We start from the raw sequence: 262858 nt of genomic DNA, 5'->3' as shown, positions 1-262858 counted from the left end.
AAGGGAGGTGTAGGAGTTGTAGGCTATGCTTAAGCTGGCTTCCATGTTTATGTTTGTGGGAACCAGAGTTACACTGAAATTAAATCCCTTGCTAATTGTTCTCAAACATTGCCAAGTGTCTAGATGACACACTGCACACCTGTTCACAAGTTTAGTATGATCCCTCTTAGTCCAGAAATTAATCTTTTGGGACTCTGTACTTTCCCATCCTCTGTACTTTACCCATCCACTGTACTTTCCTCTCAAAAGTGTAGTAGTTTGATATGTCTTAAATGAGGTACTAACTTTTACTCACTAAAAGGAGATGCAGGGCTGGATGCCCCATGCTGGCTTCACCCTGTGCTCCCAGCACAACCTGGCCAGTCTGTCAGCACCCAGAGGTGCTGTGCTGAGGCAGATCTTCAGAGGCATTCATCCTTTTGCTGGTGCTGCCCTGGCAGCAGACACAGAGGATGGCTGGCCAGGCTTTGTCTTGCAGTGCATGGCATGCAGTTTTTCTTAACACACATGTGTACCCCACCACTTTAAAACCAGAGAAATTTCTAGTAAGAGACACTCTCCCAACTGCTCCTGGTGTTCTCCAGGGTGCCCCAGCCACAGGGTGGGAGAAGCAGTGGTGGCAGAATCAGCCACACAAGGCCAGTTAACCATCTGCTTTGAGATTCTCTTGTTGCTGTAGCTTTATGCCTTCCATATATAAAAGGCACTTGAATCGTAAGCCTTTTTCACAAGCTCTATCAGGTCTCATACACTAAAACAAAACCCCAGTGTGTCTATATGAAGTACTCAAAACTGAGGCCTTACCAGAGTGACTACAGCACAAAAATAAGCGTCACAAGTCAGAGTTGGGGTGGCAGCAAGGAATGCATAGTCACAAACATGAGGCCAAGTGTGGATGTGAATGTTGACACTCAATTGTACTGAATGGTCTCAGTCTTATTTCAGTTAACCTTGTTTTGTAGTCCATTTACCCAATCAAATTTGTGTCAGACCTTCTCTAATAGAATTTGTGATACACATTCATTTTTTCTTACTGTTCATTCTGTTACAAAATGTCTATGCTAATGTCACTGCATAGCCAGCAGTCCTGTTGTCCTTTTCCCATGGTCTGGGAGGGAATGGGAAATAAAGATGAAAACAAAACAGATGTTTGCACTTTCTGCATTACAATTGATGATTTTATATATATATCCACTTTTTAATAGAATGAATGGCAGAGTATTCAATGGCACCAGAAGCAAATTTGTCAGCTTCCAAGTTCAGTATGACAAAATGTTGCTTAGCACATAGGGAAACTGGACTAATACTTCTTGTTTTATTGACTATTAAAATGAGGCCACCTACAGGTCCCACAATAAACCTGCAAAAATGTCTAATCCTGTATGTACGAAGACCTGCATTCCAGTCTGGCTTGCTCCCACTTCGTTGTAAAGGGAAGTCATGCACCACAGGGCCTGACTAGGATTTTCAGATCAAAGCCATGACAGAAGCCAACGACTGTCTTCCTTTTACTTAAGTCTTAAGTTCTTACTTAAGTCACTTAAAAAACCACAAAGATAAGGTAATACCTGCAAACATGCCTCAGTGAAATCACTGTAACAGCCAAACCCCAAGCAATGTAGGCAGGTGACACTCTGAAATCCCTATCCACAGGCTACCAGTGTAGTATGAAGTGCACTAAACAAAAAGGTTTTCATTATGTCCACATATTTTTGGGATCAGGACCCACTTGAGCAGCCCAAATTAAGCAGGAAAAATAAAGAAGCCTTCCAAAGACCTCCTAGGACTTGTAGCCAGTCTACTCGGACATTTTGCTTAGCCGATATAGCCAGCAGAAAAGAGAAACAGTTCCAGAAAAGAAAAGACAACAGGCTTCCATTTTCAAAGTCCTTTTTATTCTTGTTAGACAGCTTGCAAACAGGTAAGACATTTCACTCTTCAGATGTCTTAGCCAGTGCACTCTCAGTTTTTGCTCTTTGTAGTTTTCCAGACAATGGAACAATATTATTTTCTTTTCACTGTGGAATAAAAACTGTCTAAACTGTTGCTTCATCTTGGCTTAGACCTTTTACTTCTCACTTCTTCTGTGCCCAAGTGAAAGGAGTATCTGTTCCCCAAAATACAAACAATTGCCTGTTGGCAGTATAAGAGCCATGACAAGTTGTATGTGCCCACCTGCTGGGAAAAGAAGCAGTTCTTTGGAAAGGCAAATAAAATACATCTTTGTTGGCCTCTTAAAGAGGACAAGTTGATTTTGTGTGTGGGCTGGTTAATGTTCATGTTTTCCCCGTCTGCCCTAAAGCCCTTGTTCTTACATTTCTAGTATTGTCTTGTCCAGTATACAGCTTTATTTTTGTATGTTTCATAGAAACACAAACATCTGGAGAACATCCTCAGGTATAACTGCTGGGCAGTGCAGAAAATATCTGGTGTGATCTGAAACAGCTTTTTCTTCCCATGAAAATACACCACCGGGACTGGGACATTTCAAAGGTCAATAATGGTGTAGAGATCCTTTCACCTCCAGAACTCCACTTCACATTTGCCCTAGGTCTGTAACAGCCAGCATCTCTGGTGATTTCTTAGCTGTTCACGGTTTTTTTGTTTGTTTTTTTTTGTTTGTTTGGTTTTTTGGTTTTTGTTTTTGTTTTTGTTTTTTTTTGTTTGTTTGGTTTTTTTTTTGGTTTTTTTTTGTGAAATTAGTTGGCGCTGGGATCAGTGGTGAAGAGATTGAATTATTTGCTGTAAGAACAGTTGGTTTCCATATAGATTTCAGTCAGGAGATGGAAGGGTACATGGAGGGTGGGAAAAGGGAAAGAGGAACTTGCATTGTGCCCCATGCTGTTTGCACCTCTGATTCACCTTAAATTGCATGGATGTGCATCATGGCACTGTTAAGATCACATTTAATTCAGGACAAAATAACACAGACTTGTGAAATCCTGTAAAAATAGGTCCTAATTCTTAACCTCATTCTGGTATGTGTCTAACATCACTTTAGTGAAACAAAGCTCCTATAAATCTGAAGTGATGGGAAGAACTACTGGGAAAAGTGTCTCAACATACCTGAGATTAAATATTTTCAAGAATCCTTAAAATCTTTGACAGGTATACGAGGCCTTCGGAAAAATCCTACTCCCTGAAATAACTAGTTCAGAGAATATAAGTCCTAAAAGCCATGGACCATATTCTCAAAAGAGAGATCTGTACCACGAAAGCCCACACTGCTGACTCCTCAGTGAGCTAGTGCCCCAGCTGCCTCTCTGCCTGCACCCCCACTGCTCTGTTTTCATGCCTTCCTTTACATGCTGCAGAAGGTAGTTGCAATCACATTGTTTTCATACACTTTTGCTGCTTGAGCCATGTTGTACTGTATTTGGAGAAAGGTGATCATTTAATCTTGTTCCTAGTTTGAACAATTTCTTGGGGAAGGAATCCAAACAGCTTGTTTTTCCCCCAAAGCTGAGAAAGGTCCAAACAGTATCTGGAGTTTGTTGTCTTTATGTTGTCAACTTCAGCTCTGTGGGCTACCACCAGTCCCAGCAGTCACCAGTGACCATGAATTCAGCATTCTCTGTTGATAAATTACAATTTTATCTTTGTTTGGCTAGGGCTTTTAGTAGCCTGCCAACTCAAAACCGTTGCCTAATATATCATTAGAGGGCAAATATGTTCCTGTGTATGTCTGTGGTGTATAAGCAGCTCCTACCACAGCCTGGACATTCCAGTATCCTGCTGAGGATGGAAAGCAGTGCCTCAAATAATTTAGGCTGCAGATTTTTCTTTTGAAATAAAATATTTTTTTGTTTTTCAAGGTCAGACACTTGGGGCTGTTCAGGTCACAAGACGCCAGAGACTGTTTACTTTGGAAAACAAGGACATCCATGGTGGGAGGTGCTTTTAGCAACAACCAAATCTGGTGTTTTAAACCAAACAGAAGCCTGGGCAAAGGGCAGCTTCACTCATCCTTACTGACACCATGACATCAAGGGAGAGTGTCCAAGAGCTGAGGATTGGACGCTGAGCACATGCAACAGGAATGATATTTAGTATTCTCACTTGTGAACTCAAGTACCTCAAAGCATGTGGAAGATCCTCAGATGAGAGGAATAAATATTTTGTGTTGACTGGAGTCAGTCTTTACAGTGGAAAGTGATTTATTGAAAGGCTAAGACAATGCCCAGTAGTGAGTTTTATCTAAAAGCATTTTGGTCATAGTGGAGCAGCATTTTTCCTACACCCAGATGCAAAGTGACATGGTAGGTTTTCCACTTTCCTTTGGGTATTTTATTTCATCTTTCAGTTGCTTAAACTATTCAGGCTATGGAGATTTCTAAAAGTCAGATTTTCTTCTCAGTCACCAGTAGAAAAAGAGAATAAATTATTCTTTGATAAACTGATATTGGGTGGCAAGAAAAAAAAATTGTGATAGGTTGCTACTATTAGTACAAATTGAGGCACTTTTAGATACAGTTTTGCCAATGCCATTCCCTTGTGAATCGCATTGCAGAGCTGAGGCTGACTGAGCAGGATGCACAGCTTTGCCTCTCCTTGCTAACTGGCCAAGCCTGCTCTGTCTAAGGGTACAGGAATTGTCATATCTCTGGACAGCTTGGCTGCAAAGGCTCGGTCTCCTATACCTTATCAAATCCGCTCTGGAGAAAGCATCTGTCTCCAGCCACTTCCATCCCTCGCTGGGTGGCCATGCACGAGTTCATATATACTGTTTAAAAATGTATGCGTCTTTCTGAATGTGGATTTTTTTCCATCCTAGCTTTTACACCACAAACCACAATTGCCATAGATAACTACTTTACGTCTGTGAAGACATTTGTTTCCTGTTGATATTTAATTAGTAGATACAGTCCATCGGTCAAGTTAGAGGGCAAAAAATAAAAGTAAATTTTAGAGGATTCAGCCTATTCTTAACCAGCATGGTATTTAGAAATGTTTAACTGCAATAAAAATCCACATCTGTGTGGACTCACCTAGAGTTTCACAACAGCAGTGAGAATAGGGCACAGGGCTTCCTATTTCAAATGTCTTCAAAACATCCCTTCAAAGAATCTCTATTAGGTGTTAGGAGTAGAACCTGGGGCATCCAGTTTCACAGTTTTGACCATTTAAGTGAGATGAATAGAATAGGGTTGGTTTCAGAAATGCACTGTGAATGGATTACTGTTTTAGCCCTGAAAATACACATTTCTTCCAGCAGTATAAAAGTGAGGGGAATGTTTATGCCACCAGTGTAGGAAACACACATCTCTTTTCTCCAATGACTAAAGTAGACTAATGAGAGCTATCAAACTTGCTAATGACTGAAGGAAAGTCTTTCAGTGCCTCACACTGGTAAAATCTAAGTGTTTTCTGTAGCTTTACGTCAGATTGACACCAGTGTGGAAGAGAGACAAATAGCAGGCAGCATCAGTATATCACAATAGTCCATGTGCTCTTTGTGGCAGTGTGTTAAATATGGAGAGGCAAGTGCTGCAACCCCAGGAGGCAACTACATGAACCACCAAAGGCATACCCAGTTACCTTGAGCCTAATCTAGCAGACATATTCAAATGAACTGCATTTAAAACCACTGGTGTTTCATACAGAAGAAGGAGTTTGAATTCTGTAAGGAAGGAAAAATGGGCAAAATGGCAGAGCTGAGCCACTGGTCCAGGGAACCAGTGCAATGAGGACAGGTTGAGAAATTGCTCATACAGACAGATCCCAAGGAGTTCTGCTTTCCAAATGCCTCCTGGGCAATGCACAGTTTCAATGTGTTTGTCATTATATAGAGACAAATCTGAACTCCATTCCACTCGATCAAGCAGCTTGTCCTTATCAAAGTCTGTGGGCTGGGCAGTCAGCTGTTGGAGACCTATCAAAGAGTAAGCCTGGGATTGTTCACGGGTTGGTACTTAGAGATGCCTTCAAATCACCTTGGGCAATCACTATTTTTAAAAAGACAGACGTTACCTAAGAATATTTATATTTTGAGAGAAACCAGATAACTCGGGGCAAAATGCTCACCTTCAGCTCACAAAGAGTTTTAATGCCTGAGATTGTATTACAGTTTCAAAAATTCACAGCAAAGGCTCCAGGTTTGTTTGAAGACATGCATGAAGAATTATATGGTGAAACGTTTCATTCTGGCTGTGAAAAAAGTTAATTCAAAACAACTAAAACATCAGCCATAAAGATGTAGAACATTTTTCAGGAAGCCCTGTCTACCTTGAACTAATGTTTTCTTAAAAAACAGCCTGCCTGTAATAATCACTGTTATTGAAAAGACATCTCAAGGTTGCTGTATGGAAATATGTTAAATATGTTCTGAAATCCAATCTAATATAATTTCAACATTAGAGCTTATTCATAATCCTGTATTAAAAGCCTATGCAATTTTTATGAAATATGTCTGTCTGTGTAATCATGAATGCTGAATATTGTCATGGCTTTCCAGGAATTTTCAGCTTCAATGCAGAGGAAAGAAAACTCTTCCAACTGGACTTCTACACCACTGAGAAGAAATAACAATAACAGCTCTAAATGTAAAATAAACATTTCTGGAAAAATACTATCTTTTCAAAGAGGCTGTAGTCTGAATTTCAAGCTACCAGTAATATGACACAGAGGCTTCAAATGTGCCTGTGGTTACAGCTCCTTGTTTTGTGTGGCACTGGGGACAAACAGTCCCAGTAGAAAGGAATCTTTTTAGTCACACCTAGATTTAGAAAGTGATTCTTCAGATGGAGTTGTCTTAAACTTTGTGAATATTCCTGCTTTGAATCGCTAATTTACAACTGGATGCAGCTGTTACTGCGATCAAGTGTTGCCAATTCTTTCTAATTACACAGCACCTCAAATGCATGGGTGGAAAATTAAGAGAAATTTTCAGCATCACCGTATGTCTAATGTGAGTACATTAGCTGCTTCTCAGGAATTTCTCTGTGTTTATAATTTTATAAAGAATCAAAGCTTATAAAGTAGCACTTGGATATACAGAAGGAGTGAGGAGTGGGAAAATTCTTCTTCTCTCTCTAATGTTCCTATTCACTGATGGCTCTTTGATATTTTTCCTTTTTATGAGCAACCTTTTTTATTAGTGGAATATTTCTGGTTCCGTGGCATAACTTTAAAATGATAGGAAAAATTATACAACTGGGATCTCAATTATTCAGCACAGCCATTTTAATCCTTCGTGTTATTTGATCCAGTACAAGGTAATATACATCTTATTTCCAATTAGAATACAATTCTCACTATATTCATCATCTATTGATGTCTGCTTTTCCATTTGCCAGAGACATGAAACTCTGTGATTCAAAGGGTGCCATTCAGCCTACCCTACCTGTGGACAATTATGTAGTGTCAGCAAGGCTGCCTGTAGGTTTGATGCCTGTAGCCTAAGGCAGCTGGGAGCTGCTGTGCGCTTTCTTTCCTGCAGAATTTCTCGCCAGCTGACAGCATTTTGCAGAAATGGTTCCTCCATGCTTCCGCAGCCCCATGCCATTTGTATGAGCAATATTGCAGAGCACATTTGTTTGAGACTCCTCAGCTGCATGTGGCAAAAAGATCACTTCTCGTGCCTGAGAGCCATATTCTGCAAACCCCTTCATAGTGCTTTGTGCTCCGTGAGACCCTATGCTTTGCCCTCCCTGCTGTCCTGGGACAAATTCTGCTATCAACTTCAGCAAACTCTTCACAAGTGTGTCCCTTAGGTGTCTAAGGGATCTAACGGGTGTGTATCCAGCTTTAATTGGCCAGGAAGCATGGAAAAGGCTTTGTCCAAAGAGGCCTTGGTGATAATGGCCTTGATGCACTTAAGAGATTTCATGCAGACTGTCAGTCTCTTAGATTTTAAGGTTCCTTTGAAAGTAGGTTTATCATTAGTCTTTTGGTAGCATTAAGTATGCTATAGAAAAAGATGAGAGACAACAAAGACTGAAGCTCAGCTGCAGAATACTCAAAACTCAAAAAAAACTTTAAAAAATGGCCTGTGTTGGAAGAGGAGAGGGGCTATGGCCAGCACACCTTTGAACTCAAAGGTGAGGGCTGCAAGGCAGGTGACTTTAAATGGTGACGAGACTCCTGTGACACTTCCCTGGAATTAGAGGTCAGTCCACTCTCATTTCTATGTTTTTTAATATGCTGAACTCCCAACATGATTCATGTAGATCTGAGCTGAGGGCAAAGCTATAGTATTGAAACAGACTAGTGGTTCCTAGGTCAGGGTTAACTTGAGTTACAAAATCTTCCCAAAAAGCTACTACTCCAAAGCCACTTAGACGTGTTGGAATGGTGGCAAACAGTGACCTCAGGAGGGACCATGTCTAAACTAAGAAGTCACACAAATGCCCACTTCTCTGTATACAGCAGGCTTCATTCTCACACTTTCAAATGAACAGGCTGCTTCCCATTTATGCAGCTGTCAGAGGGAGATTTTAACTATTTCCGTCTCAAACCTTGCTTCTCTGTCTGTGTCCAAAGTATCCTGGCAGATGACCAGAATACTGTAAGATTATGTTGAGAAGATGGATAGAGAACTCTGTTTCTTGTGACAGAAGAGCTAGAGGGATCCAATGAAATTTCCAAGCAGGAGGTTTTAGAGGAAGCAAGAGACAGAACTTTCCTGTACAATACTGAGTTACTCTGCTGAGTTCAGTACCGCAGAATGCTATGGGATGCTGGTAAGCTCTGTGCAAGCCTTGCTTTGAACTGGCTTTTTTCAATTCATATTTTTATTACAGGTGATAGATGTCTGAACTAATCCAAATGCATGGTGTTTTGCAAAGTTATGGAAGAGCATGACCTCACAGGTTTGAATTTTTGTAATGATTTTCCATAGCCCTCTTTAAAAACTGCCCCCTTGCTAATCTCAATACTTAGCAAGCTCTAAGATTCATGCCAACCTTGGAAAAATTTCAATATCCTTAATGACACCTCCTTGTAGGGGCTTTTGCAAGCAGATCAAAAGGCAGATCTATATATTTTTGCATAATTACTTTACTAGTGTTATGGTGAAAATACTCCTTTTTTACTCTAGTGATAGTGAAAAGGGTCTTAATAGCTGTAACATTACATAGCATTGATGTCCGCATTTACACAGAGAACAGCTGAGATTTAACTTATGGTTGTACTGACCAGGAACAAGCAATTTCCCTATGTGATGCAGCCAGACCATGTGCAGCCTCTAAAGCTGCAGAAAGCAGCCAGATCATTTGAAAGGTGAATTAATGTGTCCCTTAAAAGTGCACATTCTCCAAAAGCTTCTGCCCAGCAGAAGGCAAGAGAAGCAAGCTGCCATGTGCTGCTGTTTCTGCAGGATGAGTAATCCCTGCTGCTCAAGGCATCCATTGGAAAGGCTGCCCTGGAACAGATGTTCCAGGAAGGGGTGCTGAGGATCAATATTTTTACAAACGTGTTCAGCATTTCACTTCTTGCAGAGAGCTTGGAGGCTGTCCTACAGATAAGCATTTCTTTGTAAGGACCAAAGGAAGGAGATTTCCTTGGTCTAGACAGAGAACAAGGATGACCATCAGTGGGGAGAGGACAGTGATCTCTTACAGCGTTTGGTATACTTAAGTTGTGGGTATGAACCTCATGCTAGGATTTCACACTTCCATAAGATACAATGCATTGAGATGCAGGACTTCTTCAAAACATGTTTTAAATAATTTTGTTCAAAACATTAGCAAATACAGATGCTCTTGGGCATTGAACTGAATCTGTAAGAATGGGGGAAGAACATAGGAGAAAAAAAAAAACATCAAGGAACACACAGACTTGTTTAATTTATGTAGGAGGAAACTAAGGCACAAAAGCAGTTATGAGTGGGCTGAGGGCAGTCAGAGAGAGGGGAACTTTTAACTCACCATCCTTGGTTTAGTCCCCAGACAAACATGGCCACACAGGAGACCCTCCATTCCTTGCTCTGGATGCTATCCTTGCTCCCCTGCTACTCGAAGCTGAGCAAGCAGATGCTACCTGGGCTTAGAGGAAGAAAGAGGAAGAAGATTGCAGGTGGAGGGTGCGTGTCACAGCTGAAAGTGATGGTAGGTGGTGGGGTGGCTTTGGGTTTTGAGGGTAAATACATCTATGTCAGGTATCAGAAGTTACCAGAGGGTAACTGTTATGAACAAGTTCAGTAAAGTTAAAGTTGTTGGAATACTTACAATTGTTATTAGATACCCTCGTTGTACCCCCCCCCCCCCCCCTTGTGTTAATACCCCATATTAAACCCGGTTGTACCCTTGTTGTATTACCCCCACCGTTACTTTCCCCACTGTTAAATCCTTTTACCTGTACCCTAATTGAGTCCCTCGGGTATTGCCTCCGCTGCTCCCAAAATGGCAGCCAGAAACAGCTCCGGTAATATGCAAATTAAGCAAGGCAGAAGGAAATCCAACAAAAGGTCCTGGAAACAATGAGCCAACCTGGAAATTTGGAAAATCAAGTGACTAAACTTGTTGGGGAAGAGTCCCCCTATGCTATCAACCAGGTTTTGGAAATCACCACCACCTAAGGCAACCGGACTGAAATGAGGACCCTAGTCGATGAGCCGGGAGACGTCTTCCTAGGCACGCCTGTGAGGACGGGAGTCCCAGTTCTGCTGCAAAGCAAAACTGATCACCTCCTCCTCTGCGTCGCTGACACCGAAGGGAGCAGCAGCGGTGTGCACGACCCCCCGGGCCCCCAGCCAGAGCTGATCACTTAATAAAGGCCTTTTTAAGGGAGCTGGTCTCCTGGCCCATTTCTATCAGTAACTATTCCAGAGGGGACCTCCAAAGTGCTGCCATCATGGCCTGTGACTTAGTAGCAGTAAGCCACACCCAGTAGCCCCACGGAGGCATCCAAAGTGCTGTAATAGAGCAATATCTTGACTACTCCACGGAGGCCAAGACTTTCTACCTCCCTGTTTTTTGGCCTTTTTCCTGCCAGGCATATGTCCCTCTGCCTGTCCACTGCATTTGCACTCAGACATTGGCTGGGGGTATTAGCTGGTCCAGGGTCACCACACTGCAGAGAAACATGCTCTGTCAGGTCCGGAGCGATGTGCTCGCTTTCATCACATGTGTCAGCGTGTCACTTTAAAGTAGTTCAAGTATGAGATGTGGGAGAACAGATGAGGAGAAGGGAGGCAGGAAACATGTCATAAATCCACAATGAGAGGGACTCTGAAGTAAAAGAATTAAAGACTCTGGAAAACACATAAAAATCTGCTGTAGAAAGGGCACTGTCAATGCATCCTGTCAGTGCAGTTTGGGTTTTATTTCCTAGTGTGCAATATGATATAAAAAGCGTTCACCTTTACTAGATGATCCATGGAAGCCCATATTTCACATGAGATTTATTTTTCATGTGAATAGGCTTGGTGTTTCCAGACACTGGTGGATATCAGTCACCGTCCTATAAAACGAGGCCACCAGCACCTGTGGTCTCCCAGGGACTGTCTCTTCCAAGTGCTGCTCCTCACACAAGGGCCACTTCATTGTTTCTGCTTTGTGTTTAAGTAGAGCTGAACTGAGGAATGTAGAGTTGAATAAAAATAATGGAAAAAGATCAGGCTGAAATTATTGCCCTCCCCACCAAAAAATCCCACTTGTGCAATCATCAGATATGTGAGATTTGTGCTTTCTCATATTGCTATTGTAAAAATAGGAAAAAACTTGAACCCACTCAAGTATTACAGAGGGTCTCAAATACTACAAAGAGTTTCTATAGACATATGTCCCAGTGCAGGAATTTGAAATTCCCTCAGCACCCAGAATATTAAGCAATGTGGGGCCTGTACTTGTAGATCACGATTTGTGAGAAAGGAACATCCTGGCTTTCCTAAAATAACTGATGGAAAGAAAAATTGCCAGTGCAGCAACCACCAGCCTTTATGGCAGCCAACTATTCTCATTCAGCCATCCCCACGACCTTCACGGGACATAACATGTTCAACACGGGCAAAAGGCCTCCATGCTCTGTCTGAAAGACTCAGTGATGCTAATGAACAATGAGGAGGAGGCTTTACACTATGTAACCCACTTTAGGCATGATGAAAAATCATTTCTTTTCAAAAGTGCATGAACTGGGGCATCCCAGACTGAGAGGAGGACCTCCTTCCCCATTTCCTTCCTTTGCCACTCTCTGTACCTCCTTTTCTTATTCCTTGGCCACATTGCACAGTAGCAAGGACACATTCCAGTAATTTTGCTGGCACCTGATTGTGAAGGGTCTATTGCATGGGAATCCTCTATCTTCATGGTATTCCTACAGACTGAAGTGCTGTGTCATGGGGATGTAGATAAGGAAGAGACCATTACACTTGGACTTCCCTGTGGGGACCCACGAGCCAGACAAGTACATTGCTCCCTTCCCTCAGCCACCCATCTTACTTTAATTTTTTCCTTCCAGCACAGCTTAAGAGCTATTGCTGCTGAGACTGCATTTTCATTTCTTCTGTTTCATTGCTACTCTGTGCTTAACGTATTAGTGGTGTGAAGTAGAGAGGAAGGAAACAGAAGGGAAGCACAAGGAGCAAAGTAAACATCTTCAGGGAGGTAAAGACTGCACAGAGAAACACTCACCCTTTTCAGCCAGGGATTTAACACGCTTCAGCTTTGCATGACAGTCCTGTGTGCAGGGTTGCCCTTCCAGGCTGTGCCAGCAGCCACGGGGGTTGCAGAGCCCCAGGAGTCAGGGTCCCACACACTTGTCCTTTATCATGCCAGGGCATGTGGGACCTGCTTTCAGCTGTGAGGCATTTGAAAAATACAGGCACTTTCCTCTCCAGATGAGAAGGCTGCTAGTACTGGGACTTCAGCTGTCTTCTCCCCAGCGGTGGGATTTTTGGAGAAGCAGTTTTCTACATGTCATGGCTCAGATCCCACCAGTAGATAAGACTACTTTGGCTTACAACAGAGGTGATGTCCATCCCACAAAATCCTGAGGTGCTGTGAGAGCAGGCAGGGCATAACAGACCTCGTTGTTATTTGCCAGACTCCCAAAGTCACATTGTCTGTGTGTGCAGAAGGACCCACGGAGTCTCTAGCCTCTGTTGTGATGAAGGGCAAGGTCAAGCTGAGGTTTCCTTTGGGAGAGCCAGCAACCCCATGAGCCCCCAGCCTGGCTGAGGGACACATGGCACAACCCCACAAAGCCCTCACACTGCTTGTCTGGGGAGTCTGTGGTCCTCTGCAGAGCAGATGCATGGCAACTGATGGAGAACAATGATATCATTTATTTGCCTATTAACCAGGGAAGTGGGTAACTTCAGCGACCATCAGCAGAATAGCCAGGTACAGCATGGATCAGTGTTATTGAGCTGCATGGCTTTACCCAGGTTCATTCTGCATTTCCTTCTCATTATTGTGCAGCCACTGTGGGTGGGGGCTCAAAGTGACTTGCTCCTTTGATAAAACTAGAACCATCTTCAAGTGCTGCTCTGAACCCTCCTGCCTGCTGCCAGTGCCTGGCTAGTGCTGTGATGTTGAGAAAGCCCTATTTGTACTTCTTCACAGCTGGAGGCCCCACTAGCAGCATCAGCACTTCTAAAATTTATCATAGCCTTGAGCTGGAGGCATAGGCCATCACTGGCTTATTTTATGGTTCCTTTAACCTCTGTATTTTGCAATGGCTACAGAAGTGTGTCTGCTTCAGTGTTTTCTGAACTAGCTGTGCTTCATCCATAGGAGAGAAGTGGGAAATCTCGCAAGCAGATGGCCTCTTCCCAGAATCTTAACAGTTGCTCAGCCCAGATTCACCCTGATTTTTTTCCTTCAGCTTTGATGATCTGACTGTCAAGTATCAGTGTGTTGCTGCTGCACCTGTGCTTTGGAGAGGAGCACCTGCTGAGTCTGGTGTAGGGAGGCCATGGGGACTGCAATGGGCACAGGTAGCACCACCAGTGACTTGACATGGGCTGACCCCTGTCTGGTGCAACCTGGTCCAGCTGGCTGTGGTCTGGGAGGGCAGAAATCGGCCCTGTACCCTGGGGTGCAAGCTGTCTGTGGGGCTGTTGCTGGGGAGGCACAAGGCAAAGAGCTGCAGTGGAAAGCACAGCCTCTGTGGATGCACATGGCTGAAAGATAAAGATGCCTGGTGAAAGAGCCGTGGGAATCACATATGGAAAGGGGGGATGGTCTGGTGCAGGAGCAACAGTATTGAGCCTTTGGGGACACAGGGATAGCGGCCAAGCCAGGGCGCCGAGATCAGTAGGCAGCCATGGCGAGTTCTTCGTGTTGCCACTGGCCAAGTGACACCAGCCACATAAGAAAAAAAAATTTTTTTGGAAGCAAGTACAGAAATAAGTGTCTCCACCGCTGGCCCAATGGAGCTACCCCAGGGCACCATACAGCTCTTTGGTTAAAATGGTGCACTAAACAGAATATGCCATTGTCCTTACATATAGATGGCCAGTCTGTGGCTCTGGTGCAAGAAGGGCTGTGGGAAGAACAGGAGGGGTTAAGCCATGCAGCTCCACACACACCACATCCTCAGACACAGGCAGGAGGAGTGGGGGGGACCTGTTCCCTTGTGAGGCTGGAGCAGCTGTAACTGAGGGTCCCGCAAGAGTCCCGTGGGACCTGGGGCTGTTTGCTGACTGCCGCCCCCAGCCCCTTGGCACGCAGCCCAGCCCCAAGACATATAAACCAAAGAAGCATAAACAGATGATCACATGAAAAATATATCATGATTAGCCAGATAGATCCCAAATGTTTGTTCTATAAACTGCAGCAGGCAGCACAAGTGTTCACTGCAGCTGTACTTTCTCATCTTATTTGTGTAAGTGTGCCATTAAGCTTAGACATGGGCAAAATAATCTTTCATTGATTCTCATTTAAGAAGCTGCTTTAAAGATATATCAATGTTTGATTCAATCCTTTTGCAACTGGTATTATATCGTAAACTGCTTCTTGCTTAATAGAAAATCTTTGTGCATTTTTTCTCCTGGGTTACTTCCTTTTCTCTCTGAAGCCAGTAAAGTGGTTTGTTTTGTGAATGAAAGCGGGATGCCTTTAGCAGGATGGCATTAACACTGACCTCTGCTCATGCACTGAATTCCTGCCCAGTGGGAGGCAAGTTGGAGGAAAGGGTTAGTTCATTGATGGTCAGAACCTGCTGAGAGCAGGACTGTTAACCTGCCTGGAAAGGGAACTGCTTAGAGGGCTTTTCCCTTTCTTGGATTAGCCCAGTGAAGCCATCCTTCTCTCCCTTTAGTTTTAACCATCTGCTGGAAAGATGGTTCTGATTCATCTCAGCTTGGTAGAGATTATTTTTGTATATAAAAAATGGCAGTAAATTGGGGTGTGGGGTGTGGAGGAGGTACACACTTTAATTTTCCTGTTGCTACTTCCTGTATCAGAGAAGGCTATCTGAATTTCACAGCATGAAATATTTAGCAAGGACGATGCAAAGAAATCAAAACCAAACTCCTTCAGGCATATCCCAAGAAATGTAGCATGTTTTATGCCCCTTGGATCTTAAAATGTATCCTGTAAAAGGGGTAAGCAGGAAAAGAAAAAAAATTGTGAAGCTGATTGCCAACAGCATCTTCTGACAACTAGTGCATGAGAGTTGTTCTGAGGGAGACTGGTCTATAATTTATAATGAAAAAAAGTATTGTGTAAATATAGTAATTTTTCATTTTATAGTTTTATCTGCTGACTATGGTGGTAATACCTGTGCTCTGCTTTATTTAGAGCTGGAGAGGACACAGAATGCAAGTCAAAACCCAGAAGTTCACACAGCATAACTGTAAGTTTTTCTTTCCTTTTTGTCTTCTTTGTCTTTCAGAACCAAGGGAACATTTGGAGAATCAGCTGCATCTGTGCTCCTTTTTACACAATCAGCAGATTAATTAACTCATCCTTCTTCTCTTCCCTGTCACTTTGACTACCAAGTTGCTTCAGGTGTAGGTGGAGGAGCAACTGTCCTGAAAGAAGAGTCCATAGACCGAGCTGAAGTGTGGCTATAGGAATTAGAATCAGAACATCTTATTTTAGCTTTCCCACCCATGTCAATCAAGAACAAATCCATTGAAGCATCAAGAAGAAATCCATTAAAGTCAGTGGAATTGCACCGGCAAAAGGTTGCTTTCAATTGAGATTAGAGTCTAACTTTGGTGTCCATTTTATTTGTAAATTGAGCAGATAGAAGCCACTGGGTGATCATTAAATCAGAACTCAGAAATTTTCATTTCCACTTTTTTTTTTGAGTAAAACCATACTTTGTTATCCTTGCAGAGTCTACAAGGACTAGTTGAACTACTCTCACCAGCTAAGACAACCCTTCTTCTCAATAAGATAAGCATATCAAATAAAGCTTATCGATGTAGTTGTTTCCTTTTCTTTAAATTCACCTCCTGACCTTTTAAAATTACTTTACTCAACAAAGGACAATAGGGCCAATCCAACTCCCATTAAAGTCAGCAGGAGTCTTTTCATTAACTTCAGCTGAAGTTGGGCCGGGCCCAATAAGACTAACTTTAAGAGTAAAAAATAGCAACTCATATAGAGCTTTATCTTGCCCCCTGTGGCTTGATAACTGACCTCCCATCATGTTCACTGGGACAGAATCAGGCTTATAAAGCCAAGTAAAACTATTACAGGCCTAATCCTATAACCCAAAGATTATAAAGTATTTGAATTTCCTCTTTTTAATCACACTGGAATATTTGAGAACTATTCATGACTTTATGAATAGGAAGGAGCTTCCAGCTGAACAGATTGAATTTGTCTTTGGGTTGCTTTATGCCCTAGAGTTTTCTGTTTTTAAAATAGGAAGATGACAGTGGTAAGGGGCTGAAAAGATAACCTCATGTAACTCCTTCACTCTTTGGCTTTTTTTTGCTCCATCTTCCTACAAAACTACCATTCTACTTCCTGGCCAGGTCATCCCAGCTCAAATCCTCTGCACCATTTGCTTTCCCAGAAGAAAGTGCCACTGGTCTTCTCTACCTGCTTGTCCCAGAGGGAGCAGAGCAGCATCCAGAGGCGTTAAGCTGGGGCAGGGTTGCAATGTGGATGCCTCTTGGTCTAATGGGAGCAGGCAGACTGGATTTTGTTCTTTGTTACACCTTTGCCCCAAGACATTCAACATTTGTTTTCTAATTAATGCTTAAATATACAGCAACACAAGGAAAGTTCCAACAACTCTCAAACTGTCAGCCTGTGATGTGTATTTTGCTCTGGACATGACACAAAGCTGATTTTTTTTTTTTCTCTTTATTGGTTTTTCATTTTGCTATTTTTCCCTTTCTTTCTAATTACATTTCAATGATTCTACTTGGAAAACTCTGTATCAAACATACTGATTTGTTTCACCACCAAGACAAGCAAGGTCATTTGGCAGCTCTTTGAACTGTTGTAAAAAGCCCACCTACTTGGTAGGTTCTTGTATGTTTTATTCTGGAGACCCTAGATTACAAATTTTGTTTTCATTAAAAATGAATCTACTCACTTCCATCTGTGGGGAGCGTGTTCTGAAGTTAGAAACATACCCTGCCATCAGAGTAATTTGCAGCAGCCACCCAGGGAAAGGTGGGCTTGGCGACGCAACCGCGCTGCAGGGCAGGACGCAGAACCACAGCAAATGCTGTTCTACCCTCAACCCTGTGTCACAAACCTTTTTCTCCTTTTTCAGCAGAATCTAAGTTTATGCAGTTCTTTAAATATAGACACACAGTGTCAGTATTTATGAGAAGGAGCTCTCAGATATCCTCAGCTTCTCTGTGCACAAAGAGGAAGAGCCTCCCGACTTCTGACACCATCAGCCCTGGTATTCTCTGCGCTCACCCAAATGCATTGCAGGCATCAACATCAGTCACTTCAAAGAGCTCTTTCATGTACCACAAACTTTTTTATCCAGAAGGCCCAAGCAAAAGGCAGATCTGGCTGTGTCTGGCTTTATTCGGCTCGCCACTTGTGTGGCCCCTTGGAAAGGTCTCGGAAGAGTGAACAAACTTTCCATGCATTTTCAGCAGCAAGTACAAGATACAAAGCTTTTTCTGTCACTTGTTGTTAGCAGTGCAAGGTAATTAATGGCTTTGTGTTGCTTTCGGATGTGTTGATGCTGCTGAGGGAAGGATCCCTCCCCCACTTACACTGCAAAGTCCTGTTCCCTGGTTAGACACTGCCTAGAGATGGGTAGATTCCATTCCTCTCTGCTGAGGCTCCTGCTCATATCTCAGGAGGGAGCCTACTGACCATACCAGATGAGGCTGCCCTCATGGCACCCTCATGGCACTCAGCAAACAGCTGGGACTATGCCCAATTTCACCATAGTAGGGTTGCTCTGGAAAGCCACCTGCAGAGAGGTCAGCTCTTCTGGGATCAATGTTTTTATGAGGACAGCACAGTCCCATTTCAGGAGCCTCTGTGTAGGGAAGCCTGGTGAGATATGCATACCTGTCCCACCAACTCACCCTTGCCAGTCCTGTGGGTGCTCATGAAGTGAGGACTTCTGCTCTCCAACCCTTCTGATACCCTATGCAGCAGCTGAAGGAGCTAACTCAGCAGTGCCCCTTTTGGGGAAAACTGTGATTCTGTGCATCTCAGATGGAGCAGACTCACAGGAACCTGTCTGTACCGCACAGAAAACCCTTTTGTCAGATCCTTGCTGATGACAAATTGTGTTTGACAATGTTCAACATCATAGGTCTTTTCTGCACAATTCTTACTAATTTTATGCAACAAGCACCTAACTTCAGGGCCTTAATCACTCCCTGTTAGCTCTTCTGTCATCTAGTTCACTCTTTGCAGAAGCACTTGCACTCTGCTAAGAACAGAGAAAACCCACCAGAAATAGACATCAAATTTGGAGAGTTAGGTGCCAAAAGTCAGTTGAGATAAACCATTTCAAAAATTTCTTATTAGGCTTTTTCCCAGCCATTTAGTCTCCTGTGAACAGGAGATCTGATTGAAGATAATAGCTCATTTTCTTAGAAATCTTCTGATGAATTCATGAGAGCTGATGACATTGCTTACCAATTAAGTGGCACCTAAAGCAACAGTTGTTCTTAGTGATTTATGTAGATGCAAATATTCTGGTAAATTTTCTGGAATCTCTGTGGGGAGACAAGCCAGATTCTGCACTCTCTTGTTAACTAGAAGCCAGGAGAGAGGGGAGTACACATACCAGATTTGCTGCATATACCTTTGTTGGCCAAACAAGTCATACAGCCAACAGCCTATTCCATGCTTTATCCTGCTTTTGTAGCTAAATGGCAATGGCAATGCATATAGCAGGAGGCTGTATTTTGCTCTCTTGATTCTTATTACAAGGTTGGAAGTGGTTTGTTCCTATGCTCAGAGAACAGAGGCTGATTCTCTTCATGTTTGTAATTACTTGGGTACAACTGGCAAGAAAGTTTGTTTTTCTCAACTAGAAAGCAATTGTCTGTAGCCAGTCACATATAAAAGACTTCTGGTACAGTTGTATCCATTTCTCTGTTCTTTGAATATTAAGCAAAAAGTAGAAGCTGATTCCCTAGAGGATATAATACTCTCTGCTGCTGCAGACTGTTGTGTACTTACCAAATATATTGATTTTCTTTGGACCCAAAGATACTGCCTTTTTTTACTTTTTTTTTTTTTAATGGATTGAATGTGACTGCATATTTCTAAAATACACAAAGGTGGAACAACCACAAATGTATAATTAATGAATTGTTCTAGCCATATTTATCACAGAAGTTACCAGGGCCTTGGGTGGAAAACAAAAACATATCCCTCCTGGTCTGGGCATGCCAACATATAGTATATTTTCATTAAGTTACATTATATTAATGTTTTCAGGAATCACTTGCGTTCTTCCATTCTGCCTGCCAGAAGTGTTGCCCAAATCCATTCCCTATTTAATCGTGAAGGAATGCTGTTCAAAAGATTTGGGGTCAGAAGTGCTCAATAAATCAATCCAGATACACTCCTAATGAGTGGTGAATTAAACAGCATTTGCTTTAGGATCAGAGGTCCTCCTGGGAGATTATTTTTTATTGCTAGCAGGATTGTTCACTTGCAGGTATCAGGAAGCTGTGAGTTAAGGTCTGTTAAGAAGGTCTACAAAAGAATCTGTGTCTTTACTGAAGACTTTACTGTCCAGACAACAATGATAAATAGGTGAGACTCATCCTCCACTGGAATATCCTGTTTCCTAAATTAAGGAGGAAGAAAAATTTTGTAGCTTCAAGTGGGATAAAATTATTCTACATTTATATCTCCAGGTTCCTGTCTTGCAGGCCACAACACAAGAATTTAGAACAAGGAGTGTGAAGAAAACAGCTGAGGTGGAAAAGGGATGTTTAGAGTCCACACTAGCCAGAAGGAAAGGCAACTCACTGTAACTACTCCGGGGAGTCTCTGCAAGGCTGGGCAGGATATTTTTCCTGTGATAGGGAGTGAAGGCTAGAGAGGCCAGAGCTTTTTGCCACCCTAAGGGACAATATGCAAAATTGAAGGCAAAATATCTGAAATGGGAAGGATGTTGCTTGATGTAATGTTTAGTTTATTTCTAGCCTTCTATGCTTTTGAAAACTGGTGTTTTTTCAGAGCATTAGAAATTAATTATTCCAGATTTCTGTCACTCTCACTTCCCATCATCACCCTTCTCTGAGTAGGCCAACAGGTTCATTTGTGCATGGAGGTAGCAAGTGGATATAAAATGTCCCCATGCAGCCCAAGTGGCATCATTAGGAGCAAGTGAGAGTCCCTGAAAAAGCAGGAGAGACTCAGGTAACGACAATACCTAGGGAGCTACACTTCATGCTAGGAGAAATTAAGAAACACATGCATATAAGAGGACATGACCATCCATCATCATTCAACATTATCAGGAAAAGTGTAGCCAATTCCCTGTCATGTTCAGAGAAACACAGATCCTTTCTCTTTGCACATTTTTATGTTTTTATCACACATTGCTCACTTTTAATCACATAATTTAATTTAATTCCAGTTTAAACATACAGTCTGGCATTACATTTTTTGTCACAGTACCACATTTGGACACAAATCCCCCACAACATGGTAGTGTAATACACAATCATGGAGGGGAGACATATGGATGAGGTGACTTCCGGGTGAAGGATGTGGATACAGAAATTTGAAATATCCTCATAAGAAACAAGGGCTTTGAAACCACAGTTTCCACAGAATATTTAGCAATTCATGTTCTGGGACTCCGATTAAAAAGAGATTTTAAAAGAAAGCGTAGGTCAAAACTTGGCATGCTGTTTCTGTGGAAATGCTGACATTTCCAGACAGTTTCTTGTTCCATTCTGGATTGGAACAAAGCCTAAAAAAGTTTTACCTTTCCTGTGGAAATTAAATTCTGAAAATATTTTGTTCTAGGAAGCTCAAAACATTGTTTTTCTCCTTTTCTAAAATCAAAGGCAGCAGACATGCTCGTGGGGAGGAGAGGTCTTCTCAGGTAGCTGCTGTGTCTGAAGTGCAGTGGTATCAGACGTGACTCCACAGCATTTCTTGGATGTTTCTACGACATGTGGAGCGTAGAAACTCCTTGGTCCCATTCTTTCTTGGGCCTCCAGACTGGCCATCAGCCCTGCTGTGCTGCAGGGCCTGGGATCTGCAACCCCTGAACTGGAGCTGGGCATCACCTGCTGCTAGAGAACACAGCCTGTGAGACTGACAAGAAAACTCCAGCCTGGGTATGGCAAAAGTTTCCAGAATAAAAAATATTTTCATGAAACATTTTGGCTTTGACATATGGCCATGAATCAATCACCAGTTCCTGACTAGTTAGGAACCATGTAGGTTTGGTGGGTAGTGAAACACATTATGGGTCTTGGACAATCTTAGTGGCTCTTATGCAGTCACCAGTGGGAGAACTGGGTTATATCAAAGAGATTAATCTGTGCAGGAAGTAAGACTTAGCTTCAAAAATTCTGAGATGACCTATGGATATATACCAGCCCAAGGAATGTCACTGATGGAAGTATGAGTGTGCAACTCATGTGCAACAGGAGAAGGACTGAAGAGCTGAAACAGTCCAGAGCAACCACAATAGGGTTTGGGTTATTTATGTTGGTTAGTCATCTACATCTTTTCACTGGTTTAGATCTCACCCCCTTTTGAAAATGGGTTTTGGACTCATAAGTTATCTGGGCACTTTTAATCGTTTTATCTCAAATTAATAACTCTTCCAAGAGTAACTCCAGTATTTGCACATTCCCTATTTTATAATAGATATTATTTATCCCCACATATGTCGGTTCAGAAGGACAGACCATTCAGGAAAAGATGTGGCTTATTATATAGCAGTGATGGATGGTTTCTTTATAGAAACCACTTGCATGTGAGAGAACAACTGTTGTGTATTAAATACATTCCCTGTATTATGCATAGAGTTCATACCTGTCATTGAAGTAAAAATCCAAAAGGGAGGGAAAGAGCAAGAAAGCTTGTAAAAGTATATTAAATATCCACATAAATATCAAACAGTACACCATGATTTTTGTTAAGACAATGAGCGTCTATGGGAGCCATGATGATGCAGTGCTTGAGAAACTTGGCAAATGCATTGGAGTGCCTGGGATGTTTTGTTCCTGTACTGAAGAAGGATGAAAACAGCATATGGAGGGGTTAGTTACTCATAAAACATTAATAGCTGGAGATTTGCCAGATCATTATTATTTTTTTCTGGGAATGGTATTAGGTATGATTCAAGGAGATAAGATTTTCTTTCTGTATGTCCATACCAGTTCAGTATTGGAAGGTGAAACACATACCTAGGGGATTACAGGCCCAGAAAATACCTTTTCCAGGAAAACAATCTGAGTGAATCACTTCAGACAAAAATGTGTTGAAATGTTAAACAAGTGCTGTCTCGATTTAGTGTTCTTGTTAATTATTAAAAAAAAAAACAAAACAAAACCTCTATGAACATGCAGACAAGTTAAGACTGATATTGTTTTATAGAACTAAGGGAAAAAATGAAACTGGGAACATAACTTCAAACTATTCTGAAAACATATAAGGAATAAATTGGTCCTCTGTTATTCCAAAGAATCAGAATTTTCTTAGCTTTGTGGTTTCTGCTACAGGCCAAGTAACAAGGACACAGCTTAGATGATCTCCAGGTGCCAGAGTTGTTTTCAAACCTGGAGCCAGACAAAATTTCTCTGGACATGTCTTGAACCTCAAAGACAGCACTGCTTGGCCACACCTTCAAAATGAGGCTCATCCCAATGTGGAGATTGCCGAAAGACATTCCAAGACATGGAAGCACGTAGTTTCTAATGCAATTGAAACATTAAACCATCACACAGGCTCTCTGCACGGTTCCTCATTTAGTTTAAAATTGTTATTAGGGTCCTTCACATGCTGAACTTCTTCCCTGAATTCACTGTACCCACAAAGTAGAAGGCAGTGGGAGGATTCTCTTGCCTTCCTTTCTTGAATGGGTTCCCTGCACACATATATGTGTGTGTATATATATATCTACATGCATACCCTTAAAATGGGAACTGGGAGATTTAAAAGGGCAAAACCTCAACACTTGTTTTTGCTGACAGGACAGGGAGGAGAATAGCTAAGCTGTGAGAGCTTGAGACAGACCCTGCCATCAGCAGAGGAGCACAAGAAGCTGACTGCACCGAGATTTCTTTGCCAGTTATAATTAAGTAAGAGAAATTTATTTATTACAAAAAATTTGCATTTAAAAGTTGAGAAAAAATGAGTTCTTGTGTACCACAAGAACCAGGGGCCAGCAGACATAGAAAGAAGAGCAAGATTTGGGCTAAGATTTGAGTAAGAGAGCATGAGGAAAGGAGGAGAGTTTCTGGGAAGGAATATCTGACCAACCAGATATGTCTCTAAGAGACACTGTCATGTTTTTTGTCCTTATTTTAAAAAGCTGGAATACTTTGGGGATGTTCTGGGCAGTGAGGTGGTGGTAGAGAAGAAGTGGTGAAAACAAAGAAAACTGACAGCAGCAAGTATCTGGCAAGATAGTGTTGGGCTGAATCTAATAAAAAGAGCAGCATAGATGTCTTACGTCTTTCTGCCAAGCCATAAAAGTGATTACTTTTCTTAGAATATGCTGTAATCTTCCCTGAATCCACATGCATTTCAGATGCAGGACAGCAACTTTCTTCCTAGTTTTCTCTGAGTCTGGGAAGATTCACCAGATTTTCCAAGCTGATACTTTATTGTTTTTCCCTTCTTTGTTTCAGTTCTTCTAGTAAAGCTCATTTCTTTAAGCCCTGGTAAAGTCTGGTAAGTAGAGAGGTTAGTCCTTCTTGCTGCTTGACATGGGGAATTTAGTTCTTGGATCTCTGGACAGCAAGTTTAAACTGGTGACACTGAATTTTCCCAGCAGAAAATCAAACCCAGCCCAAACTGATCAGACTGACAGTAAATAATTACTAAAGAGTTTAATGAATAGTCAAGCATATATGGACATCTTTAGCACATAATCCTTTAATCCAGGGAAATAAGCCAACAATATCACAAGTACAGTACATAAATGAGTATGTTTTGTTCTACGTATATGTGTAAGGTATGTACAGGCATGTATTTAGAAAGAGAAGGAGGGAGAGGGCAAGAGTAAACACATCTGTGGAAAGCCAAATAAGGCAAGATAGGAAGTACAAAAGCCCAGTTACTCGGGCTCATAACGGCTGATGGCACAGCAATTGCATCCCAGCCCAAGGCTCCCAGGGGCTTGAAGGCAACTTCAGCAGAGGGACCAGCCTTCAGACTTCCATTAAAGTCACTCACCTCAAAAGCACTGACATATAATGAAGTCATCGCTACAGCAAAAACCACCCTTCCCTTGGCTGAGATGAAGGGCACTGATATAATGGGGCACCTTCTCAAAGAGCTGCAGATAGTGGCTGTCTGTTCCCAGCCCTTTTCCCTGCCTCACTTCCCTCAGGGAAACTTGGACAGCACAGACTTCAGCCACTTGGTTGGTCCCACATGGCCCTGATTTCCAGTTCTGCACAAGCAACAGCCACCAGGCCTGGAAGGCAACTACAAAGTCTGTCAAATGCTGCCAGTTACAAGGCAGTGTTCTGCCGAGAGCATGGCCTGGTACTGATCACTACAGGCTCTAAGCCTAGCCTGTTTTTCTTTTGCTTCAATTACGGGGCCTTGAAAGCATCTTGTGTTTTCAGTTGTGATTGTCATCACACTTCAATGCAGCATGTGCCATGGCACGTGTGTGAGCACAGCTGGGTTTCTATACAAAACCAAAGATATTTTGCTCTACAGGCCTGTGCATACAGTCCCCACAATCTGCTAACAGCCAAATGTGTTGGGCTACCATTTCCAGTGGAGGATCAAAGAGTATATTTAAGTGTTTCTATTTCAACATCCAAGTAATTACAGAAAGTCACAGGCAATAGGGGGTGACACGGGAGGGGAGGAAATGAGGTGTTAGAAGAGCATCTTCGCTGGGTGCACATGTGCAAATTTGGCTGCATGTGCTCTCTTGCCGGGTATGGGACTCACTCTTTGGGTTCTGCAGCCAGAGAGAGGGGTGCTCCTACTGACCAGACTAACCCTCTATTCCCACTATGTGCCCTGGGGCCTAGCCACACACAGGAGAGCCAGTGTGCCTGGCTGGAGAGCAGCAGGGCTCTCAGGTGCCAGGGACTGAAATGCTTAATTGCTTAAACATTGCTAAGATCACCAAAAGACTTTTGTTCACTGTAGCAAACTCTGAAGAAACAGCTCCTCATCTACTGAAACTCACCTCTCCCTGAATATGCCTACTGATTTGGATTGCAAAAGGACCTTGAGATAAGATAAGGTGGTAGTATTGTCCAGCTATCCAGGTCAAAGGAGAATGTATCCAGAAGTGTAAGAGATTGAATTGCTAACATTTGACCACCTGCAATGACCGCCCAGGTGCCACGAGAGATTGGTGTTCATGGCTCAGAGTGGTGTCCCAGGTACAGAAGGACAGGCACACCTGAGGCTACAAACTGGGTTTTAAGATGGGAAGAGGCTGATAAGAGGCAGATCCTGCTCAGTGGGATAGTCCTTACCATTCCAGCATCCTCCCTTACATAAGGACTCAGCTGTGGAAGCCCGCCGGGGAGCGCCAAGGACGTTCACACATAGCCTGAGTTCATCTGGCATGATGGACCATAATGGGCTGTGATTGATTCAACTAGTGTGAGAGACAGCTGCAACATCTTAGAAGGTGTCAAAGACTCATTAAATGTTCCTGATCCAGGGGAGGTACCAGGGGCGTTTCCACCTAGTCCCTGAATAATATAAGCTCCACTAAATCTCCATTAAAGGAGATTTTTGTAAATTCTTTTCCCCTGCCACTTAATGTGTACAGTCTGCAGCCACTGAGAAGACCAGAAGACCAATGGGATGCCATCAGAATCTATGGAGTGGTGATACCTTTTTTCTACCTAATCTGCTTCTCTGTCACCCTCTTTCTCTCTGTCTTTCCCTTGCCTCTCTCTACCACTCATTTACTTTTAAATAAAATCCATGCTATTGACTTCAGCATGTGGTTTACATTTTAATTTAGGCAGAGTCACCTCACAATTTTAAAAATCCTATTGCAATACCGGGAAAGGGCAATTCGTCTCCAAAGGACATCATCTCCAATGTCCATCTGCAGCACTCGCATGCAGGCAGGGTGGGCAATCCCTGAACCTGCCAGGCCTCTTTGTGCCCCCACACAAGCATAGGCAGGTTTGTCTGTGTTATGACTTGGCTTCCCAGTCCTGCCCTGGCTGGGGACTGGTTTGGGCCTAGACCATGAAAGAGAAGTATATGTCTCATCATATGGTGGGAATAACCTCTCCTTCTTGCTACGTGGTTTCTCTCCATTCAATCCAAAAAGGTTTGGCAGAAGCCAGAAAGGCTCAAGGCAGAGTAGCAACCTGCCATTTAGGGAAGAGAGGCTGGAAGCTTTTTTCTGCTCATCGTTCAATCTTTCCTTTTTATGGCTTTGTTGCAGGAGAAGGAAAATCTGCTTCCCTTCAAGTAAACAACAACAGATAAAACACCTGAAAACAATGACTGGAGCAGATCAAAAAAGCATTACATAGAACAGCCTAGAAATAGCTCCATGTGTGTCCCTGCCCCAACAAATATGTTACATGGGGAGGTAATGATGCTAAATGTTACCTATTTTTTGTGTTATCCTTTCACTTCTATAGAACAAAGCATATGTAATGACTGACACCTTGACTGATGTGTTTATCACAAACACATCATTAACAAAGCATATGTAATGACATATGTAAGCATATTTAAGCACATTATTAACAAAGCATATGTAATGACATATGTAAGCATATTATTAACAAAGCATATGTAATGACTGACACCTTGACTGATTTTTTATAATACATTAAAGACTGTATTAAAATGACTGCATACCACAGCAAATTCTATAGTGTGTAATTACTGGTATAACTTATCTAAAAGCCTAAAGATTAATCAAACTCCCTAAATTCTCGTGTATCAGAGTGGCACATTTCAGTGGTCCAGTGCTGACTGGTCCAGACCCCAGCTCCAGCATCAGAATAGTTATGCTGCAGCACTTGAACAAGGAAAGCAGAGTGCTATTCTGCAGGAGCTGAGTGTCAAGCCTTCAGGTCACTGCTGAAAACTAGAATCAGTAGGCAGATCAGAAACTTAAGAGGCCCAGTTCCCTTCAGGTACTGATAGACATTAGGTGTGAAAGCACCTGTGTTAGTTTTCACTTGGTTTTGTCTGCTTTAATGGAAGGGAATCGCTGCAGGTGTGTCCTGCAGAAGGGAATTTTGGCTCCTGAGTTATTGAGGTGTTTTGGTGCAGGTGCTGACCTGACACAAAACTGCTGCAGGCTGAACACCACCACCAAAGCTGGAACAGGCAGTGTAGTGTGAAGATACCCACAGTGCAGGGTAGCCATGGCTGGGGTTGTCCTCACCGTTATTCACTATCAGCCCTTGATGGATGTGGCTGCTCCTGAGCAGGGCTGTTCACCTCTGGTGTTCTTGAAAAGATTTAATGTGCTATCCTGGTTTAGCTGAGCACATAGCAGCTGCCTTAACTTAGATTTCACTTTGTTCATTCTATGCCTGTGGTGTTCTTTTAACAAGTCTTCTGTGATGCATGTGCAAAATAGAAATTTGCCAGGTCAGAAAGGATTTACTTTTGTCTTTCTTTTGTTTCTTTTGCTTTTAAAAACAAAATGTATCTCTTCTCATCTAGGGTAAACCTCATCTTATGTAATAGCCCTGTTTCCTGGTAGCGATGCAGAACAATGAAGAGCAGTATGGAATAATTCTTTCCATTCAGGAGTTATAAGCTGATTTCATTGTTGGTAGAAGATACAGGACTGTAACAATTATCATAACTTTAACCACTTTTCCACACTCTGTGGATTTTCCTCTGATCTAGGATATGCCTAGCTGAGAAGTTACAGCTAGCTACTGTACCTGTCAGTTTGAATTCCAGCAAACAAGTTGTACCAGATTTATGGTATCCTAGTAAATGACTCTTTTTGCTCACTAAATAGGGTATTAACATCAGTCAAAAGCTCAAACTGACTCCTTTTTGTCCAGGTAGCAGAACTCGACCAGAAGCCAGAAAGAGGTCAGTCACTGAAATGTTAGAGCTTTCTCTCCTTAGCACAGCACTAGGTGTAAGTAGGTGGGTGATATCTTCTCATGTTCATTCTGACTTACTAATAATTTGAATTAAATCATCAGAAATATGTGAAATTGACACCGAAGAGCTGGTGGCTGTCTGAGGTGTCATTGAGCAGCTAGCTGTTTTGAAAGCAGTGTGTTTGTAACAGTGGTACATCCTCTTTCCTCTGGGCTGTAGAAAAGAACCTGAGGACCTGTGCTACCCACATAGGCAGAAGTGACTCTGCCCCACAGTACTGCAAACCTAGCATGAACTGCTGAAAAAGTGGGAGAATAGCTTGTAGTCAGGATGGCATGAACCAAATTAATCCAGATAGTTGCCTGTTTAACTGCTCTGAAGCCAGTGTCCGTTAAAACACAACCAAAACATCGTCAGCAATCTGGACTTGAGGATGTGGACTCCTTCGTAAGTAGAATCACAGAATCATTTTGATTGGAAAAAATCACTAAGATCATTGAGCCTAGCACTGCTATATCCTCACTAAACCATGTCCTTAAATGACACATCTACCGATATTTTAACACCTCCAGAGATGGTGACTCAAGGACTTCCCTGGACAATAGGGAAGCAGCTTTGTTCCTCTGCCTAGAGATGCTTGGCTGTGTAGGCAGCCTCTCTTCCCTGCTGCACATAGACATTCAGGATCAAAAAGCATGGCATTTCATAGAAATGGTACCAGGTAGTGCCCTGCCCTGCTTCATCTGTTGGTGAAGGTGATGCTGCCCTGGATTGGACCAAGGACTCCTGCTTCAGTTTCCCCACCCACTTGTGATGGGGAAACTGCCCAACAATCACACCTAGTTTCCTGATTTGTTTTGTTGTGACTGGTAAAGCAACAGAAAAATTATCTGTGATTAAATAAATTTTATCTTAGGGTCATGCCTTAGCAGATGTTGAATGATTAGAAAAAACCTAATTTTCTTTGTCTCATGTTCTGTCTGCTGATATGCCAAAGAGACTAGCAGGAGACATTTTATTTTCACTTTTTCTCTTGGAGGTGTTGAAGAAAGGCCTAGTACCACACCAAGAAGAAGACTGGGAACAGATGTGCAAGGTGTGTTTGTGAACTTGTGGGGTGCGTATGCGGGATGTGAGTAAGCATAATGTGGGTGTGAGTGAGAGGCATGCACACCATCAGCAGGAGTAATGCATTTGTCTGCAAAAGGATGTGAGTGCAGTGCAAAGAGGAGGGTTGCAGTGGGGCAGGTGGCCACAGCCCAGGTCAGGACTGTGACTGGGGGTGTGGGGAGGCCATGCTGCCCCTTGGTGCAGGAGAAGCATTTTCCAGAGGCAGCGCTGCCATTCTTGCCCTCTCTTCCACACCCCACGGCTCCTCACAGCTCATTTTCATCTCACATTGTGCAGCTGGACTCACAAGAGCCAGCTTTTTAAAGATGCACATTTACGAATCAGCTGTAAATTAGGCACCCAGTTAGGATATGATCATAAGTACTAAATAAATGACTTCTCAGTCAGTTATCTTAAAGCAAATTAGTTAACCTAGGATATTTTAAACGAAGTATTTATTGGTTAATGACCAGGTTTGGGTTGCTCCAGGCACCATCAATTGCTGGAGTAGGAAAAAAACCCCACAACAAACCTTTAAAGATATGAGTCATGAGAAGAGCTGGGATATATCAGTAACACATAGTTGACAATATTTCCTGCATCAGTTCACAAGCCGCCAGGATGTCCCTGGTGAACTATACACAGTCCATCGTGCTCTCAGGGGGCATATGTGTGCTGTCAGTCATTGGCAGCATAGCAGGGAAACCAACAATGAAATAAAAGCCTCAGCACACCCAATGGAGGTTGTGGGATGCTGGAAAACTCCACAAACAGCTGAAATGCTGCCACTGAGCAGATGATCCAGAAATTAAATAAGAAACTGAGATGCAGAAGGCTGGCTGGTTTTTGTGTGAAATTCTGTGCTAGCCCCTGTAAAGATTCCTCTCTGTGTCCTACAGAAAGGGGACTTTTGGTAAGAGAAGAAACTGTGGGGTTATGTTGGCATTTGAGATGTTAAACAGACACTTGTGAGAGAAAAATTCAAACTCCACTTAAATGCATTGAACTAGAACATATTTCTGGAGAAAGAAAGAATAAGCAGGAAAGTTGAACTTTTTAATACAGTAACATTGTAATGAAGTCCACTTAAAAAAAACCCCACTATTTGCAAAGGTAAGTTTTTTTTTTCCTACAGTGACAGGCAGTGGACATATAATATTGCAGAGGTTACCTACTGACTGATATAACATAGATGTTATGTGCCATTGGAAAAAATATGTTTTTACTCTTTTTTTGAAGCTTGCTTTCACATAACAAAAACTGCAATGAGGAAAGTTTGAACTGGTTTATGGCAAACCACATACCAGTCCAACAACATTAGCCCTGGTGCTTTGCAAGACTTTGTGTCCCACAGTTTCTAGAATTAACCATGCTTGCACTCATTGACACAGCCACCGTGCAGGATGCCCTTGCATGTCCTGGCAGTGAACAGCTGTGCTGCACCACAGCAGCTAACCCCTCTGAGGAGACTTACTAGAGAGCAGATCCTTTTTTGGGATAATTCTTCTGTTGAAATAATCAGGATTGCATTTCCTGTGTAACACGAAGAACTACTGGTAGAAAGTTACTCTATTTTTCTTCTAGAAGACATGAGAAATGAGTTAACAAGATTTTTAAATATTCATAACAGTTATCCTGTGTGGTTCCTTCAAGTTCCTTCAGTACAGCACATTAATATCAACACAGACCATGGGATTTGTCTTCTTATTTGGGTTATATTGTCTCATTCCTCTCCAATACTTGTGCTTCTCTTCAGTAATGTACCTACTTTCTGCTGATGGGGAGCTTAAAACACCTCTCCTAAGCCCTCAAAACCCATAGACTGAACATGGCCACATCAGTACCAACAGTGCTCCACATGAAAACCCACAATTGTTTGACCCTACTGCTAACAAACTCTTATTCACAGAAATGTTCATGAGAAAGTGAGCAGGAAGGTTCATCCCCACCTTTAAAATGAAGACTGACAGCAGATAGGAAAATGGCTTTTGTTTTCAATTTCACTCCATATGATTCTGGCATGGTTGCAGGATCAAGCTATTTGTATCCAAAAGGGGACATTCTTTCTGTAGATATGAAACATCCAAGTATTTGCAAAACCTAAGAGAAGTGAATAATTCTGGGTTTACTACCTTTTCAGCTGTCCCGGGAATGTAGACCAGCCTGCACTAATGAGTTCCATTTCAGGAGTCCTTTTTGTTTTGAAAAGCAGATGCAGAAATTCAGCCTATATTCTTTTCAGATAAGAGAAGGAAGCATGTTCTTATGCATAGAAATATAACATACAGTCAGTAATTTGCATATGGATACTTTACATGCACATTTAATGCCTGTGTCATCACTGGTGTATTTGATGTTGGATATTCAGTACTTAGTTACCACCCAAAGTGCATTTATCTTTGCACTGTATCATTATTTTCAACCTCATCCTAATTTGAATCCTATGAATATGATTGTTAAAATCTTTATTATATTAAACTCCAGAGGAAAACACAGTTGTCTCAGGTTTGAGACACTTGCTTCTGCAGAGATAATGAGAACAGTCCTGTATAAATTCAACAGCATTAAGATAAAGATATGTCAGTAAATTGATTCCAACGTCTAAGACTGGACCTCGGACAAGAAAATGTATACAATTTTATGAAGTTGGCTATTTAATGTAAAGGAAAAGCTATTCACAATTTAGCATGAATGGGAAGAGCCCTTTACCTCAGAGTCACATTCTGCTTAGATTATGCTTCCAGCCTCCAGATTCTCTCACCACGTCAACTCCTCCCCCTCCCTTGCCCACTTTCCCCTCTTTCTCCACTGTTTCTCTAGCTGGGGCCAGAAGGAGCTTCCAAACTCCCCCATCTCTCCTGAAAGTTCATCTTGAGGCTTTCTGTGATGGAAGAAGGAGAAGGAGAAACATGGGTGGTGAAGGGTAGTGGGAACCTGTCAACCATGACCGTGACACTGAGGGCCTTAGGCATCCCAGGGAAGGTGCAGAATGAGGAGAAATGCACTTTTACAAGATACTGTGAAGCTGCCCCCAAGTCCTTGGGGACACACAGAGAGGCTGTGTGGGCCTGCTCAGGGTGAGAAGGCTGGGATATTCCTTGGTTATCCCATGCACTGGTACAATCTCTTTCTGTACAGAGAGTCAAGAAAGGAGTGAGGAAAACACAAGTTGATGACTGTCAACATGATGGAAGGAAGGATGATGGAAGGATGATACTTTGGCACTACCCAGGATGAGCATCCAGACTTGGAGTTCTTATCAGACAGTGAGTTTCCTGGCAGGAATGTTGGGGGTTAGGAGCCAGCTACTACAACACTACACTGGACTGATGAAGCAAGCAGGGAGTGGCACAGAAGGGAAAACACAGCAGTGCCAGAGGTTGGTGCCAGCTCCAGAAGGGCCTTTCTGCTATTACCCTCAGTCAGTCAGGAGTAACTACACCACATGAAAATGTGGAATGCTGTCTGCTCCTCTGTCACATGTCTAGGATCCAGCCAAACTTCTGGGTGGCTGCAAGCAGCAACCCTGCAGAAGATGCAGACATCCCTGTCTCTGCAGTTTCTGAGTCTAGACCCAGACCTCAGCCTCATTCCCCCGGCTGTCAACCTCCGAGGAGTTGCATACATCTTTCCCTGGAGAAGGTCCATCGGCCAGTCCCAGTGCTTTGCTGAAGCAGATAATGGTGTCTGGAAAGACCTTCATTATCTCTTGTGCTGTCTGGAGGCTGGGCCTCTCTTCCTGCCTGGCCTCTGAACTGTACTTGGCACTGTCTGCTCACAGCCACATCTGCCATCCTCTGCTTCACGAATCCCTCTCTCAAAATTATGGTTTGCTTTCTTTGTTTTTTTCTCTTCTTCTAAAAAGTGAGGTGACATAAATTCACTCTCATAATATGTGTCAGGTGAAGACTATCTGTGTTACAATGTGCTCCCTTCACATGAGAGGTGGGAATAGTTTTTGTGTCAGGTTAAATGAAACCCATGGGAGAGGGAAACCTGCATCCACCTTCCATCCCTCTCGTCACAGAAGGGTGGGCAGGCTCCAGAGCCAAGGGCTGGCTGAGGTGGACCCTGTGAACTTGAGCTCTGAGGACAATGAGAGGACATGTTTACCGGTGAGCAGACACGCATATGCTGTGTCTAAAAATGCCTTCAACTGGGAGGGTCTGTGCAACCCTGAGAAGAGTCTGGCAGCTAGAGCCCTGTCTGCCTCTGGCCCTGATCCTGGTGAAGGTGATCTCTGCTGACACAGCATGGCTTTACACCAAACATGTCTTGGGCAGTCAGACTCCTCTTCCCAGATCTGCTGGACCACAGCTCCCTTAACCTGTGGACCTTCTGGAGTGGGCCCAAAGGGGGACCTTGAAGATGATCAGAGAGCTGGACCATCTCTTCTATGAAGACAGGCTGAGAGAGCTGGGGTTGTTCAGCCTGGAGAGGAGAAGGCTCTGGAGAGACCTTCCAAAACATAAAGAGGGCTACAAGAGAGTTGGAGAGGGATTTTCCACAAGGGCCTGTAGTGACAGGATGAGAGGTAATGGCTTCCAACTGTAAGTGGGCAGGTTTAGATTAGATAAAAGGAATAAATTCTCTACTTGTGAAGGTGGTGAGGTATTGGAACAGGTTGCTCAGAGAAGCCTGTGTATGCCCCATCCCTGGCAGTGTTTGAGGCCAGGTTTGTTGTGGCTTTGAGCAGCCTAGTGAAAGGTATACCTCTGCATGGAAAGGGGATTAGAATTAGACAATCTCTAAAGTCCCTGCTAACTCCAACCATTCCATGATTCTATGACCAGCTGCAGCCAGGACACCTAAAGTGGGAACCTCCAGCAAACAGTCTGAGGCCACAGGGGAATTGCTTTGCACGATTTTAAAAAGCAGATGCCCAGCCACCTCCCAGTCACACAAGCTCACTAGACAAACAGTGCCAAGAAACAAACCCCACTTTTTTCTGCCTCTCCTCCAGGACCTCAAGAATCTTCATGCCATGATGAAATCCTGACCAAACTTGAAGCCAGTAGGTGAGCCATGAAATTCAGTGGGACCAGAATGCCACTAAAGAATATGCAGATTTGAGTCATGCATGCTGCTAAAATATTATTGAATCTGCATAACCTCATGCACAGGCTGGGGGTGACCAGATCTGAGAAAGCAGATCTGCGGAGAAAGACCTGGACGCTGTGGCGGACAAGTTGTCCATGAGCCAGCAGAATGCCCTTCTCATCAAGAAGGATAATGGTATCCTGGAGTGCATTAGGAAGGGCATTCCCAGCAGGTCCAGGGAAGTGATCCTACCCCTCTACTCAGCCCTGGTGAGGCCACATCTGGAGTGCTGTGTCCAGTTCTGGGCTCCTCAGTACAAGAGACATGGAGCTGTGGAGCAGGTCCAGCAGAGGGAAACAAAGATGATTAAGGAACTGCAGCATCTCTCATATGAGGACAGGCTGAAGGAACTGGGCCTGTTAATCCTTGAGAAGAGACAACTGAGAAGGGACCTCACCAATGTCTATCAGTATCTGAAGGGAGGGTGTCAGTGGAATGGAGCCGGGCTCTTCTCAGTGGTTCCAAGCAATAGGGCAAGAGGCAACGGACAGAAACTGATTCACAGGAAGTTCCACCTGAACATGAGGAAGGACTTCTTTACCTGGCTGGCGACCAAGCACTGGAACAGGTTGTCCAGGGAAGCTGTGGAGTCTCCCTCACTGGAGATATTCAGGAACTGTCTGGATGCAGGCCTGTGCAATGTGCTCTAGGATGACTCTGCTTGAGCAGGGAGGTTGGACCAGGTCCCTTCCAAATTTACCCATTGTGTGATTCTGTGACAAGGTGATTCTGTGATTGTCTGCTCAGAGAGTATTGTCATTTGCACAGTTTGCTAATGCCCACAGCCACTATCAGCACCCCTTCCCTTCCATTATTTATTGCTATGATATTTTATTCCTTTAAGGCTGCTCCATACTGAAATCTCCCTAATCTGTTTCAGGCGGGCAATGGGTACCAACACCCTCTCGCATTGCTTGGTTCTGCTAGCTCCTGAGGATTACAAATGAGGGCCATCTGTAGTTCCTACTATTTGTGGAGATGAAAAGGAGCTTAACTTAATGTATTTTGGCAGAGTTATAGGGAAACATCAATCACTAGGTGACATGTTAGTTCATATGCACCAATAGGCTCATGTTTGTAGCTCGACACATTAAGTGGATCTGTTTCTTTAAAGATGAGTCCATCACTTGCAGACAGACATTTGGAGCTCTAGCATACAGGACACTTTTAAGAGATACTTGATAAAGAGCTTGAAAATGTGAGTAGTGACACTAAGCTAAACTCTGTCTCATTTTCTTCAGATTCCCTATTAGTATGAGCCTCATAAAGTTGAAATTGGGGTCACTTGGACAGTTATTTTAGCTAAAACAGATGGAGTTGTGGTGGCTGCTCCTAAAGAAGCAACTTTTACCATAAGTTACCATACACTATCTCTGGGATAAATATATTTTCCTATACTACATCATTTGGGCCTGTGTGGTAATTACTGGACCAATGCTGATTTTTTAAATGGCAGCCATGCTAGTAATTTCCTTTTAAAGAAAACTATTCTGAGATAGCTCCCAGCAGTGAAAAAAAACCAGTGTTTTCCTTGCAAATGCCAAAATCAAACAGTTTCTTAATTTATTACAGGAGAAAAATTGAGAATCCTCTGAATTTCTATTTTCTACATGTAACAAAATATTCTGCATGAAGAGGGATTATTAGACCCTCTGAACTTCCCTTGCAAGTAGAGCACAGCTGTGCGAACGATTCACAATGTATTATTTATTGGATGAAGTTCCGTACTTTTTTGACTTGTGAACTCTTAAGGAGCAGGTCAGGACTTTCTTGTTATTGATTCTTGTGCAAAAATTTTCATTAATTTCTTCAGGAGTTCCATCTTCAAATAGTTAATGAAAAATGTATTCCCATGACTTGATTTCCAAATTAATTTTGTATCAGATCACCAGCATAACACAGGTGAGGCAATTACTGTCCTTTGAACTGACAACACATAACATCACAGATTAATTCCCATTTTCTGCTATTGGATATGCAATTTCTAAAGGAGCAAAGTACTCAACATATGTAGGAACTGATTAGTTGAGGAGCAGAGTTGCTACTTGTTATCACTACTTTTATTCACGTTTATGAGCCTGCAGAGCAACCAGGCCTGGGGCCCCCATCCAGCAGATGCAGAAAGGAGGCGGAGGAAGCCCATTTCCCAAAGAGCTTACGGCTGCAACCAGGACCACAGGTGAGGAGGTGAGGAAGGAATGATAGCAGGAAACATCATGTTAAGCTGTTATGATTTTGAAAGGTGGTAACATAAGAGGGGGTAAGTTACAAAGGGAGAAAAACAGAAAGAAGAAAGGGTGCATCAGAGGCAGCGGCATCGGGTAAGAGGACCAGATGTGCTGTGAAGCTTAGGTAAAGAGGTCACGATGAAAAGGAATGGATGATTTCTCTTCCCATGTAAGCATCAGCCTTTACTTGCCAAAATCAAGCATGCAATTGGAGCTGCCTCTTTAAAAGTCATTTTCATCTGGAGATCTGGTAAGGGAAAACCCATCAGCTCCCAGTGCTGCCAGGAACAGCCCAGGCAGGTGCTGTGGGAAGTGCCCCACAGCTTTGCTAATGCATCTCAGGCATGATTCAGAAAGCCTCGGCATTCATTACTCTTGCAGTTCCTTGAGCAAAGCATGCAATTTGTACTGAATAGTGCCAAGTCTTGCAATGAGAAAAAGATGTAGATTAGCCTAGAGAATTCGAGCTCACTTTGGTTTAAAGCAGAAAAGAAAGGAACCACATTTGTGATTGAAACTCAGTCAGCTCTTGATCACCTGGGAACAGCGCATCCAGATTGGAGATTAGCTGTGCCCTGATGAAATATTCCCAGCCATCTCCCCACTCTCTTCCCCTTGATGTTCATTCCTCATCATAACTTCATTTTTCAAAGGTAAATATACTAAATATGTTCTTACAGCCCAATTTACATATGTTCTATATTAGTCTATTGAGAGTAACTTCAAGAGTTGACTGGACATGGAAAAAATGCAGACGGCTTCAGTGGATGGTACCAGTGACTTTTTTCCTCAGTGCATATGAAGGTGAAGGCTAGAAATAAACCACAACTGAATTTGATTAGCTGGCTGAAAAGCAGCACAAGCACTTATTAGCCTTCCACATGCCCAAATGTCAGCTAAGAAATCACTTCTCACTGAGGCAGGCTCACAGCACTGTGACTTCTGGGCCCACCATGGGAGGGTGATGGGATGCACTTACAGTTAATTTCTTTGTGGTTTTCTTCCATAAGTCCTTTTGCAATGGGCATGTAGCATAAAGCAGGCAACTGCTAACCTGCATCTGGTAAACCCCAGGGAGGTGATGCTGATGGCCTTTGAAGCTACCACAGGCAAATAACCATGGCGAGGAACCTCACCAGCTGGGTGAGTGACAATGGTAGCAGTAATCACGTTGCTCTCACCAGGATGCTGAGTCAGGACAAGGGGCACAGCAGGAATCAAAAAGACTTAAGCAGGTCGCTATCCTAACATCTGCACTCGTGGAGGCCTGGTAAGGTCTGAGGGTGAGTGGTGTGGGGTGGTCTGCTGAGAGCTAGCCTAGCAGTCAGCATACAAAAGCTAGCCAAAACAAGCAAGCTGTGAATAGGAACTGGAAAAGGAGGTACATCTTTAATTGAAGGCCTGTTTTCAAGGCAAACTCAAACTCCTTTAAATCAGCTGAATCACAGTATTTTTATGTGGAAATTAATAAGACACCAAATACGTAGCAAGAATACAATTTCGGGGAAGTGATGTCAGGTCAATCAGAAATCTATCAAAAATATCAAACCTAATAATAGGAAGAAACTGCTGTAGGTCCTAGTAACATAGGTAAATGATAAAATTGTAGCAGTACAATGTGTGTTTTAATGGTCCATCAAAACAGCAGCATTTGTGGCTTTTTAAAAATAGTGTTTTATTGGTTTTGGAGAAGATCTGGAAACACTCTCTGAGTTGGGCTGAGATTTAAAAATGGAGTTACTGCTACATGCTTGGGCTGTCATGGGACTGAAATGTCAAGGATCAAGTGTGTCTGCTCCTTCTGCTCTTCTGTTGGGTTCTCCACACTGCATTGGACATCCCTGGAGACAGTACATCCAGTGCAATGAAAAGCTGCTGGTTATAAAAGGACATCATCTGACTGCTGCATAAACCCATGTAAAATATACTTTCCAATTAGTTTATAAATATATTTTTTAAAAAGTATCCAGTTTTGCCCTTTCACCAATCTTGCAAGGCTATCCTTCATTAGCATTGCAGGAATTAATAATAAGATTAGTATGATTTGGCTTTCTGAGGAATGCTGTGAAACTCACTTTCTGCTGGCCACTTCCTCTGGCTCATTCTTGTGTGCTCAGCTCTCCAGCCAGGACTGGGAAGGGTACCATGCTTTAACCCGTGGGCTGGCAGCTGAGGAACTCACTCCCCTGCTTTCCCTCTTCTCTGACTGTGAGAGCAACTTTTCAGTGTTGGGCTGACACCCTCACCATTTTGCCAGATCCTATACTAGCCCCAGGAGCTGCTTAATAAAGTAGGAGTGTCTGCTGCCTTTTATGGACTATTAATTCTCATCAGTTCTGCAAAAAACAAACCCAGAAAATGGAATAAGATTTACAGAAGCTGGGATGTCTGCTATATTTTGTTCCAGAAAAAGTCTAAGCAACAAAACTGAATGACCATGCTTATGCTCCTGTCTCAAATATTAATTTCAATTCCTTCTGCTGTGTTTTGAAGTGACATGATTTACCTGACATATGCAACAAGCTAAGGTCAGTTACCTGCAGTTCAGCAGATTTGTCTGAGTCACTTTCCTCCTGAAATCAAAACTCTAAAAGACTTTCAGGTTAGTGGAATAAATTTGGTGCCTGATCCACCAACAATTTTTTTTTAGACAAGCAGTCATGAATGAGATAAGACTTTGTATTGAGACACTAGGAATGAGAAAGGGAGGAGAATGGCAAAAAGAGAGGAGACCTTTCAGAAAACAACAGGATATATTTAAGTCAAAGGGAAATTTTAGCACAACGAGAAATGGATGGGTCATGGAATCTGGAAATAGGAAGAAAGAAAATCAGAACAGCAGAGAGATGAGGTTCTGAATACTTTTAGTGTAGGAGTAACAGAAGTAATCAACCTCTGTCTCTCTTAGTTTTTGGGGTTTTTTTGGGGTTTTGTTTGTTTTTGGTTTTGTTTGTTTGTTTTTTGTTTTTTGTTTGTTTGTTTGTTTTTGGTTTTGTTTGGTTTTTTTTGGGGGTTTTTGGATTTTTTTTTATGGTGGAGTTGTTTTTTTTAAAGAGGGAGAAGAGTTTAAGAGAGAGTTTATGAAACTCCCTTCCCAGAAGTCTGATGCTCTAAGAATGCTGCTTAGTGGCAAGAAGAAAACAAGAGGACAGTCAGAAATAGGAAGTGGGTGTTGTCCTCTTAAATATGAAGAAACAGCTTTGAAGGCTATCTAGTGTTTCAAGCACAATTGATGTTAATGACTGATTCTGGTATATTTTAAAATGTATATTCTTTCCCTGTGAGAGATTCTTTAGCCTCTAGAACCTCCTTTCCTTTTGAGCAGTAAATTATATGTTCCCAGAATAGTCTGTGTTAACAATCTGTGTTTGAAAATGAGGAGGATCCAGCAGTCACCTTCACTCTGGACAGAAACCTACTGACACAGGCATGTCTTATTTCTAATAAGTTCAATTATTTCTAATAAGATCAATTCAGTATCACTTACAGAGATGGGAATCCAAGAAATGCATAGTGCATACAATCCAACTTCATATCAAAATGTAAAGTTTCGTGGGATGTACTTATTGCTGTAACTTTGAGTGGATCTTGTATATTTCAAAGAGGCGGAGCCTCCTTATTTTCTTTGACGTTATTTCATTCTTGCTGTCAATGACAGTGAAAACTTCTTTTTTCTCTCTCTCTTCTTTCTTTTCACATACAATTATGTGTAGGGTATTTTGCTACTTCATGAGACCAGGTGCAATGGCCAGGTGCAAGGCCATCCTGCATGATCCTACCTTTGTTCCCTTCCCCAAGGCAGCTCTCCTCTTGTCTGTCCCTGTCCCTAGAGCACAGTGGGAATGAAGAAAGGGGTGATTTATGGAAAGATTATGGTGAAACCCACCCACAAAAAAGGCCAAACCCAGGTATGAGAGCAGCAGGGCATGGTAAGTGCCCTGTGCCAGGCTCCCAGGCTGCCCTGCAGTCCTGAGGCACTGCAGATGGGGCTGGGCTACAGCCTCCACCCTCACCCTGGTGATCTGCCTGCCCCTCATGGCTTGTCCCAAGTGCAGTGGGAGGTTACTGGGTATGGCCAGCAAATATCCTCCAAGAGCAAGAGCTGTGGCACTGCATGGCAAGTAATTGACTTGGACACAAATGCAGTTGCACTCAGCAGTGTGTGCAGAGAGGTTCGTGCCGTCGTGAAGCCAGGTCATGCACTACATCATTCGTGTGCACAGGAAGACACGCAGACTGATAGACTAATCTCCCACATCCCCCTTCCCAATTTACTCATGCTTGAAGTGAAGGATGACTTCGGGGGCAGCCTGAAACACCCCTTAAATGCATACACCAAAGACTTTAACACAAACCATGTCACATTGCAACTGAGGTTCCACAGCGAGGTCCATGAGGAAGCGCTGTAGGGTTGTATGAGTCCCAGTTGTTGTTTCCCTGTGGAGGAACTGGACCTGATTTTGATCCACACAAATCTTAGACTTCATCAGAAATACTTGCTATTATTTGGTTTCCAGTTTTCAAAATATACTATCTGATTACACAAAGTTGTTATCTGTAATGTTCTGTTTCTTCATTCTCATCCTTGTATTCTTACTATGCATCCCCTTTCTTGACAGCAAAAGTTGTGCTTAAGAATCCAGGGAATAAGTGTCTGTAGATGAGAGGCTATTGAAATTACTTGAAATGTATTTCTCATCATTTGTTTCTTAAGGGAAAAAAGGACACAGCTTCCCCAAACACTGGGAAAAATCATACTTGTCAGTTTAACTTCACTAAAGGGAAAAGACTCTGAAACTCTTTTAAGGAATCAAATAGGGAACACTTGGAAAAGCAGAGCTTGATTAAAGACAGCTAACATCAATTCAGGGAAAGGAGATCATGCCTAACTAATTTGTTGGAATTCTTTGAGGAAATTACTGCCCTGGTAAGGAAGGGGAAAGGATATTATAGACTCCGTTTTTCAGAAAGTATTTGACAACATTCTCCACTGTTGGTTAAAATGTCTAAGGTCTGAAGTCATGGAATAGAAGGACAATGAGCATATTGGACTGAAAACTGGCAAAAGAGAAGGAAAGAAAGGGTAACTATGAATGGGAGCCTTTCATTTTAAGGAGGGGGATGTAAGTAGGATCAGAGAAGAAACCACATTTGGAGTTTGAAAACAAGACTTCCTAAGGTTAATGAAGACACTCCTGCGCTTGGGAAATACAATTTATAATGAGGAACCATGCAGACAGATTGAGAAAGAAATGGTTTGTTTTACCACAGTATCTTGGAGAGCAGGTAGAAAGAGGAAGACTTTCCTGACTGCTCTGCTAAAACAAATCTCACAAATCTTGAGTAGTAATATTTGTTAAATTCCACAGACACAGAAAAAGACACAGAATTTCATACCGCAGATACTAAAGATGACCCAACTTTCCCTTCTTCATATTAATGATTGCTCTCAGGCACTTAAGTTTTGTGTTACGGAGAGTGATCTTACCATATGCAACTGCATGCAAGTATTATTTTTTAGGGTCTTCTTGTAAGGCAAAGACTCCAGGTTCATCTTATCTCATTAAATAGCATAAGAAAAATTATTCTGCTTTTGAGTCTTTCATCTGGGAAAAAAACAACTGCTGCTAACTACTGCTAAGGGCTTCTAAGTTATTATGGGCAGGAGCACTTCTGTATCCTGATTACACTGTGCTTGTACAGGAAGCAATAGCTGAAGTGTTGTGATTACAAAACAGCTTCTGATGGCTTTAATGTACATGGGAGAATGTACCTTCTTCTATCTGTGAAAGCTTTAAGTTAGGAAGTTTTTGTCATACACAGAGAATTTATTTCATTAATAGAATCTTACAAGCCTCCATTTTTCTACAGAAATTGATTTAGTGTGTGTCCTTGGAAGCAGCATTGTTTTCCTCTGTTTCTTCTCTTTCCACTTCGAAGTACAAAAGGCACTAGTGGATTTTGCTTTGTTTGGTTTGGTTTTTTACATACTTATCTGACCAGAAGGAAGCAGGATATGCAGCAGTGGTACTACACCAGGAAAATACATAAATTCATCAGCATGTCTTACTGTTTGTCTACTTGGGCAGATCTTCTTCCTCTTGTCTGCATCTGTCTGGGGATATTTATATATGTGTAGGATGGAATTCGTCACCAAAAGAAGTATTTCCCTGCTCTTCCTCTCCCTCCCTGGCTCCAATTCTCACTTGTTTGAAGCACTGAACACTTCTGACTCCTGCCACTCTAGTGGTTGCATGATAATTTTTAGTACCTTTGTATTTTTCGTGTTTACTCATTTTCAGAAATAGTCTTTCATTCTTCCCTCTGATTTGAAGCATAGTTAACTTCCACAAGCTCCAAGATGACCCTTCTGTCCTGCACATGAAAACAGTTTTCATTGTCACTCAGATGAGAAATAGCAGAAGTCAGAGGCATGATCCTTTTTGACACCAAAATACAACTTTTTTTTTTTTTTTTTTTTTTTTTTTCAATAAAGTGGCTCTCTCAGTGTTGGTTCCCTTATAGGCCAAAGAAAGTACCACATGTAGGAATAAATTGCTACAACTAATTCAGTAGTATCAGAAAGTAGAAATAGAATACACATATTTTATTTTAACTCTGACCTTTTGCTGATAGTACAAAAGCTGACCTAGAGAAATTCTCAACATTAAGCCTGTAATCATTGAAACACCATCTTGCCTCAGTCTTTCCTCTTACATTAATTTTCTTCTGATGCTTTTTTGGCAGCCTTTGTAGTACTTTCCCCTAATAGGATACTGCAACTCCAAGCATCTTCTGGGGAGGGAGAAACTTTTACAACAACAATTCTAATCTCCTCTAAGCAGATCTCCCTAAGCTATTTCTTTCTAATTTCTGCTTTGTCAAAAGGTCTCTTCTCCATGCCCTTGGGCTGATTATTAATAGACACGATAACAAATGTATAATCCTACTCTAATTATTTTTTATTTTCAGGCAAGGGAGGGGGGGAGAATTGTGCATTTTTGAACATTAACTCTTGTCCCTCCTCTTATCTTGTTAATTGGACTGTGGCAATGTCTGACTGGATATCCTGCCCAGAGGTGATTTAAAAATGGCAAATGTCAAGAATATTTTTTTACTTAATGTTGGAATGTCAGCCTTTTCATATAAATTATGGTGGTTGCTCTTGTCTCAGTGACATAGGTATTCCTTTAGCATATGTTCTTGGATAAACATGTACACAGCTATAAGAACTAGGACTATGTGGTTTTACTACAACAAAGAAAATAATCTTCTACCAGCCTTATTGCTCTGGCCCTGTAAAAGCCCATTGGTAGCTGGCCAGTTTTAAAGATGTCACCATCATGCTTACTTCTTGCAATTAGCTCTGAAGAGCTCTGCCTGGCATCTTTTCAAAACAAATCTTGGAAAGTGCATAGAGAAATGCTTTCTTTCTGGAGCCCTCTAAGTCCTCCTAACTACACAGCTGCCAACTGCACCTACAGGGTTCTTGCACTTTTTTTCCCCTTTTTTCTCCCTCATTTTCAGTATCATTTTCTAGGCTAGAAGTGCTCACCTCTGTCCATCCCAGCCTCAGCTGTGAGATGCGGGACAGGGAAGAGGTAATTTTGGGACAGGGGCTGGCAGGGGCGAGCAGTTGTTCCCTCAGCTCAGGGTGCTCTGCAAGAATTAGTGCCCATGGTGTTGACAACCTGTAAAAGTCAAAGTTCTTGAGCTGAGCAAACTAATAAGCAGTGAACATGGAAAGACAAAACAAGAAAGAAGGAGTAGTGATTAAAGAGGTAGCAAGGCCACTTTTGTAATGAGGGTATCATCAGTCAGGAAAGATTTTTTTCATTGTGGGAGAGGCCATTTCTTGGCTTTCTGGAGGTCAGATAGCAAAAGGATGATCTATTCTTTCAGGGCAGTGGCCTTGGAAGAGATTCCTGTATGATGAAGACCCAAGGGCAGTGGATAAGAGCAAGTACTTTCATGGGCCTTTAGGCGTGGCTGTTTCTTGAACTCAGAAACACTTCAGCTCTGCTGACACAGGCAGAGGGCAGGAATCAGGGCTCTCCAGGTCTGACAGAAGACAGACAACTGACATTGAAACAGTAATTGTGGTGGGAGTCTAAGACACAGATTTGATTTCTCCTGTCAGAAGTCATTGCTAAATAATTTGGCAGCTTTTAGTTTAATTGCACCAAGAAGTACTTTTTACAGTACTCTGGTATCTTTCGTGACACTAGAGGTAGTTTTGTTTGTCGTTGTCAGGGTACTTCTTCTTCAGCAAAAGAAGTCCATATCTCTTGTTTCAGGTTTGTATGGTTTCTCGGTTTTGTTTCAAACTCAACAAGGTGAAAAACGTTGCAGTGACTTTTTGCTTGGAGTGGAGAAGGTGACTGCATTGTGCTTGGTCAAGGAGGACAGTTCTTGTCACTGCCAGAGTACCTCATGTTATCCCAGCTCTTGTGGATGTGGTCCATTTATTATTTTGCCTGTATGCAATAAACTTCTGTTAATCCTGTCCAAATAAATTCAGAGAGCTTTGAGTGTAATGTAATATTAGATAGATACAGAGCATTCCCTTTTTCATCAGGGAATCTGAGAGCTCTTTGTTATGATTTCAGAGAATTAAAGCTTCACAGTATTTCTAAATTATACCTGGAGGAATTATTTAGCTTAAACTGAGTGAGCAGAAAGATGGATGTCGCTTCCTCATGCTAGGGCTGGGATAATGGACCCAGTGACTTGGCAGCTGGGGCTCCAATAAGAGTCTCCTTGTTCTCGTGTCCACTGGCTCTCTGGTGGTGACTGGCCCTGGGCACCCTCTGATGTGCCCTGAGAGATGCAGAGTGTACTTGAGAGTACCAGTCAAAACCTGGAAAAGGGATCTGGAAAGAAATAGGTGACACTAACAAAATGGTAGGAGCTGCTGTATTTTGTGAGTTGTTTTAAATAAAGAATCCATTTTAATCCTACTGGCTTCTTGCCTGCTTGCTTCATTCAAAATAAAACACACACTCCAGAAAATTATTTTACACAGCCCAGCCAAGTTTCTGGTGAAGGCTCCAGACATCCATAATTCATGAGCAAGGAAGGGTGTGGATATTTTGTGGGAACCAGATCCTCTGTGAACAAGATAATTTTCATTTGCTGATTATGTTGTGTAAACAATATGCTTTTAGGATTCAGAGGTACAGAACTGTGCATCTAGCAACGTCAAATTTTTTATTCATATGCTGGAAGCAAATTAATTAACCTGAAGCCTCTGAGTTAACAACAAATATTAAAAGAAGGAGTATGTTGTCCTTCAAAGGTTACTTCACCAAGTTTTAATTTCTGCTACGTATCTTTTAGCTGTTGAACAATCCAAATGCTGTTCAGCTTGCAAAATACTTGCACTTTTCATTACTGTGGATGCTATGGCAAGGTTTGAGTGTTTTAAACCATTCAGAATGTTTATAGCTGAGAAATGGCAGTAAATAAATTGAAATGTCTGACCAATTTATGCTTGACAGAATGGTATTGTGAAAAGGATGCAATGGATAGCCACTGGTTTTCCTCATGCTCATAGGTTTTTATTCCATATGCTAAAACCTTATCCCAAAGATACATAAGTGATACATAAAATCCCTATAATCCGTAGAATATGATAGAACTTTTTACTGCATGTAACTGGTTCTCAAGAGCATAACTAATTGCCAAGCATGGTTGTCAAGTGTGCTGCATTTATACTTTCAAAGCTTTACATGTTGGATCCACAAAAACACTTGAATACGATTTTTTTGCCCTAACTCTGCTAGGCAGTTAAATATCAAAACATGCTTTCCAAAGCTTATTTCCCAGCTCTCACCTAAACATAAAGATGTCAGGATCTGTGATCACTGAAATTGCCCTTCATGTCTCTCTTGCCATTCTCAGAGGATGACTCCAATACGCATAATCAAAGGTCCTTCTCCACAAAGCTGCTTCCCATCAAGTCAGACCCCAGCCTGTGTTGATACAGGGGTTTATTCTTTCCCAGGTGTAGGATCTGCATTTGACTTTGATGAATTTCAGATGGCTCTTATCTGCCCATCTCTTCAGCCTGTCAAGATCCTTCTGCAGGGCTCACAGCACTCTGGGGTATTGGCCAGTCCTCCCAGCTCTGTGTTGTCCATGAACTTGCTGCTGAGGAGGCCTCTGCTCCTTCATCCAAGTCATTGATGAATAAGTTAAACAGCACTGGGCCCGGTGTTGAACCTTGGGGAACACCATTTGTGACTGGCCTCCAACCAGACCCTGTGCCATTGATTGCAACCATCTGGGATCTGCTGTTCAGCCAGTTCTCAATCCGCCTCACTGTCCACTCATCCAGTCCACATTTCCTGAGTTTGCCTATAAGGATATTTTGAGAGAAGCTGTCAAAAGCCTTGGTGAAGTCAAGGTAGACAACACTCACTGCTCTTCCCTCATCCATTCAGGAACTGTTTCATTGTAGGAGGTCACCAGGCTGGTCAAACATGGTTTACCTTGAGTGAATCCATGCTTACTGCTCCTGATCACTTTCTTGTCATTCCTGGGGGTAGAGATAGTTTCCAGAATTCCAGAGGCATTCTATAAGCTTTCCATAACCTTTCCAGGGATTCAGGTGAGGCTGATTGGCTGGCAGTTCCCTGAGTCTTCCTTCTTGCCCCTTTTGAAGACCAGGGTGACATTTGCTTTCTTCCAATCCTCAGGCACCTCTCCTGATCTCCATGACATTCCAAAGATGTTGTGAGCGGCCTCACTGTGGTGTTCACCAGCTCTTTCAGCACTCGTGGATATATCCTGTGGATATTGAGCTTGCCTGGGTGTTCCCTAAGGGGCAAGTCATCACCTTGTGGTGGTTTAAGAAGACTGTGAACCTCTGTCCTTAGACCTCAACACCTTTTTTTTTCTAGAAACTGTATCCAGACAGAGGCCACTCCACCTTATGGAAATATATGAAATGGGCCTTTATAGAGACTGACCATGACAGAAGGCAAATGTTATTTGGGTGCCACCTGATTTATTGTGAATAACCACAGTGCATAGTTTGCTGTGGTGAAAGACACCATGACAGGCTGCCAGTTTTGTTGGACCTCTATGCTTTTGGCTTCCCTTGTATCCTTGGGGATACTGGGGAGATTACAGCAGCACTCCTTGAGTGCTATCCTAAGAAACCGAAGGACAGCAGGAAGAGTGAGGCTGTGGGAGATGACATCTGAGCTCCAGAGGAGGACAGCATCAAACTGGGATCTCACTGTGCAGTGGCTTCCTTGGCCAATGAAGGGCATGTGTCAAGGTGCATTTATGCTCACAAGGACCTTGCATCCTACAGCAAGAGATTTATAGTTTTCCCATGGTGTGGAAGCTTCTCTTCCTCTTTCATGGTAGGACAAGCAGTAAAAGCTACCTGAGCAAGGAGAACTAGAGTATTCAGAAAAATACATTTACAATGGGACCTTTCCAAGGTCATCATTTTTAGAGCTGGATGTACAGAAAAAGCACTAAACAAGGACAAATAAAGCCATGTATGAAAGGTGTATTTTTTATACAGCTGGCATTAGGAGCTCTGTGGCTGGGACTTAAGGATATTAGAACCACATGACAAGACTAAACTACTTCTGTAAGAGTCAACAGCCATTTATTCAAACAGAATAAGAAAATTAGCTGCAGTTCCCTCCAGTCTGAAGGCATTGTATTCACCAGCAAACTCCTGAGTGAGGGAGATAAATTGAAACAGAAAAGAGACCAAGGGAAAAAAATCCTATACCTTAAACAGACATGCATATTGAGCAGAAGTAGAAGTAGAGATTTAAATCATGCTTGATGTCTGTGGTGCTTTATTACACACTGGCTAATGGGAAAATGAAAGAAATAAGGTGCCCAATTCATTGGCCCAGCTGCAAGTAAAGGACTTCTCCACACCTGAGGGAACAGGAAATTCATTTTTAAGACGGCATTGGGGTTCATTCCACTGGTTTTAACCCTAGACCTTTGAGTATTTAAACTGCTCCTAGACTGGACATTAGAGCCTTTAAGGAAAAGACAAATCTCAAATTTTCAAGCAGCAGACAAGAAGTGTCTGAATTTTCACAAGATAGGGATACGTGCTATACCTGGAAATATGTGTATGCTGGCACCAAGGTGAAATACATCTGCACAAATTGGAAGATTGTATGGAGTGATCTATTTTGCATTCATAAGCATGAAATTTCCAGCTCATATGAGTATGCTTGATAAATGTGTTGCAGAGGTTTGGGACAAAGAGCTGTGCCCAGCACCAGTGTACAGGGTCAGAAGTAGGAAGTTGGCTCTCAACCTTTGTGGCTTGGCCTGACCTTGAGCTGACTTGACCCTCATGAAACTCGGGATGTTGTTGTCAATTATCAATTGATAAATTGATAATCTGTGCCCTACATGGGGGCAGGTGTTGAGGCTGGGAGTAGAGGCTTGGCCAGAATTACATGTAGAAGGGAGTCAGGATGCCTGGATGTGACCGCTTGCTTCAAATATTTGCTTCAGTCTCAGTTTCTCCAGCTCTCACTTTTATAGCACAAATCCCCAAAGTCCCTGCTCCATATTTATTCCTTCCTTGGCAAAACCATGATCAAATTAGTGGAAGTTTTGACTAAGGAGAAGTCAAATTTATACCCTGGTCCTTGGCCACCTGAGGATATATATGTGCTGGTGTGAGGAAGGGGAGGGGGGTAAGGGGACAAAAGGATCATTCATGGTTACTCCCAGCCTTGGACCCACACTCCTACAAGAAGACTGGCCCTGCCAGCAGCCTCTATGTCATTGTGAGCACAGACACACAGACTACCCTGAAGCCAGCAGCCTCAGTGGTTTGGCTGAGATGATTGACACAGATGTGGTGTCAAGGTCTATCTGTCTGAAATCAATCCTCTCCATCACCATACAAAGGGGGTGGCTCTGGAGGCAGCCACCTTCCCAAAGCTACTTCCTGATGTTTCCCTGCCTTGTAACACCAGGTACATGTCACAGCCTCCAAAGAATGAGACTGTCACAGAGTATCACCCTATGGCTACTAGGGACCAATGGTCTAGCCTCACAGGCCAGCCCCACAGTGCCTGCCAGCCATCTCTCACACCCAAAGCTGGCTCTGTCAGTACCAACCATCTGGGTGTAATAAAGGCTTACAACCTCCACAGCAGGCCCTGTGGCACAGTGGTCATATCCCCTGTCAAGTGAAATTGAAAGAGAAACAAGGAAAGTCTCTTCTGTCTGAGTTTAAGCCACATTTCCCCAGAAGGAGCATGGCCATTGAGACAAAGAGGGGTCATTTATAAGCTGAAATTCTACATGCAACTGAAATCTTGTGTTTTTTAAGCCTAGGAGCCAAGGGTTTCTAAGAAGTACATTAAAAGTGATTAAGCAAAGCGTGTTCATATGCGATACAGCCATCTACACATGCGCCATTTCTAAAGCGGCTTGCACATCTGCTGGAAAATATTTGTGAATGAATCTGCAGATTGCAATGAGCTAAATAAACTCCCACCTTTTGTTAGCGTGAGGCTGGGCTGCTCGGGGCTGGCTGTAAGAAGTGCTTTGTGCATTGAGCTGTGCTTGGGCCAGCCGATGAATCCCAGCATTCCCAGTATCGTGGCAAGCAGTGCATCACTTGCATCAACCTGTACAGCACTCTGATGGGTCCCAATACACAACCCTCACACAAATATTTCAACATGTTTGGAGACAAAATCTAGTCAATATATGAAGTCATTTCACCATAGCGTGTAGCCAATAGGAAAAAAATTCCTACTAACTTATTTTTGGAGGTCAAAAATAGCATATGTGTGTGTGTGTGTATGTGTGTGTGTGTATGCATGTGTATGTAAGATCAGTAAAAACAGAAATGAGAAAGAAAGAAGCAAGGGTATATGCTTTTTGCACTTCTGAGCCACCTGGAGCTGGTCCCCAGCTGGGTGGGGGGGCTCAGTTTCCTTTTCCTTGGACAAGCACTCTTTGTTTAGTGGGATTGGATCAGGGACAGAGGGCTTGTTCCTGTCAGTCCTCCAGTTGCACCCTCTTCTCTCCACGGGCACAAAGCACAAGCTCATGTACCACTTCACAGGGGTGGCCCAGCATGGAAATGTACACACCAAGTCCTTAAAAATAAGCCAAAGCAAGAAAATGACTATCAGGGTGGTGGAAGTAGTGGCAGAGTGTCAGTGGGGTGTCTGCATGTGCAGGTGTGCAATCACTTGTGATCCATAGAGAAGAAGCACAGCTTTGCCCCTGCTCACTTGTGGGGTGCCCTGGCACCCCGACCTGCATGCTGCATGCAGAAGCAGCTGGGGCAGGCCCAGGGCTCCACCAGCAGCCAATATCTTCCAGTGGGAATAGCACAGGATCCTCCAAGCAATAAATTTCCTGGAAGAAGATTACACTTTTTGGCAGCCAACTTTTTGATGTTGCATTTTGGCAGCCTACTTTTTGATGTTGCGTCTACCCTTATTGTGTGCAGTGTGTGATGTGGATTTTCATACAACATTGGTGCACTCAGTTCTGGAGTTGTGCAGCACCAGATGCTGTCCATGGGCCCTCACATCTGGTGGAGGTATAGTGGCAAGGTCTGCAGGGGCTGCTTTCCCACAGATGCACACAAGCTCTCTCAAGGTGTGAAACTGCTCCTAAGGTCAAGATTGTTTTACGAGCCACCTCTTGATCCCATCTGTAACCCTCCAGCCCTCACTGCAGCGTTCAGATTCGTTCATGACTAAAATAATACTGGTGTAATATTGCTGGTTTTATTCCTGCCTTTAATGTGATGACTGTCTGCATGTATAATGGCACCCAAAGTGTTTCTCTGATCTCAGGGCTCTGCAACTATTTAAGCCAACAAGGAGACTAAAATATTTTTCTTATCAAAAGCTTGACTTTCCCATGAATTGTGCTGTGTCAAAGGGAGACATGAAAAAACTTCCTTTTTCTGGTTTCTGTCTGCTCTTCACCCCACTTCTTCTGTTAGCCCCGTTCCCCCCTTCTTTCCCCCTTCTCATCTTCCTGTCCTCACTTCAGCCTCTCAGCTCTATCCTGCCTCATGCTTCCTTCTCAGTGAAGTAGGGAGGCATGGGGAAGAAGATGTCCTGGCTCCTGTCCTGACACATTCCTCAGTCAGCCAGTGTACAAAAGTTGTGTGGATCCTTCCACCCACAAACCACAGGTTTTCTCCAAACCTGTAGACAGTAGGACTGCCAAACTTTGGCTACAGGTTAGGGAGGGAATGGAGGGGTCATCTGATGCTGTCCTCCCCTGTCACTACTCAGAACAGTGGTGTCAACTCTGCAGCAAATATCTACTCCTAGGAAGGTAAGAGAAAGCTAAAAGCTCAACTGTGGCTTTTTATTCATCTTTCAAAGTCCACATTGTGAATGCCAATGGAATGCCATTGTGCTCAATGGGAAAATGAGAAAAAAGGACTATGCCCCTGTCCAGACCTCTTAGATGAGCTTATATTTCTAGGCTCCAGCTTGTGTGAGCAGTGTGTAGGTTTTCAGTGTATAGCCACAATGTATCTCAGAAGAGGCATATTTATGCTGCTGTACAAAGTGCATTCAGTCATTCCATCATTTAACAGGCAGAACTAATGGATTGCTGTTGTCTTTCATTAACACAGGGTAAAGGTTGTGTTGAGGTCTGTAATCTTTGCCTGCAAATTTCTTATACCGAGCATGATTTGGGAAAAGGAACCATTGCATGAAGGGTGGAAAAATTTGCTTCTCCCCTAAAAGGCTACCAGGTCTGTGAATTTTAATTTTGCAAATTAAATGTAGGAGGAAGTCACAGAGCTTTTTCTACACTAAAGTCAGGAGCATATGGGGACAATCCCCTGCACAACATGGGGTGATTTTCCATCACTGCTGATGTGACGATTTTTAACTTCAGGTCCTGCAAGAAGAGCTTTCTCACCTGCTGGAATTTTTGAAGAATTTTACCAGCTACATCTTCTCAGAAACACACATCCCACCAAAATGACAAAAATAGATGTTAAAATCCCCAACTGTTACTATAATTTCTCTGTTATACAAAAGGCCTAGCAAATGTGATATTTGTATGCACTTTAAAGATTGAGATGTGAATAAACATTTGGAAGGTTTCTACAAGAGGAAAAAGGTGAACTCTGATTTTTCAAAGTGACTTGGCAGCTGAGTTCCTCTGATTTCCAGTGAGACATTTGAACATTCTTGAGACTGAGCCTTGAAGTTCAGCTGTTCTTATGCAAACCTCATCTACCTCATGCCTCCGCGATGGCACATTGAGCCAGACCCTCTCCACAGTAACTAAAGCAGCTCTGGTGAATTTCATCTACTGGCTGCGCTGGGCAAATTGCAATCACCTGTAGAGCAGCTGTAAGATACAGCTCAGGAAAGAAGACTCTGGAGAGTTTCTCCTTTCTCAGCTCCTTTACAATTCTGGGGAACCTCCAGAACAGGACAAAGATACTCTTTCAATGAGAGAATGGTATGCTGACCCGGACCCCCTCAGCACAGACAAACTGAGGGGCTGGATTTTGTCTCCCTCCCCTAGCTCTTGGCCATGTGCTAATGTGCTAGCTTCCTTCCACATTTCTCCCTAGTGGATATTTCATGTAAGATTTACTATCTCCTTTTAGTTATGTACTGAGGCTCCATTTTCCTGAGGAATTTCCGAGGAAAATTGAAGTAATATTGGTGAATTCCCTTAATGCATTATTCTCTTGCACACGGAAATTCTTGGAGTCTCAGTCAGGTCAAGCTTTCCGAGGTTTGCTTACTTCTGGTGACCTATTTCAGGTTTTGTCAGAGAGACTGAAGTTTCCTTCCCTCCCTTACAATGGCAACATAGGTAGCTAATCTTTGGGGAAATACCTTTGATACTTTTTCAGTTCCTTGTGCTGTGGTTTAGTCTCTCTGGCAGTCAACACCACAACCTGAGTCTTACTGTTAAATCCATCTAGATTGCAAGCATAGTGCTGTTACTCCTTTGCTGTGCTAGCATCTTTCAAAACGTCCCCAAAACTTTCTTTCTGTTATAGACTGTCAGCAGTAGGGGGAATCTCTAACTGCTGCTGCTCATACAAAGAGTTTGGAAGTTTCCATAAAATACTGCTGTTGATTCTTTATGGGGCTGAAGCTTGGCCTTGAGTGCCTGTGTATACATGTCTCATGTTTACTGCAGGGAAAACCATCTGACAGTAAAAGTACGAATGGTGTGAAAACAGCTTTTCAGTATCACAGAAGTGAAGCTTCAGCATCAAGATTTTTCTTCAGGATGGTAAAATACTTCACAGGGTAGAAGCAAAATGCATGTCGGTGCATTGCTGTGTCCTTTTTGGGAAGCACATTGAAGACAGCATCCATTTGCAAACAGAATTCTTATAGGAAGGCAGAAAAAATAGAGCCAGAGGCTCATTTGGTGAAAACTGTCCCTGCTCCAACAAAAGCAGTGTTGGTTTACACCATCTGAGAAAGACAAGGTAGATGCTGGAGAAACCGCATACATGCCTTCTAAAGGGGGGTACCCTTGCCTTTTTGGGGCTTGGTTCATATCAGGAATCTCCCTAAATTCCACTTACATGGAGTAAATAATTCAGAACTCATTATTTCTTTAATCAGACACTAAAGTCCCTGTTTATTTAAAGCTCTGCAGCGATAATCGGAAGTAATCATCATGTGTAATACAAATAAAGACGTTCCTCCCTTAATAGTAAGAACAGATCTAAACCAGTTGTTCAACTGAACTCAGCTGGACTAAGATGAGTATTCTGTACTTGTAGTGATTATTATTCTGTCACTAAAGGGATAATGGGAGGAGATACTCTGTTTTATAAGGCAATAATTGTATTTGCGGGAAATGAAACATTTTGAGTCTGAGTCATTAATTGTATTTACGATGGAATGAACCATGAGGAAGAAGACTGAGTCATTCATCTCAGCAAAAGGGGTGGATTATTCCTGCAGATGAGGCATTCTTTCTATTCTAAGGGAAGGGAAACTAAAACATGTATTATCAATAAAAACTATAGTCACTCCTTCCAATCATGTTCTACCCTCAGAGGCATCTCTCTTGGCTTAACCTGTACATGTTTCCACTCCTTAACAAAAATAAGGAACCTCTCCAGCATCTTTCCCAGTTGCATCTGCTGCACATTCCTGCTTTAACCAACTGTTGCACAGAATTGAACAGAATCTTTCCTTCCTTTTTCCTTTGTACTCATAGCTGTCAAAAGCCAAGCTGAGCTGGTAGCTTCAGTGCTGTGTGACTATAGCACCCAAGATACCCAGGAGAGCACTAATTTGTTCACAAATCTGGTTGACACTTGAGGGAGGCAGGGAGAAGGTTAGATCAGATGGAGCCAACATTTGTATAAGTAAACATGGGAAAATTCAGACTAATTTGTTGTTCCAGTGATATACAGAGAGACATATTCAAATGCCCATAGGGAAGGCTGTCCTGTAATGATGCTGCAGTATCATCTTGGAAACAGTAGCATTTCAGCTGTTACTCCAGAAAAATGGGATATGTATTTCTTAAGGAGATAAAATACCTCAGAAGTAAACAGAGAGAGAGAGAGAGAGAGAGAGGGAGAGATTACAGAAAAATTCAAAATAAAAAGCTGATACAAACCTCTATGAGGAAAGGCAAATCCTCCATTGTCCTCCATTGGAAAATTTATTTTAGTAGAATCAAATAATCATACTATCATCTGCAACATCTGAAAATGGTTGAAAGTACAGGAGACATGCCACCACTGTGGTTCAGATAATCCATGGACAGCAAGGATGGTGCAGAAACCATTTTCTGTCTCTGCTGCATCTGTAGAAGATGACCTGCATCACAATGTTGTACATACATGGTCACATCTCCCTTCTTCTGTTTAGATTGTAGTTGATACCATGCACTTACATTTCACACACTAAGTAACGTATTTGTCAAAGAACTCTGAAGGAAAGATACTGTAAATCATCATCTTAATTAGCTTAAGTTCTGCAATGGAAAGGGGGAAAACCTATGCACTTATATTAGTACCTCTTTTAACAGCTTCATGGAGATTCCCTTTGGCACTGATGCCTTAAGTTTTAGCTTTCATACTTCTCAGATTCTGTACTGCCTTAGTGTGTGACTCTGAACTTCATACACAGTGTTAGCAAGGTCTATTCACAGTTTAGTTAGACAAAACAATCCTTTTCCAGCCTGAGAACCAAGGACACCGTTGCAGCTTCAGGCCCAAAAAGTATAAACAACAATGAATTGAGGAGAGCAGTCTGGGAGGATGGGACTTCAAAACTTGAAGGTGTAATTGGACAATTGACCCCAATATGTAAATGGACCAAAACTTATAAAATTGAAAAGACTCGTGATCGGTCGTCCATCACGCATCCATGCAGGGTCCATCTTGGGTAGAGCCACGGCCAGGCTCTTGTACTGCCCAGGCTGTATCCTTTACAGGCCTTTTAATAAATACCTACTTTATTCCTTTAACACTGTCTAGCCTCTGTTCCAGGTAGCCTCTCTAGGCATCAGCACCACAACTGGAAGGAGGAGACATCATTGATGCACTTTGTTCATCCTGCCTGATAACTACCAAGTGGTAGGGAGATGCTGGAAAGCAGCACCGTGGAAAGGGTCCTGTGGGTCCTGGTCGATGGCGAGTTGAACATGAGTCAGCAGTGCCTTGGCAGCCAGGAGGGCAACCCGTGTCCTGGAGTGCATCAGACACAGCATTGCCAGCCAGGGTGGGGGGGGGATTGTCCTGCTATGTTCTGCATTGGTGTGGCCTCATGTTGAATGCTGTGTGCAGTTTTGGGAGCCACAAAACAAAAAAGGCATTCAGATATTGGAGAGTGTCCAAAGGAGGCCCATGAAGATGGTGAAGGGTCTAATGCCTGGAGGAGAAGCTATATGAAGAGCCACTGAGATCACTTGGTGTGTTCATTCTGGAGAAGAGGATACTGAGGGGAGACCTCATTGTGGTCTTGAATTTCCTCATGAGGAAAAGCAGAGGAGCAGGTATCATCTCTTCACTCTTGTGACCAGGAACAGAATTCAAGGAAACAGTATGAAGCTGAATCAGGGGAGGTTTAGGCTGGATATGAGGAAAAGGTTCTTCACCTAGAGGGTGGCTGGGGACTGGAACAAGCTCCCCAGGGAAGTGGTCACAGCCCCAAGCCTGACAGAGTTCAAGAAGTGTTTGGACAATGCTTTTGGGGACATGGTGTGATTCTTGGGGTTTCCTGCACAGGGCCAGGAGTTGGACTCGATGCCACTGATGGGTCCCTTCCAACTTGATTATTCTATGATTCTATGTCTCTATGTGATCAGACATCACATGGAGCACTAGGAACAGTTCTGTAATGCAAAGCCATGTGTGCCGAGGGCCTGACATCCCCATCTTTTATTTTGGACTAACTCTAGTCTACTCCTCTGGACTGAATGCCCATCAGCAGTTGGAGCACATTTGATGGTCCTCTGGAGATCATTTCCTGGCTTAGTTTCATCCAAAAGGAATTCAGTGTGCACACTCTGAGAGGGCAATACAAAGTGTGTAAAACTGTGGCAATTAAGAGATTCACTTCAGAAGTAGTATCTAGATCCAGCTTGAAACACTGATGTAGCTGCAAACCAGGAAACCAGCCTCCCTATATAAATTTAATTTCCAAGAACCTCTCCTGTAGTTTTTTCTGAAAAGCAAAACTTGATAATAACCTCTGAAAGGCTAATGTGCCTGCAACATTTTGGTTTAGAGTCATGAAGTAAACAGGAGTTTCTCAAGAACTTCACATCACCTTTTCCCCTTTGCTTCATACAGATTAACATGCCATCAGCCTGAACATCCTGATCCCAGCAATGCAAAAGGGAATAATAGCAATGTGTACCTGTACAAAGATGAATAATACATCTTGCACATGTAGTGGTTTACCTAAAACTCAGATATTCACAGGCAACTTGCACTATTGCCCATGTGTGAGGTTTAGTTATCTGGTGAGTTCAAAGGACCTGAAAACAAAAATAAGGGTTTCTCAATTAAACATTTGTGTGCAGAAATATCAGTGATGCTAGCTAGTGCTACAAGCAGTGGAAGGAGAGTTTATTTACAGGTCCTATATAAATTTTGGGATGATTGGCTCATTTTATGTCAAGTACTCGCATCCATTCTCCATACATTTCCATCTCCAATTTAACACTGTTGCAGAACTATCTATGGCATACAGGGGAAGAGCATAATGCACAGGTGGCTGTGCAGCTGGTAAGCTATATAGGCTGTTCATGCCATTATATATTGCCTACATTATATATACAAGTATGGAGTATGCCATCACCCCACTACCCAACAGAATCCTGGCCCACAATTATTGCCTGCTTCTTACTGCATCTTGCTGCATATTTAAAGGAAGCTCTTTCTTCATGAGCCTACACTTTGCTCATGCTAAAGAAAAGTTGTTCCTTAAGTCGATCAGGAGCAGTAAGCACGGATTCACTCAAGGTAAACCATGTTTGACCAGCCTGGTGACCTCCTACAGTGAAACAACTCCTGAATGGATGAGGGGAGAGCAGTGAGTGTTGTCTACCTCGTCTTCAAGGCTTTTGACATCTTGTCTCAAAATATCCTTATAGGCAAACTCAGGAAATGTGGACTGGATGAGTGGACAGTCACAAATGGTGTTCCCCAAGGTTCAACACCGGGCCCAGTGCTGTTTAACTTATTCATCAATGACTTAGATGAAGGAGCAGAGGCCTCCTCAGCAGCAAGTTCATGGACAACACAGAGCTGGGAGGACTGGCCAATACCCCAGAGTGCTGTGAGCCCTGCAGAAGGATCTTGACAGCTGCCGACACATTGTGTGTAGGGATGAAGTGCAGGCAATGCTCCTCTCTGCTGAGGTGACTCCTGGCAGGCACCTCTCTGACTTTTTAACCTCTATTCCTTTAAATGGCAGTCCTGAGGGTAGTACAAGAGGTGTTTCAGGTGTGCAGCCTTCCAGAGCACAAGGGCTCCCTGTTCCTTCCACAGGAGCAGGATTTGTGAAGAATGGTATGTAGGGGGCCTCAGCAAATTTTCTTTCCTTTAGGGTCTTCCTCTGCTTGCAGGTTTTTTTCAGGGTTAGGGTACTCCCCGTCTCTCTTGATCACCCCTTGAAGAAATGCTGAGCACCTGCTATGTCCATTAACTTCAGAGGGAGTTGCAGGTACTCAACACTTCTCAGTTGTGACTCATGGATATCCATGGGCACTGTGGGCACTTAGCACCTCACAGCTGGTTTGCTGGGGATCAGGCCCTCAGAGAGGCTCCAGCAAAGTCCATGAGAAACTGTAGGACACATGTGCTTCTGTTAGAGAAACTAAAATTGGGCTTTTCCAAAAAATACATAACCAACCAAGACTCAAGGGACATTGAAGTACTAAGGAGTTTGTAGTACTTTCTTGAAATTCACACTATTCTGTTGACATAAAAAAGGTCTCCTGTGTACAAATTTTAAGAGACTTGACTGTGCTCTTCAGAAGAAGAAAATACACAATACCATAAGAAAACATATAAATCAGTCAGAGAACTTAGAGATTAAGGACTGGGTTCATAAAGCTTTATGTCCCATATATGGAAAGTGCCAAAAGTTGCTCTTAATGACTTTGGAAAAGGTATGTGCTTTTTCTGTAGTACTAGTTCTTTTTCCTCTTGTTAGCGAAAGGTTTCATTCTGCACTTGAAAAACTCACATGCCAGGAACGCAAGAAAAAAAGATGGGTGGAATTTAACCAAAAAATAATAAAAATTATTCGTGGTTCAAGTGCTCAACCTAAGCTATATTTATTCAGTTGACATTTTTTCCAAAAAGACCAATGTGTAAATTAATGCACACATAGGCAGGTCTGAATTATACCCTGGTCATTTATAATATGTAAGGTTTTATGTGACTTTTTACTCGCTTGTTCAATAAAACAATAAGTAGTTATGCAGCAGCCAGAGTAGCCAGTGATTCACTTACCTCCACAGGATGCCAAGAACCTTCTTAAGGGAAAACACTCACCAATCTGTAATGAAAGCCTTTTGTATTTTCTGTGGTGCTTCAAGGCTTAACAGAATTCCCAAAGACAAAAGATGAATGAGATATAGTAGCAAGCACCACAGAGGCCAGGTTTAGCCCAGAGGTGACCACATGCAACCCAATTTCTCTGAAGCTTCACAGCAAACATGCTTTGCCCACACTGTGGTAAACAGAATCCAATGCCTTTTGGCTGCCAGATTTGTTCAAATCTGCTCCTTTGGCTGATTTTGTTAATGTCACAGAAACCATAAAGGAAAACCTTGCAAATTAACTCTGATGTGTTCAGTAAAGTGTGTTCTATGTGCTTGCCTTCCTCTGTGAGAGACGCAAAGTTTCTCACTGTGTGTGTTTTAATTGGTGGTAAAAAGGAAAATCCTAAAACCAGGAGAGTGGGAAATTATTTTCTTCTTGCCACAATCAAAAAACAAGAGGACCTCAATGAACTGTCTGGACAAAACAAGACTTTAACCAAACAGATCTCTCCACCCAATTGCACGGTGTGCAGACACAAGGATGTTATGGTGACTTAATGAATACGTAGGTTCAAACCAAGGTTCGAACAAATCCATGGAAGTCTGTTGATGGCTACTCCATGATGACTGTCCAGATGGATATTCAAGGTCAGGTTGAATGGGGTCCTGTGCAACCTGGTCCGGTTGAATGTGCCACTGCTCATAGCAGGGCAGTTGGACTAGATGACCTGTAAAGGTCCTTTCCAATCCAAAATATTCTTTGTTTCTATGAAACCTGCAGAGAAAGATGTTCCTCAAACACTGCCTGGAATTGCAGAGATTTCATTTCTTATGATGCCATGAAGAATCCTTTGCTGGCCTTTTTCAGGTGAGCTAATCAGCAGTGCAATGCACTGCAGCAGTTCTCTTAGTCTTAAGCAACAAATTCCGGGCAGATGTGGAGGAATTGTCATGGCTTAAAATTCTGACTTTAGTTTATAGCAGCAGTGTCAAAACTGATACCAGTCAGACACTAAAATCTTCATAATTCAATAAAGAATTAATTTTGAATAATGGAAAATGCTAGATTTTCTTCCACATAGATACCCAAACAATATCCAGTAGACAGTGTGAATTTTTGGACATTGCTGCAGAGTTTTCCCTGATTAATCACAGGTCTTGGCTGTGACACTGAGAGAAGGATGTACTGAAGAAAGTTGCTGTCATTAGCATTATACCAAAAAAAACCCCAAAAAAACCTGAACTTTGTGTATTTAGGGAGACTGAAGAGAAGATGAAAACAGATAAGTGTAAAGATACTACCAGGAACTACCTGTTCACCCTAAAGACCAAGAAAAACAGCCTGTTGGTCTCTACCCACTTACTCTTTTGCATGTCTGTGAGGGTCTGCACTCATTTGTACTGATGTCTAATCCTGCATGCAGGACAGGATGGCTTTCCAGTCTCCTGTTTGCTTCCATTCTTTTAGAAGTGCACATTCCTAGGGGAATGAACCCAGACTAAGGAATTTTTTAATATTTTTGGACTCCACATATTTCCAAATGGACCTGGAAAATAAACCAACCTTTGGGTGATAAATCAAAGATTAATTTATGTAAGAAAACCAAAAAAATCTCCTCTGATCATACATGCAAACAGTAACTTATCACACATTAAATTCTAGATGTCAGAAAGTAGCCGTCGCAACCCAAGCGAGTGATAAATCTGTATCTTTTGCATGAGGTGAAGCATTATCATGCCCTGGAGATTGACTGACTCTGCATTCATGAAAGGCAAATAAGGAGGCAGTGACCCTGGAAAAATCTCGTACTGGTCATTAACAAACAGCCGGTAACATACCTGGAAGACTTGTTTAATGCTTACTGATAAATGCTAATATATATTGCTAGCAAATTCTCTGAAAGGGATCCAGACCTTGAATGGACTATTTCCTGTAGAGACAGCCTGACTGGGATTTTCATTCATAGGCCTTTGAGGTTATTCCAATACGTCTGACAGTGCTATACACACCAGAGCTTCATTCTTCCCTCTCCTACACCATGTATATCAGAAATAACTTCCAGACACAAAGAGTTCTCACTAAGGAAGTGTTGAGATGTTGGTATGAAAAAGTGTATTTTGTCAAAATATTTTTTTTCTCAGGGTTTTCACTTGTTTCATATTATTTTTAATAGAAAGTGCATTTGTTTAAAAATGTTTCTGCTTTTCATGCTTATGGTAAAATATTTTGAAATTAGAATTTTGTCTATAAGCCAAAAAAAATTAAAGAAAAAAGTGTTTAAGAAACGGAGCAATGTTCTGGGTTCTTTCTTAAACTTTTGGCAAGGAATCTTGAAATCAATTAAATATTTTCTTGTTGTTTAAATCGACTTTTCAAATTGTCTCATAAAGTATTTAGGCTTGCTGAAATAAAAACCAGTCTTAATGGTACCACATAAATAACACTGCAGTTACCTGCATATTTTTGGATTTGCATATGACTCATCTCCTACTTCTCAACATCGTAGCAATTCCCCATTGTCCCCACTAGTGATTTTGCAGTTTCTCTCCATGGAGAATGGGAGAGGCAAGTGGACTCTTGGCATTAGAGGGTTTGGCAGCCTTCAAGGCAAGCAGTGTTTGGCTTTTTTTTTTTTTTTTTTTTTTTTTCTATGATGGAGGATAGACCCAAAGTGACAATTTAACCATTTAAACTATATTTCATGCAGTCTCTGTACTCATCTTATTAGATAGCATGTGCTGGACTGCCCATCAGGCTTTGGCCTAGGGTCACCTATTCCAGCCTCTGCTCAAACCTGGGTCAACAGAGAGTTGAGACCTGGATGTTCAGGGTTTTGTCCTGTTAGGTTTTGAAAACTTCCAGCTACAGAGACTTTGAGGCTTCTCTGGGCAGTCTCTTTCAGTGCTTGACTCTACTGACAAATGGATGTATGTAACTTACTCATCTATCCAGGAAAGGGCTTATCATAAACTGATCCATTCATAAGAGACATATTTGATTTATCAATGCTATACCATATCCCTTAGCCTCTCAGTTTCTGGGAAACCACTGATGTTTAAGGGAGATACAGAACATTTGCATTACATTCTGCAGAGGAAATGGAATTTGATAAAGATGGACTTCACAGGTATCTGGGCTGTGAAGCAGGGGACATGACTGAAGCTGGGATATAAAAGTGGCTGTAGCATTGCTTACTTTTTTGGGGGGGAGTGCTTGACAGCTGCAACCCTTCTAATAAATCTCCAGCTTAGGAAATACAGTGATTCTTCCACTTCAAGCAATAGTGATTCAGATCCTGTTACTAGTCTAGTCTTTCTTTGGAGTCAATATTTTCATGAGAAGCTGTAAATTGTTTTCTGATAATGTAAGATTAAAATCTTCAAGCTACCTTGCTTGTGTTGGACTTCTTGGCTGCTGGTGATGTTTCTGATCATGGATAGCTGCTTCATCAGCCAGGGATATTTCTGTTTTAATTGAAGCAGCTCTCTGGTGGTTCCTTTCAGAGTACTGGAATATGCTCCTGGTGATGGCTACTTTGGTCTCCTCACTGAGGACTCTTAAATATGAGTCATCTTTACTGTCTATGTTCTTTAGAGTATAGCCAGATGGGGAGAACATTACACAATATAAGGTAGAGTATATTTGTATTTCATGGGGACACTGCAAATTCAGTCTAAGATATGAAGTAATGTCTGAATGTTACTTCATTTTGGCTGGATTAGGGATGTCTTGCCCTCAGCTTTGGAAAGACAAAAATACTGATGCTGGATATACTGTCTTAGCTAGAAGGGGCTTATCTGGAGAGTGTGAATCAGCTTAATAATACTGGCATCATTTTAAATATCTCCATGCACTTGGAAAGCCTTGAGTTGGCTATAGAGTCAAAACATGATTTCCGGCTATATGATTTGCATAAGTAAGTCCCCCATTTATCTCATGATAGTGACCCCAGGCTTACAACTTGCTAACAGTATTCATGGCCTTCTGGCCTGTAACAATACTCACTCTAATTGTGTCTTTTTAAAATATGTATTGGGTGCCTTTTAAGACACAGTGAAACTTATGTGAGCCTTCACACTGTGTGAATTTACAGACTAAAAGTGGCCTGGTTATATTCAGGCATATGAATCGATTTGTCTCATTGGTAGGTTTTTCAGCCACAAGCCCTTTGGCAGATCTGTAATATTCCAAGAGACCAAAACTGTGTGATTTCCTCTTTCTGAAATCTAGCTTGGTTTTTTCCTGCTCACATCAAGAAAGGCTTAACATGTGAGAGTTTTTTTCTTTTCCAGTGATGAAATTGTTACAATCACTATTGCTGTTCAATAATTTATTTTTATTGCTTTTATTTATACTTCGGCTTTAGCTTCTTTTGTGGGGAAGGAGGGCAAGGATTGGAGTGTCCCTTAATTGCAACAAAATTGGTGTGGGAACCATTACTGAGTGCCTTTCTGGGTTTTGGAGAGGCTAAGTTTGCAGTGCTTTTTAATACTGTTACTTTAATTCCGTATTTGTTTAACATTCACTCCTAAGTATTATGTCTGGCTTTGTCTTGCATCTATGGCAGGGCTGAGAGGGGGAGCCCTATATTTCTCAGGGTGATTTCTCAGGGTATACTTGTTCTTGCCTGACTGAACACATCTTTAAAGACCTTTTCATACAGTTGCACTTGTGAGATTTACTATAATGGTATTTATTGCACTTTCTCTCTTGGAATGGAACTTTTTCCTATAGTGTTTTTGGTTTGGTGGTTTTGTTTTTTTTTTTCCAAATCATTCAGTGACACCTGCATCATCTCCTGAATAAAAAGCATATTGCCACTGTTACCTCTTCACCAGCCTGAGCAAAGTCTACCTGCTATTCCCAGATAGATCATGACCTCTGACCTTTTTATCAACTGTGTTTCTGGATTTTAGGCAGCCCTGGTTTATCACTAGCTCTTCTGAATCAAGGAGTCCAGAACAAAACAGACTCCATAAGTTATGGACTTGGAGTCAGTGGGATTGCTGGTATGACTAAGTGCTCACCAACATGAGCCAGGATCTCATGCCTGAGTTCTGAGTTGTGAAAAGGGGAATGCTTTATGTCACTGATTTACTCAGGTTCCCTTGGAACATGTCCAAACATAGCAATTTGCTTTTTTGCACAAAGCATCCTGTCATGCACTCATGATTAATTTATATACCGTCACTGCCTGGTCTCTTTGTTACTGCTCTCTAGCTGGGGTTCCCTCATCGGGTACAGTGTTTCTGCGGGTATTATTTCCCCCTAGCCTCCTGTCAACCAGTGTAATAACTACAAATAAGTAATATTGCCCATATTGGCAATCCTGAAAGAAAACTTGGGTTTTGTTTTTCCTTGGAACCCTTCTCTGCATACAGAGGTCAACTTTATATGTTCAAACACATTTAATGGGGAAGGCAGTGGAGCACAGCACGGAGTGGTGGCAGCAGGGGAATTGCTCCCAGGTACTTAGGAAGTTGAATATTGATTCCTCTGCTGAAAACTACCCTCTTTATCACCCAGTGCTTCACTAGGGCTCTGCCATGATAATGCACAGGCTTACAACCTGCAAAAACACTGCTGACATCAGGCCAAACCAGCCTACTGGGAAGGAGCAGTCAGAGTTTTGTTGGTGACTTCAGCATGAATGGGAGCAGGTCTTTCTCTACACAAGTGATTTTCTTCTCCAAGTGACATATTTCCCATATGCTATTTTGCTTTAAACATAATAAAATGCTCCCAGTTGCTACAAGTAGCACCACTCCGAATAGAAAGTGTTGTTAGTCTTGTTTATTTTGGCCACAATGGTTGTGCTCTGTTGTACTACTTCTCTCCACAACTTGTGTATGTATTATTCCTTGACTCATTATGTGTAAGCACCAGGGGAGATGCAGAGGCCAAATGTGATCCACAGATGTCCAGGATCTCCCCAGTGCCTCCCCTCTGCTCCACTGTCGACCAATGGAGCTGGCTGAGGAAAGCCATCCTGGTCCCTTGGGCTGCTGCCATCCTCCCCACCGGCGGCGGGTGGCTGTGAGCTATGCTGTTGTATGCAGATCAGAAGTGGCCATCAGATGCCTGGCAGGTCACCATCACTATGCTCAGTTGAGCAATATTTGGGAGCTCTTGTATGTTGTTTATTGCAATTACCACTGGGCATGCCCAGTGGAGTTTGGTTTGTTTGAGCAACTACAATCAAAGCTGCAGGGTTCAGTTTTCAGAGGTTAGCGCTTGAGCAACCTCTCTACGTTGACTTGAAGGTTCAGGATCTATTAAAAGGAACCACTCAGCTCTTTTGTCTCCTCTAAACTGTATCACATTTGACAGGAGTGGAAGTACAATGGTTTCTTTGTATGTAATATATTGCCTAAAAAAGGTATGCGATTGGAATGAGAGAGGTGCTGGCTGTCATTACTGCCTGACTGGAGTGGGATGTATTTTCTTTAATGTAGAACCATTGTGCAATCTGAAGAAATGGTACAAATCAATTGCACATAAAAATAATTTTTGTACTCACAATTCTTTGCTTACATGACAGATAGCATCCTGGTAAAAAGTGCTCTACAACTCCAGTGTACATGTCATTATCTAATGTGACTGTCTTTCTGATTTTTTTTTTTTTTTCCTTCATACGTCTTCTTATATTCTGGAAAGTGAAAATCAAAATCAAAATCTGACTTTTTACAAATAGCCTTTGAGAGGTCCTAGTCCTTGGGGCCGAGAAGACCATCCCCATTTGCTTCCAAATTATTTTTTTAAATTCATCTTTATCACCAAGAAACAGTTGATTTCAAAACTTTAAAACATTGTTTCTCATGAAATGCACATTCCACAACATCTCCCAAAAATCTTGACTGAGAAGGTCTGATACAGTTGAGGAAGTTTTTCCTTTTTTTTCGTTTCATGTTGCATTTCCATACACAATCACAGGACACAGGATACTGAGACTGGGAAAATAGATTTAGTGTCATACTCAATATTTAGGTGATTTTACTTATAAAGGAAAGATGGAGTATGGGACAGAACTATATTACTTAACTTTGTTGAAATTGGACATTTACTCATATTAAAAAACAACCATTTGAAACACTACCCTTTTCAGTATATAAATTCCTGTGAATGATAAATGAAAAAAAATCTTGTATATGATTGATGTCATCATTTCTTGAAAACAATTCTTCTACAGAAGCTGTAAGCTGTAGGTCACCAGTTTTATCAAGGTAGACTTCAAAAATTTTGCAGTAGTTGAGTCATGACTGTCCTACTCAAAACTGAAACCATCTTTTCCTTTCATGCTGAGCACAAGAATATTATTTTGCGACATGAATCCCACTAAAATAATTTTTATCAACTATACCAATTCAGAAAGGAGACAGTATGCATTATGGCTAAATGTAGAATATATATATATATATTTATATATATATATATATATATATATATATATATATATAAAATATATATATAAAACAACATAATCTATGAATTAAGCTTTAGCTTCTTATCTTTATTTCATCCAGCTTCTTTTGGCTAGAATTTAGTATCTCAAGACCACAAGCTTTGAACTCTATCTGTAATATCCCTATTTGTCTTCTGGAAAATTTCTAGCCATTTTGCAAGAAGGGAAGCAAAAATATCAATTCATTTTATGGAAATAAGGGGTGTGTCTCATTGAACACATTTCTTTTACCATTTATTTTGGGAACTTGAGCATTTCACATAATGACATAAGCTTTATGATCATATCTTGGGTGTATATTGATTATGATTTGTTATTTCTGAGTTGATGAGGCCATAAATTTTCTTTTCTCAATGCGCATGTTTGGGTTCCTCTTTCACCTTTGATATCTTCCTGGAAACTTCATTCACCTTTAAAGTTCAATTATTTCACTCCCAACTTTCTCAAGGATTTGTTTCTAGAATAACTTGTGTCTGATCTGATACATGGACTGAAATAAAATTTTCCAGGCAATAGAATTTCTGTGACCATAACATATGATCCATGCATTTTCTACTCAATAACTAAGACTTTCTAAATTCTATCAGTGTCAGTTTCTTCAGATTTTCCCATCTGGGTTGCCATATCAACCCTCATTGAGCTCTAGTTTCATTACATTGCATTGCATACTTTATGGTCGGCAAGGTCACAGCTCGCCCATGACAGCATGTATTCATGGGTTGTGGTTCTTTTTAATGTTTTCAGGTTGCCAAACAAAAAAAAACGTAGTGTGATCCATAATCACAGTCAATATTCAGTTCTGCAGATGACTCTGACTGCAGATATAATTATCTCTGCCAGTCTATAGGCTATCTTCCAGCAAAACCTTCATAAGCATATGTACCGCAAACCTAAATATACCTGCCCTTCACTGGGTAAGTTAGGTTTTTATTTACCCCAACAACAGGTCACTTTCCTAGAAACTTCCTGGAAATACCCTTTACTATTCAGCTTTCTTTTTGTTTGTTGATTTTAAGTAAGAAACTGGAATTAACCAACACATACACATGCACCCCCTTTTTTCTTTCATATATATGTACATATACATATATACGGCTATACATAACAAGGCATGACTTTTTATACTGAGTATTACGACAGGAATGGTTTTCTGATAGTTCACTGTTCTTTCTCCTCAGTGGATACATTAACATACCCTTCCAATGGCTCTGCCTGTCTGGTTGCTACCTAGTTTTTGTTAGTCAGTTGCATTCAGCATCTCTTCATACAACGAGTATTGACTCCTTTATTCCCTAGGGAAAAAATGCCTCCAAAAGCAGAAACTCCCTTACTGTGAAAGCAAGCTTCATGTGCTAGTGTGAGGCTAAGGTCCTGCTGCCTCTCCAACAGCCTGGCTGGCTGCTCCTCAATACTTTACTTTCAAGACACCAGCCACCTTTCTTGCCTGGTGCTCAAGGACTTCTCGTCCCTTCTTTCTGTGTTTGTGAGTATGGGAGTGGAGACATGCTTTGAGCTCCTATAGGGAGGATGAGCAGAGATGGACGAGTACAGTTCCAGCCTGATCTTGCCAGCTCCATGTCTACAGACCTCTATTCCCTTCCAAGCACATTGTGCAGCTGACATTAGGCAGACCAGAGAGCCATGGCTCCTCCAGGGTATGGTCTTGGCACTGCTGGCCAAAGGGGGCTGCTGTTTCAGGGAGCTCAGGCTGCTCCATGTCTTGTGGATAAGTTCCTGCATGTGGCAGAGGAGCAACCAGACTTTGCTGAGCACCTGGGTTGCGTGCAGGTCCCAGATGCCAATACTTTGGGATGACTTCTTGAATTAGTCTGTGGTTCTGTTCCTCTCCCTGTCCTGTGGGTTTTCCACGAGCTCCTTGTGCAAAAGGAGGGGAGAGGCCAAAGAACCTGGAGTTTCTGACCCCAGTGCAATTAGCCCTGGGGGCCAGTTGCTGGGGCCGCCAACTGGCATCTTATTTGTCTCGTCCTTGTCAGGATCCTTGGCTGAGGCAGGAAAGCAGGGGTTATATAAGCAAAGTATAAAAGCAATTGTTTTCTGGGCAATGAACAGATCAGGTGAAGGCTGTTTCCTTTCTCCCATCTGCTGCATTGCAGACCCTTTTAGACAGAACAAGTGGCTGCACAAAAGCCAGGGGCCAGTTACATGTTTTAGTATTGTGTGGGTCTGATTCTTTAATCCTGTGCCATTCTTACCAAGTGATCGCTGACTGACTGAAAGGAAAAATCCTAAACTATAGCTTTTAAAAGCACAGAAATGGAATCACTTGAACCATGTCTGATTAAAAAGAAGGAGACCAGACATTCAACAACAAGTGGATCAAATTTAGCTGGTTGTAGGATTGACATGTCTCCGGTGTCGTCTGCAACAAGAACCAAATGCTAATTGCCTGACACTATTAAACACCTCATCAACTGTGACTTAGGACTCTCCCTGTGCATGACTTCAGAAAAACAAACCTGCCTTTATACTTATCCCAGTTTTGTGATTTTCAGTGGACCTATTTTTCTGATGCTAATGGGGGCAATGTACTTTGTTGCTACCGTTTTGCAAACTGCTTTTGATGAAGCACACAGAGGAAGCTTTCACATAGTTTGGATTCACTAATTGGAAAAAGACTTGAGACAAATCTGAATGGCACCATGTTTCCCCATGTCATCACAGAGCCGTTGATATGCTTTAAAAGACCACAAGGAATGGTGGCGACATACTTAGTTTCAGAACTTTCAGAAGAAGGGAGAAAACAGGAAGATTCTAATAAAAATGCTAAGTATAATATAATATCTTGCCAACAAGAACTTGTCCTGTGAAGCCATTATTCAGAACAAGATGAAAACATGAAGAATATGTCCACAATTTTTTCAACCTCTTTTTTTTTTTTTTTTTTTTTTTTGCGAAGTGGGAATATTATCCCAAGGTTTTTAAATGGTTGGGAATCAAGACAAATTTACAGATTCTGATACACTGCTTGATTCTTCTGTTTGGGGATAAGATAAGGACTTGAGTCCTTATCAAGTCCCTTCACATTTTTGTGCCTATTTTCTCCCATAGCCTTTGACTTGTTGGTAGAACACAAGTTTTTGCCAGCAGTGGCTCTGTGCTCCCACTACATTTACAATTCTGAATGATCTTGGCATTTCATGATACCAAGTAATTTCATCCACTGTAGCTTAGCAGGGTGTCTGTTCACAAGCATTTGTGTAGTTCACGCAGGTAGAACTTTGACACATTAAAAAAAAGTTAAGGATGAGATTATTTCTTAGTGCAAAAATGAAGTATTCAGTTCCACTCCAACCCCTTAGTACAAAAGGTTGCACTTAAAGCAAAGGGGAGATCATGGCTTTGGCAAAGATTCATCTGGGTCATGAAACACAGCAACACCCCTGTGAAAGCACCAGTACCAAGGACTCATTAGAGACAGAGAAGGTGATGGAGGGCTGTAAAGAGAAGGCAGACACAGCTGCAAGGATTTCAGCAGCCTCTAAATACCTTAAATCTATTGAGAAAGCTGCTACTACTTGTTTGGAACACACCTGGTGCCATAGAAATTATGCCAGATTAGCTCTACCATCCCCGAAATAGTCCAGCAGTGAAAGGGTACAGAAAAAGTAGGTCAAAAAAGCTTTTGTCGGCTGTGCATTGTGCTGCTTAGATGATGGGTCTTACTATCCAAGCACCCGCAATATTCAAAAAATAATCTAAGGAAGCAATAAATTTTCAATATCCCCCAAAAGCCCAAGATTTAACAAATGTATGGTCTAGTTCTCCTCTTTTAATGCTTCCTGTGTGGCTGCAGTGAGGCTCTTGGAGTTACTTCCAAGCACAGCCTGCATCAGGTAGACATCAAATACAAAACAACATAAAAGACAAAGCCATTACATAGTTGAAAACACCCTTGAACTTACTCTGCAGGCACAGAAAGCCACCTGCTTTCTCACTTGCATTGTTGTGCACATGTTACAGGAAGACTTTCAACTCATGTGGAGTCTGATCCTGAAATCTATACAGGAAGCTCAGCTGCTCAGCCCTGTCAGGTGCTGCATGCAGAGCTGTCATCTGGGAGCCTCTTATACAAAATGTTGGTATGTGCTCTGGGGGACAGTGTGCCTAGGGACAGCTTTTTGTTTCAGTTACCCCTGTCACACTGAGATGGGTTTTTAGTACAGCCTTTGTCTGAGAAGTGACAAAAATAATACTCCTCAGGAAAAATAACACTTCTTTCCCCAGGAAGTCTGCTCCCTATTAGGCACTACTTTAGGAGTTGGGCTAAATCTCATTGCAATATTGCCTTCTCAGAAAGTTGTGGGAAATCATTTGGGTTCTTTACATATTCAGCTGTTTGAAGCCATAGGAGCTGCTCTGCAACACAGGCATGAGTCCAGGTACAAAGAAAGCCCAAAGTCTGAGCCCTGTAACCCAGAAGAAAACCCCAGGCATTGGGAGAGCAAACATAAGGTCTAAGGCCTTTCCAAAGCTGATAGTTGGAAAATCATAGAATGGCTTGGCTTGAAAGGAACCTTAAAGATCATCGAGTTCCAACCACCCTGCCATGAGCAGCAATGCCACCCACTAGACCAGGTTGCTCAAAGCCCCATCCAACCTGGCCCTGAACACTTCCAGGGATGGAGTATCCACAAGTTCTCTGGGCAACCTGTTCCTGTTCCTGTGCCTCACCACGTGCACAGTGAAGTATTATTCCTAAGCACATGCACCCGGGCCTAGCTGTAGCCATTGCATTTACAAGCGGACATTCAGCTTTTGTTTGAGCAAGGCTGCCTGCATGGTGCCTAAATCCATCCACAAATCCCTGCAGGGTTCACCTGGTGTAGCAGCTCAGGTGACCAGGGGGTAACACTGCAGGGTCAGATCTGTCATATGCAAGCACTGCCCCCCATGCTGTGGGGCAGAGGAGAGGGGGCTGGAGCTCAACCCATGTGCAGCTCCCTGTACAGTGCTGGCCTTGCAGCATGGCTCTGAAGCCACAGGGACAATTCCTTACATTTGTGTAACATGAAACACTGGAATTTTCATAGGTGTAACTGAGGCACAGCTTGGCCCTCATAATCTTTATTACTGATGATGACGATGATGATGATGTGTGAGAAGGAAATAGCACAAACTTGACCTTCACAGCCCAGGGGGAATTTGCAGAGCTGGCAGACATAAAACCCCTCAGCTTTTTACTTGTGAACTGAGCAAATTTGTTCTGGGAATCATTAATACATAATGCCATTTTGAAGCCAGTGTTTGGAGTAGAACTGCACATTTGATCATCCAAATCCTTCTGTCATCCCCACGAAATTCTGCAACAGGGCTGGGACTAAAGTCAACTGTACTCCAGAAATTACAGGCAGCCAGCTTGAAGTATCTGCTATTAGGTGTTCTCAATTCATAATGTGATTCCACTCTCCTAGAATTCATTAGGTAACCTAGATCCTGAGATCCCATCCTGGGCTCATTCATTCTGAATGTTTCCTGGAAGTGTTGCAAGCTTTTGACTCCGTCTAATGGGACCTGAAAGAGGCTAGCGTTGGCCCACAACTTCCCCTTACATGTCTTCAAAACATTATGAGTCTGTTCCCTTTCCTTGAAGGGATGTAATGACAGCCCTAATGATTCTAAAGGAAAAGTGAAAATACCAGACCTGAAGTTAAAACTGAATGAATTCATGATCACTTGCACAAGCCTGCAGTTAACTTATGCTCCAAGTAAGTGCTGGACATGAATTGGCAAAAGACTGTAATCTCAGCCAGGTGTAACAATTTAGAGACCAGTCATAAGGCTTTTACTGATGTGTCTAATCTTACCACATCTTTACTGTTGAAGCTTTTTCCATCCCCTTCTGTCATACGTTCTTCCCAGATGAAGACCTTATAGCAGATAGGAGAGGACAGCAACTCATCCAAATACATAATTCAGATTGGAATTTCACACAGAATTTGCATTTTTTGCACATGAACTCTACAAGCACTGAAGGGCTTTGATGTGCTTGGAGCGCAAGCTCTCAGTTCTTGTGCTTACTCTCCTTCATTACAGCTCTGCAGACACATCCGCTCGGCTCACAGAAAGGAAATCACATGACACTTTAATTTACCGAGGTTATTGTACTCACTCCATACTCAGTCTAAAATTAAATGGAGGGAAAAAGCCTGGGCTGATACTTTGCTACAGATGAATGGTTAAAATCACAAAATGTTGGGAAATGCCAAAGTGAGGTTCTAACAGCAAAGTGTAATTTAGCTGCACATCCTCTGTATTTTGGAGTCTGGATTGAACCCAAATGTAAATTAATAATACTTCTGGCATTTAAATAATGGAAGTGGGAATGGAAACCTGTCCCTGTGTGGCTGACCTAATATTCTCCTTGATAGTGCAAAGCCATCGTGGGTGCATGAGTTCTGCCAGTGCTGTCCACACTTCCCCTCCCTTGCAGCTGGGAAGTGAAGACTGTCAGAGCCCCACTGCCTGCTCACCGTGTCGAGCATGGCACTGCGTTTTACTCTGTTGTTTTCACATGGGACCTTGCCTTGGTTACTATGAGTTTGCCCTTTAATTACACCCTATTTTTGAAGACTGTGTCTCTCTTCAAGCCCATGAACAGTCCTGCAGGATTGTTGCTGAATCATTACCTTCTTGCAAGTGAGAGATCACATTTACCAGCACCACGCACCTGGATGCTGTCACTTTTTCTAATTGTATGCTTTGATATAGAAAAATGTTTTATAAAGAAACAAATTGAAGTCAGCTCACAGAAAGAAGTTAAAAATTAGTATTTCAGCTGGTTTTGCTATAGCAGTGCTCAGAAAATCACTTATTGTGGGAAAGTGGGGCTTCTTTTTCTCCACTGTTCCCATAAGTGAAAAAAAACCTAAACAGATAATTCCTCTATTTTAAAATTGATTGCAGTGACTGAGAATGGATAGTTTCAGCCCAAAATTGATTTTTCAGAAGTGTGTAAGACTGTGAAACAATGGAGCTATGATGGAAAATGTTTATGAATTTCAACTGAAGAGATCACTGCTATAACACTTTGTAAGGCATTATACTTTGAAAGATCAAAGAGCAAAACAGAGCTGAAAATATATTACTGTCTTGTAAAATGGCCTTGTAAGTCTTAAACATGAACACTTAATGTTGGTCTCTGGGAAAAGAAAGAAAGAAAAAAAAGGCAACACAAAAATATAATTAAGATAATAAATGAAAGGCCTTTCTTTTAATTGTTTCTATAACTACCTTAAATATCTGCTGGAAATGATTATATCAGCAGAGGCTGGACTATATTAAAATAATGAAGAGTGAAGTTTTCACTGTGTTCCCATTTAATCATCACCTCACAACTTCACATTTTAATGTCTGACCTTAGGATATCCTCTTCCACTATCACATTAAGAATGTTGAAAGGAAACAGGAAGGGCCACAAGGGCTGTCGTTTCCTCAGAAGAACAGTGGCTATCAGCCTAATGGATTCTGAGTTTCTCAGACAAAGAGCAGTAGCAACTCAGCCCACAGAGTTATCAAATGTTCACAGAATACAAGCCTTTCCTCTAACTTACAGAGTTGCTTTCAATGAGGGTTCTACCTTTTCTCGCATTAGGAAAGGAATTTTCTCAAAGGAAAAAAAATCAGCTGCAGGGTGGGACACAGTATAAAAATAATCTGATTAAATGCAAAAGACATCACAACACAAAACAATAAGAAAGTAGGAAAGAAGACCTGACAGGACATCCGGAATTGTGTTTAGTTCCTTGTGTCTCCTCTGTAATTCAAATCCTAGAATTAAGTAAACTCCTGAAGTCATTGGGAAAGTATATGGCAGGTTTCTGGATGCCATTTTTGTAGGGAGAAGCTCAACATTACTAACTCAAGTACAGGGGAAAAGTCAGACACTGGCTGCTCTTTAAAGGAATTTGTATCATTTCAAGAGGGGCAGGAGAAAAAGAATTATAACGAAGGAAAACAGAAGATGAGTTATTAATCATAGCATCCTTTCAGCAAGCAGACTGACATTAAAACTGCATGTTCATGTAGGGAGTGGACAGGGAGAGGAGGAGGGCTGTCCATCTTTATATATATCATATAGGGCCAAATGGGTGCAAATTCTTTGATATTGTCTTAAAGCAGTTCCAAATGTGAGAACTGTGTTTCTTTCATGTGATCCTAAATGGATCCCACTTTCTAATATTACCTACAGGAAATCAGTTTAACGTGGTTTTCTCAATGAGAAATAGACAAGGATCCATCTAGGGAAAAGAATATTCAAGGAGTAATTTTGCTTTCAACAGCCTCTAAGTTTGGCTGCTTGTAGGAAGTGCAGGGCAAATGAACCTGGAGGGATGTAAGTTTTGCAAACAAGAGGAGCTACAGTGTGAACTACGTATTGCACTTCTCATGTCCTGTCATTTTTAAATGGATTTTTCTTTGGTAGTATCAGGATGATTGTACTGCATTCATGGAACTCCCTCTGGTGTATAACTTAACACATGAAATTTCTTGCCTCTTTTCCAAAGAGCCTATGTAGCCCAGTGCATGGAGAGGCTGCTTTCATGACAGTGATGAAGATGTTTCTACTACAAATAGAAAGAATGGCCCCTTGTCAGATCATGTCCACGGTAGGGTTGGAAACTAGGGAAACACACATCTGTATGATGTGTGTCCATTAGTCCAAAGCAGCAAAGGTCACTTCAGGGTTGGCTCTGTGGCCTCACCAGCAAAGATGTCAAGCACCCCTGGTTCCTCTTCTTTAAACAGGACCCTTCTCTGAAAGAGCTACCAAAATTTAGCCTTGAAACCAGGATATTAAGGAACTAACTGGCTTTGTATTCCTCATCTTTTATTCACAAAATTTTTCTCTCTGTCCATCTTACACTCAGTTCCCTAAAAAAAAAAAAGGGAAAACACCATAAAAACCTCAATCTTGTTCATCCCCAACCATGAATGATGAAAATCATATGGAAAGAAAATGTGTGTTGAGGATTGGAAAACACATGGCCTTGCAATAAAAAGCTTTGTTGTGGTAGGGTAAAGATATGGATGGATGGATGGATGGATGGATGGATGGATGGATGGATGGATGGGCAGCTTGCTTTTGTTGTTTCCTGATAGGCAGGTGACTCAATATCCAGCTGTTCATTTTATTTTCTTTATTCTTTTCCCTTCCCTTCCTTCTTCTCATCCTTCTTTTCCCTCTTGGTTTTTTTTCCTATTTTTATTTTTTTTCTTTTCTGGGAGTGTGTGATATGGTTTTTCTTAGGTGCACATTAGAAGATTAATTGAGCAATGGATTCCTTTATTTTCCAGATAACAGTTTTCAGTGCTCCAGTCCACACAATTTTCATGCTCAGTATGGCAAAGCTCCCCTAAAAAATGTCTGGAAACAAGTACCAGGCAGAAGGCCTCCTTTTAGTGCTCTCTCCTTTGATACTACCTTTCACCAAGCCATTTTCTTTGCATACCATACAGAAGGAGGGAAGCAGGGAAAGTACAGGGTCATTTTAAAGCACCCACTAATTAAAACTGAGAGTCCATTTTCTTCTGCTTACTCTGGCAGTTGACTGTAAATAAACTAACAGCAGAGCAACTACAGGATTGAAATTTCCCTTCAGTTCACATGCTGGCATGAAATATCAGAAAACTGATATTATTTATATACTGTATTGTGTAAAAGAGTGACCTTGTTTTCCCTCCTTCCATATTACATACTGCAGATGTCCATAACATGTAAAAGAGTGACCTTGTTTTCCTTCCTTCCATATTACATACTGCAGATGTCCATAACAAAGGATGTGTTACAGGGACTGAAGGGTGTGTGAAGAAATTAGGTTTATTTTTATTCTGCTAATAAGCTTTTGGTATTAAGGCAGCTTTTATCTCAGCAGTTTTATCTGACTAAAAGCTAGCCTCTTCAGCTCTCTGTTTCATCAAGGGTACCTCTAAGGAGTGATTTATCTCCTCTACCTTAGTAATACTGCTTTCTGATGGGCCTTCCTTTAGCAGTGCCCTGTCTCTTGCCTTTGATGATAGATGGTCTGAACTTGGGTACCTAGTTTTTTTGATGGCTAAAGTGAAATGAGTCTTAATCCTCTGAGTCTTTCTCAGTTTCAATGCCTAAACTATAAAACCCCCTTCTTCCAGTATCAATAGTCCATTATGTGACAACATATACTGTGCACCCTCAAAGTCATTGGACTGAACTGTGACAGCTCAAAATTGATCTTCTCAGAGGACTTAAACTACAACCTGAGAACCACAGCCTCAAAAGGGTTCTGGGTACCTGACTCCCACAGAGGATGACATCCGAGTCCTACCACTCAGGGCATATTAGAAGTTCTGTTTCCTAAGAGGCAACTGTTCTCAATTTTAAAAAATCAAACCAACTAGTTTTTATAGTGTCTGAAACATACTATTTCACTCTAAATTTTCTTAAAAGCCCTATCCAATTTGCTTGAAGTAGTTCAATCCAACACTGGAAATATGCATTCCAAAAAGGTGATGTTTTAACATAGTTCTAAATATCTGAAAATGAGCTTTGAGGATGAAAGCATACATGTAACTTCATCTGGGAGAACCAGCATGGAGTCTCATAGAAAAAACAAACTGTATGATATTTTATACTAGACTTTTAATGGCTCTGTATGCATTAGCAGTTGCCTGATATAAATGCAATGCAAATACCATACACTTCACATTTAGCTGTTAGAGATAACCATGAAGGAGAGCTCATTCATAATTTCACTTTATTTTAGTACTTCCGAAGTTTGAAATCATTCTCAATTCATTAAAAGGAAAACATTCTCTTTCAGATTTATGATCCCTGTGCCCTTTCTCTCATTCACAGAAGTATTCACATTAAAATCATGTGCACCCTGTCGTTACATGACTGACATTCTTTTAACAGGGTGGTAATGTCCTGGCAAGGCCAGCTGCTGAACATAATGGCAAAATTTTCAGACAGGGCATGAGGATAACTCTGTTAAAGAGAGGTGATGCTGCCAAGAAAAGATGAGTGCCCAGAGTGTCACCAGAGAATCTTTTAAATCCCATTCTGAACTCACCTGTGTCCCTTGGTCATGACCTTGGCCCTGTCATTTCATTCCTAAAATGTTGTTGGCTATTTTGACCAGTTTCTTTTGGTAACAAGGGGTCTACCACTATAATGACATTAATGGTATTTTCACCACTAATTTTGATTTTCCATGCTTTTTTTTCACAGACATCAAGTGTTTAGTTCCACTGAATAAGCCCTGGTCCCTGCCTTGTGCTCCAACAGGCTGCTGATACATAAAGATATTGCATGTAGTAATGTACACACATTACATACAGTAACTGCAGTGCTAGCGGGGCTCCAACAGCTCTTATCACTGACAAGACTGGAGCTGTTTGCAAGGGTAGGAAATCATTGCAAATGTTTCCTACTCTAACCAAAAAACTCTGTTTTGGCTCCTATAAAATAATGCTCACCCTTTCACAGAGGCATTTAGGGGATTAGTTGGTGTCTGTGTTCATCACTGCAAATGTAACACACTATGTGAGTGTTATTGGGGGCTGACATCTGTGAACTACAGCACGTATTTTGAATTCTATTTTTAAACCAAGGAAAATCAAGTAAGCAAGAACTGACCATGTGTTAAAAACACTTGAAGACCTCTTTCTTGTAACTGTTTATCTAAATTTTTAAAACCCTGTTTACATTGTAGTAACAGCTGTGTTTAAAGGGGACATGACAGAGCAGACTAATTTGTAAAGCTAAACTTGATTTTGAAGTAAAAAAAAGCTAATGTTTGAAAAAACACTTCAAAAGAAGACAAAAATTATTAAAATAGACATAACCATTTGTTTAAACCATGACTCTCTCAAGAAAAAACAAGCTAATGTAAACTGGCCTATGCATAGTCCAAGCAGCTGTTCTGTGTAGCTGTTACACAAAAACCCTGCTGTTGGAGGGAGGGGATAAAATCAAGACAAAACAGGTCATTCTCAAATGAAGGATCCAAACTAAAGGCTGGATTACAAGCCAAATGCGCATACACTGGTGAGACTTGCTCCAACCTGTCAGAAGAAAGCAAGCCAACTTCTTCTTGACCTACTTCCTTCAACTGTGTTTTAGTCATGTATATAATGTTTAATGTGTTTGGGTTTGTCCACACCTTCAGCAAACCCAGAGGCAGCACTGTCTGAGTTTAAATCAAATTGCTCGATTTCCCACTGTAGGCAAAGGATTTCTTAGGAGTTTTATATAATTTCTTTATGGGATGCTAAAATGCTACTGAGGTAAATGAGATCTATATATGTCATGGGAACTACTAGGGAGAGATTTTTTGTCTAGTCTGAGCTGTGGGAAACATTTTAATCACCTATACTCTAATCATGCTATTTCTAAGAAAAAAGCACTTTGTAAAGAGGAAGATGTCACATGCCCAAGCACTAGTCATACACCATTAAATCCTTCTTTTAAATCTCATTTGATTTTCATAAAGTGTTTTCTGTATACTTGATTCACCCGAGGTTTTGTAAGCTATATTATCTTCGTGGAACACAGCTGAACTGAGTGAGTCAGTGTGGCAATGTGGAACTGAGATGACTCAAATGGGTCCTAAGTCAACCTTAGAGTCCTCTGAAAATCAGAAGTAAAAGCTGGAAACAGCAAACAAACTTCACAACAAATCAGTGAAGGGGTAGAGAGCAGAAAAATAGAGGGCTTATGGTAACCTGCTCCACTGAGAAGAACAGGTTAATTTGCTTCTGGATCCAAACACAGGCAGTAACTGCAATAACCCAGCCTGGACAGGATGGACACAAACATTCAAGTGCTCAGTCTCACTCTGCTCACCAAGGTTTGGTCTTCTTCATGGGTCCCTTTTAAGGGGAACTGATGCCTCCCAAATGAGTCTCCCCTGTGATAGGTCTAGGACAGCATTTACTCTGGACAGCAGTTGGCAGACTCTGTGCAGACTTCTGACCTTCACATTTATCAAAGCTATGAGATAGGGAAGTGCAAACAAAGTTCACGTAACTGTTCAAGGTGCTTGTGGCAGGACAAGTGATAATATCCTTCAGAGCCTCAGTGGCTGATGGTTGATGATCAGTTCTTGCCACTGCAGAAGCCTCAGCAGACTCTAGTCTGTGCTGAGCAGTGACCTTAGATGTCTAAGATGCAATTGCATTGCCAGTTTGGCCTCCATCCCTGGCAGCCTTCCTTAGCAGGAGCTAGATTATTGACCTGCTAGAGACGTTTTAAAATTATTTTGAGAATTCAAACCCCAGCACAATGGGAATGAGAAGGAAGTTCAGTTTTCATTAGCTTCAGTTTCCAAATACGCTCATTTCTTGAGTTTTAATCTTAGTAACAAAGGAATCAGCACTGAGATGTCAGTGCTTGCCTTAAAATTCTTTCACTGGAGCTCTCTGCTCATGTTTTCAGAATGTTTAATGGTTCCTAGACCTTTTCTATCATGGCACTCCAGCTACACTGTGGGGCATTACTTCTCATCGTGAACAGAATTTGCTGAATAAATACATGGTTCCTCTGGTAATGCAGGTGATGAATACTCTGGCAGGAACAAAGGCATGCAAAGGCATGCATCTAGTAGTGTCCTCTATCAACTTGGATGCAAAACCAAGCCTGGCTGGCTGCTCCACTTTCCCATCTTTGGTGGCACATGATGATTAAAAGGCACATTTTAGTTTGGCAAATTATGGCATTGCAATGTATTGGAAAACGGCAGCTGAAAGAGATTTACATTGTCTAAGCAGTGCAGAGGAGCACAGTGGAAACACAAAGCTTATATCTGCAGGCAGGTACTATTTTCTTATGACATCTTTCCACAACATTTAGCAGAATGAGCTCCACTCCTCTGGGTATCTGGGAAATCCCACAGTGTAAATAATGCTAACAGGCTATGGGCACACAGAAATGAGAAACATTTTCCCCATCCACAGAGTCTGATGTAACTCAGCGTAATCTGCTTCTCAGGGAGACTGTGGCTATTTTAAAGGCAAAATGGTGTTTTTCTTGGTCTTGTGTTCCAACTAAAGACAGTGTAATGGAAAGGTGATAGATTATATACTCAGTTACTGGACACCCCCTGCAAAGCTCACAGCAAGTTCAATCTTTGTATAGAATACCAAGGGAAATGTTTTCTAACAGTTGCATTTATTTACTGTTGTATTTGTTTACTGCTGGATCAAGAAAAGAATTGTATTATTAACTAGTCCTCTGGATTCCCATTTTCTTTCCCACAGAATGCAAATGGTACATTTCATTTAAAGTTTTAAAGTTGACTTTAAATTTAAAATAATTTATAAAGATGAACCTGCAGTTGAGGATACCCATATCAGTTTGTCATGTCAGTGCAATACTTGGGTGGGCAAGTGCTAAAAGAATACTATATATATATATATAACCAAACAAATAACTGACTATAACTCATTAATTTCAGTATACTAAGGACAGTTTCATCTATAGAGACAAATTCTCCTTCCAGTTGCACTGATAAATTGATATTTATGTCACTGGCTAACCGAGTTTATATATATATAAATATGTATATAAAATGTTGCATATTTTTCTTTGGGTTAAGTGAACATATATGAATACCTGACTTGCATTATTTCATTATTTCATTTTTTACGTGATTTTTTAAGACTAAAAAGAGTCTTCTCAGCATGAGAAGTGATCTCATTTGACTTTAGAACTGACCCCAAATAGGAAATGGAGTGCTTGTGGCCTGATACTTAATGCAGTGTGTCTCATTTTCCAGGTGCATACATCTGGTCTTTAATGGCCATTTTATCAGGACTGCATCATTTCATCTCAGTCCTCTCACCACAAATATTTGATTGTAATAAGATCTGACTGTGGGATGTGTCATCTGCAGCACTGAATATATAGAACTGCTTGGGTTTACTATTTCTATCTGTTTCCATGGGCTGTTATGGGTGACATTTTTTTCATGGCAAAACATTACTGACAAGATATTGTGCAATGAGATTTGCATGACCAAATATCCTGTGAGTAGTGCAGTGGTTAGGGTAGGAAACAGAGAGTCAGGATAGCCTGGCTCTGTTCTCACTTTACATACTGACTCACTTCATGACCCTGGGGCAAATCGCTTAGGCTGGAATTTACAAGGGGGCTGAGATGCACTGCTCCCAGGGAAAACCAAGAAGAGCTGGGTGCCTGACTCCTTTGTCATTTAGAAAACCTCATGTCTCAGCTCTTTGGCATCTCCGTTTGCCCACATTAATACAGGGACAAGGTTTATAAAGATATTTGGGTCCTCTGGAAGAAATTCTTTATTAAGGAAATAATAATCATGGCATAAATATGCAGACTTTACCAACTCATCCTATTTGGTAGGTAAAAGCAGATAAACAAGTAATTTCTTTTGGTCATTGAGATGAATAGTTTGTTTCTCTTCTCTTAAGACAATGAATTTAGAAGACTTACAGATTATCAAACTCATGTTTCCAAAAGTATTTTGTCCACAAACCAGCAGCTACAGGGCCTTCATAATAGCAGAGTAGCAGCTCTTGGTCCTCTGGCAGCTTGTCCATGCAGGCTCAAGGAGGCATGACTTTTTCTCTACGCTGTCACTTAGACTCAGTCTAGGATGCAAAACTGTTCTTTCCCACCTTATCAAAACACGACCAAAAACTTACCCAGGCCTTCACATCCTCCATTGTCCTCCCTAGAAGCCATGGGAACACCTAGGGGTACTCTTGCTGTTCACTCTGTCAGACTGCATCTTAGTCTGCATCTTTCCATCACCTCCCACTTTGCACTCTCTTCTCTTATTGCCCTGCCCTGCTTTTATGTTCTATGAGGAGATTCAGGTGCTGGCACTGGCGGGGCTTTTACAGCAGCCACTAAGGCAATAAGGTATTCCTGATCTGCTTCTGGATGCACAACAATCAGAGTGTGAATGCACTCATGTCAGAATATTACATATTACATAAATATTACAAAAATTGTATCAACCTACACTGCTGGAAGGTGTCTGTAGACCTCGCTCCAAAGCAGCTTGCACATCACCAGGAAACCATGATGGGTTTGAGTGGGCACGCTTCTATATAATTTTTTTCCCTCTTAGGAGAAAACCAAAATGTAGTAATATGGGACATTTTTACACACAGAGTGAATTTATAGGGGTCATTTTTCACACACAGGGTGAATTTCAATCAATGTTTTTATTTGGAAAGATCAAAAAAGAAAAGGGATCTCTTCAAAGCAATGCATATCATTGTAGTTTAAAATTTCCCTTCAAAGAGAAGTCCAGGGTTTGAGATAGCCTCATTTTTTTTTTTTTAATATTGGGGATATTACTCAATTTCTGCTGGAAAATGTGAAAATGTTCTCAAGAATGGCCATTTTCTAATTGGAATTGTGATTGTAATGAAACCTTACATAGTTGGTCAGTTTCAATTGAAAATGTGTGGTGGACTCGATTTGGCACTGAGGTTGTCTAAATTCAGGATATAATTTCTGAAAAAGAACAAAACTTATCAAGGCACAAGTCTTCTGTGAAAGCAATGAGTTACTTCAGTTTACACCAACAAAGGGGTAAACAGACAAGCTGTGAGCTTGCCTACCTACAGCATCTGGTGCATCTGCTCTAGTCTCAAGCTGTGATTCTGGAAAGAGACAGGTCAACTTTAAGTCTTCTGTCACAGCTGCCAGCCCTGTGGTGATGCATGGGTACCATGGTGGGTGTAAGAGGGCACTGGACACCATGTTTATGGCCACAGCCACTTAGTCCCCTATCCTGGAGTCTTGCCTGGCTTGGGAGCAAGGCAAAAAGGTGTTGAGTCCTGCTCAGCAGTGGCTGGGAGATTGAGTGATTGTGCGTGCATGGCATTGTTCAGCCTTGGGAGAGATGCAAAGAGAAAGGAAAACACTAAGGTGAACAGCAAAGAAAAAAATGGAAACAAGGAAGTTTGGCTCAGCACTGAAAGCCTTCACATGAAGCCAGCCAGGAGTGCAGAAGGGGAGAGATAATGAGGTGCAGGAGGTGGAATTTGGCACTGAAATAACTTTTAGCTCACACAGAGTGAATTCCCTTTTATCACTAGTAGCCTGGGTCATGAAGACTCAGAGGAAACTATCCCATTCCAAATGTTTGATACTGAATGTATTTGGCTGCCTGATACTTCCACATGTGAGTGAATCCAGTTTTTATATTTGTCTAATAACATGATTTGGCCCTGCTCTCCGCTCTCACGCCGAAACCTGGAGTACAACCCAAGCACACCTTTCTGTCACCCAGCTGCTGACCTACGCACTGCTGAACAGTCTTCTGGCACACACCAGACCAGTTGAGAGGCTGCTGTCATTTGTGCCAACCCTTTGTATATCCAAGGGGCTACTAATGCACCAGGATCATGGAGGCACCAAATTGCTTTCAGACTCACCCTTATCACGACATTTGCACTGAGATGGATCAAGAAACATCACTCTGCCTCCCGACACCACTCAGGGAACTCCTCTATTTAGTCTCCTGCTGCCAGCTAGGTTTGTTTTACTGCAAGCTTAGAGAAACAGAGCCATACAAATTCACCTTACATCAAAGATGATCTGGCCTCATCTCAAAGGTCATTTTTTATAATCTTTGCTTTCTCTGGTTACCCTGCCCATCAGCTTTACTAGGCTCATGAACTCATGACCAAAGAGAAGCTGAAGCTCACTCTCACCCCCCTCGTTCGCATGCTGCCTGTATCACACTCCGTCCAACAGCTCACTCCTTTGGCTTTGAAGAAGACTCAGATCAAGTAGTGTGAGGGAGGCAACTGGGACGATAAATTATTAGCACTGCAGCTGTGAGGCAAAGAAGCTGAGAAAACAGTTGTGAGTACAAAGAAAGAAGGGGGTGACTGTGTGTATTCTGCAGATAAGATTAATCCAGAATGTTACAAATTCTACAAATCTCTTGATACAGTGAACTCATCTCCTCTGGCACAGATTTGATGGAAAGGGAAGCATTCTTTCTACTAGAACATACATACATATATATATATATATGTATGTATGTATATATTATTTTATTTTATTTTATTTTATTTTATTTTATTTTATTTTATTTTATTTTATTTTATTTTATATACATATACATCTGTTTGATGCTTCTATATTTGCTTGTTTGCAAATCACAGTGGGCTTCTCCCAAAATCATATTTGGTATCTACAAGTAAAAATGTTAAAAAAATAAAGAGTTATCATTATTTATGTCTTTGGAGAACAGCATTAAGACAGCATTTTTCTGACAAGGATAACAAGCAGCAAATTAAGACATGGGGAAACCTTATTAAATTCAAGTCTTAGCAAAACCTCCAGTGTGGGAGGGATGGGCATGGGGAATTTGTGTTGCTGATGACAACTGTCACAAATGCTTTTCCCCCAAAATTTGATTTTGTATTTTATAGGCTTATGAGTTTGTGTATTTGTTTAAACTTGTCGTGTTTGTTATAGCAAAGAGATGGGTTCGGCTGCTTTTTAATACTGGTAATGTAGTTACAAGACAAGTAGCTCAGCAGAGCTGGTTCTCTCCATAGACCCTTTCGTGTGTGTTTGTGTGCATTTATTCTGTTTCTTTCTATACAGACACAATCCTTCTGTTGCCCAGAGCAGCTATGGATGTCTCTGGAAGTGTTCAAAGCTGGACTGAATGGAGCTCTGAGCAACCTGGTCTGGCAGAGGGTGTCCCTGCCCATGGCAGTGGGATTGGAACTAGATGATCTTTAAGGCCCCTACCAACCCAAAGCACCCCGTGACTCGGAGTTTGTGTGTCACAACCATGCCCTGTCTGTGTCCACACTAACACGTGGAATGCAATGTGGGCACGAACATGCGTACATTCCCACTCTCCCGAGCAGACGTCTCCTATCAAGGCACTCCCGCCTCACTGTCATCTGTCTTAAACAAAACCTGGAACGAAGTGGGCAGGACCCGCAGGCTCCAGCCTGTGGCGGCGGGTGAATTCGGAACGCGGCTCGTACAGGCCCGCGTGTGTCGGGCAGCATTGGCCGCCAGGGGGCCTCGGGCCGTGCGGGGAAGCGGCCGGCCCTGCCGGGCGGGCGCCGTGCCGGGCAGGGCCCTCAGCGCCGCGGTCCCGAGCCGCCCGTCCGCAGCCCCCGCGGGGCCGCCAGCGCCGCACCCGCACCTTGTTATCCAAGTGACCCCGGCCGCCGCTCCGGGAACTCGGCACCCAGCCCGGGGTTGCGGCGCGGGGTCCTGTGGAGGCTCCCGAGACATAATCAAGAGCCCGAGGAAGGGCGCGCTGACCCCCCGCCCGCGCCACGGCCCCCGGGTTTGAGCCGAACTCCCCGGCACCCCGTCCCCAGCCCCGACAGCGAGTCCCGGTTACCAGTCGGTCAGATTGAAAGACAGTGCTTCTCCCAGCTAAAATAAAACACTAGCTACCCCCTCCCCAAGAAAAGTATTGTTATTGGGTCCTATTCCACATCAGTATGAAGACAGTGACAACACTGTACAAAAAAGTTCCTATATATCTGCCCGTCAAGTAGTCTAAACAACTACACAAGAAGTTTTCCAGCCTTGCCCAGTCAATGACCACAGACCTATCTGGAAATGAATCATTAGCAGGGGCAGCACTGCAATCCTGCCTCCCTGCTCTTGTCTTCCTCGGAGCTCCGTTGGGGGACATGTACATGTTAGTGGCCTTGTGACACACACTGCTGGGAGGTTAAGTGTGTGTTTAACATGTGGTTATCACACCCGGAGAACCCATGACATAAGGCAGAGGATTGGGTTTTATGGCTTCAAAGTGTCACAGCTATGTCACAGTCGCAGAAAATTTCTGCAGCTCTTAAGAAATCACACTCAGTTGATTAATCAGTATGAAGTTTATAGGTAAAGGGCATAATATTAATATGTAACTTGCTTAGTAAAATTCTTCCATGTACGTATTTTTCATGGTAGCCTTAGAACTTTATTAGATTTCAAGTGAAGAATTACAACAGCAAAGACCTACACCTGTGTCTCAGTTCCCTTATTGATACACACACGATAAGTCTACAAGACTTATCTCCCAAACAGATTTATATGGAGACAAAATGTATGAATTTGGAAAATGCATTTTTATTTTCAAAAAGTGGCAAAGAAGTATGATGTAATGTATTTTAAAAAATCTTCTATAAAACAATGTACTTGATGTATGTCACCTAATTAAAGCTGACAAGTTTTACATGTGTCATATTTAATCAGTGGGTATCAGTTATCCTGAAATGTAAAACCAGCATAAACAGAATAAACATAAAGTTGCATAAACAGTGACTTTTTCCTAAGTGGTATCATACAGATACTGGTAGTAATAATACAATTAGATTAATTGGCTTTACAAGGTATTTACTGGTGATAAAAACAAAGAAACAGTAAAGTTTTGGAGTGGAGCTATAAAGTGGCCACTGGATCTGCTCACAGCAACCTTTACATTTTGGAAGCTATCCTGCATATACATTATAACCCTAATGATTATTTGTGTCCAGGTATTCAGACCTGAAAATTACAGGTAAAAGTATCTAAATGGTTTGGGGTTTTTTTCTGCAGGATAAATGGGGATGTGTTTGAAAGTCTGTGTGCAGGTGCACACATGTGCACATGTGTGTGAGCCAGTAACACTGAAATGATTCTTGAAGCTTCTAATGAGGACAAATTCAACAAATGGGTTTTTCATTTAGCTGTGATGTCACATGGGCTCTAATCTTTCTTGGGCAGAAGAAATTCATTGGCCTGGGCCATGTCTAGTGCCCAAGAAAATCAGTCCTGTCATGTACACCTTCTGGCTTCTGCTCACACATTTTTGAATTAATTCTCTTCCTCAGAAATGCTGAGAATCATATGAATGTATCAAAAAGCTGGAGGTACCCCTCATTTGGAAAAATACTGAACCGTACAATAGTTTGGGTTGGAAAGGACCTTCAAAGTCCAACCCTCTGGAATGAGCAGGGACAGTTTCAACTAGATCAGGTTGCTCAGAGCCCCATCCAGCCTGACCTTGAATATTTCCAGGGATGTGGCATCCACTACTTCTCTGGCCAAACTGTGCCAGTTTTTCACCACCCACACTGTAGAAAACATCCTTCTTATATCTAGTCTGAATCTACTCTTTTAGTTTAGAACAACCAGCCTTTGTCCTGTCGCAACAGGCCCTACTTAAAAAATTTTTCCCCATCTGTCTTGTAAGCCCCCTTTAGATATAAAAGCTGGAAAGCTGCTCTAAAGTCTCCCTGGAGCCTTCTCTTCCTCAGTCTGAGCAATCTTAACTCTCTCAGCCTGTGTTCATAGGAGAGGTGTTCCAGCCCTCTGATCATTTTTGGGATCCTATGTGTAGCTGATAGTTTTGAATTTGGCACCCTCTTTTATTTTTTTTTTTTTAATGATATGTAGCTCTATATCAGAATGATATCTACTGTAATTCAAAATTCTTAACCTGCAGCAGACTCACTTCATCCAATATGAAGTAAAGATAACAGAGACCTCCCTGTTTCCTACTGCTTGGCTGCAGATATTGTATCCATTATTTCTCTACCCTCTCTAGACTGTATGTCTAGACATACACAGCAGAAAATCCCTTTTTGAATGTATTGGACAGCATTTGGTATGCCTTCTGCAAAATGAAATTTGGCCAAAATTGTTCAGTGTAATCAATATCTTGACACTTTGCTGGGATTGTCACAAAGCCTCTGATTTCATCACCCCACAATGAATGTGGTTGCAGCAAGTTTTCTTAATACCCAATAAAATTCTTTTACAGACATGAAAAAGCTCTCTTCCCTCTGGCCGATACCAGGAATTTGTGGGTAGGGCTTTGCAGACTTGCAATATAAAAATGAAGCTTATAGACAAAACAACAAGATATGTTAAAAACTTCTAATAACATGGTCAAAAACCACATAGCTCCACTAAAATGCAATTGTGGAAAGTGCTTGTGCAAGCAAGGTGCTTGATTAAATGTGGAGTCATAGGGAGATACCTTATTTTGTATAATTACTTGTAGCACACTTGAATACTTTTAGAACAATCTCACATTTTGAAATAGTTGCATTTCTCCAAATAGCAGCATAGATTGGCAAACAGATTAGTGTGTTTATTCAGCTTTACAACAAAGTGTTCTCTAAAGTCAGTGGACTTGCTTTCCATGCCATCCTGTTTTTCATGAAATTATAGGTATGTGATCCAGAGCAGCATAGTTTTACCTGAATGAAAACATCAGTATATAGACTCTTTTTTTTAAACTGTGTTTTTCATGTTTGCCCCTTTGTTTTTCTTTCTTTCTTTGTCAACATCTTTTCTTACCTCCTTCCTTGGTAAAGCAGTTGCTAAAATCCTAAATGACCCTAATAAAACTGAACCCAGGTTCACATCTTTCCTGACAGACTAATTCCAGTTAGTGACTTCATGGTAATTTGTAAGGAGCTGTAGCACAACAGATAGAACCTTCCTCCATGCACGTACACACACCAGTCTGCCTGTGAACCTGGGAGCAAAGCTGCCTGCTCTGCCTGCTTCTTACTGGTGAGCCCAAATCTCTGTCCTTCCAATGTCCTGCTCAGTTGTTGTGGTCTTAAGCTCGACCTGAGTTAAAACACTGCACAGCTGCTTGCTCAACCTCCGTCTCTTCCCCCCTCCACTCTGGTGGAATGGGGACAAGAATTGGATCAGTAAAATGCACTTTACAATTATACAATTATTTCCTTTGCCTTAGAGGAAGTGGACTAGCAGCCACAGGTATCCAGGCAAAATCCATGAAAAGGTGTACACTAGAAGTCAAAAAATTATCTTCAGAAAAATATTATGTATTTTCCTTATGATGACTTCTGCAAACCAGAAAAAGGGTTCTCCAGCTGAGTCTCTGTTGGAGTTTTGCTGTTATGGCTCTACTGGGAAGTCTCTATAGCCAGCTCTAGTCCTAGTTTAACACTCCACTAATCTAAAGGGCTTCCCAGCCATTCATCCTCCTGATGCTCTGGAGACACAGGGAGTTCAGCAGCATTACTCATGCAGCGCAATTTGAGACACAGAGGAGAAGGAGGATAAGCTGACCAAGACCCACAGACAGCCCATGGCAAAGCCCAAAGTAGATCTGCTCCTGGTTTCTGCTTGCTCTTTCAGACCTTTCATTTCTTTGGTGCACCCGCAAACTCATCCTGTGGTTTGTGAACCTTAACAAGCCTTTCAATAAAGCTTGTCTGGGTTTTGGATTGGTAAAGAAATTTGAAACCAAGGCAAGGCTTTGTATTGGTGTGTGCTGTGCTGTGAAAATTTCACATGGCTGTTTTTCACCCAACTTCTTCAGCCATAATAGCATGGCACAGTGGGCCAGAAAACTACACGTCTCACTGAACAGCCAGTTTGAATGAAGAAGGTGGTGAGAGTGGCAGGTATGGAAAATGGGTTTTCAAGAGTTTATGGAAGTTACCACTTCCTCTGGGAATGCATATTCCTCGCAAAATCTATTCCTCTTCCCAGCCATACATACCTTTTTTTTTTTTTTTTTACTGCAGTGGTCCTGTGTACCCAATAATTTGGCACTGTGTATTTGTTAACAGACTCTTCATGCACAGTTTGAATTACTCATAAAGTCCTGCTTTCCTTAACCTATATGGAGAAATACAGAGTAACTAGGTTAACTGAATTCAAGGGAAGGCAATTTTCGTAATCTTTCATAAAATTTTAAACAAGAAAGGATAAAGGGCTCAAACAGTAGTGGTTGTAATGTGTCTCTGCTACTGCAATCTTGAAACCAGTTTGCAAGTCAGTTGTGAAAATGTCTGAGACATGTTTGCTACTTGCATGGAGACAACTATCCTGTTCATTTTCATCCCAAATGTCAACATATACTGCAAAAAGTGCACAGGCTATGCAAACTCTTGTTCTGCACAGTAGTCATTATTTATTCCCTTGGGGCTTTTTACTGCTACCACTAAAGTCTATGGATTATTAGATTAGTGGGAGCAGAGTTAAGATTTGTACATGAGACCAGGACCTATGCTACTGTTCTGGAGGTTCATAGACCACAGGTTCATAGACCATTTGTGTTGTGTTTTAAGAAACAAAACCCAGTGTCAAACTGCCATTTAAAATTTTATTGTGACTACCCAAGATGTGCTAAAATGGAAGGTAAGTCGTCTGCCTCAGTCACAGAATTTCTGCAGTTTTCATTTTCTCAGTGCAGTGAAGGTGGTTGGCAGACATCTGCTTTCAGATATAATTGTGCTGACCAAAGAATCCACCATCTCTGCCTGCTTCACACTTCCCCCCATCTGTTTAGCACTCCCCAGTTTTACCAGGGGAAGGACTTACAGGAGAGTTTCGGCAACCCACTGCAGACAACAGCTGCTGGGAAGGCCCAATCCATTTCCACCATTCATCTGACTTGAAGGAGACTCTTTGAATCCCACTGCTGTTCTCTTTTGCCTAGCTACCTTGGTTGGTCTTATAAAAAACAAAAACAAACACCCCACTTCACCCTATAGAGCATTGCTTATCTTCTTATTTATGGCTACAGTAATGTAATACATAGGTAGGTAGGTGAGTGGGCAGGTAAGCAGAAAGATAAATAGATAAATGGATACATGCATATATACACAAATATATACATACATACATACTTTTTTGTTGTTCTTTAAATATACAGCCATAAAACAAAAGCTACCGCACACTTACACAAGCAATCCCATTTCCTCACACTGTCAACTTTTCTCTTGATCTGCATCTAAACATCCCAGACGAGGTTGAGTCACACAGATTTTTCTGTACAAGCAAGATTGTCCATTTTCTCCACCTCTGTCTTTCAATTTACTGAATGATTTATGTTCCATTGTTTCTCCAGAATACAGCAAAGGCAATAGGAAGAAATGTCTTACTGTTACAGGGAGTCAAAATAATTACTGGAGATGTGTTTATGTGTGTTGTGATGATTCTGGCATGAAACCCATTGATCTGGCCACCCCTTTTGTCCTGTTTTCATTCTTGTTGACACATGTAATGCATGGTTAGCACATTCTACTTCACATTTCTTGCTCCCTTGTTTTATCCCCTTCCTTGTATAAACATGGTAGTTACGAAAAAACATTCATCAACCATACCGATGTTTGCTGATAATTTTACTCCTTTTAGAACTTTCTTGGACAGACACTTTTTGATGGGCATCTTCCAGGTAACTCTGACTAAACGGAACATTCTGCTGCATAAAATGAAAACCAGCAGAAGGAGATTCCATCAGCCCAACAGGTCAGATGCATTTTTTCTTAAATCTTACCAATTTTCTGACTCCAGAGCCATATTTTTATTTTTTCAGGATATCTGTAACACTGATTATAGATATCAGTTTAACTCTGAATATTCTGTCAGTGCACAATTCCCACTCTTGTAAGTGAAAAGACATCTGAAAAAACATTTTCTGTAAAAGGATAAATTAATGATAAGTTATTACAAGGCTTGTTCAGAAACGGTAGCATTAACCACAATAAATTCTAAGTGGGTTTCTTTTCTTCTTACAAAAAAAAATAAAGGTCATACATAAATTGACCTATTGAGCACATAGATTATGTCTCCAATTTTGTTTGAACTATGATTTTAATGTGATTTTTGTGATTCACAATACCAGAGCTGACTGCAATGGACAGGGAGATAGAGGGTTGCCTAAATCTTTGTAAGTGTGCTGAAAGTTTCTTTTGTCTAACACATCAGCTAACTTAAAAAACCAAACAAACAAACAAACAAACAAACAAAAAAAACCAAAAAAAAAAAAAAAACCAAAAAAAAACCCCCAAAAAAAACCCCTATGGCAGAGAAGATGGCAATCAAATGTGGAAATCTTCATTGTGTAGAGCACCCTGGGGTTTGTTAAATATCTGCAGATCTGCTTGTTCTAAGTGACAATGTTTATACTTGCAAGTGAATTCCAAGATAGCCTGGCTTCCTTGGGGTTTAATCTCAGCTTTTTTTTGTTTCTCTGATTAGCTGGAACTGTAGCAGGTCACCCTGGCTCTTTGAAGAATGAAGGGTCTCATTCCAGGGTGAGGCCCAACGAATTTGTGAATGAATGAAAAGTTAATTGCGGAAAAGGGTAGAGCATACTTCAGCCATAGTTAATTTAAGCAAAGCTGATAAGTTAGTAACTAGAAACACCAGTGTATTCTTTCAAGTAGAATTTTTGCTCTTACTGATATCTTAGGTGCTGTTTCTCTGGCCCTTCTAAAGACTGATGCTTGTCATAGACACTTTATTATCTAATCTTCTGCCCAATGAGAGATTCTTAGTGTTGAATAATTACAAATAGATTGAGCTCTGTTGGAAAGTGCATTTGCAAAAATAAAAGGAAAGCTCATGCACTACAAATGTGATTTTTTTCTTCTTAAGAGGATTTTTTTTAACTCGTAAATACTGGAGGGAAAAAGACATTAATGACAAACATCATAATTTTTTAGGAGGGTGAATGAAACTTGAATCCTTCTGGGTTTTTGTTGTATTTGAAATATCTTTTGTAATCACTTCAGAATTGTGGTAAAATACAAAATGTGGCTTAATAAAAGCCAGCTATTAGACTTAAAACTGTCATATTAAAAAAAAATGCAGAAAGTTTATATGCAAGCAAATGAAAGGCACTCTTCACAAGTAAAGAAGTTGAAGAAAAAGCTGTGTTTTACCAGAGGAACTCTGATTAAGGAAAAGGTGTAACTGTGAACCGTGACATGAAAAAAGTACAGCGATGATAAAAGCAAGGGCCATAGGCAGCAGCTTTTACAGTCTCTATGGCAACTTTTTTTTAGGAGTCAGAGAAGCTACAGCAAAGAGCTGGAGATGGAATCACACATTTCTTCAATTTTAAATATGGTTTGGACTTACTGACCACCCATCTCAGAGCACCTTATCATTGCTAATGAATTTAGTCTCCTACAGTCCTCAGAAGTTGAGTGCTATTCTCACTGGGTAGTTTAGGAAAATGGAGCAGGAAAAGGTAAAATGATTTTCCATATGTCATGCAAGAAGACTACGAAAGAGTTAAAAATTAAAAGATGCTCTTAAAGACAGAATATTGGGAATATTGACCTGGCAAATCTGAGTGGCAAATATGCTTCAGTGCAGCCATGAGTGCCAGAAGCTGGGGACTGGATGGAATTTCATGAGCTACACTCATGTTACAGACTAAGGTGATGTGAGTGACCTCCATCACTTCATAACTGTTCATGTGCACTAGCTAACCTGCAACAAAATTTTTTTGGAGACTCCACTCAAGTAAAAACATTACAGCCACCAATGCTTTTACTAAAAAAGGAGACATTTGAGCCACTAAAAATCCAGATCATAACACATGACAATATTAAAGATTAAAGGTATAAGCCCACTGCTTATTTATACACAATAGCTACATGACAAGCAACCTAATTGAATTAATGTATATTCATACAATAGCTCTTGCAGTGTGATCTAAAGATGCTTACAGTGGTGGAATTGTTTTCTGGGACAAGAAAACAGTCCTGAATTCCCAAGCCTAGTTAGGCAGCAGTTCAAGATATGCAAAGCTCAAGAGGAGGAGGAGGAGGAGGGAAGAACCAGTGCCTTCATCTCTGCTCGACTCCATCCTACATCGAAGCTACTGAGTCTCCAAATGCACCTTACCACAAGTATAAATTACTAAAAGCCTTCAATACACCCTATTTACCAAATTAAGTAGTTTGATGCTGTGCTTAAAGGATGCTGGGCACAGAAGACACAGTATGTGCCATCAAGTAGGTTACAATCCAGATATTTTGCTGTCCTGTTGTTCAGCTGAAGCAAGTATTTGTCTTACAAAAATAGAAACAAGAGTTGCACTCTTTCTGCTGAAACCAAGACATCATTATCAACAAAATAAACAAAAACTGATTAAAAAAGTAGTTAAAGTTTTAGTTAGAGAGACAACTTCTAGCAGCCTTAGGTCTTGTTCAGTAATCATGGTCAGTCCCTTGCATAGCCACAGCTAACTCGTGGTGATGTTAATAATTGTCACCATGGATACAAAGTACAAAGGTTTGTTTAAGAATATGCTGGTTAAAACAGGAGCAAGCCAACTTCAAAAGCCTTTTCAAAACTGCATACATGATTCCAGAGAGGAAAAGAAAAAAAGGCACCCAAGAGTTGTATGTTGTAGTGTTTTCTTGTTTTCTTTTTTAAGTCCCTGACTCGAGAGTGCAATCCAAATCACCTCTCAATTATGATGTTTGCTGCTGCTTCTGCTCCGAGGAAGCAATTGCTTCCCTAGGGACCCCACACAGCCTGTCAGCTCAGTGGGGAGATGCCAGAGGTCAGCAGAGCATCCTGAAACCCTGGGGAGGCTGCTCTGTCCTTGCGCTGACTCCAGAAACAAAAGGTCTTCCCTTCACCTGGAGATTGGTTACTAAGCCAGGGCACCAATATGTTACGGTTAACACAGTAGAGGTTAGATCATTTACCTAAGGCTGGGACACTTAGGTTTAATCCCTTCCTTACTGTGTCAGGATTTATGACCATCTCCTGCCATCCAGCTTCCAGCTTAGTCAGGATCAAGAGCCACCAGGGAAAGACTTTGGCTTCCTCGCTGTGGGGTGGGCAGAGCCCTGGTTACTAAATGGGACCAGCTGTTGCAGTAATGAGCTCATGAGACGTTTATACCTGTTATACCTACCCCTTCCTCTGCTGTTTTGGTTTTGGAGACCAGGTCTCCAAAAGGCATGTGGTACATGTGTGCCAGCTGGGCAGAGCCCTCCTGAGAAGCAGCTGGTTAAATTTACCCTTCCACTGTGTGGCTGGGACCCTGTATGCCTCCACAGAGGTCAGCGTGGAGGGACAGTCCCACAGATGGGACCAGGCTCAGGTCGAGCAGCCTGGAGCAGTGGCCCAGCTGTGTCCCCTTCCCCTATCCCCTCTTTGGCCCCCAATGATTCCAAATGAGGAACTCAGGAAACACAGATTCTGGGAATGAAAAAAAGGCACATGGAAGGAAGATGCTTAGCTGTGTCTGACACTGCCTTTTGCTCACCTTTGGAAAAGAAAGAATCTTTGAAACTTTTTTTAATTACTCATTTTCTTTCTCCTTTTAAAGGTTTAATCCATATTTCCATAGCTTCTCTGCTATCCACTGCACTGGTGTGCTATTTCTCTAATCTGGAAAAGGTATATTTTATTTATTATATCTTAAGACACTCAACTTTTAATTTACAATTTACAAACTTTTAATTTGCCTCCTGTTTTGTTTCCCTTCTAAACTGCCTTCCTCCACCCCATCCCCTAGCACCTATGACAAATACGCACTGTGGCAAGGAGGGATGCTTATCCTAAGTCAAAACCAGCTCCCTTCCCCTCTCCCCTTTGCTCCTCTCCCCTCCTCTCCTCACAAAGCTAAAGCAAGCAGGAGCAGGAAGCAAGGCAGTGGGGGCAAGGGACGTGCTAGGAAAGGACAGCTCAAGCCTTGGCGCATAATTCAAAGACCCCACAAAGCATCCAGCTCACTATAAACTTTGACCTTTTCCCTTTCTCTGCTGTGCTACTCAACAGGCACTTACCAAACCCAAGCTGGTGAAATAACAGCTTTTTTAGTGTGTGTTTTGTTTCGGTTTTACTAGTGGTTAAGCTATGCCAGAGGAAAAGTCAACCTTTTTGATCTTTCATAAAGCCAGCAAATACTTCCATATTACCAGTTTATCTGTGTGAAAAATATTTAGAGGGTTCTATTTAAAACTAAATAAAAATAAAATAAAATTTGACCAAGTTTCCTTCCATCCTCAAAAATAATAAGCCATGCCTTCCATTAACTCTTCTTTAAATAGAAATCTCTCATTGTCCCTGTGGAATAAACTTTTAATAATAGCTACCACTTTGGGTTTTGTTTTTAATTACAGATTCAGTACTTTAAAAAAGAATAGTTTAAATTAGTGGAGTTTTTAAATTATTTTATTTTATTTTTTAGGTCTTTTAAAAGCCAGTGGCATGCACTTTTTTATGTCTCCCAGTCAGTTAAGGAAAACAAATGCCTTTCCTACTTGATAGTCTTTAAACTTCAGCAATTTTGTTATTTTAACATCCTTAAATGTAAAAAATTTTTCAGGATGTCAATTCTCCTATGAATAAACTTAATTAAGATGTACATTTAAATGAAAGAGATAATTAATTCACACCATTCCATTTGCTTATTACTTGACAGTCAGGGTGTATTAAATGCTGAACGTGTGAAAAGAAAACATGGAGAAGGAGGCACAAATAAAACAATCAGCATCAAAATATTGTTTTCTGTCACCATTTTCCTATGTTCCTATAATAAAACTGTCAACCGCATGAAGTTATTTTCTGCTTTTTATGAGCATGGATTAGCCTCACTTTCCAGTGAATAATTTCACTGACACTGTAAATTTTTGTTTGTGCTCTTTTTTCTTTTTGATTTTAGAAGTCATGGTAGTTATGACTATTTCTATATTTAAACATTCCCCTCACCCACACCCCTGAATGGCTGCCTGGACAATCAGTAACTTTTTCCAGTAAATTCTGTATAACAAGTCAATGTTTCCTTTGTTTGAAAGGTGATTATTAGAGCCACTTACTTACAAACAGGAATAATACACATTTGGGGGGTAATTATTATAAGTTTCTTTACAAAAAGATCTAAGCCATTTTGGATTTTAAAAGGAATGTGGTTTGTTTCAAGACAAACGAATCATATTTTTGGAAAGTCTCATTATGACCAAACTACTCTTTTCTTGTTTAGGGGACTGTGTTGATTGAGGCATAAACACGCTCTGCTGGAGCCAGGCAGTACTGGCCTTCTGCTCTGTTCCTACAGACATATTCCTACATCTACTACCATCAAATGTAAGGCACAGAGAAACAGAAGTTGGTTTTGCCAGTGGCTCAGGTCCCCCTTTTCTCTGCCCAGAGGCACCTTCAGCAATGCAGGTGAACACAGTGCTGCTTGCCTGGCTCCCACCTACTCATCAGGTGCTCGCAGATCTCACACCAGTGTTGTCCCTGGCTTCCCAAAGAAAATCAATAGCTTTCCAGAGGCTGGAGTCATGGCCTGTGTCTCTGCTAAAGCCTCACTCTCAACCTTCCCAGACTTGCAGATGAGGGAGGCAAGCCCCAGGAGCTGAAAATGGTCAAGAGCAAAGCATCACTATTGGCCAGAACATCATGGAGAAGCAGAAATTGTCACTTTGGTGTTTGGTAGGTTGCTTGTTTTGGGGAGAGAGAGAGAGAGAAGTTTGTGCACACCTCTCCCGCTCCCCCCTGGGAAAGTAATGGTGGGTGATAAGAAATCTGAGCTTCTGGACATCTCCTCCTTCAACTCCAAAGGCAAATGGGTAACCCCTCCCTGGCTGGCTTTTCAGGGAAAGGCAGATTACTGGAAAGTGTGGTCTTGGTAATAGGCTGAACGTCTACGTAAAGCCTTGTTTATGAAGCTGTTCTCAGGAAGTTGTGAGAAGTAGCTAAGCTGAAGAGACTTTGAGGTACAGGCTGTCTTTGGCAGTGTGAACACAGCTGATCTGTACTTGATTGCATGACTGGCTAGGAAATTTTTACTGCAAAGACTCAGCGTGACTGTCAAGAAAAAAACCACATGAGTAAAGTACAAAGGCTATTTTGGGCATAACAGCTAGTCATTCTGAACACTAAGGAAATACATACACACACATCACAAAACATTACATATATGGAGATGCTATGATAGCTCATGCTGTCTCATAATTTCCATTAAAAAGTTCCAAGGATTTCATTATTCATGCATACACATTTACTTTGGGGTAAAACCAGACATAGAACATACCTTAAAAAATGGGAAAAGTTGAAAAAGCCTAATACTCAAACCAAGTAATTTGATGCAAAGATGGTATTTTATTAGCAAAAATTATCAGCAAAAATTCTAACAAAAAGTGGCTGGTAGTAAAAGAACACCATTTTTTTCTGCATCGGTCCTGCATTTGGGTCACAACAATCCCATGCTACAGACTTAGGAAAGAGTGGTTTGAGAGCTGTTCATCTGAAAGGAACTTGGGGGTGCTGGTTAACAGCTGGCTGGAAAAGAGCCAGCAGTGTGTCCACGTGGTACACAGCATCTTGGCCTGTATCAAGAATAGCGTGGACTCAGCAGGACTAGGCCAGTTATTGTCCCCCTGTACTCAGCATGGCTGAGTCTGCACCTTGAGTGCTCTGTTCAGTTTTGGTCACCTCACAGCAAGAACACTGATGTGCAGGAGCATGTCCAGAGCTGGTGAAGGGTCTAGAAAGTGAGTCATAGGAGGAGTGGCTGAGGGAGCTGCTGGAAGCCTGGAGAAAAGGAGGCTCAGGGGAGATCGCCTTGCCCTCTATAACTACCTGACAAGAGGTTGTAGCAAGGTGGGAATTGGTCTCTTCTGCCATGTCTCAAGTGAAAGAATGAGAGGAAATGGCCTTAAGTTGCAACTGGGGAGGTTCAGATTAGATATTAGAAAACAAAATTTCACTGAAAGAGTGATCAGGCATTGGAATAAGTTGCCCAGGGAGTGGTGGAGTCACAGTCTCTGGAAGTGTTCAAGAGGCATCTGGATGTGGCACTCATGTTTGGGGGGGTTATGGTTTAGGGGTGATTATGGTAGTGCTCGTTGATGGTTGAACTACATGATCTTGAAGGTCTCTTCCAATTTTTGATTCTGTGATCTATACTTTCAGAGACCACAAATACATTGCATTCTTTTGGTATTCCACCTCCCAATGAGATTTTGAAACCATTTACAAATGTTAATCATTTCACAGCTGCTGTCAGGTAAAGTATAAATTATTCCATTTGACACATGAGGAAACCAAAGGCCAAAGAGTGAACTTCCAACTTTGTGACGAAACTAATAGCATAAAATGATACAAGTCTCAGCATCAGTACTTCTCTTTCTTTCAAACATCACCTATTTCTTTAGGTACAGGTATGAGTTTCTTTGCCATTGCAGCAGCAAAAAATAAAGACAAATTAATTTGATTTTTGCTGTGATTTAGAAAGGCACTGCAGTAAATATGTACTATATTGCCTTTGAGACAGCTGTACTCAAGGCTTTTGTCTTTGCAGTGATTGATTTGCCATAATGAAAATAGGTATATTGCCATCCTGGAACATTTGAACTTTACTCTTTCAGTTGGACAGAGGTGGACATGGTGGACAGAGTCATGTATGACAAAGAGTAATGAGACAAAGTTGCACAGGTTGCAAAGTGTTAAGGCAGTATCTGACCTGGGAGGGAAGGAAACACCTTTCCACTTAGTACTGTTAATCAGTACTGAATTACTTAAGAAAAATAAATTCATTAAGAATTAAGAAAAAATCAACCTCAACACAACCTTTCCACCCCATGTGATTTCTTTAAAGCCATTAGGATGCATTTCTCTTGCTTTTTCATGCTTTTTTCCTTGCTCCAGTATCTCTACATGTAAGTAGAAGATCATTAAACTTCTGGAGCTGGAACTTCAGAAAAAATGCACAAGTAATGGAAAATACTAAACATGAGTTTCACTTTTGATGGGCTTGCATCCCCAGATGCTGCATAAATAATTTCATTTCTGTCAAGCTTGTAACCTCACTTTAAACTTCTGTGATCCCACTTCTGCTCATAACCTTTAGTTTCTGACCTGCTGCTGGAGATACTGAATTTGAGTTTGAATTTGGAGAAACTGATTTATTTCAAACACTGTGCATAGAGCTGCTCTGTTCTGTCTCCCCAACAAACAAAAACATCAAGAGTCAGACTCCAATAAACTTCTGAGATGGAAAATTTTAAGTGTGGTCATTTACAGCCTTTTTTTTGGGCCCACCTTTCTGTTTTAACACCTTCCACCCTTCTGCAGGATGCATGCATGATAATGACAGCCCTAGCCTGCTCATTCATAGTGAGCAAAGTAATGGTGACCTCCTCTGGAAAAGCTGTTGTAAAAAACAAGTGCAACACAGATATCATGTGCTATCTCATACTGTTGAGAACTCGCCTATACGTTCCTTGTGACTGATGCCAGTCTGGCCCAGTCCACATCTTCCTCTTTCTTCAGCTGAGTCCGCAGCAGTTCCCTTCATGTGGAAGCTGTGTCCAGTCCCCTGCTTCCAGAAAATGCTGGGGAGAGAGTGTAGGGGTCAGAAAGGGGTACCCCCACTCCCAGATCCTAAATTTGAGGTGAGCTTACTTCCTACATCTTTTCAAACAGCCAGCTGTGTGTTATACCTGTAGAGACATTTGTCTCCAATTTTCTTGAACAGTACTGGGATCAAAATTGGGCTGGTACCATTTAGTGGACGTAAATAGAAAGTAAGCCAGACTGAGAACTGTTTTTTGCAGGAGGAGGATCTGTCACTGTAGGAGAAAGGGCTGTGCTGTTTAGAATGATACAATGGTTTGGGTTGGAAGGGACTTAAGAGATCATATAATTGCAAGCCATCTGCCATGGACAGAGACATATTTCACTACACCATGTGGCTCAAAGCACCATCCAACCTGGCCCTGAACACTTCCAGGGATGGGACACCCACAGCTTCTCTGAGCAAGCTGTTCCAGTGCCTCACAACCCACATAGTAAAGAATTTCCTCCTAATATTTAACCTAAACCTACCCACTTTCAGTTTAAAGCCACTTCCCCTTGTCCTGACACTACAGGGACATGTGAAAAGCTCCTCTCCAGCACTCTTATAGTCCCCTTTAGGTACTGGAAGGCTGTTGTAAGGTCTTCTTGGATGCGGCAGTAACCTGCTACAACCTCAAGCAGTCGAAAAGCCCCAACTAGCGCTGCCTTTGTGAGACCATAGCTGCCACATGAACAGGTGCTCTAGGGTTATGGGGTTCACCTCCCCGATAGTGCTGAGCGCTGCGGCATGGGTAACGCAGCTTTGGTAACTTCATGCTGAGAGGAAGCGAAGGGACGAGAGAAGGACACTTTGCTTGCTGGCCTGAGAACGTTTATTCCCCCATGCGTGGATGGAGCGAATTGCCCTCAGCGCAATGCAAGGCAAAATGGCGACGGGACAAAAGAAAGCACTAGATTAAATAGGGGGCGGGCGGACAGGGGTGGAAACCTGCCTCGTCCAATAGGGACAGACAACAGGGGAGTGGCATGGATTATAACAACCTATGGGAACATAACAGAGGTGGGTACAGTGTTCTGGGACAAATAGCATTGCAAAAGTGGGGTGATTGATGCAGAACTTTCATGAAGACGCAGGGAGTGGCTACAAGACTGACACCCCAACAAGGAGTGAGCACCCCTGACTGACAGAACGATGTAAGGAGAAAACTGAGAGAGGTGAGAAGATTGACATGTCTGAGTGACAAGAGCTCACATGGTAAACAACTTGGAGCAAACTATTGTGAGGGAAAATAGGGGTACAAGGAACCAACCTAACATTAATAAAATCCCTGACTAAAGCAACCCAACCTACAACACTTGGAGTCTTCTCTTCTCCAGGCTAAACAATGCCTCAGTGTGTCTTCATAGGAGAGGTACTCCAGCCTCTGAGCATCTCCATGGCCCTCCTTGCTCCAAAGTCTATGTCCTGATTAGGTTGGAGGCCCCAGAGCTGGATGCAGTACTCCAGGTGGGTCTTGCAAGAAGGAGGCAGAGGAGGAGAATCACCTCCCTTGCCCTGCTGGTTTCTTGGTTTCTCTCCTTCCCTGAGCAGTGGCAGTGGTGCAGTGGGGTAGGACATTTGAGCTAATTAGAGCCCAATTTGCCTTGACTCACCAGCTGCTAATGCTGCAGCTTTCCTGAGTGGTGTGTGGTCTTCAGTTCTTCTTTATGATGCTTAAAGAACCCCCAAAATTAGATTTTTCTTTTAGCATTAGAATTTCAGGCATTGTCTGGCTCAGAAGTCTTCCCAGCAAGGGGAAACCCATTACAAAAGGCAAGAGAATGAAAGACAAGCAATTGATAACCATTAGCAGAGTTGCCTGTTCTAATGGTTTTCCAAATAGGTTGAATGATTTCAGACGCTTTTAAGGGTTTTAAAAAGAAAAGACAGATTTTCAGAACCAGTTCCACGACTGATCATTCTTTTTCTCCCACCTGCCAGAGGTGTCCCAGCTTCATCTCTTTAATGGACCAGGTACGCAGGGCTTTGCTTTCCAGCTGTCCTATGCTCCTGCTCACCACTCACTACTTCACAAGAGAGGAGTTAAACAGTAAGAGGCATAAGTTAACAAGAGTTAAAGAAACAGCAGCAGATAACATAGCTGCTCAGTAATGAATGCAGCTAGGATAAATTATGTTTGGAGGAAGGAGAGGTAGACAATTAATTTTGGAGGCTGCAGAGGTGGAGGAATTTTGCTCATGAAAATGAACCTCTATTTATACAAGGGAGTCTAAAATTTTTTTTGATTGTAGAGGATGGAAGCATTCCTGGAGATGTAGTTGAAATAATTGGAATCCATCATAATAGTGTCTAAGTTTTCAGCTTGCTCTGTCACTGCCATGGGTAAAGTGGGGAGTTGGAACTGTGGCTGTAGGATATAGAAACTGAAGTAGAAATTCATTATTCTTTCCCCAAGGTTGTGTACAACAGCATTGCTCTGGAATTTGGGGCAAGTGGTAAAGCCCAGTTTGGTAATTATTTCTTATAACAGTACTATGAAGAATTTCATTTAAGTAAACACAATTCTGACATTATTTCAGGAAATTAATTTTGAGTTGTAGATACCAGATCTGATCACTACCTGATCCTTTTGTTACATGCAGTTAATTTTTCTGACTTGCTTCATCTATCATGTAACAGCTGTTTCTTTGTTTTGATGATTAAAGAAATATTTGTGGAATGGAAATGACTTAAATATGGAAGCAAAGCCTATGATGCTAACTCTGTGGCCAGACCACGTCAATGGAATTATAAGTTTGTTCTGAAAAGTCTCCCCTTGCTTTTCCCCAGCTATTTCACAGTTGCTCTATATGTTAACATGTTCCACACAGGGGTCAGAAGTAGTTAACCATAATGAGGTAATTACAAGGTACATTGAGTACAGATGTATGTTAAGGGACATACATTAAGGATGTAGACTAATGGTGTTGTGGTGACAGCATGTTCAAGTCTTTTGGTAATGTTCTGTATGCTGAATGTCTTTAATATTATTTCTTTTATTAAAGTAGGTTTTATCAGCTTTTTTTTTTCTGACTACTGAATTTATTTCCACGTGTATATTTATATCTCTGTGTGGAAACTAACAACAGATCAAAGATACCAACCTAATGATGCATAATAGGTAATAGATGTGTTTGTATTTTTTTGGTCCAAACTTTCCTCACAGATTTAAAATGACTCCATTGCCATTAAATGAGAAAATATGATTTTGTTATCTTTGTGTGACTTTGAAAAACATAGCTGCAGAATTGGTGAAGAGGAAGCAAATTGCTCAACTGAAATAGCTGCATTGGCCTCACAGAAGAGAAATAATATGTTAAAGGACTTGAGAATGAAGATAAAACATGTTTTACCTTAAGTGAGTTAGTGTGACTCCTGTCAGGAGACACTCAGCAGCAAGCTGCTCAGCATGGGCTCTAAAACTTGCATCAGCCTTGCTGAGCTTACCTTGGGGGGTTGATCTGTGCTGAGCAAGGTCCTGCTGTGCTATATACTACTAGCAACACCTGAGCTGGGGATTTAGTACCAGTCCCCAAACTACTGTGACATGGACCTCGAATCTCTGCAGCCAAAGGTACAAAGGGCAAATTTTGAATCTTCTTTTGTAGAGAATGAGGAACCCCATTAAGGGCAAAGGATCTCAAACTTGAGCATTGAGGTGAAGTCGTTGCACTCTGGGTCTTGGGATGGCTCAGTATTGATCAGAAATCTTATTCCACAAAGATGTTGGGTAATTTTACTAATATTTCTCTAAGATATTATGATAAAATATTAATAGAAAAATTTCATGAGCATATTCTGTATTCAATGTGACATTTAAATAGCATGTAGTTATCAATACAGGAAGCCCCAGGCTTGAGAAGGATAGAAAAACTACTGAAGAGTTTAACAAAAAACATCTTATGTTTTGAAAGAAACTGCAGGAGGAAAAAAATGTATGTTAGTGTTTAATTAAAAGACCACACCAAGATGGAAGATGACTTTTGATTAGGCTGGCACCCTTGACTTAGGTATTTTTCAAACTGTATGCTTGTATTTTCCAACTTGATTAACTTGTGGTATTTCTATCTTCATTAATGTATGTATTTAATATACATTACATATGATATATATTTTATATTATATACATTGTATATAATGTATATAATATATATATTATATACATTGTATATTATGTTCTACTGAAAGTTAAAACAACCATTATGCATCTTCACACAAACCAGCTTAACAGATTTTGTGTGACTTGGTTACCTGTTGTGACATACACACAGATGTACCAGTGTACACATACCAGGAGGTATAGTTATGCTTATATAAATGCACACATTCAAAGTGGGACTATTGTTTACCAATAGCATAAGAATACTGGTTTTGTAACACTTAGAGACATTATCAAATTAAACCTGCTTAACATTCCGTATGTTGAAACAGTCAACCAAAAAACAAACTCAAAAGGGAACAGGTAATTCTTCATCACGTAAGGACAGGACTTTTGCAACAGAAAGGAACAGAAATAGTTTCTTTTTAAATGGCAGCTTTTTCCTCAAAGCAACACCAAGCGCTCCAAGGGCTTGGGTGGCAGCGCAGGGGAGAGCGGAGGGACCCCGCTTCCTGACAGAAATGTCCGGCGGTGCAGCTCTAGGTTGCCCAGGGAAGCACCTGGAAGCAGCGACCGAAGCGTTTGCAGGACGGGAGCGTTCCCAGAAACCGCTACCCACCAGCCTCCCGCACTACCACGGCTTCGTAGGGATTTATTTATTTCCCCGACACCCCATCCCGCTACCGCTCGCGGAACACCTCAGGCGCTGCAGGGCTCCTGGTGCCGGCCCCTCCTTCGGTCAGACGCGCTCAGCGCCGGGTGGTCCGGAGGGGGACCGGGGCGGTAGCGATCCGCAGGGCTCGGGCAGCCCCCACCGCTTCCCCGGCAGCCTGCGGGAGGGGGGCGCTGAGTCAGCGCTCCCGGTGTCAGCCGGGCGCGGCCGGGGGAGAGGGCGCGGCGGCCGCCCATGTGGGACAAGGGGCCTTAGTCACCGTCCGCGGGCCGGGGGCGGCTCCCGAGCCAGCTCCGCGCCCCAGCCAGGGACCGCGGGCCCGGTTTTCCCCCTGGGTGGGTTTGTGTGTGACACCGCGACCGCTCGGCCCCGCCAGCCCCCTCACCCCCGTCCCGTCACCCGAGCAGGCGGAATTCGCCGGCCGGGGGTGAAGAGAGGGGTGGAGGGAGGGTGGGTGAGCCCTTCGTGGCTGTGCAGCAGCGGGAGGCCATCGATCTTGTTTAGGAGCTGGTGCGCAGCTAACACTTCCTGCGGTAATTTGTGACCGTGGCTATTGATTGTCCGCGTCCCGTGCGCCCACCGCCCCGACGCCGCGCAGTCTGGGGAGGAGGGGCCCGGCCGGGCGGGAGGGGGAGGAAATCCCCCGCCGCAGCCGCCTTCTTTGGGGGTCCCTGCGCCCTTCCTCCGCTTCCCTTTCTCCTTTTTTTTATGAATGGACTGGATGCCCGGTGATATATTAACCGCGTTTTTTCTTCTTGGAAAAAGCCAGCCGGCGTGCCATGGGTTCAAACCGAGTTTACGCAACAGTTCTCTCTACTCCTGGCGGGCCAGGGAGGGAAGAGAAGTCCGTGCCCCCGGTCCCCGTTCCCCCCCGCGGGCCGGGCAGGGCTGGCAGGTCCTGAGACAGGGGCAGGGGGGGCGGTGAGCGCTCCCCTGAGGCTGACCGGGGTGGGCGAGGCGGTGGGTCTCGCTGGCCTGGAGGCTCCAGTCCCGGCGGGTGGCGGGCAGAGGGGAAAACCGCCACAAGGGCCCGGGGGCCAGCTGGAGGAGCTTCGAGGCTGGGGGCTCCTACAAGGCGCCCGGGGAGGGGCATCTCCAAGGGCTGTGGCAAGGCAAGGTCTAGAACCTCCGGCCCTGGGCTGGACGGAGCCGGCTCCGCTCGCCTCGGTAAGGCATTTAACATCTTTGCTTTGCCCTTTATAATTGTCCCGGCGCCCCCCGCCCTCATTCCCTCGCAGTTTATAGACTGTCCTAGCGGTAGTCGCGCTCTCGCTCTCTCTCTCTCTCTCTCACACACACACACACACATACACACACATACGTTTACCAGACACAAAGGTAAAGATTTGCCGCGCTCTCTTGGGCAGCTCTGGCTGCAGCCCTGTCCCCAGCGCCGAGGGCACGCTGCCGGGCGGTGTGACCCCGCCGGGCTCGGTACCCGGTGCCCGCCTGCCTGCGCCGAGCCCCCAACGCCGCAGCAACCAGAGGAGGAGGCTCTTGCTTTGCCTCTCGCAAAACTTTGCCACTTATCCAATTTTTTAAATTTATCAACGCTTTAAATGCGCCTCCCCCACACACAACTCCCAATACTCAGCATTAATTTTTTTTTTCTGTTTCCTTTCAAAGAGCGAGACTGTGCTACGCGCCCTTTAGTTGCTTCGTTCTTAAACAACGTGATTTAATTTTGTAATCTGCCCGACAGCTTTCCTAAGTGAAGCGGGGCGGGGGCTGCATGTTTTCTGAATGGTGGCAAGGAGGAGCATAAGGGACAGCGGTGATCTCTTGCTGCTGTCGAGCTGGCTGCCCCGATCGTGGGAAAGTGGCTGCACGTAAAGCAGCAGATTCTTTGTCCCTGTTGTTCTTCTGTAATCGATCTCACTTCAAGTCGAGGGGTGGAAAACTTCAAAGGCAGATCAGGCTGTTGGAGGTCGGGGCAAGAGCACAATCGGCTCGTAATGCACCCACTTTGCCTCCTCCCCCTCTTACTCCTCCTCCTGCATGAGCCGGGGAGTTGGATGGGGTAGGGGTGAGGGAAGGAGCCCTCCGATCTGTAAAGTACGTCCAATCAATAAATAAGATGCAGACTTTGTGGAGGGAGTGAGAGGGAGCGAGGGAAGGAAAAGAGTTATGAGCGTTAGTACACCCAAGTCAAATATACAGGATCCTGACCGCACTTTCTCTGCCTATCCTGTCTTGTCTAAATAGCTGTGTTCTAGTTATATATGGAATAGCTTCTAGCTGGTTTGTTTGTTTGTTTGTTTGTTTGTGGGGGTTTGTTTGGTTGGCTTTTTTTGGGGTCCCTCTCTAGGTCAATTTTAGAACTGTACGGTTTGCTGCGTAGGTTGCTATAGAAGAACAAAAATATCTGCTTCGCGCCAGCTGAGGGTCGTAGTACAACGCAATCTACTACCGCACGCAGTTTTAGCAGCGGAGGGAGGGCGGAGCACGGCTGGTGCCAAGACAAAACACAACCGCGTTACGGACATCTGCAATTCAGAGCCAGCTGCGGCTGTGACTCAGGTCCGATCTGCCAACACGTGTAAAGGACATCTAGGAAGGGATATCCGAAGTCACGGAAATACGTCCCTGCACTGAAGTGCGTTACATTGGAATACCCTTTTGATACACTGGAGTAAAAAACTTGCCTAGAGTGAGTGGTTTATGAAATTTCTTAATAAAAATATTTGGAATAGAATTTGGAATAGAATGGAATAGAATTAATACAATCAAATCTAGATCTACCCCCACACACCTCCCTTTCACAATACCTTTAACTTTCGAGTACTGTGAGAAAGTGGAATTTAGCCTTTTGAGATCAATAATTTTGTTACTGTATATTGCTTTCTGATATGCCTTGTATAAGCATTTAAATGCACTTTGATTGGATCATACTATTTTTCTCTCCTAGCTAACTGCAAAATTGGAAATTACAGAATTTGATGGGTAACATTTTAGTAGAGTTTAGATTCTTCCTCTAGCTCTGATTTGTGCCCATGAAGCTGTAGAAAAGTACATAAAGAAACTGCTAGTTAGGACTCTCTTGGACCCTATTTTGGGATTGCCTTGCCATAAAAAAACCCCTTGGTAACACATAGCAGTAGCTGAAGCAAGCTATTTTAAATACTGGGTTGTGCCAGCAACAGGAATTTCAGGTAATCCTGGAGCTGCTGTAAATTGTGACAGAAACTTGATTAGCCTCAGACAGAGAAGTGAGAACTGCAACTCATTTTGGCACCTTCAGTAAGTTAGGTTTCAGCTCATACATGTTAAGGACAGGGGTTTAGTCATTCTCTTGAGTTTTTGAGTAAGTAATAGTTTGGGGGTTTTTAATAAGTAATATTATTTTAGCATCCTTCACAGTCATAATAACCCTTCAAATATCTTTCCACTCATAGTCAGCTTCAAGTATTGCAGTAGTAAAACAACAACATATTATGTGTGGCCACACTGTGCAGGTGAAGCTTATGGCAACACCCTGTGCTTGTACAGGGACATTTTAAAGGCCATTTCCACTCAGTTGATTGCAGCCTTTCAGTTATTCACCCTTTACATCATAATTTTCTGTTGGGTTTCTTTCTGAGAATGAATTTTTTCAGGGGCTATTTCAGAAAAAAATACCCAGCTCTGTTTAAATACAAAGAAAATTTGAAAACTGTGAAAACACTTGCTTTACATTGTAACCATATCTTCAACAGGATTGGCTTTTCAGTGTTGTAGGGTAGAGAGTTAAAAGTAGGAAGGAATCTCATTCAATTAGAAACAAGCTTTTTTTAGTGAAATAGTTGTGCTTGGTGTGATCACTGAGGCTGGATTTTTATCAAATGAATGCGTTATTTAAAAAAAAATCCTTACATCTAATTAACCCAGCCCATGCAGGCTAAGAGAACTGTCGTTGCATTGTACATTTGCACATGGAATAGGAATCATATTATAAGAATAGGGCTACCACACATCTGATTTTTTTTCCTCTCTGGATGACAGCTCTCCTTCCCCTCACTCGCCCTCTGGGTCCCATCTGGATAACGATTTCATAATTGCAGTCTGTGTTTTAAAATCTCTGCCAGAGTGGGAACTGGGGTTTTTTGTTTTGTTTTCTCTCTCCCTCTTTTTTTCTTCTTTCTGCTTTGTTTTGCTACAGGGAGGACTGGGCAAAGGCTTGGCCCTGTGTAGTATCTAATGAGAGTGGTAACAAAGGGGAGAGGCAAGCAAAGCAATAGCAGCAACATTGAGGTACTAAGTGGAACAGCTTGATGCTATTCCAAACCTCAGAAAGGAGTTTGGAGGTTCATACTTAGGAGAAAAGATGCCCTAGGTTCAGAGAAAAAGGAGAAGAATGCTAGTGCTTGAAGGGGTTTTGGGTACCAAGGAAGTTTGGAGTAGTGTTCCACAGGTCAGGGAAGTGTTTGGGGAAAGGTGCAAGAGGTTGGGGTTTGTCAACCCTTTCAAACTTGCAGTTTGAGGATCTCTGAGTCAGGAAAATTTAGGATTGTCTCCCTCGGAACTTCTAATAAGGACTTTGGCTTGTGGTAGGGAACACATTCAGGGCTATTGAACATCATTTCCCACCATGAAAGCAGTAGTGGTGGTTGTATCATACAGAACTTCTACAAATATGCTGCAGAAACAGGGCACACCACCTACCAGTACTGTGACACTTAATAAACCTGCTAGACATGGTCAGTAAGGTTTGAAGGGCTGTAAATGGGAATTATGCTCTGCTTCTAGCTCTCTTTCTTCCCTCCTTCCATTCCTTCTTTTTTACACTCTTACTTACCAGTCAGTCTTTCTGGAAGAGTAGGACTTGTTCCTTGGAAACTCCTATGACAAAGGCTGAAGGACAAGGTATGCTAAAGGTGCTCAGAATGAATATTTGCACACCTTATACCTCTGTCCACATGCCTAGCATTCCTGCTCTGGCACCTTGCATAGTGTGGCATAACTTGAGTATAATGGATAGTGCAAGATTCCAATAAGATCATCCATGTTTTCCAGCAAATCATTTTAAAGTTTTATCAGCATTTTTGGATACATGCTGAATCATAATTCTGGAAACACCTGTCCTTTGTCTATTTGTCAAGATACACTTAAATCCGAGGCTGAAGTTCCATCATGCATAGGGATTCCCCCACCTTTTACATGTTGCTGTTGAGTTTGGACATACTCCGTCCCAATGCATCCTTACCACACTGCTGTTACAGAGGAATTGGTATTTCCATTTTGCAGATGTGATACCAAGGTGAAGAGAAACTCTGAGTAAAGCTTGATGAACGTGCACATTTCGAAATGAAATCTCAGGGTCCCCCAACTCTAAAATTCCTTCCTGCCTCCCTCTTCTCTCTACATTGAATGCAGATTTACCATGGGATCTGAGCTCTCCATTACCATGGTGTGATACAGCATGATCTTTTATATCACATGATAGAAGAGAAGCTGCAGTACAGAGCACCATTCCCGAGTTCCATGCACTCAGCCTTGCACCAAAGCTATTCTATGCCTGTCTTGTGCATCTTCTCAAGACAGGAATGTCTTTTTTTCCAGACATTTCGCTATTGTAGGTAATTAGGGCTTTAAGGCACCTTAGATTCTGTGACGGTGGTTGCAGGCAAAGCTGTTTAGTTCTCAGGGAATAAGCTAAACATATTTAGTATAGCTGGTCAAAGAAGTTCAGTGGTCCTCTTGAAAGTGACCTTAACAGACTGGTGTTGTCATTTAAAAGTCTCTGGTGTAGCTGGGAAGTGAATCCAGACTTGCCCAGTTCTCCTTCGGTTTGCTAAATATGAGCAATACCACCCATTTTGTTTTCCTCCTTTTTTTTTTTTTTTTTTTTTTTTTTTTTTTTTTTTTTTTTTTTTTTATCTCTCCCTTTAGCGCTTTTCTACTCCTTTTACTCTTCATATTCCGTTTGCTTTCACTTTCCAACTTCAACTTAAAACACTCTGTTTAAAAATGTAGGGGCCAGATCCTCAGAGCCAGCCAAACCACACATGATGCAGGCCCAGGGTATAGGGAGGGGGAAAGTGGCTCTAAGCCATTTTTCATCTCCCTGGATTCTAGGTTGAATTGATGCCAAAGTGGCCCCTGGCATAACTGAGAGCAGGAATGCTCTAAATTACACTAGTTAGAACAGTTCCCAAGGGCCTATCCTATGCCACTTGCTCCTTTCCGCCTTGGCCACCTATGAAGGCCTCCTACACTGCCTTATTTTGTGCAGGGATTTCCTACATCAGGGAATGCCCAGCTGCCCTGTTATGGTACAAAGGTGATAGAGAATCATTCCCTAAGAATTTCCAGAATAAATAAAGCAATTCTGTTAAAGAAAATTACAGAAATAACATAGCATTAGAATTTGTCATCTTAATGACTTTGCTTGAACATCACATTTTTCCTTCCTACCTTCAATGTACGTTTGAAAGGGAAAGGACTTGTTTTGAATTAGTCTGTAAAGTCTTTAAGGAGGGGGCTTTTTAGGTTGAGTAAAGAATGGTCTGGAGAACAATACTGAAAATGTTTTATACCATTAGAAAAATCAGCACCTTTTTTTTTAATGTAAGAATATTGTGTGTTGTTCTAGTCATGCAATTTCCAAAAGGAAATGTGTTTTATGGAGATGTGATAATGGGAAGACTGAGGTGAGACTGGAATGATTGGAACATATCCATCAGAAGACAAATGAGAAGGGTTATAATAAAAAAAAACCCCAAACAACTGTAAATATAATCTCATATTAGTCTCGGAGTCCTCTTTTTCAAGGCATATTTCCAATGAAAGATGGCAAACTGAAAATCCACACAAGAAAATATTTTCTTACCCAAGGAGGATAAACTGTGACACTTGAGACTTCTCCAAAATCTTGAAGTGAAGAATAAAGCAAAATATTCCAAGTGATATAAACACAACAACAAAAACATCATCTGTTATAGTTAATGGCTTACAAGATGAATAAATTGACTAGAGAATAAAACCTGATACTTCACACTTCAATATGATGTATAGTTTAAGACAGATTTTTTTAGGGGTTGGAGTACAATTTCAGGAGGACAGACTATCCCACAACTACCTAGAAAGGATTTCAGCCAAGTGACAGAACCAGTTGATACAACTTCTTGGGCTAGGCAGGTCTCAAGTGTGGTTCTGTACTGCTGTGTATAAGCAAAAAGAGGGAGACGTGGCGGGATCCAAATCCTTCTTTGGGCCCACTGAGTGCCCTCACATTATAAACAACTGTAAAGTTGCTCACAACAAATATAGTCAGAAATCAATACTGGGACACAGTGGAATGTCAGTTGAAAAAAAGGAAGACAGTGTTAGACATGAACAGAATATCTTCAAAATGTGTGGGGGAAGAGTTCAGTTTTTGAAATGACCAAAGGCCTGAAGTAACCTCTGAATTTCAATTACCAACCAACAATATCTCGCCTTCCTCTTGAAAGCACTGTTCTTCATATCTTCAATTTTTATGATTGTAAGTTTTCAAAAGGATTGTGGTGTTGTCTGAAGTTGGCAATTTCAACATAAAGCTTTATTAATGTGCTCTTGTCCAAAGCAGCTAGAATTTGAGATAAAAGGTTTGAATTGGCTTTGGAAGGACTAATGTATGTTCTGAGCTGCCTCAGTGACAGCCAGTAGGATTCTGTCTGTTACTTGTGCTATTATCTTCCACCTGTGTTTTGAACACTGGGTACCAAAGCTGGGGCTCTGGTGCATATCCTGTGAATGTTTCATTCCCTGGTTAATTGGGAAGTCATACAGCCTCCTCACATGGAAAGAGCACTCAGAAATTTGAGGAATAAAGGTAGTGTAATTTTCCTCCATGTTTTCATGGGACTACTTTTTTTTAAGAAATGGATTTATGGGTGGAGATGGGAATTTTGAATTCCCTTTGCTTTCTTACCTCGTCTAAGCATTGTGAAGATTTACAGGGTAGGAAATTCCTCTTGGATGTAAGAACTGTTAGTAGGAAAGACTGTCTTTCTGCCTTTCTGTGCACTACTGCTTTAATTAGAGTGTTTCCTGGAAGTCCTAGGAACAGATAGAGAAATAGCACATGTGAAGGAATATCTGTGCCCTGAAATTACCATGCCAGTTGTCTCCTTCTGAGCAAGGAGAGAAAGACTTGTCTGACTGAAGGGATCTTCTCCTATACTTCTTTGCTCAGAACAAATTATTCAAATCAATTGAGAAATAAAAAAATTCTTTTTTTCTTGTCAAGTACAGGAGATCTCACTCTTTGAGTTCACTCTTTCAGAACTATTGTTTGTTAACAAGACCAGAATTGCAATATTTTGGCCAGCCTCCTAAAGGGTGTGCTTTGACAGATAGACCAGATGTACTTTGAGGAAATTAGAGGTAGGTCCCACCCATAGGACATTTTTTTTCCTTGGTTTCAATTCACAGGAGTGGTCTTGTGACCTCAGGCTTTGTTGCATTGCATTTTGCTTCACATTGTCAACTTTGAGAAATCAGAAATATGCCTCCTTGCCTAGTGGGTTGATTTTCTAGCTATCAAGCTACAGACAGCACCAGCCAGCCAGTATACCATCTTCTTGCGGGTCAATTAAGTGCTCAGTTTTAATTCAGAGAGATTTTATGGACCTGACAAGCTACTTAGAACATGCACAGGCTGAAAGTTTAGCAAAATCACGCCTGCTAAACTTGCCTTCTTTCACAGGGCAGTTTGTGAAGCACTGGAAACACGCAAGTAGCATGTTACACTGTTAAGACAGGCTTCCTGAACTTATTGCTGCCACTGACCCATAAGAACACTAAGACTTGAATAGCTTCTTTTTTTCTGCAGATAGCTTAAATGATCATGTGATGGGACTTCCAAATATTGAAGTAATTTTGTCATGCTTTGGGGAAATCTTAAGAAAATTGATAATGTTTTATGACATCTATGCCAAGCTATCTGTGCCCAATATGTTAAATCTGCAGTAAGACATGGTCTTACTGGAGATCTCATCCCCCTTCAAACAATTTAGTCTACAATATATTTGACAAATAAATACAGTTCTGATTTTATAAAGGCAGAAACTGAGTCGGTACAATTAGAGCAAAGTCTTGTGGGCTGTCTGTAGCATAATCCAGAAAGAACTTAGATATAACTTTAACTACAGGTTCAGAAAAATGGTGTAAGGGAAGGTCTAACTTTCTTGAGAAAAACTGATTTAGAAGGGAACGCATTAAGTGATAAGAAATAGCGTTCACTAAATTGAGGCTGATGATATCTCTGAACTGGATTCTTCTTTGGATGTCTAGTTCAGCTGTAGGTATGCAGACAATGACTATAAGGAAGAGTAGAACTTACGACCAGTAAACCACCCACATTTATTGCATGTCTCAGAGGAAGACGGAATAGCATTGAATAAATAGTCTTTATCATACAAATTCAAATTCACAAAATGAAATAAAACACTTTGCATCCTAAAATAGAAATTAGTCATATAGATTGGAAAAGGAAACATTCATTCAGCAGGAAACTCCAATATTTTGATGTGTGTTTACAGCCAGAGCAAGAATGAGATATTAAAGCTTTTACTGAGTAGAATTTTCCCTGAAAGCTGTTATTGACAGTATCAGAATACTCAATTTTTTTAAATTGACTCCAGACACGATTACATGATTTTTAAGTCTAAAAGTAATGAAATTTTTAGATTGTGTCTGAGGAAGAAATAACTTTATTCTTTTGACTCTTATGACTTTGAGCAGTCCAACTGGACTGAATGATGGCAATCGAAATACTTATGGGAGGAGAAAGAGTTGTGACCAGAACCACACAAAGGTGTTACCATTTGCAAGGACTTTGCCCATGTCTCACATTGAAGTATTGCAGATAAGAACTTGAATGCAGTGATAGCTGTACGTGAAAGCTTGAGCAGTATCTGCATGCAGTCCTTGACTTGTGCTGGTGTGGTTTGTCCTTTGCCTTTATATGCACCAAATTCACCCACAACATTTTTTAGATATAAAAGTATTACATGTATTTTGTAGTCCATTTGAAAATATTAAACTTCTCAATTATTATTATATAAATGGTTTTTGAAGAGGCTGATCACCATTATGGACTGGTTTTATAAAACACAAACCAGCTAGTTTTCAGCTACAAAACAGCTCCCAAACTACAACTGGCTTCCAACTTTTAAAATGGCCTAACAAATGTTCTTGAAATGTGCTGAGAGCAATTTGTACTTACTTGGAAGTTTGGTGTAAAAATCATACATATCTGACAGGCAGTTAAACCTCTGTGGGATGGGAGAAAATCCTGTTTTAATGGAATTGCTTGGAAGTATCCTATAGCACTGCTCTATTCAGTTTTCGTACAGTTTTGCTTTGCTTCCTTGTTCCTTGTTCTTCTGAACTCTAGTGCAGAGACTGCTTCCAGACATTTATCCTCACACTCACTTAGTCTCAAGGGAAATTATGCTTGTGGTTGGTCCACATATATTTCTTATTTAATACCAAATTTCTAACCCTGCACTATCTTCGTCTTTATTGCATCATCCTCAGAAAATTACTGTCTCCCATTTTCTCAATGCATTTATCAGCCTTGATATTCTTTCTAGTCTGTGGGAACCACAATTCCTCCCATAGTGATGTTGCTTCAGACACACAAGCAGTCTGTATTCCGCCCTCATTCAGATTCTGTCCAGATGCATCCACCCTAATCTTTTGCTTATCTAATGCAGGTCCTTTGGGCAAAGTCTGAAATGAGACTAAGAACTCAATGACTGGAAAGGTGCCAGCATGCCTTCCATTCTGTAGTAATTTATCACAGATTTTAGAAATGAAATTTTCCAGCATATAATTATAGAGATGGACAGTGTCCATTTATTAGAAGTCCCATGCTTTGGTCTATCAGTTACAGGTGTTGCTGGCTAATGCTATTAAAACATGCACCTGTTATTGCCATTTTTCATGCTATGCCTTTTCACTAGTAATTCCAGTCCCCTTCTCAGGCCCTTGTGAAATGATACTCAAACAAAGCCACAAGTGGTGCAGTTTAAGTTTGCTCCACAGCCTGTGTACAGCTGAATGCTCATGTAGGTTCATTTTCTCTTCTCATTACTGCAACTCTCCTTTTAGCAACTTTGGAGGGTTGCCTGTTCTTGCTCACTGCTAATCAAATAAAGATCGTGCTTTAAAAAGAAATGAGCAGAAAAAAATAAGAGTCACCATATTCAGGTGTCTCCCAGTTTTCTGATGGCTTTGAGAGAATGGTTGTGAGAAACTGAAAGGCCAGAGTTGGAAGGCAGAAGATGAAGAAAGGGTAAAAAAATGGTATTTGGAAAAACTGTTGATTGTGGCTTTTTCCATGATTACATGTGTAGGCACTGAAAAAAAAGAGTGTAATTCCTGACAATATGATTATTTTCCAAAAAATTCACAAACTGATCAACATCAGTTTTTCCTATAGTAAACAACTAAAAGAGCTATTGCTGAGCACTGAATAACCAGGGATCTCAGAACCTGAGTCCACTTAATGGGATTGTTACACTGCCATTTCCTTCTGAGACCCCAAAAAGCGAGATAGAATCCTGAACAGATTAACAGATTAAGGCTTTATCAACTCACATTTTTTTTTTTCTCCCCTCAGTTTTAAAGGATGGTTAGGGCTCTCCATTAGAGCAAATTTTGAAAGCCTAGTCATAGAGAAATGCAAATGGTAGTTAGCAGCTACTAGTCTAAAAATAGAGTGCAGTTGTAATGATAATAACTCATTATCCATGTAAATATAGCTTAGCAATTTTCAATTAAACATAAAGAAATCTGAAAAGAGAAGACTAACGTAATACATTCTATAAGAAGAAAGGACTATACAAAGTAACTTTTGTCTTTCTAATCCTTGGCTGTGAACTGTAGGCTGTTCAGTGCCACAGCATATCTATATATATGTAGACACTTTGGTATAATCCATGACAAAAATCTTACAAATGTGCTTGTTGTTTAAGGTTCTACTCTACCACTAAGATATGTTAACCAGTTAAAGTGAAGCCACTAATTTAGATTGTTTATGAGTTTATTGTTGGTGGCTTTTGTGGAACACATTAAGTATATAGAATTCAGAGCACGATTCTTTTTTTTTTCTTTAATTGTATGAAGGTCTCAAGTGGAAGAGTGCTTCTTAAATTAATATGATCTCACTTATTGTCTTTAAAAAGTTTGTCTGGTCTAGTGAGTTGCTTGTCACTGTGGCAAAGTAGGATACACTACAGGTATGTCAATTACCAGACTATGAAGAGAATATAAACAGAGATTAAGATTCAATAAATCTAAACCACATAGAAATACATTGCTGTGTGCCTGCTGTAATTTTTACAAAATAGGGAGAAAGGGGAAAGATTCTGGGTCTGTAATTTTGGTAAATCCACTAGTTTTAGAAGTCTACCAGCTGTGGCATCCACTTGAGACAGCTAAAACCACAATCAAGAAAAGAAGCAGCAAAATCAGTGTATATTTTAAATGTGAATGGGTGGCTTCTTTACCTTGACAAGAAGCATTTGTAGTGCTCCTCTAAATCTTCCCAATTGCTTCATATTTTGCTAAATGTTTTTAAGATCTTCATAGGTCCTCATGAAAGTTTTTTAGGCACTGCTTCTGACTTATTTTTTGTCTTAAGAACTGAACCTTCAAGGTGCTTATCGTCAAATTCTGCTGAAACCAGGGATTGATTGGTCTTAGGTTCTTGCAAGACTGGGCCCTATAAGCAAACTTATTTGATTAGTTAAACTGGTGCTCTAGAAGTTGCTGAATTGTCTCCCATTTTACTTTCTGTTAATGGCCAATTTCAGCATAGGACCACTCTTTACAAAGTGGTAGGAGCACATTCAGAGCCTTGAAAGAAATTATCTGGTTGCCATGAACAGCAGATTTAATTTTAAAACAATGTATCTAGGTGACAGACTCTCAAAAGCATTTGTCCTTTTTCAGCAATGGCTTCTGGTTCCAAAATCTCAGTCATCTGCTTTCTGTTTTATGTATATTGATGTTATTTTTTATTTAGTCAGCATTTTATGGGGCCATTATTATAAAGGGAAGTCTGGATAATTAAAACTATCGTGGCTTCGTGATCATTAGTGGTAAAACAAATTTGTTGACACAAATTTGTCTCTTTTTTTCACTACTTCAGCTACTTCAGAAATGCTGGTGCTTTTCTTCTGTGACATCAGTGGAGTAGTCTACTGCTGTAGTCTGTTAATGTTAAAAAGTGCTGGCTGAAAATGTGTCAGGGATTAACAATTAAAGTGGTCAGGTCCATCTGAAACCACACGATCTTCTGCCTAAATATTCTCAATAATTTATGGTTCTATTGGGGAAACATTTCTGGACTAACCCTTTTCTTTAAAACTATGTGAATTAAACTAGTACAGTTTTGCAAAGCTCATATTGGTTAAGTGATGGGCTTGTTGACATTTCTGCAGTTTTGCTGGCAGGGCTATTCCTTAAAAGCAGATCAGAACAGAAAGTAATTTTTCCTCTGTTGTTGCACCTATTAGAGCTTTGGAGACTTGATTTTTGTGTTTTATATTCTATAATCAACATGTTCCTGGCAGGGAATTATCCTGATTAGATTCTTGGGACACATCTGTGATCTGTCCAAAGAACAAGATGAGCTGGCTGTCAAACTGACTCACCAACCATGCTCATTCTGGACCCTCATGTCTGCCTGTAAAGGTCACTTCATCAGAAGTACCTATGCCCTCTGGAGTCTTCAAGCACTCATATTGTCTAGTTTTTCTGTTCTTATATTCCAGTTTCTGTGCGTGGGGCTGAGCATGCTATAGCTCAGATAGCTCTATGAATGTTTTGAGCTGCAGAATAGAGGACAACATCTGGCAGTGTGGGATGATGCTGTGGGTGGATAATGGAACTCTCAATACTTGGTTTGGGGCCTCCTTTTTGCCTTATATCATAAGCATAAGGTGGGCATTTTCACCTTGCTCAGCAGCTAGCAGAGGTACCTGGTTGTACCATAAACCTGACAGGAGGGGTAACAATTTGGCAGTGCTGACAAAAGAAAGGGCAGAGGGAATTAATTTTGGCTGTGACCATCCCTTTCACACAAAGCTGGTAAATGTTAACAAACCATTCAGTGTCAGGGAAAAGCAGAAACATGCTGTAACATAGGGCATCTGACAGCTGGCTGTATGCTGTGAGCAGTGATTTCATGTGGCAAGTATGAATAGACCTGTTTCTGGGAACTATTTGGGATTAAATTAGAATTGATTAGTAGATTTTGTCCTTCTTAAACAGAATGTCCTTTCTTAGCCCTTGCATGTTAATGCTTGAGCTGGTCACTAACTGAGATGGAAGTTCCCCATTGGCTTCAGAGGAAGTGGGATGGAAAAAATTCTGCAGCTGGATGAAACCCCATTTTATGCATTTAAAACTTATAGTTTTAAGTTCAAGGCTTGTCTGTGTTTGTTTTCCACTGTGCAGAACCTAGTGACAGTGGTTTGTCAGGTGTCATTTTCTAGGCTTTTGAAAGCACAAACATTTTCTCTCCTTTTGTTCCTCAATACAGTGTCTTCTGTGGATGTAGTAGATTTGATTATTTAAGTCTTGTTCACATCCTGGTACTTCATAGATGGCTGTTCCTTAAATCTCTGACAGTAACATGATATGCATTGAGATTCTCAACAGAAGGAATATGCAGACAATATGGTCACTGCTGTAGCACCCCTTTATTTAAGCTACAATTGCAATTCATAAAATCATTGCAAAATAATAAAAAATATGGTTGTAAGATAAATACCATAGATACAGTCCCTAGAAACCACATCTCACTTTAATTGAGAGCAGATGCAATATTGCAGAAGCCCAGGGAACGTTGCAGTTTATATTCTCCCTCCCTGGCTCCTGCTAGGGGAGCACAATACATTTTGACCAACATACATCCTGGCGAGTTTGCATGCAAATTTTTTTCTTAAATATAAACCAAAAAGAATTTAAAATATCCTTGCACTCAGAAATGGTGATTAATAGATGCTATTTTCCTATTTCCTTTGTTCATGAAACATTGCCATACTTTGCGTTGTGCCTTTAAGATTTCCAATTGAACAGGGCATCTGGGAACTCAAGGGAGCCAAAAATTCACAAGCACAAACAGCAATGAATTGGGAAATGTATGTCTTTTATCTGGTTCATCTTCTAGTTCAAAGATTTTGTTTGGGCTAGTCTTTTTCAGTTCCACTTGTTTAACTGATGAGAGACTATAATATATCCTTAGCCTGAAAATACTCCTGTATTTTTTTGGAGACAGAAACCAGGTATTAAGGAACACAGGGACAAATAGCTTAATAGTCCAGGTGCATAACTTGCACTTTCAAGTCATTCTCTCACCCACGCCCATATAAACGATTTTATTCTCCTGAAAGCCAAGTCAAATGCACAATGCAATACAACCATTTTAACAGCATCAAAACTGCCTTTGTGTAGCTCTCCTTTTTTCTAGCTTCAAGGATTGCCTAAAGCAAGTGCAGTTCTCTGGGGGAACTATCAAGGTTTAGAAACCTTCAAAACAATTGCCAACCAAACACATTCAATTCCTGCTCAGTCAGCTGATTTGAGATAGATTTTACAGTGTAACTGTTTTGAAGAAAAGTGCTGGCAATGAGATAGCATCTCTAAGCAGAACTGCACATCATACAGAATAATGTTAAGGATTATGCTTACAGGCTAATCCTTGTTCTGTGTATTGCACTAGCCATTTGGAGTGTGGGCCACACTTACTTTATTTATTTAAAAAATACATTGCTCTTCCTTACAAGATTTTTATAAATCCTAGTAAATTATCTCTCTGGATGGTTCTAGGAGGCACATCACTAGCATTAATTAATTTTTATTTTCTGTAGAGAAAATGAGGCACAGCAGCTGTGCCTCTCACCCAAGATTTCCTAGATAATCTGAAAAAGCAAAAGCAAATGAGTCCAGATCCCATCCCACTTACTTGAATCCTCTCTGCTTTCCTTGCTACTATTCTGTCTTGCTCTTTAATATTTCAGATTAGTGTACAGTGTGTAGGAAAAGAGTTCATAATGAGATAGTCTTCCATGGAATTTTTCCAGGGTTCCACCTAGACATGGCATTTTTATTTATATTTTTACAGAAGGACTCTCCCTTACCCAGGCCTCACAAAAGTTTCTCTGATGGAGAGATGGGACAACTTGGGAGGTCTGTGTGAAGAACTGCATTTTGCTGGATACACTCCTGCTGTTAGCAAATTGCTCCAATGGGAGGACTAGCCAACTAACTCAGTCAACCTACTAAAATGGATTCCCTGTTTTATAGAGATGGATCCTCTCAGTTAACTCATCTGTAGGATTGTAAAAAATGAGAGACAGAGCACCAATTACGTGGGGGGAGTAAACAAAAGCTAATAGGTAAGGTGTTGTTTGGTACCAACAAAGGTTGGTGATTACCTGTTTGCTCTATCTCAGTTTTCATGCTTTCCCTATCTCTTCTCACTGATTCTGATTTTGATTCTGTAAACATAAACCAATCAAAAAGTTCCACAGGGAGCAAAGAAAGAACTCCTTGTAGATTAGTGTCAGTATTGTCAAAGAGAAAAAAAAGTACATGCAAACCCCACAAAGTATTCTCAGGAGCCCCTCATCAGTGTTTGCATTGTACCTGAGCTCTGTGAAATATGAATCCACTGCTCTTCACTGCTACCTGTACAAGTCAGAAACTGCCCAAGCAATTGGAAAACTTGGTCCTAAGTTACAGGCTTTGACTGGATGTTTCCTTCTGTCAGCTTTGGCAGACTATGAAAGTATACTGGCTTTTGGAACAGCAAGTTCATCATGGGAGAACCATACTACAGAATTGTATTATTTCTGCAGCTCTCTTCAAAGACAGGTCTCCGGTTCTCTCTCAAAGTTCATGAATATTCTCAGCTGGCTGATTTTGCTCCTGCTAGTTTTCTGGCAGCAGTACTGTTAAGTCAGTGAGTTTCTCACAGCATTGGATAGCTTTTGAAAGCTGGTCACATTTTTAGAAAGAGCAATGTGTAATTATATCTGTGTGGCTTTTTTCCCCTTTATTGTAGCTTGTCAAAGCAACTGATAGGTTGATCAAATCTGAACTCTGAGCTATAAAGGCAAGAAAGCAGGGCACAGATGGGTGATTTGTTGGAATGTCTGTCAGATGGGAAATCCAGTTAAGGCAAATTACAAGATAGGAACTGTTTATTGTATGCTTTTTTACAGGCTGTATGCAGTAGTGAACAATGCTGGGAAGACAAATATGATGCTTACTCTCTCAGGGTAACTGAAGGTCACTCAAATGTGAGTGGATTTTGCAATATGACTTAACATGGTAAACAGCTAGGTAAAGGAACTGACTGCTGCAAGTTTCAGACCATGAACTTAACAAGCACAAAAAAAGCAACTAGATGGTTACAATCATACCTATTCAGTTTAAAACAGTGAACAAAGAATGAGAACTGTAGAAATACAAACCCTCAATTTGTGAAGCTGAACTTGTTCTATTGGAAGTTATCAGTGGTTGATCTAAACAGTTAAGCACAGGAAGCATTATATGCCAGTAAATTGACTTCAAGCTTCATTCTGTTTGGGTTTGTGATCCTTCATCAGTCAGTGACCTTCTGGGAGATGGGATTGTACTCCACATCAATATGCATGTTCCTTAGTTACTTTCTGATAATTTAAAAGCCATGGTATGGCAGTTCTTGTCAGTGTTGCCAGCAACATCACTGACATCACTGAAAAATGGCGGCCTAGATGATTTTATGGTCAGCTCTGTAATGAGTATAGCTATCCAGGGCTGGAATGGGATTGAAGAAACTAGTCAATGTTTCATCTGAACAGCAAAATAAGAAAGAAGGAAAAAACCACTGTAATTTACAGACTCTTTGCCACAGCTCTGTGGGAAACCCATATCCTTGCATTTAGAAGTCATGGAGACACTTTTATTGTGTAGGTTTTTGTCGTCATACTATATTAACTGATCATTGTTTTAATTGTATAAACTCTGCTAGATTGCAAATAAGCTGTAAAATCATACCATGATATATATGACAAATAGATATTACATAGTATCGCTTCAATTAGTCTTGATTGTTTTTTGAGTCACTCTCTGAAGCCAGTAAGTCCCAGTCTTTTAAATCTGTCAGAAAAGACATCAACATCTGTTCTTACACAATTTCTGTGTGCCTAGCAGTGTCCTCTCCCAGTTTCTCACGTGAAAGACTCACTCTGTTGTGTAGGAAAACATCATCATCTCCTTGTTTACCATGCACTGATGCTTATTACAAGATGAAAACATTCTGCTGTTCTAGAGGTGAATTACTATATTGTATTTTATTGAGGAGAAAGACTGATGCAGATTGAGCATTGCATAATAGAATATTATTTTAAAATATACAATAAAACAAGCTTTGGATCAAAAGATTGTACTAATTTGTACTGTACCAGCTAAGCCTTTTTAGCTCCTATTTGGATAAAAGAATAGGATTTATATAAAGGTACGTCACTGGCTTGTAACTCAGAAGAAAAGTCTCCATTACAGACCTGTGTAATTTCAGACCTTGCATGGAAAACCCCAAACAAAATAAAATTAAATATCTGCCTGTTAGTATCTCAGGTTCCTTGGGTAGACAAAGGAATGCAGCCAGACTCCTGGGATACCTACAACCTGTAGACATGGGCAGCTAAGCCAGCACACCTTTGTAAATGCAAGCTGAATGACCTACATCCTTTCAGGTATGCAGTCACCATTCCGCAAGACCTGAAGAATTTAGGCTAGTGGTTTGGTTTTCAAAATGGTTCACAGATGCAGAAGGTCAGATCCAGTGAGGATTCAGGTGCCTAAAAGTTAATTCTTGCAACACCTGCCTTCTGACATCTGCTCCTCGGTGCTCGCTCTGTGCTAGATGCATAGTCTTCCTTTGCAGTAGGGGAAGAGCTGGCTTTCAAAACAGCTGACAAGTTAAGCTGCTCTAGAAGCTTGGAATTGGCCAGTTGAGAAATTTAAAGGACATAGGTAATACTGTACACCTGCTGCCCAGTGAATCTCATAAAGCCTGTTCCTCGAGGAACTGTTTCCATTCACTCTGCATCTGCAGCCTGGTACTTCTTGAAGCAGGTTATCAGTGTCCTTTCTTCAGGGCCCAGCACAGCTCATTTTTTATCTTCTGAATAAGATAGTTATCCAGTTCTGGTAGCCTTGCCATCTTGCCTTTGATATAATGGTTTGAGCACACACCTCCAACACAAAAGACCTGGGTCAATCCCCAGCTCTGCTGGTGGGGTTTCACACCCAAGAGAATTGCCTCCCAGCAGGGCAATCCAACTGCCAGATTAAGGACTACCGGAATGAGGGAGAAGATTGGCTTTCTGTATTCTTTCTGTAAGAGTTGTGCCATTGCAAGATGTAAATAAGAATCTAAGGCCAAGCGCGACTTCATTCTAGTGGTTAAGGAAGTTCCACTTGCTGTTTTCAGTATAGGTGCTGTGATCTAGGTGAAGACTACTTAACATTAACTGAGAAATATGAACAGTCTTGGCAGATAGGATGACCACTCAGGATTTCTCTCTTTGTGCTTGTTTTAAATGATTTACTTCATTTTTAGCCCTGTTAAAGGACAACCCTGCACATCTAAAAAAGCAAAGTTTCTGGCTTTCCTGTGGCACAGAAAGAGGTGTCTTATTTTTTTCAGTTAGATGCAGCTGAGCAGAGCTTTCCAGGGCCACACGTCTGTAAGGACCATTAGTTTGTATTTGTATTGGGTCCATGTCCTTTTCAAAGCCAGGCTAATACGGAACACTGGAATGAGTGAGGCTCCCCAGCACACCAAGTTCATGGCTCTGTGGCAGGCTGCAGGATACCTATGGTACTGAAAAGTGGCTAGATCTGAAAGCAGATCAAATGTCAACCTGATCCATATGTACAAACTTGAACTGGTGTGTGTATATCCACATGTACCAAATAACATTCAGAAAAATTAGACAAAGTTCAAGGATAGATAATTGAACAATAGAATTGTCAGCTGTCTTTCTATCTGCTGTGATATTCATGCATGTTAGTGAATTGTCTTTTCAGTTCATATGTCTGTCTCTAATTGTATTAGTATAACTCCAAATGGTCTAGAAAGAAATAGAGTGCAAGGAGCCTACAGCTGTCACCGCAAACTCACTTTAAGTCCCATTATAATGCACACGTAGTTTCTCTTGGAAACAAAATTTAAATAACCATGTCCTCTGAGACTAGGCACAAATATCTTCGTAAAGGACTTCTACAAGAATATTCTATTTGGTATTCCATGCAAATTTGTAGAAACACTTATCTCAGAGTTCAGATTTCTCAGACTTTTACTCTGTTTTGGTTTCACAGTGCTTGTCAGATAATAATGATAGACATTATAATAAGAAGGACAGCACTGCTCTTCCATTGGGCATAAATCTGAGGCAAATCCATTGGTGTCAGAAGTTTTAGCCTAGATTTGGTTTAGTGTACAGAATCTGTACCATACGTCTTATTTTTCTTTTGATATAATCCCATATATCCGGAAATAACAAAGCCATATCAAGCCCCAAATCAAGTTTTTAAAGATATCAGCTTTCTTTTACAATCTGGGTGGCCCTCACCATGTCTGGGAAAACATGAACCCAATGGCCCTGGTAACACATCACCTGCTTTTTTCCAGACTGCTGTAATCAATTTGTCTTTATCCACCACATTACCAAAAGACACTATTAAAATTAATATCTGTGTGTTCTCCCCAGAGGGTAAACCATCAGAGATCCTCAGGGTTTTGGAGGTTTTGTGGAGATGCAGAAGGCTTTAATTATGTTTAAAATAAGATCAAGTTTCTTCCCTACAGTAATTTCAGATACTTCTACCAGATTCCTGTAGGGCTATTTTGCACTCTGAAAACTTGATCAATTATCAACCTCACAAATTACATCTTTTGTTTACATTTTTCTAGAACATCAAAGAGTGTTGCTTTAAAACAGTGTTCCCAGGCTTAAATAATGATGTTTCAGTTTTTGCTTAAAGACTTATGATGATCTCTCCTGTAGACCCTGGAATGGTTTCGGCCTGAAGGATCTTACTTGCATTTAGGATTAGTTTTAAGATACTTGGTATTCTTTAAGAGTTGAATCCTGAGTATTTGCCTCAGGCAAAGCTATTAAAACAAATGGAGTTCTACCCAAGGAGTGGAAGAATAAGAATCAAGTTAAAACTTTAAATTTTGGCCCCAAGATACTAACATCTTCTAAACTGTCAGGAGAGGCAGTATTTTTTTATCTAAGGAATTTATTCCACTGTTTTGCTAAAACCCTTGGCAATGTAAGTGAAGGAAGGAGACTCAGTTCTTCTTGCAGATGCCTCTCTCTGCAAAAGAGATAAGACAGACATGCAAAAGAACATGTCTTTGGGCTACCATTCCTCTGATTGAATTTGAGGCATCTTCTTTCAAAATAATATCTCAGGAACATGAGCAGCATTCCAGAAATAAATTAAAGCATAAAACTCATTGCAAATGGGAAATGCGTGTTAATAATAAACCCACAACGAGACCTGTAATAAAGGATCTGCTTTCAGAGCAGAGCTGCCAGTAACTCTGCACCTGTGTCTGTCTACCTGTTTACTATGTTGTACTTGTCCATCATGTCTCAGAGTATTGTTCTGTGGAAATCCATGAGAGCACCTGGTTGTTGATTCCAAAAGGCAATTCTTAGTTTTCAAATACTGTAAATTTTCTTAGAGGAAATTAGCACATAAACATGGTTTGGCTTCTCTTAATATTCCATTTTAATAACTTCCTATATCTCCTTTTTATTACTTTTTGCAACATCGTATTTCTTGTATCTAATAACTAATAAGTGTTTCTTCAGTGTGTATTGTTCTATTGTTTTCAATGTTAAAAAAAAAAAAGTACTTTCTATAACTGGAGTTCCTACCCATGAACACCAACCACTTGAACCCCATTTTGCTTCATTCATACTGTTTCCCACACTCTCCTGCTCTGTTTACTACAGGGTTCTGTATCTCACCACCTGCCCTCTAAAGTCTTAAATGACAGCTAAATTGGGAGCATCCGTACACACTGTTCTATGAGTATCTAATTAAGCCTGAACACACTCCCTGTGGGTGTTGGTTATCCTCTGCTCTTCCTCCTCCTTTTTGCTGGGAACAGTCCCACATTTGACTTTCTCTACCAGACAAACAGAGGAGTTTTGCAGAAAGTTTGGAAGGTGTTCTGAATGACCAGTCAATCATCTGTACTGGTTAGATAAAGGACTACTCTCAAATTTAACCTATTACATCTGAATTCTGCCCAGCTTTCCTTCTCTTGGTGTATTCATGTAGATCTCCCTTAGCTGCTTGTAGGAGCCTAACTATTTTCTAGATCTCGTTCTTCCAAGTATGGTTGAAATTAGTGGATTGTTTCCTTAAAAGGACAGACTTAATAGGATTGCTGGTGGAGTGCCATCCATTTTTCAGGATGTAGTGGGGTTTCTTTTAAAAGCATACAATTCTGAGAAGGTTGTTCTTCCCACAGAACAAAATCAATTATCAAATCATGACATCAGAATCAAATTATCTTTCCCAAATATCCCTCTACTCTGCTGTTTTCCCCACACTATCTCTGTATTGAGATTCCAGAGTCCCTGCAAAATTAGTAGAGCCATATAGCTTGTCCTAAATGTTAATGTAATGCAATACAAATAGCACTTACCTTCAAAACTAAGATGGTTACAGTTGATTTCTCTGATCACTGCAGCAGTGGCAGAATCTTGCAAAAACAGTCTGGTGGTCACTTTAGGATCAAAACTGAGATGAATTTCAACTCCTTATTCCTTGTTTCATTAGTTTCCGCTCTTGATTCTGCTTTTCAAATCTATACAGCCCTATACAGCAAAACAAAACTCAAAGTGTCAATATATGCAGCCTGCTGATGAGACTCTGAAAAGAACTGGAGTATTCTGCATTCTGTCCATCAAAGTACATAATCTCCTTCTTAATTTTAGGCATGTGAGTAACTCCACTGAAAAGAACAGAATTACCTACTCAGCTGGGTCCTGGCCAAAGCACTGAGCCTGTGAAGTATTGAATTCTTAGTGAAAATAAGCTGTCTTGGTTGGAGTGAGAGAGACTTTTGGAAATAGGAGAGTATTATATTTCATGCAGCTCTGTTATTCCATTATTTAGTTATGCCAATTAATGCATGAATGTTCCATCAATTTTTAATTTTTTTTTGCACTTCACACAAAGTTCATGCATTTAGGAAAGTGTTCAATCTGTCAAACAGTATAATTCCAGATAATTATATTCTGTTTTAGAGGACATACACCCTGCAATAAACCAACATTCAAACATCTGGCATCTAGATTTTTGGGATTTCTTTACAATTTACACTCCAAGAATCCTGCTCAACTCAATGGAAGCATCTGTACTGATGTTACTGCACAAATATTACCTTATACATTGTCAGATGTATATAAATAAAGTTACTACTTCTCCAATTCTAATATGGATGTAGCACCTATTCTAACCTTTATTAAATAAAAGATAGTCTTTTATAAAACAATTCTATATGAAATTGTGACCTTTATTCTTCTATTTAAAACATTCATTACTAGGCTGACAGAAGTTTAAACATTTTGCTTTGAGGATGAAGAAAAAACTCTTTCTGTTTTTTAAATTCAGAGTTCATATTTTTGTAGAGATATTTACCTTTACAGACTAGACATTTTGACACTAAAGACTGTGTATGTCGTGTATATTTTACCAATTCTTGTTTGGAGTGGCTTGCTTTTGGCTATTCTGTAAAATATAAAAAAGTGGACCAAAATCAAGTAAATATACCCTGCAAACACCTTCCCGCATTGAAACATGTATCTTTTTCCACAAATATGGAATATTGTCTTTCAGTGGGTAGGATTTTGCCTCAATCGATGTAAAATTTCTGGTATCCATTTTAACCTATCAGGTAATGTAGAATTTTTTTCTAGAGGTGAGCTGAGAATCTCCAAGGCATTACTTGTTATACATATTCAGTCACACAGAAATATACCCTGGAACTTCCACTGGACTGCTGTGTATTAAATTGCTATATGGAAAAGCTATTTTGGATAATATGAAGAGGATTATATTGTGTTAATGTGTGCTTTTTTCCTTCCATCAGTAATTAAAATAGTTAGGTAGAAGGACCTATGTATGGTACTAAGTAGTACTTCAAAAGTGCAATAAAAAGTGCTTGAAAAATATTGTCAATAAATTCCCAGTAGTCTCATAACTGGGATAAATGACACAATTTTCTGCATTATGGACAAGAGAATTTTCTGTGAAAGATTTCTTCAAAGCCAGCCCTGGAGCTAGTCCAGGAGGGCAGTCTGTTCAAGAAAACAAACCTGAAGAAGAAAGAATTATGACGCATAAAACTGGTGCACCATCTCTTGCCCTTTCTGCCCATACACTGGAGTCAGTTCTGTATCAAAGGAAAAAAAAAAGTCCTAAGGAAAGTAAATAACTCCTTTTGCTTTGGGACGTTCTGGAGATTTTAGTGCCATTTGCTGCTGAAAGCAGAGGAAGGAATGATGCTCCAAGGACAGACTACAAAGTTTGGCCTAATAAATATGAATGGATATACAGGGCTTGATTGTTCTTTCACACCAATGAAATTCCATGGACTGAAATTAGGCCCACTAATTACACAATATACTTCTGTAAATGATTTGTAACTCTGAAGTGAATGAACTGTAATATAACCTAAGGCACAATGTGCATGTGCAGCCTGGCCCCTCAGGCATGTGTTAATAGTAACACAGCTTGTCATCATGTGTTTTTAAATTTTTAAATCTAAATAAAATATAACACTTCATGTAATAAGTACTTTAAATGGCAGATGTGTAATAAACATCTCTATTTATGACAGACTTAAGCAGCAAAACATAATGAGGTGTGGTTCTGGTACAAATTTTGCTTCAGGTTCACTTTGTACTTTTAACCACCTTCATTAATTACACAGCTAAGATCATGCCCTGGAGAGCTTTCATTTTCTTGTGATTATATAATGGTCTCTTACTGATATCATTATTCAAAAAAAATAAATAAAAGATTAGGAATGTTTTCAGATCGAGCTTTTAAGTATAAAGATTTGTTAAACATATTTTTACCAAATCTGATCCACAACTGAAAACATCTAAAGATGTTTCTTTGCCTTAGGTAACCATGCAACTTTTCCTCTGTGTTTGCACAACCCTTTCTCACATATACGATTTCTGAATGACTGCCATGACCCTTTTTTCTGTAGACCAGAAATGTCTTCATTTTCATAATGGCCCTGGAAGATAGGGAATACTCACATCTGTGTTTTCCTGATAGGGCACAGATTTTCATTCTTGCTTGGCTAAGTGGGAGGTAGGCATCCAAACACTTCCAAGTTGTTGTGTGTATGTGGTTTGCCCTAGGTCAGGCAAGAATGAACAGGAATTTTCTCCGCTTCCTGAGTTCCCAACTGATGCTATAAGCTCTGGACCTTCCTTTGAACTCCATGTATGCACATAGGGAAAATGGACAAAAAGCAACCCAATTATTGAAGAAGCACAACAGGTTTGAAACATGATGACCTTACACTGTAGGAAACAGGTTCTCAACCTATGGAGTGCCAGCTTTTGTGGCAGGTGGGACAATTTATCAGGCCCACAGCCTGTTCCCATAGCCTTCTTCCCTGGGTACAGCTCTGGAGCATGTAAGGAACGGGCTGTGTGTCAGATGAATCGTTCTGGCAGCAGCCACTGCTCCCACCCGGCCCCAGCCTTTGCTGATGGCTGCTTGACTGCTCTCCCATCGCACAAGGGTTACACATCTGGGATGTGACAGGACAATGACCTCTGGGCAAAATGGTGGCTGGAAGCAGCTGCCATTGCTGGAAGCGCTTATTTAGGGTGCAGCTGGCCCTGCTCCTGGCTCCGAAGCCATGCAGGGCAACGAAGGCAGTGAGGCACAGGCCGAAGGACTCTCTGCTGCTGTGGCTACAGCTTGCTGCCTGCAGCCCTGTTTGCTGGGGCAGCTCAGAAGTGGGGAGCGACTTGACTGCACGGGTGTGCAGCAAAGCCAGAGCGGCCAGGGAGCCTGGGCATGGAGCTCCTGTGCATGGAGCTCCTGTGCTGTCCTGCTCCCACTGCAGCCAGTGATGCAGCACACCTGGCTGGGAACCACAGGCACCTCTGCATTTGTGCAAAGTTTTGGTTAGAAAGACTGCACGTAGATTGCACCTCTGGATGGGGATGGTTGTCAGGCAGATAGCAACCCCAAATGTTCTCTGTTGTCACTCCACTGGCCAGTCTGTGTCTTTCTGTTCCATACTAGTTTCCTTCCTCCAGGCTTTATTTTGTTGACAGGTTTGTTTTGTTCTAGCCATATTAGAATGGTTTTAAGGCTTCAGCAGGCAACACAAGATCTTAAAGGTCTTAGTTTTAACACACATTCACAAAATATCCATTAATTTAAGTGAGAATGCTGAATTTACCACCTTTTGGAATATGTACTAAGAATTTACTGTAGTGTAAATAATTTACTCCATACTTTGTGAAAGTAAGTATAGTGGAAAATTATATTTAGCCTCTAATTTCTAAACTAAAACAGCAATATTCTCCTCTGGTGTAATATATTTTCCAGTCATGTGATGAAGAGAAGCATTTTTTTCAGCTGAGCTCACTTAAAGTTCAAAAGATAAATATATCACAATGACAAATTGCAAAATGCTATTCATACATTTAGGTAAAAATGGTTCCCTCATTTGTTTGTATTTCACATAAACTGTATTACTGTAATTTCCAAAGAAAATACAGTACAAAATAATTCTGATTAAAAATATAAGTATTGTTAATGGACCAAAGCAGAAATTTATCTTAGCTTGTGGGGGGGAAAAATATATATATAGAAACTATATGTCTTATATGTCATATAGAAACTATATGTCTTTGGGTGAAATTCATTCTAGCAGAAAATTATATCCTAATCTCCAGCCCAGGGCCCTACAAAGGTGGGACATAAGTGGAGTAGCTAGTGCCGAGTTTTCTGCATCTGTTCTGTTCTGTTCTGGGTGGTTGAGAACATCTCCACATGGGAAAGAGGTCTGAATTTACAGCACTGACAGGCTGTCTTAAGACTTGTCCACAATGAGAAGTTGAAAGAAATTTGAGAACAAATTTGCCCCACTCCTGTGACTCCATACGTGCATCTGTGAGGACACCCAGCCTGCTCTGAGTGTGAACTGGTTTATCTGATGGGCTGTGAGGTAGGACACACTTGCTGGGCACAAAATCAGTCCATGCCTGTCTGTTTGCCACTTAAATGCATCCTCCACATGTGGAGTAACAGGCGGGTGTCAGACACCCACTACAGCAGGGCTACTGATTTCATTTTGTCCTGGAAGTAGAGAGGCATTTCTCAGTTACTTCCTCCTAAGTGTCTAGCCTAGTTCTATATTAGAACACTGTGACTTCTATGATTGTTTTGATTAAACCTTATGGTTTGGCAAATGACCCTTTTCCTGCTTTTTCCTTAGATCACTTATTTATCCATATTACCTGCTGAAGACCGTACAGAGAACATGCAGATCTTCAGCAGGTAATGAGCTTTAGGTATAATGACTTTCAGATGCTGCCTTAGTTTCATCTCCATGCAGCTTACCACTGACTGACATGTATGACTCAGGTCAAAAGATATACACTTAGAATACAAGCAAAAATGAGTAAATGTGACAACAATAAATCTGATCTGTAAAATTATATAGCAACAAAAGTTGAATGAGTGATATATTGTTAGAATATGTAAGAATAGAGTAACATGTTGGCATCAGAAATACTACTTATCACACATAGAAGGTAATGAAGTGGAGGTCTATAATGTCAGTGCTCAATTATTTTTATCACTTTTATGTTATCAGTTCAGAAATCCCTTACAGAATTGGTATACCCTGGTTTCTCTTTCCAAGCAATTCTATGCACCCTGTCTTGCTTCCAACACATACGAATGTTCTCTCTTTCTCACACACACACACAAAGGATTCTATAACAACAGGACCATTATAGAGAATGATCTAAAACATGTGGACTGCAGCCAATATTTAGATATGGTATAGTAAATTCTGGAAGGTATAAAAAGGAAATAACTGAACTCATTGCAGAGAAAAATGAGCCAGTCTTAAGTAGTTTTAATCACTGAGTTTCATATAAAGCCATATGCAAGATACTGAACCTAATTTTGAAGGGAAAAGGAATAAGGGTAAGGGAGAAGAGAAATCCAGTTCCACTGGGATTTGGGATGGGAGTTGTTTAGCATTTTCTTAATAACCCTTCAAGAGATTAACAAAAACATTTAAGCAAACATATAAACATATTTACCAAGCTGTATGACAACTGTGATCTGACAACCTTACCATGCATCCTTACAGCTCAACCTGAGCTAAAGGGTAGTCAGTATGGAGCTGCTCCTTCCTTCCACAGACAGCTGTCACACCTGCATTGCAGACAATTCAGTTATTGTGCCCACTCCCTTTGTCCAAAGGGATCTCCAGGAGTGAGAAACCATCACAGCAGTATCAGGAATGAAGGAGGAGTGAGCCACTTCCTTTCCCCTTTCTCAAAATACTCAGCTGTATCCAAGTTTCTGCCAAATCAGTTTTGCTCAACATCTGAACACCCTGAGCTAAGCTCTAGTGCTCACCACCACAGCTGGGAGGCTATGGATTGCATCTCCTCTGGGTCTGTCCCTTTGCCATTTCCCTGGGCGGGTATGTTGAGCCTCTGTAGATATTCATAGGCATATGCAGTTGCCCAGGATTCTGTAAATAGCTGTGTTCTATATTTGTATAAGGTGTCATGCATGAATTGAAACCTGCTTGTCATTAATCAGAGGCTTTAGTGAGCTAGAATTTTTCACTGAGATTTTTGCTGAGCCTGGGCTTCAACATTTTCACACTTGCAAACTGCACTTAAAAAACCTGATTGCCAGCATCTGTCTGATAAATAGTGGTTCAAAAGTGTAACAAATGCCAAACAACACTTCCTTGTTTTAGTTAGTGTTGGACATGGATGTAGAAGAAGGATAGAGAGGGGCTTTTTAGAAGTATTAGTCTTACTAAGCAGAGGGTGAACCACCCATTTCATCAGCCTGTTTCATAACTGCTTCCTAAAGTACATTGAAATAAGTGGGACTGATTCTGCCAACTCTGCTCATTCAAAATAGAACTTCACTCCCTCAGAAATCAGTCTGAGTCTTCATGGTGCTGCTCTGCACAAATAAGGCTTTACTTGTTAAGTAGGAAAAAAAGCAAAATTCCTGGTGAACCGTAACTCCAGCCATAAATTAAAGAACTGGATCTGCATAAAGAAATTAAAACCAAAAACAAATTTCAAAGTTTCCACACTTGAAAGGACAAATTTTGAATTACTGAGTGTATTAATCAATGAAAAGACGCTAACAGAAAATTGTCTCTCCCTACACACGTCTTCAAGTCCAGAGCTAGTAAGAACTAATGAGCAGAGGCATTTCTTTGGGGGTGATAGGAATACCAGTTTGCTGAGATGAAGTACTGTGTACTTAATACAGAAATGCAAAAAGTACCTTCTGGACTGAAAGAAATCCCATTATGAATGGCGACAGCTTGGGTGCATAGCTGCTGAGATGCAGTGGAAGTATGTTTTGGCCCAATAGGTGGCTGTGTTGCATTTTGAAGCAGTTTCTAGGTTGGAGAATTGTTATCAAATAATCCCATGTGGACTGATTTCCACTGCAGCTGCACCAGAGTTAGCAACAATGGGAACCTTAGAATAGACAGCTTTCAGTTCCAGCAGCCGTTTTCAGCACTGTATCAGTTAACCCTGCTCTGAGGAGGGTTAATTGACACAGTACTGCAAATGGCTGACTAGATGAAAACTCATATATTATGCCTCCCAACATCTCTTAACAATTGTGCAGCTGCATTCATATTGGCAATGGTGGGAATTTCGAGGAGGGGAGAAATTCCCCAGTGCAGACAAAGCCTGAGAGTGAGCCTTAATATTCTTTTCTGGGTCTTTTTTGTCAGTCACAGTCATGCTTCCCTAAAACATTCTCAGAGCCATCTCCAGGTTGCTGATTATGAAGCAACAGCCACTGTTGGTCCCACTAGCTGCATGAAAAGAGTGGAAGAATGGTGATACACCCTGGCTCATCTCATAAGTGCACTCAAGGTTCATGTGTTTGCTCTTCTCCTCTCTCTTGTATCCCCACAGGCAGCACTTTCTAAAAGAACCAGGGAAAAACAAAAATTAACTTTCCCCACAAATATAGACAATGTTTGCAAGATGTACTTCTCCTGCACTGACTGGTTCTCTAGCAGCAGAGTATCAGGATTCCCAGGATTCCCTGAGTACCCATTGTAGCCTTTAACTACATAAATATCTTTGGTCTCTCTGGTTGGCCAAGTGAAATACCTACTCAAAATACAACCCTTCAGACATGGCAGCCTCTAACCCTGGTAGGCCAAGGCTGTTCCTCTAAGGAGTTTTCTGAGGTAGTGCAGAGCTGTAAGCTTCTTGAAATATGAAGGAAACAGTCAAAAAATTCTTCTAAATTTTACTGCTCTCCCACTCCTGGCAAAACATTTCTTTCAGAGTTAAAAAAATTGCTGCTTCCCCTGAGCTAAGGCCTTAAACTTACTATCACTGCCCCTTTTGAGTAGTTTGCACTCCATGAGAACTAGGGTGGAGAAAACAGGACCCACTAGAGCAGAACACAGGGGTGTCCTGACTCTGCCCTCCTATGTATACAGTGAGCGGGCATTATAAAGTTGGTGACACACTTCCTATCACACAGATGGCATCACAGATGTTCAGTAGCACCTTGTAAAAAATAAAGACGTTCTCTCCTTGTGTAAAGCGCTACCAGCTGAGACCATCTGAGCTAACAGACTGGTGGAGTTAGTTGTACTTATGTATGGGTTATGTTAGGTTGCTATCTATAGGTGACATCTCCCTGTGATCATACAGCATGGTTTCTTCTGCATCCGTGGGCTTTTGGGAAAGGAAACAGATGAAGAAGTGAGCAAGGGAAGCTATTTATTGCTGCTATTTATAATCTCCAAGGCCTATTTAACCTGTAATTTTCTGTTTTTCTAAAGAAAGATATTTCCTGAAACCTTGGTTCTTTGTTCTGATGCAAAATTTTACTGCTGCTATTAGAATGCACAATTGAAAAAATCTCCTCTGGGAAGAGAGGCAAATGAAACCTCTACAAGCCATCACACTGATTACAGAATAACAAATGGCCTCTTTGTAAGTGTTCTGGGTTTGGTAGCAAAATCTGCACATTATTTTTCATTGTCTTCTTCTTAATTTTCTAGGAAGTTCCTCTGATTTCTTTGGAAATGCCCCGAGTTTAAGACTCATGGAGACTAGAAATCAGGCCAGATTTTATTATGAATGGTTCCGGAAAACAAAACAAAAACAAACCAAAACAAAACAAAAAAAAAGCACTGATAATTAATACTTCTGTTAATAGAACAAAGCTTAAATCCCAGACCAAAGCTGGTAGAAAGTAGAAAATGTCTACTCTAGTGATTTTGCAGTAGTCCCTTTGATTAATTATACAGTTGTATTCACTGGTGTTTGCACTGAATATTGTGCAAATACAGCTATACTGTCAGAAAATTGATTGGAACAGTGGAAGGAACAGCTACCACATCTCTTTTGGGAAGGAACCTGGAAAAAAAATGAAAAGCTGTTTCTGGCTCCTCAGCTTCCACCATCTACTTGAGGAAGTCAGGCTTTCTGGGTTCTGAATGTCATGTTGCTTACCTGGGTTAAGGTACTCCGTATATAGATGACATAAGAACAAGTTTTTTGATGAGTCTAGACAGCTCTGTATCCACAGAGTTGCCATAAGGAATATCACATTGATTTATTGTCTAAGCACTTTTGGTTAAGGAGGGAATCAGGATAGTTTCAAATCAATGAACGACCTATAGTTGTTTAGATCCTGGATATTGATTATTATGATGGTGAATCTGTAGTCAGACTGTAGAAACACCCAAACTCTGTTGTGCTTTTCTTGTCCAGAACAGCTTTCAAACAGTGAGCTTAGGAATACTGATCTCATGTGAAAATTATTTGCTTATGGCTGTATGTAAAAAGTCTTTGAACTATAGTATTTTTACTAGAAATGCTCAAGGGAAGACTAGTGGTACAATTAATAGCCCATACAGGATGATTCTGTAGAGACAGATGTTTTGGAGCAACAGGCTTTTACCAATTGCATGTAACACTTTCTTCCAGAGAAATGGACACATGAATATGCTTTAAAGAGATTAATGGACGTTATAAAAGTTATGTGCTGCTGCATTTTAAACTAAAGACTTCACAATCTCTACTTGGAATCCCGATCGCATACAGCAGCTTAATCTTTTGATGTATAGAATAGATGTAGGGCTCTATGGATTTCTTAATGGTGTGATAGGAACTGAATATTTTACAAAAGGCAGTGGGACTACAAGGGTTTTCTGATAGCTGTTAGATTGAACAGGTGGACTATGTCTATCTTCCATAGCTGGTTGCTTTTGGGGATGGGAGTGAAGCAGGCTTTGGGATTCTTGTGATTGGATTAAGAACACTTTGGCAATATTTTCAGCCTTAAGAAGTGTTCTAGGATTACTCTTTCTTTAGCCCATCTGTCTGCAGTGTACTTTTTCTATTCCACAGAAAATAACTCAGCTGTCTCCTCAGCACAGTCCTTCCTGGTCAATGACTGCATGTGTTTGATTGTAGTAACTTTCTGCCTGATCAGTAGACATCAGAATTTATAAGGTGTCAAGAAAACTGGCTGTATTTCGATAGCTGCTGGCACAAGGAGTGTTGCAGCAGTATCTCTGCCCTCTTCAGTATTATATACGATAATGCAGCTTTTCATTCTGAGCGCTCTCCTGTGCTTGTCCAGCCCCGAGTAGGAGAGAAAGGATGTCACCAGACATTTACTACAGGGGTGGCTGTCAGCCGAAGTGCGAGACCTTGACGGGGGAGTGGGACTGGATGAAATGCCCAAGTTGCACATGAAGCCCAGGTGTGAACATTTTTTTGGGGGCACGCACAGACAGCGGGGTCCTCCCTGGCCGTTGTGGCCATCTCCTTGTGGCCACAGTGGAGGAGCGTCTGACCGTGGCTGGCACGGGAGAGGACCGAGCACCGAGCGGAGGGAGAAGGCAGTGCTGGACATCCTGCCTAGGGGCTCTGGGAAGAGGCGCAGCCTGCGGCCGCGCCATGCTCGTAGGAAGAACAATGTCGGGGCAGGGCCCTCCGCAAGGTCATTCCCCGTGCCGTCACCCTCCCGGCAGGACAGCTCCGACCCGCTGTCGGGTTACACCGCCCACATCTTACCGCGGCGGCGGCCGTCTCGCGAGGCGCCCAGTCCGCACCGCGATGGCAGCGCCGGCCCGGTGGCCGCACCTCCGGCGGGAGAGCCGCGCTCCCGGCGGCCGCCCGCGGACGGAGGGCGGCGGGCGCGTCCCGGGGCGGCCCCGGCCCGGCCGCCTTTGTTCGGCGGGGCGCGCACGTGCAGCGGGCGCGCAGCCCCGCGCGGTGGCCGCGGGCGCGTGCGGGCCGGCGAGCGCCGGGCCCGGCCTGGCCCTTTAAAGCCGCCGTGGCGGCGCGGCCGGGCCGGTGCGGAACACGTGAGGCGGCGGCGCGCTCTGCCGCCGCTGCCCCGGCTGCCGTGCTGCTCGTGTTTTATCTGGCCGACCGCCAGCCCCCCATCGCCGGGTTTGCGCTCTGCCTCCTTTTTTTTTTTTTTTTTTTTTTTTTTTTTTTTTTTTCTTTCCCTACAGCCCCCTCCTGGTTTTTCCACCCACGGGTAAAAGTGGCTTTTCTTTTCTTTTTCCTTCGTTTTTGTTGTTGGTTTTGGTTTTTTTCCCCCTCCCTTAACCCTCATCCTAGTTTAGTCCGTGGGCAGGACTCGCATCATAATATTTCCAGTCCCAAGAGCTCGCATCACAGACACGAACCTAGGACCGCCCGCCCCCCTTTTTTTTTCCCTCCCAATCTCCCAAATCGTTTTATTATTATTATTTTTAAATGATCACTCCTTTTGCGCGCTGCTCCCGCTGCTGCCGAAATCCCCGTCTTCCCAGGGTGCATGCTTCTGGCAAGATTGTGCAGTGTTCTCAGTCCATTTTCAGTGTGTCTTATCTTAATTTGTCCTGATCCGATCTAAGCGCGATAGCCACCACTTGCTTTCAATTTGCAGGACTTTTTTTCCTCTTCTTGGTTTGCTCCCGACTACCCTCGGACTATTTCCCTCTCTCCTTGCATTTCCAGGGCTGCAATTTACTCAGCCTTTTTTTTTTTTTTTTTTTTTTTTTAAACCTCTCCTCTTTTGAATTGTTTCATGCTACTAACTATTCCTAAATTGTAAGAGAGATTCATTCCCCCTCCTCTTCCACCACCACCAACACCACTACCACCATCACCTCCTCCTCCTCCTCCTCCCCTTCTCTTCTCCTTTTTGGCAGCACCAGGACGTCCGGTGTGGTGGTGGCAGCGAGCAGCAAAAGCAGCAAGAGCTCGTTTTGATTCCCCCCCTTCCAAGGTGCTTTGGAGAGACTGGTTTCAGGCTGAGCAGCAGAAGTCACGATGAGTGCACAAGGTGAGGGACCCGGTCAGCCTTCCACTGCTGCCCAGGAGCAACCTGCAACCGCAGAGCCTCAGAAGAGAGGACGAGGCAGACCCAGGAAACAACCACAAGTCAGTATCGTATAGATACGTAGAGCCGCAGATCTATAGTGTTATAGGCATGTACATGTACGTATTGTGCTCTAAGGAGTCCTGGCGACGGGGCGGGGGGGCTTTGTTGTGCGCTGCTTCCCGGCGAGGTGGTGCAGAAGCGCAGCGAGGGGCTCCGGCGGGCGCCCCGGCGGGGGGACCCCGGAGCGACGGGGCGCTGCCTGTCCGTGGCTGAACCGCGGAGCCTCCTCGGGACTTTCACTATTGTGCAGGGAGCAAGCTGGGGCTTTTCAATGTAAATGGGGAACATGGAGCAGCGTGGCTCCGACCAACCAGCGCTCGCTGGGTCAGTTCGAGCTGATTTTGAAATTGCGAAAGCGAGGAGCAGGGAACGGGGCTCTCCTGTCTCCCTCCTCTCTCAGCCCTCGCAGTATCTCAATCTGTGTGCGCGCGTGTGTGTGCATGTGTCGGGTCCCACCGGGCGCTGCTGCCGCCTCCGATCTTGACCAGCCCAACCCCTGAACTGCCCCTAGATGCTGGGTCTGGGGGAGAGGAGATTGACTAGAAAGGCTTTTTTTCGCCTTTCTCCCCCCACCCCCGGATTCCCCCCCCCCTTCCCCACCTCCCCCCCTCGCCCCCCTCATCGTATCGAGAGAGGTGCCCCGTTGCCGATGGAGGTGGGGGAGGTAGCCGGAGGGGGCTTGCCCTGTATTTGCAACACCTTTTGCCTTTGCTCCGGCGCTTTCCCAGGCAGGTCGAGGCGGCGGGAACTCTGCCGTGTCTGAACGCGGGGAGCGGAGCCCTGTGCTCCTTTCCACCCACACCCACAGCCTCCACCTGGGCCTCGAAAGGGGCGCGCTGGGCTCCCCTTTTTGACTTGCAAGATCTGAATTCCCGCTAAGGTTGCTAGATCCGTGTGTTATTCCCACCCCCACCCCCTTTCCCTTCCTTTCCCGAAGTGCCATTGTCGCATCGCCTGGAGCTGCCGAGCCGCGCTCAGCCCCTACCGCCGGGCGAGGGGCCCGGGGGGAGCCCCCGCGCCCTGCAGCCCCTCAGCCGGCGCCGCCGAAGGAGGATTTTGCCTGCGGATGCAACCAATTAATCCCGCAGCTCGGCGGGGGCAGCGCGAAGCCGCCCGCAGCCTTTTCCCTGCCTCCCTTGGAAGTCACGATTGAGAAGCAGGGCTATCCGTAGAGCTCATTTTAAAGCGAGCGTCCGCGGGCTTTAAACGTGTTTACTTCCCATTCATTTGGAATCAGCCCCACTGCCACGAGAGCCTTCGAGGGGCTCGAAACATGGAGAGAGCTCAGCAGCAAAGCCCTGAGCCGGGGGAAACCCGGCTGCTTTGCTTCCTTCCCCTCCCCCGCCCAGATATGGTCCTGTAAATTTCACAGAAAGTACGTTTTTTTGGGAAGCCATAAAAGCAGAGACCCCCGATACCTCTCTCTGCCCTTGGTGACACTCACTCCATCGGTCCGGTGACTGTGGGCTCTGTACCCCATCTGCTTCACCCCCTTGATTGCCCCCGACCAGCCCCAGCAGCCAGCACCCACCGACCCTGCTGGCTTGTGCCAGGGGTTCTTCTTTTTTCTTTTTTCTTTTTTCTTTTTTCTTTTTTCTTTTTTCTTTTTTCTTTTTTCTTTTTTCTTTTTTCTTTTTTCTTTTTTCTTTTTTCTTTTTTCTTCTTCTTTTTTTTCATTTTTAAATTTTATTTTTCTTTTTTTCATTTTCTTTTTTTTTCCTAATTTTTTCCCTCCTGTAACATTTGAATGTGTGGAAGTGAGAGAAAAACGCGTCTCCTTCAACGTGCTCAGCCCAGATGTGCAGTGCCTGCGGGGTTCGCCACTGAGCTGCAGCACTTGGGGAGTCCCCTTGCGAGCCTCCCCTTAACCTACCCGGGAATTATGAAAGCTGAAGGGCTTTAAACTGGTTTAAGTTAACAAACTGTACTTAATTAGTTCTACTGCATCCTGTAATATGAATGAAATGTATAATGTTCAAGACAAGAAGAGTTTTATAGTGTTTATGATTCACTTAATAAATATTTGGAATCTGAATTCTTAGTAATTCATACCGAGTTTTAAGGACTGGTTATTTACTGGCAGGCAAAAGAACTAGTTAAGAAAATAGCTAAAATAACCAATGTCGACTCATTTTCAAGTTGGGGTTTTGTTTCATATTTTACTTTGGTCGAGTTTTTTTGGCTTACAAGTGTTCTATTTGAAGAAACGTTTAAATTTGCATGTTAATACGAATCCATTTTCTTTAGAATAGGTGTGAATATAATGCCGACTGCAGAACAACAACAACAAAAAATTGCCCCCTTGAGAGAGAAGTAGTCTCATCTTACTTTAAAATATTCTGGTAGTTAACTTTTTTCCCCCAAAAAGCTTGTGCTGGAAACGTGATAATTGTATCTTGCTAAAATTTGCAATGAAATTGAAATTAAATGGGTAACTGGGTTATTTTTTAAATAACTGCTCTTATATGAGGGAAATCATAGCCATCTTTAAAAAATGTGTTTCCTGCTATAACTTACATGTTAGAATATTCACACTTTCCCAAGTTTTTCTATGCAATTGCAAGAGAAGTTAAACTCATTTATTGTGCAAAATATATTTTTTCCTTTACCTGGAGTTGCTAATTTTTTTATGTTGCATTTTAAGATTACGTTATTTAAAGACACTGTTAATTCATATGTTTTAAGCAACTTGTCAGCTTAGTTTATCCTTTAGAACATCTGGGTTAGTTGTAGCCTCTTGCCACAATAGCATGTTTTCCTGTATTTAGGAACCAACTGGTGAACCATCTCCTAAAAGACCAAGAGGAAGACCCAAGGGAAGCAAAAACAAGAGTCCCTCTAAAGCAGCTCAGAAGGTGAGATTATTAAAGAGAAAAAATTACTAATGCTGTTTTTTTATCAGCTGGTAGCAAAAAATCCAGTAATTTAGGCTGTGAAGTGTGGGATTGGAACTCTTTTAATAATGGACGCTACATAAAACATGAATTTCACATTTTTAAAATTAGAATTAACATCAAGACCCTAAGTACAGAACCTGTAAGGGCATCTTTTTTAGTAGTCTACAGATTAGTGAAATAACAATGTATTTCATGAGAAACCATGAGATATCCTGTATCTAGTAAGGAAATCAATGTTAAGGATATTATTTTCTTCATTAAGATTTTTGTAAGAGGAAGATTAATTTCTTGCCCACTTAAAGTTGTTACTACTACAGACCAAATCTGTATATTAAAGCTAAGTTCTTTGTCAAACATAAGTTAATTAGGAGTAAATCCAATTATGTGTTGATGCAAATAAGTGCATATATTGAAATTTACGGCTTTAAAATGTGATGGTAAAGTAAACTTTGAGTTACAGTAAAAACCTGTTATATCTTATTTAGTAATCAGTTTCAAAGAGACTTTTACTGGAAGTGGTTTTAGTGTTCTGAATCACTGTTTCTGCTTGGTGATGGGACCAAACTTTATTCTGGTGGTTCTGATTGCCTTCAGCTACAGGAGAAGCTCCCTGGAGTCACTGCATTTATTGCATGGACTTTACATCACAAATACAACATGAAAATTTGACTAAATTTTACTTGAATTGGGGAAAGCACCCCGTTAAACAGCTGTTACCAAGGCAAATCATGCATACCCTTCTGTAGGAAATATTTTAGTGAAGGCAAATTGTTGTGTATAGGCTTGAAAACAAATATGGGAGATTAGTTTATGTTGTTGGTTGTACAGCAGTTAGCACTAGTTTACAGGTACTAAATCACTAAAGCTTGCAAAATCTGGTAGTGAACTGTGGTGCTAAAGTGTATCAGTATCCTTTAAGGAGGTGCGTGACAAAATGTGTGGAAGGTATTTGTGTCCTCATCTAATTATGGTTCATTTTTCAGTATGCCTATGGTACTGACCATATTAAGTTTGATAGTTTTCCGTGTTATAAATTACTATAGCAACTACTGATAAATATTAAATCATTAAAAGGTGACTATGGTTTCATGTCTGTTTTGTTTAAAGTGTTTTCAACATTTGTTTGAGGTACTTTTCTAACTGTCTTTAAATTCAAAATTAGTTGGGTTGGGTTTTTTGGGGGTTTTTTTGGGTTGTTGTTGTTGTTTTGGTTTTTTGGTGGTTTTTTTTTTTGTTTTTTTGTTTTTTTGTTTTTTTACTTTATGTACTGGAAAAAAAGCAGCATGTTCTGTCAAGAAATTAATGAATTAGTAAAAAACGTTTTAGAGGTTAAGTACTAAAAACCTTTCAAAGCCATTCTGCAAGGTAATGTGCTTAAATTTTTCTTTATGGAGTAAAAGCATTCCTCAGATTCATGTTAAAATAGTTTATATGTCACTCTTCAAAAGAGAGGGAGCCGTTTTTTATTAGTCCAGCAAATCCAAATGTGAGCTTTAGTATTTTAAATATTACTCCTAGGAGTGTTGGCTTTCCTAGAAGAAACCTTTGTAGTAAGATACAATTTTAAGTAATTTGTAGAAATGTGTTTTTAAAAGATGCCTCTAAAAGGAATATTGACATTATTTCATTTACATAAATGATTTGGAAATCAGTATAAATGGAGAATAATTTTAAAACATTCATATATGGGTAGGTTTATCAAATCAAGAGTTTTCCAGATGATTCTGGTACATAGTTATGCTTTCCCAGTCTAATTTACAAACTGAGTAATTTCATTGTAACATTTTGATTTTCAGAATACATCAAGTTACTGCTGTAATTAAAGCTTTTGAGTGTTGCTAATGTAAAAAATTGACCAAAGAACATGTGTCTTTTTTATAATAGAAAAAAACCCTTTGAAGGGTATGTAATTACAAGTCTTACTGGTTTCTAGGTTTATAGATAAAGTATATAAGTGTTTGATTAATCCTCTAAGACATAAACACTTACAAAGCCTCACTAGAAGAACAAGACTGGTATCACATTTCAAATAAATATTTTAGCCCTTTTTCCAAATTCATAATTAGCCCTCTCTAAAATAATTCAACTTCTCACCAAGTATCTCAAAGTACCTTTTAATGTAGTATTATTTCCAGTATTTTTTCTAACTGTAATATGGATGAGAAGGTTTTGGCACTGTAAGAAAGCTTCATTTGGTGGTGAGGGTATCACCTCTAAAAGGAGTGAACTATATGTTCAATTTTGTGGTACACATATTTACACATACATATGCATACATGCATTCATTAAGACCTTCTCCAGCCTGTCTCAACTCCCAGAAAGAGCACTGGCTATCTTAGCTTAAGCCCCTCTATATGTGAACCTGGGTACTATACACCCAGCTGGAATTGGCTGGAATTTCTAAAGAATAGTGCGTGCCCTGTGTGTTTCAAAGGGAGCTCATTGAAATGCTTCAGAGTGTTCACAACATGTTAGATAAACGTCGACCAGGAGAACCCACCGAGCAGCCATGAGAAGGCACTCATGATTAATTGATTGGGTGTTCTCTTGCAAAGCATTACACATCACAATTAAAAATGTATTGCACAAACTGGCAGTGAGTTAAAAACACTCCAGAAATGGGGCTTTGTTTTGTTATACTTCAAAAAGGAAATACACTTAAATCAGTGGATGGACAATTTTCCCTGGAATTGTAGTTGTGTTGTATATTTAAAATTCTTGATTCACAGGATTTAAAAAAAAAATTTTTTTTTTTTTTTTTTTTTTTTTTTTTTTTTTTGGTAGCTTTAAGAGCTTGTGTTTGGTCTTAGTAAACTGGCCTTGGGGCATCTAAAAACAAACTGTGCTTGTTAGGAAATTAGCAGTGTGAAACTTGACAATACATACAAAATATTGCAAAACTAACTGAACAGCTAATAATGTGGCAATTGCTCTAATTTTGGGTAATATGCTTTCTTTTTTCCTTACAGCCTTGCATATCACACATGCCTAAGTTTTTATAAACTAGACAGAAGAAATAAACTGTTTTATAGAAGACCAAACCATTTCTCAGTTGTTTAATTTTCACAAACAGGAAGAACACAATGTGTTACCAGATAGATAAGAAGAGGTAGAAAGAAAAAACTCCTGATCACCTTGCACTTGAGTCCCCACAATTAGGCATCTGTAAACAAGTTATTCTGTCATTAATTTAAAATATATTTTTGCAAAATAGCAAAATCTGAAATTGGTTTTGCATTTTTTTCCCTAAAGCACAACTATTTTTTCAGGAAGATCATAGTGGGGAATCTTCCTTTTTAGTTTGAGTTTTATTTGTTTGGTGAGCTCTGTTCCCAGCCCATCACATTTCCCTTTCAGGGCCTTTTTTTTTTTTTTTTTGTTAGTTCCTATAGTATAAATCTTTTCCTGTTTGGGAGCAGGAAAGACATTTGTGACATTAGAAAAGGGATGTCCCAGGAATACACAAATACACAAAGGTGAAAATTCTTTAGTAAGATTTACCTTCAGCTAAAATATGTTGAGTTTTGTTGTAGTTATTGGTGTGGTAACATTCACTGAAAATGCCTACAGAGCTTGATGCATCATCCTCTTAAAACCAGAGCTTGTGATCCTGTGTGTGGCTGCATTTGCTGTTGTCTCTCTGTTACATGGCCAGGTTTGGTATGTAGAAAGGCATGCCCCTGGGTTAAGCAGTCCAAAGGTAAAAAAAAAAAACCAACAAAAAAAAACAAAAAAAAAACAAACCAGAAAAGTGCATGTCATCAGGACTCTGCCCTGAATTGGGTCAGGAATATCTAATTGGCTTCTCCATGCTTCATTCATTTTCATCAACACCAATCATTACAAGCTTAAAGGGAAAACAAGATAAAATTTTTCAAGTGATTGTAGCATGGTTATTGTACTGAAAAAATAAGAGGCCTCAAGATCAAATGTTTTGACCAAGATAGGAAAAGCAGACGACTGAGTTTTGTTTAGCATTAAAATGGATAAAACAGGACATGGAAAGTGTGATGGTTTTGTACTTAGTCAATGCCTAAGGTTTTGGTTTTTTTTTTTTAAGAGTATTTTTTGACTAAATAACTGTGGTTTTTTTGAGAGGGACACATTTGTGAGCTAGGTCTTTTGACTCTGTTTGACAACAGTGATCTTCCTCCTGAGAGCTATCACTTATTTTACATGACTTTCAGCTCTGATACATTTTATCTGAGATCTCCAGCAGATCATTTTGCAAAGTAGATAGACTTCTTCAAATTTGGATTCTGTTGCATTTCAGGTCTTCCTTGACAATACATAGATGCCCAAAGAACACTTTATAGCCATTCAATTATTTATACTTGTCTTGTCTTGTTAATTGCTTTCAGTAGTACAGCCTTGGTTTCTGTATGGGTACAGTGCATTTTTGCAGTAAGGAGGCAGAGATCATGGGCAGTCAAGTCCTAGAGTTGCTGAGAGAAGCTTTTTGGAAGCAGGGTTTGATGGCCCTGTGGTACAGGGCTTAAGTGGATTGCAAATCTTCCTGGGGACTGTTAGCTGGCTTCCAGATAGCAGTGACTGAATGGTGGTCTTTCTCACCTGTGATAAATAAAATCCACTTCCCATATAGATCATGATTTTAAATGTAGGTTTAGTTCTGTTCTTCAAATGTGACGTTGCAAAAATGGTCATGTTATTGTTTATAAGAAATTTCATCTTTTTAATGAAATATGATTTGTGTTTGATAGCGTACCTGACCCTTCTTTAAGCTTTGGTGATTTCATGCTTTAGCTGTAAAAAGCAAGGTCATGCATCATAGAATAGTAGCACCAAATGTTAAAAACCCCCTAAGCAAACAGCACCTATGGGTGGCCTGGAGCTCTGTCAGGATTTGGCCCTAGCTTCAGAGGCAACACTTCAATTAAAGCCAAGAGCCAACAGACTGGAGTGTCTCTGATGATGCAAAAACCTGTTCAAGCCAATGTATTAGTGCTTTCATGGGGAACCAATGTATTACCTATCTTATACACATTTCTTCAAGGCTTCAGTTAAAAGAAAGTCTTATGCTGTTGGAGAAAATACAGCAATTTGCTAAAATACAGTATTTTAGCAAAATGCAGGCTGAAAAAAGAGGGAAGGAGGTGGAATATTTTCCTAAACTCCTTGTATTTATTATTACCACTGTGCTGCTACTGCTCCTTTTGTTTGTTCTACAAGTGTTTTGTCTTTCTCTTCTCTTGAAAAGGAGGCTAAAACTTCCAGTTTGGAGGTTCTTGTCATTCATTTTCTGCAGTTTAATCTGTGAAAACCTTGCTATTTACATACCGAATCTCTCTGTACCAAAACATCACCTTTGGCATGCCTGGCTGTTTGCTCAGCTCACCTCTGGGAAAGATGTGGTTTTGATAAGAGCTATGGAAATGTTTTTCTTCTAACATGAGGTGGAAGTCATATACTGCAGGAATATAGTGCCTTTCAATCTGCACAGTCCCCAAGCACTTGACAAACCATTACCCAAACTAGCCAGCCTGAACACTGGCCATGTCTGAGATGGACCCTTGGTGGTGGTAGAGCTCAGCACTGCTCATGGGAAGCAGCCACACTGTGTGACAGTTTATGGCAGGAAGCAAAGAAAGTTATTCAAAGAAATCTCTCATGTTCGTTATAATCTGTAGTTAAAATTTGTGTCAGGTTTATACGGACTTAAATTATTAGACCAAAGTAGTTTTGTATTTAAAAGGTTAATTATTTTTAGTAGAGTTTTGGAGAAGGATCTTGCCTTCAGATGCAGTAATACACAAAAGAAAATAAATAGCCTTAGTGCTATGATAACATGTCAAGTGTTGATTTGTTAAGACCAAGTATAACTGATACTTCTTTTTAAGATTTATGCCCAGTGTTTCATGAAGTAAATGTAGAAGCAGGGAGCTACAGCTTATCAACACTAAACCAAATCTGTTTTTTTGCATCCTTCAGGTTACAAGGTATGAAGAAATTGAACGCTTAAAGGAAACAAAACTCTGAAATAGACAGCTACAGGATATAGTAAATGCACTTTAACAAGTATTCTCTTAAGAGGGTTTCACCTTACATGTAACACCAGTATAAACTATTAAAGCTCAAGTTTACTCTTTTAACAAGTCTGAGTGATAATTTTGCCCTTCAGGAGTGTGAATTTTATTTTTCACAGCTTTCTTATTGTGAGGTATTTATTTCAAAGTAATTGCATTTAACTCACTGGGCAGGTTTTTTTGTAGACATTTCTCCACTAGTTCCTCAGCTCAAGTTCTCTTTTAGAGAGATCCGATTTACACAGCATTGGGTTACAGTATATGTTACAGTGATTGACCAGCATGTGATTTATTTAATGGCACAGTTGATTTCTAAGGGCAAATCAAATACACATACAGTTAACTGGGGGAAAAAACCAAAGAAACACAATTCATGTGTACTAAAAGTCTTCATTCTTGGTGACTTTGCATCTGGCAAGTCCTGCCCTGACTACAGGTGGTGGCAAAATCCTGAGTGGAACAGAATTATTTACCTGGTGAAGTGTATGGATGGGCATAGCCTAGCTGGAGAGAATAACCTGGAATTTTCATTTTAAACTCTGTAAGTTTTTTAGTGTACTCCATAAGTACTGGTATTGGTAGTAGTATTCACAATGTCATGTAGTGGAATTAGTGAAGAGCCTATAAAAGGGCCCATATTTCCTTTAAGCTGAGCTCCAGGAGCAACTGCTGGGCTTACATAAATATAGCTGTCACTTCTAGGGCCTCTTCCTCTTCATTGTTTCCTTAAACCTGAAAAGGGAAGGTGTATTTTGGGCCATAAAAGGTTTACTTATAGCCTAAAGATGTGCTTTTACCTGGAAAATTTCATGTGAAAAGTAGAGAAATTGTTTTCCAATGCAAACACAGACATGTTCATGGTGATACTCTGTCCTAATTAATTTCATGCATGAACATAATAAGACTAAAAAAGGAATTGTAGCTGTTGTAAACTGCTTTAATCAAACTTGAAACAGGCTGTATTTTTAATTTAGTACTTTTTGATGGCCTGTGAAAGACTAGATTTGATGTTATTGGAGGGTCTCAGGTTTCCCAATTGCCCTATATCCCTACCTGCAAGTCAGACGGCTGGCCAGGGCACCCCTGGCTCTGCTGAAGGCCCTGAGCAGCTGGGGCTGTGTGGGCACACTCCTCCCTGCCCCTGGACACAGCATGGATCAGGGCTGGGGACAGCCTTGGGTGCAGGTGAGGCGCTGCCTAGCCACACTGGCTAGGAAGGGTCAGAAAAAACAGCATAGGTGCATTCTACCAGAAAACACACAGATTAGCCGTGGGGCCTGGTGCCACCCAAGAGGTGTAATTGTAGCTAATGTTGCAGGAAAGCAGTTCCTAGTTACTGAGGCTGTTAAGTAATGCTGAGGAATAAAATATGTTGTGTTTCTTTTACAGAAAGCAGAAGCCACTGGTGAAAAGCGACCTAGAGGCCGGCCCAGAAAATGGGTAGGTATTTCACTTCCAGATTTATTTGCTGTTTTATAAAGCATGTTACAAAGTCCATTCCTTTAGAGAACAGTAATTTCATTTGAAAAAAAAACCGCACCTATCTTCTGTGTCTCTTTGTTCCGGTGGATTGACTAAAGGGTTAAGAGAGCAAAGAAGTTGATCACTGATTCCTACCTTTAGACTCTGGTAGTTTGCTCAAGACACTTTACAATTGAATGTTTGCTTCGAGTGAATATTTAGTGTATCTTATCAGCATGAAAAGAGGCTCAACTCTTCCTTCAAAAGAGAGTAACAACGAGATAACTTGTTCAGTAATTGAGTAACAAAGGTTATAAAGGGGCACTATGAGACATCAGAGGGTGATAAGACTCAGATGTAGGGTGCAAGAGATAAAGTTTAAAAACCAAAATGCTTTTGTTCTACATTGCCTGGAAACATGCATATTTTCCTTAAATCCAGTGAGAAAGAGCGCAGTTGAACAGCAGGATACTTGCACTTAGAACTTACTTTTTCCACTCACAGTCATTTTCATGCCTCATATATTTGTAGTGACTGGTAATATATTTCATTAAAGGTTTCCGCTTTTCCTGACCCCATTTAGTCTTTAGAAGTGTCTATCAAGTGTGTTTTTTGTCTTTAGTTACGGAAGTATTTAATTCTTAGGTACTTGAAATTTGTATTCTCACTGATATTTGCAGCTAATGAGCCTGATGCACCTCTCATCTGCATATTTTTCACTTGTGTATGGGCTTTCATATGGGGTGTCACTGGGAAAATGGGATTGAATATTAGATGATAAAAAGGTGTGGCTGTTTGCTTCATCACAAGTTAACATTTCTGATTTCCCTTTTCCAGTTCCCTTTCCCTGCTCAACATTTTTCTTTAAATTTCTTTTTCAAATCCACCCCCACCATCTCAAATTCAAACCCTTATTTCCCTCTATTATCTTTCCTCTTGTCAGTCCTGCCATTTCCCCCTCCATTTTGCTCAGTTCTTTTGCATAGCTGTTAAAAGAGTTGTAAAAGTATATGCTTGCAAAAGCTCAAACAGCACAAGAAGGTACTGAAAACTACAGCTAAGGTTCCCCAGAGTATCAGCCACTGAACACAGGAAAGCTGGCTTTAGCAGTCACTTTAAGAACTAGTTGTATTGCCTTTTCTAGTGAATGTTCCACAGGATATTTCTTTGGAGAAAACAGACCACTGCATACTAGATGAGTGGTTTATACCTGTAGTTTTTAAGTCAGGCACTTTTCAGGTACATGAGGAAGCTCACTGGCCTTAAAAAAGGTGTTTTTTTGAAACGTATCTACGCTGGTGATCTTCTCATAAGCAGCTCGTGGAAGGCAAATGCCAAATGCAGTGAAACGTGGGTCAGTTTCCATCTGCTTCCTCCCATCTGGCTTGAGCCTTGCGTATCTGGATGCTGAGTGTTGCTTGCTTGATCCTCACCTTGGGTGCAATCCTTGGGAAACAGCAAAAATACCTGGTTTATGAGAGTAATTAATTTATAACAGTCAAGCCATCCCGTCTGAGTTAGGAATGTGTGACAGGTGAATAGGGATGGTTGAAGAGTTTGGGGAAAAGGGAAAAGGCGGCAGTGGCAGCAGCCTGACATGTTAAAAAGGTTTTCTCTTCCAAGTATTCATTGTCAGAAATTAAGGTGAGTTTTCAGTGCAAAGGGCTAGTATAGCACTTCTGGGGTCTTGTAGGCTAGAATGTTTCCCTTCTATGTTTGGATATTTATGGGGAAGAAAGAATAGGCAGTATCAGTGGAGCATTCAGTATGGAGCGGGCTATTTGTCAGATCAAGAATCTGATTTTCAGAAATGGGAAATACTGAAGTGGGTTGTATGCATTACTTTATTTTGAGACCAATACTTTCAACAGTTTCAGAATTTTTTTTAATTAATGCATATTTTGCAATTTGGTATTACTTTGCTGTTGTGCCTGTTGAAAGTGTAGACTTTTTACTTTGTTATTCTGATGATATGATTGCTTCTTGAAATTTTTAGAGATAATTCTCCAAATCTGCAGCTTGCAGAATTGAGATAGTGGCATGTTTGATTCTCATGGTCTTAAGAATTTTTCCCCTTTCTCTTTTTTCTCTCTTTCCAGTTTAAATTAAGTTCACGGGCTCATTCTAGCTTGTAGTTGAAATCAGGAGAGGAGTCTGCCTGAAAGCAGATGGTATACAGCATCATCCTTTTTGTTTAGACCTCCAACATGTAGTCAGAAAATGTCCCTTTTTATCACTCATATTTGAGTTTAATCTTTAATGATTATATTCTTCCTTAATCCAATTTATTTATATGTCAGGCCTTACTGATGATGGTTTAGTATTTGTGCAAGTAAGGAGCGTGTAGGGTTTTTTTTCTTGGAGAGGGCAGAATTCTACATTTTCATAAGTTTATAATCCCTTTTTTGGGAGTCTAGAGGTTCTGTGTCATATGTTGTTCATCAAATTGTAAAGTATTATTTCTGCTGTTTCCTTTAATATGCATATGCAGAGACATACGAGCTAACAGACCACCATAGAATTCCGGTAGCTGGTCTTTCTGCTGGTTCAAATTAAGTATTTAATGTTTGTGACTCACAGTGTATTTATTTATATATTATTTTTTAGAAGAGAAGTAAATCTTTTTTGACTAGTATAAAACTGAGAGGGGGAGGGAGAGCCCAGGTGAAGAGGGCAAGAAGCCCAGTTTACTACAAGCATCTGAGACATCAGATGATCTTTTTAATGCAATAATGTATGCTTTGCAAAGCTGTCAATAGAAAGAAGACCCTTGTCAATAGAATAGACAGTAAAGATGAAACAAAATCTGAAAATAAAATGTTCAGCTACATAGAAAAGTTTCCTAAATGTGGAGGTCTAATTGAATGAAAGTCCTGAAGATAACAAGATCACGCAGGTGGGAAATGAACATAGGTGAAATCAGAAACACAGTACTTGCTGCTATAAAACTCACCTTCACTGCACCTGTGTGAACACATTGAAGGCTGTGAGTCTATTACCTATTAACCCTCTTCAGGGGGCCTCAGTACTCCTTAATTTTAGAGGTTTTATTGCACGGACATATTCTAAGCTCCTTGGATGCATCTGCATGAGTGTGCTAGGTCAAATCAATTTCCAAATGCTTTGGAAATGCATCTCCTGATTTTCCCCACTTACTGTATGCTTTGTGTAGCAGTCCCAGAGATTATTGGTTGGACTCCTTTCAAATGTAACCAAATTGGAAGATGTGCTGTTGAAGTGCAGTCTGTTAGACATTCAACCCGCAGGACTAGGCTAGAGTGAAATAAAAACCTCTTGAAAGGTGTGTGGTTTGGACCTTAGGTCCTCAGCATCATCCTGTGGTCCATATTGTAGACATAGCCTTTGATGCTTAAAAAGAAGGCTATGAAGCAACCTGGTTTTTATTAGCAGAATTATTTTATGTAGCAAAGGCATAAAGTCAAATTCACATTCACAGGAGTCAGTGAAAGGTTTGTCATTAACTTCATCAGGGCCACGTGCTTGCCATTGAGGCCTGAAGCTGCTGCTCGTGGACTGTTTTGCTCATGGCTTCACACAGCTCTTTGTAAATATCTATAAAAGGTTTTTTATTTCATTTATTTCATCCATGTATGCCTATAATTTGACTGAAAGGAAGGGGCTGAAGGTTTATGAGTAGAGCAGAGGACTAAGTAATGAATTGTTTTGCTGTTTGTTCCAAAGAACTGCACTGAAAAGCCCTGGAAATTTCATAGTCTTCTGGTGCTCTCAGGTGTCAGTTTAATGGAGGAATCTGAAATCCAGTTTTGATTTGTTTTTTGTTTCTATTGCTTCTGTTGAGTCTTCAGGTAGAATTTCTTTTGCATTTCCAAATTGTTTGACTTGAACCACAGACTCTCTGCATAGCATGGCAGAGTTGTTCCAGGGGAACAGTTCAGAGCTTTTTACAGCCTTGAGCAGGACTTTGGTGAGGAGACGAGATGTCTGATTCCATGCCACATAGCTGCTTTAGAAGATGGATAGATGCAATTCTAGAATTTTCATTATTGTAACAGCGGAAGATAGTTGGTGACCTTCTGACCAGGGACATGCAGGATGCACGTGAAGCATCTGCTGGCATGTCTCATCACTGAAGCCTAAGTAAGAACTGTGACTTGTTCAGAACACTTCCAACAATTTTGTTTTCTTCTAGACAGTATAGAGGGCACATTTCAGTTTGCTAGGAGATAAGACATAATAAGAAATTAATTTCCTTAAGCAGATTTTTGATCTGATCCTAGTCATGATCATCTAGACAAGCTGAGAGGGTAGAGTCTGTTCAGCCTGGAGAAGGCTTCAGACAGATGTAGAGCAGCTGTCCAGTAACCAGAGAGAGCTACAAGAAAAATGGAGATGGGCTTTTTACAAGGACCTGTAGTGACAGGACAAGGGGAAATGACTTTAAACTGGAAGAGAGGGGTGATGGGTTTCTCCTCAAGCTAGGTCTTATGAGCTCTCAGAGAACCTACCACACCCAAGATAGCTCAGCTACCTCGAATGGCGTAAAATTAGCAGGATGGCTTCTGAGGTAGTGTTGGAAACAGAAAGGTTTTAATAACAGGCAAAATAACAAAGCTCTTACAGAGAAAAACTGAGCCAGGGCAAGAGGTTCTTGCTCCTGCTAAAACACCCCACAAAAGCGATTATTTCCTTTGTTCTCTTCTTTTTCTAGTGAATTACCTAGGTGGGACCTTTTGGCCTCCATCCAGTTGGGTAGCCCCAGGTTTAAGGTGAAGTACCAAAGGTCCTGTGAGGTGTCTTTTTACCAAATTGAGGAGAGAAACTTCTGGGCTTTTTGCTTTTTTAAGGAGACAAAGAAAAATTTCTCTGTCAACAGGGGACACATTCCTACAGAGTGGCTTATGTTAGATATTAAGAGGAAATTGCTTACTGTGAGGGTGGTGAGATGCTGGAACAGTTGTTCAGAGAAATTGTGAATGTCCCACCCCAGAGTGCTCAAGACCAAGGTGGATGGGGCTTTGAGCAACCTGGTCTAATGGAAGGTGTCTTAGCCCATGGCAGAACCTGATCTTCCAGGTTCCTTCCCACCCAAACCATTTGATGATTATTTGATTGATGATTGTAGTACTTTTTTAATGAGGGCAGAGTTTCACTTCATACAGAATGCCAGTTTAAGCAGTGCCAAAGCACATTTTAAAAATATTACAAAAATGCTTTTTAATAATAACTTTTTCTTCAGCTTATTTCCCGTTCCATTCTGACATAGCTGAGCTGCAAAACCTTGAATGTGGAATTGGTGAGATGTTTCTATGCCAGCAGTTCCTGTGTCAGGGAAGGAACTCCTAGTGCTCATTAAGATTTTGAGAACGAGGTTCTTAATTTTGAAGAAATACATATTAAAAAAACCCCATTGCCTCAGAGGACCTATCAATATTTTGAGGCTAATTCTTGCCCCATTAGCTCAGTTGGTCAGAGCATGATGTTAGTAAAACCAAGGTTGTGGGTTCAATGCCCATACAGACATTCACTTAAGAGTCGGACCTGATGATCCCTGTGGGTCCCTTCCAACTCAGAATATCCTGTGAATATGTGACACTGAGCCTTTCCATGCCTAAGTCAAGTTTCTAAGTCAAGTTTCTTCCTGATAGTGACATACTCCGTGATGTGGAGCCATTGAACTAGGTGTTTCTTAGTTCTTACACAGGCAGTCTTTTTTGTCTCATATGAAGTCATGGTCTAAGAGATGCTTAAATTCATGCAGTCTTATTCACTGGGTGGTAGAGAGAAAGAAGAATGTTGTGAGATCATAGTCCATCCTGCTCCAAAGAAGGCTTTGTTATAGCAGTGGTGAATTCTCAGCTGGAGATATGAATCTTTTGACGTTATGGAAGACAACCTAGACAATAAAATAAGACATATAATTGACTTCTAGATAGCAAAAGGTTAGTATGAGACTTCCCCCCCTTTGATGTGGTGCAGCGTATCCCTAAGCTAGGCTAGAGATTCTACTGTTATGAGAACATGTGTTTGTTTAAATTAAGTACTACCAGGTCAATTTGAAGCTAGCCATGCCTGAGATAAAATTTAAGTTGTGTATATTGGATGATGAATGAAAAGGTTGCTATTTATGTAATTACAGAAGATAGCACAGATAAAAATTCATTTTCTTGTTCTTGGAAGAATAACATAATTTCAGTTATTTTGAGTCTTTACAACTTTTGACTGCTATATCTGCGGTGTTACTGCTTCATGTGAAGCACATAGCGAAAATTTACATAAGTTGCAGTTACTTTAATCTTCCCAACTACCTTAGCTTCCTTCTGGTGGTCACAGATACTCTTTTATAACTTGGTAATACAAAATACTTTCTTTCTTGGACATCTTCTGCATCTATGTGGGCAAGAACATTACCTGAGAGTGTTCATTGTTTCAGTGGTCTAAAGAGCCTGAAGGGGCTTTTATGATTATGAAAAAAATTTGTAAACTTAGGAAGTGGATGAAAGACATTAATTAAAAGTCTTACAATCTTTATACCTATACACCTACTCTTCAGTAGATGACCTGTAAAAGAAATCATGTCTCAAAACATTAACATTTTGAAAAAAAGGGTGATTGTTGAACTTTCCTCCTCCAACTAACAGATGTTCTTTTTTTTTTTCTTTTCTTTTCTTTTGCCAATTTTTGGTTGTTTGCTTCTTTTACTTTTCAATTTAACATTTCAGGAAAAGCATAAAATCGTCCTACATGCTTGTACCAAATGCATTAAAAAATCACTAAAAATACGTTCTGTCTTCCCAATGTTCAGACAGGTATGTGTCTTCATTTCTTTAGACATTTGTTTAAGCAAATAGTGTCTTTCCTTGGAATTTCAGAGTCCTGTTCTTTTTTGATATAAATGGATGTGACAACATTTATTTGAAAGAGACCACAACAGAAAATTTAGCCATGATACTTGTTTTCTAAAATGCATTTATATTAGCAAACTGATACTTTACTCATTCTCTAATTTACTTCCACTTCTGTTAAGGTATATTAAAAGATATCATCTCAGCTAAAAAAGAATTTTGACTTCATTTGACATTTCAGACTACTTAAAGGAAAATCTTTTATTCTGTTTGAGGTCCAAAGAGGAACTTCTTTCAGGTAAAAAAAATTGCACCAGGTAAAATAAGGGCATCTCTAGGGAAAGGCAAACTGAAATTCTTAGCAATTCCCTTTTTATGATCTCAGATAACAGGTGTTCAAGAACTTTAAAAATCAGTTTTCTGTTTGGCTGTGTACTTTGGCTTTGTTAGCCTCACTGCCCGTTTTATGTACGAGGAAACTGAGCACTGAGGTTGTTTGCGGCAAGATCGGGAGGCGTTTTTATGCCTGCAATATTTGAATTCTTAGGGTTTTTTACTAGCACAGTTATCAGCAACAGTGCATCCAAATACCTGACAGAAAATCAGGTAAAGAAAAGTACAGGCACTCATTCTTGCTCCTTCATTTCCATTTTCACCATTGAAAATGTTATGAATGCAGAAGGAGCAGCTGGGCCTCACCTCCATTGAAAGTGTACTCCACAAGGTTAATTGCCTTGCCCAAGGAAATCTGTAGGAGAGCCAGGAATAGAACTCAGATTTCCTGGCAGCCTGCCCTGTGCCTTCAGCTCAAGGCCATCCTCCTCCAGTAAAGCTTGCTTGAACGTACATTGCATGAGGCAGGAAGGGAAACATTTCACTTTTCAATCCTGTATTTTAAACCAACAGATTTTTTTTACCTATTTCTGTAAATTCAGGTGTGACAGTTTCAGTATCTCTGGTATGTGTCTAGCTGGTGGGCAATGAGGAGTAGGAGTAAGATATTTAAAAAGTCGATATATCATCCCTCCAGATACTTGACAGAGATGTAGATGTGGACCTTAGGGACATGGTCTAGTGGTGGGCTTGGCACTGCTGGGTAATGGTTGAACCTGATGATCTTAGAATTCTTTTCCAACTGAAATGATTCTGTGATTATGTGATTCCACATACAGGATAGAATGAAATTATTCTGGACCAGAAGGGTCCCACATACAAGCCTGAAGGATATTTGATGCATAATGATGATATTTTTTCATCTTTGTACCTTGATTACTTAGAAGTCCAATACTGATTGATTAAATGACAGACATAGTAACAAGAACGAGGTGACTGGTTCCTTGAATATTTGGAATATGGATACTCTCCTTCTGAGCATTAGCCAGTCTGAGTCATAGCTGTGGGACAGGGCCATTCCAAGTCACCTCATCTAGAAATAGGTGAGTCACCTCATCTATTTCCATTCCCTGTCCTCTTGAAAGGTAGTGCTGCAAAAGGAATGAAAACCCATGTTTTAATGTGTGATCCTGAAGAGAATATTTGGAGTCAGGACTCCTATCTTTTCTTAGAATTTCTGACTAATTGGGCCTTTCCTTTAACATAATTTAATTTAATTTAATTCTGCTTTATACTGCAAGTCCCTGTAGTGTAATAGGTCTACAGGAAGATATCACATTTTTTCTCTGCAGGAAAAGGCCATTTTATAAATGGCATTCAGTCCCTGTGTGGGTGAGTTTACTCCTGCCAATTAAGAGATACCATAATAATTAAAGGCAGGTAATACTTTCGGCTTTGTTCTGCATTCTGTACAGATCCAAGCAGGCAATGTGGATGCCAAAGGAATGCAGGGTTGATCCTCTTCTGGAAGAGTTTGGGGGAGACTGATACTGTGATAATTAATATTTGGAGATTACTTTCAGGTGTTTGAATGAAAGTCATTATAAGCTTTAAGTGCAAGTATTGTTATTTCCTCTTCCTTAATCCTACTCTAAGCCTCACTTCAAATTACAGTTCAGTGTTACATTTTTAGGTATGAGACTAGATTTTCAACAAGAAGGTGGACTTCCTCCATTAAATAGCTGCAAAATATCCTCACCAGGAATTGTCTTCTAATTCTGTAGCACACACTTAGTGAAGAAAAATATTTTCTTTTTGTTTTTGCTGTTTTGAATTTCTTTTGTGCTAGTTCCCATTTAAAATATAAGTGGAGCATAGTTTACAATAGCATTTACAAGTCCCTAAGTGAGATATTCATCAGACTGCAAGGGAAAACCAAAATAAAAGTAGAGGGACAATACCCTGAGATTTGAAAATTGTGACTTCACAAGCTGAATTGCTTAAATAGCCAGATTGGGATATGTGGTTTGATGATTTAAAGATGCAGTAGTGACACTGCTGCTAGAAGAGGAAGAAATCTTTTCAGGTCCAGGAGAATCCAGATATTTTCAGTCTTGGGGGAAAATGGGAAACATGGAGGCCTGGGAAGATGACAGTTTGAAAGAAAAAGCCATATGTTGAGATGCATGTAATTGTGGAGTGGAGGCTGATAATGCTGACAACACTGTTTTGCATTCCCATGTTGCTCTCTGTTCAGAATGGTTCTGGTTGCACAGAAGATGCTAAATAGCCTTGCTGTTACTATAGGCTGTTCATGGGATAAGATTTCCTTTGCAATACTGGGACAAGGGGGCTGCTTCTTGGTTGTTTTGATGTTGCAGTGATTTCATTTCAGGAAGGAAATCTTGCTTCTGCACAAAGGCAGCCACCAGCCACCCTGTCCTGATGGGAGGGGGAGGTGGATTTATCTCTCAAATGCAGGCATCTCTGGATTTCATCCTTTTTCCTTCGTGGCATAACATTGCAGGGAATCCATTACACCCAAGCTACAGGCTGTATCACAAGGGTTTTAGGTTCTGTCATCCATTCCCTTCCAGGACAGGCTCCTAGAATATTTTGAAAGTCTATGTATTATCTCCAGAGTTATTTAAAAAACTTATAGATGTGGTCCTTAGGGACACAGTTTAGTGGTGGACTTGGCAGTGCTGGGTTAATGGTTGGACTTGATGATATTAGAAGTCTTTTCCATCCTAAATGTTGAAAACTGGCCTTAATTAGTACTCAAAAATTGTGTAGTTTCTTATCTGCATGGCATTTCAGCTTCAAGAGAAGGGCTGGAGAATGCTTCTCATCCAGAACACAGGAGCTTGTGATTGGGACAATTATACGGGAGGTGTGAATTTAAGTCTTCATCACATTTGCTAATAGATAGACCCCCTGTGAATGGTCTTGCTCAGAGATGCTGATGCCCAGGCTGGACCTGAGCACTGTGAATGGTGCTATGCTCTGTCCTGGTAATTCATAGTTCTGAAGGCTTCCAGGGATGGTGCTAGATTTTGGATGGCTATTGGCTGAAACTTGAAATGGAGTGGAGTTTTAGTGGGGGGGTAAGGCTAGCTGCCTTAGATTATCAATTCTGCACATGTTCACCTAATTAAACAGGGAGGGCTGGAAGATTAGTAAGAAAAACTAGGCAACTAAGGAACTTCCAGATACAGCTGCAGAGAATAGATGGATCAAACCCCACTCTAGTGAAATCTCCACGTTTATAAGATGTTGTGTGTTTTATAGCATCGATGCTAGAATTTTGCTGGCAACAGCTTGCTGCAGCCTATTTGCATGTGATATTAATTCCTTCTCTTGCCAGTTTAAATTGTATTCCCCGTTACCATTCTAGGTATTGCAGAGTTTAAGGGGTTTTTTTGGCAGCTCAATATATTTTTATGAGTGCTATTTCCATAGCAGTTTTAGGAGACTAGTAATGAATAATGTATATCTTTATTCTGTTTTCAGTTTGTTTTACTCTACTCTGTCAATCCTGACAACTGTTGAACTGTGGAACTGCAGCGTCAGGCTTCGGTGCTACTTATGATGATTTAAATAATAGTACTGATAAGTTAAATTTGATAGTATGTCTGTGTTAGTGTCAGTGGGAATGGTGCTTGGTCCCCAGAGGTTGGTTTGTTTTGATCAAAAGTCATTTGCCAATGGTGGCAGTCTCCATTTTGGAGACTCAAAGATAATGAGTGAATTGGCACAATTTAGGGTTTTTACATCGTGTCTGTTCTGAGTAACTGCTGAGAGCTTAAAAACAGTCAGCCTGGTAGTTTCTGTATGGAGCAGAATTCATGACTTTACCTAATATATTACCAAATCCATTTTGACTGTTATCAATTATCCTAATAACAATTGGAGCCTTCTACAAGATGCAATAGAAACACATATGTGAGCTTCACTGTTATGATCTTATCAAAATGCATTGTGTTAACATATTCTTTGGGTTTCTTTAGTATTCACAGAGAACCCATTCAGGCTCTGGCTGCTTCTCCTGTTTTATTTACTGTTAATGGTGCTAAATGCCTTGAGAAATCTGCTTGGGGACCCGCCTTCCATGTTCAACTGTTTATTTGGGTTTTGAAAAGAGCATCTCACACAATTGACAAAGTGTATACAGTACTTGGATCAAAGTATTGAATGTGTAGAGGAGACAAGGTGCCCTCTGTCATGGCATGCACTGTTGCATTCATTAATGTTCATTAACATTCATAAACTACTTGGAGATGTCAGAGGTGTATGAATTTTTCAAGGTACTTCTGCAAGCTTCCCATTTAAGTCAAGAATGATTGACTATTCAAGCGATTTTTTCATCGAGCTTTACACATAAGTCTCATTGAGGTAGGTAGACTGACAAATGGTCTGCCAGTGAGACATGATGCCCCTGGTCTAGTAGATTGAATAAGTAGCCAGGAGATGTGTGATAAAATATTAGGTTTGTTGAAGTCAGTGCCCAAACTCCTAATGAAATCACTTGCCTGGATTTCAGCCCTTCTCCCCCTGCCACCAATGTGATACATAACTGTGTCTGGTTACAAGCTGCTTGGTTACAAGCTCTATAAATTGTGCGAGCAGCCCTGTTTGCACGAAACTCAGGTAATTTGAGGAAGACCATTTGTACATGTTCAACAGAAACTTTATGGTTACTTACATAACCAGCAGTATTTGACTAAATCTGTGAATACAATAAATGTATTATTAATGTCAGCTAAGTTTTGAGCAGTTGCTGCATGAGTAACAGGTGAACTGGCCTTGTACAGAGATACACACAGAAGATTTTTATTTTTGATTTTTTAATTATAAAGCAACTTGTATGCCACATGAACAGTAATACTTCTTAAAAGGATAACTTCTTTCTTCTTTAATAATTTCTGTGAACTATTTGAAAAGTGAAACATGGACGGATCTGTACTGTAACCTTCATCAAATTTATTAAAGATATATGAAGATGTGGTTTTGAAAATTCCTGAATTATCTTGCTTATTCCACATGCATAACTTTCATTGAGCTGTGGTCATAGGTAGATACATACTGAGGGTGTATTAGTCACTGAAACAAATTCCTCTTAAGGTGAGTCTTCAACCAAGTAAGCTCTTAAGGTGAGTCTTCAACCAAGTAAGCTGGAGTCTTGCTATTGGATTCAAGTGAAGTGAATCCAATAGCAAGACTCCAGCTTACTTGGTTGAAGTCAGGATTTCTCTCTCCAAAGGCTTGTAAATGGTGATATATAAATTGGAAACCCTTCCTTAGTTATGATAACAAAAAAACACCTATTATGGTTTTGAGTAAGGGAAAGAATTTGCCCTTTAATTTGCAGCATATCTTGGGGGAGAAGGTTTTGCACATTGTACTTTGTTTAAACTAGAACAAATCCTTTAGGTCAAGACAATATCCATTGCACAAAGAACAACAAAGAGAAATTATGCTATAACTGAAGTTCACATATGACTACAGAAATGTTTCAAAATTATATTCTTAATAACAATTTTGCTCCAAGCAGAAAGGTGCTTTATGTCTTTCACTGCTCATTTCAGGAAGTACGTCTCAGAACTTTTGCAGGCAAACTAGATGCAACTGCTTTCCAAGGAAGAGGTTGTTAATTCCATTGTGCCAAATCACAAAAAAGGCTATTTATGAGAGAAGTTAGAGTTATCATGATCTTTTTGCATAATTATAAATCACTGTGTTTTTCTTTGTATGGTTAAAATTTCAAATAGTAATTAAGTAATGTCCCAGAGCAAGTTTTGTGCATTGCAAAGCTCTGTACACCTTTCTTCACATTCCTGAAACCATTATCTTGAATGTATAATAAATGAAAAGCAGAAATCTAGTGATATATTTAGCTTTCCCATTTTTTTATGTGTTAGTTTTCCAAAAAGCTTTTAGTGACCTTAAAACAAAAAAAAAAAACAAAAAAACAACAACAACAAAAAAAAAAAAAGTGGAGGAATTCTGTCCTTTTTTCTCACTTCTGTGAGTATTGCAGACACTTTGCACAAGTATAGAAGCACAGTTGAACATAGCTGTATCCATTCTGTGTTTGTCTTCTCTGGGCAAACATTTGAATCCATAGCTTGCCTTCTCTCTTCATTAAGGGCTACATAAATGTCATGGATAGAAACTTTGAAAAAGTTCTTATTTTCAGTAATTCAGACTTGATTATGCTGTTGAAAAATTGGAAAAGGTGTTTATTTAATTTAAAGAACATGTGTGACGGTTTATTTGGAAGATATCTAACAAAATAAATGTCTAATCGAAGACTAACTATGAGAATATGAGAAATATGAGAAATTGCAGGTAACCTTTAAGAAAATCAAACAGTAAAGAGTACCAGACAGACAAAAAGAAGGAACAAAGAGCCCAAGTCTCTATAAGACCTAGAGCAGTGGGGAATTGTCACTTTTGGATTCTTAGATTGAATTTGATCTCTCACCAGCTGTCTGCTCAGTTGTGTCTGATGTACTCGTCTCAGTTTTCAGTCCAGGATGAGTGAGTGTCTAAGTTACCCATTTCTTATTTTGCATGCCCATCATAGCCCCTCTGCCTCTTGCAGTCTAGGATACTGAAAAGAAAAACAATTTTCTTTCAGAAGCAAAGGTAATGTGTAAAGCTCTTTTGTTTACAGCAGTTATGCTCTGTATATCAAGGCTCAGGGTAACTCTCTTAGTTCCTGGATTGGATACAGTTTAGGAGGTTAACATTCCTCTTTTCAGATTCTGTTGCTCAGCTAGATACCTGGGGATCTCCCAGTAACTAGTTCATTATGGTTATTTTGCTTTATTGAAGACAGAATAGCCAGACCCCAGAGCCAAAAGCTGTGTCAGCTTGAGGAGGAGGGCAGAATCATGGGAAGTTTTAAGACAGTTCAAAATCACTTCATTCCCTTCATATCCTGTCTTAAGCTGTATGTCTGATTTTGCAGTTCCAGAGAGTTGGACCCACAGCTTGTGATTTAAACTGCTGCTGACATCAAGATTGAATTTGGGTGGCAACACATCAGCACAATGAATGACTTATGAATAAATCAGAAATTTTAAGGGACATTTTCATACTTGGCTTGAGTGAAAAGTAGAGAATATTATTTGTGCAGATGGAAATGTCCATGCCCACTGAGGTGCAGTGTTGTCTTTGCTAATCTCAGATATATTTGTGTTTGAGTGTGGATTTTCTCCTTTGCACAGTGGTTCTCCTTTAGCCAGTCTATCAGTGAAGTCATAACCCCACAGCTGACCTCATAGTCTGTAATCATGGAAAGTATTGCAATCTCACAAATACAGTCTCTGAACAATGGGAAAATGAGCTGTAAGACAGGAAGTTGCTGTTTAAACTCGAATCAATGGCAATTATCAGAAACAGAGAAAGTAACAAGACAGTTCTGTAGGGCCAAACTGATTTTTGGTGTAGTACTGCTGAAGGCACTTGAGTTACCCCAGGGAGGAACTTACCCCCCTGCATCTGGAATGGCTTGATGGCAAGCATAGGGAGGAAGTGAATCTATGCTCCAGTTTAATACATTGGAAAGTTTTCCCTTGTCTGAAAGTCTTTCTTTATTTCTGAATTTCCAGGCTTTTGTGGATTTATATTAGATCTTTAATGTTATTTCAGTGTATTTTTTCTGGTGTTTGATGTCTTTTCAGTTGATTTTACAGATATGTATTTAATGAAAGAAAAAGCTGTCTTCCATTAAGGAGGTTGCAAAGCTTTCATGAACACTGAATAGCTACCAAACACAAGGTGTCTCTTATTTTCAGATTGGTGGTTGTTACTTGTGTGGCTGAAGCATTTATTTCAATAAGAAGATGCAAGTATCTCTTAAAGAACATTTTAGCACCTCTTTTTCAAGGCTAAATATTACTGCAATTTTTACTTTTTTACCAAAGGATTGCCTCACCAACCCTATATGCAGAGTGTTTGTAACCTCTTAAAATTAGTGATCTGCAGTATAAATAGAACATCAACATATTGTGCTTACCAAACCTTGACAAATAATTATTTGTAAGACACGTGGAAAAATGGAATAAGTTACATGTTGTACCTATATGCAGTTTTCTCACCCTTATTCAGAAGATACCAGAATTCCCTGTCAGTCAGGCCATGGGGTGTAGAGGCTTTTGAGGATGCAAGTGAATGAAGGGTGTTATTTGTTTACAAGCCGAATTCTCAACAGAAACAGAAGTTTGTTTTCCCTCACTTATATGGTCTCCTGAGTCCATGGCATTTCCCCAGTTGTGTCATGGTGTATGAGAACAAGAGTCAAGGGCCACAAGTTTTGGCAAGGGGAATTCCTGTGTAATGAGGAAAAGAAATCCACCATAGAAGGAGGTAAGCAGGGGACATACTCTGTAGAGAGACTGAGGAATCTCCCTCCTTGAAGAAAGCTCAGGCCAACCTGATCTAAGTTCTGATTTAGAAGTCAGTGTCACTTTGAGTAGAAGGTTGGATGAGATAAGCACCAGGCACCTTTCAAAACAAAATTTAGATGCTTTTATGCTATACTTGTCAATGTATTTGAGCCTGTTGTATCTCAAACATTTTAATGACTGAAAATGCCACCAAGGTGTACTTCCTTCTTCACCAGTCGTGAAAAGGCAGTATTTGAGCTTTGACTACTTACAGGGTTTTTTTTGTGGCAGAGCAATCCTGGAATGAATAGTAGTTGCCCTAGCTTTGCTTTAATTGCCCATCTCACTCAGTGCTAAGTGAAGGGAGAAGGACTATGAACCTTAATTCTAGAAAGTCTTGGTGAGAGCCAGATGGCATCCCAGTACTGCTCTTTGCTTCTGAGAGAAAGAGATTCCTCCTCATTATTAAGTGGATTTTTACCCCTTGTGCTGAGCATCCGCTGCTCTTTGTCTTAAACAAAGGTGAAAGGCAATTTCATCTGTGTTTCTGCTGAGTTACATAAAAGAGTAGAACCAGGGGACAAAAATCTATCCAAGCACCCTGTGCTTGTTTTGTGAGTGATAAGGCAGGGCACATGGCAGAGAGCTGTGCTCCTGGAAGTCCTACTGGAGGCCTGTGAGGGGAAGAACCAGGGGTCAGCACATGGATGGACTGTGAAAATGGGAAAACAGCATGGGTCTGTGGCTGCACACCCCATACTGATCATGCATATAGCCACAGCCTCTCTCTGCTCTGACCTCACCTGCTACGGCTGACTGAGGGATCTGCCACTCCACTGCTGCAAATAGCTACTGCCAGACTGGGACAGGGAGGTTGCAGTGGTCAGTGATCTGATGGGAAAAGTCCTTCCTCAGGCCCTATCAGGCAAAAGTTTCATCTGAAAGCTTATGTTCGTAGTGCCACGTTGACACTGCAGCTGGCCCCCTTGTCCATATCTGTGACTTACTGCACCCGTGTGACTTGCCAAAGAGAGAGAGTTCACCAGTCTGAACATTAGGGTGTTTCATGGCAAAGATATGTGGGCACCAGTTGCTCTGTTGGAAGTTGGAGCAGGTCGGCACCACGAGGAACTGGTTTTAATTTGGCCCGAAGTCCATCAAGGAGCTTATTTTTACCACTTGGCTAAATGCATTGTTTTCCAGGGGAAAACATTATCCATCCATAGATTAGCCACAGAATAGTTGTTTTGTTCTCTTTTTAGAAAGAGAGAGAAGCATAAGGTTCACAGTAGTTTGAAATTAAGGTCCTGTGTTCTGTATCTTATCAAAATGTAGCAAATACATTCCTAGCCAGTAGATTTTACGAATGTTGCCCCTGGACCAAAAGTCATGAAGGAAAATTCTTCTGTCCCTGGTCTGTGTCAGCACTGTGTGAACATATGTCATAGATCAGGTCTGGAGGAAAGTTTTTGTTTTCCTTTTTTTTTTATTTCTGTGCATACTTGCAGTAAAACTTTTTTAACAGTTCATCTGTTCAACTTGTTTATTCCCTACTTGCAGTTTTACTAATCCTTATTTTTTGTGACATCATAATGATTTCCACAGCAACCAGTTGAGAGATTGCAAACAAAGGGTTATGACTTCAGGTGCAGACTGAACAGACAAGCTCTTAAGAAAGAGGTTTTCAGACAAATGACCCTATTAATAAATAAGAGGGTTGGGTAAAAATCCCCAAACAGATGATGTGCAGTACCGACAGAGGTGATTCAAGCTGAACCATTGTTAGGATTTCCTGTGAGACCATAGTACTGTTTAAAGGCCATAGAAATACATGAATCTGCAAGAAATTATTTTTTCATCTCTTTAGAAATGCATAGTCAAGTTGCTATTTAAAGCTGCTCTGTTTCTCAGAACAAAGTTACCTCTTGACTTGTGTGTTGTTTCAAAAAAAACACAAGCCCCCAGCTGATAACTATTATTGAAAAAGACACTATTGATTCCTCAAGGACTTTGTTCTGAGTGTGATCCATGTCTAGGTGAGTTTCTTGCAAAAGCTTCCTCAGATTATCAGCAGCAAAGATTTCTGATGCACTTCATTGCATTCACAGTTGGAATGAAGGGACATGGTGAAGGAACTCTATTAGCAGTAATTTTATGCTTGACTATATTTCCTACATCTAACTTCACTTTGGATTTACAGCTCTTCTTCCAGTTCTGCTGCTTAGTGGGACTCATAAACCCTACTTGAAAGAGTAAAGAGTGCTTCTCGGTGTTGAGGACTGTTCCCCTAACATTCCCACCAAGCAGACAGATTTTTAATTCCTTCCCCAATACCCTGGAGCTGTTAGTTTAAACATGACAGGAGATTCAGGAGTGAGTCTATAACAACCAAGGAGTTTCTGGGTCTATGCTTTTATGTTCATATCCCTGTAGTCCGTGTTCTTCTTCCTTGGGCAGTGTGTTGGGAAAGATTACAAATCACAGCAGCTTTGTGAGCTTGTTTCTTATGCTGGCTTCTGACAGAGATGGAAACCTGTCTGTGTCCATGCTTTGGCCTTGGTTCAAGACTCTCTGCAGAGTTCATGGCCTCAGCTCACTTCAGATGGGTACCTGTCACCCTTCAACCACTTCATCTCCCTGTGGTAGCAATCTTCTCCCCCCACCCTGTCTCTGGGCATATTTATCAAAATGCATCTGAAAAGGAATAGCAAGTTTGTGGAGATGGCATTAAATGGGCAGCATATCCTGTGTGGAGCTTTCCTCTCTCCATGCTTTTTTTTCAGCTTCTTCACATATCAGACCTCAAGACAGGATTTGTATTTATTGGTGTGTCAATTAATAACATTTCAGTAGGTCTTGCTTTATTTAAGTGTGTTTGTGTTCTTCAGGTATCTTTGTCTTACCCTTGTTTCCCTCTTCTTTTAACAACAGGAGGGATTTCTGTGTGGGCCACTTGTTCTAACTCTAAATACTTTCCAAATTTCCTTTCCCTTATAGTTTCCCACAGGCACTATTTCTTAGTTTCTCTAAAATACTTCCCCTAGGATTTGTCTCTTTTTTCCCCCCTAGTATTTCAAAGTTTGAACAGGGATTCTCTGCTTCCTGGAGTTTTAATAATTACATCCTCTGTGCCCAGCCATGGCCTGTTAATGGAGTCATGCGCACTGGGTTTCTTACAGGAATTTTCTGTTTGCTGCTCCCAAGAGCACAAAAAGTCTTCTCACAACTGGTATTGGAGTAAGAACAACAAATGCTTTGGGCTTTTCCTGAGCAGCAGAAGTGGCTGGGAGGGGCTGCTAAATCTTGATTTCTTCATCCTGAGTAAACAACCAGTGTAGGTTTGCTCTTCATTTTGATGAGATGAGATGGGAACAGTCATTCTGGGGAGTGGGATGTATTCTGCATAACATCTAAATAATATTTCTTGTGTAAACCTTACAATTATTTGTCAATATGATACCTTTTCCCTTTTGAACAGTAAGGCATTTTTGGTAGCTTTGTCCCCAGTACAGTTTCTTCAGGTGATTGAAAATTAAGTTTGTATAAAAGTGAATGTACTAGACTGTTCCAGACATACTGACAGCTTTTCAGGGATGTGGAGTATTTTCAGTTTGTTTGGGTGATACTCAGCTAACTAGGATAGATTTGCAGAGATTAATTTCTTTCCTCAATGAGTAGTGAGTCAAGATGAGAGGTGATCAGCCATCCCTTGAATTGTCTCTATGGTCTGAATATAAAGCCATACCATGAAGAAATGAGGAGATTAGTTGTAAGGTTCTTGTTCTATTCTTCTTCCCCCTGTGGCCTATCATGTTTTCCCTTTTGTCTTCTGGGCCAGGTCTTCCAGCCTGATGCAGGTTGCTGTAGGCCTCTCTTTGCAGCTCTCTTTCAGTTAAGTAAATCTGATGCATGGGAATGGTGCTCCTATAAATATTTACCCTAGTAAATACCCTGCTTTCCCTGGGCCTTGTAGACAAAAAAGCAAATCCTTCAGCTTTGGGAGGAAAGGTACAAACATCAACAGGTGGTGTCTGCTGAGGTTTTTGTATGCCGGAAAGAACAAAGTGGATTAAAAAAAAAAAACCTGTTGCATTTATCAGGTACCCAGAAAACCTAAACCTATGGGTGTTGGTGTATAAATGCAAACACACACACTTCGCATTCCTGGTCCAGAAGTGCTCTGAAATCCTGCTGCAATTCTTGTGAAGTCACCCACCTTTATATGCACTGAGCCATATTTCAGTCATGTTGTGGGTGGTTATTTTAGTCTCAGTTTCACAGTAACTGTACCTGGAATGATTACACCAGCAACAATGTGAAACATCTTAATGCAAACGGCAGCAATGGGGGGCAGTAGGCTGGAATCTTCCATAACCCCACCTGCACTGCAGCCGTGGCTGCACATCGGGGCTTCCCACAGCTGGGAGTACTTAACTCACAGCCTCCAAGTAAGTAGCTTCTATTTAATTTTGAGCACCAGAATATCTCTGCTAAAATAGAAACTGAATTTCCTGAAGCTTGTGGAGCTAAGGTTGGAGACAAGCACATTCGCTAAGAGGTCTAAGCATTAAAAAAATTGAGATGGGACTAATGTTCTGGATTGATTTTTTTTAGTCTCTCCTTATCTGATTTTCTTTCTTCAGTGAGTATTTTATTCCATTAGCCTTGGGGAGGAGGATTGCAGAGACTGATGGGAATGTGTTTTAGTTTTCATTCAGTTAAATATTCTTCAAGTGTTACATATGTAAAACAGCCATGGCTGAGCGTGCACTACAGTATATTTATGTAACTTGCAAAAATACTTAAGGGCCCTCAGTCTTTTTGTAACATCTGAATAATGCCTTTGTTTGAAGAAGTCAGGAGGTTATGAGTGGCTGTGGTGAGGAGTTGTGTAAAAATCAGTCAGATCTGATTTGGTCAGAATGAAATGGTGAATGAGAAGTCAGAAAGAGACACCCTTTGTGTGAATTGGATGCCATCTGAGAAAGAACAGATTGACCAGTATGTAGCTTGTGAGGTTTTTTGAAGTGCCTGTATTTGAGCAACTTTTCTACATAAAGACACACTCAGACATTCAAACCAAAGAAGTTCCGAGGCAAACACTTTTTAATATTGATAATAGAAAATATTAATATAACAGAAATAGAAAATATTAAATTATACATGAATTTTATTTAGCTGTGTACAAATAGAAAATACTAAATAATATAGAAAATAATACTGCAGTTAAAACTTTCCAATCTAATGTTTTTAAGAGCAAAAAACTGAGAATTCAGTTTGTATTTGGAAAAATATTGCCAATAAAAAACTCAAAATGCAACCATATTCTATTTGCCAAAGCTGGAAAAATATGTGAACATTTACAACAGCCAAGGTCAGCTGGCTTTGTCTCCTCCTGATGTCTTCTTCCTCACAACCAGGACTTTTGTGACCTTTCTTGTAGAGACTCTGGAGTAGTGACCCCTAATACTAAAACTGTTTTTTTCTGTTACTTTTCATTACATCTCTGACAGACATCAGTAGGGAGAAAATGTTAACCTCCCCAATTAAATCACCTGGTTCCTTTTCTCTTTTTAATGGTGATATTTTTCTTTCTATAATTTTAATTGTGATTTTTACTTCATCCTCAAATAGCTTATCTTTGAATCTGAAATGCATACAGGGATATAATTTAAAGAGAGCTGGCCAAGCCTCTGACTCTGTTTCATCTGATGGATTATATTTTGTCTGTTGATGTCTAGCTGTGTGGGGAGTGTGCTCAGGTCTGGAGACTGAGTTTTCTGTGGGTTAAGTTCAACCTGCTGGTTGTGAGAAAGGCATCGTTGTTTTGTACCTAGTGATAGCGAAGATACTTGGTTTCATATTTCTTACCAAAAAAGGAATCCATCTTGCTCCTGAAGTCTTATACAACCAAAAAACATTGGCCAATGATTATTTCTGAGTTCATAGTCACCAAAATGTTGTCTTTCTGAATAGAAAATTGTGTGAAATAAATCCTTAAATTATGAAATAAATAAAACAGAATGTTATGTGCAAAGTGCATTAAATGTATTGAATGCATTAAGAGCAATATTTAATGATTTTGCAGACAATCTCACTCTCCCTGCATTCCAGCTCAGGCTGTATTTAATGTGTCATATCCTCCATGTGGCATTCAGCTCCCTGTGACTTTTCCATTAAGTTCACCAATGTATGCACTGGTTTTCTTGAAGTGCTTAGGAAGTTTTGCAGCAACTAATCTGTTTCCGGAAAATAATGATAGTGTAGCACTTCACAAAACAAATATGAAAAGTAAATGTTTGGCAGGGTTACTGAGAAGAGTTAAGGTTAGGTAGATAATAAAAATTGAACAATCCTGTCGTCCACTTGTTTGCATACTTATAGTACTAATTGCTGCCTCAGTTTTATTTTAAAAGTTGCAAGTTGATATGCTGCTTTAAAAGGCATGAACTTATCTTACCAACTGAATGAGCAATGATACACTTTCAAGAATACTTGATAAAGAGTCATTTCCTAGTACCACACACTGAGGAAGTAATTTGAAATGAGTAACTAGTAGATTTAATAAGTCAGCTAATGTACTCTTGAAAGGAATGGAAATAATTTCATATCAGACTAAAATATTTGATAAAGAACCTATTGTACCTTCATCTCTCAGGCTTGAATCAAGTACTTAAAATCTGTGGAAGTGTTTTCTATGACTTTAGCGTGGTTAATCAGATTTTTGCAAATACATCAAACAATTAGATTGGTTGATCCTTTACAGCATGGTTCTTACAGGAGGTTATATCGATAGATGGTAATTTTGACCTTTATTAACATTGATGTCTGTGGTGGTCAGTGGAGATTTGTGAATAATCATGAGGTGCCGATGTAAAATTGTCAGTTTGCTATTACTACGAAATTTCTCCTTAGTACTAGAATGCAGTTAGCAGAGCTGAGCAATAAAAGCTGTTTGTTCAGCTAAAGTCCCAAACTTTGATTTTAATACGTTTGACAAGGTCTTTCACAAGAAAACCATTTCCCTTCAGGCAGACTTCCAAGTGGTTTTTTTGGTCTGTTTTTAAATGGCATTTGTAGGTCAGACAGAAGTACCGCCAAGCTATCTTAGCCTGTTGCAATTACAATCATCTCCTTCACAAAGTAGTAACAGAATTGTATGTCTTTAAAATATTTTCTAGGTATTACAAATGAGTATAACAACAGGAATAGATGCACTTGTAGTATTGAGTCATAAAATTAATGCAGAACCCCTCCAATGGCTATGTAGTTACTTTCCAATACTTCTTTTTCAGTGATATTTTCCAATTTTCTTTCCCAGAGAGGACTTTAGCACATGCTAAATAAGCAGGTCTGAAAATTCACTTTCATTGGAAAGTCATTAATGATGGATTATAGTAGAAATTGATGCAGCTATAGAATTTGTTTCTTTAGTATTTTTTCCTACAAGAACAACAAAAAATAGAAAAATACATTCTTTTAAAGTATAATGTATATTACAGTAGCAAAGACACAATGATTTATTCAGTTCACTACCTTTGCAGGGTTTTTTCCTTTTGCTGCTATTGGTATTTTTTTTAACAGCAATGGAATTCATGGTGCAAAGATTTTTGTAATTAAAGTTGGGTTTTTTTTTCATCAGGGACTTGAGAGTCAATATGCAGAAGAGTATCTGGAAAGCTTTTTTGCCTTTGGCTGCCCGTCAGTTGCTTCCCTAGAAGCGTGCCGGGTTGCTGATGCTGCAGGTGCAGTCCCACAGTTCTCAGTTGAGGAAGGCATCTACAGCACTGTCTCGGCTCTGCCTGAGTCTCTCCTGGTGTCACAGCTGGGGCTTTTCACAGATGTGGAGCCAGATGGCTCCTGCAACCACCGATCCCCCTTACTCTTTCTCAGGTTTGTGATGTCCCAGAGGGTCAGTCGTGCTGGCAGTGTGACATTCTCATCACATACTTTATGAAAGAAAATAGACATATAAGAGTTTTTAAACATAAAGTGCCCTAGTTTATGGGAACCTAAGCAAAATAATGAATGTCTACATTTTCCTGCTTCAGTTTCTCTTTAGATTTATGGGGAAAGAGAATGTGAGATGTCTATGATGTCCTTTCTGGTGCTTCTGTTCTCTTCTGTCATAGAGTCACTTCCTTTTTATTTGTGAATTTCTATCTGCCTCAGCTAGTTCACCAGTGAGACTTTTGCCCCCCCCCTCCCCCGCCAGGAAAGCATGCTTCTCTTTCCTGCTAAAGCCTCCTGTTTGCGTGAGCACTGTCCCTGATTCCCTTAACTTTTTATTTTGAAGAACTTTTCCCAACACTTAGTTTATTTGTTATGTTTCTTCTTTAGACCTGTGTTTCTTCTCAGAAGCTGGGAAAAAATCTGACTGAGAAGAAGTAGAGTAAGAAAGAGCATCTGACAGTGATTATGGAATGGTCTGAAAAGTCCATTGGCAGTGGAACTAAGCATGCATGAAAAGAAAAGAGGTGAACAGGAATGTGCTTCCAGAGAAAGAGAGCCTGAAAGGATAGACAGAGTTGTGCTCTTCAGACAGTTAAAAACCTGAGGAAAGTGTGTAGAAGTAATCAGTGTAATACTTGGGGTTCCAGAGATTGTTTCCTCTGCTTCTTTGATTAGGAAACTGAGCCTCCGGGTATGAAGATGAGATGATAAAATAGGATTGAGTGGGAAAGATTTAGTGTGAGAAGGATGAGAAGAGAAAATGCAGGGGTAGCATAAAAAAGGCATCACAGAAGAAAAAAGAGGAAAAAACAGGTGGATGAAAAGGAAAAAGGAAACAGACACTAAGGAAAAATGGAAAGAAAGATAGACTGTAATCTACTGTACAACATCAAAGAAAGGAAAAGTGGAGCAAAGCCAGAGGGGATAAGAAAAAACAAGAGATTATATTGCATTATACAAAAATGTATTAGAAAATCACATTGGACTTCCCTGCAATCGGGACTAGATGAGGTGAGGATCTTCCACAGTGCAAACTTTTTTTGTGATACTAAGGAAGAAGAGTGAGGAAGGGAAGCTCAAAGGAGGGATGGATTAAATTACTAATTGAGAGGCATAAAAAGGGCAAAATTCTAGAGGAAGTGTTATAGATTATGAGTAAAACTCACACAGTTCTTGTGTTTATACTTGTGCATTGGAATGCAGATTCAGTGAAGCTGTCCACTGTTGAAGATTATTTGTGTGGGAAGCTGTACTGAGCCATCCTAAAGACAATGCTCATAGCAGAGCTGTCCCACTGTACATTGGCTTGTTTCCAGAGCCTCTGACCACTCAGCCCAAAAGGCAAATGCAGAACTTTTGCCATTACAATTTGGCAAGTATTTCTGAAGCAAAGGAAGTAGTCGTGAGCATGTTTTGCCCACTGACGTGCCCTGTGACTAAATTGTTGGTGTAGGAGGAGAGCTCTATATAAGAGCAATGAGACAGAATATTTCTGCTATTAGTGTCTCTGGTTAAGGGGTAAAGGAAATAACTCAGAACTTGTTCAAGCATCATTACCCAGCAAACCACACATGAGTATCACTCAGGGGGTGTTTAGATGGCATTCCTATCTTAGGTACTCAAGAGTGCAACATACTTCTGTCCCTTAATAATATCAGCTAGAAAGGCTGACTAAGAGTCTAGATACTAGTTTACAGTTTTAATTTGTTTCCTTCCCTTTCAGTAGAGATGGGTTGATTCTTATAATGTTTAACCCTAATGGATACCAGATAAGCAACAATTTTAAGCAAGTTTAGGTCTCTGTAACTAATCAACAGTTGATAAAATGCTGACATTCCTTGACCATATCTGGTATGCTGTGAGTTTCTACCGTCATTTGATCAGTAAGTTACTCTTCATGGTCTTTTCTGAAAGAAAACTGTATCTGTGTTTTCACATACAAGCCCTCCACCCACTTGTGCCATATGTTCCATTTAAAGTTCCGGGACAGGAAGTATAGTAGAGATACCCCTCACTTTCACATCTAATTACAATTAAGTGCTTTACATTGAGTCAGACTTTCAGTTTTCCAGCTCCAGCATTCCACAGATGAGACTTTGTGTTAAGGACATTAAAGTTAAAGAAAGCTTTGCCTCTGTGTTCAAGTGTTGATTCTGTAATTTCCTTTCATTACTTTCCAAGGCAAAACCAGGCAAAATGCCTTTTGTCTTTTGTGGATTTTTATTCCCATGGAAAGATTTGTAGACACAGTTTAATGTTTTAAAATAATCTAGAGGTCTGTGTTACTCAAACCTTCTTTTGGCAAAGGTGCTAAGTTCTATGAGCTGAAGCCAGGTTGTAAGTGAGTGGAGGTAGAGAAGGATTTGCATAAGATTTCTTAGCTGCAGCAAGCTGCAATAACTCTAAGGTATTAAATTTTATACTAATTGAGGATTCCAGCATGTTGCACTCATTATTTTTTAAAACTGTTGGTTTTCATGTTTTGGGATTTTTTACAAGTTGGAATAAATCGTCAGACAACTGAAGAGCAGCAATGCTGAGGTCTACCAGAATTGTAGTAGGTGCTGCTGGCAAGGTCATTAGTCAGTTCCCATAACCAAACCTCATCTTTTTAGGAGTCTTGATGTCAGTGCAAGGCATTATGTCATATGCAGCCCAAATATCCTGTAGAAGGAAGACTGTAACGGACTGTATATGTCTGTATATCTGACATATAGTCATATATCTGTCTATTTTGAATGCTCTTTGCCTTTTATTTTTTAATCTACAGAATATAAAGATCTGACAGTTATAGGCCAGAGCTTATGATGTTATTGAAATTGCCAGCAGTTTAAAGGGAGTAATTCAGAGTAGCATTTGTTCCAGACTCTTTGTCTTCAAACCTCATGTACTTAGAAGAAGTGGAGGCTGTATGTTTATTCACAGTTTTACATGCAAGAGACATCATGCAGTGAAGAACAAACAGGCAAACAGATCTTAGGTGCATTTGCCTTGGTATTTTTTTTTTAGTCCATAGTTTTGAAAAGGCCAAGCCTAACGTAATATTTATCACATAACATTTGCAGCTTCATTAAACACAGACAATATCTAACAATTATGAACCTACCCTTTGCCACTTTGCATATGATACCTCTAGTTTTATTTTAGTACTGCTGAGGATGCTTTTATCTACAATTAAAACCACAATTCTAGTATGATTTTTAAAAATGGCCTTCCTTTTTCTTTGCCTGCAAATTGACTTCAGGAAATAATTGTGTTTGCTATTTATGGTACTTAGAACTTGAACTACCTGATCACATCTATAAATTAGACAATTAAACATATTAGAACTAGAAAATGAACCCCTGAAAAAATCCTCACAGGTATTCCTGGAACCAGAATTCCAACCAAATAATTTATTAGGTCATAGTCTTTCAGTAACAGCAAAAAGCCCAAAGACACTGAATTAATTTTCTTGCAAAAGAGCTATTGCCACAGTTTTTGCTAGGTGAATAATACAAATATTTGACTAATATAGAAAAGCAACGACCTAAAGTGGTGATTAACAGTATTGACATAAACGACAGTTGTTTAGAATATAGATATCTTAATGAAGGTAATGGTATTACTTAAAGGTGATGGATAAATGGCTTCTGAAAGAGTATTTTTCAGGGAAATAAAAATTTGACCATGGCTAGAAGAATTGCAGGTCGTTCCACACTGCTCCACTTGTTGAAGAGTAGATTTAAATACAGGCTCTGGAGACTTTTCTCTGAAATCCTCAAAAATGTGTACTTGAACCAAGAAATAGTGTCCACGAGGAGCTGAATTTGATACCACAGACTCATTTAATGGAAGGCAGTCAACCAGTGTTTAAAGCCCAGCAATACTCAGTCACCCATCATTGGGTCTGTATGTGAATGCACAATTCCAGAGCAAGGAGCATTTATTTGTCCTTTGGAAAAGGAACCTCAAATTCTCTTATGTAAAAAGACCATATATAAAATTCATACATTCATACTGGGCAAAGATGTCCTACCAAATCATCCTTGTTCTTCTGCTTCACTGTAATTTCTCTTTTGTCATATCTGGGTTCATAGGTAGGTACAACCTAACACGGAGGTTAAAAGGAGGGGTCAATAGGGTGAAGTGACTTTGACTCAGCAAGAAGACTGCTTACAGACATCTAAAGTGTTCCAAGTATGTATATACCAACTATCAAAATTACTTTAGAAAGATTATGAAGAGGTTGCAGTTTTTAAGGAGAAGTAGTAAGCTTTTCTTAAAAAGGAATTGTGTGTCATAAACCTGTTGGAATTATCTGAAAGAAAACTAATAAGTATGTGGCTCGGGATGGTTCAATCAATGTGATGTGTCTTGTTTTCCAAAATAGTTAATTTCAGTGTTATTCATGGAGTGCCTTAAAGGAATTAAGTGGTCAGGGAATGAGAGAGAAGGTCCTGTCCTGGGGTGTCTTGACAGTGGAGGAGAGATACCTTTATATTTCCAGCAGGACTTACGATGGGATCTATGCAGCTCAGAATTAATTGTATTGAAACAAATTATGCACAGTTACACAGTAGTGATGCTAAAAAAATTAGTTAATACTTAAGTAGATGGTGAGCAGATGAAGAAGGAACTTCTGGTACTGAAGGGCCTGGCAATGCAATGGGAGGCAGTGCTTTGTGTTGTATTCAAGAGGATGAGAAGCAGCTCTGGCTTTCCAAAGGGGAGCCTTGAGGCAGCTATTGCCAAACAGGAAAGAGAACTTGGAATCATGATGAATAGTTCTTGCAAAATGTCAGTTTTGTGATGGCACTGGTCAGAAGAAGGAATAAAATATTGATAATTGTTACAAAAGGAAAAGAGGACAAAATGTCATATATACTTCTGGCATGGATAACTCAGTGGCCCACTTAGATTTTTAATGGATTTGAACACTCCATATAATAATGAATCTGAAGAAGTGCAGATGAATGTTAGATTGTTCAAAGGTACAAGGGGAGAGAAGCAGACTTGGTCTTCTCAACTGAAAACAGGAGAGAAACTAAGAAATAGAACCTAGACCTATACATCTAATTAATTCTGTATAGAACGTGAATGAAAAATAATAAATTATTATTTAAAAGAATTATTTTTTGTTTTCTGAAATATAACAGCTAGAAGACCAACAGAAATTATTTAGGTAAAACAAGCAAAAAGAAGTTTTTCACACAACACCTTTAAATTATTGAGCTCATTATCATAGAGTTCCTTGTGTCAGATGTGTAAATTGGATTACAAAACTGTTAGAGAAATTAAAAGAAAAAAGTAAGATACAGTAAAAGAATTTTTACAGGCCTTGTACAGAAAGTGTTTTTAAACTCAATGGAATTAATGCCATCTCTCACTTTAAAAATGCAGGAAATATCATTCCATATTTGCCATGTGTTTTTTCCTCAGCAGCCATTATTAGCTGCTGTCTGAGTTGGCACCACTCTAGAAATAGATTTGTGTTCTGACTCACTGCTCTTAAGGTCTTGATTTTTAGTTCAGTATGCTTCTGTATTATAGTTAATACTTAAATAATAAGAAATTTCAGCTGAAATAGTATTTCTAACGTATCCTACAGTAAAGAATATGTGTTTTGATGACTATGAAGTATCTGGGGCCCCCATATTGGAGTTGTATCTCCCAACTTTGTTATCTATTTACATGACACAAATCAAGATTATAATTTCTGTTATATGCAGAGAAAACGTAGTTGTTTCTGTGTGCTTTTTGTCTGTTCTTTATCTGCTTTAGATATGCCAGTATATAGTAGGGCGCTGCTGGAGAAGTTTTCTGAGCACTGGATGGAAATACAGTATTTTAAATGAACATGAGTATAGGATAATTTATCCTATAATAGCACATGTTCAATTCCATAGCAGTGTATCTATATCTCTTTTTCCATTATCCTACATATCTATGCACCCACATATATGTGTCTGTGAGAGAGAATAACCCTTACTTGGCACTGCAAATAAGTTCTGTAGGTGAAAAGCTTTTTGTATTAATACTCAAACATATCCAAATGTTGAGTGTTAGATAAAAATAATGAAGTATACTTAATACACTGAAAGACTTGTGGACATGCTGAATTTCAGGTAATATTTCAGTAGAAATTACACTAGGATCCACTGGATTTCATCCCAATAGCATGAAGTGTGTTGTAATCAATAGAGGCATAGCAAGAAAATACCTACTGCACTGCTGACTTTTATGGTTGGACTCAATGATCTTAAAGGTTTTTTCCAACCTAAATGATTCTATAACTTTATTCTTCCTTCCACAAAAGCAAACAAATAAAAAATCAAAAACCCACCCCAAAACCAATGAGTGGCTTTTTCTCTGGTTTATGTCAGTGGAAAGTTGCATGAATTAGAGATGTTTCCTAACATATTCTAGCAGGCCCTTTATGCCATATAGCATTTGAAAACATAGTCTTTACCTACTGCAGTAAAATCTGAGCACTTCTATAAAGGTTTGTGACCTAAACTGGAATAGATACAAGGTAGTAATATCTCTTTCTATAGTAAGCAAAAAATATATTCACTGTTTTGCTCAGAGTATAGAAAGTCTTAAGTACAACAAAGAACAGCATCGAAATCTGTTAGTCCTGCTACCTACAGGGTCCTTCCTCCTGCATCAGCTTCTGCATCGAAATAATGAAATCTTTGAACAGTGATTTGTGAAACTGAGCACATGCCAAGATAGATTTATGTAGTATTTTACAGAGGTTCCAGATAAAGTTGGGGGACCAGTTGCACATTTTTAAAAATATGCTTATAATCAGGTTAATATAAGACTTAAAAACATTGCTAAACACTGCAGTGCCTGCCTCTGTCATGTTCATGTAGCTCAATGGTGGTTTAATTTCCCCATTTTTTACCACTTTGGAGAATAGCAGATGTTTAGTGGACATAAAAATCTGTCAAGTGCCCAAATCTGTCACGAGTTCTTTGCAGAGACAATGCGATGACAGTGGTTCCATTTTCACCACAAAACTCTACTCCAATTCCAATTTAGGTCCAGTTACTGCAGCTGTCAGAAGGGAAACCAAATCCTTCAGGCTCTTGTCTCCTTGGCTGAAGGGGACAGCTTAACAGCAGGAAGACTGTGTTACCATTTGACAGATCCTGGGTTTCCCAAAACAACTGGAATGTTGTGAGGAGCAATTTAGACAAGCTCAGGGCAAAGATGTGTTGCTGCAAAACTAATTTAGCTTTGCTTAAAATGGAGAGGAACTATAAACAAAAATTAGTACTGAGATTATGTGCTCTTCATGCTTAACTGGAGTCTTGAAAAGTAACTCAGTGAAACAGTCACAGGGTGTATTTTTTTTTTCTCGTTAATCTCTGTAGACTCATAAAGAGATCAAGACAAAACCTGCATACCTGTCCCGAGTTTTGCCTTACCTGCCCTGCCTTCTGCAGATTGAACTTTTGGGGAAGCCAGGGGTCCCAAGGAAAGGTTGCAGTTGAGCAGGTATTTTACAGGGATGGAGAGATACTTGGTATGTGGCAATTCCAGAGCAGCTGTTTCCAAAATGTGCTATGCTCTGTACAGTCACAGGAAAGGGTTGTAATCAATAAGCCAGAGGAGGAAAGAGACAAAAGGAATCAGTTGGCACCGAGTTTCAAGCCATTGCTGTATAGTTTATGCCATGTTTGGGGCAAAGTTATGTGACTGACGCAGGGAAGTTGAGACAGCAAGAGGCTTCTTCCTTCAGCAGCGTGCTGAAAGGACATGCTGGATTTTTAGGATGCCCAAGTTCACACTATCATCGGAAAAGCATCACAGCTCCATTCAGTTGTAAAGGGCAAAGTCAGGGTGACTTTGCATGTGTTGCATGACCTCAGACAAACAGGAATTATTATTAACCGAAACAGCTGGAGGTGTAGAGTGAATTTCAGGTGATGAATCTAACAGAGCAGAGCTTTTTGGCCAGGAGGGAAGATGACTGTGGGTAGGATGCATTTAGAGAATCTCACAAATCAGTAGTGGCACAGAGAAAGGGAAATGTTTATTCATTCTGGTGGTAGCAGAACTGTGAGTCATTTAATGAAAGTAGTACCTATTAGGGCTGAAAGAAATAAAAGAAGATGCTGTATCATATAAGGCATATTGAATCAACTTATGATGCAGAAACTAAAAGTTTTTGTGGAAATTCAAAGATTAGTTGGATAGGTTCAAAAAACATGATTTTTGTCTTGGGCTATTCAATACCACAGCTTAGGTTCAGGAAGTCCCAGAGCCATAAATAGTTGAAAACTGAGGTACCATTATGGGAAATACTACTATGTGCTAGTCTTATTCATACACTCTTCCCTACCTTGCCCCCATTTCAGAAGGCATACTAGCCTTGATAGTGCAACAGAAATGCCCATTTTCATTTTTTTAGGAAAGAGGTAGTGGAGAAAAAATAGTATTTGAGATCTGAATAATGATGCAGACATTTTACTAATAACAGGATACTAGTAAACAAGACATTACTATAACTGAGAGGGTCAAGCATACCATATTACCAGCCAATCATTTTCAGTATGAGAGACCTTTGCAGCCCTGCTCCAACAGTTTGGAAGCTCTGTGAGGTCTCTGAGCTCCAGGTGCTTGATAGAGTCAATTGTCAGTGAAGGAAGTCCATCTGAGAGCACAGTGATTTCAAACTGGCAACAAGCAGGATTCCATTATTCATCCCCCTTCCCCTCAGATGAAAGTGCTTATTTAGGTCACATGGAAAATTAGTTTCTCCCTTAACAGATGCCACAAAATTAGTACATGATAAACTGCATACCAAATTTTGTTAAATGTTACTTTGGAATTGTAATTTTGCTAGGTGGTCAGTTGACATTTTTTGACACCGTTTCAGAAGGGGAAAGTGGTAATTACCCGTACTGCATCTTTTTGTTTGTAATAAAAATATTATAAACAATTATAATAAAAATATCCATTTACTATGCAAATATTTATTTAAGTAAGATGCTGCAGCAGAATATGCCCATGTTAGGTGCAGGAGGTAATGTTCGTGATAGGAGGTTACTTATTACAATTCAACCCCAGCTTGTGACATCTGTTTTTTTATCATTTGGAGCCTTTCTTGAGCTGGGAGGTTTGTGCCAAGCTCAGAGTAGAGGATGCCAAAGAGCATCTCTGCTTGTAATATGTTTTAAGAAGTTGTGCAGTTGACGTGAAATGGATTAACATACTGTCTGTTTGCTAAAATGCCCTCAGTGTTCTTCAAGCTAGATATAGAAAAAGAAGGGATTTAATAGAAAGCTGGAGCTAACTTCAGGGGAGTTTAGGCTCTTTTTATCTTTATGTGGTGTAGATTAACAATTAAGTAAGGTCTGAATTACAGCTAAAAGACAAAAGGGAATTGAGTACCACAAAATTATATATTTTACTTGAAAAGGCTCTATGTTTTTGTAATTTCCATTTACTGGGCCAGCAGACTGTAGAGCAAATAGAGCCACTGAAGGAATATAAAATATAAGTGTGTAGTGATAATGTACAAACTATGTGCCTTGGTTATTCTCTTCTTTGCCCTTTAGTTGTAATTTCTCTTAAAACATCAAAAGCTCTCCTGAATAAAACCCATAAATGTAATTTTGGAAGGTACTTTGGTGCCTTTTGTATGTAATTTCTGTACAGAAGTTCTTCTCAAAAAGAACATACTCACCAATCTTCATGAGAATGGCTGAAAATAATAGGATACCTAAAAGGGGAGCTGCATTTATATTTACCTTCAGGATGCTGAACTTTTCCTTTAGAAGTAATTTTATGGTGATGTATTTTAATGTTTTCATATATGCATTTGGCTCCAGCATCTGAGGGTTTAAGAAACTCACCAAGTACCAGGTACTCGCCAAGTACAGGACCTATCACGGAACTTAGTGCACCAGTCTTTCAAGGTGGCAGCTCCCAGCTGTTCCTCTATCAGCCTTCATTGCCACCCTCTCTCCTCTTCAGCATCCTGTACACTCCCAGCCAGAACTGTTGCCTTCATAACCTACCTTGCTGGCCCCAGTAGCACAGCCTTTCCTCTCTTCCTCCATTCTCTGCCTCTTAACAAGTCCCACCAAGGCAGCACAGAGTTCAGCCTGATCATGAAGTGTTAGGAAATGAGCTTGAGCTCTGTGCCATGTCTCACCCCTGTTGCAGCTACACCTCACCCATCAGAAATACTACATTTCTGGAATGATCATCTTGATTGGCATCATCCAGCAGTATTCGTATTCATGAGTATTTCCAGACTTAGATCTGTGCCTACAAGTGCTAATCCAGTCAGTGCAAGTGGCAAGGTGAATGTCAGAAGGGAACACTTCCTATTCTACTGGAATAATTTTTACATGGGAATCTCTGAAGAGGACATTTTCCTGACCCATACAACATTCACAGCAGACTGCAGTAAATCCAAATAAGCCATTTCAACCCAGCATATAAATTACTTACTCGAATACTTTGGTGTGTTGTACAAAATAAGAATTTAGGGCAAGGATCTTTTTCTAGGGGTTGGGGGGAACGTATGTGTGCATAGCTAAATAAAACTACTTCTTCAGATATGTACAAGTCTGTCTATTAAAGGTGGAAGACAAAGTCCTGCTTCAACCAAGAGGTGAACAGTAGGCAGGAGCCACACACAGTGCCACTCTAGGAAAAATGTAATAATCCAGAGCCATGCTAAGATTTCTCATTACAGAGATGTCACAGCCTTTTCAGTACTCTGCAGCCCATTTGCTGGTGCATTATCAGTTACTTGCAGAAGCGGTAAAAGCTTATCTGAAGAACATTATGCTCCATGAGGCAGATTTATTTCTTCATCCTTACCATGTTTCTTATTCACTAGATGGCAAGTACAGCCAAATTAGACCTAGCAAATCCAGCCAAGTCTGGTTACCATAGGCTAATAGCAGGAGATAACAGTGGTGCTTTCTTTTCTGAGGATACATAGGCAAGGCAGGGATGCACAGATTTAGTGTACCTAATGGTATTGTATACTGGTGGGGCAGGTAGGTGATGGAGCAGGAGCAGTATTTGAGTGCAGGAGTGTTTGCCAAGCAGTGCATTTCCTGAGCTGAGGTGATGTAAAATAGCAAAAATTGATCTGTGATGAAGACTCTGTCTGCATCAGTGAGGCTCCACATCATGGTCATGTTGAGGAGCTGCAGGCAGACAGCACTCAACTATATAAACATGAAAAGTTTTCTTGGTGCTACACCTGAGGCAGACAGGTAGGGCACAGGGTTGATGAAATGTGACAAATCCACACTGCCAACTGTAAGCTTTTATTTCCCTCTACCTTGGGTGAGAACAGTGGTGCAGGATTGTTGCCACTGGGGAGCCTTGGCTCTGGCAGGTGCATTCCCCCTCTGCGGTCAGTCTGCATTCCTTCCACACTGAGCTGACCCCATGAAGAACATGCGAGTCTCAGATCAAGAAAAGGGTCCACAGTGTGGAGCATTTTATACACCTGTTAGTTTTTCAGTGATTGTTTGGATGTTACAACCTTAGTAATACATCAGAAAGTTTTATGGAGAATAATGGATGGCTGTTCCAGAAAGTTTGCTCCCAGTGGCCAGATCTATGCTCTACATACCAGCTGTAGCATCCAGGCTCTTCCAGAGAACTAGCCAGTGCATGCTGCCTGCACTGCTGAGCAGCTCCTGCACATGCAGTGTGCCTGCATGGGGCTGGGAGCTGCATCTGTGCAGTAGGAATGCACAAGCAAAACCAAACCTAAGGAGCTCCTAACTCACAGCAAGGCTAGGCACACTTTGTTGCAGTCACTGGCTGGTAAAGAGCCCATGGGTGGGCTGAGCATCTTAGACACTTGCTTGCCATTGTTTCTGGGCTGGGAGTTTTCACAATCGTGTGTGTAATCTAGTGTGAAACAATTGTACTTTATTCAGCGTTGTACATCATGTGAATTCTGGTGAGAAGGCACCTTGTTCAAGCAAGGAGTGAGACATCTGAATCCTTGCACACCCAGAATATGCACCTCCTAAACTGCTTTTTTGTGACTGAATTTGTCTTTTATTTTCCCAATCAGACTAGCTGACTAGGAGATTAGTGTTTTTTTGTAAAAATGGAAGATAAATACTAAAAAGCAACCAGATAGGGTAACTTCAGGGTTTTTTTTACAAAACTTTATATGATTTTAAGAGAGCCAAACAATTCTTTCTGAATGTAGTTAAAAAAATTTGCTCCCTGGCTGACAGCTGTGTCCACCAAGTTGTGTTCAGTGGGACAAGTGTAAACTCGCATATAGGGGTTTATAATGGAAACTGCAACTCTGCCTTCAGCAAGGCTGTGTAGACACACCGCTGTAATTTCAATTTGATTAGATGCTCAATCAGTTATTCCTGGTAATAAAAGCAAAAGGCACGAGGTATTTTTTAGCATTACATGTACTACTTTTATCCAGGATACTTGGCAGGTGAATATCTGAAAGGGAGAACTAAAAATAGAGGCTCTAAGCTGTTTGAATTCCCTCCTTGCACCATGTTTGTGAAGTGATTTATGCAGCCTATATACCATACATCACCTTCCTGGTTGGCTTTGTTGGCACCTTGTCACATTCTTTTGGGCTTGAGGAATTCATTGTTCTTGTTTGAACTGATAAGAACAAAAAAGGATTTTCTGCAGAGACCTTGGGAAAGGCAGAGGGGGAGGAATGTTGACATGAAACAGCAGGGCTGCACTTTCCCAAGCCTTTCAGCTGGCCCAACAGCCTGCATTCTTCTCTGGCTGAGGAGCCCGGGTGGAGGTGTGATAAGCACCATTTCCTTGCTGCTACTGCCCAAAAGCATAGCCCTGGGGTAGGATTCCAAGCTGCTGCTGCCCAAAAATGTGGCCCCAGGGTAGGAACTCCTCAAAGAGAATCTCTCATAGCAGCAGGAGGTCAGATTGCCTGGATGAATGTGTACCATAGAGTGTTGCTTAATATCACAGAATCACAGAATGGGTCAGGTTGGAAGGGACCACAGTGGGTCATCTGGTCCAACCTCCCTGCTCATTGTTATTATTATTACAAAGAGAGCTGATATTATTTCAAGGACCGCCTCTGTAGGGCTTTCTTTTATCCTCTCAACAAGAGAGCTTTAGGAGCCTTCACAGGTACTCGGAAGGCATAATACAAGCACAGCACTCCTCTGTGCACATAGCAGGAAAAAAGCTTTGGAGCAGATGAATACCTGTTCTGGAAAAATTCTGCATTAAATTGGTACTTCTGTATCTCTGCTCATCAGTACCAATACAGTTCATACTGACGCATCCTTTGTAAGTCTCAAGCCCTTGTGGTGACATTTTGTGCTTTCAGGACAAGTAAGGAAACAAAACCTTTTCATAATGTTGAGGAAATTTGAAAGAAACCACGAAAAGTTAAGCTAGAGTTTTCGTTCAGGATAGTGACCTCCAGGAGAGTGATGAGATACTGTGTTTGTGACAGTGCTTGTTATGAAGCCTGTTACAAGCAAAGCAATGCTCTCAATAACCATAACACGTTCTACCTTCAAGGAATGGCTCTGGAACCAAGAACTCAGTTCACCTTCCTAAGTGGAGCATTCAAGGGTAAAGTGGGGGAAGAAGGATCAGGGTGGTATATTTCTCAAATGGCACACACAGAGCAAGGTGAATTTTAGAGGACTGGCTCTTCTCCTGGAGCAGGTCCCAGCGGAGGTCTACAAAAACGATTAAGGGACTGAAGCATCTGTCTTAGGAGGGTAGGATGAGGGAGCTGGGCCTGTTCAGCCTTGATAAGAGAAAGCTGGGAGGGGACCTCATCAATGTCTGTAAGTATCTGAAGTGAGGGAGCCAAGATAATGGAGCCAGGCTCTTCTCAGTAGTTCTGAGCCATAGGACAAGAGACAACAGGCAGAAACTGATGGATGTACAGAAGTTCCAGCTGAACATGAGAAAGAACTTCTTCACTGTGCAGGTGACCGAGCACTGGAACAGGTTGCCCTTGCTGGAGATATTCAAGCACTGTCTGGAGGCAGTCCTGTGCAGTGTGCTCTGCTTGAGCAGGGAGGCTGGATCAGATGACCCGCTGTGGTCCCTTCCAGCCTCACCCACACTGTAAATTCTGTTATAGCTCAAATATTAAGGCTTAGCTAACAATGCTTTTCAGAGAATACAATTTGTGTGATATGTTGGATGCTCTGTGGGTTTTTTTTCACTGTTAAGAGCAGGCTTATGTCATAGCAGACATAGCAGTCTGTCTCTGCACAGCTCTGTGTGGACACAAAGCCAGAAGAGATGAGTTATGACTTAAACCAGCTTATGTCACCCAAGGAGGTGGCTCTCACTAGTCAGGGCATTGTGGGGAGCACTGAGTATGAGCATCCCCACCAGTGCTGCTCTCACAGGAGGGTGGAGGAGAAATGAGACACCACAGGGAGGAGAGAGCAGGTTGATGTTGACAGGACAGAAGGGAAAGTAAAGTGCTGAGGGATGTTGAGGTGGCAGGGTCAGAAAGCCAAGATCCTATGGGATAGGCAAAAAAGCAGTGGCAAGGTGTCCTGGTTAGAAGCAGGTTGGGAAGCATCAGTGTACAGTGCAAAGCCTGCCTGCCCAGCTTCAAGCCCTCAGTCCAGATAGTGTAGTTGGTGTGCTTTAGTTTTCATCATGTGTAAAATAGGAATGGTAACTCCATAAACTTTCACTTTATAAAATATCTTGGCATCTTTAGATGAAAAGCCAAACATTTATTTTACTAGCATGTGGGATAGAGGAAAACCTTTCTATCTGGGAAAGCCCTCTTCTAGGGGTAGAGATCAGTTCCTTTGGGGTTGGGATATGTAAGGCCATCATCTGTTGCTTAGACCACAGCAATGAAATTTGTAATTTAACATTCAGTACCTTTTATTGCCTGAGAGGTTTGCCTTTTGACTTTATTACCAGTAGTGGCTATACAGAGATTATACACAAGGATAAAATACACACGAGGTGTAAATGGAGAAGTGCCAGTGTGTGGATGTGCCTGTGTATATGTGTAAGCCAATCCTTGTAATACATGAAGCAGCTTTATACAGGACAAAGACTCAGACAAGCTTGATGGGCTTTTTAAGTCAGTATTGGCAGGTCTAATAAAAAAGTCTTTTTCTGCCTGCAAATCCTGCCTTGCTCATAATGTGAGCTGGTCACATTCACCTTGCATTTCAAACACAGTTTGTTAAGAGGTGCTCTTCTCTTGGCAGCCCGGCATCTTCTTGATGTCATTTGAACAGGTATATGCGACTTTAACAATGGTTGCCAGAGAGTATTTGACATGAATTTGAAGGTGGGTGGATTTTGTGGTGCAAATGCTCCCTTGCACTGGGCTTACAGTGCAAAATGCTGCAGGGATTGCATCTCTGATCTCCTGTGAGTATTCCTCCTGAAGTGGGGGCTGCTGGCTCAGGCACTGCCTTTTTAGGTGTTCTTAATGGTTTTCTCTTCAGATAACCCCACACTGTCGTCTTTTTCTCCAAGTCCAGCTCCTCTGACATTCACATTGGCAAGCTTGCCAGCTTTGAGCTTTGCCTTTTCCCCAGCTTGGAAGCTGCCCTGTCTTCCAATGCTGAGCTCACTGACAGTGTATCACTGCTCTCTGCTGGAGAAGCACTCAGCTGGGCCAGGCCTCTCTGGGTCTCCAGCTGTTTGTCAGGCATGCAGGTGTGATGGCCAAACTGATAACCTCTGAGCCTTCAAGGGCAAACTTAACATACAGCTTATTCCTGTTCCTCCTGCAGCACAATTTAGGGTCTCTGTTATACAGGCTGGAGACAAGAGTTTTCAGAAAGATGAGAGAGATAAATAGGGTGATCCTAGGTGAACACAAACATCTGTGGTCAGGCAGACTCGCTCCTTGGGAGTGCACTATAACAGATATTGGTGTAATTTTCACAGGTTTATGCTCTAGCCTGGAGTATAATTCCCAGTTGTATGTGCATATAATGATCCATCTGTGAAATGTTTCTTCAGGTCAGATGGAATGACCAGTTAGGAGAGTGTTTTTCTACTCAAGGGGCACAATGAGCATGAGGTCCTAAGAGCTGATGTTGAGAGAGAGTCGCTTCAGTCATCTTAATCCAATTTTGGTAGTTGTGGAAGTTATTCTGGCTGTTGCATTGAGTCATTTTTCAAAGACATGGGAAAATGATCAGATCTTCCCCACAAAATGAGAATTATTTAAAATAGTGCCTCCCATTTGAGCCCACACACGTACACATCTATATCATGTACATGCATACATGATACATCTTCTAATTTCATATACGTTTATAGCTCTGGCATCTTTTTTGCTTGGAAACCACTCAAGCATAAATTACAAAAACGCAGCTTTACAGCAGCTTTAAAGAGCTTTTATATTCTGCAGCATTCCATGTGAATTATTGCTGTGCTGTCAAAGAAAACAAAAACATTTGGGAAGGACTGTTTATTTTACAGTGGTTGACCAAAAGTATGCAACTGGTTATAAAAAAATGTAGACAGCTAACAATGGGAGGTGCCATTGCTAATTCTGTAACCCATTCACAAACCTTTGACAGTGATTTTAGACCACTAGAGATAGAACTAGGGACTTCCCACAGGAAAACACACACACTTCCAAATCACTCAAGTTATGAAAAAAACCACACCATTCTCCCCTCTGTCAGTCCATCCTGATTGTTTTCCCCACCTGCCCACATAGCCAAGCAAAAAACATGGGATTTCTGTATATGCAGTGAGACCTTTTTTTTCAGCCAACTATTTCTTTGCAGTAGTTTCCACTACAACAAGAACTACACAGTAGAGATGTGTATTTGAATTTGTCTTGTCTTTCAGAGAAACCTTTTTATTAAGGTAGTACCACTTCTTGTGCTGTAGGGTACAATTTCCTATGATTAGACTCACTGTGTGTTGAGCTCCCCTACAAATTATTGCATGCAAGTTGAAGGTAAGTTGGAGTCTATAAGATATTTTGCTTCTTGTTAGAAATAAGGCACGTGGTTCCAGTCTGCTCATACTAGAAAGTGAGTGGTAGAACAGAAGGCAGCCCAAAGGGTGACCAAGGAGGCTGCCATATGAATGGCTGCCCTGTGAGGAATGACTGGGTAAGCTGGGACTCTTCAGCCTGGAAGAGATTTAGAAGAGTCTACAAAGCCATGAGAGGCATGGAGAGATCTGGTATTGGAGGGATTGGCTCTTGACTAGTTTTTCTAAAACTGCAGTGAATAGAGTCAAATAAAATCAGCAGTAGCCTGTTCCAGGAAAAGCAGAGATAGAGTCCCTGAATTAGCCATATTGCTTTGCTTGGTCCCAGTGTAAATGTTGGGGTGGGCAGAGAATCCTTTAAAGCAAACAGCAACAGTCATAGTCATAGTCATGGTCATAAGAATAACATTCATAATCTTAAGAAATGTTAATGAAAAAAAAAAAAATCCCTGCAAGTATTTCTTGCAAAGTGGTAAAAATTCAGCCTTGGTCTGCATTACTTTTTAGCTACCAATACCCTGCAGAACACTAGAAAAGAGAAGGAAAGAGAGAAGGAAATAAAACTGTTAAAATAATATCATCCACCCTCTGCCCTACTCTTTACAAGTTCCATGCAGTTGCTAATGAAGATCTGGTGATGAAGAAAGGATGTGAATCCTAGTGAAGCTGCCTTTCATAAATGTGCGGGGATTACTGTGTCACTACTGTTGACACATTTCCTTTTCCTGTAGGTGCACACCCTTCCCCATGCATTTCTGTAGTGCGTGTAAGTTGATCTGAATAGTCCTGCCTCTTATATGGAATTTTATTTGAAAATTGAGGTGAGGAGTGTCTGCGAACTCACTAGCAGCTTTAGCTGTCCTTTAGCCCTCTATTTATTACCCTAGTAAATCAAAAGTGCCAGAGGCTGTTCAGTATTACCTTGCATGGCTACATAATTAAAGCTATCTTCCCTGACCAGAGGGAAATAAGCATGCAAAAGCCTGCTGCTGTTTGCCAAAAGGAACCTTAGTCAATGGGAGAGAGAGAAATGTTTTGTGCTTGGTCTTTTTGCTGCTTATATTAGAATCATGCGCTGCTATTTCTATCTGTTTTGCCAGTTGGCATCCATCCACCTTTTCTATTCATGCTCTAACAGCCAGGAACACTACGGCAGGAGAGGAAGCCCCTTCTCATATGTTGCTCACTGAGCTGCCAATGGCTTCTATTTGTAGTGGATCCAGCAACAAAACAAAGCACAAAGCAATCCCATCACATCAGCTGTGTGTGCTAACGAATAGGTTCATTGGATAATTTTGGAGCAGATTCACAGACTTTCCCTTCCACTTCAGTTGAAGTAAAGGCATTAAATTTATTTAATGCCCAAAGCAAAAGTGGCATATGTTTCACTACACTTGAATAGCTATTTTGTTAGACAAAAAAACCCTGCACAACAAAACAAACAAACAAATAAGAAACACCCTGAGGTGCTTACTACTCAAATGTAGATGGAGATGGATGAACTTAATCTGAACTGATCGAGTTGATTAGATGGTTTAATTGAGCTTTGGTACAGCAGAAAACTAGATATCTCTTCAGACCAGGAAATGGTAATCCGTCTTATAAACAGCCTGTCATGAGAGAAACTGAGTCATTAACTTGCATGTGCAAATGGCATATACACTTATGTGTCTCATGCCCAAGTTACAGCTTCAACAGAAAGAGTTTTACAGGGACTGAATAATAGTTGGGAGAAATAGAAGGGGTAGGGAAGCAAGAAAAACAGACAAGTAATTGAAAACATCCTCCAGAGATGTAGCCAAGAAATTACATTTGGGATGCTGAATGTGAGCTAGCAAGATGAATACAATTCCTACCACAAAGACTTTCTGTCAAGGTAGTCATCATTTTGGGATGGGTTGATTTGACAGGATACACTTGCTGATAGAAACAGGCTTATCCTAGCCTTCCCCATTGGTGGTAGGATTTACGGATACTGGAACTGAACTGTGCTCTGGGTGTCTCACTGAAAAGTAATCTTTCAGATTTTTTTTTCACCCATTCATTCTGAACTACCGAATTATGTGACACCATGGGAGTCAAGGTATACCCAAGGTGCTGTACCCTGTGCTAACCCTGTAAAACCACTGATAGGCTTTAGTTCACAGACTCAGATCAGTCTATTATGTTTTCAAGCAGCTTGCTATTAAGAGTGATAGAAGGGAATATTTTTAACATAAATAGTATGATCTTGTTGTGGTTGCCACTTTTATTTCCAGAATTTATTGGTACCTACAAATACTGCTTTAAGACAGAGGAAACAGTGGGGGTTTTTTTCAGCTTTGTGAAAACTCTAGATTAGGGTTAAGTAATGTAGTTAGGGAAAGTTAATAGTCATTTATTTAAAATGAACTGATCCACATTTTGAATAGTTTCCTTTTTTTCTGAATTCACTGATATTTTTGTTCTTGGTCCTCTGAACCTTTCATTGGGGAAGTACTTCTTACAAAAGTGAAAAATGAAATGTCTTCTGCATATATTATATTACTGATGTGTAAATCCTTTGGGATTTGTATAAAGGAGAATGCTGTTGTTCCATGTATGAAGTTAGGCATCAGAAAGTGAATTGGTGGCATATCCTGATGCTGCATTCCCTACCTGGAATAAACTGCTGTTTCTGTTACCTATCAGTGTGTTTCAGGAGTTTATATTTTGTTATAAAACACATACTATATTTTCCTATTGTTTGCAAGAAAAACAATGCATTTTGAAAAGTTTTATCCCTTAGCTGGGAGATTATTGTGAAGCCGTTTCAGAAACCAGCAGCACATTTTGTCTAAGATTGTCCTTTTTCTTATGTGCTGAGCCAGCGGTTTCTCCCTCGGCTCTGTACTAAGGAATACTTTGAAAATGGAAAATCTAGTCAATGGGCTGCTCATGTTACAGAAAAAGAGCAAGAGTTGACCCCGGGCATTTCACATGTTCTTATTCAGTATCATTTCTCTTCAAAGCCAGTTGGAGCTGTGAATATTTCTGTGTGTTATTTCATAGAGAAAACTCACCAAAGGAATGGAAGCTGGGGTTGGTTTTGCCTGTTGGCTGGCGTGCGGTAGCCAGCCACATGTGTGCGGTTGGCTTGCTGCAGATAGAAGGCAAACAGCATCACTTAAACTGCTATCAGTGGGCCAGCATGTGGTCAGTAACTTGACTGTGTGCCTGCAGTTCCTGTTTTGAACTGACCCAGAGGCAGTATGCTGGTAGTAAAAACCTACCTGAGAAATATTTGTCAGGGAAAGTTTAAGACATGGGTATTTGATTTGAGTATTAAATTTAATTGAAAAGATTACAGTATGGGAACAGGCTTAGAAAAAAGGGATTGTTAGCATAGCTGCAATGTCTGGGGAAGGTGGACATTGACTTATGGGATGTCCCCAAGCCAAGGGTATCTGGGTGTGGGAACGCTGCATACACAGAACAAAACACTGGAGCTCTGAGATTCCAGAGTTTAATAACCTTTGGTGTGCTTTTCCTTCCTTGCTTTTATGGACAATGAACAAACCTGGGAGAATAAGTCTAGATTTACTGTACAGATTTTAAATTTCATATTCTTTATGGCACAAGGTAGGCTGTAAAAGTTCAAGGTTTCAGCTCTGTGTAAATCAGTGTAGTGCCATCAAAGAGATTGAGACAGTTCTTGTATGTAAAAATCAGGGCAGAATAATTTGGAAAAAAAATTAAAGCTAATTCAGCATTAATGAACTAGAACATTTTCATTACCTTAAAGCAAGTAAAAACATCGGATCTGTAAGTTTCTGTACGTGTCTGCTGCTTGTTGAAGCATCCAGACGCTCATGTGCTTTACTTGCAGCATGCCCCCCCACCCCTTCACAAGTGAAGTGTATTGTTGTCTCAGCTATAAGCATTAACTTGGCAGGCACACATAATAGCATTACAAGATAGCCTCTTTTCTCTCCTTTAGCAAAGTGAAATGATATGACTTATGCTCATCAGACTCGTCTCAGATAATACCTTTCTTCCCACTCTCCCATTCACAGTCCTGATGGTACAAAAAAATAGCTCACAGTAGAGTTAGGCAGCCTCACAGTGCTGCCTGGTTGGAAGCAGTGCTGTACTGATGGCTGCAGGATGGACAGATGAAGAGTGTGTCTCTGAGTGGGTGGGAGGATGTGGTGCTTGGCCATCTCACAGTGCTGTGCAGGTTGCAGTGTCCAGCCAGCCTCACACATCTCCATTTCCCTCTCTCCCTCCATTTTAACCTCCTCCTTGCTCATTTTCTCCTTCTTGACTTACTCCACTATCTATTTAGCTAGTTCTGTGACTACAGGTTCTCTAACTCTAGCTGCTCTTGCTTGTGTCCTCACAGGAGAAAGAGGAAGAGAGGGAGGGAGGAAGGGAGGGAGGGAGTCCCGTCTCTCCCGCTGACACTCGCCTCCAAGGTCTTGGCTAGAGGACAGCCACTGCTGGCAGCAGTCTGGGAGGAACTCACAGTGGTAGCAGAAGAAAAGAATTTGGCAGGGAGGTGAACCACATGATTGTGATTCATCCCGCACTCTTGAAATGTGGCAGGAGGGGTAGGAAAGGCTTCGTGTGCCAGCACTGAGAGCAGAGATATTCACATTCAAACATCACATTCTTTTTATAGTAAGGCATGTCTCATATGAAAAATATTGAGCTTGGCCTTCCAGGATGAAGAAAATAGGCCTAACTGTGGTTTTACTGTTTGAGTCACTCACTTAATCAGTTACTGGTTGCATGTAGGAAGCCTTCTATTAGGCTGACTTGGAAAAATTGTTTTTCATTAATTAATAGTGACACTGAGCTGTTTTTCAATTTGCTCACAACTGCTTTCATTTGTAGGCTCCCTTATGCAAAAACACTCCTAATATACCACGATTCAGAATAGTAATCACCTTAATCCAGTCACTTGATATATAGCTGCCTTCTAGATAAGGCTCTCGTTTTTATCAGGAGTTAGAAGTTTGCTGGAGAGGTGAACAAAGTTGTATGGGAATCATGATGACCTGTGGACCTGATTCTTCTACCTTTCCTCATATGGGATAGCCCCTTAGCCCTGGGTTGCATGTGTGTCCCATTCACATGCCACATAGGAATGAAAGCAACAGAAGATGCCATTTAATGTTCATGGAAGTGTGGCGTGGTGGTTTGAAGACCATGTAATAAATCAGTTCCAGTACAGCTTAAAAATTCTGGCTTTCATTTTGTAACCCACATTTTTGTGAAAATCCAGCATAACAAGACCATCTCCTTAGCCTTATTTTGGCCCAGCTTCTCTTTCCAGCAGGAGGTGGTTACAAATGCAGCTGTGGAAGTGCAGTTCAGCTGAAGAACACCAGTCTGCATAGTCCGACACACTCACGAGACCCACACTGGCTTAAAGGGTGATTACTTCCCATGCACCATAAATCTGCATTTGCATCCAAAAATGTAGAGGCCACAGTGTATGGAAGTTCCTTTTCCTCCGTGAGTGTGTTTATGACAGATTTATATTGATGGCAGCAGTGTACACTGCCACAAATGTCTATTATATTCAGGCTCTTCTAACTCAGTCCCTGTTTTTTTCCTGCTGAAGGTGAGACAAGGCCCTGTATGAATGAGGGGTGAAATTACAGCAGAACTTTCTAATTGTGTTAGTACAGGAGAACTTTTAAGAAACAGAGCAAGACCTTTTGTGTTTGGAGCTACCCCTGCCCTCTCTTTACCAGTTCACTTTTTGTTAAGTTTTTTTTCCCCCTACAAAAAAACAGTAAATGTGTGCCTATATATCTCCCTATGTTTATGAAGGATATTTGAAAGGAAGGTCAGAAGTGCTTTGATTCTTGAAAAAAGCCAGCCAGTTTCAGCTACACAGAACTTTCAAAGTGTATACAAAAACACAAATGCTGGTAACTGTTATTTCAGGCCTCAGGCTTAGACATGATAAATTAACACTGTCCAGATTTCATTTTGGAAGCAGTGCCTACTCCTGCACAGACATTCATATCCTGATGAACTCTGGGGCAGCTCAGAGGGGCAATCACCACATCCTCTGTCTGACCCTGACGGTGACTGCTTCCTCCTGCCTCCCACGCTGGGCTGAGCAGATGAGTTTGGGTGTGAACACCAGCCACAGCTGTGAAAGCCAAGCCAATGTCAGGTTCAGCTCTGCAAGAGTATTATAGGCCCAGATACTTCTTCATCTCATCATCCTTCCCCTCTGCCCTCTCCCTGTTTCCCTGTGACAGAAGAGGAGGAAAAATCTGATGTTTACAGTAAGGGTTTCAGAGGTTCCCAGTGCATTTTAGGAGTGGTACCAGTGTCTTTGGGGCCTTGAAGAACCCTACTGTGAAGCTGCTCTGATAAACCATAGTCCTCTCCCTGGTCTCATACCAATTTGACACCACTGTTTTAATTGGAATAATTCCTTTTCAATTCTAAGTCTAAACTGGGAACCAGGAGGCAATGCTGAGCTGTAATCAAAAAGAGGCAGTGACATCTTGCCCATTCCTCTCTCCTCTATAACTGTTTTTGCTTTTTGTTTGTTGGACAAACATCCTTTCTATTTAACTTGTTGTGGGCTCTGGTTGCTTTGTCGGAAGAGCAGAGAAGCATGCTCATGAGCAGAACCTAACTCCTTAAAGAGACTATCAAAGAAACTGAATCAATCCCAGAAATCATGGCATGCAAAAATGCCTCCAGGGTGCCTATCCACTTCTCTTTTCACCTGTACCAGCTTCTGAATCTAAGCTGGTCAGTTATTTCTTGCTTCAGTTCTTTTTTCACTACAGGATTTAATGGCTTAGGACTTAATAGTTGTTTGCAGTGGTAAATTGCTCCACCTTTGATTGAAAGAAGAGTTCAAAATCTTCTGAACCAAATCCCCTCTTTCAACAGCCCAACTCTATAGCAAAAATCACTGGCATGTTGTTGTCTGTGTTTGCCATGATTCACCCATCAGCCACCTCATGCAGGGTGGTTTCACATTGTTCCTGCCTGAGCCTCTGTCACCTCTTGTGCCAGAGGTTGTGCTTCTCACTGAACTGGGGCATCTGAGTAGTCAAGGTGTCTGCACAGGTTTAGCACAGGTTTTTTTTTGGGCTGACAGACTACTGCAAACATCTGTCTGTGTCTTTAGGTTCCTAATGTATCTTTAAATGCCTCTGTGTGTGTGTCTTCCCAAAGACAGAGGAAGTCTGTGGTGGAGAAGGAACTTGTCCCAGGGGGAGGGACCCTGACCACGCAGAACATGGTCCTCATTCATGGACTTTTTTGAAGGGAGCTTGAAACATCAGCTAGTAAAAGGAGCATGTGTGAGATGATGTCACCGTGGCTTCTGAGGAAGAGCCCAGGGCTTCATACTGCTCCGTGGCAGCGTGACAAGTCAGGCTTCTAGTGACAGTCATTTACCCTACTAGCCTGGATTTTAATGGATTATGGTTGAAGTTGTTACAGTCTGTTTGCTGGAAAACAAACAATCAAATAAACAGACAAACAGATCTGTAGTTTTATGAGGCTACTTTAAAATGTCAGCCATCTGCTAGGCAGAGGCTCAATAAATCAAGGTTGCAGGAGGAGGTTAGTGCGCACACGTGCGCGCCTGTGTTCTGCAGGCTTTGCATACTTCTCCAATGACCAGTTTTCGAAGTTGATACTTATTTTGCAGAAGATGCTCATAGGATTTACACAGCTGGTGGCAATTAGAGGACTGTGCTGGGGAGACTATCTTTCAATCTGTTTCTTCTCTATAGCCAACTGTCTAACCTTGGAAGTTGCTGAATAGCTGCACTTCCCATTGCATTTCATTTTCACTGTAGGTGTTGTATACCTTTGCTAGAGGAGTGATGTATGTTCAGATCTGTTGTTTCACTCAGTGTCTTCATTAAGGCTGTGTCTGGGGTGGGGTGGGTGGAACAAGGCTGTTGTTTTTAAGCCATTTTTGTTCTCAAGAGCAGCTCACCCATGAGAGCAGTGTGGTGTCCTACTCTCAGATGAATCCCATTGAAGAAAACAGGCCAGCATGAATGAGGGTGAGAGACTCCAGCACTCTCTTTTCTACGGATAAGGAGATAGTGTCCCAAGTTCGCAGTCAGTTACAGAGGCAGTGTTACCACTGATGCTGAGGTTAGCTGGAGCTCCCTAATCAGCTCCCTTGGAGGGATATTCAGGAGAAAGCAGAATCTAGGGTTAGCAAAAAGCTTTGGTTGCTTTCATTCATTAAAAAACAAATGAGAAGAGCTCTTCTAACATGACCGCTTTTTTTTTTACACATGACTGCAGATGTGGTGGTGCTGCACACAACCTGGCTTGGTTTGTACACCCAGGACTTTATCCCTTCACTGCCACAGCACTGCCATAAGGATATATACCCCCTTGGACCAGCAAAAGGTCATTTAAAACAAAGAGGAAAAGGAACAGCATTTGCGGAGCAATAGAGAAAACACCTTTGCAAACAATTTGCTTCCATTTTGAAAAATGTTAGAGTATCAGCCTCCAAAGTTGCAGACAATACTTTTGTTAGATTTCAGATGCACAAAAACAAACAGATGCAGCATGTGCCCACCTACAGAGCCCACTTCCATCTGCATGAATATTCCTTCACTCCTCCATCATCACAGCAAATTTTTTAATGCAGGGCATAAAATAAAAGCAATTAACAATGTTTATGAGGAAGCATATTGTGTTTAAGTGCACATTGTGGAGAAAAAAAGGCATTGAGATTGTTTAGAGCATAGGAAGTGAGGAGGGAGGAAATTGTGTTTGTTTAATGTGTTCACGTGAGGATTATATGCAGTTTACGCAATTCAGGATTTCAGAAGCAGATACGGTCTTTGAAATCAGCCGTAAAATTTGTATCTGATTTTTCACACCAAAGAAATAACAAAAAAAGGTTTTGTTTTCTCTGGAGAAAAACAGACTGAAGGAGGCATAGGGCCAAATTCTGATCTCACTTTCACTGGTGTTCAATAAAATTGTTGGAAATATGCTGGATTTACACTGATGTAAGTGAGATTAGAACCTTGCCAGTGGCAGACAGAATGTTGTCTCTGTACATCTAGTATGGTTTGGGGCTATTTTAATACAAAAACTGTGTTGCTGTAATGTAGTTGAAAAGGTTATGGTGAGCAAATACAGTCAAATATTATATAACAATTTGCAGCTTTAATATAATTTTGCTGATGTTTGGCAGAGTTATTTGGATCACTGTATAATTTTGCTAGTTTGAATGTGTTTCTTATGAAGAAGTTATTAACTTAAGAGAAGTAAAAAACATCCACCGGGTGAGTCTGAAATGAATCAACACCCACATGTCATATCCCTTTCGTTTGCTAAGTGGATGCTTGTCTTGTCTGATCTTGTGGATTTAATTTCTGCCAGGATGTGTTTATACTCTTAAAATGAATCTACCCAAGCAAATCTTTCACTCCACAGCACACCCTTAGCTGGCCCTGCATAGCTTATAGGTGATTCATATTTGTTTGGCACAGACATGGGACATCCCACAAGATGAGATGAATCAGAGAGGAGGCATCAATGTACCTTCTCCACTGACTGTAGGCCCATTCTGGTGCTTGGGTGCATTTATTCTATTTTACAGGCTAAATCTGAGGTCAGATTCTGTACCGCTGTAAGCCTGGCAGAGATCCTTTTATTGCAGTGGATCTGTAGCAATTTGCACTGGCTGGGAATTTGGACCCTAAAAGCTTGTGTCAACAAAAGCTTCAACTGGGGAAAAAGAAGTAGAAAAAACTAAGTGAAGCTGTTGCTGCCCAGAGACTTTTCTATTATGTAACCCTAAAGTAGTAGTGTTTCGAGTATAGCCCATTTGGTCATCCTAAACAGAATTAGTACAGTTGGGAACAGGGGGGAGGTGTGAATGTTTCAAGGAGGTCTTTGAACGTTTCTTCAAATGTTCACTGCATCTAAGATCCCATTTTTTGTGTGCCTTTATTTGCTCCAGAATACCGCTGGACTGCCAACAAAGGAAGGCTTGTCCTCCCAGGAATTTTCTGCATTCCTCTCTGGAGTAGGCATTTTTCTCAGCTACAAAGGCCCTTTGGCAAATTCCCTCTAATCATTGGATTTACCCTGGGCTCTGATAGGTGCCATTCATGAACTTGGTCTGCTGTTTGATGGAGCTGAAGCATTAATGGGATCTTTTCATGATAAACAAAACAGAGTAACATTACTGGAGGGATCACAAAGCTGCTCTTGTAGGGCAATGTGGTTCTTTCTCCCTCTGTTCTCTGTTCCACTCTGTTCCCCATTTTCTTTTCATTTTTTTCCTTATCATTTCCTTGCTTTTATGAACATGCATTCTTTTTTTTTTCTCTGGGACCATATTTAGTGGCAGATCTTCCCAGGTCTCTTTGCCTCAGGACTCAGTGGGCTAGCTCGATGCCTGTGCTTGGCCCCAGGAGGTACAATAAACCCGTACAAACAGCCAGCTTTAGCAGCTTGGTGTTTTCTCCGAGGGTCTTGTACACCATCAGAGCAGAGACATCCATAGATCCTAAATCCCATCTTCACTCCTGTGGATTTTTATTCCTATTAATGGGTTTCACTTCCATCAATGAATGACCAGTGTTCAAATGAGTGGAGGGAAAACAAGTTGTAGAAGGACTCACTTTTGTATTAAAATAAAAGCCAAAGTTGCCTCTGCTTTTGAAATCCATTTGTAATGGTGATTTTGTAGTCTTTTAGACAACATATGTGCAGGTTGTCACTTTTAAAATGTGCTGTACTGTCCTAGAAATGGATATGTTGTAAAAAGCAGCGTACACAGAGGTGATACAACAGCTCATAAAAAATAAGCTCAGCAACCAAAAATAAAGCAGAACTGCATCTTTGTTTTGAAGCTGTTTCTGCTCTTCTTTGTGGGGTGATGGGACCCAGTAAAATCTAAACAATACACTGCTCTTTCTACCACCGCTCCTTTCACTGAAATATCTCACATGCCATCTGATGAAGCATCACACTTGGGTTTGGGTAAGCTCCTCTTGAGAAAATAAAAATTGCAAGAATTTTCTTTAAAAAACACTTTCATTCATTTTAAATTTCTGAGTTTGAAAAATGCTGCATTTCCAGTTGTCAGTTTTAAACAAAGTAATTTTCACATTCACCACTTAACTTGTTAAATCATCTATATTTAAAGCTGGTAATGAATTGAGTGAACGAAACAGCTGGTTTTCTTTCAGAATTTACTGAAGTTGCCCAATCTGTTTTCAGATTTTGTTTTTCTGAAATCTTCTTCCCTAAAAGAGGGAGGAATTAAACTGAAGGGAAATGACCACATTTTCTTTCATGTGCTGTGCACATAACTTCTCACACTTATATCCTGCTGAACAGCACTGCGTTTGTGAAGTGTTGGCAGGGAAAATTTGGATGTACTGTGAGTGTGTGAGAGAGCTTCTTAGACTTAGGTCAGCAGGCTACATGTGAAGGCATTGCAGTCAGTAACTCCTCTTTTTGGTACTCTGGAGGCCCTCCTGTGTTTTTCAGATAAGAGCCTTAACCTTAAGCACCTGAGGGGATTGCTTAGGTTGAAGGAAACATAAGATATTTGCTGTAATTTGGCCTAGTTGTAGCTCATGTGAGGAAATCTCCCTAAATCTTCCTTTGCTCCTCCCTCAGTCCATCTGGTTATCCATGGACCCATCTCCTTGCAAAACTATCAGGGAAGGCAGGGCTTTTCTGATGTACTTGGGAGACAAGAAAGGCTGCTGAGCTGACAGTCCCTGGAATGGAAAGCCCCCGTAGATTCAGCTGACAGCTCTGAAGGTAGAATAAAGGTGAATGAGAGTATGAGGTTGCATCTTTGGCAGATTAAGGGAAAAACAGGCTGAGAATGACTATGGTGCTGTGTAAGCTAACCAGGCTGGGTAGCCTGGACACTTGGTGGGTCACCTGCCCTGGTCATGCCACAGCCAGGACCTGTTGGGTGTGTTTCACTGTCTTCCAAGAGCTGTGTTTTCGAGGGCACCACTCCTGTTGGTGTGCACTTGTGAAAGTTTGGCAGCAACAGAGAGTTGGGAACTCAAGGCACTGGTTTGACAAAAATTCAGTCTCCTCAACTGTAAGGAGACAGAAGATACAAATGACCTCAAGGCCCCAGAGCCCCTCAGCTCTTCCATATCAACTTCCAAATCTGAAGTGCACGATGTTTTATTAGCAGTTGCTATAACTATGAACACTCACTTGGCACCAGTCACTGTGGTGTCCAAGGACCCTCGTGCATTTTAGTGAATTAATTAAACATATTACAGCATTTAATGCCCACGGTGGGAGATTCATCTGCGGGCCATGGGAACTCAGAGTTGCATGGTTTGAGTGGGACACACAATTAAAGGACGCATAGTCATAATTCCAGTTGAGCACTGACAACTTTATTTTGTATTTGTTCTCTTTTTAAATTCACCTTCCAAAACACTCATTGCCAAAAATACCATAGGGATAATGAAATAATGTGAAAGTAACGTTCTGTTCAAAATTACATGTTTCATACCTCCTGAGAATAACTTGAATGGTATAGCAATTAGAGCTACCTTTAAATAATGGAGTCTTTTTTCTCAAAGTCTATTGGTAAAAATTAGCTTTGCTGTCCTCAAAGAACTAGTGCTATAAAATGCCAATCATGGTTTAATTGTGATTTGGTATGTTAATTCCGTGTGACAGTCTAAAGGTCTTTGAAGTCTACTTCTTGATTGTGTCTAATAATCTGGGGGTTTTATAGTGTAGAAGTTTAAGAAATAGGCCTGCAGCTAAACTGATGCAGGAGAATATAGTTGTGAGGTCACAGTTAACAGTGATTGAAGGTGAAGTCCTTCTAGTGTTCACTTGAAGATTAGAGTCATGAAAGGGTCACTCCAGAGGTCAGTTTTCAACAACAAGCTCACATTTTCCGCAGATCTATTTTCTATGTATTTGACCAAGAAAGGGTAAAAGTAAGTCTTCGAAAACTGTGGTGACTCAAGTAAAATGCTTCCTTCCTATCAAATATAGGAAATTCTGACATGAGGAGGGGGAAGGCTGTGCCTTCTTGGGCCAGTTGGCCTCTTTGAGCTCACTGAAAAAAGGTAACGGACCTTTGTCTCTGCCGGGTGGAGTGAACTAGCAGATAAAGGTGTGCTGAAGGTCTTCTCCATAGAAAAACTCTTGAGTGGTCTGATTCCTCCAGGTGAAAAAAAACTTGAAGGAGAATATGTGCTCTGTGTGGGAGGTGAGATTTACACTGAGGGAAAACCTGGTGTTATAGAAAGAGCACAATGACAATTGTCTCCTTAGATCTCAGTGATGCTAAAGGATTGAGTTCTTCTTCAAGGGAGGAACAGATGACAGCATACATAAGGGCTTGTTTTGGACTTCATTCCAAGTTAAGAAAACAAAAGACATGCAACACTTATTTCCCTCCACAAAGGTGTCCCTTACTGCTCATTTCTTCCTTCATGCCCACAGCTGCTGCACAGCTGGGCCGTGAGCTGCCCTGTCCCACCATCGCTGTGAGTTTACAGAACCACCTCTCCTTTTCCTCTTGGTTGCAGAGGTGTAGTTCATGAGCAATACCAACTGAAAGTGAAGAGATGTTCTCCTGAGGGTGTTCTCTCTGTGTTACACACAGAGACATGATTACAACTATAGCAAAATTTGAGATGCACTGGTGTGGGTTTCAGCTTGGTTAAAAGTTTACTAGAACTGGTTTGGAATTTCTGGAGTTTCTTGTTTGTTTTTTCTTCCAGAAATACTAAATTGTTGAATCAAAAATTCCTAAGACGAAAGATCCATTTCAAGAAATTTCCCATCTCGGTTAAAACCAACGAAATGAGAAATTCCAGTTGACTTATTGAATTGCTGTGGTTTTTCTCATGAACCCTTTATGTTTTACTTTTAAAGGACTTCTACTGAACTTTCCTTCCTCGGTCTTTGAAATAGCAGCTGCTGCATCAAGCAACTTCCACTTCTCTGATCCTTAGCCTGACAATTGTCAGATTGCAATGCAAATTCACTCCAGTTTCATGTCAGCTGCACATCCTCTATCTGGGTTATTCTGGAGGAACCAGAGCTGGACCTGGAAAGCTCTTTGAAATCATTGTAGTCTCTTAACTTCAGGAATTGTCTTTTCAGCCCCAGCTGCTTGGCAGGCAAGCCAGTGTGGTGGCCAGAAAAGAGCCATGGTATTATTAATATCATGGTGACTGTTGTAGTTGTACCTTACGCAAAAATCATGCAACTTGTCAAGTCCATTTCAGTGTTTAGAAGGAAACACCGTCTGAAGAGCTCTCACAAAGCAAGGAAAAATACTCTTCTTGTGCTAACTTCTGCACAAGATCTTCCAGAAAGATAGTACAGCTTCTTGTACAGAGTTAAAACAACCTCATAAAACTGACAGGAGGTTCATTCTTCACCTTCTGCTAGAATACCAAAATTTGGCTCTTCACCCTTTATGTTTTCAGTTCCCATGTTCACATGAGGTATACATGAAGAATGAAGGCAATTGATCATGGGAACAGCTTGCTTAGGGGATGTGGTGAATTCTTCAAGACTTGCAGTCTTTAAATCAGAGTTGAATGTTTTTCTAAAAGATACACAATATTTCGACCTGAAATTATGATGTTGATGCAAGAATTGCTGGGCAAAGCTCTGTGACTTGTGCTGTGGAAAAGGTCAGAGTAGGTAATGGCAATGGTACTTTCTGGTCTTACTGGTGTCTGGTGGATGTGTTTGGGGATTTATTAATCACTATGACATGTATGCTGCCTCAGTTCAGTATTTTATTCAGTTTGATGTCACCATTGTTACCAAAAATCAGGAAAAATAAAAAACTCCTTAACACCAATGTAGTATTAAGAATCAGGCCAGAGGCACCTGGCAGCACCATGAAGACTGTTCACATTGCTGTAGCAGCAAAAATTACCTAAAAGCAAAGCTTCTTCCTATCCAGAGCTGTGTGCCGGCAAGAACTGATTGCCTGGGTACAGAGCACGTGAGGTCAGTGGAGGAAAGAGACCAAGTCATCCTAACTGGCCTTTGCTGGTGGAAGGCCTGCATAGTTAAGCTGTAGGAAGATGTCCCCACTGAGCTCCAGCTGTGCTGGTGGAAGAGGTCACTGCCCTGGCTGCTTGTTACAGCCTCCCAGAGGTTATTGACCTTGCCCAGCTGCAGCCAGGTGCTGTCTGTGAGCGCTTCCTAATCTGCTCCAAGCAAAATCAGCAGATTAGTTCAGTCAGTGTAAATGGATGATTGGAGGGGGTCTGGCCAATTCTGTCCAAAGTGGTGGGAGGACATTCCACAACGCACCATGCTGGTGGCAGAGCGCTGAGAGTGGCAGCTTTTACATTCTCATCTGGAAGCAGTGCTGTCCTGCCGGGAAAGGATGCATGTCCTCAGATTCAAAGCTGCCTCTCACTTTCCACTGCTCACTTCCCACCTTGGAGACTGTCTCATCAGGAACAGTTGATTAGGCTTCTCTAATTCCATACCTATAGTGTGAGGTCTTTTGTTGCCATATTTGCTCATACTTGGTCCCTACCTGAATTCCACTGTAATTGCCTTGAATGCATTGCTACCATATCAAGCCCGGGTTACAGGCACATCCTTTTGAGAAAGATTTGTTTTATTTACTCGTCTAGGAAACAGAAGTTCACATCCTGTGAGCTGTACTACCCTTGTTTTCCTGCTCATTTCTGGTATTACTCTGCCACTACTGCAAAAATCTGTTTAAGTTTGTGAGCTCCTGGCAAGCAGTAGTTGCATTATCAGCTCTATCAATTTATCAGTGAACCTATAAGGCAGTGTCTTGCCACGAACCCCTATGCCTTGCAGCCTCAGTGTTTGCAATCAGCACAGATGAAAGAGATTGCTGTGGCTGGCATCAGTACAGACTTGTGCCAAGACCGGCCTCATTTAGTGCAAGTTTATTACCTGTGGAATTTAAAAAGGATGTTCAGTGTAGCGTGTCCGACAGGCAGGAAGCAAACTAAGACTTGATTTTTAACTCTGGTTAATATCCAAGTATTTTGTTTTACAGGAACTGCTAATTTTTGTTTAATCTTTTCAACAGCTACTGAGCCAAAGGCAGCTGTAGTCAATTTCAGTAAAGAGGCTGAGGTCTTGTGTAGCCAGCAGGGATAGTCTAGATTTAAAGGAGTGTAATCTGGTCAAATGAAGAGGCAATCTGGTCTAGCATTGGTAGTTTCTGTTGATTTGAAGAAGATGCCTCAGTTTATAAATCATGCCATTGTATGGGAGGAATTTGAGGATGGCAGCCTTCGAGAACTGACAGCAGGTAGTCCACACTGGTTTAATTTTATTCTGGGTATAATGTTAGTTGGCATGTGATGAGATCGGAGTTTCTATTAGATGTTAGCTGAATTTATTACCCCTGCTGCTATCCTTTCGGTAGAAGTTCTGTCAATGTTTCTCTTATAAACTTTGTTTATCAGCAATAACTCAGCCATAAATATTCTCTCTAGATTGAAATGTAGTGAGCAAGTTCTCAGCTGAGACCCAAGAACATTTCTCTTTTCCCTAAATTTTGAAGGAAATTGTTCTGGCTGTGGTTTTGTTAGAATAAGATAAAAGGATTTGGGGCATATTTTACATTTCTTTCACTAAAACACAAGCAAACATTCTATGGGCAATCATATTCTTTACTGTTTTTTATATAACAAAAGTAAGGAAACAGACAGTAAAAAGATTTTGTGTACAGTTTAACTAGCTATGCACATGTGAAAATATGGCATAATTCCCCATCTCCTCAGCAGAGGGATTCTGTTTTACAGTTGGCAAGGACAGTATAGGGATTGTTACTGCCCTGGTTTCAGCTTGGATGCAGTTAATTTTCTTCCTAGTAGCTGGTACAGTGCTGTCTTTTTCAATTTAGTATGAGAATAATGTTGATAACACACTAGTGTTCTAGCTGTTTCTGAGCAGTGCCTACTTTAAGTCAAGGACTTTTCAGCTGTCCATGCTCTGCCAGTGAGGAGGTGCCAAGAAGCCAGAGGGAGCATGGCCAGGACAGCTGACCTGAACTGGTCAAAGGGATATTCCATACCACAGAATGTCCTGTTCAGTATATAAGATGGGGGGAATTTGGACAAGCAGGGCTGATCACTGCTGGGGGACTGGCTGGGCACTGGTCAGTGGATGGTGAGAAATTGCATTGTGCATGACTTGTCTTTTTGGTGGAGGTTTATTTCTCTCTTTCTGTTGTCCCCCTTCTCATTGCAATTATTATTATAAAATTATTGTTACTGTTATTGATTATATTGTTGTTGTTATTATTCTCTGCCTATCGCAACCCATGGGGTTTTACCGTCTTTCTGATTCTCCTTCCCATTCCACTGGGATTAGGGTGTGTGAGGGAGTGGCAGTGTGGTACTTATTTTCTGACAGGTTAAACCACAAGTTACACTCTGCAAGTAACATGTAGGCATCTCCTTATTAAAAAAAAAAAACAAAAAAAAAAACCATGTACAATACATTTTTATATCATGGATTCACAAATCTAATGTCCTGTGTATAGTAGTCCACACCAGAAAGGGATGCAAACATTCTCCTAATACATAGTCATTAACACAGGAAGCCTGCAAATGAAGACTCAGTCTGGTTTATGGGCTGTCAGATGCCTTGAAAAGCAAGGATGAACATGTCAAATCTACTTTTTTGTTTCTCTCCACTCTCCTTTAGTTTCTATAGCTACTTTGGATAATTTGATGCAGCATTTGGGGGCTGCAGTGGTGACATGGTCTAAACCCTGGAACACAGCAATATACTGGTGCCCAGACTATCTGTGAACAAACAAATCTGATGGTTTAATATGAGGTAACCTCCTCTTTACTTAGGTGATAAGAAGATAAAAGCAGGATTGTCAGGGGTCCAAGTCAGTGAAGTGTCCATCCATGGACCTGCAGGCCATGTTGAAAGCCAAAATGTGTAGGGATTGAGAAGGATGCAGGTTTCAGGAGTGGAAGCACAGAGAGTTGAGTTGTTACAGCAGAGTATGAAACTTGGTTAACTTCTGGCAAGGAATATTTCTGTTGAAATATTCTCATCAAAAAATAGGGTTTCAGGTGAAAATTAAATTTTGAGCTGAAACTACTTGGTCACTTCAGAAGATATTTTCTTCATGGAAAAACCCAAAATATAACACTTTATAGTTCATGCTGGGCTAACATATTGATAATCAGTTTTCCTATGAAAAGGTAACGTTACCTCTCCTTCAGTGAAAAGAAGTGTCTGTGGGAAGTGTGTGTGGAGCAAGGGGAGGAGACAGAGGTGTATGTGCATTTTTCAGCTTGACTGAACTGCCCAAGACCTGAACCAAATCCAAATTGTTCAGTGGTGTACTGAGATACAGAGTGCTAACCTGCTCACAAGTTTGAGACAGAGGGCAGGAAGGAGGTACTCACAGAGATACCACACTCATGTGAACCTTGCAGGCCAACTGTGAACTGGTGTAAATTGGTCTAGCTCCAGTGACCTGGAGCTATGCTAAGTATGCATTAGGGGTTGGTATGCATTCAAGCATGTCTTGCTTTGTTTGCATTCATTCAGAAATTGTGCCAGTATCCAAAACATGACATGAGCATATGTGTTAGAATTTAAAAATATAAATCTGGCCGATTTAAAATGTGCTGGGTTTTTTTTTTTTTTTTTCTTTGTGTTAGTTATTTATGACACTGGAAAGTACAAATTAGCATGGATCCCAAGGAAGTGTTTGATCTAAAATAAGGAAAATTCATTTAAAGGGTTAGAGTTGTTTCAGGGGCTGATTGTTATTTATTTTATTAAGCACATAAGGGTTGTTTGGATTTGTGTTCTGCCTATAATTCCTATGTTTGGAGAAGAGCTGGTGGGAAAATGGTACCAGCAATTTATGAAAGGTGATACTGTGTCAACAGATAGGCAGTGGGTTAGGACATGTGACAGTAATCTTCCATGGCATTCAGAGCATTCAGACCATATGCTTTAAAACATCAGCAAAATACAATGTCAGAACCACTTCCTCTCCATGCCCTGCTCCCCAGGACCACAGTGGGGAGGCACCAGGGAGTGGAGCTGGGGGGCTGCTTTGTAGTCCTCAGCACTAGGGTGCTCTCTAGAAAGGAAATGGCCTTGAGGAGGGTGGAGGGGAACTGTGGGGCCTTCTCCCAAATGAATGAATCAATGAAATTCAAAGATGTGAGTAGGTGAATGGACAGGGCAGCAGCCGTGTGACATTAGCAGGACCTGGTGGACTGCCCTGAGGTTTGCTCATTAATATTTAGTGCCTGCAGTGAACTCATGGGGGAAAAAATGGTAGAAGCACTGCCTATTGTTTCTACTCCTGCTTTTCTGCACTGTCCTGGTTTTCATCTATAGGTTGTAAGAGCCTTTTAGAAACACTGCATGTCTTAGTGTATATAGTTTGCAGGGGGAATAACTGCTAAAGAATGTTAGAGAAATCTTTTTGGCTTTGGAGGCTAGCATTAGATTATTTTTCGACTTACTAAAGCTCATTGTCAAGCCATCCCATTTCTGCCTGCTGCTTTTGCTCAGTGAACACAGGGGTTGCAAGCACAAACTCAAGTCACAAAATTCAAGAGAATAATTTGATATCCCCAACAACATACGGCTTGGGGGATCATGGGAATCCTCCTTTGTACCTCTTAGGCTCAGTCTGGAAAAGGGAAAGTTGAGACAGGAGGAAGCACCTCAAACCACAAATAAACTGTTCTATCCATTTGAAGGTAATTGGCTAAAACCTGGTATTTTTACTCAGGCAGAACTCTCACTGAAGTTGTTAGCCAGTTTGTCTGAGGAAGGGCAGAAGGTCTTGCTCTGGTGTTATGTATTAGGACCAGCATTTCTGAACCACCCACTGGTAGTTCTCATCTGCCCAAAAAACAGACTTCTTGGGAAGGGAGCAACAGTGGAGTCCTGTGTAGAGACTATAAAATGGTCTACATTCTGCATTAATATTGATTTTGCAATCGTAAAAGGAACATAAATGCTTTAAAATTAAACATTTTTCTGTTTAAATATTAAACATTGTGATTTCTCTTCTCCTGGTTTTTAAATAAGCCCTGCAAGCTAGTCAGCTAGTTTGCAGTCATTTCTTGCCATCTCTTCTAGGCAGCTTTTTAGTAGCACAAAAGCTACTAAAAGCTTTTAGTGCTACTAAAAGCACTAAAGCACTAGGCAGGAGAGGGTAGCAAATAACTAATTGTATTCACAAGGGTTATTTTCAAATGTGCGTCACTGTTCATTCCTGTTGAGAGGTGTTCCTCACCTTTTGAACTTTCTAACTGGCAGCCCAGGTCATTCAAAGTGTCACGCAGATTGATATTTCTAAGTTCAGCACAGCACAGAGGGGAGTAACCCACTGAGGCCTCCTTGAAAGTTCAGTGACAGCTTCCTTAATTGAATAAGAGGTGACTCCGTGTTTTATAAGCATCTCTCAACACAGTCATAAGTTTTATCAGTACGAAGTTTTAAGAGACAGCCCTTGTACAAACAACCTCTGAGTCAGTGCCAGCTCACAGCTCACTTCTGCCATCAAGACCTCGCCATTGACACTGACTGCTGAATCCAAATACATGGGCAGGACTCCCTGGGAGGGGGGACTTCTCAGCTGGCTTATATCTGGAAAAGGAAATGGTGACTGTATGCCTCTTTACATTTCTGTCTTATTGGGCAAGAGAAGCAAACCAAACTCATGCAAGTTTGGAAAACTTTAGAGCTGCTTGTGCCAGTGCCACATTGGCAGCTTGGACCTGCTGGGTAGCGGCAGCTTTCAGTCTTGCCTCTGCACCGTGGCAGAGGAGCCTGGATTGCCCCTGGCGCTGTGCAACACCAAGCTCCCCAGCAGCAGGACAGCTTCGCCGTGACAGTGCAGCTCCCCAGCATGAGTGGGGCTGGTCAGCTGACGCAGGGAAGCTGGTAGTGAGTGCAGTCCTATCTACTCTGCGCCTCATCTGTGTCCTTCTGTTCAACCAGCCAAAAAGAAAATTTCCTTTCAACCAGCCAGTAATACTCGCTGCCCTCCCTCAGCAGTCTCCAGCACTGCTGCTTGAAATAGAGGTATGTCATGAAACACTCATAATACGAAAAAATTGCTTCAAGGCATTCCTCCTAGAAGTGAATTCTCTGCGATATATTTGGTCAGCCAGGAAGAAGTGAACTGTGCAAGAAAGTTCCCACAGTCACACTTCCTCCTGAACCCTGGAGCAGGATTTGGACAGACCTCCACAAAGAAAGTCATTTTTAGGGATATTTCTGCAGTTGCCTCTTGCTCACTGTTAGGTGTTTCTGCATGGTGGGGCTGTCACCTTGGGAGAAGTGATGGGCAGTTAGAATAAGGCTCTGTCACCGACATTTCAAGCAGCACATGCTTCCTGACATGTGAGGGGATGTAACATGCAGCCTCACCGCTCACTACCCCAGCTGTGGCTCCTCACAGCAGTTGCTGCTGTGCTCTGCCAGGCATGGCTCTTCCCTGCCAGTGTAAGCTTGGGAGGAGAAAACAAGACAGCCAAACATAAGTTTGATGTGGTGGGAAGAAGGCCACTAAAGCTGGATGTACTCCATATTGTGTAGAAGTGCGTCAGAAATGTGTAGATTTGCAGCTTCCCTCTAACAGGTGTCTTCCTTGATCCCCAGCCTCGTGGCTATGCTGAGAATGCTAAGGGAATGCAGTTGCTGGGATTTGTATTGGTGATCACCTCAAAATGCCTGTCTGGGAGAAAAAGTGCTGAAAGGCTGAAGATTTTGGGGGGGTACTTGCTACAGCTGTTGTAAATGTGGCACGGCTTGCAAGCATCTAACTGGGGGCCTTTCCTTCCCCCGCTGATGGTCCCAAAATACCACATTCTCACACCTAGTGAATAAAAGGGTAGATGGAAGACATCAAACTCCCTGCAGAAACCATCAAGGTTGCTCAAGCATCCTGTATTCCTTCAGAGGAATAAATCCTCTGCCTGCATCTACCACCCCATTCTTCAGTGCTGTTCATAGAGGAGGGAAAGATGCATTCAGGCAGCAGCCCCACTACAAAGGGGGGCTGGCAAAGCAGGGGTAGACTGATCGAACAGCTGAATTGCTCTCATATTCTAGAGGAGGTGACAGGATGCGCTGGCTGTGAGGCACACATCTTTCAGCAGTGAGTTGTCTTCTCACTCTTGATTCTTAATGACCATGAAAAGCTAGTGGGAGGCCAGCCAGGACACCCGTTCTCTCTCTTGCTTTTAGGGATCCAAAGACTTTGGGACAGTGAAATAAATGTTAGGTTGTCAGTCCAAAATAATAACACTTCACAAAGTGAAAATGCAAATTTCCTGCAGTATCCCTGAATAGCAGGTGGTGTTTCCTGGGGTATTGTTTTTTACCTGCAGGGGAATTGATATTATGAACTGACTGAGGAAAATTATTATGGTATCAAGCTCCAGCCATTAAAGTAAAACAATGAGAGCATAGTCAACTAAGTAAAGGAACAAGCAAAAGAAGGCTTGGATTTTGTATATTCATTGCTGGTTTTCTTTCCTAATGCTGTAGGCACTGAGTGTGGTTAAGATGCAGAAATACTCTTTTTACAGAAGAGACGGCAGCAGAACAGAAATAGGAGAAAATGTTTAAATTCAATTGCTTTTAAGGGCATAAGCAAATAATATGTAATCATTCATAGCATTAATATTATTAAAGAACTGAAAAATAGCTGGGTGTTGAATTAACCAATACTTCTATATGTCCAGCAAGCCAGACATTTACTCAGGCTTCTAACATGAGATCAGAAACAAGCATGCCTGTGTTTCTGCTAACTAGATTTTTCTTTGAAAATAGGACAATCTGTTACTGTCAGTCAAAACTCACAATTTGGTTTCTGATTTCATATAAAGGAGACAGTCTATTAGGTTTGCTGGTCTACACTTCATATAGTGTCATTTGTATCTCATTTGAGTGAAATCCATTTAAAACAATCTTGTGTATGTGATGTTGTTTCCTCGAGTATGTTCAAAACCAGCACCTACCTAAAGCAAAGACTGATAACTGATTTAAAATTGATTCTGAACATGCATTGCAGCATATTCCTACATTATATATAACTTTATAGCTGAAAGACATATATACTGGCTCACACTGTAGAACCTCCAAGATTTATTTTCTTACTGCCACAGCCCTACACTCTCCTGCATGGAGCTACTCATGATACCAGCCCAATGGATTTCAGCTCAGTCCACTTCTCTGAGACTGTTCAAATAAATTTGAGATTTCTAGTTTTGTGCATCTGGTCTTGGTGGATTTTGTGTCAACTTCTTCAGTTTTTCTTGCTCGTAACTTATTCTTTGATTTCTCTGGAACGCTCCTGTGTGGATGTTCCTGCAGAACAGAAGCAGTGCACTGTTTTCTCTATACACCAGGGATGTGAATGGGGATGTATGTGTCCTCTGAGCTATCAGATTATATAGCCTGACTGAGAAGCAAAGTAAATATCCCCAGGGATCCCTAGCTTCTGTGCTGGGATGCTCTTCTATTTCTGATTCACTTAGAAAGAATGATTTTGCATGGTACTCAAGAAGGTACCTCAGCACTCCCAGGTATTACTGGCCAGTGCTACAAGTCACAGTGAAAATTTTAAATGGCCTGTTTCCTAGGGGAGGGCAGGTTAATCTAAAGCTCCCCAGGCTGGATCTTCCCTACCAAAATTCTCAACAGTGCAAAATTATCCTGCATTCTTTTTTCTGAAGGCCCTTTTTACTATGCCTTACCTTCAAGGATGTGTACGTTCTGCTCTTCATCAGACATCTGATCTGATTTCTGTCAGTTGGTCCAAGCACAGACATCATCATGTCATGGGATGAGCATGGATGTGAAACGTTTGTTATCATGTATTAAGTAATAGTTAGAGTTGAGCATAGAGCCCTTGGGAGCCTCCCAGCCCAAGAGTTGGGCCCATCACACTTAGGAGTAAGGAGAGGGAGGATACGGATGCTTCTAAGAGCCATATGTAATTTCCTTATTGGGTGGGTTGCCCCTGAGGTACAGAATGTTTTTTAATAATATCCCAATGTGGAAATCCCATGGGAGTTCTGGCTTTCTTGTCAGTCAGGAAGCTGTCTGAAACTGTGATGATGCATCTGGAGGACTCATGAAATCATCTGGTTTGGACTTGCAAACAAGTTTACAGTCAGCAAAACATTGTCTTTTCAGTAGACAATAAATTAAAAAAAAATAAATAAACCACCCAGTATTTGCTAAGTAAAATAGAGCTAGACTATATCACTTTCATGAGCTGCATATTTGCTTATCTATGAAAGAGAAAACTGCAATAGAGGACAATTCCATAGTGCAGGATGAGGATAATAATCACAAATTGCCAAGGGATGTGTCAGCAAGAACAGGCAGAAATTAAAGTGAAAAAATGTGTCTGAAAAGGCCACACATTTATTATGGAAATGCATCTAAATTATTCCTAAAGACAGACGTTCCTGAGAGGTGATGAAAGGCAAAGTGGCATGGGCAACTCTTTATCCCATCACTGTCTCCCACCCTTTTTAAGTGCTTGTATAATAAACAATGAATATCCTGACTGTCCTGTTGCCAGTGCCTTTTTGCCTTCAGCCAAAAAGCTGAAGCAGACCCTCTCCTGCACAGATTGCTGTGCTGAGAGATGGCTGGAGCTCTTCAGGAAGAGCCCATCCTCTTGTGGATCCTTCTGTCATTGGCCTTGCAGCTGGGGTGGAATCCTCTCCTCTCCAGGGCAGTAGAGTCCCAGGGCCTTTGCATTTCTGTTGACCTCTTTTGTGATCTGAGAAGATGAAGCACTACCATAAAGCCTACAAAAATGCATCTGATCCTAAAATCTGAAAAACCCACTGGTACCTAAGAAGATTCTTTCAAACCAAACTTCCCAATTGCTCTCTTAAAAACACCACAAAACCCTCAAAATATGTCAGTAATGCACATGCTTTCAGAGCGTGGAAGAAGCCAAAAGTATGACAACAATACAGCCATCTAGTATTTCTGTTTTTCCTCTCAGTTCCTTGCACATAAATGGCAGTGCAGAGACCTTGTTCCCATTTGTGTGTAAGCAGAGAAGGTGGTATGTGTTTGGTCCCACTCTTTCTTGCCATCTCTCCTTGCCACCTTCATCCCATCCCTTTGCATCTTTCCCACTATGCAACCCAACCAAAACTTCCCAGCACTGTTTCCTACTAGCCAAAGATTTCCAGAAGCTCCCAGGTGTACGTATGATGGCACAAGCAATACTGTTGTTTCCTCACCCCTCCTCCAGTTGTTGTGCTTCCTTCACTGGTGGCCTCTTTGCTGGTGATGGAGATGGCCTGGGAGAGCAGTGGGCTCACAGCAACCTCTGGTGTCCATGGGGTTTGCCTTAAGGCACACTGTCATGTTCTCAAGGTCCTTCCTCAAGAGAAAGTCTTGCTTGTGATTGGGCAGTCACAGCCATGGAATATGGGGACACTTAGATGCCTGGGAGCAGCCTGCTGACTACCAGCAGAAGGACCTTGCTCCACACCATCACCCTTACCTGTCAATATCTAGAGTATCAGAGTATCCTTGGCTAGAATGATCTTGCAGCTTCTGGTAAGTGATCTGGTGCTGATATAATACCTGATCTCACCAAGGTGGATTATGTTCAGTTGCAAAACAAGCTCCTGTCTACCCAGCACACCTAATTCCCAGAAAGGGTATGCCTCTCTGTGCCAACTACAGCAGCATTTGGAGGCCAGCTCTCCTTCACCTTCTTTCATCCAACAACCTGCTTTCACCTCTGCTGCCAGGACCACCTAGCCACAGATACTACCAACAATTTTTGGCATGTCCCAGACCACAGAGGTTCAAAGCACATTAAAATGTAACTAATTGGAAGGTAGAAGCATTTAGCTCTTTCAGTAGACTCTGGAAATAAGGGCAGAATTTAGCCAAGGAGAGAATTTAGCAATGCTTTTTGCAGCATGAAAAATTAGATTTTGTCACTTCAGCAGCAGAAGCAACAAATTACGGGAGAGTTTTCGGGAACTGAGAATCAATATTCATCAGTCCTATTCTCTGAAACGACCTGCATTTGCTAAAATATTCACAAGCCCTCCCTAGCAACCCTAACATGTAAAAGCAGGCTGCTTTCCAAGTGGCGGATGGAGCTCTGTGAGCAAGGAAACCACGTTAAGCTTTACAAGGGAGTGGGGCTGTAGTAGGGTGCTCCAGGCACTGCATTCTTGATGTGGTGTCAGGTTTCAGTACTATTATGAAAAAATCTGCAGGGGATTTGCATGCATACCTTACACACATACCTTTGATGTTCACATTGTTGGATCCAAGCAACAAATAGGATCTTTAGGTCACATGTAGCTTCCAAAAGGCTGTTAAATAACTATGGCTAGACAGTCAGGTAATTGTCCTGCAAATTTGCAGTCAAATTCTCTCCTAGATTGGGTTAAATTCAGAGTCTGTTCATGGATGTAAATAGAACAACTCCAAAATTACACCAGGATTATAAAGAGCAGAATCTCTTTCTTCCTCCCTCTCTTCCTCTTTTTTCACTCTCTTTCAGACCAAGGGAAGCATATGTACTCAAACACTATTCATATTTCTGCTGCTGTTGAGAGGCTGACAGTAGGATATTGACAATAGGATAGATGTTGAGTTTGCAATCATTTAGTAAATGGGTTCTAGCTAGATTTAAAAAAAAGCTGTTCGCTACTGTCTTTTAAAATACATTGTAGTGTTGCATGGATTTCACAATGATGTAAGTGATGAAGTTGCTGTTAATGAGTAAAATCACACCAGAAATGCAATGGAATGGTGGGGATTTTTTCTGCTTTGCAAGACAGACCTAGGAATCATGCCTTTGGACATAATGAATGTAATTTCCATTTAAAAATAAGAATATGAACTGAGTTCAGTATTTAACATACCACACACCAGAATGATCCCAAAATATATCAAGCCAGGAAGTGGATTAATTGCAGCAACTCACCACCAAGCCTCTGGTATATTTCAAGTATGTGGAAAATGTATTTCTATTTTGGACACTGACTTCTTTATGAAATTATGCCAGAATGTCAGCAGTTTGCTTGGACTCTGACAGACACTCTTAGTTGCCTCTGTGTCCTGGAGGCAATAATAATTATCAAATCTATTTGATAGACAGACAGCTATCAGACATCTCTATATCCCAGACATATAAAAACATCCCCAGCCAGCCATGTGACTAGCAATGGATCTGCTCAGACAAAAAAGTTCAAGAGAAATGCCTCAGGCCAGAACCTCAGCTGCAGAAAATCAGCCAGGCACAGGCGATTTGCCTTCCTTGCCCTATGTGCTTTTTCTTTTGAGGAAAACCCTGCCCAAGCCATCAGAGGGCAATGGGAGGTCAGGGAGGCAATGAGTTGGATGGGAAGGGAGGTTCCTGCAGGAGCTGAGGGCTGTGCCTGGGGTTGACCACGTAAGTTCTGTACAAGTTGCTTTATATCCCTGAAGGACTAGAAATGGCTGTGTAAAAATGGCTGCCTAAAATCCCTCATATCCTTACCCCAGTTTGGGCAGATGAGGGGCAGATAGCTCTTTCTACCAGTACCTAGTGCTGTCTCTGTGCTCAGTGAGCTGAACAGTGCCTGAACACAGACAGCCTCAAGCACTGCCCTACAGTTGTCTGTGCTGTGCAGTTGGGAGCTTGCTTTCCTTCACCATCTTGTCCTCTGCCATGTAACAGATGTGGTTAAGGAAGCAGCAAAACCCAGGACTCTTCTTCCTAGGCAGTCTGGAGGAAAGGTGATATAGATACAAGCCAGTCAGAGGTCCTGGATTGGATTGTTTTCTCCTGTTGCTGAAGTCTGAAGGTTTTCTAGGCTGATCACAGTCTGCTGTACCTGCCTTCCCACAGTGCCCACGCTGATGCTGTCCTGCTCTGGCTGAGATGTGTCTCACTAAAGCAAGAAGCGCAAATCTCTTGGGGTATGCAGCTAATGGAAGAGACATGCCACAGACTGCTACTGGGAAATACCCAAGGGAGGTCACAGACTGCTTGGCTCAAATCTCACAACCTTCAAGGTGGCTTGGAAGGCTGCCTTTCCAGAGTGGTGAAAGCGCCCGAGGGCCAGGGGAAGTGCATATTGTATTTTCATCAGTATTCTCCTTCTTGAGGAAATGCACAGGTCCGGGCTGTGGCATGGCCATTGCATCATCGCTGTGCTGGAGGTGTATAGTCAGGGACAGAGTTACCACCTGATACTGCTGAGACACTGCTGTAGTTCCAGGTCTGCCCAGCAGAGCAGTTTACCTTTTGTTTTCAATCACTGCCACTTCAGTTCTTTATCCATTCCTGTTTCTAGGCTTGGACCTGTTGTTAACAGGAGCTTTCATAGGCCTGGAAATTAATTTGATTGTTTGTATCTAAGCCTACATCGTGGAAAATGGGTTGCATGTATTTCACATTATTAAATGACACAAGGACACTGTTACTGAATAAGCTGATGTCTTTGTGACCTTAAAATTGAGAAGAGTGAGTGAACATCAGAGGCCATAAAGGAAAGTGTTACCTGACAACAGTTACATTTTGAGCAAAACCACTGAAGTTCAGAGTTCACTTTCCCAACAGCTGTGGATTTTGCAGCAGGTTGGCTTGTTTGGGACTTCCCTATGCTATTTACTCTGCAACTTTACTGGAGATCAGTGCAAAGGTCAAGAGTTTTCGGGAGCTTCTGGCAGTCAGGTCCAGAGATGAGTCCACTGCTGACAGTCCTGCAGCTCTGATCAGCTCCGTGCAGTAGTTCCAGTGGGAATGAATGACCTCTGCAGCAGAAAGTGCCCTGGGGTTTTGGTCCATGTGGCGGGAGGTGCCTGGGCAAGAAGAGAGAGAAGACTCTAAAACCAAAGTTGGAACCAAATTGTAATGTGATACAGTGCTTTCCACCTCTAGGTCATCAATTCAAATCTAGTCTGTTTGGCAGTGACCAAAAATCATTTCCACATGGGCCAAGAGAAACACATGGTGAACACAGGAGTTGCTGTATCCAAATAGACAAGATAGTCTGGAGACAAACAGTTGCACAATAGTTATTTGTCTGGACAGGTCTGCAAGGTATAAAGCCGTTTCCGATCAGTTTATCCCTGAATAATGAGGGCTTGGTTTCTTTGCAAATAATGTATAATTTATTTCTGTCTACTAAAACATAAGGTTTTTTCTTTGCGCTATAGCTAAGAATGACAGAAACCTCCCCTCTGGCTTTCTCAATAGTCTGTCTCTGTAGGGAGTTATAAATAGATACATATGACGTTTGCCAGACAAAAGAGCCAGCTCGTGTTTCCTTAGGTGTATATCAAGGAAAACCTCAATGCTGAACTGTGTGCTAGAATTATTCTGAGACAGAAAATACTTCTTAATGTTTTAGCAGCAAAATGCACAGGGTGCCAAACTAAACTTAAGCAAAATGCATCAGGAAAGCTTATCAAGTGTGTGACAGATGATAATGAAGTAACAGGGAAACCCCACAGAGCAGCAGTGACTCTGAAGAAGAGCAGTCAGCAACAGCAGATACTTCTACAGACAAGCTGCATTGATTTTAGATGAGAACACAAGTTTAAACTTTGCTTATTGTATTGAAACAGATACAAGACCCATTCAATGGATATTTCATAAGCTGCACTGCCCTTAATATTTTATGGAAATGTAACTAATACTGGCTGAAACGTTATAAAACTTAGGAGCATCTATGAAGAACACTGAACTAACCGCTACTGTGCTTTGAATTTTGATTATACCTTGATAAACTCACTGGAATATTGTTTTGCTTGAACTAACTGTTCAGCTAGCAAATGAATAAAAATGATGGGTTTTCCCTCCCTGTTCTATCCATTAAATTTGTCCTTGTTAAGATCTCTAATGGTGGGAGTAAGGTTGGGTCAAAGCAACTGAGAAATAATGGATTATATGCGCATAAAAGAAGACAGAATTGGATTTTTAAATACATTTCTTTCACCATTTTATTCCTCCCAGGATGTAAAACCATTCCAAATGAAGCAGCTTACAGATACTTTGTGGTGAAGGTAGCTTTCTGTAAACAAAATATATTAAATTCTAACCCTGATGAAGTCAGTTTCTTGACTTCCATTGGATATATACCTATGTAACTGTATATATGTGCCACTGCCTGAATTTTAAGACTACCAAAAGAGTCATTTGTAGCAGTGTGCTTTGAATTTGCCAAATTAAATATAAATTTTTTATGCCAGTCAAATAACTATTGAAAGTCACTTTGTGCACTTGGGAAACTTTGGAAAAATCCAATGACGAGGTCATTTAAATGTCTATCAAACAAGAACAAATCCAAAATGCAGCAGTATTTCTTTTGATGCTCTCTGCTCTCTCCAACAAGTGGAATAGAAATACTCTTTATCATCGACTAACTGGTGCAGTTTCTGACGTGTTGCATACTTTTCCAGCATCAGTCAGGGAAGGTCAGTTTAAAAGCTAGTAAATATTTTTGCAATTATTTGACTTTGTATTAAAAACTCAGAGGAGTGCCAAGTAGGATAGAAAATAAAGAAGAGTTCCACAGATTTTGCCAGAATTCTCCACAGATTACTATTAGCCTCATTTATGAGACTGCACAGAGAACTGTGAAATCTCCTTTGAACTCTAAGGGCCAGATGGTTTTGCTGTTAGATTCTAATGACCCACAGCAGTGTGCATACACAGGCACTACGGTTGCCAGTTGACTGCAAACATGTGATGGAGGCAGGAGAATTCATGACCTGTACTTCCAAAACACAAGTCCCCTCACTGCTGATGGGATAAAAAAACAGTTCTGCTACTGCCTCAAAAGGGAGATTATTACTAAAGCAAGCCATGAGCATGAGCCTGGACCTGAGGAGTGAATAGCAGGCGCATCGTCCCATACAATTTCAGGAAGATTTCTGCTGATGATCAGGAAGCTGCAAGTGGCTTTTGCTGGAAGGTGAGGGTTTCCTGGCAGGCTGTGGGGGCCACTGGTCCCAGCACTGTGTCATTCTGTGCTGGAAGAGGGAGAGAAAGGCTGTAGGGCAGAATGGTAGTTACTCTGCTGTCATATGGAACTGCCTGTAAGACATGATTTATTTTGGATTATATTGGTTTCAACTGGTATAATATGAACTTCCTGAATTTATAAGGGTATGTAGACAAAAAGACCAAATATGGTTTTACTCATCGTTTAATTTAGAACTACAAGCTTTTGGATGACCTATGAAATTATTTTAATGATCTCTGCACAACAGTGAGCTGTCAGCACTATAAATGTCATCCTAACTGGGTATTAGTTTCCATCATGACCATTGAGTCTCCCCAGCAGAGCTACCTCCATTCAAATCTCTTATCTGTGTCAAACTGTTGGAAAAAAAACCAAAGAGTCACTGTTGCCAATAAGCATCAATAGACATCTTCATAATACTCAGTTTGAAGAAGAAGACACGAACAGAAAATATAAGAGCACTGTGTGTGTGCAGCTTACCCTTGGAGCTGAAGGCACAGCAGTCAGGGGATGATTTGCATTCAAAGCAATGCTTTGATTTCTGATCATTAAAAATGTGTTCCAGCATTGCTCATACTAGTTGATACAGATTTACCCTTAACCTTCCATTTTCCTTCCTTCACTTCATAACACTAGGAAAAGTCACAGGTAAGAAGGACTTCTGTGAATAATAAGTGTGACAAATTGAATTTGATACAACTTTAGACTGCTAGTACAAGATGAATATGAACTCATCACATAAGGCTGCTCTTTTGTTCTCATATAGAAAGCAAAGAAATTGACAAGTATGAACTGTAAGCATACATGCATGATATTAACATAAAGTAAAGCAACAGAATGTGAAAATAAGAAAACAAAATGAGGGATGTGTGACAGAGTAGGAGTGGAAGAAGTGTAGAAGATAAACAATTGGGCTTTTAACATTCAAAACTTACAGCAAAGATAAAACCATCAAAATCTTGTGTATTCCACTTTTCAGGCATTTTGTGGGGTTTTTCCTTTTCAAAGTTAGGAATATTATCCTCAAGTTTTAAATTATTATCTTTTGCCTTAGCTCACATACTCAATACTTTAAGCATGGAGAAAGAAATACTGCTGCATTTTGGATTTGTTCTTGTTTGATAGACATTTCAATGACCTCATCATTTGATTTTTTCCAGCATTGTCACTTATTCTTTCTGTCTCATACATATTTAAAAAAAAGATATCTAGTGTTAACTTGTACTTGCATATGATGTATAAATACCCTGAAGTTTGCTTTCAAGTGTATGGAACATCAGCTGATGTACACGCAGTGTACAATAGCTGTTTTTCAAACTTAGGATAAACATGAAATGTGAAAGTGCTGTGTTGCATGAATCTCCTCTTAAGATGGCTAACTTAAGTGACAGAGCCTCTGACAGAGTAGAAGTTCTACCATCTTACTCTGCAGGCTCCTAGCGTGGACAATACATAATAGTTCAGAGCTCTTCTTTCTTGCTTACAACTTTATTTTGCCCCAGAGCACCTATTTAAAGTTTCTTGTCCATGGCTATCTTATAATTCCAATCTTTTCCATAACCAAGGCAGATTGTCTTTCATTCAAGATAATTGACCATGCAGATGCACACTTGTGAATCAGAGGTGTCACTGTCAAAACCTTGAAAAGATCTTTTAACGCAGTAAACACGAAGTTTAGCAAGTTGAAGCACTAGTATCTACAGTGTGTCAAAATGGTTCCAAAGGCATCACATCCACAACAGTTAAGGAAATTAAAGGGGTGCTTGGGAAATTTCTTGTTATTCATGAGCACCTCAGTTCTTCTGGTCAGGGTGATCTGAGTCAGTAGTCCTCACAGGACTGGACCTTACAGGATTTTTATGTCCAGCCACCTTTCCTATTCAGCCAGGCTGAAACATGAAAAGCAATGCCTTTGAAAATTGGCACTTGCAGTGATTCAGCTGCCACAAGCCAGAGCCCTCAAAGTGACGTGAGTGGGCACAGCTCCCAGCGTGTCAGTGGTGTGTGCCAGTAATACTGGCTGAGGGACTGAGCCCTGCTCCTGGGCTTGCATAGCTAAGCCTCTTCCATTTAAGGCAGCAAGCATAACATATGCTGAACTCCAGATTCCAAGTCCAGTGGAAACCTAGCCGTCAGTAAGCAAGCACTGCCAAGGAGCTCTCGACATGAAGAACTACGATAGCAAAGGTCTTGAATGACTAAAATTCTTGAAAGCCTTGGTCAGTATCAGAGACAGTTTCCAACTGGGCAAAGTACAATATTTTCCCTCTGCTTTTTATGAATGGCTGGATAGGGTTGTGCTGGAGTCAGAGTTCCCTGTGGAAGCCATTCATAAAAATAGCAAAACAAAACAAGCACATGCAAAAAAAACTTTAAATGTCCAGTCCAAAGCCAGTGGGTGCCAGAGGCTGGGAAAACATGCTGGCAGCTCAAGCCCCAGCTATCACTGAATGTATTCAAGGGGCTTTTGGTGGTCTGAAAAGTATGAACTGCTGTGTAGAAGGGCAGCTGGTAGAATTACTGTGACACATACTAGGCAGAAAGCCAGGGCTGGCCTTGTTTCAGACATTGTCTTTCCTCTCATTGAAGTGTCAGGACCTAATTCATGGAAAATATGGTGGGTTGGCAGCTCTTTCAGAAGATTTCATTGAGTTACAGTGAGTGAGAGTCACATGAACATAGAGTGCACGGCCAAAAATATACGGGGATTTCTGAGCCGGAGAAAACAGTCAGCCTCTAAAAATGTCTGTGGATTTCATGTGGTTTGGGAGTAGACACATGTACAGGTGTAATCAACAGGCATAAAAAAAAAGAAAATAAAGTGAAAATAAAAATTGACAGATTACAGAAGAGCTCAATGAGTTCTATAATTATGAGAGATTCCTTTAAAACAAATCATTCCTTTGTCCAAGAGCAGCAAATGTCCATTAATGAGTTCAGGGCCTGCAGTCCACCTGGAGAAGGCATCAATAAAATGTGTTCCTTGATAATAGTTTCTCCATTGCAAAGGAATTTAATGGAAAAGGAAAGGGTCCACTCTGAAGTTTAAAGACAGACCCAGTCATCAGATAGTTTTTCCCTCTCATATTTATTTGAGAGCAGAACTTGGAGACTGTTATATACAAAAATATAACAGTGGTAGGATTCCACTGAGTTAGAAAAAGACTGAAAATAAACAAAGCATCTCTTGTTAAAATGGGACACTTGTGGTGGGCAGCCAAATTTAATCAGTTGCATTTAATTTACATTTTCATTGATCCTTCCCACTGAAATATTGCTCTGAAAGGCCAGTTACACTAAACTGCTTATTCGGAAATATTCCAGTTATTTCCTACTACACTGTCATGAAAATTAGGTTTTTGGCCATGCAGAGGGATGGCATGTTGGCTTCTGCCCAAGCAAGGCACTAAAATCATGTCTGGGATTAGGAAAAAGCAGGAAGGAAGGGCAGGAAGAAAATCATTGGGTGCAATTCAAAGACTTTAAAAACAGAATGTCCGGAGGAGTGAGGCAGGCAGCAACTTTGTCCCACTGAAGTAAGAAAAGCCTTTTTGTCCTTTCTGTGTCGGGATTTCATCCTTTATCTGTGGTCTTACTGTTTGTTCCATGCTGCTCCTAGCACCCACAAGGGTCATCACATCATCTGGGCAGTGCTGGTGTATTTTAGGCACATCTGTATTTGTTCGTTAATCGGTACTCCTCCCGGCTGGGGATGAAGCACACTGGCGCCTTGGTGGGTCTTCTGACTCATGTGAGGACTGTGTTTCCCAGTCCTGGATGGGACCAGCCAGGAGAGAGACTTGCTGAGAATCCATGGTGGTGCCACCAGGTCCTGCATAGGCAGATGGACACGCCCAACCTGGCCAGTGATGGGCATCCCCATAATCACACCAATAGGCTAACAAGGGTCAGCACAGCATCCCCTTCATGCAGGTGAAAGTGTCAAACCAGAACTCACAAGGGCTGGAACCACTGTCCATCCCAGTCTCCTTGGTTTTGGCAAGGGTGTCTTTGGTCAAGTGGGAAGCTGTGGCTCAGGAATGAGGTTATGTGTCCTTCATCTCTCTGCCTGAGCTTTCACCCTGCTTGTGATGGATAGGGAGGGCTTCCCCACAGCAGGACACTCCACTCACAGCTGAGAATGTTGTAAGAGAGCAGCAGCAGTGGAGACAACAAAATCTAGTTATAAAATCAGGTCTCTCTCGTGGTCTGATAAGTTAAGGCAGCAGTCTCACAGAAGATCTGAAAGGTGGAACATACTAAATTAGATTTCACCTTGGTTTTAATTGTACAAACTTAACATAACTCCTCTTCATCCACAGTAATATGAACTACTTCAGAGCAAAGTTGTAGATTGGTATAGGTGAGGCTGAGTGTGAGAGCTGGGTATGTTCATCTCTCCATTTCTGACTCTGGGCTTTTCCTGTGTTTTATTTCTATTGCTGAAAATATTTTTCCTAGCACTCATAAAATCACAGTTAAGTGCTCTCACTTAATTTTGTTTCTCACTGTGCCTTTGTTTTACTTTTCAGCCTCAACAAGTGGTTCAAAAGAAGCCTGCTCAGGTAAGAAAAACTAATTTAAATTATTTAGACTACTTTAAGTGAAATATTTTTTCAGTATTTCAACTGGCTTCTTTTACTGTAAGGAAAGAAGGGAAATGCATCAATCGTATGAGCTGGGGGACAGCTATGGCCTTGCTGGGCACAACTACCAGAACAAGTCATGTGGTGGCCCTTGGGAAAGAGAGGAAGAAGCAGGGGACAGTCCCTGCTCAGAATCGTCCTCCTTCTGCATTGGTCACCTTGCAGTGATAATGCAGACACACATGCACACCTCTGTGCTGTGAGTCCAGCATGTAGTACATGTGGATAGGTGGGAACTGCATTAGAGCAAGGAGGGGCATATGCATGAAACTCATCTCTCTGCTTTTCTTTGTGTTGCATATAGGTAAAGCCTTATAAAATAAGGGCCTTTGTGAAATCCTGACTCAGGCCTGATACTTAGGCGAAGTAGAAGGGAGCTATGGGAGAGTGACTCAGCAGGAATAGGGGTAGAGAGATGTGAGAGACGTGCTGCGTGACAGCCACATGTCCATATCGTGGTGTATGGTGGTTGGTGGGCTTGGGCTTGTGCCTTAAAGCTGTGTAAACTAGTAACCAGCTAACTGCTTTAAAAGGCTTGGGTTTTGCAATAAAGCAGCTCTCCTTTGCACTGCCTGGGGACTCTGCATTGCTCTACATCGTCACACTAAAGGATTCTGTAAATCTACAAAATATTATAGGCTGAACTTGGTAACCAGACTGGATCCATCATAAAGACTAGCACATTGGAACTTTTTGTGTTGGGTAGTATTATTCTTTTTTAACACTTTGGAAAAAAAAAATGCAAGCCACAACGTGTCATGAAACCAGTCAAAAACTGCAGTTACAGTCCACTTCATTTTCTTCTCCCAGCCTGCCCTGTGTTAAAAACCCCAAGAAACTAACTCTAACATTTCGTTATATGTGCACCAACAGAGAAGAACCTCTGGGCATGGGAGCAAGTCCATGACTGCTCAGCAGAGTCCATGGGCTGTGCTGCTGTACCTCCATGTACATGAATGATAGCTGAGTCAAGAGCATAAAGGGTCGAGTGCTCTTCTGGAAAGAGGCCTGCTTTTAGAAAGGAATAATACTTCCATTCTTCAACCTTATCGTTCTAAGACATTATTATACAGTGTACATTGTCATAATATCAACTGCAATCTGAATTAGGAACTGTTGCATTCAAAACAGAAAACATCCTAGCTATGAGTTGAAGGGGTAAAAGCTCTCCAAAGCATGTGCAGGAATCAAATTTCTACAAAAGAAATCAATACAGTTGCAGCAATGATGAATCCATGGCACAGCTAATAATGTCTCTGAATGGTGGAAGTAACACACAGGATGAATGTAGTAGTACTTTCAAGTAAGGTTAAGTTTTGCAAGGAGAGGTAATGTCTTTTGTTAGGCCAGCTTATGCAAAAAACAGCCTAAGTCCCCAGCGACTTACTATGTATGATCTGACTACACCACACAATTCAGAACACACCAAGCTCTTCTAATAGAAGAGATTTCCTCTCCATGTCTTGCTTATCCTTCAAATGAGAGTGAGACTGAGAAAAGAAAGCCCTTTGACATTCCCATTAGTAATGGAAGTGTTTGTGCAGAAAGTGAGGAGGCACAGAAGAATACATGAAAGGAGAGAGAAGGCTGTTTAGATCTCTCCAGTTACCACAACTGAGTAGTGAAAGAACACCTTAAATTATTTATATGCCATATCTTTACACAGACGATATTTCTGGTTTTAATCTTTAGACAAAGGGATGTTCAGTGAAATCACTGAACTTATCTTCAAGCCTTCCTGGTTTTAACAGGCCCTGCTCTCACACTTACAGTACCACACCATTGCAGTTTTGCTGTTCTAGGTGCATGACAAAGAACAAAAATTTATCACTGTGAGCAAGACACGGTATATCTTCCTGAGGCTGAAAGAAGGAGAGGTAAAACAGTGTAATTCCTGGGATGATCAAGAACTTCATGCTGCTGGGTTTCACTCAGGTCTGGTTGCCTTTCTCTGATTTCTTTTTATAGTACTTAGTTTCCCTTTAAAGTAGGGAGGTTCAGATTCAGAATTAACAACAAGAGCATGAGCTCATGCAGGCTTTCTAATCTGAGCTGTCTAAGGAAATAGTGATAAATTATATAAACATGGGGACTACATGGAAGTTCATGGAGGATAATGTAGATCTTATACTACATTCAGAAGAATCTCTTCCTTTTCCATCTGTTTCCTTCAAAATATCCTCCCAGATGGCTTTACCATCTGGCAGTCTGGATTAAGTTAGAAATGTATATTTTCTTCGTTGGTGGGGACTGTGAGAGGTTACAGTCAAGAACTGCTGGTTGATGGTGAGCCTGCCTTGGTAAAAGTGGTAGAAACTCTTGCTCATGCTTGGTCCCTGAGTGCTTTGAATTTCACATGTATTCTGAAAGATTTCTATGAGTGTTAGTTTACATCACTCTTGTTCTTGCTGCTAGCAAGTATGTCTCTTGGGTTTGTGTCACTTTTAAAATTACAGATGCAGTAGGACTAGATAAAATTCTCGTTTTTCAAATAACAGCTCTGTTCCTACCACCATTTCCCAGATTTTAAATATCGTGCAGGGCTCTGCCATGGATATAAGCTGTCCAGTTTAGGTCCATACAGATGTTTATGTAAACTTCTGTAATATCTTTAAATTTTGCCAGAGCTCTGAGGATTTACCATCACACAGACAGTAAATAGCAGCAGTAAAACCCACTGGAAATCTACACACCCATGTCATTAATACAAATCTTTGAATACAGTGGTCTGTTCACATCATTGTGGTGATCACTGATGCATACTCTCACACTTCCTTGGGAAAATGAAGAAAAGAGCCAGCATAACTGCGTGACATTGGTAAGTTTAGTGCTTTCACATAGATATTTGCCTAAACCTCAAAACAAGACTCTTTGAAATCTGCTGTTTCGAAAGAATGTACAGCCGGATCTTACAGTCATGACATAGTAATATTTTTACTGAGGTGTTCAAATACACAGTCCAAACAGAAATTTCTTCATTTCCTCATTTTTAAGCAATTTGTAGCAGCTGTTGACTCAGCCATATGGGAGAGTTGCACTCTTAAGTAATATGAAGGAAAACACAATGAAAGCAACCAAAATTTTCTGGAAACAGGACATGTTTATTTTTTATCATTTCTGCAGAGAAGACATATAATGAACATAGAACAGCCCTCGGAAAATCTTATTAATCTCTCTTAAAATCTCATATCCTTGGAAATCCTTTGTATCTGAGTCTGAAAGACAGCTTATCAGAAAGAGAGTGTGTAGATCAGAATAAAAATGTATCAGTCAGAAGAGTACACATAAAGTATACATAGAATAGTGTACACAAGAAAGTGTACAGCAAACATACACCAAAAGAACAAGTGAAGCATACTTCTCTACCTAATGCTAAATGTAGTAGATGTTTTTAAAACAATGTCCAAAAAAATCAAATGCAACAAGAATAAATGCTAAAAAGTGTAGTCTTATTTGGCTTTCCTACATTTTTTCCTGCTACTTATTTCTCAATGTCGGTATCAATGAAGTTATGCATGTGAATCATTATATATATATATATACACCTCAGGTTGCATCTATTGCATATGTGTACTCAGTGTAGAACACAGTAAATGCTAGAAGCGTCACACAGGCTCTGCAGCCCAGGAGCTGCACCTGTGGTTCACACATTCGTGTGCAGCCACAGAGTTGCAGACTGTGAGCCCCATGCTGTTTGTGTGGCAGGGCTGACATGCTGACAGACCCCATACACATACTTCATCACCTCTCTGTGCCGTGCAATAACTCTGCACTTACACAAGCTTCAGGCCTTCCGTGTATCTGCTAGCCACCATATGTGAATTCATCCTTTTCCCTTCTGGGAAATGGCAGACAGAAATGTGGTAGGAATACTTCAGAAATCTGCTTTTGCAGGTTGAAAAGAAGTTTCCAGTGTCACAGACAGGATGACACCAGGCAGGTGCACGTACACATCCGAGAGAGTGAGTGCCATTGTCCAAGGCCACCCTGTGTCCTGCAAACCCAGGAATGCTTCAGTCTTACTCAACTGAGCCTTGACTGTAGAAATACTGAATAATCTCTGCTCTGGAAGTTGACCTGGTGCCCGGGCGTTTCACTGCTCTTTCCACTGCATTCAGCAAGCTATGTTTTGTCTCATGGACTTTTTTTGTGTTTATTGATATGGAGTTCTCAGGGGAACTCCCGAAAAGTCACATCCTGGAGAGGTGAAACTTTCTTTTCCAATAACGTGGAATTTTGTACTTCAGCACAGGATAAATACATATGTGTTACATAGGCCACTCCAGAACATCCTCTAATGTACTGTAGGCTCTTGGTACAATGTGAACACATGCTGAGCAAGCTGTATTGTGGCTTATGGGAAATAAGGAAAGTCTCTAGCTTTCTTCATGGATACAGTAGATGGAATTTCATGGAGGGTACTGGGCTTTACATCCTTTCCTTCTTTCTCTTTTCAAGGCAAAATGGTGGAAACTGGTGTGGTTTCCAGAGGAAGACATATTCAGTCTTCCTTTTTCTTTTATAAGGGTTAATTGTGACAGGGAGACACTGAAAAAATTGTCTGATGACTTAAAAAAAAACAAAACTGTTTTTTGAAATGAAATAAGAAAAATAATCTGGGAGAAAATGTAGAAGTTGCAATTAGTGCTTCAATAGACAGATGAAGCACTAACCTGGGCTAAAGAATGATGGCTAGAAGGGGAGGCCAGATATATATGAAAAAATACTTTCTTACTTACCTGACATAACTTCTGAATAGACTCTGAATAATGTAATTCAGTGATGCTGTGTCTGAATACCTGAATCAGTGACTGAGGTGGCTAAGGTTTTAAATATTTATGATTTACTACATAGCTATGATAGAGGAACGTTTTTGAGATGGCTACTTCCAGAAATTTGGTTGTAAATAAATTAAACAAATTGATTGAATTAAATCAATGGATTAAAAAACTCTTCAAGACAGGAATATATTCAGGTATTCAGTCACTTTTAAAGAGTTAAAAATTGGAAATACCTCAGCAGCAGTCCCATTTTCTATCCTAGCAAGCTCTCCAGGCTACCAGGAGAGAAGTGTTCCTAGTGCTGCTCCCTAAACCTGAGACACAGTGCAGCTCAGGATTTGAAAATCAAAGAGCCTGAGTGATCAACCAGGAGAAACATTATTTGACTTGATTGAATCCACTGATCTGTTAAATTCAGATGTGTAATTCTGACAGTAAATGCTCACTGAGTTATACATCCCCTTGCTTAATGCATCTCTGGTCCACAAGGCAGTCTAGGGTGCCTGTCACTGTGCCCCATGCAGTGCCTAAGGAACAGAGGTGCCTCAGTCAGCAGTGTGCCAGGACAGCACAGCTCCCTCTGAAACCATTATTTCTGAGAACTGTGATGTGTAAGTTCCATTTTAGGCAAGTCTCATAGTGTCTTGATTCCCCTTCCACTAAAACTGAGGTGCTGATGCTCCCTTCTTGCATAAGGGAGTTGTCCAAGTGCACACACTTATAATGTGATGTGACAAAAAGGGAATCAGATTTGGCAAGATACTTTTTTCTTCCTGGCTTGTGAAGGACTATCTCAGGGATTCAGTCTTGCTTGCTGCAATGTGCCACTTGGAAGATGTCATGTCCTTATCAGCCAGTTTATGAGTCAATCAAAGAGCAGGAGTGACTTACTTCAACATAGGAGGAGCCTTCATCTCTGAACAAGAGAATGATGAACAAGAACAAACACACATTCATTTCCCTAAGGCAAACTCTAGGGCAGGAGGCAGCTTTCTGAATGCAGCACTGGTCATACATTTGCCCATTCAACACAGACATGCTTTCAGGTCCCTGCTCTTTTTCCAGTGTGCTGGGCAAGACCTGACCCTAAAAGCAGGGATGTAAAATATCAGGGACTACAGCTGTTGAGCCACTCGTTGCACAGCACTGGGATTGGGTGTTGCAGTTGGTGGTAGAAGGTTAGAAGATGCAGGGGTGAGCTAAAAGATTTCCCTAAGCCAGCAACACTCCTCTTCAACCTCTCCCTACCTCGTGCCTCCCCACTCCTTGCTTGTGGAAGAAGCCTGAGGTGGTCAGGCAACATGTGGTGGCAGGGTGGCTTTGTGTTTGACCCCATGGCTGTGGCCACAAAAGGTGTTTAGGGAGGTACTCCATCCAGTTCAGAACTTGGCTCTGATTTGGCATGAACTGAAGTCTCACTAATAATAGCCAGAAGAGAGGGGGTTGTGGTGTGTACTTGGGAAATACCATTGAGGAGCATGGCTGGGCAGTGTTTAAAAAAGTGCCAGTCAGGAGTAAATTAAACAGTGCTACTTTTGCATACACATGCTACATATTTTGGCTGAGATTTTCAAGAGTAGCAAGAGTCAGTGCTGCTAACACTTGGGTATCTTACTTCATACAAGACATGCAAGACACACAAGATTCTCAGCAGCACATGGCTACTCCCTGAGAATAAGGATTATTTTAAGATATCTCCTGTGTGATACTCAGAAAGCTGAAACTACCAGCATGATCACTCTGTGGACTTACAGTAATAAAAATAATCAAAATGCTAATTAGCAAAGATGAGGAGCAGAAGGCTGCACAGGAGGAAAGTGCTCTTTGGTGAGAGCTTGGTTCCTGAGCTTCTCATAAAGGACTCTGCATTTTCAATGGTCCGCATTGTTGTTGCTCCTCCACATCCAGCTGAAGCCACTGAAAGATGCCCTATTCCTGACTTAAATATTATTGTAGATACTCCAGGGTTGTATCCTTGCTCATTTGGTGCACTGAAATACATGGGAAACAAACCAATGTAACCATTCCTGGAAATTGCTCTATCTTTGCTGTTCGAATTCAGGATCATATAAATTCTGCTGCAAATTTTATTTTAAAGATTTAAGTATGCTGCGATGGATGTGTAATAAGGTAGGCACAAGCAGAATCAAAGTTAAGGTGAATGAAAATACAGTTTTTGTCTGTAAAATAATTTGCTCAGGTAGATAGTTACAGTCTTCACATATCAACACTAATAAAGTTTGGCTAGGAAAAAGAGCAGTATACTCAGCCCTTATTAACATATTTAAACATGTTAAGGAAGGAAGCAATAAGAAGAAAATATTTTTTTTTTCTGGATTTTCCCTGGCATCTGGGAATTTTTATAAGGTCCTCTTGTCATCCAAAATAACCGTCTTAGGATAGAAAAATAGCAAGAATTTTTCAGCTACTCTGAGTGTACTCTGTGGGCCACTTGTGGTATTTTGTGAATTTTGTGAATGACATCTGGCCTCCTTGAGCAGTCCTTCAGCTTGTGACACCTGTGCCAAACATTTAGGCTACGATGGACAGGCTGAGCCTATGAGCTTGCCTCCTCCCTTGCAGTTCAGAGAGGGCAACTCAGGTGAAGGATTCATAATCAGTGTGAAACAATTGTGATAGGCACTTTAAAAACATTTTTCCTGCTGGAGCTTCTATTCTACTATCATTTCCATTGATGCTCTCACTGTACTGTTCCTTAGTGCTGGGATGGAGTGCAGCACCCCAGACAACTAACACAGTCCATGATGGGCAAGGTGCAGTTTGGGGGCACATTCAGAGTTCATGGTCATTGATTGCTCATTGGATATTGTAGGCATGCGACTGCTGTGACAGCAGACAATGAGAAGTATAGGAGTATCACAACCTCATGGTAGGCCATGCAGTGAGAATTACGGTCCTAGGCACTTCATGTTGAAGGCTACAGAAGTACGTAGGTGATTTTCAGACATCAACACTTTGCCAAACAGTGCATGAAGGATCTAAATCTTTGCACAGCCGAGTGTTTGTGAGCATCTTGAGTTCATCCATACAGGACCTAAATAAATAAATGTTCTTTTCTCACACTGAGAAAGGAAGAAGCTCTTAAAAACCACTGCCTGACTGTTGGGCATTGCAGCACTCAAACTGTCTTATGGATCCTTTTTCGTTGGGATCCAAATACAAGAAATTTTAATTTTTTTATGAAGTCTGGTCCAGCAGATGGTGAGCAGTATGATGAGGTTCTGCTGCTGATCTCCCTGTAAAGCATTTCTGGAAATTCCAGAATGTTTTCAGAAAACTTTGGCTGAAATCTCTCTTTAGAAATGACTAATGCTTATATTAGAGAGGGATGTAATACTGCCAGTGTAGTTCTTGCTTTGCCTCTGCTCTGTCAATGTAGTCACATTATTCAGGGCTGATCTCTGATCTCAGGTTTGAAGAGTTATTTGCCACACAACAACCATGGGAAAAGAGAAGGAGAGAAATAAATGAATCACCCACATTCTGCTTGAATTCAGATCTCAGATTTCCCACATCCTGGTATTTAATTTCTCACAGAGTTACCAACGGTTGATCTCACGGCAGGATTAGTGGGAAGAAAAATGAGAGCTCCATTGAAACCAGACTTGAGTCTGGAAGGAAGGAACATGTGAGCTCTAGGACCCCGGAGATGTCAGATTCAGGGTAGCGAATGGCTTCCACCCCCTCCCCTTTCCTGATTCTCAGGCTTATTTTGAAGCAAATTCTGTAAACTGAATTCAGAACAGCAAAGACACAGTTATAGTAAGTTAGGGGGCTCACACATCACTTCAATAGTCTCCTGAGAACTGTGTTATATAGTGAGGCATTAACTATAATTTATGTTAGTATTTTTTTTATGTTTAGAAAGGAGAATAGATTAACATTGTAAATCTGTCTCAGTTGTACAATAAACATGTTTTGAACATACATTTCCACCAGGATACCTTCTCTGATTTGATTATAGAATGTGTATGTGTTCAACTGGAAAAGAAATTCCCATACAAGATTCTATAATCAAAAGGAAATCATCAGTATCTACTAAATTTGAGACCCTCACTCACTTTGAATCAAATTATCTTGCTTTGAGAAATAAAGAGCTTTGTCCTGTGGATCGCTGCGTAGATGGATCTAGAAAGGTTGGGTTGTTGCTCTGCACAGAGGAGGACCAAACTTTCTCACACTTTCCACCAGATTCAGAGTGTGAGATATTCAAGAAGTTGAAAAAAACCTTAAATTCATCACTCTAAATCCTTTAGGAGTTGAACATATTAAGATGACAAGAAGAGTATGTCATTAAACCATAACTACCCTTTTTGGATTACCTGGTATTGGTAGATTTATTGGCAAGGTGGCTTAAATTAGGGATATATTTTTAGCCTGCAGCATTACATAATAAAATAGCAGCTGAATTCTTGCAGTAAAAAAGGGAAGGGATGGGGGAAGTTTATTAAAACCAACATGAACCTCTCTGATTTTGCTTTTTCGTCTGCACAAAGAGGTGCTCCATAGTCAGTAAAGTTTGCAAGAGAAGCATTTCCATTGCCCCATTGTGCTCAGGAGCTGTCGCCTGCCTTTCACTGCAGACCTGCTGTTTAGTCTGAAACTGAAAATTAAACCCAGAACTTCAACTCTCTAAGTTAAATACTCTGCATTGCTGGAAGCACGCCGCCTTGCCAGTGTCTGTGTGGCAAAATCCATGATCAAAATCTTCAGACATTTTTAAAAGCATTTTACAAGTCTGTTAAGCTTTATTGTTTTTGTTTTGATTTGGTTGGGAGGTTTTTGTGTTTTGGTTTTGTTTTGTGTTTTGGTGTGTTGTTGTAGTTGTTGTTGTTAAAAATAATTTTCTGAATTATACTAGAAAGTCTCATGTGAACAGTGCTGAACCAGCTCAGGGAGCCTGGCTCACTATCTTTAAGAAATATGTTTCTCATTTTGGAGGGCTTTTCTGAGAATGGCCAGGGCAAGGTAGAGCCCTGTATGTTAAGCTCACTCCTTCAGAAACAAAAATCAAGGGATGAGAAAACCCAGGGGAGAGGTGGAGCACAAGGATGGCGCAGCAGAGCCCACGCGCCCTGCCCTGCCGAGGCTGCACCAGCGGCCGGCAGCGTGGCAAGGGCCACTCAGCCTCGGGGCTGGCGCTCGTAAAAATGTCACCAGTGCACTTCCACTGTGAAAGGCGCTTTTATCTCCCCTTCCCACAGCCCCTTTCCAGCAGGGACGTGGGGCTGGGCCTGGCGGCTGCTGCTTGGCCTCCCCGCATGGCTGGACCCTAATGAGGTGTGTGCGGCTCTTGGCTGCAAGTTTTCAATCTCTTTCTTATTACTTCAAAGCTGCTGTTCTGAGGTTCAGACAAGTTTGATCACTTGGCAAAATCTCTCAGCTGGGATTCAAAAGGGAAGATGCTTTATTTTATTATTTATTGCTGTAGATAGATAGCTCTTCCCAAACTACTCTTGCCAGTGGCTTCGTGGTCAGGGCCGCAATGTTTTTTTAAGTGATAAAGGATTGAAGGTGAACAACTTTTGGCAGTTGCTTCCTGTCTGTAACAAGTGGTTGTTTTTAGGGGGAGAAAAAAAAAAGAGAATAGAAATAGAACAGGCCTTACTTTATTTTCCTCTTCATGCTTAATATTTGGTGGAGGGGAGGGAGGAGCAAAAGTAAATGATGTGGCTTTGACCTATATTTCAAAGCCTCTGTAATGTTTCCCTACCCTATTCTGGGAGACCATTGCTGTAATCCTTCCTCTGCCACTCAGCATAAAATATGCAGAGAAACTGGTGGTTTCAAGTACCTCAAGGGCTCAAGGGGAAGGCAGATTTGCTCAGGTTTACCTGTGTGGGCTCCAGTATCCTTTTAGGCTTTTCCATCTCCAGTGCCACAAGAAAGCAGAGCTAACACGGTCACCCACAGCATTTCAGTGAACTAGGCAAGTCTAAGGATTTTTAAGGCTGGCATACACCTTATTTTGTCTTTCATCTAATTATGGATACAAATATTAGTGATTAGAGACTATTATTAGAGCCTCTGCTTGCCTTCTGCTCCAGTCTGGATTTTGGCTGTGAATGCAGAACAGTTTACCCTTCCTCCAGTTTACAGCATCCACAAGAGGTTTGTAAGAGCAGCTTCTCAAAGCTGGGGTCAGTCCAGCTCAGTTGTATATGTTTCTAAACAGCACCGCTGCCTTCTTTTTCTTAATATTTTGTTTCCTTCCCACCAGAAATGTTTATATATTGTAGGGTTGAAGCTCTCCAAGACAAAATACATCTCTGTCAGTGATGCACAGCACTCACAATTGCTTCAAGCACTATTTTCACTTTAGGTCTGTGCTTTGCAGACTTTAAACGGTGTTTCCTGCAAATTTCTTCTGACCAGTACTGAGATTTTGCTGAAGATTTTCAGTCTCCTTTTAATCACATGGGGAACAGATTTTTTCAAAGTGTTTTGACCTGCTTAGGTCAAAAAGGCACTTGCTGTACTCAGATGCCAAAACGCGTTTAAGAAATCTGGCCTGACATAACTTAGACAGCTGAGTCTCAATTTCAAAGGCTTCAGCCACACAGGCTTTGGCACTGAGTGACTTGCTGCCTTGCAGGAACCTCATTGCTGAGTTAATTCCAGGGCTGCTTTAAAATCCATGGCAAACTTGGGCACCTAAAGCTGACGTTCATTCAAGATCATCTGTAAGAGAAATTGAGAGGCAAAACCCAAGGCAGGTACATTTAGGTTTTGACTAAATGTCAGTCAGCCTAATTCCTGTTTCTGGAAGTTCTCAGTGTGAGCCCTCCTGGATTTAAAACTCCTGTGTCAGATAAGCCCTTTCTTTCAAAGTAACCAGAGAGAGATTCATTATCACTCCATTATATCAAACAGTTCTCCTAGTGGGAGATAAGCTAGGAGATAGAGAAATGTTTTATATTCCCCCTTAATCTAATAGGAAGAATAGATTTGAATCTATATTTTAAGTAAGCTGTTCTAACTTAAAGAGGAATGTCCTGTCCTGTCCTGTCCTGTGGGAATCCTCCTAAGTAATGTCTTGGTCCCCTCCAGCTGTCTGAACCTGTTGCTTAAGGACCAGAACTTGGCCAAGCCTGGCAGGACACTTCCTCCAGCAGAGGAAGGGGATCTGTAGAAGTAGTTTCTGTATGTGCAAGGATGGTTAACTCTCTCTGACCTCTACCAGCTGAGTCCCAGCACAGCCCCAGCAACTTCACTCAGCTGCCTCAGCTAGTTCACTTACTCCAACAGCTGGGGATGTCTATTATCCAGTAATCCCCATGAACAGCCTTTTTGCTAGTCAAGCAGTGCTGCCGTAAAAGGAGGGGACACACTTAATTTGCTTACTAACTATGCAGCTAAAAAACCACAGGCTGGTGACCTGCAGGAGAGCATCAGTTTTTGGCTTTATTTTTTTTACTCCCTTTCTGTCTTTCACAGAATAATTGGTTATTTATATAAAAGTTGACTGATTTTCACAGAAAAAAAAATGCATATTCCATGCACAAAAGTTTAGGCCTTCTTCCTAGAAGGTAGAAAACCCATCTTGAATACCTACTTCAGATCAGAGAGCATGGGGATTTCAAAACAAGTCCTTGTGTGAATTTCCAATCCAGTGCTATTGCATACATGTGCACAATTTTATTAAAATTAAAAAGTCTTATTTTTGCTGTCTGTTACACGTTGCTTTCCCGAGTGTGAAAACTTTGAGGACATCACTAAGTCAAATTGATCTTTAGGATATTTTATAGCCCTTAGACTGCTCCCAAGAGCATTAGGCAGCTCTGCACATGCCACCAGCAAGCACTTGGGCATTGGGAAAGTTAAGCACCAGCTCAGCAAGGCTGCTTGCTGGTATCTAAGTATTGCTATGCCATCGTGCTATGGCCGGATCTGTGGTCTTTTGAAGGCTTATATCTTTACATAATGAAGTGGGCTATTAGAGGTTAGGTCAATAGGAACTTACACATTTAAAGCAAGAATGTTGGTTTCCAGTCCCTGCATCTCAACCCCAAACTGCCCCATCAGCTGCATCTCTCTATTTGGCTCTTTGTTTAAATTTAATGTCATTTAAGTACTGAAAGTTGTGCTTCCCTGGGGGGGAACCTGCCTGCTCACTGCTCCCAGGCCTGTCCTGTGACTTAGTCAGTGATTGCAGAAACAGTGGTAGGAGAAGGCAGGGGGTCTCAGAACTGCCCTATAGCCAGAGTTTTTAACTGTCCTGTTAGGCACCAAGTTAAAGGATTTGTGCTCCTTCTAGCATGCTAACAGTTGCAGTGCACAGCAACTGCTTGCTTGTGGTCTGGTTGACTTACATGCATTTGGAGACAGAGTTTCTATACTGAAATAATTCCTTAAAATATTTTTTTAATTCAGCAGTTAGAAGGATTATATGGCCTTTTCTGTACATGGTTATGGTGATCTCTTCTGCACTAACAAAGCCTTCCGTTGTGACGTGTGAAGTATACCTGCAACAATTTGAGTTCTGAATCTAGCTTCTGGAGTTCAACTTTGCCTTACTGCTGAGTGACATCTGTCACTGAGATCACTAGTGTGCTTTGCAGAGTGCAGAGCTCAAAGCAGCAGATCCCATCCTAATTTTCATGGAGAACAAACCTACTCTGTGTGTCTGTTAGTGCTGTAAGAATTTCTAAAGCAGTTTGGTGCTTTGGCTGCGAAGTCGGGATGGCACTGTCTCAGCTGGGCAGAGTCGGGGCCCTGGCCTCTGCTCTAGAAGCCATCTATTCCTATCAGTATACTTCAGGGACTCCTCTGAAAATATTAGCTTGCATGCCAGGGGATTTCAGACATGTTAACAGCAGACAATGGTCCACAGTTTGCAAGTTGCTCTTGTCAGCAGTTCTTTTTGACATATCTATTCAAGCATACCCTCTTGGGCTTAGAAAGCAGCCAGCAAAATTTGTGCCAATAGCTAATACTTCATTATAAAATAAAAACTGTAGCAAATTCAGAGACTCCATATGCAGCATTACTGTGATCCTGCAGTACATTTCAAAATGGATTTTAGTTTTTTTAATCTGCAGGTCAGAAATTCATGAGCAGAAGGTGAAAAAAGTGAATTGTCAGTGAGTTTCATGGGGCCCAGACATTTAACCTTGAAGTTTTGCCCAGGGTATTAGAACAGAACAAACATTTTTACAAAAAATGCCACAGTTACCTTGCTACAGGTGGGGGAGTGCTCCTACCAGTAATTGTTTCATCATCAAATATTGTTTTTATCAGTTTGTGGGGGTCCACAAAATAAGAATGCAGAGGACATACAAGGACCTGTTCTTCAGGTCCTATGTCGGTTCTTCAGACCACTAGGATGTTACTTGTAGTTCCAGAAAAAATAGCTTGCACCAGCCAAATGTGGGTGACCAAATGGAGGTCTTGGCCAGCAGGTAGAGTTACATTTCACCTGCACAGGATGTCATGGGAAAGAAGTCTCTTGGGATCAGGGGGTGACTTTGATCTGAAAAGACGATGACGTTTAAATACAATCGTTTGTGGCACAGCTCCATTCTGGGTACCACCTCTGAGGTTTAGCAATGAATCACAGAATTATAGAATCATTTGTGTTGGAAGGGAGCTCTGGAGATCATCCAGTCCAATCCCCCTGCCAAGGCAGGGTCACCTAGGGCAGGTGACACAGGAACATGTCCAGGTGGGGTTTGAAAGTCTCCAGAGAGGGAGACCCCATGACCTCCCTGGGCAGCCTGTTCCAGTGCTCTGCCACCCTCAGTGTAATGAAGTTCTTCCTCATGTTGAGGTGGAACTTACTGTGGTTTAGTTTATGGCCATTTATCTTCATCCTGTTGCTAGGCAGCACTGAAAAGAGTCTGGCACCAGTTTGTTTTTCCATAGCGCCAAGACTTCCAAAGGAGAGATTCAGCTTCATCGTTCTGGATGGGGTTCATGGGTCCGCACATCTTGACACAGTTGTTCTGTGCCCATTGGGTGTCCCAGGGGATCACAGGGGTCCACACAGAGAAGAAGGGCATGACACAGGAAACCAGCACCTTTCTGGCTTATCTTACCAGATGAGATATCCAGGGATAAAACTGAGATAAAACAGTCTCAGGTGCTATCTTCAGGCAACCAGATCCCACCAAGGTTGTCATGTTTTAAAATCCTGTGTTGGCTAGCCCAAATAAACATACTGGCTGCAGACAGCACTTCTAACTGAAACCTACTGTCCTGGCTCCTGTTCCTTTTTTGTTACCTTCACTAGTGTTAAATCAGGACTAACAACAATGACACCGGTCCCCTGCAGAGTAGCCCTTCTGAGGGCAGATACCTGCTGTGAGTCACTGCAAAGTATTTGTCCTTTCTCTCCTGTGGGAGGCCAACCTCAGTGAGAGATGAGGGTCCAGGCTAGTGTCCACATCTGCCAACCCCTTGCCAGTGATGCCCCTCAGGAAGAGGCTCCTTTATGAGCTTTGGAGAAAGCCACCTTCCAGCTCTGTTTTGGGAGAGACACCAGCTCCCTATCACTGCAAGCCTGACAGGGCAGTTACAGCTAAGGATGGAAATGGCTCAGTGTGGTGCCTTTGTCATACAGCGTCGTGCTATGTCCTGTAGCAGGTCAGGACATGGGACCCGTGGATGACCAAGGACAGCATGTGCTAAGTAAAACAGGTCCCTGTGCCAATCAGCCCCTGAGGAGATACATGTATGGGGAGGCATGGGGAGTCACCTAGGGTATTGTCATAACAGCAGGAGTAAAGCCTGAGCTATGGATATGAGTATTCACCCTGTTCTTCAAGTATTTATCCTGTTCTCCCTGAGCTCTTCATGGCTGTGGCTCCCCTGTTAGCCAGATCCAACCTGGTTTGAAGCTTTCTCAGGTTTCTCTTTGCAGTCTGCTGGCCCAACCTCTCACTAGTTTGCTGCAGCAGAAAACAAATAACCTGGGAAGTAGCCGTTCCAAGCAAAACTGGGTCGATGCACATTTATGGTCAATTAACATATGTCACCATTCTGCCTCCACAACTAAAGTGAATGCACCTAAGTGAGAACAACTTCAATTAAAGTTGCCGTATAACCCAAAACTTTCACTTCTTGGCTGAGTGCATCCTATGTTAGTGTTGCTGAATTTATGCTCTGCACTCTAATGACCATGCTTTCCTTCTTAATTTGTTCCCTTCTCTTCAAATTTATTGGAAGCACATCTGGACTTAAAAAGTATTTAATTCCAGCCCCAATTCCTCCTCCAACTTTTGACTCAGGGACTATGACACATGGCTGTGCCATCAACCTTGGCAGGTCTGTGAGGACTTGCAAGTGTCTGGAGGGTGCTTACTACTGGTAAGCATCCTTCCCCTGAGATGTCCTGTGCCCTGACAGTGCCAGCACTTCAGTGAATCTCTGGCTGAAGTCACTCAGCACAAAGCCGGTTTATAACTTCTAAAGGTTACACATTTTTCAAAATGCCTGCCCCACCCTCCATCTTTTGGAAAGTGTAGGGGGTTGGGGGGAACTGTAGAGGCAGAGGTTGGATTGAGGGTCCCAGCTGCACAACCTTCTGATATTTGCAAGCAATTTTTCACAAGTGCAAAAAAATCCCTCTCTGTTCCTGCACTATACATCTGTATTTTGTCTTTCAGAACCTCTACTCACTCCTTCCTTTGGGTCCCTCCCTGCATATATGTCTGATTTGTAGTATCCCTTTGTTTGAATTGTAAGCACTTTAGATCAGCAGTCATGTTTCCATCGGTGTCTTGACAAGAAGCTTACAGGATAGGTTGCCTTAAAACCACTCATCTGCAACTGAGGTATTGTAGGCTTTTGCAAGGAATGAACAATCTGATTCCTTTGAAAAGCTTTTCTTCATGAAAAAAGTATTTCCCAACACTGATGTGATTTTGAAGTCTGTCAGTCTCAAATATTTTTTTAATAATTAGCTTAGTATTTGCATATGGGGGGGGGGCGGGGGGGGTGGGTGGGTTAGTTTGATTTTTAGTTTCTCATCCTTCCCAGTACTACAGGTATACATATTTGCACATAAAAGTGCAGGTGAGAGAAACTTCATTCATTACATGTACATACATAAATGTATGAAGGAAGAGATTCTCATTAATTTTCTTGGTCCCTGCAGCAAGGGTTACTAGGAAGAAAAAATACGGTGAGATTCATAGTAAAAATCACTAGAGTGGACAACTTTTTAACTAAAAAGAGCTCTCTTGTGGCCACCCTGGCTGAGCTTTGAAGTATGTCCTTTCACATACTTTTCCTCTCCCCCATCATTCTTACTTTGTGATCGGAAGTCTACCTTCATGGAAAAATGATTTCATCAGGTTTCAGTAGTCTCCTGACAAGCCAAGCATAAAACAAAGAGAGCTGCTGCTCCGCACCCACACGTGTGCTGCTGTCTTCCAGGAAATGATAATCAGAGGCTCAGGGCTGACCACAGTGCTCTAAGAAATTCAACATGTGATCATCATCAAATACCAAAACACGTCTACCTGTATTATGTTAAGAGCACAGAACCCACAGTAGTAATTTTTTAACTGAAATACTTGGCTTGGAGGCAAAACTGGGGTTTGCTGCAATCATTCTGAGTTCTGAATTACCAAGGCTCAAACTGACATATTTTGCTGTGTCTCTCCACATGCAGCCTAAATTAGCCCTCTGGTAGGTGCCTGAAAATACCATTTTTCTTCTTGAGTGAAATGTTGTAACAGTCCTGTTCTGCACAGAAGATAAGCAGGAAAAATGCATTATGCATTAATGGGATTTGATGGAGTGTGAGCTCAGTTTCCCCAGTGCCACCAGAGACAGAGTAAAATTTCCTTGATCTTTCATAAGTTGAAAATCATTTTTGTTGCAGTGCTGTGAATATAACCCAGCTACAAGTGGACAGTAGTTGTTGTGAGGAAAAAAATGTTCATCTGTATGATAGATCAGTGTCATCTGGAATTTAAGAATTGAAAATTCAAGGTCAGAGGGCAGCTGACACTTGATTTTGCTCTCTCTACTCTATCCATGGCTTTGATCATGCTACATCTTTCTTTGTATCTGCTGCTCAAGAGAGTACCCCAGGGTCATGGCCTGTTTCCTTGTCAAGAGGTATAAACCTACTGGCCTAAATATCTGAGGCCCAAGCTTTAGCAGGGGTGGGGGCATGAAGGAAGAGGGGGGGAGCATTTCCTTCATGCTTTTCACTTTTCCCACATAACCCAAAGCAGACTAAACAAAACCAGTGTGAAATCTCATGGCTTGATGCTGCTACGGTTATATTTTTTAAGCTGTCATCCATTCATTTATAGTTATGTTTATTCCCTGGATTTACAGCTTTTTTTCAACCTTTTCTTGCAGGGAGGTGCAGGGGGAGGTCAAAACCTTTTGAAAGGGGATTGTAGTAAGCAGTGGCCTATGATTAAAGCACTGTGTTTTTCCTTGATGCTGCTCCTCTGCAGCAGTGTCACACATGGTAGCATTTAGGAGCCCTTCACAGCTGAGGTGTTTCAAACACTAATGAATGGAAGTTTGGTCCTATAAGGCAGGCAAGCTTTAAGGCAAGCTTTGCTGAATGGTGTACTGTAGTGGCCTGGGAAAGGAAGAGAGTTATAAATTGTGTCAGTTAGCCACCCAGACAAAATGAAGCCATGTGGAAAATCAAATCTATTAAAGTATGAAGACTGTTATAAACTGTTTTAAGCTGGTCATTCTTCAAAGGTCTCAGTTGGCTGAGGGGGTGAATTCCTCTTCTTCCTAGATCTTTTTCACATGCTGTCTTAGGCGATGATGTTCAGTGTTTGATAAAAAACAGCTTTTCATTGACAGCCCCTTTTATTAGAAATGTTAGTTGCCCCCAGTTCACCACCTATGTCCTGAAAGGTACCGAACAGTTGCTTAAAAAGCAGAATAAGAGCATCACATTTGGTCAGGCTTGCTGAAGGCAAACATGAAGCAGCACTAGGGCCAATGAGGAGGATAAGGCTTCCCAGAGCAACTGCTTAGGATTGGATATGTGCTCAAAATGTTTTCCATTTTCTAGCTGCCCATGCCTGTTGGCCATAAGAGGCCCATGACAAAGCATGGCACAGAACGCTTTTTCTTGACATCTCCTGGCACAGAAGAAAGGCAAGGCAAGGTGGGGGCATCAGAGAGAAGGGTACCTTTCCTTCCTCCCCAAGGTGGCTTTTCAAGGCGTCACAGGAGTTGTAAAGGGCATTTTATTAGCTCCAGAGGTAATTGTCAGCTGTGTTAGGGACAACTGAACTGGCAGCCTAAGATGCATGGTCACCATGGTATTTATCATTCCTATTTGTGTTTTCTAGGAAGAGACTGAAGAAACGTCCTCACAAGAATCTGCAGAAGAAGACTAGGAGATCACACCATGCAATTTCTACCTCATCAGCAGTTGGGTCTTTTGAAGGGAGAAGACACTGCCTTGACCACTTACTTTCTATTGCCATGGTCTTTCCACTTTTGCCTGGGGGGAAAAAAAAATCACATAACCTTAAAAAGGATTTGACTAATCATCTTCTTTGTAATCCCTTCACAGTCCCAGGTCTAGTGAAAAACTGCTGTAACACAAAGGGGACACAGATTAACGATGCAACTTTTAATTACTGTTTTCTTTTTTCCTAACCTACTAATAGTTTGAGCTGCTAAGTAAGGGTGACTGGGTCAAGAAGAGCTCCAAATCAGGTTTATGTCATTCACTGCACTGCATATAAACAAGAAACTTGTAACATAGTCATTATAATGGGCATTGAAATAGGAAAGGCTGGGTGTATAACACCTACGCCTTGCAACACTTCCAGCAACCCACTCCCTACTTAGTGAACTCCCTGTTTTAGAACACCAAAGATACCGGATAGATACTATTCTTTTTCTTTTGTAACTTCCTTGTAGACTTGTACTTGATTTTTTTTTTTAAGACTTACTATTATTTTGGGAAAAAAAATGAAAGCTGATCTTTCATTTCATTCAGCTGGTAATCAGAAGAAAGAAATCAACATGAAAAAGGTACTTTCATTTTGCAAAAGGGAAGAAAGACAAAGATACGTTGTATAGTTATAGATACAAACATATCAGCACAAGCAGTAGTAAACCAAATGAATGGTCCTTACCTCCTGGATAATAGGAAGCCAGGGAGTTGGCTTTCTTAGAGCCGGGAGTTTTCTATGGAAGCAAAAATGACTGACACCACTCTTATGCCATTAATGAGTAAGTCTTTATTGATAAAAGTCTTTTAAAACATGCAGAAAGGTACCTAGAAATTAATCATAAATTTATCTGAACAAAAATAATCCAGATTTTTGCTTAGTTTCTACTGATTCCACTTGCCCTGTACCAGTATTTTGAAAGAATTGAATCTTTCCTCATTACTCATCAGTCACAATGTAAGAATGAACACCATGTACCTCAGCTAAGCTCATACATTACGTTAAGCAATGTATTTTGACATAGGATGGTTCACTGAGCACTTCTGTGCCAGTGGCATTTCTCCATCTTTTCATTTAAAGCAGCACTTTTAGCACCAAATGCAATATTACCCCACTATTCAATACTACCTCTGATTTTTACAAATAACTCAACAGACTGATAAATACATGCTGCTATACACATTCAATGCAGGAAATTTTTACTGGGTAGATAATCATGAGTATCTGCATTTTCCTCTTATTTCTATTTCAACCTTTTTTGCAGTTAAGGAAGCAATGTCTTTTTTGTGTTTCAGCATGACTATGTGTTTTTCTTTCACTTTTTTTTTTTTTTTCTTTTTTTTTTGTGGGTTTTTGGTTTTGGCTTTGTTTTGTTTTATTTTATGTACTTACTCTATTCTCTGCTAGACTTCTGTGTAATGTACTGTTAACTTGAATATATTTTTGTATTGAATTGCTGATAGGTTTGTGAGGATAATTTTCTTCAAGGACACTACATGACAGAAAAAATTTAGCTGTAAAGTTTAAATATTGCTGTCCAAGTTTGTACCTCAAATGAATTGTTTAAAGAAATGGACTAATTGATTGACAAAGACCTACCTCCAGACTTTAAATGGAATGAACTTGTTACTTTCAGCATCAGTTTTGAGACGTTCGAAACAGTTAGGACTGCAACTAATCCCTAATTCAAAATTATTTTTGTAAAATAACTTGTGGAAAATGAACACATTTTAAATTACTTTCATATTAAAAATTTAAAAAATTAACAAAAAAAACCTTCAAAGAAACTTGAAGCTTTGTAGGTGGGAAGCCAGAAGCTCAGCTTTTGCATAATGCAATCACAAATATGTGTTTTTAAAAAAATAATAGATTGTAAGAAAATACTTGACAAGTATTTTCGTGTATTTTACACAAATGTGATTTTGTAATATGTTTCAGCCAGATTTATTTTAAATGCTTCTTATGTAGAGGTTTTTTATTCTCCCCTCTCTCACTTCTGTTGTTCTTTCTCTCTCTCTCTCCCCCACCTCCAATTTCATTTTCTTTATTTCTGTTTTATTTCCCTTCTTCCTCTCTTTCCTAGTCAGTACTTTGTACCATTGTATTAATAACTGGGCCAGGGGTAGTTTCTCAGGAAGGCATCTGTTGGTATGGCTTTAGCACGGAGCCAAGTGCAGTTAAGGATAACGACTTACTGGCTTCTTCCAAGAGGCAGTGTCAAGAAATACAGACCTCCACGAAAGGCTGCGCAGGGTTCAGTGGCAGGAATTGCTGGGAAAGAGCTGATTGGAATATTATAACTAGACATGATAATATCAAGTGAAAGAGAAATAATCCTAGCTATAAGTAGCTCTAACAGGCCAAATCCAGTGTCACTTGAAGGCAGTAATAGGAATTTTACTGACTTCAAAGGGCATCAAATCAAGCCTTAGCAAGTCCCTTTTGGGGTCTGAGGGGTTTTGTTGCATTTTTTAAAGCCACGGTATTCAGTGGATGACACAGAAATAATTGTTTCTCTGTGTGTCACTCTTCAACCTCTGAGAGACTTACCACTCTGATTAACTGAATCTTACATTTTCTATATATTGTAGTACAATCAAAACACATTACTACCTCTTAGGGCCTACTATACCTCATTTTTTCAGACGGAAAAATTGCATGTGGCCATTGAGTCAGTGAGAACATCATAAAATTTTTTTATATATATAGTTTATTTTTGTGGGAGATAAATTTTATACGACTGTTCTTTGCTGTCATTGGTCACTGCTAACTATGACTGGACATGTAACTCTTCTACCATTTCTGCAAGAGAGGTGTGTTTGCAGGAAAAAAATTGCTTCAAGATGTTGAACTACAGTTTACTTCTCCTTTTGAGTGTCTTCTAACTTTTTGCTTTGTTCTTCATGTAGAGTTGCTGTCTATGATTGTACTTCAAATCGCTTGCTTGTTGAAAATGTTCCTTTAATGGTTTATCACAGTCTGTTCAGCACAATAAACATAATAGCCTCTGTGATCCCCATGTTGCTTGATTCCTAGACTTTGTCACAGTTCCATAAAATGGGTAATAAAGTTTGGTCACAATGACCAAATTTGTAAAATCCTTGCATGCAAGTTGTCTTTTTTTTTTTTTTTTTTTTTTTTTTTTAATTGTCCCAGGACCACAGGCATGTGCCTGAGAAATTAATTTGCTGTTAAGGGCCCCAGGGGTGTGCGCTTAGCAGAACTACACATCTTACAAGGCTCCCCAAAAGGTGACACCCATTCCTGGCCCAGGACTTGATGTGCTGAGCTAAAGGCTAAACTGTGCACTTGGGGACCAGCAAGTACCCGCCAGACAGGGAACACCATAGCACAGGCCAGACTGATAGGGGGTTTTGTTTCATGGTCTCAGATCCACCTCTTACGGATCACCAAGATGATAGGCCTTCTCTTCTTAGACAAGATTGCAGTTTGCATCCAAGTTCATGGAGTTTCCATTATGCAGGCATTAGGTTAGAAAGAGCAGGTACTCAGAGCAGCAGACAAAGGGATATGTCTAAATACTGTCTTCACAAATTGAAGAGCTCAGGAAACTGTATTAAAATTCAGCTACCCCCAAGATTGCCACAGGTAAGTTGGCAGAGTCCTTCTGTCTTCTCTTCATTTACTCTTACGTGGTCTCTTGGCCTGTTACAGTGAGATTTAAAGTCATAGAATGATAGAATATCCAGAGTTGGAAGGGACACATGAGGACTATTGAAGTCCAGCTCCTGGCCCTGCAACAGAACAGCCACAAGAATCACACCATGTGCCTGAGAGTGTTGCCCAAACACTTCTTGAACTCTGTCAGGCTGGTGCTGTGGCCACTTCCCTGGGGAGCCTGTTCCTGGCCTTACCGCCCTCTGGGTGAAGAATCTTTTTCTGATATCCAACCTAAACCTCCCCTGACTCATCTTCATGACCTTTTCTAGAGACCCAGCCCTGTTCATGAGAGTGAAGAAATCAGTACCTGTCCCTCTGCTTCCCCTCATGAGGAAGTTGAAGACCACTATGAGGTGTGCCCTCAGTCTCCTTTTTCCAGGCCAAAGAAGCCAGGTGATGTCAGCTGTCTCTAATAAGGCTTCCCCTCAAGGCCCTTCACCATCCTCCTTGGGCCTCCTTTGGACACTCTCTAACAGATTTGTCTTTTTTATATTACAGTGCCCAAAACTACACACAGGACTTAAGGTGAAGCCATACAAGTGCAGAGCAGAATGGGACAGTCACCTCCATCATCTGATTAAGTTGTCTGTGGTGCATGTCCATTGATTCATATTGGCAACCATTCCTCTCTCACCTAAGGGGATTGTGCAGTTACTATTTCCTGAGATGTGTAGGTTTACACATTCTTTGTGTTCACTCATTTTCAGACTCTCCTCTCAATGTCTGTCTTCCCAAGGGCTTCATGACATGTTTCCTTTGGCCTCAGTTACTTGTAAAATAACCAAAATAAGATGACAAAAAAAGCACTAAGTAGCAACACCCATTCAGTCCTGAGTCAGATGTGAGTAATTGCATTCATCACATTGTATGTCCTCTTCTGCTTTATCACTCTGCTTAGTGGTATTAAAAGATCATTTCAGTGTTCAGTTTTCCTGGTGGTCGTCTTCCCTGTGTGTGCCATCACTTGGCTCTTCCTGTTATTTTATCTGATGTGATGCTCCAGCTGCAACCCACTCACCTGATGGGTCAGCCAAGTAGTTCAACTTCGGCTACTCTGTGCTTAACTCCCCCCTACTTCTTAGTCATTCCTCCAGCTTGCTTCACTTCCACTTCCCTTCCCAGGGAATAAACTTCCCAATAAACTTCTGCATGCTTTATTCCACGGTGAGAGTATTTGTGTGTGCAAAATTAATTGGCTTCTGAAGGATTAAGGCCTACATTTGTCTAGCAGCCAAGACTGCTTTATCCAAGATGCCTGTGGCAGGTGTCATAGTAAGTTTCTGGTTTTGCTTTCCTCTGCCATCACATCTCATCCACGCAAATATGGGGAGGAAGTACTGAAAGCTGGTGCTGCCAGTGCCTTGCACAGCTATTTAATTGTCCATAGCTCTTTCAAAACCAAACCATCTGGTCTGGTCATTATTAGAAACATGACCCAGAGCAATGGCAATGTGTTCTCCCAATCACACGAGAGGAGTCAGATTTGTCATGCCTTACACTTCACCTGAAGCCTGAATGATGCTTTTCACCCCGGCACCTCTGTATACAAGGACATAGAATTTTGCCTTTCAGTTTTTCCTTTCTTATGTCCCACCATCTTTGTGATTACATTAATTTTTAAATATACAGAAGTATTTAAGCGTTGTCATGATTTAGGAACGACACTCCTGCTCCCTCCCTCAGGCCCCTCCAGTGAGAGAGACAAAAAGCAGACATTATGAGCTAACAACTTACTGGAAACAGCAGTGAGATAAGAAAATAAACAGTAACAGCAACAATATTGATAACAACAGTGTACAAGAGAGAGGGTGTTTTACATGCAAATTTCTCACCTACTGGCCTGATGCAGCACAACCCTGAGACAACTAACAAAATGGCAGCTGGATCCCCCCCGTATACCTGCTTTTACTCTGACTGCAGTCCCCTCCTTCTCAGAAGTGACAACATGGACACGCCACATGGCTCCAGGCTCTGCACCCTCTTGGTTACTGAGAAAAATTAACCCTGTCCTTGGATGAAACCAGGACAAGCATGTAGGTTTTTGCACAAATAAAGGTCCGGTTGCTTTATACCTCCTCTTTTCAGAAATACTACCAGTTGGAACTTTATTGAACAGGTTGTCCCCAGAAGCTGCGGATACTCAATCCCTGGAAGTGTTCAAGTCTGGGTTGGATGGGGCTTTGAGTAACTTGGTGTAGTGGAAAGTGTGCCTGCCCAAGGCATGGCACTTAGATAATCTTTCAGGTCCTTTTCAATCCAAACCATCCTGTGATTCTGTGATTTATTGTACCTACTTGCTCAGCCAAATGAATGTGTGCCATTGTGTGTTAAATACATTGTCTGAACAATATAGACATGGAAACACTGGAAGTCAAATTGGACGGAGCTCTGAATAACCGGATCTAATTGAAGACATCCCTGCTCATTGCAAGAAGTTGGAAAGAACTACCTTTTAAAGGTACTTTCCAACCCAAACTGTTCTATGATTATATGATCCTATGATCCTTGCTATCTGGACTATTTACAACAAACAGAATCAATATAGGTCAATGCTCTTGCCTGGCTCCAGGATCCATGGGCTTTGTGCCATGTTGGACATGCTAGTGATGGGGAAACCTTGATCCTCCTGCCATCCCACCTCACTCATAAGTGCAAAAGGAAGGAAGGCATCCTGAGCACTCACTCCACCTTGCTTCCAGATGTCCCTGGCATGCAGGTCCTGCTCTAGCCAAGTTGCTGTTCCAACCATCCTCATGTCCTTCAGTTAGAATGATGACCTCTGCTGCTCTGGACTGATTCACCTCCATGTGACAATAAGGTTTAACATGTCTTTTTTCTTCACACATTTTACTTCCCTTTGCCATTCAAACAACCTTTTGGCATACTGGATATGTTTCTCACTTCTTTCCTTCCCATCTTTGATTTAATGCTTTCCCCCTCCTTAGTCACTCTAAACTTGCAGTGCACTTATTCCTGTATTCAAGAGAAAGCAAGCATCCTCCTGTAATTAGCATCCTCTGAAGATACATGAATGTAATTATGATTACCCTGAAGATAGCAGTCTACTGTGGCAGCAGTTTAAGTGGGAAGCAGTCTGCCTGTTTAAAATGAGACCGCAGATGGTTGTGCCCCAAACCTGTCACACAGGATTACAATCAGCTTTTATCTGTTAGAAAAAGGGGAAATTGAAACATTAACAGATAAGACACAAGCCTTAACAGTGCTTCCCTACTGAGATGGGGCTAATAAAGCACAGCTAAAAACATTAGCATTGTCACATAAAGGAGGAGTTTTACATTGTTAATAATGGCTAGGGTAAAACTGGAGCTGGAATCCAAACATATGCTACATTAAGGCATGCTATTAAAATAAACAGTGGAAGAAAATAACAAATGAAAGTTGGGTGGATCTGAAAAATCAATAGCAGGCAGAAACATTAATTAGCTAGAGAGGAAACTTAGGAAAGACAGGAGTCCCATCAAAAAACAAGATTACATTACATTATGCATGAATGTCAGCTAGAAAATATTATGTGGGACCACCAAAGATTATTATTTTAATTGAAGGGGGTTTTAATTCAGAAAATCTATTAAACATATATAGTCCCTCAAGGCATTTTTTCTTAGTTCAGGGAGGAGGAAAAAAAATAAACACATTTTTATTGAACTGGAACACATTTGCCATAAAACCATAGTTTTAGCAATATCACATAATAAAAAGTAAAATTTAAATCAGCATTTGAAAACAAATCAGCTCAGCAGATGCACTGAAGGAGTTGCTTTGGTCCTGCATAAGAGTAGAGTATTGTCTTTGAAGCTACATCATAGTATAAGATAGGGGTTTTCTGAGGCCTGATATGCTCAGGTGTTCACAAGAAATTACTGCTCCTAGACTGCAGCTGCACTTGGGTCCAAGTCAAATTAATGTCTATCAAGAGCACAGTTAATAAGCTTCTTTTTGCCAAAGGTTCATAATGTGCACAGTTTGGGATGGTTTAGGTTTGGTATTTTTATCCCAACAGACAGTAAAGTCAATGAGACTTGAGCCCTGGGGAATATCATCCTCTGGATTTCCCCACGTGATCCAGACTTTTGATGTCCCCACATATGGCTATTGTGTTACGAGCAACACTCTTGAGATCCACCTCACTGTCCAGTTATAGTCCCCACAGACCTTAGAGGTACCACTGACTGGTCAATAAGTTACCCTACATCTTTGCAGAGAGAACGGGATCTTGCCCTAAACAAAGCTCTGCGTGGCAAAAAATAATGATATAGAACTTGTGTTGCAGGTGGCCATTACACAAACCCCACTCTCATTCTTGCAAGCAGTTTACAGTCATAAGATGCATCTCTGGTTTTGGGTATGTGTAACTATACAGCAGGACCATAACTGCATCTTATATTTCTAATGCTTAAAAAAAAAAAAAAAAAAAAAAAAAAAAAAAAAAAATTTTTTTCAAAGGCTACTGGTGATTCTTCATCACTTATGTCCCTAGCACACTCAACAAAGTGCTATATTGTATTTACAACAACACAGCAATTGCACAGCACAGAATGAAAATCAGAAAACTTGTGTAATCCAGACCAATAAGGACATTTTTTTCATAAATAAGTTTCCCTGCATCATTATTAAGAGGTTAGGGGGAAGACTTGTTTTCTACTAAAATCTTTAGAATTAAATTGTTTCATCAGCGCTTAATTGTCTGTGTTAGCAATGAAAGCTCTCTTCCTTCTATCAGAATGTGACACAAAAGACTTTGGTTTGGTTATATGTGGGTGTGTTTTGCATGAAAAGAGTCCCCATCTATCTTAACCAATGCACACAACAAAATAGTATAGTGCTTGATTTCAATAGGAAATAGGCTTAAGAAAGGAAGATAGGAAGATTTCATTTCCTGTGGAACACAGGAAGCATTTATAATCTTCTGTCTATCCCCTTTCCCTTAACAACTTCAAGGCTGTTTCAATTCTTTTTGGCAATTAGCCTTGACCTGTAGAGGTTATCTACTATTGCCTTTTCCTCAAGAGGGCTTGACTAAAATCAGCTTGTAGTGCACAGATTTACCTTTGCACTTCTCTGAACTCTACATTATGGGGAATCTCAAGGCCTTAAATAAACTCTTAGGACATGCAGCCCTAAAAGTAATTGGTCGTGGATCAGTAATGGCTTTTCTGGTAACACAAAAACCTGCAAATCACGAAGCTAAATAGACACTATTCAGAGTGCACACAAATGACATGCAGGGACGAAAACAGTGATGGGGAGGTGGGTGAAATTGGAGTGGCTTATGACAATGAATTTTAGGGATAATTGATCTATTTCATGGAAGTGAAGACCAGTTAAAGTTGCAACCTCTGCTCCATACACAAAACCTAGTGAATTTAGTAAATTATGTGCCAAAGAAAAGCAGCAAGACAAAAACAGAAGGAGAAAAAAGAGACAGAGTGGGGCAAATAGCACTATGAGCATGGCCAGAAGAAAGCTTGGCAAGAATGCTTTTTGCCTAGGTGCTGACTACAAAGACTAAATATATGAGCAAAGAAGATGTGTATGGCTCTGCTCCTGCTGTCCTCAGGCAACCAGACTCAGGGTGCTCTTCATGAAGAGCAGCTTAAGACAAGAAATGCCCAACTCATTTTGTCTTTCTAAATGGAAACTACATCCAGGACTCTGAAGTTTGGTAAATTGCTTGGACATGAAAAGTGTTCAAAAACAGCCACATGCACACACGCAGAGCAGAGGGCATCTCAAAGAGTATCAGCAGGTTGGAACCACTGCCCCTGCTCACATGAGCTGTTTGAGATGGAAAGCTGCTGATATTGTGCTATTTACATAACCTGCTTGCTTTCTTTATGGAAATTCAGAGGCTAACACACAGCTCTTAGTAAACTTAACATTCTGTTCTTTGCTTAAGTATGGCTGTGAGCTACTCTAGAAAATTAAAAATGAGGTAACAGATCAATAAACTATTCAGAAGTAACCATTCCTTGGTTTAGATGAGGTTTCCCTTTCACCCATTGTTGTGGGTTTCAGTAAAGCAATCCACTAGAAACTAAACAGAGAAAAGCCAACCTTCATCTGAGAACTTCTCATTTTTATAATTCAAAGCACCTGCAGCAGACACTGTTTTGCAATGGGTGTTTGAGATGTACAGACATGGTTTTACACTGCTGGGAAGATGATGCATAGGGAGGTACAGCTACAGTCGCTTTAAGTGAGTGTCTCTCTCTGTTTCCTACTGACAGAAGTCCAAAGGCTTCCCTGCTCCATGGGGATAGAGTCCCTCAGCAACAGGACCCTGCAATAATGTCAGCAGTGCAAACCTTTAGGATAGTCTGTTCTTCCCCACCATGTGCACAAGGGTGGTTCAAGACACTTTGAAAGCATGAGTAAAATGAGTGAGTGTTCTTATAATCTATGGAGGTGAAAAGGACTGAACTAGAGTGGCCACACTGTGTTTTCAATTGAGATAAACTCCCACAAGCTAAGGAGGGCTGACCCCAGGAAGTAGTGGGATAGTAGTAAATAAAAAAGTAAAGTGTTTGGTGTTGATGAAAAGTTAGCATGTTTTTCTTCAGTTAAAGGTCAAAAGAGTAGCCAAATTAACATGTTTTCTGCATTTAGCAGAGATCTGTGTCACCAAGCTTTAGTAATTTAAAACTTAGATGTCTCATCTAAGGTTTTCATCAGCCAGAGGGCAATTCCTTCCTTCCTAAAATATGGGTCTAAGCTGGGTGGGATGAATCACTCATCCCTCCCTACTGACTGTTCAGGAAGCTGAGACAGTGATGTTAACTTAGCTCAAAAACAGTGAATATGAGTCGCTTCCAATTACATTGCTGAGCTGAGCACTCCTACTCATGAGCAATTGCTCTAACCCCTGCACTCCTCTTCCAGATATGTCTCCAAAGGCAGATAAGTCAGTTATCTTCATCACATGCACAATGTAAGTGCATAAAATCCAGAATGAGATTCAGGCTTTGTGTCCCAGTTTCACAGGAACAATTAAATGCAGACTGGGAGAGGGGATAGGGTCAGTATAGACAGTCATGTGCCCTCGGAGCCAGCACAAGCCATTGCCTGAAGCAGGCAGGCATTCCTACACCTGTCCCTTGAATGCAACTCATTTAAAGGCTAGTGTAAGGTTGTGGTTTAACCCCAGCTGACAACTAAGCCCTACACAACTCACTCTTCCCTAGTGAAATGAGGAGACAATCAGAAGAGCAAAAGTGAGGAAATTCGTGGATTGAAATAACGACAGTTTAATAGGTAAAGCAAATGCCTATGGAAGCAAAGGGAAACAAGGAACTAATTCACCACTTCCTGTGGGCAGGCAGGTGTTCAGGCATCTCCAGGAAAACAGGGGTCCCTCATGCATAGTGGTGACTTGGAAAGACAAATGACATCACTTCACATGTGTGTCCCCCTTTTGTCCTCTTCCTCCAGATTTTACAGACTGAACATGATGTCATATGGTATGGTATACCCCTTTGGTCAGCTGTGGTCAGCTGTCCCAGCTGTGTCCCCTCCCATCTTCTTGCATATCCCTAGCCCACGTTCTGGTGCAGCAGTACAAGAAGCAGAAAAGGCACTGATGCTGGGTAAGCTCTGCTCAGCAACAACAGATTTGTATTCTCCACAGTTTTCAGCACAAATCCTACACTTATTCCCATACAGATACTATGGAGAAAATTAATTACACCCCTGTCAAAACCAGCACAGGTAATTTTAAACTAAGATCTTAGAGGTATTTATTCCCATCTACCATAATTTCTTTGATGTCCCTAGTATATTAGGAGCACTAAGGTCACATGTGTTTGGGGGTTGGATGAGATGACCTTTAAAGGTCCTTCAAACCCAAACCATTCTATGATCCTATGCTCTGAAGTCCCTCTATACAATGTTGTCACGTACCTGCAAGGAGATGTTATATGGTCCGTTCAAACCTCAAACACACATCTAAATGCACATCTAAAACATGGAAATAAAAGGCAAAAATACAGAGTCATGTTGTCACTTACACTTTCTTATCATTTTGTATTTGCTTATGGTTTGTCCAGCCTGTGGTATAGCATTTAAAAAGTGAGGGAACAGCATCAATGGTCGCAACAGATATTGGAGGAGATGCAAAGTTTGCAGCCTCACCCAAAGGACGGTTGAGCCATGTGAGCTGCCTCAGCTGAGCAGTCAGTAGGCAGAGTCGGCGGCGTACACAGCAACAGCAGCATGACTACAGTAAATTCTGGGGTAAAATGCTTGAAGAAGCTACGTGGAGTATTTTAAGTTCCTGGTGGAAAACAACCATCTCAGCTGAGACTTGCTGCTCAGTGAGTACACTTATGTCACAGACAGCAAGGACACATATTTCAAATAAGTCAGTAGCTTCTTGGGAAGTTCATCAGCACTGCTCTTTTTGATTTGGGGCAGATGTCAGCATCAGGGCATGGGAGACTGCGGCCCAAACCTGATCAGATTCCCTCACCTATAGATTATATTATAATTAAACTTATCAAAACAAGCCACTTCCTGAAATGGAGGAGTTCATTAAAGCCAATGCTCAATTTCAACCTACAGTGACATCAGGCTTGGTCCTGCTGCACTGGCTGCTCCTGCTGGGTTAAGTTTGAGTAAAAATTACACAGCTGAGCCTTTGGATGGAGTATAAACCTCCACCTATGCAGCCCTGTAAAAAAGACTATAAAAGAAGCCTTTTGAATTATCATTGTCTCATGATCTCATAAGAATAAAACAGCATCAGAAAATAGTAAAACTATGATGCACCTTTTTCACTGTAAATCTTTTGTGTGGGCTTCCCAGATGGTGTGAATCTTTTTAGCTCTGGGAAATCAATGAAATCACTCTTCCTGGTGCCACTGAAGAAGTCAGTCAATCAAACTCTGGCCAAAACACTTTCAGAACCTCCTTGTCTGAAAGGAGGAGAGGGAAAATGCACAGGAATTGCAGAGGTAATGTCTGTCAGCACTTCTCTGGAGTTTGGTGCTGGTGCTCTAAAGGCCCATCTGAACACAGATATTAGACTTCAATGACATCCAGCTAGAAGGCAAAGGTATATTCTCATTACACATGGATAAAGGAAGAATGACTGCAAAAACCACATTTGCACTCATTTGAGAGTGATATGAATGTGAAAAGTCTAAGGCCTTCTGAGATTTTTTTTTTTTTCATTCATGGGTTATACAAAACACATTCATGCAGCCTTAGCTTTCTCATGGGTTGTGGTATCTTCAAAACCCCATGAAACATTTGTTCTGCCTTCAAGCATTTTTTTTGGAGCCAGAGCTCAAACTCAGCAGTATGCTCCACAATGAGTGTTACTATGTGGAGACAGTGCTTACTTCCCCACATGGAATTAATTTCAATAGATGCTATCAAATCAAAAGCCTCGCCTTCTCTCCAGCCTTGGGATGGTCTGGGTCAAGAGGCTGGATGACCACAAAAGCAATAAACCACAGACACAGGGTACACTCCCATCCTTGAAAACCCATTTGAAAAGTTTCTCACCTATACACTGTATCCCAAAACTATGTCTGTGGCAAACACAAGGATGGCACTGAACCCTCTGCTAGAGCCCATCCCTGTGTTGCTCCCAAAACCATGCATACCACCTATTCCTTCCCCTCCTGAAGATGATGAAGGTGACCCCAGAGATGGGGTGCTGCCATGGGGCTGACCAAGCTAAGCACCCCACTCAAAGGCACACCCAGGAGGTGTTCCTGGCTGTCATTGCAGCCACAGAATCAGCACAGCCATGCTCCCACCTTCAGCACTTTGCTGAATCATAACTTTACAGTCCTACAAGATCACAAGAAAAAGTGCATATGGGAAAGAAAAGAAAAATATGAACAGGAACACTAAAAGTAATATCTAACAATCAGCTATCACTTTCCAAATATTTTTCTTCTATTAATTTTAAGGGCAAAATCATTTGGTGGTAAATGGGGAATAAACTAAAACCATCTGCACCCTGCTAGGCAGCTGTCAGAAAGCCAAGCAAGCTCTTTGGGTATATAAGCTTGATGTTTAAATCCACTGAAGCTACTCCAGCAGTGTCAAGCACACTGATGAGAACCCTTTCCCAGAGCTGAAGAGGCCAATCGTAATGTTATGGTATTGCTAAGATTAGAAAGGTGCATTAGAGACCCCACTTAAATGATACCATTTTGCATGAAATTGTGTTTAGAGATTACTCATATGGCACCCATCTATTTCAGAATAAAAAGAAAACAGGAGGGCAAGAAGAGATCTCATGTATTGATGGGACAAGATGCCTAGCACAGTATGTAGTTTAAACACCAGAGGTCTGGACTTGAGCAGAAAGGGAGGGGAGCAGCCTATAAACATAATTTGAGAAGAATGTCTTAATCCAAGTAGTTAACAGATAACCTGGTGGCTGACTTTGGCAGTTTGATCTAAGCAGTGAACACCAGCAGTCCTGGAGGAGGGAAAAGCTTTTTTAAAAAAGGAATAAACTTGAGAGTATGTCCCATCAGCTAGATTTTTGAGATAAGATTAATGAGAAATAGGTTGATTTGTACTTCCTGAGTTTAAAAGTGCAGATCTCCATGGATCATAGTGTCCTGCCTGGCTGCTAACGTTTGCATGTTGAAAAAACACTACTTCTCTTTGGGAGAGAAAGTGTTGCACATTGAGATAGTGCAACAGTATTTTTCCAGGGAAAATCTAAAATGTACTTTCTTCATTTTATAGGATTGGAGTTATCTGGGGAGGAGGCAGAAGGGTTGGCATTTTTGCTGCAAGGTACTGAAAAAAATTAATCTAGAGATTTTGTAACTTTACTGAGACAATCAGCAATTCAACTGATATAAATACATATTTATATATACTACTTATGATTATAGTATATATTTAATAAATATGGATTTATTGTCCATGAGTTTAAAATTTTTGTCCTACTAAGCAATCTTTGCAGAGGATGAAAAGGATGGATTTCCTTTAATCCATTTTAGATTTCCAGACACTTCCTTTTTCCTTGCTCATACCGTGCAGCAAAGGACACATAGAAGTGTTGAGCAGCCCTCCCTGTGTCCTTCAGTGTTCCTCATAGCCTGGTCCCTGCACCTTTTCCTCACAGAGGAAATAGCTCAAAGGCAAAGTGGGATCCCTCCTGCTGAGTTTCACAGGCCCAAGTCTTGCCTGCAATTCTCAGGACAAAGCATGAGTACACACGGAGGTTTGCACTAAACTCCGGGCATTTTTTATTACACCCCGCATGAATTACAGTGTTTTGTCAATTATTGTTGCCTCTCTCCTTCAGCTCGTTATGCCATGCAGCCCAAAGTGGCAGAATGGAAACATCAGAGTCATGCTGGCCACCGTGTTTGGTGCTGTCCTGTCTGTTTTCATGCAGTACCTTGTCCAGAGCCATGGATCCATATGCAGTGCTGGGTTTTGCTGAGATGTGTGCAGCAAACAGGTCACTCTGCCTGCACCCAGCAAGTGGTGCCAGATCGAGGAGATGGAGAAGAAAGGAAGAGTGTGAGACAGAGGAAGAAGGTGGCAAATTACACCTGAAATTTTAGGAATCAAAGGGGACAAATAAAAAGCAGAAAACGTGTGTGAAGGAAGATGAGACTGGAGTTGAACAGCCTCTTTAGCTAGGCATAAGTCTGTGCTGCTGCTAGGGGCAGCCTCTCCTCTCCCCTCTCCCCAGTTGTTTCCACCTTTTCATTCTAAGCTGGCTGGAAATGGCTAAACCAACAGAAGCTGAGATGCTGGCCTGTGACAAAGTTCAGGAGGAGCCATAGAAAAACTTTTGTGGTCAGGCAGGAGCCTGTGAGGCCAAGCAGGATCCAAGGGGACCAGCAGAAGGAGGAGACAGCCAGGAGGACAGCGTAGGGTCTGTGCCAGTTCTGAGCTCCTGGGAGGAGTCAGGGCTGTTCAGGTAACTCCTGTGTGGCTCAACATGACATTCTGAACCCTGCAAGTGCCCACCTTTCTATAGCTTACTACATGGTCTAGAGAAGCCTATCTTAGTTGGCACCTACCTTACTGAAAAAATCAAAGCTTGTGTTTGAATGCAATGGCTGCTGGGTGAAAGCACTTGCCTGGATTTTCCCAGTGAAGATCTTGGGTTCTACAATTACTTCCAAAGATTATCTCTTTGGATATTCAGGTAGCTTCCACTGGACAACCTCCTTGGGCGCACAAAACGGAGCATATAGCCAAGTCATCAGCATTGGTACCCTGAAAAATTTCACAGCCACATTTTCAGACCAGCCTGAGCCTGGTGTCATGCAAACCTGCTGAGTGCCATGGAGAAAGATGCTTTCTCCAGTGCCTGTGAATAAGACTACAGACCTCAGCAGGAAACACAAATATTTCTA

General features: G+C 41.2%; 1 protein-coding gene and 2 long non-coding RNA genes across 4 annotated transcripts; 1 reads left to right on the top strand and 2 right to left on the bottom strand.

Annotated features, from left to right (window-relative positions):
* Positions 1 to 127634: 127634 nt before the first annotated feature.
* Positions 127635 to 131866, bottom strand: LOC128807623 (uncharacterized). The gene is made up of 3 exons (XR_008437215.1): positions 131689 to 131866; positions 129060 to 129231; positions 127635 to 127711 (listed from the first exon to the last, which is right to left on the bottom strand). It is a non-coding gene; the product is annotated as an uncharacterized LOC128807623 (long non-coding RNA).
* An 8316-nt stretch (positions 131867 to 140182) lies between these two features.
* Positions 140183 to 261930, top strand: HMGA2 (high mobility group AT-hook 2). 2 transcript variants are annotated; one of them, XM_053978917.1, is made up of 7 exons: positions 140183 to 140212; positions 140871 to 141102; positions 143872 to 143958; positions 151434 to 151484; positions 227498 to 227530; positions 261222 to 261272; positions 261790 to 261930. In XM_053978917.1, exons 2-7 carry the CDS (start codon positions 140992 to 140994, stop codon positions 261928 to 261930), a joined length of 474 nt encoding a protein of 157 aa, XP_053834892.1. In that variant the 5' UTR covers positions 140183 to 140212; positions 140871 to 140991. The 2 variants fall into 2 exon arrangements, with proteins under 2 accessions (XP_053834892.1, XP_053834891.1); XM_053978916.1 differs by lacking the exon at positions 140183 to 140212 and having other exon boundaries at positions 140769 to 141102.
* On the bottom strand, positions 164795 to 165847 carry LOC128808101 (uncharacterized). Its single transcript, XR_008437371.1, has 3 exons — positions 165769 to 165847; positions 165150 to 165278; positions 164795 to 164880 (listed from the first exon to the last, which is right to left on the bottom strand). It is a non-coding gene; the product is annotated as an uncharacterized LOC128808101 (long non-coding RNA).
* Positions 261931 to 262858: the final 928 nt, after the last annotated feature.

Source organism: Vidua macroura, chromosome 5 (assembly GCF_024509145.1).
Source record: "Vidua macroura isolate BioBank_ID:100142 chromosome 5, ASM2450914v1, whole genome shotgun sequence".
NCBI classification, from domain to species: Eukaryota; Metazoa; Chordata; class Aves; order Passeriformes; family Viduidae; genus Vidua; species Vidua macroura.
The sequence above is the reverse complement of the archived record's forward strand: the minus strand, read 5'-3'. Positions and strand labels throughout refer to the sequence as shown.

Coding starts and splice junctions, on each gene's coding strand:
- HMGA2 (XM_053978917.1), top strand. CDS start 140,992: ATGAGTGCACAAGGTGAGGGACCCGGTCAGCCTTCCACTGCTGCCCAG. Junction 151,485..227,497: donor GAGGCCGGCCCAGAAAATGG/GTAGGTATTTCA, acceptor TTTACTTTTCAG/CCTCAACAAGTGGTTCAAAA. Junction 227,531..261,221: donor TTCAAAAGAAGCCTGCTCAG/GTAAGAAAAACT, acceptor TTCATTTTATAG/GATTGGAGTTATCTGGGGAG.